The sequence below is a fragment of the Pezoporus wallicus genome, unplaced genomic scaffold (genome assembly GCF_028554395.1).
Source record: "Pezoporus wallicus isolate ANWC-B61680 ecotype Strahan unplaced genomic scaffold, APGP_CSIRO_Pwel_v1 contig_3952, whole genome shotgun sequence".
NCBI lineage: Eukaryota > Metazoa > Chordata > Aves > Psittaciformes > Psittacidae > Pezoporus > Pezoporus wallicus.
The window spans coordinates 4,271,363-4,533,198 of NW_026635034.1; the positions used below are offsets into that span (position 1 = coordinate 4,271,363).

Sequence of the window (261,836 nt, forward strand, 5' to 3'; positions counted from 1 at the left end):
CCAGAAAGCAAAGAGTGGGAAAAGTGAGGGAGGTGCAGATATTAAAGATAACATTAAAAGAGAACAGAGGGAGAGAGGCTAAGGGCAGATGCATGGCTTGGGTGCACGAAGACCTCTCTGTAGGCAGTCTTGAATTTTATCTTTCCTTTAGGCTGGTGATGCTCTCCTCTATGTTAGGAAAACAGCTTTCTGCTCCTTAAAATCCAGAGGGTTTCCCACCTTTTGAAACCTCTTCAGAACTAGGGGTTTTAAAAGCCTTTCCCCCCTTTCCCACAGGAGCAGCAGTTCAGACAGCAAGCAGTTAAGATTTGGTATAATTTGACCTATAAACCAGTTGACCTCTGTGTCTCCCACTCCTCTCTGATCACCCACATCAATGCCTGCACAAAGACTTGCCCTTGGGCAGGAGATACTGACTGTCTTTTAGCAGAGAGACCTTCACCAAGACTCTGTGAGGAGAAGTTACTACTCAGGCACTATCACAGTCACACTTCCATGCTCAGGATGACCCCACCTTGATCACTTGGGGATCTCTTAGCAGCTGAAATAATGATGAACAGGGAGGTAAAGGGACTCACAGCGTGGACAGCCTCAGCCTGAGCTGGGACCTTCCTGCAAGCCTGAGAAGCTTCAAACCCAAGATCCCTGCCCACCCTCAGTTTTCACCATTGAAGTACAATAAGGTTTTCAATCAGGAGAGTTTTCTCAATTATGAAAACCCCATCATCTTCCCACCTCCTCCCAGCTGCCATCTGGCTCCTTTGCAAACCACGATGTGGGCCTGCAGCAACAAACTCATTCCCTCCTCCCCCAAGCACAGCTTTATCTCCCACTCTCAGGTATCAGCATCCCTCACAGAAAAATAAATCAAAGCACATTATATCACCAAAAATGCCAAGGACTCACTTACAGAATCATCCCCAAAGTTTTAGAGCGCTCAGCTGCTACCATTACCAGGAGCTTGCAAGCTCTGTGCTTCTCCTCAAACAGCTTGTAAGCAAATTGACCCCCAATGCCCTCCCTTGCCTTTATATCACCTATCAGTAATTGACGCAGCAGATGCTCTCCATTTCTTAATGTTGAGCAACCCTTTATTCCCTCCCTTGCTCTTCATCAAGCTCTCTTACTATCACCTGCCTCTTTCGCTGTAGCACCTATTGAAAGCATGTAAGAGGCTTCCCTAAACTTTCCTGTTGCTGCTCTCTCCGGGCTTCCCGGTAAATGTGTTTCTGCTCAGACTGCAGTGATATTGACTGCATTGCAGGCACACGCATACTTCGCTCAGGTTCCTTAATTAGCTTCATCTTATTTTAGTTTGTGTAAACCACGTTCTCTTTTTATTACATAAACTATTTCTTCTCTCTCAACCACTTGTGGTGCTCCAGGCAGTTTGCTTCCAAACCAGAGGGCTAAATTTAATCCCCCACTCCCCATTCAGCTTTCTCCTTTTGCAGTATTTTTTTTTTTGTATTTTTTTCTTTTCTTTTTTTGGGTTGGTTTGGGGTTTTTTTTTTCCCCTCTTTCCAAGAGGCTGGGCTTCCTTTTCTGTCCATAAGCCCTCCTATTTCCCCCTGCCCCCTGGATGCCTGCCTACCTTTACTCTAAAATCCAGAGGAGGATCCAATACACTTAGTTTGCCAGCTCTTCAAGAGGTATCTAAGGAGGCTGACAGGAGTTTGATGGTCTCTCTTGCAGCCAGTGGCAGCTAACGTGGTCTGAAACCCTCTCTCTCTTTTTTGCCATTCACACACAGTACTTACTCTTCGAGCCTGCTGCTGCTGCCACTGCCTGAAAGGACCTGAAATACCACACAGGGAATTCTGATTTCTTCTGGGGAACCAGGGAAAGGACAAAAAGAAAGGCAGGAAAACTCATCTGGAGATTGTGAAGAAGACATACAGTAACAGCAAGAAGTGGCAAGCTCTTTCCTTCTTGAATGCTGAAAAAGACCTCGTTTCTCTGCCAGGTGTATGGGACTTAGATTCTGGAAGCACTGCACTGAACTGTTAAAGGTAAGGTGTTGCACTTTTCTCCCTCCTCTCCCTTCGGTATCTTTTTACTCAACTTCCCTGTGCCTTTCCTCAGTGCTCTGAGGATGCAAGCTCTCAGTCAGTGGATTGGTTGTTTCCCTGGTGAGGGAAATGTGAGCGAAGTTGTAAACTGATTGAGTCCGCGCTTCTCCACGGAGTTTCCCTTCCGCAAGCAGCACGTTGTGAGTAGGGAGCCTGTGCCTGGAGTGCTTCTGCAATGGTCCTCACCAACAACCCGTCCGTTACAGAGAGCAAACCGGTAGTAGGAGGCAACGACTGTGTGTCAAGTTTGTTAGTTGGCTTGGGGAAAGGAAGAAAAGCCAGCCATAAGCTTGAGAGATTCCTATAGCCAAAACCACGAGGTGGGAGAGCAAAGACAGCATTATCCAGGTTATCCCTCCCCGAAAGACCCTCCAACCCGCTGATGCTTCTTTGTGATGGATTTCAGCTCCCTCTCGAGCCCTGGTGATGTGTCTGATCCTGCTTCTGAGCACTGGGGAAGGAGGCGAATGACTTGTTGCGAGTGTCCTAAATGGCTGTGGGGTTTTTGATGGTTTTTGCTTTGATCAGTGCCATTGCTTTGCGATAGGGTGATCTCTGAGCTAGAGGGGTGTTAAGCTCTGTAGGGGCTGAGAAGTTCAAAAGAGAATGAAAAGAGCCTGGATGCTGGAGGGTTTGACCGCGCTCCCCTTGCATGGGGATGGCAGGGACTGGTGGTTGGCAGAGTCCCCTGGGTTAGTTCCAGTTAGCTGCTTCAGGCGTTACTCAGTACCTGCCCTCTTTCCAAAGCTATTTGCAGATGAAGCATATTTTTAGCAGTGGTTTTCAGGGAGCTGAGCTTTTCTGCAGGAGTGGACACAGCAAAAAAGGCTGTGATTTTGGGAATCTTTACCAGAAATTTCATTGTTTCATTAATCTACTAGTTTTAAGACTTTTCATTTAAACCTCGTTCCAAATAGCCCTCGACACGTAGCAGAAAGCAATGCATTCTAACCTTTCCCTTTTGAACGGTCTGGCCAAAAAAACTTCAGTCTGAAAAGCTTTCCCTAGCTTTCTAAAATAGCTTTGCCAGATGTGGAAAAGGGGGGAACATCCCACAGCAGAATAGTTGGGAGAGCAGAATTTTTTAGCATTCCTCACTACTTTGGTTTTCTTCTATAAGCTCAGGATGCTGGATGGGCAGAGGGGCTGAGGTTCAGGGGCTGAGTAGGATGGTTTTTCAGATCCCATGTGCTTTTGGAAGCTGAACTACTTGTTTCTTTGCTTTGGTTGTTTGATGTTATATTTTCCTGCTGGTTTCAAGAGACTGCATCCACCTGATAAGTTAAAGGGGACATGTTGCCCCTTTCTGAGAGGTTTCGTGTTGCTGTCGGTATAGAAAGGGGAAGGCATCACCTCCCACCGTGGCTGGGTAAGAGGTGAGGGCTGGAGATGTACCTGTGCTGGCTGAGGGCTCTCAGCAGCCTGAATGGTCTAGAGGGGGAAAAACTCCATCTGTTCCACTTGAAATGCTGTTTAATGTTTCCTATAATCGCCTCCGTTTACAGTAGCAGGGTTTGACAGCAGCGCAAGGGCTGGAGGATGGATGGGCAAAGAGAGCCAACGAGATAGGAAATTGAGGAGTGAAAGAAACAGAGGGGAAAAACCTACTAAGGAAAAGAGCACATTAAATGAAGCTCCACAGACTTAGAGATGCCAGAGAAAATAGCAGCTCATCACTGTAAAATACTACTTAATTAGTGAGGAACACTAAGGGGTTTAGAGGCAAAGAGGATGAATGGTATCACTTAAAAGGCAGAAACGAATGAATGAATGTGTAAATGAAAAGAGAGACCAGATTGTCGTTCAATGCTCTGGTATCACCCAGGGATGCAGATGATAGTCGGAAACCGTGGGGATTCCAAAATCCACTCCATTATTGGTATTTTCTCGCCTTTTCTCTCTCTGGGGCAGACGAAAGTTGCTCACATCCAGTGACTTCATTGCCTGACTTACAGTGAGCTGGTTGGTGTAGGGCCAACTGGTCCCCCTGTAAAAATCAACGGGACCTTTCTTAGCTGCCTGAGACATCTTTTCCACCCTTCTCTGTCTCCTCGCATCCCCCTTTCCCTCGCCAGTAGTGGGACGTCTGCCTCACCACAGGACAGCTTTCCCCAAGCTGCTCTCTTCTTCCTCCTCCTCCTCCTTTCCACCCCCTCGATCCCGCTGCAGCCTCCACGTGTGAAACAAGCCGGGCTGTGTGTGCCGCTCTCAGGCAGCTTCCCAGCAGCAGCAACAAAAGCCGTGTTCATAGCGGGGCTGGACCACATACGGAGCCAGCGCTCGACGGCTGCCGAGCAGCCCAGAGCAGCCGGGGCTGTTTAAAGAGTGAAAGAGAAGAGACACAGCAAAGAGAGGGAGCTGTTATAGGCTTAAAAAAAAACCACCCTAAGAAACCCTTGAGCCCAGTGCAACAACGGAAACCTTACAGTTTACTTTTAAAAACTCAGTGCTTCCTTGTGAGAGGGCAGAACAGCTCAGCCTGTGTGCGCGGGGCAGGTCTGCGGGCTCTGCCTGTGTGCACAAGGGCGGGTGTGTGAGCGCTGCCTCCCCTCCCTCTCAATGGGCTCACAGTATAAATCTAAAGAAGCTTTTTGTTGGGCTGATGAATAGGCAGGGGTTTTGTCGTGCTCCCCGCGCAGCCTTTTTTGGGACGCTGAGATTTATTTTTTTTTTTTTTTAATTCCCTGTGCTTTTTGTTGGGTTTACCCTTTTTAAGGGAAATTTCCATTTCTCTTTTGCATGATGTTCACCCTCCCTGATGTTGCTCCATACAGAGCAGAAGGTGGAGGGAAGGGTGAGGAATACCAAAATCGTCTGGCTTGGGTACCCCAAGAGCCTCCATGTGCTTTAGCTGTTGAAATGCCCCAAGGTGCTAAGTAGCAGCCTATGGAATGCCTTGCTCCAATTTCCTTCCCCTGCTTTGCAAGCTCAACCACTGTGCAATTGGCTTCAGTGATCTAATGCTCCTGATGGCTTCAACCCATTGATGGAGGCAGCTGGAACCGTGTCACAGCCCCTGTGACCAAGCGAGGACAAGGGAGATGATGCAAGTTGAGCAACTAAGTCCAGAAGCCATCAGGCTCCTGCTGCTTAAGGTCTGTGGAAGTAGCCTGGGAGCCGACTTTGCCTGTGGGTTTCTGCCTTTGCTGGAGGCTGGCTGAGGAGGAAACCTGGCTGTGCTTAGGAGCTGGAGGGGAGGACAGAGCAGAGGCCACAATAAGGACTCTGCTGAGAAGGGAGCAAGAGATGAAAGCAGAGATGTGGAGGACCCTCTGACAAGCATAATCTTGTGGGTGTTCACAACTGTTGTTGCTCTTCATCAACCAAGGCATGGCAGCTCATGACTTTTCTACCCAGCCCAGTGCAACATGAGTTGGTTGAAGTACAGGGAACTTTGGCAGAATTAACTCAGGTGAAGCATCCCACCCTGCTTCTCGGTTCCCCCCAGGTTGCCACTGTGTCCTGAGAGTGTGGAGGCTTACGATGGAAATAAGCATTGATTGGTGTGAAGAACTTGGGTGATGAGATGACCCAGGAGAGGCAGGTCTGTGTGGGTTAACCTGGTAAAGTTACTTGCTGTGACAGTGAGGCACTGGATGAATCTTGAATACGAGGAAAGGCACTTGCTTCAACAGAGTCCATATCAGGCAACACAAGACAAAAGGGCATCTGCAAGAGAAACCATGTCTTATCATAGGGATGAAGTGATCAGGCAGGAAATGTCTTCTTGGCAGGGTAGTGCTCATCGGTTAGGCCTGAGAGGAGTAAAGCTGTCTATTAAGCCATGCCCAATAAACCTAGCTTACATTAGCGGGAGAATATGGAATGTAAATACTCATGCTTCGAGGCATAAGGTAACCACTAAATGCCTAGTGTTAAAAGAAACTTCCTCCTCAGCAATTTATTCCCTATTTTTTGATGATGAGAACTTTGCTCTGAAGCTGGTGATAGAGGTCTTGTCCAAGACAGGATCCTGGCCTGAACACACCATTGGTTTCATCTGGTCTGGCAGTTTCCATGTGCCTTTGGCTTCTCCAATGCCCTTGCTTAGCACTGGGTAGAGGACTTGGGCACTTTTTTATCAGCAGTGTAGAAAGCCCCTGAAGGACAGAAGGAATTGTCTGTGAAGGCTGCAGGAAATACAGATTTGCCTTAATAGGCGAGAAATGTAAATAGGAATAATTTGACAGGGTTGAAATATAAAACCATAGGGAAAACCAACAAGAAATAACCAATGAACATCTGACTGAGGTCAGATCGAAGACTGGATGGAGGAAAAGGTGTATAAAGGGAATGCAGAGGTCAGAAGCTGATAAGCAGGTGAAAATGACGGTGCTGATCCCTTCCAGCTGGAGCTCCCATCCATCATTCACACCTCCAGCCGCTGTGCTGGTGATTGAATAGCCTGTAATCCACAGCAAAACCCTGCTGCTCCTGCTGGGATCCTGCACAGGGTCAGGGATAAACACTCTCCACAACCCTGGAAATCCCCAGGCACCGCAGGCTTTGTACAGGGCAGGGGCATATCCAGCAGTTTTGCTGGCACATATCTATTGACTTCAGAAGATTACTCTTGCTTAGCGGTCCTGTGGCACAGCATTTGTAGATCTAAGTGTAATTAACATTACATCATCTGCACCACGGCTTCAAGGTTGAGATAACCACGTAGTTCACATATTGGAAATTACAGGACGGCTTTCACATAAATGATGAACTGTCACTGTTCCTTACCCCAGAAAAATACTTTCTGTGGTGTTTGGTGTATAAATAATACCCTGTACCTCTATAGCACTCGGCTTCAAAGTCATTCTTCAGTGCTGTACCATAACGAATACCCTCCCATTCTGTAATAACTGGTCTGCAGATGATGTTTTCTCCTCTGACGTAAATTACACCATGCAGCTACAGCCACTGCTGCTGTTGCATTCAGTCTGGTTTGTAAATAATACCCTTTCCCTGCCATTGTATCTGGGGTTCAAATAACACCCTGTCTTCTTGCAGTAGTTGGTATGTAAGTGTCACCCTAATCCTGCTCAGTACTTTGAAGTGCACAGAGCATCCTGCTGCCTCAGAACAAATTGCAGCCTTCCCCTCTGTAGTATTTGCCCTCTAACTGTTACCCTGCTGTTATGTATAGCACTTATTGTATAAATAATAGCCCGCTGCCTTGTAGTAAATGATATGTAAGTGATACTGTCAGACTGCAGGGAACTTAGTCTGCTAATACTGCTTACTACAGTGGCATTAGATAATACAGCAGAGCTGTGCATTGAGGGATATTGGGCTACCAGCTCGGCCCTCTGGCACTGTTACTTGGGTCTCCTATCAAAACCCAGGGTGGTCAGAAACCACAGAGCTGGAGTTATCCTACAACCATCCCTGTGTGTCAGCAGGAAAGCGGGTCAACCTTTGTTTAGCCAGCTAGCCCATGGGATCTAGATCCTTTATGGTGTCTGTTAAGATCAGGATCTGCTTTGCCAGAGACAGGGCAAAATCCTTGTCCCTTCACTATTCCCAGATTCCCTGCTGTCTGCCTCCTGAAAACCCCACTTGATGCTAGCTAACAGCAGAGATCACCTCTGCTAACAGCAGTCTCAGCATATGCTTTCCTGCCTCTTACAGGACATCATGAGGTGATCCAGCACATCAATAATGTTGAGTCATGTTTAGCAGAGGACAGAGGCATCTTCATTGCTCTTATTGCTTAGCTTTGAATCTGCCCAGCATTTTGAAATGCTCCAGACCAACCTCAGCACATCCCTGAGACTACAGCTCTATGCTGTGTTGTACCCATTTCATCTGCAGAATTATTCCCATTGGTACACCAATGGGCATGCATACGGTCCTTTATATCTTTCTAAAGTATGTGAATGCTGGTTTGAGCCATTCTCTTGCTGTATCCAGGCAAGCATGCGTGGATTATAGGCACAAAGATCTCAGTCAGCCATGTTCTCCATTGTTTAGTTGATTTTCAGTGCTGTTCTTCCAGCTCTCACTAACGTACCCAAAGTAACTTTGGCTTAGCTACTCCAGGCACCATCACCACTCTGACCATAGAGCACTGAGTTCAGTGTGGGCTACAAAACCTTCCTGAGAAGTGAGATAAGTTCGCAGGTGAGCTGTGCTGGATATCACACTGCCACAGCATGGTGCTTACTATGGGAAACTGACTTTTTCCCTTGAGACCTCGTTTCAAAGAGGTGAGAGTTTCTGCCCTTTCTTCTGCTACCCCTACCTGATAGTCTCTTTTAGTTAAGGTCTGTAGGCAGACGTGGTATCTCTAAGATCAGCTGAGAGCACTGGAAAACAGAGGTGCTTTAGCTCACACGAGCCCCTTTTCCATCTTTTCAATCCACACAGACTGCGTCACTTCTGCTCTTGCTTTGGCCAGTTCCATACGCTTTCCACTGGCCTCCTGCTTTGAATAAACACATCAAACCAACATAAATCTATGTGCTTTATGAATGTTGTGCTCAGCCCTTTCTTTCTGAGGTGCTAAGGTCCTCCGCTCCCCCTGCATCCTCTGTGGCAGCTCATCTGTTCATGTGTTGTTGGAGAGGGGGTGTTTTGGCAGCTTCAGAATCACAGTCTAGCATCAAAGACGAGAAGGTTAAAAGATCATGCTTAAAATGGAAACAGCTTTCTCATCTTGCAGTCTCGGAGTAATGCTGAAGCTTTGCTCATGCTTTCATTGTGTGTATTGGTGAAAGCAAAGGCACTCAAATACATTGGTTGGCACCTTCTTGTCAGTCTTGGCACAGTTTGTTTCCAATTTCTCCTACTCTTTGACTGGATTGCTCCCTGTTCTCCAAATAGGGCTGATGTTTCCTGTGGATCTGCAGTACCTCGTTCGTTAGAGGTGTCTCTCTCATCTGTGCTGTTGGTGTAACTAAACAATAATATTTTGAAGCTGATTGGGTATCGGGGCCATTAGACTGTCAGATGGATGATTGCATTTGTCTCCTTTACACAATTATGTCCTTTCCCAGAAGTTGTTTTAAGGACTCAAATCCATGTTTTGCAGGAGCCCAAAGACAGAGAAGCACTTCTGTAAATTCCATGAGGTGCCTCACTCCATTTCCATCTTTAACTTCTGAAACACCATGGGCCGTTTGCAGGCTACCAGAGCTTTACTGAACAACCTTGACGTTCTCGGAGATCCCACAGCATCTCACGAGAGCGCGCTGTATCTTTTGCTGTTGTCTCCAAACTTGTATTCAAGATCTCCTAAACTCATTTAAGAAGCCATCTGCTAGGTTTGTTTATGACCAGTGGGGCTTGTTTCTCTTTCTCTCCAAAATACTTGCTTATACTTGTAATTTCTCTTTTGCTACATCCTTACAGTAGGAAGGAGCTTGCATTGAGTCTTTCAGAGACCAAGCACTATGAGCACAGCCATATGTCCAACATGGCTTTTTTAATGTCCCTAATGCTGCACACTTGAGAGCCGCTGGGCAAACCTGGTCTCTGCATGGACCAATCCTTATGGCCAGAACAAGCATCAGTTGTAGCCCCTCACCTTCCCACTATACTTCCGCCAAAAATCATTAGCTTAAAGCATGACACATTCAGCCATGTTTGCAAAAATGCTCATTCTAAATGCTACAGAATGCTTGTTTTGAGCATTTAGCTGCCAAATAGTTTTCCTGAACATCACTCCTGTTGCTTATTTAGATAGTGTGGATCAATGTGCATTAATGTTGTGATAGGATTTTTTAGTTGCAGCTATGGAATTACCACAATTCTGAGACAATGCCCTAATGTTATGTATGGTCAGATGCAGTTCTCATACGGTGTGTAAAAGCCAAACAGGATTTTCCTTGCTATAGTGTCTTATGCAATTAATTCTGCTGTCTGAAAGCAGAGTGCTCTGTACAGATTTGTGGAGATTTAGACTTCCTTTTGAGAGCTCTCCCTGCTGTCTGTTGGGGACTTGCAAGCAGTTACTTGTCTAGACCAAGTTTTAATACTAGAACTCGGGCTTAATGCTCCTAACCTCAGAGGTAAATGGCACCTTTTCCATTGATTCCACTGGTAACTGGACCTGGCCACCAGATGATTTACCTGCCCACCTTACTGGAAGAATTACAAGACAGTTTGGTTAAAATAGATCATAATTATTACTTGCCTTTGAATTGGTCTTTTATGCCAATAGTATAAAACTGATTTTATTCTTATACAGTTTCACTTGCTAATGTTGTGTGTCTGAGTTAAAATAGAAGCGTAGGGTGCTCCAGGATCCATTTTAAAGCCCGCATCTCCTCCATCCAGTGCTGGAGCGTGTTTGCAGGTTTGAAACACTTTGTGAGGCAGTTATTTTACCTACAAGGGGATCTGTGTCGGTGCCTTTCTGTTCTCCGAAATGTGGGCGCTCTTGGTTTAAGCTTTTCCACGTACCTCTGGAAAAACAACATTTTCTGCTGCCCTTACAGAGCTCTTCACCAAACACTGGGCAATGTTTTGGCACTCTCCCTCAACCACATCTCATACACAGGAATGTATTTGCCTCTCAGAAAACTTTGTATTCCTATGTAATTACTGGTTTGGTTTCCTCCATACCTTGCTTTCTCTTTCTGAAGGTATGACTGATTGACTTTGCTTAGCAAACTGTAGATTGGAGCTTAGCAGTAGCTTTCCAAACGTCTGTGGCTTATATCAAGGTTAAATTTCTTTCTCTTCACAGTCTACACATCACAGAATGATTTTATATTTCATGTAAGGGCATTGCTTTTGTGCAGGGTTCTTGTGGTCTCCCCAGATTCACATTTGGGCTCTCTAGGTTTGGTCAGCAGCATACTTTCTAGATTGGAAGACCTCTAAGGCAGGGACTGCTGTCTGCCTGTGCTGGGGTTATTCAGTGGAGCCCTGAGATCTGGGCTGTAAAGAAAAGATTATTGATATGCATTCATTGACCCTAGACTCAAACTAATTTTGGTGAGGCTAATTGTCTCAGTCTTGTTCTCTCTTTCAATGTCACATCACAGTTCCTTCAGTACCTAAACCCATTTATAAATTCATGCATATGCAGACAGAAAGCTTTCTATCTATGTGACATCCATTCAGGTCAAAGAGTTTGGCTGTTTCTCAAGTGCAGTGTTTCTCTCCAGGCCAGTTTCACTGTGTTTGAAGGGAACAGACCTTTCAGTTAGGGCAGAGTTTGGTGAACCACCGAGATCTCCTTTGGGAAAAGGCGAAAGGCTGTGATTGAGTTTTAGACTGAAGAATGGGTCTGATGCTTGGAAATTTATCCTTTAACTTTTGCTGCTTGTTTCAGAAAGTGTTTGTTTGAAGGGTTTTCTGAGGCAAGCTTTGCCCTAACCTAAAATGGACGTTTTGGCCAGGGAGCTAAAATGCTTCTGTCACTTATTGCCTTTCCTATGCAGAGGGGTCTCATTCTGTTTTCTGCCGGGTGGATGAATACATCACCCAGAGACCAACATCCACCTTCATGGAGGGGCCAGTGGCTAGAAGAGAACAATTTCCTAGGCAACTTTTCCATCTTCTTGCTCCTTCCCTCCAGCTCCCTGCCAGTCTCATAAAGTAGGACTCAAAGCTTTTGAGGTCTCTGATGGATGGTCTTTTCTCTGTGGCAAACCCAAAACAAACTTGTATGTCTGTGAACTACTTTGTCGTTATCTTCTTTCTTGTCATGTGTTGTTTTCTGCTGTACAATTTGGCTTGTACAGCAAAAGCATCGCTATAGTAGAAAAAAACAAGAGAGATTTATTTTCTGCCTTGAGTCCCTGTTGGTTTCTTCCCAAGAAGAAAAGAACAGGCTGAACCACAGGCAGGAGTTACTGTTCAGATAAAGTGACTTGACAAGTGAATAGGAGCAGTGGATGAATGTCCATACTCAATGGGACTGCTCCTAGCAAGGAGAGCTGAGCATCTCTCAGTGCTCCCAGCATGGCAAAATCCCCTTGGAATAACTGGTGCAGGACAGGGCAGTTGACTGTGCTTTGAGGTACCTCAGTTCCCCTAAAGGAATGGAGCAACATTAAAATAAACAGGGAACTTATTGACTGAGTCTGTTAAATTGAGTTAAATACACACTGTGTGTCTTGGCGAAGAGGGAAGAGTGTCCTGTGTGCCAGAACAGTCTCCTGGTACATGAACAGTTTGAGCATGTAAAAAAGGAAGGAATTGTGCAGGGATATAGAGCTACTGGGTGCTGTGAGATGGTGCTGGCTGGAGGCAGGGGGGGGTGTGTGTGACTGGGGATGAATATAAAGGAAAAGCCTGGAAGAAGAGAGAGCTGATGAGGCTTTAACAGGGCCTTAAGCCCTCCATACACAGGAAAGCCCCTGGTTTGTACTGATAGACATAGACACTGCCCCTGCTCAGCACCCGCCTTCTGCAAGGGCTGGTCCCTGGAAGGGAGGTGAGGGGAGCACAATGTCCATGGTCCATGTAATCTTCCACTACTGCTAAAGCTGGGAGAGCTGCTCTAGGAGGAAATGAGAGAAGACAACAAACCATTCCCGTGCTGGTCTGCGCCAGGTGGTTTCAGGGGGTGCAGTGCCAAGGCATTGATTAAGTTTTCCTAGAACCAGAGATGGGAGTGAAAAGCTGCTTCTCTCTCTTAATCCTTCCTGTACCATTCAATCTCCCAGATTGGTACAAGCTGCCATGGCTGGTTTGTGCTCAGTCTAGTTGTCAGGGGTTTGCTGGCAGAGGAAACTGAGAAGTAGGAGAGTCTTCCTCAACACAGCCAAACCCTCATTATAGTCTGAATATGAAGTCTGTGGCCTCTTTATACTGTGTGCCGTCTCTGTAAACTGGAAGGCAAAGCCAGCCCAGTGCCTCCAAAATTGAGGTTCATTATATCAGTCCCAGACAGCAGACATCTTTGAAAACCTACTCTGTTTTGGTACAGACCCCTTCTTCAGACACCAGAGTATGTGAGATCCTTCAGCAGCAGCGTCAAAATCCACACTTGCATTATGGTGGGGGGGTTCACACTGATGATAATATGAAGTCCTAGTGAGCAGAGGCTTGAGAAGAAAAGCTCTTTTGCTCCTAGGAGACTCTCTTTTCTTGCCTTCGCAAGAGGTGCACGTGAAAGTTTGATGTGCATGTGCCTGAGGAGTCACAAACAGTTTGAGCTGCTGGAGACAGAATCAGTAATCCTTTGCTGCTCCACTGAAAATGCCAGTGATGTGCTCTGTAGGAAAAGATGGTTCTCTATCTTTTGGGGTTTAAAATGGGGGAAAAAAGTGCTAAGAGTTTGGTAGATTTCAAATCTTGCAGATTGTGGCAAGTAGTAACACTTGCTTGGACCACTGGAGCTACCTCCTGAATAGCACATGGTAGGATGTCTCTCCCCTTTCCAGCCAGTAGCCAGAAAGCCCCAGGCCCTCTCCCATGCCATTTGCCCTTCCAGGTCACCCCAAAGGGAGGATGGAGTCAGGATTCCACCTTCCGAGCAAAGCTAAACTGTGTATGTCTTGAATTTATGAGACAGGAAATCTACTCGGGAGGAAAGCTGGGGCTGAAACAGCCTCATTTGAGTAAATCTAAGCACAGTGTTTACACAATGTCTGGAATTAATGCAGAGAAAACTTTTAGGTGCCAACTTTGGAGGGAGAAAATGGGGAGAAAAAGAGGCAGGTACTGAAACTGTGATGAAGCTGGAAGCTCTTCCTCCAGGTTGGATGGAAGGTTGCTTCTACTGCTGTGAAGCACCAGAGCATGTTTATACTTGGTAATAAAAAGGGCAGATAGGATGTGATTGCTCACTTACCTTTTGTGTCGAAGCTGTGACAGTATGAGGATGTTCAGTATTACCAGGTGTGTGTACTCCCAGCATGGACAGCCCCACCAGAGATCATGGTGCAGCATGGTGTGTGGAGAACATGAGTAGATGTCCTTAGCAAGAGGTTGCTGCAGGCTTTGTATCTTTGAAGAGGTGCTGATCCACATGAAGGGACATGAATGCAAACCAAGGTTATGCTCAAAACTACACATGACTAACACCAACCAGAAATGTGGTCACACTACATGTCATTAGCGTGACCTAAATATGCAGTTATTAGAGAGGCCCTTTAGCCATGCATATGGTCTTGTGGCTCTCCCCTTGAATCTTCTTAAGTTTGTTGACTTCCCAAGCCAGCATGATGTTTTCTGTCTACCTGGAGCACAGGAAAAGGAAAACTCTTTACCACTGTGAAGCTGACAAGGACCAGCTTCGTGCTGCCTCTTCTAGTCCCTTTCAGTGACTTGTCAGATGGACTTTGACACCACGTTTCTTAGGAGCATATATATTGCATCCAAGGCAACTTTTGGGTAGCAGAGTATTAACAGATGATGTGGGCAGCAACTAGCAATGTCAGTGAAGGCTTACGTCTCTGTGCCTATGGATTCTGTATTAAAACATGGTTTCAAAGGGTTTCCGGAGGGCTGGGCTGTGTCAGAGCAGAAGGGAAGCAAGGCTGAAGATGTCCATGCATCTTCTGCCTGCTCAGTGCTTCTCTCTAGTCATGTTTGCATCTTGTTCTGTAGCCAGAAGGGGATGTTTTTCATTTTTAAAGCTGGTTCCTTGCACAAGTGAAAAGTCACATCCTGCACCAGGGAAAGTCCCCAGTGCAGCCTGGGCATCCTTCACACACCCCAGCAGGGTAATGGGCTATTCCCAACAGGGGCAAGCAGCCACTGCCAGTCAGCTGAGCTTTACCCATCTGCAGAGGACCTTCCTGCCTGTTTAGCTGATGAAGAAGGTAGTTATGTGGTGATCTAGAGAGGTTCTACCATGTTAATGAAAGGAGGGGTTTCCAGGTCTCTCAGGGTTTTCTTTCTACTGCTCTGTCCTGGTCTTGGATAGCTTGGATCCTAGGCGTGCAGAAACAACAGCTTCCCTATTTCTCAGTGGTTCTATAGTGGTTCAGTGAACTTGAATGGAAAAAGCCCTTCAAAGGCTTGTTCTTGGCTTCCTTGAATCATGGCCCAAGCTGCCATCTTCCCACTTATCCAGGGCGGATCTGGTTTCTCTTTTGTGTTCTGGTGGGCTTTCTCTCTCTGTCTAGGGGAGCTTTGCTTAAGGCTGACAACAGCTCCAGGAAACAAATGTGGGTTGTAACTTTCTTTCCCTGGAATATAATTGTTTACCTGCCTCCAATTGTTTGCCTTGTTACCAAAGAAGGGTCATGGATGGCAGTCATTTCCAGAGACAGCATATCCTGGAGGAAAGGGATTTCTAAGTTCCATTGCATCTCTAAAAGTTGCATGTCTAGCAGTGGTCCAGGATTTCTTACTAGCCAACAGAGAAAGAGCTGAACCACTCCTTAAAGGTTCTCAACTGAGACATCTATTTCATAAGGAGACAAATTGCTCTTCAGAAGTTTCTTTTTCTCCCCTTGGAGTAGAGAGCATTTTGAGTGTGACCTTCAGCTAGACTCAAAGGTTCATTGTTCCCTTGAATTCAGAGGCTCTAGGAGGTGTTTGAATGTGGCTTTTGCTATCCGTATTGAGCAGATGCTCAGAGCCATGGCAGCTCAGGGTTTGGTGCTGATCCCATACCTTCCATGAAAGGCTCCGGCTGTCATCTGCTTGCCATAATGGGCATTTTGCAACTTCTCTGTCCTTGAAGGGTAGGAAAATTACTGGTGCATGTTGTAGTGAACAGGCAGTTCTGGGTTTCCTGCAAGAGAGCTAGTTTTGGGGCAAGCACTGGTATGGGTTTCTGCTGTTCTGGAGCCTGTGTGTTTAGCTTGCTTCTGATACCTCAGAGGGATAAAAGAAAGAAAGGAGAGAAATGCTGCTGAAGTCAATGGAGCTTTAATGTAAAACCAGTGTAAATCAGGGGAGAATGTGAGAGTGATGTGGTAGATACCAGAAAACAGATAAATGCTTAAAAAGCTTGTTGTGTTCAGTGGGACATTTATTCCAGACCATATATCTGAGCTTGGATCACTAACTGAACCTAGAATATTACTATAGTTTTGCTAAGATTTCCTGTGGCATCTTGCTTATTGAGAGCATGTTCGTACGTGCTTGGGTGTTTCAGCTTTTCCTGTGCTGTATGTTCAATACAATTAGATGAAGTCAAATTATAATAGACTGCAACTCTTTCACTGAAAGAAAAGTCATAAAGACTGAAAATGGTGTGGCAGAGAAGCAGGTCCAGTCAGCTTGGGTTCTTTGTGGAGGAGGACAGAGAGGAGCTCTGGACCACCATTATGGCTGTGGGACACACTGATACCATCACCAAGGGGCCTTAGCAGAGCTGTGTCTGATCATATTCATGCCTGCAGTAGCAAGCGGTGCTTGAGGACAGGAGCCAGCTGACACCTGAGCTGAAATCTGACATTACTCCCAGTCTTGAATAAATGCTCTCTGTTTTGTGCCTCATTCACTAAGGATGCTTTGGTGACATCAGTTTGCCATGTCCTGTAGCCATCCAGGCAGGCGACGCTGCAGGACTGTCAGCATGTGGAGGACTACATCCCCTGATGACAAAATATCTGAGCAGTTAACTGCCATGAGTCTTTCTGATTGGGGAAAAAAGGAGTTTATTGTTGCAGGGATGGTTTCAGTAACAGAGCAGGCGGGAGCAGCATCCAAGCTGCTCTGTACATAAAGACCTTACTCTCAGAATGGTTTGGAAGCCAGACAGAATGGAATATTTCTCCTATTTTCTTTACAGCTGAAAAAACATGAAAAATCACAGGAGCTCATTTATTGCCATATTTCAGTTCCAACGTTTGCCTTATTTAAAAAAAGAAGAAAAAATAAAACTGGTTTTGCCCCCCCCCAACCTCACCCCCCCTCCCCCTCATTTCCCCCCCCCCCCCCCTTTTCCTTCCCTCCCATTTCCTGGACCAGGCTGAGTTTTTTAACAGAAAAGCTCTCAGTCCTGCACAGAGGCTGGGAACATGCAGAGGGACAATAAAGTGTTTGTTTGTAGAGATCATACAGGAACGGTCTGTAGTTTTACACAGGAGAGGAGAAACCATCACTTCACTCCAAAGCCTGCAAGGGCATGGGACACGGTGCTTAGATGTCCCTGCTGGTGGTGATGTCTCCTCAGACGCCATCAAACCCTTGGTCCCCAGTGCTGGTGCCTGAAATCATAGTGCTGAAATCAGCCTGGCTGAGATGACCATGTGCCTTAGAGAAAATAAGGTGTGTTTCCTGATGGGGAACAAACTGGGGATGGAAAGCCAGCTGAGGAGTGAATCCAAGGCTGAATGAGTAGTGCTGCTTTTAACTGTTGTTCAGGAGCCTCTTTACACCCACAGTATTAAAGGAAATATTGTCTTTGGATATACTTTATGCCCAGGCATATCTTCTAGGCAATGAGTGGCATTTTCCTAGCTGCCAGGGACAATATGTAAGTGTATTAAAGGTCTTCCAAAACTGAGAAACAAGGAAGCCCAGAATGACCCATCCGCCCCATCCAAAAGGCAACAGCAGGATTAAGGGTGATGAAAATCAATTTAATGGCAACAAGGGTAATTAACATGGTCTGGAACAAGCAAAGGCCACGGGAGAAACTGCAGATGGGACTCAATTAAAATAGACTAGGACAGAAAATGCTTTCCAGCAAGCAAACAAGTTAGACTGTGCTGCAAACGGGCCATCTGGCTGTCTTCCACTGTACAGCCTTACTGTGTAGGCACTTTGTTGGACTTCCACTGTAGGGACTTTTCCCTTTCTTGCTCACTCCAGATGTTCCAGCCTTCTTTCAAAATGTGGGGACAGGGTTGGAAGAGCAAGGGATTGAACCTGTCTGTACATATGTACACACTTCCCTCCACACACACTTGGGTGCTCAAATAAACGTATTTATATGCAGCCAATTTAGGACAGTCTGCACACAAGCAGATACAGAAGCACAGCTTTTAGGCATAAAATCAAGTGGAAATAAGCTTCAATGAAAGGGACAGTTGTTCTTTGGAGTGGAGAGCTCCTGAGCCTAACAGCATTTCCCAACTCTGTCCTTTTTGGAATGAGCTTTCCCTGAATTCTCCCTGTCCCACGATGAACTGGAGAGGGTTTTGCTTCTGTCTTGGTCACTGGTTAGAGAGGGTAGGATGGATGGGATTTCCCTGGCAGCTTGGTTGGATTCTTCTTCTTCCAGACTGCTTGGTACCCTGCACAGGGACAGTTATTCTGATGCAGATTCATAGCTGTGACCTTGCATAACTTGTCCTACCTTCTCCTCTCTTCTCACCACTCCTGTTCCAGCTGTTCTCTCAGCAAGTGCAAATGGAGTTGTACAAGAAAGCAATCTGAGGGGCTGGAAGGTGTTTCTGTAGCATGGACCCTGCAGAAAGCATAGAATCATAGAATTGTTTGGGTTGGAAAGGACCTTAAGATCATCCAGTTCCAACCCCCTGCCATGGGCAGGGATGACTCACACCAGACCATATTGCCCAAGGCTCTGTCCTTGAACACTGCCAGGGATGGAGCATTCACAGCTTCTTTGGTGGTTGCTGCTTGTGTGTAGGGCTCAGTGCTGCAAGATTTAGTCCCTTCCTACTGAGAGGATTGTCCCTGCCCTAGACAGTGCTCTCAGCAGTCACCCTAGGAAGAGCTGCACCAAAGTGTCTGCAGAACTTCTCTTCGAGGTGACTTTTTGTGCTAGAAGATAAGGGTCCTGCAGCTGAGTTGGAGCTTGTCAGCAGCGACATGGTAGCTCCTATGGGTTCAATAGTTCACCTTTTTCTAGTAGGCAGGATACTTTAGTGTTTTCCCAGAAAAATACAGTCAAATGAAGTTATCTCCAGAGGCCTGTGTTATCTGTGACATGGTAGAGACACTGACTGTATCCCCCTTATGTTGCTCAGGTTCACTTCTCTCCTTAGCCATCCAGCTAAGCTTCCAGTTAGGGGCCAATCAGTAAGATGCTGAGCAAGGGATGTTTCTGACACTACTTAGCCTGCTCCAGGCTTTATTCTGCCTTTATTCAGTTGTGCAGCTCAGGCACTCCCTTATCCCAAAAAGCTTTTCCTATGTGCCAGTTCCATCTCAGCAAGCCCACACTGCTCCAGCATGGTTCTCCCGTATGTTGAACTGTACCTTCATGCTCATTTGGCACAGCTCGTTTAATCTCTTGTAGAGACAACAACCACACTTGAGCTAATCACCCTCCTGCTCTGGTAGTGGAGGATTGTTAGCTTTGAGGTGATATGATTTAGCGTGAGGTGTCCCTGCCCATGGCAGGGGGGTTGGAACTAGATAATCTAAAGGTCCTTTCCAACCCTAACCATTCTATGATTCTATGTGCTATATACAATCCCTTCTAGATGTTGCTTTAGAATGAGAGGAGCAACCTCCCCAATTCCCTTGGCTTGACAGACCAGGTCTCCATCATCTGCGTTATCCATATCTGCTCGGGCAGACCTCTGTCTTGACTGCTCCTTCAAGCAGCTGTTTGCTCATTACCATGTGCTTGGACATCCCACTAGAGACAACACGGAGTAGAAGTATTGCAGCATGGAACCACTGCTGTAACAACAGGACATTAATCAAAGGCATTCCCAGCATAGTGAATCCCAACCAGAGCCGAGTGCAGGCTCAGGGTTGGATCTCTTTGGCATGCTTTAAGGGAGTGAAAAATGGAGATCAACACTGCAAACAGCACCCTGAGGAGTAGGTTGGGTTTCTTACTGGCAGGGAGTCAACTCTTTCGCAGAATACACCCAAAACTGTTACTGTGATTTGTTTAACCGCTGCTCACGAGGAAAACCCATTGCCTCTGGGCTTCTGTGGGATAATAGGAGCTTGGAATGGTTTTCTCCATAGCTAAACAAAACTACAAATATAATGCTGGTCACAGCTGTTACCATATGACGAGATATTTCCTCATGGAAGATCAGCATAAAGTTTGAACAAGACAAGGAGTACATGAGGTTCTTTTAGATTTTGGGACAAAGTGAAATTCCCTCTATTTAGTGCACTTTGTTCTGTGATGTCTGATGGACGGATGAACCTGCTCTCCTCCTACCCACTGCCAGTGTACACAGAAATAACAACTGTGTGGAACTCAGAGCAATACCAGTTCAGGCACAGACCCTAGAAGTCTTTTCAGCCACACAGCTTCCATTATATTTAAACACCTCTGTTTCCATGCTCTAGGATGTTTCTATTCTTTAGTAGGTAATCTACATCTAAAGCTGCCTGCCACTCTTGGCCAAGCTTATGACACTCGGGGCTGTTCAGCTTGGCAAAAGGCAGAGGTGTCTGAAAGCTGCTTGATCTAAGGAGCCTGGAGAAGTAAGAGCTTGTATTTAATGTTCAAGCAGCTATCATGACTAAAGACTTGGTTACTAATGGCTTGCAGAATGTCCTTTACTTGGATCCCCTCCAAGCACCTTCCGCCCTGGAGGGTCCCCCCCTGCTCCCAGGGTGCATATGATCTTCGCTTTCCTATTTCTCCTTTTATCCAGAGGATGAAAATGGAGGATACCCACTGGAATGGCAGCTTTGGGATGGTGCAAGTAGAAATAACCTGAGCCCAACCTGTAGCCTCATTCCAGGGACAGTCCTCAGTCACATAGTGAAAGTGGTGACCTACTCGGGGAGGTTCTGAATGCACGGTCACACAGTTATTTGTTCTTGTAGGAAGCATTCCTCTAACTAAACAAGACCATGCTTCAAAGCATGGGCTTCACTTTTGCTCCACAGCTTAAAGATATGCCAAAACACAGAAGATGCCTGCTTCAAGTTTTCTGCAGTGCCTCATGTAGTAGCAGTGACTGGTCTATAACCTGGAGATGTTCCCCAAAATACAGGTTGAGCCTTTTTCCTTCTCTTCTACTGGCAGCTTACCCCCAAATCCCTTTCTCCCTGCCTCACTTGGAGCCAAGGGTTGCATTGCCTGTGTGGACTTCAGGCTTGGCAGGCTGAGATTGAGCACGGAAGGGATTTAATTTTACAGGATGCCTTTTTGCCTTAGATCCTCCAAGACAGGTAAAAAAATGTGTGTGATATTCATAAGCGTGATTCTTTGTACTGCCTAGAGCCAGACAAGATGAATAACACAAGAGCAGAGATCGAAACGTTGATACGTTCGTATTCATGAATTTTAATGTCAGAAGGGACAATTCTGGGTTGATCTGTGAATGTAACTTTAAACTTCACCCAGTTATCTCTGTACTAAGCCCATCAACTTGCGTTTGCCTAAGCGGTACTTTCCAAAAAAGCCTTCAAGTTTGAATTTGAAGCTACTGAGGGATAGAAGCTCTATTGCTCCCCTTGGTACGAGTGTCAATGATCCATCACCCCTATGTAAAATGTGGGCTTTGTTTCCCATGTGAATTTACTTGGCATGTGGCTCTCAGCTATTAGTTCTGTTGATGACTTTGTTAGATTAATGGGCCCTTTAGCACCAGCAGCTTCTGCTTGAACCAATATTTGTGCACTTCCCAGTCTTTCTTTTTTTTCCTTTTTTGTTGCAATAATTGCATTCAGACTTTGAGCATCCCCTCACAAAGCATTTCCTCAGATCCTTGCTAGTGGATGTATTCTGCATCACCTTTTCCTGATATCCTCACGTCAACCCAGAGGTGTGTGAAATCTTCCCATTGCTTACCGCTGTAGCACAGAGGTATTCCTGAGGGTTTTTATGTTGGATAATAGCAGTAGCTTTCCTTATTGACTGCCTTCTAGGACATGACACCCCATTGTCAGGCACATTCTGTGTCCCTTGCATAATTTTATATCTGATTCTATTAAAACAGTCTAATTGGAAACACATTGGGTCTAATACTGACCCCTGTAGACTCCCAACAGAAATATCTCCTTCAATGTCAATGTACATCAGAGGGCTTCTTCTAGAGAGCTGCAGTTAGGCTTCTGCTGAACCATTTTAATGTATGTACTACTGGCACTGCGTTATCTTCATATCATGGAACCCTGTGAAAGTGAAACCTTACCAAATCTGATAACATGATGTTACAGACATGCAGGCAGCTTTATCAGACAAACTTAGAATCATGCCAACTAATAAAATCAAGTTTGGAAGCACCTCCTTTGTATACAAGTGCTTCAGCTAAGATTAATATTACACCTCTTCTTCAGTGAGTTATGACTTGAAGCCTGTATCTGATTTTTCATTATTTTGCCTGGAATTTATGTCAGTCAAACTAGCGTGTATTTGAGGCTCATTGTTGTATATCTTGCCTGATTATTGGCACAGTGTTTCAGTATTTGGGACCTGTCCCAGTGCTCCAGCACAGATTATAAATGAACATCAGTGGGCCAGCAATTTACTCAGCCAGCTCTTTAAGGACTCTTTGGTATGGCTGTTTAGGCAAGCAGATTTCAGCCTGTTCATCCATAGCAGATGGTGTTTCCAATTCTCCTTGCTTACTGTTGAGCAGAAGGCACTTCATTGCCCCCCCCACCCCATCCTATGGAGCACATCCCACTGCCTTCACCCATCTACTGACTGCCAAACACTTTGACCTCTTCTGCATCATGGTAGTTGAGTTGGTACTGGCCATCAGTAGAGGAAAATGAAGTCGACTGTCATGCTGCAAAGAGGTTCATAATACATTGCTTATGCAAACATCATTCCTAACCAGAGAGACACCCAAACATATGTACAGTTCCATGGTTTCTCCCTGATGTTGGCACTTACCTGATGCTTTATTTCCATACACAGCAGAAATTGAGATAAATCCATTTGGTCTTCTCTGCTGATGTGTTCCAGCCCTGTTCTCTCCTATTGTCTGCCAGTGTAGCTGTGTCTATTAACTGAAGCTTCCACAAAGATAAGATTGTGTGATATGTCAGGTCAAAATGAATGAGTGCATGGAGGTCAATTCTTTCATAAGTGAAAAGGTTAATGCCGGGCTGTACAGGATGAGGTTATTTTTGGCCTTTTCTTGTGCCAGTGAGGACACTTAATGTCTTTCTGCAAGGTCAATAGGCATATACTCAGTGCTCACTCAGCTGGGATATTTCTAGATCATAGGAGTTAAACAGCCAGTATTTGGACAGGTGACCTCACAGGAAACACCAGTGACTCAGTAGGTGCGGTCCTTCTGAGTCAGGGCTGAGATGTGATGCCAGACGATGCTGTGTTGCTGGAGGACACAGTCTGTATTTGAAATACAAACCAATCTGAGTGTTTGTGGCCATCTAATATCTCATGATATTGCACTGGATGATAATCCAGTTAGGATTAATTTAGTTGTCCTCCCTAAATTGCTTCTGCCATCCAGTGTTAGCAGGATGCTCCTCTCCTTTCCTAAAGGTTTCAGAAAGAGCAGGTTGCTCTGGCTAATTGAGGGAACTCAGGAGGATATTTTTAGGGTGGATTTAAGAGCCCAGAGTTGTATCGTTTGCAGTTGAGGCTATGTATGCTGTCACTGCAAGAGTATTGGACCAAAGCATTGTAAACTTTGCCTTTTCCCCCATGTAGAGGGCAGATTTCCCTTCAGAGCATTTTAAGATATGTAAAATGCATCCAATCGTCTGGCCTAAGAGCCAATGCTGATTTAAGTGGGAGATGCTGGTGAGGGGCAGCTCTTGCTCTAAGACAAAGACTTGGTGGATGTAATGGCCCCTTTTGAGTAAATACAGAGTAAGTGAATATCTGTCACAAAATTGTCTTTCTGCTTCACGGGTAAGATCAAATCACAAGAGAGAGAATGGCAGAGCAATATAATAAGTGATCTATAATAACTCTTCAGTCTGTCATACATAACAGAGCATCTTATTTGTCTCAGACTCATTTCCTGAAGCAAGAGGCACTTTGAGACAGCGTTCTTCCCCAAGGACCAGCTTTCACTGCCACATGTAGGAGGCTTAAGGGGTGACCAAAACCATCTCGCTGCCCTGCAGCAGCATCCACAGCTCTCTGCTCCCTCTGAGCATACAGCTCTCATAAGTCCTTTCTCACTGTGTTGTTTCTTGCAGGTAAACTATGACCACTTTACTATTAGTGTTTGTGTGTTTGCAAGTCATCACCGCAGCCACCTCTGTGGAGCTCTCAGGTACGTGCCTTGGGCTGAGGGAAAGCGGGACTGAGCAATGTGCTGTTCCTCTGTTGGGATGACCACTGTGCCATAACCTCTCACTACTCTTGTACTGAGAGCCAGAGAGGTAGCTCCAGGAAAAGGCAGATTTATGGGGAAAATAAGGGAATTCCAGCATTCTGCTTTTTAAACCCTATCAGGTGTGATCTGCCAGTGTGGACTGCAGCAGAGCCCTCCATTCTCACATCCAGCACTGGTCTAAATCCCCAAAGCAACCATGGCACAAGGTTGCTTATAACTTCCCTTTCTGAAAGTTATTTTCAGCAGACTAAGCCAAAGAGGTTACGTCTGAATATGAAGGTACAGGTTTGCAAAGCAAATACAGGCATTGGAGCACATGGAAACACTGGATATTTGGGATTATATTCATTATTGATGTAAGCATTATTTTGTTTGGGAATTGGCAGACAGTAGTGATGGCCTGGAAGTCAAGATACCTGAGCAGTCACCCCTGCGTGTTATCCTGGGAAGCTCCCTGAACATCCCGTGTTACTTCAACATCCCAGAGGAACAGGACACCAGCGCTCTACTAACGCCACGGATCAAATGGAGCAAGCTCTCCAATGGAACCGAAGTCGTCTTGCTAGTGGCTACCGGTGGGAAAATCCGGCTCAACACCGAGTACAGGGAGGTGATCTCTTTGCCCAATTACCCAGCCATCCCCACTGATGCCACTTTGGAAATCAAGGCCCTGAGATCCAACCACACTGGGATTTATCGCTGTGAAGTGATGTATGGGATTGAGGACAGACAAGACACAATAGAGGTCATAGTGAAAGGTGAGATCCTGCCCTTGCTCTCGCTTCTCCAGGAAAAGCAAGGCAGAAAGGAGGGAAGAAATATACAGGCAGAGGAGGTACTGCTCTCCCTATAGGCATAAACCCTTTCAGTCAGGTCATAGATAAGGCAATGGGATGGTGAGTGGAAGCCATGGGTCAGTCATTTATTTTAGCAGGCTAGGACCAGACTAAACAAACCAGTAAAGTGACTCATGGCAGAATATATGGCAATAAAATGACTCTTCTGGCAGAAGGTGAGTTATAGAGACAACAAGACGACAACCTTGGCAAGAGATGGTGCTGGGCACGCTGGGCTGTTGCTCAGAGGGGTGAAGCTGGGCTGTTACGAGACCTTTTATTTCTTCCTAGCATTTTAGGAGATGGGATGCCCTCAGCTGTTCTAGAAAAACCTTTCCCATCATCTCACAAAGCCTGTCCTAGTAATGGGTGGATAAAATAATAAGTTTCCTACAAGTCTCATCCTGATCAGGGCTTTTGCTTTCAGAGTAGGACAGAGACAGCTCCCACTACAGCAGTTAAGTGGCAGGTCTCTGCTGCTCACGTGCAGTGAAGCTTGTGTCTGACAGAAGAGGCTGGGAGCTCCCCATTGCCTCCTGGTGAATATTCCACTTGACTTAAAGCCCGCTCATGCCAGACCAGAGCGTACCAATAGCGATCTTCTCTAAAATACATATTTTGGAGCAGGTCTGGAGATTTTCAGTATATTTACCTCTTGTTATTGTTTCCTGGGTGTTTGTGCACAGTGGTTGACACCCTGCACCCTTGGTCCTGAGCAGAACCTTGGGAGGTGACAGCCTTCACAGTCCCTGCTCTGCCCCACTGGCTGTTTTCTGAACCCTGCACTTAGAACGCTGCACAGAGCTGTGTCACGAAAGCATTGAGACCCGATGGTGACATTAGCAATGTGTTCTGGACAATGGGTTTGACCCCACTGTTCACACTACTATTCAGGTACTGGTTTTTAATGCACTATGACTTTGCTACAGCACTATGGGAGAGCAGTCTCTGTCCTAGGTCACAAGGTCCTGTGAAAGGAGCCCGTCAAGTCACCCTTGGCTTGGGATGCTCAAATGCAATCTGCATAAATAGTCCATTGTTTCTAGTTGATACATGTAATATCTGTCCAAATCCATAACTTCTCTATAAGGGGGGGGCTGGTTGCTCTCCAGCAGACGTGAGTGATAACCGTTGTGTTTTCCAGGCGTCGTATTCCACTACAGAGCCATCTCCACAAGGTACACCTTGAACTTTGAGAAAGCAAAGCAGGCCTGTATCCAGAACAGCGCTGTCATTGCTACTCCTGAGCAGCTGCAAGCTGCCTATGAGGATGGGTACGAGCAGTGTGATGCTGGCTGGCTGGCTGATCAGACTGTCAGGTAAGGAACAGTGAGGGGAAAGCCACAGCAGGGTCACAGGGAAGGGCTTCTGTAATGAAGACACCAACTGAAAATGGTTGAGAAACCTGCTAAAGAGCAGCTGTTGTAGTTGGTGTGCAGAGGGAGCTGGCAGACTGCCCATCATTTTCTGCCAGGGGGGAATCTGTAGCAGGAAAGCAGGGTGACCACTGTCCTCCTCAGCTGGTGTTGACAGCTGAGGGGGCAATGGTTTAATCGTGATCCTTCATCTTCCCTGAACAAAATGATGCTATGCTCAAATGCACCAGTGTGGCTCCACTGTAGCGCTCCCCTCACTGGGAGATACCTTGGCCTGATGTCTTTGGCCAGTGGTCCTGCTGTGCTCGGGACCATCATGGGGAGGGCAGGGCAGGAGATCATCCCTCCCCTTCCCCATAACCCAGGAAAAGCCATAACCCATCACACTGGGCTATGCTTCACAGCTTCATCCTAGCCTCACTGTGGCTGCCAGGGTTCTGCCCCCCTCACTCCTTACACTCTTTACCCAGGTACCCCATCCACTGGCCCCGGGAGCGCTGCTATGGTGACAAGGATGAATTTCCAGGAGTGAGGACCTATGGCATCCGTGAGCCAGATGAAACCTATGATGTTTACTGCTATGCAGAGCAAATGCAAGGTGAGTTGGGGCTTTTATTGTTACTAGATGCAGAAACAGGACAAAGCTCTGATCATGCTTAGACTGGACAACAGTAAATATAGAAAGGCAAAGGGTCTAGAGGCAAGACAGGTTAAAGATACCCAGCAAGGCCAGATGTTCTCTACAGTCTCTTTGTTAGACCTTGGACAATTTTAATGTCAAATGACTAATGCATTACAGAGGGTGGAGTCTGTCTAACCTCCACATGAATCCATGGCATCTCTGGTCATCCATTTGAGGGTGTGACATTGAGGTGCACATCACCCACTCTTGTGATGGGGATCCATTGGAATATTCAGCACATCAGAACTGAAATTTTCTTTTGTCTTCCTCTTGCCCTGTGGCTCCAGCTGGTTTGAGATGTCTGTATTCATTTGGACAGTCACCAACATGGGGTTGCAGTTCAGCGGTAACACATGGGGCTTTTCGTCTTATCCACACTCTCAGGAGCAGGAAGGGGAAAACCAAAGGAATTGGGATTAAATTGCACAGCTCAGTCCTGTGCTAACGGGTGCTGTGATTGCAGGTAAAGTCTTTTATGCCACCGCCCCCGAGAAGTTCACCTTCCAAGAAGCTTTTGACAAGTGCCGCAGCCTGGGGGCCCGTTTGGCCACCACCGGGGAGCTGTACCTGGCCTGGAAGGACGGCATGGATGTGTGCAGTGCCGGCTGGCTGGCCGATCGCAGCGTCCGCTACCCCATCTCCAGAGCACGGCCCAACTGCGGAGGGAACCTGGTGGGAGTGCGCACAGTGTACCTGTACGTCAACCAGACCGGGTACCCTCACCCCAGCTCTCGCTACGATGCCATCTGCTATAGTGGTGAGTGCGCTGGGGCTGCGGGATGAGCAGTGCGCAGTGCAACAGGAAGCAGGGTCTCCCTGGCCAGAGCTAACATCTTGCTGCTTTAAGCTGGTTTTAAGAGGGGATGAAAGCAGGTTTGGCAAAGGACTCGGTCCTTTGTTCGTGTTCAGGTAGGAAGCAGATCCAGAAAGGATGCCTGACCTGTACAAGAGGTGGTGCTGTAACCCACCCCTCTTCTCTGCCGTTGTCTTTCTCCCACGGCTCGGACCTCTTGAGGTTATCCAAGCTTCGCCCCCTCCCTCCGGCCACCTTGAATTCCTTGCAGCAGGCACTAGAGGTCAGTGCAGACTTGAATATGGGCAAGGTGTTCCCGGGAAGAGCTGGAAGGAGAGCAAGGAAAGTCCGCTCTGATTTACCAGCTGCGGAGCATGTGGTGGCTCATTGCCTCCAACTCAGGAACATGCCCTTCGTGCTGGGGTGTAGTAGAAAGCAATAGCAGAAGCAAGGAAACAATTCCTTCTATCAGACCATCATGATTTCCCTGCTCCCCTCAGAGCCAGCAAAGACCCAGGTTCTCAGGGGCTAAATTGATCACCTCCTCTCTGATCTCTGCTTTGTGTCCTGGTGCAGGGGATGACGTTGAGACTCTGGTGCCAGGGCAGTTCATTGACGAGACTGGAAGCGAGCTGGGCAGCGCTTTCACTGTGCAAACCGTCACCCGCACCGAAGTGGAGCTGTCACTGCCCCGCAACGCCACTGAGGAGGAGGCCCGCGGCAGCATCGCCACGCTGGAGCCCATGGACATCACCCCCACCGCCACCGAGCTCTATGAGGGCTTCACAGTCCTGCCCGATCTCTTTGCCACCGGTGTCACAGTAGAGACAGAGGCCCCAGAGGAGGAGAACATGACCAGGGGGGATGTCACGGGGGTGTGGGCTGTGCCTGAAGGGGTCACCACCATCACCTTAGGCACTGCCATCACCACCGAAGCGGCAGAGGTGAGCACGGTGGAAGAGGCCCTGGGGGTGACAGCCACACCAGGGCTGGAGCCCGCTTCAGTGTTCACAGTGGAAGATCAGCTCGTGCAAGTGACAGCAGCGCCCGGTGTTGGTCTCCTCCCCGAGCAGCCCATCTCCCCCATGGGTAAGTCACCAGGAATGAGAAGCCTGAAGGTCGGTTTATCTTTGGGGTAACCATTCAGCTGAAAACAGCCTGAGCTTCTGCTATCACAAAGTCCCTGGGGATGTGCAGGCCTGTTTGGGGTCAAGGATAGGCTGAGTACATCTATTGCAGTATGACAAGGAGGGGTGAGGAGGAGGATGCGAGCCTCCCCATCATGGGCTGAAAAGGACCTAGCCTGCTGATGCTTGGAGCTGCAGTGATCACACTGTGCTCCCATGTGCATCTGCCCCCAAGAAAGGGGAAAGCCAAGGTAGGAAGAGCCTAGAGGAAGGCTAAGAAGATTCCCAGAATATGGCAGTGGAGCTAAATGAATGAGGCATCTCCATCAAAGCAGGGTTGTCAGGCACTGGTCCCTGCACTGCTGTTGGGAAGACACTTTCTGGTCACACATCTTGGTATGGGGGGGTCCCGTACCTATTGTCTCACCACAGCATCTCCTCTCCCAGGTGTGGTGTTTCACTACCGTGCTGGCACCAGCAGATACGCCTTCTCCTTCGTCCAAGCCCAGGAGGCCTGCCTGGAGAACAACGCTGTTATCGCCACTCCAGAACAGCTCCAGGCTGCCTACGAGGCTGGGTTTGACCAGTGTGATGCCGGCTGGCTGCGGGACCAGACGGTCAGGTACTGATGTGGGGAAGACACCTCCCAAAATGACTACTTACCCATGAAACTGAGGATTTACTCTGGCTTGTCCTGCTGCTCTACTCATGGGCATCTAAAGCTTTGCTGACCTAAGGCTGTCTCCAGGCCATGATATGTAGTGGCCATTAGATGTGTTCTCAACCTGTCCTACCCAGTTCCTAACCTGTGTACCCATTCTGCAGTGGTGAGCTCCCTGACATGTAGAAGTAAATTTTGCATTCATCGCCCCAAGCTGTAAGTGGGCTTGTTTCCAAGTCATGCTGGGGTCTCTGAGCACCCCTAACAGTGAAGTGCTTGTGTCTTGCTCCCAGGTACACTGAGGTTCTTCAGTCCAGGGTACATAAGGTTGACCTTGGGTTAACTCCTTTTCTTTTGGTAGGTATCCCATTGTGAACCCCCGAAGTAACTGTGTAGGAGACAAAGAGAACTCTCCGGGCGTACGGTCGTATGGCATGCGCCCAGCCTCAGAGACCTATGATGTGTACTGCTACATTGACAGGCTCAAGGGTACGTTCTCCCCATTCCTATGGGCACTGCTGTGGAGCAAAAACGTGCTTCACACCTCCACATCTGCATGCATATGGACGGGATGCAGGGACTCACGCCTGTTTCCTCTCCCATCCCTCAGGCGAGGTGTTCTTTGCAACCCAGCCAGAGCAGTTCACCTTCCTAGAGGCTCAGCAGCACTGTGAGAGCCAAAACGCCACACTGGCCTCTGTTGGCCAGCTCCACGCCGCCTGGAAGCAGGGTCTGGACAGATGCTATGCTGGCTGGTTAGCTGACGGCAGCCTCCGCTATCCCATTGTGAGCCCCCGTCCTGCCTGCGGAGGGGATGCGCCTGGTGTGAGAACCATCTACCAGCACTACAACCAGACGGGCTTTCCTGACCCACTGTCCCGGCATCACGCCTTCTGCTTCAGAGGTACCTTCCCCCCGTTGGAGGGTGTGGAGAGCTGTCTCCTCAGGGAAAGGCATTCCACAAGGGAGGTTGGGAATATTGGGGTGCCAGGTCGGGAAAGCACCAGCATCCTGGACTGTGACTTGTAGGGAGCTCACTCCAATTCCTTTCTGTTCCAGCTCTGCCACCTGCGGAGGAGGAAGGGGTCACCTCGTTCTTTGAAGATGTGCTGGCAACCCAAGTGATCCCTGGAGTGGAGGGGGTACCCTCTGGGGAGGAGGTGACCGTGGAGACAGAGTTTGCCACTCAACCTGAGAATCAGACAGCCTGGGGGACTGAGGTGTTCCCAACCGATGTGTCGCTGCTCTCAGGTGGGTCAGAGCTTCCCCATCTCCTGTGTCACTCTTGGTTGGTGTTGCAGGGCTGGGACACCCACAGAATAAATGGGCTGTGTCCTTGCTGAAGGGGAATTCCTCAAAATCTTAATAATTATCACCATATTAGCAAAGGCTGAGTCTGTGCACACAGGAGTTACACGTGTATTATTGAACTTCTATCTAGGACTGAATGAATGACCGGCACATGCAGCATTGCTAGAGCACCTCACAAAATATGTTGTTGTGTTTCTGGGGTGGCAAGCTAGAAACAGATCTCATGTCATGTCTTCTACAAAGGACAGAGCTGCAGCGTGATTAGAGCAGCACCAGTCTTTTTCTCTTCCAAATGTTATCCCCAAGGAAGCAGTAGCTTGGTTGTGGCACCTGAGAATTAGTGTGGCTGTTGCCAGCATCCTCAATGTTCATTAACAAATTTGAAGGGACCAAATTATTTCTGCAAGCACATGGGACTTTTTGCCTTTACCTCAAAGGTATCAGCATGGAGATAAGGTCAATCAGGAAATTAATAGCCTTTTTAGAACAGCTCAGTAAATAATCTTCCTATCTTCCTCTCTTTGTTTTCTCTTTCTGTTTCAGTGACCCCATCTGCTTTTCCTCCTGCTACCATAATACCAGAGGAAACAGCTACGGATGCTTCTGTCAGCGAAGTGTCAGGGGAGGTGACTGAGTCTGGAGAGCATCAAGTCAGTGGTGAATCTTCAGCATCTGGCTGGGTATCCGGAGTCCCGGATACAAGCGGAGAACCGTCTTCTGGAGTTTTTGGAGTTGGTGGAGAACACTCAGGGATTGGAGAAAGTGGATTACCATCAGTAGACCTGCATACCAGTGGCTTTCTACCTGAAGAAAGCGGGCTACCCTCAGAGGACCTGAGTGGTGTGACTTCTGGTACTGTTGACATCAGTGGCTTATCTTCTGCAGAGGAAGATGTATCAGTGTCTATTTCAAGGATACCAGAGATTAGTGGGATGCCATCTGGAGTGGAAAGCAGTGGGCTGCCTTTTGGATTTAGTGGAGAAACAGCTGGCACTGAACTAGTCAGTGGCATGTCATCTGGAGAAGAAAGCGGACTCGCCTCTGGTTTTCCTACTGTCTCTCTTGTGGATACCACATTGGTGGAAGTTGCAACAACAGCACCGGAGCGGCGAGAGGAGGGAAAAGGATCCATTGGAGTCAGCGGTGAAGGAGACCTCTCAGGGTTCCCATCCGCTGAGTGGGACACAAGTGGCAGAGCCCAAGGTTTACCCCTGGGAGAAGAGCTCAGCGGGGAGCCCTCTGGAGGGCCTGAGCTCAGTGGGGAGCCTTCTGGAAGGTCTGAGCTCAGTGGGGAGCCTTCTGGAAGGTCTGAGCTCAGTGGGGAGCCCTCTGGAGGGCTTGAGCTCAGTGGGTTGCCCTCAGGACTGGATATCAGTGGAGAACCATCTGGAACACATGAGATCAGTGGTCTGGTGGACATAAGTGGCCTTCCTTCTGGTACTGATGGAAGCGGTGAGGCCTCAGGCATTACCTTTGTAGATGCCAGTTTGGAAGAAGTGACCACAGCCCCCTCAGTTACTGGAGCAGAAGCAAAAGAGATCTTGGAAATCAGTGGGTTGCCTTCAGGAGGTGAACACGCATCAGGCATGGCATCCGGGAGCTCAGACATCAGTGGGGAGCCTTCCGGGCACGTGGACTTTGGTGGGAGTGCTTCTGGAGTGTTCGAGATGAGCGGGCACCAAAGTGGAGTCATTGACAGCAGTGGAGAAGTCTCTGGAGTCGATGTCACCAGTGGGCTACTGTCTGGAGAGGGAAGTGGACTCACCTCTGGCTTTCCCACAGTCTCTCTTGTGGATACGACTTTGATAGAAGCTGTAACACAGACATCAGTTGCACAGGAGGTGGGAGAAGGGCCGTCTGGGGTAATAGAGATCAGTGGATTTTCCTCTGGAGACAGAGGACTCTCTGGAGAAGGGTCTGGAGCCGTGGAGACCAGTGGGTTTCCTTCAGGGATGGGAGACTTCAGCGGAGAGCTATCAGGGATTCCATACATCACTGGAGACACTCCTGGAACCACAGATCTAAGTGGCCAATCTTCAGCAGTGACTGACATTAGTGGGGAGGCCTCAGGGCTTCCAGAAGTCACTTTGGTCACTTCTGATCTAGAAGAAGTTGTGACAAGACCAACAGTATCACAGGAGCTGGGTGGGGAAACAGCCGTCACATTCCCCTACGGTTTTGGGCCAAGTGGTGAGGCCTCTGCATCTGGTGAACTAAGTGGGGAAACATCCGCATTGCCAGAAAGTGGTGTAGAAACATCAACAGCTTATGAAATCAGTGGTGAGACACCTGCATTTCCTGAAACTGGTATAGAAACATCCACGACTCAAGAAATCAGTGGTGAAACATCTGCATTTCATGAAACTAGTATAGAAACATCCACAGTTCACGAAACCAGTGGGGAGACGTCTGCCTTTCCTGAATTCAGCATAGAAACATCAACAATCCCAGAAGTCAGTGGGGAAACATCTGCATTTCCAGAAGTGTTCATAGAAACATCCACAAGTCAAGAAGCCAGGGGTGAAACATCTGGCTACCCTGAAATCATCATAGAAACATCCACTGCTCCAGAAGTAAGTGGGGAAACCTCTGCGTTTCCTGAAAGCAGCACAGAAACATCCACAATACAAGAAATCAGTGGGGAAGCATCCGCACTTCCTGAGATTAGAATAGAAACATCCACAAGTCAAGACATCAGTGGGGAAACGTCTGCATTTCCTGAAATCAGAATAGAAACGTTTACAAGTCAAGAAGCCAGGGGTGAGACGTCTGCTTACCCCGAAATCAGCATAGAAACATCCACAGTCCATGAAACCAGTGGGGAAACATCTGCCTTTCCTGAAATCAGCATTCAAACCTCAACAGTCCATGAAATCAGTGGAGAAACGTCTGCCTTTCCTGAAATTACCATAGAAACTTCAACAGTCCATGAAATCAGTGGAGAAAGTTCTGCATTTCCTGAAATCAGAATAGAAACATCCACAAATCAAGAAGCCAGGGGTGAAACATCTGCCTCTCCTGAAAGCAGTATAGAAACATCCACAGTCCATGAGACTAGTGGGGAATCATCTGCCTTTCCTGAAATCAGCATAGAAACATCAACAGTCCACGAAATCAGTGGGGAAACATCTGCATTTCCTGAAATCAGCATAGAGACTTCAACGATCCGTGATATTAGTGGGGAAACTTCTGCCTTTCCTGAAATTAGCATAGAAACTTCAGCAGTCCATGAAATCAGTGAAGAAACGTCTGCCTTTCCTGAAATTAGAATAGAAACATCCACAAGTCAAGAAGCCCGAGGTGAAACGCCTGCATTTCCCGAGATCAGAATAGAAACTTCTACAGTCCATGAAATCAGTGGGGAAACATCTGCATTCCCTGGGATTAGCATAGAAACACCAACGAGTCAAGAAGCCAGGGGTGAAACATCTGCCTATCCTGAAATCATCATAGAAACATCCACAGTTCAAGAAGTAAGTGGGGAAACGTCTGCGTTCCCTGAAGTCAGAATAGAAACATCCACAAACCAAGAAGCCCGGGGTGAAACATCTGCATTTCCTGAGACCAGCATAGAAACATCTACAGTCCACGAAACCAGTGGGGAAACATCTGCATTTCCTGAAATCAGCAGAGAAACATCCACAGTCCATGAAACCAATGGAGAAACATCTTCATTGCCTGCTGCTAACATCGATACAGCTGCTAACATAGACATAGCTGCCACATCTTTGGCCAGTAGTGAGCCCACTGGTGCTCCTGAGAAGGAAACTCCTGACACAACATCTGGATCTGTGACGCACTCAATCGCAGGGGAAGCCTCTGTCCCAGACATTGTAATTAGTACCAGCGCTCCAGATGTGGAACCAACACAAGGACCCAGGAACCTTGAAGAAGCTCAGCTCGAAATAGAGCCCTCCCCTCCCGCGGTGTCAGGACAAGAGACGGAGGCAGCGGTTGCTCTAGACAATCCCCATCTGCTGGCCACCGCTACTGCTGCCCTGCCTCAAGTCCCACAAGAAGCAATAGACACATTAGGACCCACTACAGAAGGTACTGTGTCTCCTCATATGGAAGGGATGTGCTCGGGAAGGAAGGGAGGGAGGGGGCATAGCTGTTACTTTCCTTGCTTCTTCCACAGCAGCCAGCATTAACACGGAAGCAGGTTTGAGCAGAGCAGTACTGTGGTGGGAAGCCATACACATGTGGAATTTTTCATGGGTTGTGTTCATTGAATCATAGCATCATCTAGGTTGGAAAAGACCTTTAAGATCACCGAGTCCAACCTTCACCCCAGCACTGCCAAGTCCACCACTAAGCTATGTCCCATCTACACAGGTTTTAAATATCTCCAGAGATGGTGACTCCACCACTTCTCTGGCACCTGCCCAGAACATGATGGAGGCATCCTCTGCTTGTGCCCCCTGGGGTACCCAAGTCATCACATAAGTGATAGGGATGTAAGTGAGCTCTCCCCTCTTTCCTACTGGGTTTAAGAAAGAGTATTCTGTGAATGGTCATTGAGAGCCACTGTGACCACATCCCTGGGTCTAATACATCTGGGAAAGCACTGGGGCATTCACACCTCCTCTGAGTTTGCTCTAAGGCATCGCTGTACTCCAGAGAAAACAACAATCTTTTTCCTTTTATGTGGAAAGGACATAAAGAGCAAAGACAGCTCCACCCACCAGAGAATTCCAACCTGGCTGTGGATGCAGCCAGGAAGTTGGATAAGATGGGCTGCAAGGCTCTGTCCTGTTTCGTTTCTCTTCGCATAATGTGTTGACTTGCTGCCTGTATCCCCAAGTGTTTCATAGTGCTTGATCCAGAGTGGGAGGCTGGCCATCAGCAACTTTGCATTGCCAAGGGGCAAGAGGCAAAGCAAGCCAGCTGGGAATAAAAACTTCTGCTCTAAGCATCATCTGCAATGTTTGCATTGAGCAAACTGCTCCGATCCCTTTGGCACAGGGCATGGCCACCCTCTGGTTTGTCTTAGGCTGCTCTCTGCAGCTAGAATGGGCTGAACGTGTAAGACGATGCTCAGGACATCGATACCTTTTGTCAGCTCCACTGACAAATGCCCTTCCTTCTACCCTGACCCTTTCTGGTATTTTAGTGTTGTCTTTGGTAGGATCCCTTGTTGCCAAGTATAAACAGACACAGTATTCAAATCTGAGCAACCATTTATGGTGAAAACACGCTGTCAGCTTTCTGACAAGCATCCCTCAAGCAGTGTTCACAGGCTGTGGAGGCACTGGGATACTGCAATGAGAAGAAAACAAGATGGGATGTTGTTGTGCCTGCTGGTGGCTGCTTCTTGGTAGAAGAGGAGCCCCACAACGTCCCTGGCCACGGCTTGGTTTCACTCTGCTGCAATTAGGAGGCTGTTCTTGTGTTTCCTGTTTGAAAACCATCAGTGCTTGTGTTGTTGTATGAAGGTCTTACATATGCTCAGTTCCCAAGGGGTTACACCTTCATGTGGGACAGTTGCTTAAGCATGGTATAAAATGTACAAGTAAAGAGATTTGTTCAGTTCCTTTTAACAAAAGTAATATTAATTCCACTCCCTTCCTCCATTTCCTCATGAACTGCTGCTTTTGGGTTAATTTACACCATTCAGCATGGGTAGCTCTGGACTCAGTAAGTGTCTGTAAATGCAGGGCTTTGTGCAGCTCAGTCTGGTTTCTAACATCATTTCCATCCCCAAAGTGTTCCAAATGAGTCACTACGTTTCTCTCTGCATTGCTTCTCTCCCTCTGAGAAAACAGGTAATCACAAACCTTTGTTCAGTCCTGCTCATAACACATTTGAGGTCCTGTCTGCCTCTGCTGAGCAGAGGATACTGCAGGAGCGGATGAGGGCAAGTCAACGGGGTCATTGCTGGATGCCTGGCACTGCATCCAGGGCTTGGCAGGGTGCTGTAGGATTTACGCACCTAAAAGCCTTCTTTCCACAACCAATGTGCTCTGCTTTTGGGCCATGCTCACTGCCACATCCAATCCTGGACATAAAAACAAGCCAGCAAAGGCAGGGTTGAGGAAAAAGGAGGAAACTAGCCAGTGAGGCTCAGCAAAAAAAAAAAAAAAAGCCCAACAAAAAAACGAGAAATATTGGCCCCAAAGTAGGGTTTTATTTCACTGCTTTTTCTTTTTATAAATTACCCACAAGGCGATTGCCAGATTCTTGGGAGCATTTGTTAGCCAACATTCTCGTGAAGTATTTGGAAAGAAAACCATGTGTTCGGCAGCTCATGTGTGAAGAAGCTTGAGAAATGTTCTGAAATTGGAACACTCTGTGTATTTGTAAGTGATGGGGATGATGATGTAGCAGCTGGGGTTTCTTAGCAGGTGACAGGGAGAGGTAAGTGACGACTGAAGTTTAACTGTAGGCTCTTTATATAAACTAGAGATGGGCTTGAGTACACGTGTGAGGATGGTGCTCCCCCTAGGGAAGATATTCTAGGGTAAAACATCTCTTTTTATTGGCAGGTTTCTTTACTACAGTGTCCCTGTAGGGTTAAATGCAGTCAGGGACTGAAGGAAACTCATCCAGGTGGCAAGAAGTGTATTGGCCATGAACTGGCAAGGCCATTTCCAGAGAAATAGAGCAAAGTGATGGCAAAAGAAGGAAAAAAAAAAAGGGGGAGAAAAATAATCACAGATTTCCTTTTTTGGGTCGTTACCCTTTTTACAGTGCTCTGGGGATTGTGAACATGGAAAGCCTACAAGGAAAAGAACCACAGGCTGGAGCCTGAAGTGCTATTTCTCATGTTGAGGCTGCCTTTCCACCTGAAGCCTCCCAGTTCTTGCAAAAGGATCAGTTCTAGAATCTGTGCCTTGTGCTGTGCTCAGAGTTTGAAGCGTGTAACAGATGCCCATTAAGTGCAGTTAATTTTAACTAGCATTGAAGCACTCATTCAGCTAGTGAGGAGCAGGAAGACGTGAGGCTGTTGTCCTCTTGTCCCATCATTGAAGGGTTCCAGTTAGGTCTAGCAGTCTTTTTAGTGGGATGATTACAGAAGAATGGTGTTTTTTGCTCTGCTGTAGCCTCTACTTTTCTCTAAAAGCCAGAAGCACAAGAAGACTGAAAATTAACACTTGGAGTGCCAGTATTTTTTTAGTATTTAACCAAATTGAAGGCTATGCATGCATATGTCTTTAGTCAGCAGTTTGATTCCCCCATGAGAACAGGAGCCCCACAAGCTTCAAGAATAGTCCATAGGCTTGGCTTCTCCATCCAGAGTTTTGCCAATTCAGCAGCTCTTTTTGCTGCTTGTAACATTGGAAGACAAATAATTATTAGTTGAAAAAAGCATGCTGGCGCTGCATTGGAAGGCTGTGGTTTGGAGCTCTCTGACCAGTCAATGCCTTAAAAACTTCACTCAAGTTAGGGGGAGAAGAGAAATGTGCTGAAATGGCAGTTACTTATGTTAAGTTTTGCTTGTCTCTGGTGAAACGAGTTCATGAGGTCTGCTGCCTATGGCCCTGATACAGCTAAAGGTTAGAATCCAAACGAGGAAAGGTCTTGATGGGCTTTCCTCTTTCTTCATACCCTGGAAGTCTGAGGGATAGAGTTTTGTTGGTCCAGAGATCAACCCAGAAGGGAAGTCTTGAAAGCATTCACCTGATTCATAATGTCTCACCTACTATGATATGAGACATTATTGAAAGGAATGAAGACTATGCTCCTAAGAAGGACATGGAGATAACAGTCCTGCTTGAGAGACAAGCAAAGCGCACACCACTTGTGGCTAACCAAATGATTTGATGGCACCTGGATGCACTATTTTGCATTAGAGGTTTATTAGCTTAATTAAACCCTCTCTCTGAAAGGTAACTGCAGTCCTGGACTGTGTTATGTACATTTCAGTTTACTTCCACACATAATATTTGAAGGCAGAGATGTCCAAATTTCCTGAGCTCTTCTTCTATGACAGTGTTGGATAAATTGAAGGTCCCAGCAGATCAAAAGGTTCTCCTAGAAGTCTGCTATTCTCCAGGTAAATGTAACTTTAGAAGGCTGTAGGAGCACCTGCCCCTTCTGCTGCATGAAGGTTTTAGTTTAATTATTGTAGTTAATTATTTTAATGACTTAATTACTCATCATAATTCACATGCTGGCTGTGATATTCAATACTCTCCTTTTACATAAAATGAGAGAGAACTATTTCCCCCAACTCCTCTTATTCTTTTCTTGTTGGAGTCACCCTACAATTGCTCCAATGTTTTTCCTCACCGTCTGAGCTATCAGATCATCAATTCAAACTTCCCAGGAGCCTCTGAAAAGCAAATTTAGTTTGCACCTAGCTTTTTTTTCTTCCCAAAGATAATTACCTGTCTGGTTCCCGATTCCCTGTTTGGATAATTGCACTTACAAGGAAGCCTATAAAAAAGGGTGATGGGCACAACAGGGACTGTTTGACAACCTAAAAGTGCCTTGCCTTTCTGTCTTACCTTTTTCTCTCTGCAGGGCAAAACTGAGTTTAAATCCTAGGGTATATTTCTAAAACAGTTACAGAGAGACTATGCCATTTGTTCAGGGTTTGGGCGATAGCAATGGCATCCTCTCTGTTCACAAGCTGCTTCTCCTTCATAGATATTTTAAGTGCAAAGCTGACCTACTTTAATGGGTGTTCTTGCTCTCTTCCATGCAGGCTGCCATCAAGACAAATGCACAGACTGTATTGTTTTAAGAAGTGTTAGCACTGTTCCTAGTATTGTCTTCTTAGCTTGGGATAAAGGATTTTCAAAGCATTTCCTTTTCACCACTGACACTGCGTGTTCACTTTCGCTGCCATTTGCCCTCTGAGCAAAGCCAGGGCCAATCCATTTCTCTTGCATTTCTAAAGGATTTCTCTTTCCAATTTCCATGATCCAGTACAGCAGATTGTTTTCAAAGGCATTGGGAGAATACTTGTGTTAAGTTGCACAAAAAGGAAACAGTTTCTGACTAAATATAGTGTTGATCTGGCAATGTGAAAGAAATCTTAGACAGAAAATGGTGAAACAAGTTCAAAGTTCAAAGTAACTGTGTAACTCTCCTTGCTTTCTCCAGCCAGCACTTTACATCTTCCAGGTGCAAGACCTGGGTTACAGTGAATATTTTAATTGTTTTATTAAAAAAAAGAGAAAATATCCAAAAGAAAATATCCAAATATCTTGGGTCTTGTTAGCAGCAAAAAATAGCAACGGTTGTGACAATAGATTTGAATGATCTTTTGCAACTTCTGGGCGATATTAACTGTGGTACGAATTGTCTTCTAGAGAGCTGCTAGTTTTTCATTATCCTCAAGAAGTGAGTTAATAATATGTTTGAAATGAGCTTCCTATTCTTGCCACTGTAAGGCATTTTCTCCCCTGTCTCTGTTTTAGAGCTGCAGCTCTTGAAAGTGAGGGCTGCCTCTGTTCTGCACTCCATGCCGCATCGCTTGTTCTTTGTTAGCACTGGGTAATAATAGCAGTTGTCTTGTCTGTTGATAAGCACTTGAAGGGCATCTCAAAGCAGCGCTGACTTTGAATGACTGCTCACCCAAGCAAATAAATAGCTCCCTTCTGCATAAGATCCTTGTGTGTCAAGGTACCTGGCAGCTGGTGCTGTGGACGTAAGGGCTTGCTCGATGCTGCGCAAAACACACTTAGTGTGCCGCAGGTTTGTTAGCTGGCTGAAGAGTTGTACAGTGGTTTACTAACCTCATCTGGCCCTAAGCAATGTGGTAGTAGACATGTAAATGGTTAAGAAGAAAATAGCCATGCATGGCATGATAGATGGGATTTATTTTGTTTTACTAGAGTTCTCACTTCCCATAAATCCTATGGCTTAGATGCGATATCCTAGAAACACCTAGAAACCAGCTTGCCAGGTTTTCCAGAGACAACAGAACTGTTGATTTTACTGTTTAGAACTTACTTCTCTAAAAGACCTCCAAGACCCGGATTTTCTGGGAGGATCAGAATCAGCAATGCTTCCTCCAACCTGGCAGATACATTTGAGTTTCCTGATATCAGCTTGCTGAGGTGATCCTCCAGATGGAGGCTGGGTCACTGCCCCAACAGCCCGACAGGCAGAAGAGGGGAGTTTGGTATTTATGATCTTCATGTGTTTAAAACGTCTTCTCTCCAGCCATTTGCAGCACACTTCTGGAAAGAAAACCTGTCTGTGTCTCACTTGTATTTGTTGTCTGTTTTTAACAACACTACCTACAAGTACGCACCCGTTATGTGCCATATATAAGAATATATATGCTTATATATGGAGAGTTATATAACATATATATTACATGCACAGATTTTTTGCGGTATATATAATATGTGCAATCATATTATATACAATATCTGCAAAGGGAAATTCTTTTCCAGCTGGCAATCTGGGGCAATGACTTTGCCTGAGACCAGGGATGGCAACTCACAGTGGGTCTGCTGCATCTCAGAAGAGATCCTGGACACAAAGATTTAGTCCACAGGGTTGAAGACAGCCGAAGACTCATTATTCCCTGCTAAACGTTCTGCTTTAGCTCTCATATGTGCTTTGTTCCACTTATACAGCATGCATTTCACTTCACGGAGCCTAGCAGACAAAGAGAGCCTTTCCTTACTTGTTCAGCTGGAGAACATTGGAATCAACATGAACTTCTGCTGCCACTGCTGTTGGAAAGCCCAAGAGGCCTTTGGAGTTGTAATCATCCCTCAGGATACCTCATTTTCCTTTATGCTCTCTATCATACAGGAACTCCAAGTGTGACTCACAAGCAATAGTCACATTTAGCTTCTCTATTCTACCAAGCCTGTGACCTCTATTTTGTTCTGGAAAGTCTCTAAGTATTTATTAGTGTCATAAAAACAGGAGATCTCTTCATGTTGCAGTGAACAAAGAAGTCCAGAACGCATTCATCAGTATTTAGAAGGGCAATCCAGAGGAAAAACTGCAAAACTGGAGTAAGATGTTCATCAGCCACTGGAGGAAAACCTGCATTGCTCTCAGCAATACAGCCTAGAACAAAGATGCCATTCTTCTTGCTCCAAAGCACAAAAGGATTTTCTCCATCACTTAGGCATGTTACAGAATATGTCAGCTTTTTGTTGTCATATCAGACATTGGCCACAAAGGGACTAGACAGTTACGTGGGGTATAACACACATCTGCTCTTGTATGTCTGAGGACACAGAGCAGCTGGGCCATGGCTCTGCAAGGAGACATCAGATCAAATATACCCCAACCAGAACACGAACACAGACCCTGGGGAGTTGCTGTTCTCCTCTGGCATTTCCATAGTCAGCATGTTTAGTGTCTCGGAATGTTTCCTCACTAACCCCTCTCATCCACAAGAAGAGCATGGAGTGTTAATTGGAACTCATAAAGCCTTTACGTTTCTTCTGAGTGTGAAAGAGAGAAATGTCTCGCATGAAGATCTAACCTGTCATCATTTAACCTACCCTGGGTGGATGTGCTCCCACTTTCTTCCTCAGTCTTCCTCCTTGTTTCTGAGCTGAATGCCTCTGAAATGTTTCCATTCTGAATGATTCTTCTTCTGATTCCAAAGCTCAATAAGTAGGATTAAGGTTCAGCTTGGAGAGAGAGTGGGAGAAGAGCTTTTACTTCCAGCACAAGCTAGATTTTACAATATATAGATACCAACTGGCTACCTGTGGCCTTCTTCAGAGCATCTATGCTCATAAGGATCTGCCAGGGAAATGGAAGTGCTACCAGATGGTGTAATTTACTACCCAGGCTTTTGCTAATTAGCTAGTTGAGAAACATCGGAGAGCTGGGGGCCAAGCTCTTCACATACCAACATCTCTTTTCAATCTCCAGAAAAGCAAAAAGGACCTCAAGGGCTGTTCCATCTAGATTGGAAACTAAGGGTAGTTTCCTTCACCAAGATGGAATCTACAGCTGTAAAAGATGTACCAACTTCTTCCAGCCCCATCACAAGCAAGTCAGCACACAGCTGGGACAAGTCTGGAGAAAATGGTGCTGAGCTCCAGTACTCTTCAAGGAAGAGACACCTTAAGCTAGGCTTAAAATCCTCAAAGGGAAAAAGCTGAGGTTGTCTGAACCTGCTTCTTTTCTTCTCTGCACTTTCTTCATCTTCACTGAGAAGAGATTTCTTACCCTGGAACTTCATCTAAATTACAGTCAGGAAGAAACTGATAGTGAGCATTGGCAACCAGGAAGGCCTTTAGGAGACAGAGATATATCTCAGGATGTTTCCATCACTTACGAGAATTCCACATTCTTCTTTGTAGACCCATAGCTGGTGGAGACACAGACAAAAGTTTGCATGTTCGATGCATCAGGCAGACAGCAGACAAGGAGGAGTTATCACAGCTGAGTGCTGTGTATTAGATTCATCTTGCTGAGTTTGTGCTATCTTCCGAGTGGTGTTCAACCATCAAGTGACCAAAAACCAATGTCTTCCTTGTAGGGTGGGCTGGGTCTCTTGCCTTCATTCTTCCAGCAGCAGCAGTATGTTTTAAAATAAGACCCTTGCAACTCCCAGGTTCCCCAAAACCGACTGATGTTCCTTCCTAAACAAGCGAGGAAGCAAGTTCTCCTGTTGGTGGAGTTGTCTGCCCTAATGGAAGCCCTTGATTTCTTGCAGACACTGATGAGTGCCACTCAAGCCCCTGTCTGAATGGAGCTACCTGCGTTGATGGCATCGACTCTTTCAAATGCTTATGCCTTCCCAGCTACGGAGGGGACCTGTGTGAGATCGGTACGGCCTTCCTGGCTTCAGCTAATCTTACTAACTGCCACATCACCTTCTTCCCCCAAAAAGGTGACCCCCAGTGCTCCCATCAGCACTGCCCTCATCTCAGCAAGCTAACCACTAACAGCAGCTTAAAATACACTAAGGAAAAGGCTTTCAGGCTTGTGTTTATGTATTTTGATTAGTTCATTCATCACAGCACCATGTCCTCTAAGGTTCCTAAGCAGGAGCTTCTGGTGTCTTCTTCAGCTTTCTCTTTAAGTTTCTCTAGTGAAGCTCCATACAATGTTCATCACAGAAGTTGCTCTCTCTTTGAGCCGAGGGTCTTTCTGTTCATCTGTAACAGTAGGGAACATCCGTACATCTGAGTACATCTTCACTCCAGGCAAACTTTCTCTGCTGGACTGGAAATTTCATGGAAGGATGGTTCAACTGAGCCATGGAAAATGATTGCATTTCTCGCTGTGAAGATTCGGCTGAGAGACGCCTCATTCACTCCAGGAATCTCCACCAATTTGACATTTTTGTCATCTCTTCAGCATGGCTTCCTGTGGCAAATCAGAGGGGAATGTGTAACTTTGAGAAAACACCAAGTGACCTCTTTTCCTATCAAAACTAGACCTACACTAATACTTCTGCTTGTTTCTACAGAGAAAGAAAAAGATTTGTGGGTTTTTTTCTTAAAGCTGGTAAAAGTCCAAACTTGCATCACCTTAGCTGAGGGGAGGAAGCTCTCCTGTCTTGCTCAAACGTGAGAAATAAGGTAGCAGTGTCTTCACCTTGGCATGAGTAATGATAATATATATTGGATTTCCTTCTCCCCTTTCTCTTCATCTCTCTTTCTGCTTCCAATATGAGCATATGGAGTAAACCATAAGAAGGCAGCTCAGGGTGACTGGACCATCTGGGCAGGAACTGTGCTGCCTTAACATCAATTTCCTAATGCAGTCTAATTAGCCCCTGATTTACCTGTCCCTGCCACCTGCTGTTGAAGATCCCTGTAACCCAACATGAGACTTTCCACCCTGCAGCTGCTTATAATCTCTTTTGGTCCGAGTCAGAATGAATTTCATCTTTTCTCTGACTTATGGGCTCATGATGGCTGTGGGCTGCAGCCTGGGAGGTGCAAGAGGAAGCCAGTGCCCTGAATTCAGTGGGGAATGTAAATCTTCATTGTTCCTATGAGGCAATCGTCCTTTCTGTTGGTGTCCATGAACAGTAGGACATCATAGTTGAGCTCTGCTACCTGTACATGCAGCAGTCCTCATCACCATGGCAGTGTCCCTACCAGGGAACAAGTTTGTCATCATCCTTTTCCAAGATGATTGCCCTCATATTTCCTCATAAGTAACAGCGCTGTAGGAAAGAGTGGCCTCTCTCCTAGGAAATGTCCCACTGAAGTTCTGTGCCATGCGCTGTCCTATCCCCAGGCTGTGATGACAAGGCGTGTGGTGTTCATGCTGCTGGAAAAGGCTTAAATCTCAAAAGACAGAGCGTGTTCTCTGCTCGCCTTGTGTAAGCAATCTGCCTGTAAGGACCAAGAATCCTTAGAGGTTCAGCTAGTTCCAGATAATCAATTTCATCTGTTGAAGAAGGCAGGAAATGTTTTTAGTGCCTCAACTAACTACAAACCCTTCCAACATCTAAGAAGCCTCTGCAGTCTCCAGCTGGAAGAACACCAGGAGGGTGGATTAGTCTGATAGAAGGTGACAAGTGCTTTGACCTAACAAGTTTAACAAAGAAGAAAGGAACTGAGTACAGAAAACCTTACTGGAAAGGCAAAGAAGTGTGAGGACTCATTAAAGGCTTCCATTCCAAGAATGACAAGTGCCTGAGGGATGGTAAATTGGGCATCTGAAAGGCTGAGGTTAAATAGATTTCATTTCCTTCAGCCATATGGAGCATGTGTAGTGTTTTGCATTGACTGGGAGCCTTTTCTGGTGGTTTCCCCCTTTGCCTTTGCTTTCCCCAACTTGTTTTCCCTTATTTTCCCTAATTAATGGATTCAACTCTTTAGTGTTTCTTAGATGGTAAGAGGTGTCCTGAACTTTCTACACTTTAGCAGCTTCCAAGCTTTTTCCTTGAGATTTCATTTTCCATCATGGTAAGTTCCTGGATCCTTTTTTCTCCTCTCTTGGTAGGCTTGCTTCTCCTCCAGAGCCACAGAACAACACTAAGCAATGCAACCACCAAAACCTGGGCTCTCCTCCCCTCTTTCATTTTCAATACATACATATTGATTCTGGGCATCTGGACTCAGGTTTTGGTGTCTTTCCAAAGCAAGAAAACTCTGTACAAGTGGAAGTGAAAGATTCCTGCTTTGTCAGTTCCTCAAAACCAGGGTCCAGGAACATGATACAGGGATTGAATTGCTCAGGAATAAGTTTGTATCATTCAATTTTTCTAGTAGCACTGGTCACATTACTGCACACATTGGGTCTTCAGCACAGGCTCCCCTCTCTGTGTCTGCTTTGGATGCCTTCTGGTAATTTTCCCTAGGATTTCCCACAGGCAACAGTGTCAGGGTTTGTTTTTTAGTGGAAGCAACCATGTGTTGTCCCATGCCATGAGAGCACGAACTGCTAAGAGGTGAGTTGGAAGGCTTCCAGACCATGCATCAACTCCTTTTCATCCCTCCTTTGTGTGTTTCAGACCAGGAAAACTGTGAGGAAGGCTGGACCAAGTTCCAAGGCCACTGCTATAGGCACTTTGAAGACAGGGAGACTTGGATGGATGCAGAGGCCAGATGCCGACAACATCAAGCCCACCTGAGCAGTATCATCACCCCAGAGGAGCAAGAGTTTGTGAACAGTGAGTGCTGAGGGCAGCCTGAGACTGGGCATGGGTCCGTCCATTGAACTCTATGGAGTCTATGGACAGATTTAGCCAAAATGACATAAACCTCGCAATTTCCCTCACTGGTGCTCAGATATTTCCTCACCCTTAAGTGGAAGAGGAAGAGCCATCCAGCTCATTTCAGGGGGTTGGAATAGATGACCTTTGAAGGTCCTTTCCAACCCAAACCATGAGTCTATGAGCCGTGAGACAGGAAAGAGCCCTTTCTAACTAGGACAGAACTTTACTTTCACCACATTGCTGATGTGACTTGTTCACAACACATTCCCTTGATGCAACAAGCTCAGTGACCAATGCTAGTGTAGATGGATCTGTGCTCATGGGACACTGAAAGAGGAGATGGACAAGCATGATACTGGGGGTGGGGGGAAAGGGACATCGGAGAGAGCTGAGATAACAAAGAAACACTTCCAACGAGGTACATGGGAACCACGACCCACTCTTCTTTCTCCCTTTATCTCTTCTAGGCCATGCACAGGACTACCAGTGGATTGGCCTCAGTGACAGAGCTGTGGAGAATGATTTCCGCTGGTCCGATGGGCACTCCCTGGTAAGCCTGAATCCCACGGGACATTCAGTGGGGGGAAGAGGTTCCCCTTGGGTGGAAAAAGTCCCATGAGTTATGTGCTGAGTGCTTGGGTTGGGCACTGAAAGGTGGAGGCAGCTCTAAACTTTGTAGAGCTCATGGTCACCATCGCAATAGATACAACCACTGTAGTAGCAACTGGTGAGGCAGCAACAAGGATGGAGGAGCGAATAGGAGATGAGGGCTCAACCTTTCCTCTCCCTGCAGCAATTTGAGAACTGGAGGCCCAACCAACCCGATAACTTCTTTGCGGCGGGTGAGGACTGCGTGGTGATGATCTGGCACGAGCAAGGCGAATGGAACGATGTTCCCTGCAACTATCACCTCCCTTTCACCTGCAAGAAAGGAACAGGTCAGCACCCCATGTCGTGCCAGCAAACATAGGGAGCTCTGGCAGTGGCTGCAGGGCTGGATTGGAGCTCCCTGTGCACATGAACATGGCTTTTGTCACTGTAAAGGGTGGTCGAAAAGGTGGAAGGAATTAATAGAAGTTGAAGGTTTTCCCAAGGGCTTGAAAACAAGTAAGATGAACCATTAAGGTTGAGGTTTCACATCCCCAGACACCAAAACCCTGGCTGCAGCATCACTCCTGCACACCACCTCCATGCCCTCCCGTGGAAGCAAGTGGCTGTTGTGATGCCTGCCTTCCCTGAATAGAACTCTGAGGCAGAAAGCTGCTTAATCCCAAGCCCCATCCCAGAATTTCCATATCCCCTATCGCTAAATTTTGTGGGTCAGGGCAATCTCAGGAGGATTTAAGGTTTTATGTGTGGGAGAAGAGGAGCACCAAGGCTGTGTGTGCGGGGTGTGAGCTGCCCGCTCAGCGAGGCAGGACTCTTCCAGCTCTCCATGTCTCTGCCCATCTCCTGCAGTGGCCTGTGGGGACCCCCCTATGGTGGAGAATGCCAGGACCTTTGGTCGGAAGAAGGACCGCTATGAAATCAACTCCATGGTGCGATACCAGTGCGACCAAGGCTACATCCAGCGCCACGTGCCCACGATCCGGTGCCAGCCCAACGGGCAGTGGGAGGAGCCACGGATATCCTGCATAAACCGTATGTAAAGGTTCCTTTACCTTCAGGTTAGGGCTGATCCATCCCTGCAGCTGGGAATGAAGGGGGCATCATCTTAGGGTGCGGGTGAGCTCTGAGCAGAAGGGGACATCATGGTCCCCATGACTTGTTGAAAGATCCCCTGTGATGGGGCAATGGGACCTGGCATCTTCAGGGCAGGTGTGGGCCACAGGAGGGACAGCCTGGGGAATTCATGGGTGCTCCTCCACTAGACAGGGCAGAGGCAGCTCCAGAGCCAGGAAAGGGCAACAAGGAGCTCACCAAGGGCCCAAGCTGATGAAAGAAAGGAAAGTAGTAGAAATGGCTTCTGAAAGGGTGAGTTTTGGCACTACCTGCATTAGCAGAGAGAGTTAGGAGGAGGGACCCGTAGTCTCCTATGGTCCCTCCAAGCCCTGGGAGTAGACAGGAGCCCTGCAGCAGAGCTAAGCCAAGGGACAGGGCTGGGTTCTTGACCCTTCTCCTGTCAGGGCTCCAGCTGACAGCAGCCAGCCCTCTCCCACTGGTGTCCCAGCCCATTCCCAGGCCTGCCTACACCCCTGTCCCATCCTTTTGCCTCTGCAGCTTCCCAGTAATCTCATCGGCCTCAGCCAAATCACATCTGTCCAGTGGCCTTCTCTCCAGGTTCTGGTCTGGCTGGGCAATTCCAGCTAAAGCAATGCTCCCATAGCCAGAGAGAGTCAGTATGGGCTTAAGGGACAAACCTCCGCCCTAGGGAGGAGATGGAAGGAGGAGGGATGGAGATGTCTCAGGGCAGCCCATAGTGCAGATGAAGCAGCTGATTCCCTTGGCTCTGCTGCAGACCCAGAGAGCTGCAGGCTGCTCCTGGCATGGATCACCAGCAATCAAGACAGCCAGGCAGTTCCAAACCAGCTTTTGCTGCTTTCATCAATCCTGAAATTATCACACTGGAGTAGTGCCAGATTTAAGGAAAATTGGCAGCAGAAATTAGGCAGAGACCTTGCTCCTGCCCGCCAGACAGGGCTGCTTCCCCTCCTGTGCCCTGAGTACATCCCACTGCTGATGGATACTTCCTTCCCTGTCCTACAGGACTGGGGAGGTACCGGTATTGCAGCAGGTGAGATGGGGAAGCAGTCCTCATGCCCACCCTATTAGCGGAGCTAAGGGATGGGACAAGCACCCGCAGAGAGGATGCTGCTACCCAGTGCTGCCTGTGTTTGCCCAGGGCAGCCAGCGCGGGATGAGCAGCACCTCTATCCCACCTCCTGCTTACAAGGTGCCTTTTCTTCTCCTTCCTCTTCCTCAGCCTCCAACTACCAGCGCAGGCTATACAAAAGGAGCCCTAGGAGCCAGTCGAGACCCAGCGGCAGAGCCGTGCACAGACCCACCCATTAGAGCGGGGCCAGAGAGAGACACCGAAAGTGAGAAACAGAGATTTTTAACGGAACACTTCTATTAACAGAGTCGATTTCTCTTCTTCTTCTTCTTGTTGCTTTTTTTGTTGTTGTCATATAAGGAAAAACAAAAATTATATTAAAGACAAACCCACCTTTGTGTATATATATAAAAAACAATAATTAATGTGTTTTTTCCAAGCACCAAAGCAAAGCAAATTAGATCTCAGCATTTTTACTAACTGTCCGGTTCCAATTATCTTCGTGCCTTCGGGGACAGGGAGGGGGGTGGGTTTGCAGAGGGCAGGGGGTTAAGTTAAATAATAAAGATGAATATTTTGTCCTGATTTTATCCCCGAACAATGTAATTATTTCTGTTATTTAATCTCCGGGGTGAGCAGCACCTTTTTGGGGTTTTATTTTATTATTATTATTGTTTCTTTTCCAGAATCCTCCTACTGCTGCAGCACATCAGGGCTGGGGGGGGAGGGCCAGGGGGCTGTGGTGGAAGGAGCTATAGGAGGAGGGGAGGCGAGGGGATGCTGAGACCCGGGAGCCGGGGGCTGCAGCCCCTCTCTGCTTCCCTGCCACCCCCCCCGTCCTGGGACAACGTGCTCTTTCCAGGGGACCGTGCGGGGCACCAGCGTTCCCTGCACCTATTTATATTTTTGAACATATCCTATTTTGAAAGAATGATAAATAATAAAGAGAGTGAAATCGGAGCAGGCGCTCTGTCAGTGTTGTTTTTTAATGTGTGGGGCAGGGGTCTCCCATGGCAAAGCAGCGAGGAAGGAATGGGAGTCCAGACTGGGTGCTCCAAATGGGACCAGCTCAGCGCCAGCCAGCACCCAAGGGTTCAGCCCTGGGGACAATGGAGGGAGGAGGAAGAGTCCTAAGCCCCAACTGAAGAAGAACCCTGGGGTAGAACATCACCCCCTTATTCAGGTCTCATCCTAGGAGCGGTTAACCCACAGACCTAAAACCCATCACCAGCAGGAACTGCTTCACCCTCCAGCTTTCAGTCCTGATACCCATAGGGTGAATTAACACCCATTAATGAGGGAGCACAAGGCCCTTGCAAGAGCTCAGGTGGGCGCGGGGCTGAGCAAGCGGTGATGAGATGATGTTCAGCCAGGAATCTCCACATCCTTTTTGTGGCAGACCCCTCTCTTTTGCTGGGGCAGAGATGGGGACGCAGCCACATCGCTCCATGGATTTCTCCATGGGTTTATTAGAAGAGGTCCAGGAAAATACACATTTTCATAACCAAATGCTTTGAAGAAGAAGGCACCAGAGTTCAAGTGGAGTCCAGGCGAGGGGTGCGTGGAGATAAGGCACTGGCACTCCCGCAGGAACAGGCACAATGGCATCCTTCAGTAGGACAGGGCCGGGTTTGGGATGCAACAGAGACACCCACTCTCTGCCTCTAGTCCGTTCCAGCCTCTCCTCCCTCCCACGCCATGAGGTCAGGGGCAGGACCAGCCTGGAAGGGCAGGATGAGCCTGGAAGGGCAGGCAGGTGCTGGTGACATCCTACCACGCAGGAAGGGGCCACCACCCGTAGGGTGGCAGGGGCCCATGGGGACCATCAGGGACAGCCCTGCGCTGCCCCAACTGCTGAGCAGGACGTGGAAGATATAAAGGAAGTAAAAATAAACCAAAAAGAAGCCTCCCATCCCACCCCCACCCCACTCCCCCTCAGTCACCCCAAAAACAGCCTTGGGCAATGCCCAACACTGGGCACCATCAGGCTGGAAACATCCTCCGGACAAGAAGGAGCCCTCCCTGCTCCTTATCTCTCTTTGTAGCAGAAGACCCCAAACCTGCCCTTGCTGGGGAAGCCGAAGCTGCGGACACCAGGCTCCGGAGGGCCGCAGTTGGCGCGGGGCTTGGCAATGGGGTAGCGGACGCTGCCATCTGCAAGCCAGCCGGCATCGCAGCGGTCCAGCCCCAGGAACTTCCAGGCAGAGTAGAGCTGTCCCACCCGGGCAATCTCAGCCCCTGCATCCTGGCAGCTCTGCTTGGCTTCCTCCAGCGTCATCCCAGCCGTGTGGTCCAGGTAGAAAACTTCTCCTAGGAGAGAGAAGGGAGCATCAGTGCTGAGCATCATCCGGAGCATTCCCGCACAGAGCATCCCCCCCCCCAGGCTGAGCCCTAAGGGTACAAGATCCCTGGCCCAGCACCTACCTCTGAGTGTGGAGGAGAAGCAGAAGGCATCAAAGCGGTGCAGGTACCGGTGGCGTGGGCCATAGCTGCGGATGCCTGGGGCGAGCTGCAGCCCGCCGCAGGGCTTGCGGGGCAGGCGGATGGGGTACTGCACGGTGCCATCGGCCAGCCAGCCTGCATTGCACCAATCCAGCCCCTCGCTCCAGGCCTGGAAGAGCTGGTTGAAGGTGGCGAGGATGGCGCCTTGCTCCTGGCAGACTCGCTCAGCTTCGTGGAAGTTGAGCCTGTACTGCCCATGGGGAGGCTGGTAGGGGAACACGATGCCTGGGGAGGGACAGGGCACTCAGCCGGCTTCCATGGGTAGCCCCCGTGCGTCCCCAGCCCATCCCAAATTCAGGCTCTGGAACAGGGACCACTCCAAGGCTCAGGCATGCAGGGATGGGGATGCTGCAGGGATGCAGGCACTTGCGGCGAGTTGCCAGCGACATCTGGTGGCACAGGGACACAGGGACCTGGGGACACATGGACCACCTTCACGGGGATGGCACCTGCACATACAGGGATGCATAGCCTACGATAGCAGGGATGCAGGGACCACCACCACAGGGTCATAGGGACCACAGTCCTGGGGACACATAGGCCGGGGTCCCAGGGGAGCATGGACCACCCCTGTGGGGATGGGGAGATCATCATCACAGGGATGTGCAGGCTTACAGGAACATGGACACAAGGGCCAGCATCATGGGGATGCATGGGCCACAATCCCAGGGACACATGGCCCACCAGCATGGGATGGATGTACAATAGGAACATGTGCACCACCACGGACCACAGCCATGGGGACTGGTGGGGACAAGGGGATGGGCAGGGGGACAGCAATAGGGACATTTCCACAGCTCTCAGCTTGGCAGTGGAGCCAGGGCTGAGTCAGGTCCCTCGTTCCAAGTGAAGAAAAAGGGTTTGGCCCAGTCACCAAGGTGCATCCCAGTGCAGGGGACATCCAGAGCTGGGAGGTGAGGGGCAGCTGCACATGATGCAGCACAGCAGGAAGACGGGTGGTAAAGGCAGGAAACACTGCAGCCATGGGGGCACCCCCAACTCCAACTCCTCAGTAGCACCCCCAGCATCCTGCTCTGGGCTCCACTCACTGTCAGACAGCCCCAAGCCACCACCCCATCACACCAAGCCTCCCAGTCCACCACCCACCAAAGAGGGGTGCCATGGGCAGGCCAGGCTCCCTGGCTTGGCACAGGGGGTCCTGCAGTCCCCATTGTGCCCGCACCTTGCAGCCGGAGGTCCACCACTTCGCTTTCATCCTCCAGCCCATCGATGACCTCGCAGCGGTATTTGCCATCATCCTGCAGACGCACATCGCTGACCACCAGCGAGGCCTCGCGCCGGCCACCCTGACGGAGGTGAGCGCGGCCACGGAAGTCCCCAAAGGCCATGTAGGTCTTGCCGATGGCCACCAGCACGTCCTGCTCCTTGGTGTAGTCATCCCGTAGCTTGGACCACTTGATGCGGATCTTGCGCTTGGACTCCAGGTCGGGCTCATAGCGGTAGTGGCAGGGCAGGGTGACATTGCCACCATTGAAGCTGTAGACGGGGTCCTTGGGAGTCTCCACCAAGAGTTTGGCTCCATTGAAGTAAACCACTGGGGATAGAGAGGGAAGGCATGATGGGCAGGTCATGAGCATCCCCAAATCTCCTTCCAGCCACTTCTTCAACCTAAGCATCCCATGAGCATTCCCTGAGCACCTCTGGAGCATCCCTGCCTGCTCCTCTGGGCCCCACATCCCCCCAGTGAGATGGGTCCCAGCCCCATGCAGAGAAAGGGGGACACTTCAGCCCCTTGCACCAACCCGCCAGGCCCCCTTTCCTGCCCATCCCTGATGTACCTTTCTCCTGCCCGTTGCCCTTGTCGTTCATGATGTGGTTGTAGTAGAAGCCGTTGTAGAAGGGGTGGTGGGAGCCGCTGGCCAGGCACAGCAGGGCAGCCTTCAGGAGCAGTGGGAGCAGCAGCATGGCTGAGGAGCGAGGCCAGACCCTGAGCCTGGGCTGTGGAGGGGGAAAGGGCTGTGATAACACCCCACAATAACCAGGAGTGCTCCGAGCTGCCTGGCACATAGCTCTGGGCTGCACCCATCGCAGGGATGCAAGGAGAGGGGTGGGAAGAACCAGCAGAACAGCTTCAGGGGAGGGTACAGGCAACCTGAGCCATGCCCCCAGACCTGCCCCACAACTCCCAGTCCCCTCCATCCCCATCCTCCTGCATGGATCTCACCATGCACCACTGCACTCAACTCTGCCGCCCGCTGGGGCTTGAGGAGCACCTGACCCAGAGGGGAAAACCGAGACCAAGCAGGGATCAGTGCATCCAGGAGAAACGAGATCCCGGGATGTCCTTTGAACTGGGAGTACCGGGAAAACATCACGTATGGGATGTGGGGGGAGAGAAATGGCCAAGCCCCGCGGTAAGCTCAGTTTACAGAGGCAGCCGAGCGTGCAACCCAGCGAGGAGGGGAGGAGAGAGCTCGGGGCTGCCCCAGCACTGGACAGAGCCGGGGGGCACCCACCCAGCATGGCTGAGGACCCCCTGCTCTCTGGGCTGCTATTTCACACCACAGACACGGCTGGCATCATCCCTGTGCAACACGTTTCCCTCCCAGACCACATCCCCTGAGTGCAGGGAAGCCCGGCTGCCCCATAGCACCGGAGACCCGTGCTGCCCGAGTTCTGGGTGCCCCGCATGGGGCTCACCCAGGGCAGATCACAGCGGTATTTGCCGGCTTGCGAGCTCTCCCGGAGCCGGCAGAGGGGGCCCGGCACCCGGCAAGGCTCCGGCAGCCCCCTTCCAAAGTGGGGAGGGGTCTGGCACAGCTGCCCCTGCTTAGGCAAGGTCTATGGGTGCCTGCAAAGGTGCCCCGGGCAGGGCGCTGTAGGAGTGAGGATGCTCCCCCCGATATGGGGTCCGATATGAGGTACAGAGGTGGTCTCTGGGGACCAGGGCATGAACCGGCTGCGGTTGCCATCATGGGTTGCTCGCTCCTGGTCTACCCTCCATGGCTGGTGCCACTGCTCACCCGCCTGTGGGGTGCAGCCACCCGATGGGGTGTGCAGAGCCAGTGCTGCAGGGCACAGGGTGCACCCACACCACAGACACCGCATCCAGCGGAGCTCAGCGGCAGCACTGCATGGCACTGCACGGCACTGCACGGCACTGCAGCCCAGCAGGCATGAACCACGTGCTGCCCACATGAGGCATGGTGGGCTCGAAGCACCCACAGCTTCACACCTCTGTCTGGGGGCACCAGCACCGGTCCCCCTGCCCCCCCCATACCCAGACACACACACACACACACACCCCCACCCTCAGAGCCCAGTGCTGAGGTGACACACCGGGAAGGCGGTGTCCTCAGCTGCAATGGCACTGAGCATCGTGCTACAGCACCCACCACAGGATGCCTGGCACCTTCCGTGGTGATGCGCAGCACCCTCCATAGCGATGCTACCCCTTCCCTGCCAAGCAGGGTGCCCACCACGACGGGGTGCCAGCCCTTCCCACCACCCCGGGGCTAAACCCTACTTACTGCTGGTTGCGGGCAGGCTTCGGGCAGGCGTGCAGGCAGGCTGCAGGCAGATGCACTGTTTAGGGCTCTCGCAGGGCTGAGAGGAAGCAGCTCCAGGGCCTGCCTCTTAAAGGGAAACACACGCCTTTCCCAACCCCCTGATCGCAGCCCGGAGCTGGGATGGGTACCCCCGGCCCCCCGCCATGCGCCTGTATGATGCTGACTGTACCCTGCCCGCACACCTCTTCCGTGATGTACCTGCTGCCCGCATTGCCTGCTTGGGGAGAGGAGCAAGGATGCCCCATTGGGGCTAGTGGGCATGTGGCGCCCCATTTGGGCTAGTGGGCATGTGGCACCCCATAATGTCCGGTGCAAAGACCTGGTGCTGGGGAAGAAGAGACATGTCTTGTCCTGTGTCCCATCAGGGGACTGACCACAGTCCCCAGCCAATGCAGGTGTGGAGCACACAGGTGGCAAGAGCACCGTGGGCACAAGTGGCTCGGGATGGATGACTGTGCCTGGGGATGTGCAGTGTCTGCCTGATCTAGGGTCAGGGGAGACAGCTGAGTCATGGGGTCCAGCCTCTTTGGGATGCACTTGTGTCTATGGGGGCAAAGCAGAGGCACAAAAAACAGGGGAAAAGCTTTGTGGTGCGTGATTGCACCCATCTGAGCAGGCATCATCGCTGCCCTTGGGTGATGCCCCCCACCCGGCTCCCATCAGCACACAGACATGCAGCCCTGAGAGCCCCACATCCAGCCCTGAGGACGAGCAGCACAGTGATGGCACGGACACAGGGATGCTGGTCCAGGGGTGGCCAGTGGGGCCGAGGACACAGAGGAGCCACGGAGCAGCGTGTGCCCTGACCCGGCGCCCCCCTGCCCCGGCCCGGCGCGCCTCTTCGCCCCCCACTTTGTTGTTTTATGGCAAGGAAATGAGGCGCGGGGGGCCCGGCCCGGCTCTTGCCACCGCCTCAGGCCGGAAAGCAAACAACTGGTGTAAAAATAAACCACCCCGGGCTGGCTGCGGGGTGAAGGGGCCGGGACCCCCCTTCCTCACTGCCCCCCGCCACGGGTGCAGTCCTGTCTGCCCGCCGCCGCCGCGCTGATAGGGAGCAGCCAGCACGGAAACGGTGTTACCTGCCTCCAGCGCCGGCCCCTGCCTCCCAGGGGAAGCCCTAACCGGGGATGGCGGTGGGACCCGGGGTCTGGAGGAATGGCTCTCATTGCTCTCCTTCTCCCGGCACACACACCCATTGGAACCCTCCCTGACACTACGGATGTGGGAGTGTGGTGGCTGGGAATGCTGCAGTCATCCCAACTGAGTGTCCCCTGTCCCCCCAGCTCTGCCCTGATAGCAGAGGGGTGGGATCTCATCCTGGCTGCATCCCAGTCGCATCCCAGCCATCAGTTGCTTGCCCAAGACATCCATGACACAGCGAGGCAGCGATGGGGATGGTTTCCTCCTCATGCCGGGCTGTGCAGACAGACAGACAGCTCCATCGGGGCGCGCTGCTCCTTGGTGTGGCTCTCCCATTGTTTCAGAGGCCAGGAACAAGCCACACGCTGCCCCGTCCTGCCTGCGCCGCGGCGCCAGCCAGGAGCCATCCTCTGCCCCACCTGAGCTTGCAGCAGCAGGAAGGAGATAGGGATGCTTTTGTGCTTCTCATTTCAACAGCAGCTCATGTTTGGCCATAGTCGTGTCTGGATGTGATCACTGAGGGGCCCCTGGGCAGCCCTCTGAGGAAGGAGGAATCCCCTTTACTCCCTCCCACCTCTCTCCGTATTGTTGGAGCTTCAGGGATGATCCTGGATTTGTGTTCTGCTCCCCAAGGGTGGGACCGTGGGTTTCAGGGTGAGTGAAGCTGCACAGGGCCAGGGTATCTCTGACCTGAGAGCACGTGTTTATGGCACGTGTTTAGGGCCGGCCGAGCTTTTGGCTGAATGGGAGCCACAAAGTGTCACCCGTGTCTTCCCCGCCTCAACCTCAGCAGCTCACAGCTCCTCCATAGCCACACGGAAGGGGTTTCTCCGTGTAATGGCACTTGCATGGGACAATTCCAGCAGGAACCTGCTGCCCAAGGCTCAAATCAGGGAGGAAACCCCATGTTCCTGGTGGGATGGAGGCGGCTGTGATCTGTGCCGGGCTTTCCGGGTGGAGGCGAGAGGATGCTCTCTCCGACGGCTGCTTCCTGAGGAACTGGCTCGCGGGCAGCCGAGTCAGCAGCAGCGGGGTGCCGCAGCCTTCCTGCTGCTCCAGCAACCCAGCCGTGTCCAGGAAGAGCATCCGAGGCATGGGGATGAGTCGTGAGGCGCTCTGCACGGTGTGAAGGGCGCTCTCATCCTCATCAAACTCCCCATCCTAGGGCTCTGGAGGAGGAAGGAAATGCCAAAGAGCTGGGAAGGGGCTCAGCATCCGTCAGAGGGGTTTGCCTGGGGGGTGGCAACGGGCCACAACAGAATCCCCTGCTCTGACACAGGGCATCTGGTCCCGTCACCCTCCCCATGGAGCCTGTGCCGTGCCCCAGCTCAGGGCTATCCTGGCTGGACTCAGAACAAGCTGCTGTTATCTCTCCCCCAGCTTCCCCGTGATAAGGGTGGCACGTCTGGAGGTGAACCGGGCGGCCTGTCACTGGCTCGAGCTGTGGCTGCTGTTTGTCACCAAGCAGCCACAGCGGATTCAGCCTGGTCCCTGCCAGCAGCCCCTCTGGTGCCCAGGGGCCAGGCAGGGGCCTGCGAAGGGGATGCATGGCCTGAGCAGAGCGCTGCTGGCAGCACAGAGGTGAATAGAGGTGGTCCAGGGCTGCAGGGATGGAGAGATGTGGTGGGATGCAGGTTGTCCTGGGCCATTCATGATAACTTCAGGGCAGAAGGCTCTGGAGGGGAGCAGAGCTCCTCTGTCCTGTCCACCCCAGTGCTCCTTTCCTACCAGGGACCCTGTCCTCAATGCTGGGAGCATCCCCTGGGCAGCCCTGGGGTGTAAGAGCTGGTTTTGCTCCCAGCTGATGGATTTGCTCCAGGATCAAAGCCAAAGGAGGAGACACAGGGCGTGGGGTGCTGATAGCAGCCTCCCCTCCCCATGTCCCATCCCATTGTGCTTGTTCAGCTGCAAGCACAGGCTCTGGCAGCTGCGATGGGGTGGAGGCAGCAGGGAAGATGCACTGGTACTCTGGTTCTTGTGCAGGGAAGGGTGCTAGGAGGGGCTGCGAAAGCAGAGACATGGGTTCAGCATGGCAGGAGGCAGCCCCTTGGGATGGAGGAGGCTCAGGGGGGATCCCAAAGGACTGTGCTTCGGGAGGTGGCTCTTGGGAGCACAGAGCAGCCAAGCCAACAGTTTCAGCTGGTTTTAATACTGTCAGAGACACCCTGGAGCAGGGCCACTGCTGTCATCCCACCCAGGCTCCCTGGGCGCTTGGCAAAGCCATCCCGCTGCCGGCCCAGCTCCGTGGCCACTTCACATCCCAGCAGGAAGGGGAAGCATCACCAGGGAAGGACACCCTGATGCCAGTGCTGGGCCTCACTCATCTCCTACTGCTAATCCCGAGGGCTCGAGCATTGCAAGAGGCTCCCCTCCACCCCATGGAAAGGGAAAGAAGTCAGGGTACAAAAAGGGTCATGGCACAGTGCTCTGTGGTGGTTTAACCACCACCCCACCCTGCCCATCGTTCCTCCACACCTTTGTGGCTACAAACCACCTCTGCCCCACCACCAGATTGCGGCCCCCCCAATCACCGCTCAGCTCTGGGGACAAGGGACCTCCAGGCATCCCTAACTGGAGACAGGGGCAATGCTGAGACTTGGCAGATGCTGGAGCCGCATGGTCCCAGGAAGGGGAATGGGCAACGACTGCCAAAACACACCCAGCGGGCAGAGCCACGGGCAATAGGGACCTGGTGCCTCTTGACAGGAGCCGTCTCATCACTCCCCTCACACTATGCAGCGCTGACACCACAGGCAAGGAGACCCAGGGCATGGCACAATGGGCAGGGGACCACAGCCAAGTGGGTTTTTCAGAGCCCCTGTTTGCAGCCATGCAGGAAGCAGGAGGGATGCTGGAGGCTGCAAGCCCAGGATGCTTACCCTAAGCCCCCCAAAGCTGCTGAGCCCCAAGCCCCACTGCAGGCAGGAGACTGCAGCTGGCTGCAGCCTCTCTGCTGGAAGCAGAAGCGAAAAGGAGGAGAAAATGTGTCTCCAGGCTTAGCTGGGAGGATACAGTCAAGCCCTGGTTGTGTGACGGGGGTCCTCCAACAAAGCCCCAGTTGGAGAAGGTCCCTCAGTCAAGTCCCGGTCACACAAGGGGGACCCCTCCCCCCCGGCTAGTGGGGTGAAAGAGCAGGAGCTGTCCCCACATCCCACCTTAAGAGCCCTGTAAAGTGCAATGCTGTGGCCCCAGCGCCAACGAGGGCAGGGGAGCCCTCCTGGCCGCCTGCCGAGTTTGGGGACATGAAGAGAGGGGTGTGAGGTCAGAGCAGGAGCGGGCAGAGGTGGGCAGGGTGCAGGCTTGGGTGGTGGGCAGGTGCAGCCCCGTCCTTCCTCCCCACGTGCCTACTCATCACAGCCCAGCAGCTCCACGCGCAGGGTGATGCGGTTGTGCCAGGCCACGGGCAGGATGCGGATGAAGCGGGCGTAGAAGGGCACATCAAACACGTTCTTCTTGTGTGAGTAGTTGTCACTGTTACCATGGAAGATCTATGGGGGGAAAGGTGGGTGTCAGCACCTCCAGGACCTCCTGCCACTATCCCATCCCATCCCATCCCATAGCAGCATCCCTGAAGCCCAGATTGCTGCCCACCTTGCCCTGCCCCACACACCTTGGTGCTGTTTGTCTGTCCATCCTTGTACAGGGTCCAGGATGTGCCATTGTCACTGTAAGCCACCTTGTAGGCTGCCACATACTGGATGTGCCCAAAGTCACGGGCTCCTTGCGTGATGATGCCCGTCACTTTCTTCTGGTCCTGGAGGTCGATCTGGCACAGAGACAAAGCTCGTTGAGGCTCCTCGCAGGAGCAGTCCTCCCACCTCAGAGCATCCTGCATGTCCCAGGGGTACCTGGGATGTGCTGGCCCTCATTGTTTGACCCCCACCCCAATACCACAGCAACTAATAGAACACCACTGCAGCATCCCTCAAAGCGACCCAAAGCGGGACACAAACCTCTCCATCTCAGCTCCCTTCCCTACTGCTGCCACCCTGATATTTTTCATTGAAAAGGTCAATGTGGGAATGACAGTAAAAAAATCTGAATTCAGAAAAAATAAAGGATTCCCAAAGGAAATGTATTTCCATTGGAAAGTGATTCTGGCTGAGAAAATATGCAGTTCAGCACGGTCTGACAGTTGGGTTGTGAGATGGTTTCTATTCTCTTTACTCTGCCACACTGCACTACAGCTGCTGGCACGCTACACATAAACCAGCAAAAGAGCTGAAAGTCTCCTTCATTTAGTTCCTGTTTTATGCTCATCGAGGGCAGAACCAGCTACAGATACACACGTGTGCATGTATGTATGTGAGCACACATCTAAATCTGCGTGCACGTCCACAGTCAGCCTGTGGTGCAACAGCCCAACTCAGCGTGTCATCCCGACCCCACCAGCAGTCATTTGATAAACTGGTTTATTTAGGGCCACGAAGCAGCTGCTTTTAATCATTCCCCAAATAAAAAGCAGGACAAATATTTAAACTGCGTTGTCCTATTATGTCATGAAATCATGTGAAAAGGATAAAAACAGGGGAGGAAAGGAAACTGAGAAGGAAATTTCAAAACTATTTGTTCCCATTCCAGACTGGGAAGAGAAAAGCAAACCCAGTATTTTTCCTGCAAAACAGAAACACAACATTCTGGGCAGCAGGAGGATCGTGGCACGGTCACCCCAGGCTGGGACAGCACTCCCCAATAGGGTTATGCAGCACTGGGGTTCTGAGGGCTCGGTGCACCCCATGGGAAGGTCTGCGGAGACGGCACCACCCTGTTCCATAAGCACCGATGTGTCTGACCCACTGCTGTTAAAGTGGGTGGTGGTGGCCCCATCCTGACCTGTCCCTGCAATCTCAGCTGTGTGCCCCACAGCAGGGCTCCGGCTGCTCTATCCCAGCATCTCCCGCTGTGCCCATTCTGCTTCCAGCACCCGGGCACACCTGGAGGAGCTGGGGGAGAGAACTGAGGTTACAAAGGGAGGGCACCAAGACCCACCTGCAACCACTCAGACTGATCGTTGTTGAGTGCTGTCCAGGCATTGGTCTTGCCTGTCTTGTCCAAGCGAGCGTAATGGGGGTGCCAGGTAAAGGCGTCGATGCCCCAGGTCTTGAAGACGCTGGAGGCTGTGATCTGCTGGTCGGAGATGAGGCGGGATTTCATGCCCAGAGGCTCCGAGCAACCTGCCGTGTTGAAATACACTGTAACACAACAGTTTATAGACAGTGAAAAGGAAAGAGCCCACGGCAAAACCCCATAACCCAGGTGGGCGCCAACCCCACGTTCCCATGTTCCCCCCACGGCCAGGATCAGCAGAACAACTGGCTTGCCTTTTCCTGGGATTATAGTTCCCAGCTATTCCCTGTCTTACAGTGCCTCCTGCTGCAGGGATGTACAGATGTCCTCACAGCGCAGCCTGGCTCCAGAATACAGCTCTGGCAGGAGGCAGGAGGCTGCTTTTATGGGTGAAGAGAGCAATGCAAAGACATCCCCAGCCAAAAGCAGAGCTGGCCCCATACAGCAGCAGGATGTGACCCAAGCCCCCATGGCACCCTGCTCTCACAACATGGGTCCTGCTTGGCTGCTGGGGATGTGCCACAGGACAGGAATGCCAGAGGCACAGGGAAAGAGCTCAGGCTAATCATTCCTCATGTTTCCCAGAGGACTTTGATCCTCCAGTGCTTTTCGACTCTCCAGCTGGAAAAGCAGACAGTTCACAGCTCAGAATGGGAAGGGTGCCATAAAACCCCTGGGCTGGGAGGTGTTAGCAGTGTGAGAATGCAGCTTAAACTGGTGGGATTAATGGGTTGTGCTCCCCAAAACACCCAGGGGTATTTCCAGGCATCACATAGCAGGTATGGGAAAAACAAATCCTCTATCCCAGGGGATCCAAACCAGTATAAGGGCAATGCCCTGCCCCGTGTCTCCCCCTGCCCTGCAGTCCCTGGGGACACTCAGGAGAGGCACCGGCATTTACCATTCATCTCGCAGCCGATGAGCTCGAAGCGCAGCGTGCAGGCGCGGCGGCACATCACCGGGTAGATGCGGATGAACTGGGCGGTGATGGGAGGGTTGAACATGTTGGTCTGCATGGTGCCATAGTCCACATTCCCCGGGAAGACCTGCAACGGCCAACAGAGTGTCCCGGCTCTGCCATAGCCTCTGCGTGAGACCCCTTGCCCAGCAGACAGACCTCAGCATCGAGTGGGGAAGCAGGGCTCTGCTTTAGTGCCCTGGAGCAGTGCATGACCTTGCAGCAGCTATATTCCCTGCTCTGTCCTTGCCCCACAAAGCAACACCAGCTCCCTCCAGCTACAGCGATACTCCTCAAATCACAAGCAGCAGAGGTGGTTCATTTCTTTCTTTTTAACACAATAAATAGAGTCAGGCCATGTTTTCTTGCATTTTTCTCCACTGCTGCAGAAACAAGAGCAACTTTTCTGCTCTCTAAAGCAAGGCAGATTCTCCCAGCCATTCCCTGGAATGGCAATATTCCTGCTTCGAGAGTGAGACACAGTCAGCTCATGCTTGGTGCAGACACAGCACTGAGACACATAATCCGCTCACCAGCCCTTCCAGACCATGCCCAGTCCCCATGTCAGCGATAAAGACATTATCTGAATGACCTAAATAAGTCAGCACTGCTTCTTTGGCTATGCTTACTATGGTCAATTAAACAGAGCCAGACAGTGCTGCCTGGCACTGGAACTGCCTCTGCAGTCTCGCTGCTAGGACAGCTCCCAGTGTGCCTTTGACCCAGGTCAAAAGCACCTCCCCAAACATGGGGCCAGTTTGGGATGCAGCTCGCAGCCACCCCAGCACCCGCAGCGCTGCCCTCACACAGAGCATCACTGCCCACCTTGTCTGTGTCCTGCTTCTCGTCCTTGCAGAAGGTGAATTCCCTCCCATCCAGGCTGTAGGCGACTTTGTAGGCACGGACAAACTCCTGCTGGCCCACACGGCGAGCGCCTTGTGTGATGATCCCACTCAGCCGCATCTTCCGCAGCAGGTTGGCCTGGGTAAGGAGGAGGGTGTGAGCAGGGAGCAGTGTGGATGGGGTGCACAGGCCCTGTGCCCAAGCATGGGAGGGTGGGCTCATGTTCAACATCAAGACCAGGAGAGGGGCTGCTCAGGGCACTGCGAGGAAGGGAAAATCTCAACCCCAGGGACCTTGTCTTCCCCAGGCACATCACGAGATGCCCCTTGTGCAGCAATTTAGCCCCACACTTGCCACCAGGACCAGATAAACCCCATAGGAGCAGCCCAGCAAGACCATCCATGGGTACGAGGGCTGCCCGCTGCGCCGGTGCTCCCAGTCCTGCTGCAGGTACCTGGATCCAGGGGCTCTTGTCATAGTCGCTGGAGGTCCAGGCGTTGACAATGCCATGGTTGTTGAGGCGGGCGAGCTCTGGCCCCCAGCGCTGGAGGCCGAGGAAGCCATAGTAGACAGAGGATGCTGAGAGCTGAGCATCAGAGATGGCTCCTCCTTCCATGCCCAGGAGAACAGCACAGCCTGGGGGCAGTGGGGACATCAGCACCAAAGAGAGACAGTGACCAGGAAGCAAAACCAGGGAGCCATTTGCCTCTTGTCTGGGGACAGGGCAGGAGGTGGGGACCTGCCCAAGGACCTGGCTGTCCAGAAGGTGTACTTCCCCCTCCTCATCCACAAAACCAAACCCTCTCATAGCACGGAGGTTTGGGGAGCAAGGGAAAGGGCTGCTCTGGGTACCCCCACAGAGAAGACAGCACCTTCCCAGGGACGCTCCCTCCACCAGGTCCCTGCTGGCATCAAGGGCAGCCAGCACATAGGCACCCGTGGCTGCCCTTCAGATCCCCTAAACCAGCTGGTGAGATCTCTCCTGGCAATGAGAGATGGAGCAGTGGGGGACAGGGACTTACGGATGTGGCAGGTCTTCCCCAGGAACGGAGAAGGACACTTGCAGGTGTAGTCACCATCCAGGTCCAGGCAGGTGCCTCCGTTTTTGCAAGGCTGGGAGGAGCACTCATTCTTGTCTAGGACAGAGTTGAGGAGCTCAGGAGGAGACCCAGGAGCCAGTCCTGGGGAGGACACCCCTCATTCAGTGCAGCAGGAAAAGGGGGAGACGTCCCCTCAGCCAGGGCCACAGCAGGGTCCCTGCTGATACGGTGGCACAGGTTGAAGCACTGACTTATAGAGCTGCCTAAGCCATGTCCCTACTGACTGCTGCCACATGTGCATCAGGACACACAGCCATGGCAAGGCTGGGACCCCATATGGAGCAGGCTGAACCTTGAGGCACCCCTATTCCCATTACTCAAGGCACCAGAGATGCAGAGCAAAGCTCAGACACCGCCGCATCCCCACGCCATGGTCCTTCCCTCCACCCTGCAAGGTCCAAACCAGCCCTTGGTCCCTGATAGAGCCTAGTGCCCAACACAGCCACAGATTAAACACCCACCGGTTGTCCCTCCAATGCTGCCCAGGGGGTCCCCAAGCCCTTAAGCCCCCTTCTCCCCCTGTACTCACTGTTCTGGCAGTGCACCCCATCGTACCCCGCAGGGCACTTGCAAATGTAGTCAGTGAAGACATCCCCACGGTTCGGGACGAGCTGGCACTCGCCATTGTTGTGGCAAGGATTGGGATGGCAGGGGCCTGGGGAAAGGGAAAACAGCGGTAATATGGGCATGGATGGAATATAAAAGCACCAGTGGGCTGTCACTCCCTGGAGACACTGCATTCCCCCCAAGGAATGGAGGTCACCGCATCCCTGCTTAGATCTCCATTCTATGTGCCCATCAGCAGGGCTGGACCCCAAGGCCATGAGGGCACACTACCATGCTGCAAGGCTCCTGGCCTTCACAGAGCACCCGTGAGGGGTCAGCCCCTCACCTTTCTCTGTCTCATTGCAGTCAATCCCAACGTAGCCCTCAGGGCAGATGCAGAAGAAGGGGGTCTCATTAATCCCAGTCAGGCAGGTGCCCCCATTCTGACAGTGGTTCACGTCGCAGAAGTCTCCTGGAAGCAAAGCCACACGTCACTGCGAGCCATCCCAAAGGCCGGTGTCCACCAGAGCCCTGTGGATGCACATGGAGGCATCCCAGCTCAAAAGCAGGAACTACTCCAACTGTGGATGCTGCAGGGAGGGGAGCACCCAGAGAGGCTGCTGGAACCTACACAGAACCTCTGGCATTCACAAGTGATGAGAATGAGCATGACAGAGTGGCCAGGACCTGTCCTGCCCTGGCACACAACAAAGTGGGTTTAACAGAGCCTGCACATCAAACCCAAGCCAGGGGAAACCCACGTTTTTGGTGCATCCAGTGTATCTGATGCTTATCTGGGAAGCAGGGGTAGCCAGGCTGGGGCTCGCTCAGGCATGAACAGCACAGGATTATCCAAGGGAGCTGGTCCCATTGCTGAGTTTTGCTAATGAAAGTTAGAACTCCCGAGACCAAACCAGAAACCATTGTAGGGGGAGCCCGCACGCCTTGTTTCTCACAAGCTGGAGACACGCAAGGAGGGAGCGCAGTGTCCATCCCTGCACAAAGCCTGCCAGACCTCCATCACTGTCCCAGCAGCTCCCACGAGGCAGCTGCAGCCCACAGGCACATCCCTGCACGGGCTGCACCATCCTCCCTTGCTGTTCATCCACCTCCAACATCTCCCACAGTACTGGGTTTATGCGGCGAGGTGCTGCAGGGGGCTGCAAAGGTGGCTTCTGCAAGACACCAGGAGCTGCTCCTGTGTTGGAGACCGGCAGTCCCTGCCTCCTGCAGACAGCCCGGGCAAAGGAGGAGGAGGAAGAGATGTGACAGGTGCCAGAGCAGGGGTTCCTCCACAGCCCATGGAGAAGACCATGGTGATGCAGGCTGTCTCCCTGCAGCCTGTGAAGGACCACACCACAGCAGATATCCACCCTGCAGCCCATGGAGGACTCCACACCGGAGCAGCCTTCTCCTGATGGGCTGTGCCCCATGGGAAGGACCCACGCTGGAGCTTTTTCATCTGCTTTTCTCCCCCTGTCCTGCTGAGGAAGGGGAGTGAAGGAGCAGCTCACGGCAACCAGCCGAGGATAACCCACCACAACCTTCTGCTCAACACTGAAGTGCTAAATCACACTGCAAGAACCCCAGTGAAATTCCTCCCACCCTCAATTTATTCTGCCCCAAGAGCTGCAAGACAGTGGCATTATCCATAAACCTAGACCAGACTCCCACCCTGAATGCCTCGGTACTCCTCACCAAGTGCCAGGACAGCACATACCTTGGTGCCAGACTCTCCTCTGCCATGCTGCAGGAATCAGAGTAAGGGCTGGGTGGAGACCCAGGAATAACTCCTTACTACAGGCAAGCCCTGGAGAAGGTGGAAGTTAATGAGCTGTGGGCTCGCTGCCTGGACCCACACCAAACAGCACAGCTCTCATTAGCCTAAGCTAATACTCAGTGAGCTCCCACTCATTAGTCTTTTAATAGCAGGGCTCCTCTGAGTTAATCCTACTCTTCCTGACACTCCACATCTGCAGGGTACACACTGGTGGCAGACTGGCCAGTGTTCCATGAAGGCTTCTGAAAAGATGGTGTAGCTCCCTTAGCCCAGCCTCGGGAGGCAGAAACACTTGGGCAGTGGTTCAAGTCCCTGCCCGCACTGCCCAGCCTGTTCTGCATGACCTCATGCTCCATCAATGCACTGCCATGAGCTACAGCATGGGAGGAGAGAGAGCTCCTGCTGATACGTGGGGATGCCTTCGCCCCACGCCCCTCAGCAGGTCTCCAGCCCCATCCCAAGGATCATTCCTGGCAGTTGGCCAAGGCCAAGTGGACAGAGCTGCTTCTGTTCAGCAGCAGGACCTGGCTGCTCCCCCATGAATGGAGCGCCAGTGAACGTGTGCTCCCCAGCATCTGCACTGCCTCCAACACAGGATACTATAGGGTGGGACACAGCAGCGAAGGAGCAAGGGTCAGGACAGGAGGGTCCCAGGTTTATACTATACAAGTAACTACACTCCCTTTCCTTCCCTCCCAGGAATTATCCCTTACATAGTGGTCTCCCTAGCCAGGCCCCTGCCTAGCAGCAAGGCACATGGGTCACATTTTCCACTGTGGCAAGTAGTTTTGGAAGCTCCTATTTCTCATCTGTTGCAGTTCAGCATCTCCATTCTCCACACAGGCACTTTTCTGCAGGCAGGGACAGAGCTGTCACAAGCTGGACAGTCAGGAACCACAGCAACAAAGATCAGCCACTGCGTTTGGAAATGTTTGCATGTTTGAATCCACAGGCTGGCTGGAAGGCAAAAATAACATCCTTCAAAAACTGGGACAGCTCATCCCAGCAGGCAGGGGGAGGTCAGGTCAAGCCTGTCTCGTGAGGGCCCAATGGGCATCTCTTGCCCAGAAGGAGCAAGCACAAACAGGGCCTTCCTCATAGCACACCTTCTGCTGCCCTTTGTCCCTTGTCCCAGAGCCCACGCTTGGGCTTTGCTACCCTTTTGCCTTCTCACCCATCTCTTCTGGAGTCAACCACCCCAGGCGTGACCCACAGGGTGATGATGGAGCTGCTTCTCGTGGGGTTCCCCTGGCAGGGCCAGCCTGGCGCGCTGTGCCAGGCGGTCCCAGGGAAGCTGTTTACATTGTGGGCACGGTTATCTAAGCCTGAGAGCACGGGACAGCCCCGCTGAGCTATTCCGAGCTCAGGAGCAAGGACAGGGCTGTGGACCTGAGCTCCTCCGCTCCTGCAGCAGCAGCCCTGAGGGCTGCGCACCCTCTCATTCATCACCCCCGCACACAACACCACCCCTGCCCAGACCCTCTTGCTCTGCACTCCAGATCCTCTGGCTCTGCACCCCAAATCCCCTGCACCCCGGATTCCCTGCACGCCAAACAACCCCGCACCCTGGACAGCTGAACTCTAGATCTGTTGCACTCCAGATCCCCAGCACCCCAGGCTCCCTGGCACCCCGGATCCACAGCACTCCGGACCCCCTGCACCCCGAGCTCTTTGGCACACTGGATCCCCTGCACTATGCATCTCCAGCACCCCACGCTCCCGGGCACCCCAGATCCCCAGCACCCTGGGCTCCCTGGCACCCCAGATGCCCTGCACTATGGATCCCCAGCACCTCGGGCTCTTTGTCACCCTGGATCCCCTACTCTCCCCATCCCCTGCACTCCGGATCCCCCGCACCCGGTACTCTAGCACTCCAGTTCCCCTGCACCCCAGGCTCTTTAGCACCCCGGCTCCCCTGCACCCAGGGCACCTGATCCCCCGCATCCCTGACCCGCGCCATCCCTGACCCTCGGCACGCTTGATCCCCAACACCCGGCTCCCTAGGCACTCACCGGTCACGACCAGAGGCAGCGAGAGCCTCAGCACCAGGGGGAACAGCACCTGCAACGGCCTCGGTGCCCGCGACAGCCTCGGTACCCGCAGCACCGCCACCGCCCCCATGCTGCTCCCGAGCCGCACGGAGCCGCGCCGATGCGATCCCAGCCGCGCCGCCCGCTCCGCTCCGCCGCGGGGCTCGGGGCAGGGAGTGACTCAGCCCGGCCCGGCGCGGCCCCACGTGCTCCGCCGCCCGCCCCCGGGGCGGGCTCGGGCAGCGGGAGGGGCTGCGGGATGGGGGGGTGATGCCCCAGGCACCGCGGAGTGCAGGCAGGGCCGGAGCTGGGGTGCGAACCTGGCCCTGTAGCCAAAGGAGCCACCAGGCACCCTGGGGATGCTCCGAGTGCGGGGTCCACCGGAGAGACCCGCACCGGACCTTGGTCCTAGGGTGGCGGTGCCCCTGGCTCCCGGCCCTGGCTGGCAGGCAGAGGGGGCAGAGCTGGATCGGGAGCAATGGGGGCTGCCAGCACTTGGCAGGAGGAAGAGGTGTTTTGCAGCACAAGCCCCCCACGTTTCTCTCCATGGGTGGGATGAAAGCTGGAGAGGCTTTCCCCTCTGCCAGGCAGGGCACGCACCGGCACACTGAACCACCCTCGGCACGCAGCATGCCAGAGGAATGGGGCTCTCCTGAGCTTCTCCTAACCAACATCAAGGAAAACAGCCAGGCCAAGCGTGCATGGGAAAGGGACTGGGGGGACAACAGCTCTGCACAGAGCACCACACCATAGCTCTGTTGGGTCAGCCACAAACGAGCTCATCTTTGAGCTGTGCCCAGCTACCAAGGGCTGGAGAAGCCCAGCTGTGCCCTCGAGATGGTGCCATATGTGGAGCTCTGACCTGGGAGGCAAAAACCATGGGGCTAAAGCATATTCATGTTAAATCCATATTCAGCAGCAAAGACTTTGGAAAAGAGAACTGCACAGTACAGGAATGCTGGATCATTTGACCCCACGTCGGAATTCCACTCCAAGCCCTCCTCCTAAGCATGAAGCTGATTTTTCTCTTCTTGCAAAACCCTCCCTTTCAGCACTAACCAACCCAACTCAGACACTTCGGCTGCTCATATTTACATGTCAACTCTGTCTGAGTATTGCTCCATTTCTGGCTTTAGCAATGCAGCCACCGCAGCCCGCAGCGAGCTGGGCAGCCTCCCTGAGCACCCTGCACTTTGACCACTGTTTCTACACCCCCCTCTAACATCCAGTTAATGCTTTCCTTGGACACAATCAACCAGTGCCCATAGGAGCACCCAGACAGGGAATGACACCCCAGGGACAGTCCCACCGCCAGATCCAGCTGCCCCAATATGCCAGGAATTTGGCTGGAGGAACACAGGGATCTGGACACGTGTTCCCACCCAGCCCCAACCATCCTCACTAGTGCTGGTTCCTTCCATTAACAGCCATGCAAAGGAAACTCCAGGCAGACCTGAACTCCAGTGGAGGGAGAAACAGCAGCTAGAAAGGAGGAAGCGGACTATACACAGTACTTGCTTTCGAATAACCCTGCAACCTCAGGGTAATTACTGCTGTGGTGTTCCGAGGAAAACAAGGTCAGGAGGAGGAAAGCGCAGGGCAAGATTCCCAGGGCTGTGCACAAACAACTAGGACAAGGGTGTTTGTTCTGCCTCTTGAGGGGCTACAGCCCGGATTGGTCTCAGAGAGGATGCAAGACTCAGAGGGAGCTGCAGAAACATCTTGAGCCTCTAAAAACAGAAAGCAAAATGTTTTCCTTCTGTCCCCAGGGGCATGAATGCCGATGTCCCGAGGAACATGCATGGGAAAGAATACTAAAGAGCGAGTGGTGGAGGCCAGGCAGAGGTATGCTTCCATAGGGATGGTGCTTCCTGGAGGCACCAGTGGCTCTTTGAGTGGAGACCTGTGATGGAGCAGGGGATTCCAGTGAGAAACTGGGTTTGGGAAGAGCTTGTGCTGTGCCAGCTGGAAAAGGGAAGCTCTGTGAGTGAGAGAAAAGAGAGGAGCAACCTGTCAAAGACAGGGAAGCAGCAAGGAATGGAAACACCACTCCCTGGGCTCATATAGAGCCAAGTTTTCACAAGGGATGGCTCTACTTGAAAGAGTTGGGTAGGTCGAAGGTCAGCCATAATTTCACTCCCTTCTGCAGGGACTACTTAGGCCTTGTTATAGCAGGATTTAGCACTGGGTTTGGTTTCTTCTGCATGGAGACCTGCCAGGCTTTGCTGGGCCATAACCCTTTCTGAGCCATGCAGATAGCTGATAGCCTGGTTCTGTAGCTCAGGGGATAAAGAGGAAAATAGGTGATGGTGCTGCACGTTCCTCTGATGCAATGCTCTTTATTTCCAAGCCTATACAAAGGTGTTTTCACATGAACAAGGGAGGTGAACAATACGCAGTCTGCCCCTTGCTCAAGCTTAAAGCCCCCATCTGCCATAAAACCAGCAAGGGTGCGTCTCATGGCTGATGAGTTTGCAGTGATGGCTTGGGTATCACCACAGTTTCGTGTTCCTTCCCTCCACTCCCTCTCAGACACTTATCTCTGACCCACGGGACCTCTTCCCCCCACTATCACATAGCGGCGATAACCCCCACTCCCAGCAAAGTCCCACTCATCCCTTGCATGCATCATTTTGGGTGGCAGCCCCTCTGTGCGTTCTATAAAGGAGTTCCCTGGCTAATGTTTATCTCAGAATAAAGGCAGCCGTTACACCCCGGAGGGATTCTCCACCCGAAACGCTTCCAAATCCTCCCTACAAGATGGTTTTCCTCCCTCACCCCAGCATCAAGGGCCCAAAAAACCTCCTGGCAGAGGTAACCAGCCCCATTCCCTGCGGGCACAGCTCTTTCCTATAGCCCTACAGAGATGTGGTTCAGGCCACAGCACAGGTCTTGGGAAGGTTTCCTGCTCTGCAAGATCAAGCCTCCCATCCTGCCACATGTGTCAGCGACTCCGAGTGGGAAGGAGAAGTGATCTGTAGCACCGTCACAGAGGATTAATCCCCAGCCTGCTCCTGATCCCTCTAACAGGATAACCGAGTGCTCAGTGCCAGCATCTCTAACCTCCTGCAGCGTCACTGCTGGCAGTGCCAGCATGTGGTTTCCAACAGCCATGGGCCAGGACAATCCTTGCCTGTAGCTGGACTCCTCTGTTTATTTTATAGGGGGAAAAAGCTTTCCACAGGCTCTGCCTTTTCCACCAAAAAAGGGAAACAGTTTCTTTAAACTGAGGCTCTACTTTTAGGGACACTAATATTTAGATACCAGGAACTTCAGGACTATCTGAAGAAACCTAGATACTGAATACCCTCAGGGCACGGAAAGCCCGGTACAGCTACCAAGTGCCCTTTCAGGGTACATAAACCACTGTGATTTAAAAGGAAGAAGGCAAAGGGCAGCACTGTCCCACAGTTCTGCTCTATTCCCACTGCAGATCGTGTCAGAGCTCAGATGAGATCCCAGCCAGTTTAACTTCAAGTCCTTTGCTCTAACCTCAATAAACAAGATTATATCCAGCTTAGAGCTGGTGTGTCTGTGTAAGGTGCTTAATATAAGCACCTTTATATAACTCCTTTCTGTGAACTGAAGTGCTTTGCAGTCCTTAAGGATTTATCCATGCTTATCTCCAACTGAAAAGGTGTTGCCTTCATCTCCACTTGGCAGATGGGAAACAGATGGGCTCCATGGAAGGACATGTCTTCCTTTATTTTGTCCATCTACAAGGTAGGCATGCACGCTTGGCCTCTTACGCACAGCCAGTGGTACCAGCAACATTTCCAGAGGCTATTTGTATGTGCTACAGGAGGAACCCCCTGGGAAACAGCTGTCCCCCTGCTGAGGTTGGATCAGCACCAACCACTGGACAGGACTAAACCCCTGTGTGGTGGTAGTTCCTATGGTGCCCATCTCAATGGATGTCCCAGACTCGCCTTGTCCCTCTCTGGGCTGTTGGCTGCAAGCACCCATTTGGTAAGAGGAGCTGACGCTGTGAAGTACACTGTGATGCACAACTGAAACTGCTTATGGATTAGCAGCAGCGAGCAGCATGACCCTGCTGAGCATCAAGGAGATGCCGTAGGCAGATAAGCCCTGACTCTTTTGTTCTTTTTCAGGAAACCCTTGGCAAGCTCCTGCCTTGACACAAAGCACTAAATTGTGTACTTGATAGCTTTATGGAGGCTCTTTTGATAACACCAGTTTCTGTGGCAAGGGATGGATCCTTGTCCTGTTATCACATGCACAAAACCCCTTCTTACTCAAAGCCATCAGTTTGGTGCTTGTGCTTCTGGTATACGCTTGACAGAAGGTCCTCCAGGACTCACAGGGCTCAAGGCAAGCTTGCTTCCTGATTAAACGCCAGGAGCCTGATGGTGCTAATGCTATATGAATATGCAGTAACACTAATAGAGAGCAGTGCCACGGGGTTTGCAAGGAGCCCAGAACCTGTCTTACCGGCTGGTGAAGAAGAGGCAGTTTGCTCATGCAACGCTCCCATCCCACCCATCCATGCCAGGAAGAGGCTCTGCCCAGGCAGGGGCCTTATTAGTTTGTGAAGTTTCCTTTTGATCTCTGTATCTCGCAGCATAATGAGAAGGTTTGAGCTCTGCCTGGCCCGCCCTCCGTGTGCCTCCCAGTTGCTCCGATCACCCTGAGTCAGGCAGGCAAGGGGAGATCTACCACAGCTCCGGGGTTAATTTCTTCCTAAAGAGAGGTGTATTTGGGGCCTTTAATACATGCTTTGGTAGCCACATGTATGGCTGGTAGCAGGAAAGCACAGTTCCTTCACACCTCCCTCTGTCCCGCACAGGCACACAACCCAGTGGGGGCATCCAGGGTGATCACACTTAAAAGGCAGCTCCTTATTCCCTTGGTTCCTGCAGCCCAAAGCAGCTCTCGGAGGCCACCTGCAGTTGTGCCCCTGTATGGGATGGCTGGTGACCACTGATGCAAGATGTTGGTGCCTGTGAGACCTGTGCTACGGGAGGGAGCTGCCTTCAGCAGGAGCTCCTGTGCTAGCAAAGAGGCATACACCCCACTCACCCCGAGGTCCATCAGAGCCCCTCCCTTGTGATTCAACCTCTCTCCCATCCCAGACGGATCCTACACTGCTGGCACACCAGTTGAAGCTCCTTCTCTACCACTTCCTGCTCCTTGGGCTGCAGCCTCCAGAGCCGCAGCGGAAACCACAGCAGGAGCTCGCTTGGCACCGCAATCCGTGTCCAGGAGAGCTGGCTCAGCTACTCAGTTCCTCCTCTCCCATGACTCCTCCTTTCTTCAAAAGGAAATGAAAACAAGCTCCAAGCCAGGCTTCCATGTGTCCTCAATGAAACCCATCTGTGACAGCCATGGCCACGGCCTGACAGGGGCTGCTGCCTGGTCAGTGTGCGCAGTCCCGCCATGGAGGAGCGCACGTAGCCAGCCCCAGGGGCAGCACATCCCAAAGGAACAGAGGCCAGAGCAGGGACATGGGGCAGCTGTGTCCTCCCCAAGCGCTCTGCCTGGGGCTGTGCTACCTCCTGTCCCAGCAGCAACAACAGCTCCTGGGAAAGAAGCCAGCTGATAGCTCTGCACATCCACAGGCATCTCCGTAGTTTACACACACACAGTTTGGAGTGGTGAAAACCTCCTTAGCAGGAACAAGAGTGTCTTTGAGGGGCAGAGGTATCCACCCGTCCCCTGGCTGATTCACAAGCATCCTCCAAAGGAGATTACATAGAATGGGCAGGGTTGGAACTATATTTCTAGATACTTATACTATATTTCCTTATTATAGTTCTTAGAGCTTAGTTTGCATCAGACCTTTGTAAAGTCTCCCAAGTGTCATTCCCTCCCAGTTGAAAATTTACACTAATGTGTTTTGAAGATATATATTCTGTTAGTCATGCTCAATATGTCCTCTGCAATCACTCCTCCTTCTCACAGGGATCTCCCATCACATCAATTACCTTGTCCAACATCCGCCAGAGCCTTTATTACAGCATGAATCAATTTGCCTTCTGAAACCAAATCCCCTTCAGGCATGTCACTGTTTCCTCTCAACTCCTTGTCCTGCCCATCAGCTCAGTTGATACTGGAAGCAAATCCCAGAAATACTGTTCTGCATCCTCCCAGTGCCACTTGAAGAGTTAAAACAGACCCAGCTCCAGCAGAGTCCCCATTGCCAAGCTCTCAATAGGCTGCTGCCCTGACAGCTCCAGCAGCAAGACCAGTAGCTCTCACTAGAGACATGCAGATTAGAAACAGTGAGTGAAAACATGTTGGTTTCATAACACCTCCTATCTCCTAAAGGGGCTTTGCATCCTCACGGAGCATTCCCTTTGGTCCATGTTCTGGGCAGGATTTGTTTGTACCTCTTGGAGATGTTAAGCAGAGACCTATGGATGCAGCCCCAGTGCTTCTTTTGGCACACGTGGTGTGGCCAAGGCAGTTATTAGGGGCCTGTGTAGTAACTTGTGTCCAGCTTAGGATGCTCCCTTCCAGTTCTTGCTATCCCACCTCAGGCTCAAGATGGAAAACAGGAGCAAGGCCACCTACATCCAAGACCTGATGTGCCTCATTTCAATGAGCAGGGCTGGCTTCACGGGCATACCACACTGTAAGGATGCTGCTCACCTAGAAGAACACGAGAACCCCGCACGACCAAGAAGTAGGTGCAGTCCCTTTAGGGTACTGTGAAATGGGGCTCCTTTGCAGTCTTCCTCCTCCTACGTCACATCTGCATCTTCTCACTTTTGGTGGGTTGTCTTCTGCAAGACCTAAGACTGTAAGAAAACCTCTACCTCTGCTTCCTTCTCTTCTGTCTATGCTTGCCCATTTGTGTTATGTGCTGTGGGCAGGCAGCCAGCGCAGGTTTGCCAGCAGTGAGGACAGTGACCCCACAACTGCAGTTTCAGGGATGCAGGGCTGTGTTTTGCAGCGCACGTGCAGCCCCACACAGGAGGCACGTTTGCTCTGTGGTTAGCTGGCAGGCTTTCCAGGGAGCAGGAATCTGCTCAGAGAGCTGTTTGTTTGGGAGCATGTTGTGTTTTTGCCTGGTCTTGCAGCTGCCTGTCAGGCACTGTACAAACACAGCCCTGTCTTCCATGCCCCCCCTTCCCTGTTCTGTGTCTCTTATGCTGGGGTTTAGGATTAGCCACACCTTAGCTGGGTAAACAGGAGCTGATCGTGCCCCATCGGCACGGCCTTTTCAGCCTCAGCCACCACAACCAAGAAATGCTCGATTTTTATCCCAAGCAAATCTCCCTTTTCATCATTCAGCACGTCTGAAGCCTTTAATTTGACACAACAGCTGATGTGATCCTCTGCATTGGTTTCATCTTCTATTTTCTGTCTTTGTTCTTCTATTGTCCTTATTCTTCTTTTCACTGGGTTGATTCCACTCTGCCTCTTTATCTCCTGATCTGTTCCTCATTTTCTCACTCCTTTTTGCCACTCCTGTTTCTCTCCCCTTCTTTCTGCTGTCTCACCCACCTCAGAAAAGCCACCTTTATGTATATCACATGGGTGCTAACTAATTTATATTAGCTGATCTTCTAGTCTAAAGAAAGCCTTGCAGTGGTCAGTAACCACCACCAGCACCTCGGTCTTCACCTCAGCTCTAAGGCAGCAATTCCTGGCAATTTTTACCTGCCTGTGAAGGGATGAGGAACAGGGAGGGAGGAGGACACCCATTCCCTGCAGCACAGCACCCTCTAGCCTCCGCTGGGGCAGCAGCTCCTTGCTGATATGCACGCAGGACCTCCACCATCACCATTCAGCCATGAGTCCTTCCAGTCCTGCAACGCTCCTTACCTGCCCAGCCCTGCAAATGTCCCACCTGCAGCCAAATCCAAGGATGGATTTCTTGGGAACTTCAGAGATCAGGATCTTCAAGCTGGTCTGTTCGGAGCAGATGGGTGGTAAATCCGGCATCATTTCCAACAAGCTGAGACACCAGCTTTGCAAGGTGGAGCCTGCAGTGAGCTAATGTGGTGTCAGCCCAGAGAAGAGATCATTACAGCATCAGGAGCGGTATTTATTTCCTCCAGCCCATGCAATATTCACCTCAGTGGTGGTACAGGCAGTGTTTCCACAGGGTAGTGCTGCTCCTTCAAAGCCAGGGGAGGTCAGCTGCAGGAGTATGGGATCAGTGATGGCAATAGCTCTGCAGTCACTGTCTTCTTGGGAGGCTGCTCCAGGAAAGCATCCAGCAGATGGGGATGCTCTGGATTTGCCTTTCATCCCAGTCAGCCCACTGCTCCTCGATGCCTCCTCCCCAGACCATATCCCCATGGTCCCCATCAGCCTCACCCACAACCGCCCCTCCGTGACAGCATCAAGCCTGTTTTCCCTCACTCCTGCTTTCCTTCTGCACCTCCAGGAAACAGAGCTGTGTCTCCCTGCACCCTAACATCATCACCTTTTCCCCCAAAAGGAAACGCAACTGTTTTCTTCATACTCCCTCATCCACACACAGCTGTGTGCTCCCCACATCCCAGACCCATCCTGATTCCCACTGTTTCGGCACCAGGCAGTAGCTTTCCGCCATAAATACTGCTCTGTAGGAAAAGCCTCTTCCCCATTCCTTAGGCAATACTAACACTTGGATTCTTACAGAGGTCTGATAATCCCATTGTTTGGTTCACTGAGCATTTCAGGATTGCAGCCCCTCATTCTCCTCATGCATGACTGCTTCTATGGCAGCTTTTCCAAAGAAAGCATTTCACAAGGGGCCACTGAAAAAAATGTGGCTTTAGCAGTCTCCCTCACTGGCTTTCTGAGGCTGGATAATCATAGTCCTTCCAAACTCCAACCTCAGGAACACAGTATAATGGCAAATGTCAGACAGACCACTCGGAATTAAACAGAAGACAAATAGTTTCCTTTATTCAGTATGACATCTTGGAAACACTCCAGAAGCAGCTCATACATCCTTCTGGCTTTACTACAGTCATTGTTCCAATCCATCCTGCTTTCTACCAGAGACACCTCCTCTCCCTGCTCTTGCTGCCAAATACCTGCTGCTGTCATGCAGCCTCCCCTGCATGTAACCCCTCTGCTTGCGCAGAAGGCTCTAGGGACAAGTGTCACACCAAAGCACTGCTTGGCCCCTGCAGATGTGTCTTGATTTACCACAATGTGTGATAAAGGGGCAGAAATGGCTGTGAGCAAACAAGAGATGGCATTGGAGATGGCTGCAGGGGACAGGTCTGCTCAGCCTGGCAGCTTTTGGTGCAGGAGGTAGGAATTTCACCTGACTCCCTGGAAAATGCAGGAGTGTTGTGGCACAGCTTCATCTCAGGGAGAAAGAGACAGACCCTCCCCCTAGAGCACAGAGTCTGCTTGTGGATCCAGGCAGTGCTGAAAGTGCCACGATGCTTCCAGAAGCATTGCTGATGCTGGGGAATGGTTTTCAAACCCTCTTCAAATCCTCCAGCCAGATGTGGCTGCATGCGGGGTAAACGGAGTGAGCTGGCTGTTAGGAATTCGTGGAGAGAAGCAGCAGAGCACAGCCTGGTAAAGTGCTCGGCTCAGTGGCATTTCTGGTTTAAAGAATTTGGGAATGCAGCAGCCAATCTCCTCTGAAATGATCACTGAAGGTCCCTGTGTCAGCAGCCAGAGCCCTGTTGGGTTTGGTAGAAAAACAACAAAAGAAGAGAGATATAAAGTCACTAGCAACTACCTTCAGCCATCAGAAGAGAGCAGAGCCTCTGTTCTACAGGGGACGAAAAGGTGGAGTGCAGTAACCCAGGAGGGCTGAGGTTAGTCAGTTAAGTTCTATAATTAGGAAATAAATAGCGTGCTAAATAAACGCAGAGCAGAAGCTGCTGAGGAGAGTGGCAGAGCTGGAAGCTGGAAAGGAACAGCTGAATGGAAATGTGATGGAAAAATACTGAGCAGGTGGGCCACATGCCACTTCCTCGGCTGGTGTGTGTGATGCAGCCGTTCTCCCACCCCTGGCACTTGTCTCCTGACGTTGTCAGCTCTTCAGGACAGAGGCTGCTCTATTTAGAGATCTCCAAAGTGCCCATTACGCTTTTAGACACCATTTTAAGTAAACAGAAGAGTCCAAAGGGCACTGTGCATCCCGATCCAACAGGCTCTCTGGCTCTGCAATGCCTCGCTGGCACTGCAGGGGAGGCAAAGCAGGGGAGGAGGAAAAAACATTGCCTTTATTTCCATCTGCAAAGCCTTTTTGTGCTCACATGTCACTGACAGGCACTCTGCTTACTTTCAGCTGGCAATCAAACTCTGTCATAGGAGATGTTTTCCTTTTTGCTCCTGCTGCACTGACAGAGATCGACACCTCATGTTTCCTCCAGCAAAAAGGTGTCTACAAAGGTGCAAAGTCCCCCAAGAGTCCTTCAGCACACGGTGAGTTTGCTGAGCAGAAAAGCTGGGCCAGGGGAAATGAGGCAGAAGAAGAGTTCCTTGCGGCAGCAACAGCCAAATGAGAGGGATGTGAAGAACAAAAGGTGAGTGTCAGCACGGTGTTGCATGGGGTGTCTCAGGCTGGCTCAGCACCACATCAAGCTCTCTCTGCCTGGTACCTTTCCAACTACTGGGTTTTAAAAGGTGAAATTACCACAAGCCATTTTTTGGTGCTTGCACAGAGGTAAGCACCTGCCCAAATCACACGACAAAGCTGTGTTTTTCCTGTGCCTACAGTTTCCAGCACACACATTTGGCCTCGTCTGCAGTAAGCACACTACTCAAAGAGGGATCCTCCTGTCTCCGAAGCATTAGGGTGTTTTGGACACCCCCATCCCACTTCTCTGCAGCAACACCAGACAGAAGCATCTGTTGGGCTGGAGCTGCCAAATCCCTCCCTAGGAGGCTGGGAATGAAGCTAAGCTCTCTCCAGCACCCTTCCTTTACGGGATGGTTTGTGCTACTGCTCAGATAGCATTTCCTGAGCATGAGCTGATTGCTGTGAGTGGTACAGCCTCACTCCTGGCTCCAGGCCACAGAGTTCCACCTACAGCACACAGCACCCTCCCACACCGACCAGCACACCAGCTCCACCATAGCCACCTCAGCTCCCTGCACACTCACAGGGAGGGCAGCTTCCTCTGCAAGCCATGGCTTGAAAGCCAGTTTAATAGCCCCAAGATGGGTTTGTATTCACGCAACACACTTGCTCTCTCCTGGCCATCTCTGCTCTCAGTCCAGAAGGTGCAGCTGGAAACCCCCAACATTATCCAGAGTAAAACATGAACTGACTTGCACTGGTTCCTCCTTCCCTTCCTGCAGACACAGAATCTTTTCTATCACATTCCTTCTTCTTGCAATGGGCACAGCTCAGGAGTTCAGCTCCCACTGCTACAGCCACCTGCATTTGTGCTGCCACCTCCTCAGTGTTGGTCCCATCTGGCCCTCCGCTCTCATTCTTCACTGATGTATCTGAGCCCCCCCAATACCAAAGACCACCTTATGCTTCATTTCTCAGCAAGAGGGCAGCTAAGAGTTTGGTTTGCTTTGCTTTGTGACTGTGGCTTAACAAAGCTCTCTTCTAATAGCTGAGCTTCTCTCAGGTCAGAGAAACCTCCAACAGCCTCAAGGATTTAAAATAAAAGCCTTGCCTGAAGGCTTAGCTCTGGTTTACAGTGTGTTTTCCTGCCTGGATCAATGGTGAAGAGCCAAGGTCCACTGGAATCAACTGGACTGGAATTCTCTGTAATCAAGTTCAAACACATTCCTCAAATACTTAGTTAAGAAGCTGATAGAGGAAGTTTATCCACTAAGTCTATCTCAAAGCCTAATCACAAACACAACTCAGTTACTTCAGACATACCAAACCTCAGCCCAGCTGAGCTGCTGACAAGTTTACCATCCACCATAAACCCTGGGTGTTTTCACAAGGGTAATTACAAGATGAAGATAAGGAATCCATGTCTCATTTGACAGTGGTGCTGGATCCCACCTGTAGAAAGCAAGACAAAATGTTTGCTGTAGGGCTGCTGCTGTTTCTGCTCTGCCACCATCATCTCGGCAATCCCTCCCTGTCATTCCTCATCGCTCCCTTCTTCACCGTGACTCAGGCTACAGCAGTTACTCATCTCCAGATACACAACCCTCTGGAAAATGTGACTTGCTCCTTGAGCGCTTTCTCTACGTAGGAAGCTCCAAACTCCCTGTAAACACAGGAAACAAAACGTCTGAAATCAGGGGAAGGATTTTTCCATCCAGTTATATAAAGCAACCATTACCATAGCTAGGAACAGTTGATGTTACCAGCAACGTTAATACGTGGCCCATTTGGGAAGCCACAAGAAAAGCAAGTTTATAAACATCTCGTGTTATTTGGTTTTCCACGTGTGGCAGGCTCTCATTTACCTCTGAACTGAGTTCTCTGTCCCTGTCGTATATCCCACTGGGTGGGAGGAAACCGGGCAGGGGCTCCTGGGCCTTTGAGGGGTGATGAGCACATCGCCTGTAAGGCCCCAGCACCACATTTACCACACGGAAGTGGCCTGGGGGCATTACTTTTAAGGCTCTATTCCTTATTTTTTACTACCGTGTAGTATTACATGGCCAGTATTCTGCACCTGAATACACCTACATGGACCATAACCACCTTGTGCCACAATGGAGAGGTTTTTACCCCCTCTGGCCCTCAGGACCACCGAGCTCCATGTCACTGCGGGGTGACCGTGCACCTCATACGGAACAGCTCCCCAAGCCGTACACCCCATCGCGGCCGGGGTGCTGGCTCCGGCAGCAGGAAGCGGCCCGCACCGTGACAGGTGCTCCCCGTCCTGGGCGGAAGCGGGTAGTGGGGGTCTTATCCTGAGGGGGGTGATGCTGGTGTGAGGTAGAGTCAGGTGAATTCTGGCTGATGTCTGCCAAATCACCCTGCTCCTCCTAAGTGGGGCTCTTCTCGTGTGTTATTTATGATTCTCGGTCCTCACATTGCCGCTAGTGTTTCATAAAAGCTTTAAAGCAATGTGTACTGTATACATGCTTGTTAGCCTGTATGACAGGACCTTGCTGCTCATAGAATCACAGAATCGTTAGGGTTGGAAAGAACCTCTGAAGATCACCGGATCCACCCCCCCTGCCAAGGCAGGGTCACCTGGAGCAGGGTACACAAGGCTCCCTTATACAGCTTCATGTGTAACTGTGTCTTACTCCAGTACAGGATGGATAGATAAATCTGTTCTAGTTAATGTATTATAGCTTTTGAAGGCCCTCACCTGATGCTGACTCTTTCTAAGAAGCATGTCAGCAGTGGTTTTATTCCCACAGTTACGGCTGGAGGGGTTGCATTCTCATGCAGTTCTTATCAGAGAAATCATAACAGCTTCCTCTTATTATGGTACAGTTGTCACTGGTGTGGTAAGTACTGAAGAATCCTGTCTCCTTTTAGAGGTTGCTGTTTGGCTTCCACAGCACTGGTGCCTCCTTCTATAACAAGTGTTTGTGGCTTATTAATCATCTAACTGTTACAGCGTGTTCAGCTTGCATACCGTGTTTATCAATGATTATCATGCTCAGCCACATTTGTAATGTTCCTTGCGTTGATCCATTCTAGTCAATCACTGATATGGTGTTCATAGAACACCCAGTTCAGCCTTCTGCATTCGTGATAACTTATTTTCAGACCTTATTTGATAATGTTTATTTCCTGTGCAGGGAGTTTTGCTATGGACAGCTAGTCTTGGGTTGTTGCTATCTCGGTTCATCTACTTTTCCTTCTTCCTAGATGCTTGCTTAGTTCTCATGTTGAAAGTGAAGCTTAAATAAATTCTCTTGTCTCTTCTTGGATCAGTGGATGTGTTGCCTTTCTTATTATTCTAGCCATCACTTGTTTCAGTCTTAAGAGTAAGGAGGAGGTGCTATAAAAAAAAAAACCCTAGGAGCTAATGTTTGGGTTCTTCTGTTCTCCTGCCTTATTCTTAAAACCAGTTGTATTTCAGCTTTTGCATGGGAAGTCCTCTGTGGTACTGAACGAACTAGCTGCACAGAGGATGAGGCTGATCTAAGATTGTGCCAGACTTTTCTTCTAGGGCCGTAAAAGCTGTGGAGGTTAGCTAAAATCTTCCATCTTGCAAAACTGTTTCTGAAGAAGTTAAGCTTTAAAATTAATTTGTTCTACTCTTCTTCAAGAAATAAACACCAGCTTAGACTTAGTGTTATATAAAGCTGTGTTATTAGATGTGTCATGTGAAAACCAGGAGATTAATACATTGAAATAGTCATTGTTCTGGGATGTAGTATTGGGAAGGAAAGGTGGCAGAATAGCAGTGTTTGTTCTCAACAGCAGGTACGTGGAGAGGTTATCCAAATCTGCTAAGTTCCAGGTGTGCTTCTGGGTGTGATTTGATGTACTACAGAACATCAAATTCTACAGTACACAGCTTTAGAGCAGTGATTCAGGCCTCCTGTGGTTGAAGTCTTGCTGTCTTCTGTGTGTATAATTTAACCTCACTTGACAATGGAGATGTCCTGGATGCTCCTAGATTCACATTGCTCTGTTACTCCCTTTTCTTGCTCTGTATCTCCAGCCTCTTCTCCCTTACTTTCATGGTGCCAGAACTTTGATTAAGTTAAGGAGGAATGGGATTTAGCAAAGTCTCTAGCAGGGGTGTATGTGCTGGGGTCTTTGGTCCTTGTTGAAAGATGCAGATGCAGACACCAGCCTGGCACTGGTTTTCTGGGCTTTTCAGCAAAAGCCTAAATTATGATAGTCAGTATAATGGAGTCTCCATCTACACTGTTGTGTTTCTCTGGAAGATTGTCTTTCTTGATGTGTTGTAGCTCTGAATTGCTATTCTTAATGTGTACTAGAGATCAGCTATACTTACAGGCAAATCTTTCCCCTTCAGCCTAAATAGCTGGTGAAGTTTAAGCTTAGATGCAGTTAAAAGTCTGATCAGACTCAGCTGATTGTGGTCAATTTGATTTAATTTCAGTGTGCAAGGGCAGTTTGTCCTTCTTACAGAGAAGCAAAAGTCCCATTTGCCCAACATGTGGGTGGCAATGATGCTAACCTAGTCAGGCAGCTGTCAGCCTTTTCTAGCTCTAAGAAAGTTTCTGTGCCCAACAGCTTGTCTTTTCTCCAGCTATATCAGTTGACTTGATGATAAGGATAGTCTCTCAGTGCCAGCAGCAGGCAGCAGTAATTCAGAATGCCTTGCAAAGCAGTTCTGTGCAAACCAGGTGCTTGAAACATCTTTGTGCCTTTGCTCTGTTAGCAGTAATGGCAGCGGAAGGAAGCGTCACACTTGCAACGTACAGAAGATACTAATCTGTATCTCTAGATTGACCAAGAAGTGCAGTTGCCTAGCAAACTGCTGTTGAGAAATATTTGTGTTTCTCATCATCCTGGGTTTGGTCTGACTATAATAAAAGGCAGTAACAACTTCCTCTACTAATAAGGACTGAGCTCTTATAAACACAAAAACCCTCTGAAACTTGTGATGTACTGGTTGCTAATAATTGAGCTACAGTCCTACTCAGGACATTGAGTCCTCAAACAGCAGGCTTCTCATGGCAAGGGTCAGCTAGGACAAGTGACTGCTAACGAGTTCAGCAATTTGTCACACTTCTAAAAATATTTACATCTTCAGAATGCTTTTGCATAGAGATAACAGCTTCCAGGAGGATTGTGTTGAGGTTGTTCAAGCCTGGCTCTCCCTTAACTGGACCACCCAATTCTGTGAAATGTTGGTTGGGCATATGTGAATATGCAAGACTGTACTGAGTCAAGTAACAAGATGCACTGTCATTTACAGTGAGCATCCCTGTAAGAGGTAAGGAAACCTGTAATGTTCCTAACCTCCTGCTCAGGTTCAGCAGGGAAGTAGGTGATGTAGCTTCAAACATCGAGTTGCTGGTCACTACTGTAGTGCTCCCAAATCTCTGCTTTAATAGGCATTCTGGTAAAACTTGAGTATTCTGCAGTATTGGTTTCTGTGTGTTGGTCAGGTCTGGTCTGTTTGGTTATTTTGTCCTGAAAAGTTGTTGCTTCATTTTTAATATTACAACGTGAATTAAACTTCTCTAGCATGAGCCTCCTGTCTGTCATGGACAAGCTGAGGGAATGACTCTGCAAATCTTCTGTACTGCTGTGGAGCAGAGCTGTTCGTCAGGAGAAACAAAATGAGCAAAGGTTTTGAAGATTTCAGAGTCAAGTGGCACCTCAGCTTTTGATCATGTTCAGGTGTGTTCAGACTGCTTGAGCTGGACCAGTTTTGAATAAAGCTTCTCTGCTGTTTTAATGTGTGTGTTGATGATAGATGGTCTTTTCTTGTTGTGCAGATAATCTAGTTGGGGGCATGTTCCCTGCTTCCTTGGCTGTGCACCACTTAGCTGAGCACACAGCTGTGATGTGCTTGGACCTTGGGCTGCTCCTAGGATATGTATATCTGAGTTCTGTGGCTGTGGGCTTGGGGGTGTTGGAGTATCTTTAACAGTATGATGTATTTAAAAATATAGTGAAGGAGCACAGCAGGGCCCTTCAGGGATGGGGGTGTTTGTAATGCAGTTTGTATTGGCTGACTTGGCTATCTTTGGCTTCGTGATAATATAGCATTCCCAAACTATGGAGCATGGGTTGTCAGGTTCTCTGTAGGGTATTTATTCCACTTCCTCCCTTGAGCTTGATGCTGTGTGCTGACAGTTACGTGGTAGGCAAGAGACACCTGCTACTACTGTAAGACTGTGGAAATATGCTTGCCAGTACTTCTCTCTCAGTACCTAAAAGTAAGCTTGATCTATCATAGGATCAGCTAGGTTGGAAAAGACCTTTAAGGTCATCAAGTCCAACTATCATGTCAGAACTGCCAAGACCACCACTAAACCATATCACTGAGGGATATCGCCCTTCAGCAGGGGGCGGAAGCTGTGCCCTGTGGTTGTGTAAGGCAGTGATTAGAGTGGGACAAAGTCCTGACTCTGGAGTAATCAAATAATTATGTTTATTTAAATAACATGAGTCTTTAAGATAAGATGTAATTAATTGATTTGCGTGGAGTCATCAGAGCCTAGTCTTAGCTTAATCTCATGTATCGGGCATGTGCAATAAAAACTAATGCAGTGTTTTCCAATCCATCTGAAACAAGCCAAGGAACCAGATAAGGTGATGTACAGGGAGTCTACATAACAATGTTATTAGGTAATACACAAAATCTGCCTGTCGGGCAGTAGAACCGTTTTGATCAGTTTAAATGATATTGTGAAGAAACAAACACAGCTCCTGTAGCTGGAAGGAAGTGAAATCCAGGGCTCATCTGACTGTAAATTAGCCTTCTTGGGGAAGTGAAAACCTGAAGAGTTTATGGCCATGATGGCTAGAGAATTATCTTCAGGTGCTTTCTTAAGCTAGCTGGTTTGTACACCCATCTTAGGTACTTTGCTTCTGCTCTGAAGGTGTAGGACCTCTCAATAAAGGAAGAAAACCTCCAGTTAAAAGAATCTGCCTTTCTGGCAGTGTGGATGGTGCCTGGTGCTATGAACTTTGTCCCTGTAACCTCACAGTACCTCTAAATTTAGTGTATGAGCCAAGTATTGTATCCGATGAAAAGGTCAAATTCTATTGAAGGCTCCAGCCAAGAAATTCCTGTTGGGACATGGTGTAAACAGTACTTGCAGCTTTGTACACTCACCATCCGAACAAATCCTGGCCTGGGTGCTGGCTCTAGCACAAGGTGGAGGGATTTGCATCAAAGACTTCCATGTAATGTTCTTTTAAGCATCCTTGTGATGGAACACGTCAGAGTGCCCTCTTTATTTTTAGATAAGAACCTATTGGATGTTTGTTTGACAGCAGAACTGTGGTGGGCTTTGCCAGGCTCCTGATGACTCTGGTGATAACTGCACTTTCTGTCTCCTGGCCACATCTAAATCTAAGCTTAGATTGCTTGAAGTGCTTGGCTATTTCTTCATTATTCCCTCTGTGCTTTGAGGTGTGAGACTTAGTTGGTTCTTTTAAATAGCCCGAAGTACAGAGTGATACATCAAGATGATCTCAGCCTTGCTTCTCTTGTGATCTACCACTGAATATAATAGGAGGTTCTGCATGAGGTAAGCTTGGGCTGGTTGGATGCCAGTCTCAAGTGGTGTGACGCCTTGCTTTGTGTGCCTGAGCCCATCAAGCATAGTACTGGTGTGGCCTTAAAATACTGGTATCTATGTAACTTTATGGAGGCCTTAAAGTAGCAGTTTAGGCTTAATACTTTCTCATCTACCTAAACACAGTGCTTGAAAGTGGGATGTTTTGCTTTCCTCTTGTCTAGCTGACTTGCTTAGAGTTTTATTCCCCAAGGAGGCAGTACAAATAAATGAAACCAGTCCAAGATATGTTAGTTAATGAAGTCTTTCTGCTTAATCTGTCTAGAAACAGCTTCTTTAGCTCTTCTGAATCTTAGTGGGGAATGGAGAGTATTGCAGTACCTGAAAGAGGATAGGAAAGGGGATTTGTAAAGGCTTTCAGTGTTGGCCAGGCGTGTTCCAGTGTGTTGGTGTTCAGCTGAGCTCTGGTAGCACTAGTCAGCCAGAATGCTGACTGGTGGGAGGGCATCTAGGAGGCTTTTGTATCAAACTGCTGTTCCTGGAAACAAGATTCCTCCAGGATTCTTCAGTGACTGTAAAAAGCATAAAGTATCTTGATAGTGGAGCTGCTTTTAAAGAGGCTGCCTTTACTCTTGTCTGTAGGCAGTTCCATCTGGCTGCATCTTTGCCTTAGCCCAAAGCATCTCTAATGCTTTAGTGAAATGTCTGCCAGGCTTTCAGTTGCTCACTAAAAGGCCTGAGGGACTGACCCCTTGGGAGTGGCTTCCTTTAATGTCTTTGCTTTTTTAATGCTGGCTTTCCAGCATGCAGAGTCAGACTCTGCTTTGGTTTGGGTGGAGAAGCTTTAAAGCTTAGTAGCTACCAAATCCTGTGTGTGCCCCACTGAGTCATGGGGTGAAGTGACTTCTGTCCCTGAAAGAGTCTCCTCTCCCTGGGAAACCTGGAAAAGGAATGTGCGCAGGTCTCAGATTTGTTGTCAGTTGTTAATTCACTTACAAGTGAGTGTCTTGATGGCTTTCCCAAAATCCAGTGATTTTGAAAGGAGACGCACAGAATTTGCTGCAGCTCTTCCAGCTTTTGTTGTACTCTTTCTATTCCTGTCTGGAATAGGGAAACATGGGGCTTTTCTCATTATACTTGTAAGGCTAAGGTGCGTGCTGTTAACAGTAATGCTGAAGTGTTTCCTCCTGTAACATCGTTTTCAGCTTTTTATTCTGTGATGAAAGGGCAAATGAAAAGACTCCACAAATCCAGCCCTTGCCTTCAAGTGACTGATTTTAAAGTTAGTCCTCAGTCACAAATGGGACTTAAGAACATTGTTTGAAAAGACTCTCAGTCTTTCGGGTTGTCATGCCTACAAGGGAATTATAAAAAGAATTGTATACTTAAGGTGCTTCAGAATAACATCTTCAGTCCCAAGAGTTTCATCTTCTTTGTGTTCCTGAATGTGGATCTCAGACCCTGTGATACATGAAAAGGCAGGCTTAATTGCTTCCAGTGTTGCACTTACTGCTTCTTGCTTGTTTTGTCTAGCCTGCTAAGAGCAAATCTGGTGTTCTGTGTACAGAAATGTTTGTCTGTTTGAATTAATGCTGACTAAAAGGAGATTCTAGATTAAAACCTAGCTGGCTCAGTGCTAGTTATCTGTCCTTTTTGTAAACACCAATTTATTGGATCGATGCAAAACAGGTTTAACAGAACAGAAGCAAGGTGACCTTGCCCCTGCTTATAAACAGGGAGGCATTTGACCTATGCGATTAGAAGCAGAGCTCCCAAATCCACTTCAGTGAGCTGAACTCTTAACATTTCAGAGCAGAATGCTCTGGATCAGCCCCTACGAATCTGCCCTGGTTGAGAAAGTCTGTTTAGGTCTTCAGAAGGACCAGTTGCTAGAGGAGGAGGTACCTGAAGAGCCACAGCTGGATCCATAGGTGACCAATCTAGTCTTCATGGACTAGATCCATTGCTTAGTGAATCGGTGTAGGCAGCTGTGCAACTGTAGTGCCAACTTTGTATTAGCTGTATTAGTATTCAGACTGAACTTCTAGGTAGAGATACTGACAAATACATGAACCTCTAGCACATGTTTGAGGTGTGTAAGTGCAGTGAATGTGTGTTAGACTGCCTAAAATAGAAAAAGACTAGTTCAGAAGTGTTGATCTTGCTTAACAGCCGTTTTTTCTGAGTGTAACTCCAAAAAAGTGTGCTTTTTTAAAGCAGCAATAGGCTAAAATAGAAGTCCGAGAAGATGTTCTTGTAATCTGAAGATCACTTGAGAGAGAAGACTGTCGGGAAGATACAGTTTAGTTGGACCCGTTCTACTGAGTAATGAGGATAAAATGCTAATGACTAATCCATGCCAGTTTTATTTTTAACAAATTCACCAACAGAATGAAAGCTGTAAACAGAGAACTGGCTTCAAACCCAGGTGGTGGGAAGGCTTTGGATAACTTCTTGTATCTCCTAATGAAAGGAAGATGCCAGCACAGCTAATGGGAGTTTCAGCTGGGGCAGATTTGCTTAAGTGCCTGGTTGTGAGTTCAGGATCTTGGTCTGCTGTTCTGCCCCTTGTGCTTTCCCTGGAGAAGCCATTGCTGTAGTTTGCCTGTTGTCTCCTATGCAGTTGGTGGTAGTGTTGGTGAAAGTCTAAGTATGGAAGTGAGATAACATACCACAGCTGAACGTTGCACTCACACTAAGACACATGCCAATATAATCTCATTAGGAAAATAAATGGCTTTTTGTAGCCCACTCCTGTGTGAAGCCCAGAAATGGAAAACAAAACCTTCGGAGTTGTTCAGTATTAAATGTCTTTGCTTTCCTCACCCTCTCTTCTCCATCAGAGCAGGGACTTGTGGTGGCAGCAACCTGCAGCTTTCCAGCACACTGTTAATCAACAGCTGATGTCACACTTGTTTTCTTCCAAGGGATTTCAGTGTGGCTGCTTTGAGTACAGAAAGTACTTCTGAGGTTGTGAGGGTGTTTTTGAGCCTCTGAGTAAGGCTTTGGTATGACCTGTCCTGTTTGGTGTATTCCTGGTGTTGGAAGCAGCAGCCATGGTAGAGAGCAGACAGTTCTGGAGCTTTTTACTGGAAGCTCTGATTCCCTATTAGTTTGTGTGCCTGTAGGGAATCAGTTCTAAGTGTAAATATCACTTACATTTTTATGGTTGCAGGCTGAAAGCTCTCACTCCTTTACTAGCATCATCAAACTCCTGTAACAAGCCCTGGTGCGTGTGCACTGGTGTTAATTAGGTGGCTGTATCTGAGGCTCCTGGTGGCTCTCGCCAGCTTGTTGAAGTGTGATATGTTGTAATGTCTCAAAAAGCAAGTGTGGGAACAAGCAGAGACTGTTTACAAGCTTCCATCTGTAGGAGTGAGCTGCCTCCCTAAGCCTGAGTAAAAGTAGCAGGAAACTTCTTTTTCAGTCTGGCTTCACACTTCAGGAACAGTGTAGATACTGCACAAAGTTGAGAAGAACAGTAGGCTTACTTCTAGTCTTAAATGGGAAGGGAGTTGTGTAGCTTTTGTAACATGCACAATGCCACTGTCTTGCAAAGATGGTGACTGTGTGGTCTTCTGCAAGTTCATAGCTTGGCTTTCCTTTGGAGTTAAACTGATTTTTCACTATTGCTTTCTGTCTATTAGCTCATGAAGGTCATTTGCATACTGCAAATGAATTAATATGCTGTAGGCAACTGATCTAGTCTGGAATCTGTCCACAGGCAGATTTCTAATGCAGATGTATCAGAGTTGAAGCAATTATGACTGAATACACAAATCAATGGAAATGTTTGTGATGAGACACTTTTATACATTTGCTTTCTTCCCTGCCAGCTGAGATGTGGCCCTATTGTTAACAGTCAATTTGCTTTTCATCTTCTTACAGAGTAACTCTCATAGCACGTGGATCCAGGCAGTGACGGTTCTACTGAGGACTGGCAGTTCTTCCTAGTTTGAAGAAGTGAAGTTGGTAAGGCTTGACTTGTCAGTACTTGTCTTAATTGGGTTAGCCATGTGACTGAGGAGAGACCCTGAGAAAAGCCTGCCCTGTCAACATGAATGAAATATCCCTATAGTAGCTGCAGCCAGTTATTTGAACCATATGTTCAAAAGAAGCTGGATCAGTTAAAGAACTTGATTTAAATCTGGAAGCATATTGTTATATTGTGGGGTTTTAAATTCCCTCCCTTGATCCACTTTATTTACCCTGAAGCCCTTGAAGGACTAAATATTAATTTAATGCTCCTTCAGCTGCAGAACTACAGTGAATTGAAAGCTAAACTCACTGTTACATAAAGTGACCCCCTTAAATATGTGCAGGAGTTAGTACCAGTTGCAGCTCATGGAGTTGCAAAATTTAGGCTGAGGAGCTAACACAGTAGTTCTTTCAGGTTCTTCTTTTCAAGCCTGGCTTGTGCATCTGGGAGAAAGCACACATCCAAAGCTGCTGATGTGCTTTTATGTCCTGGCTCTTCACTCGGCTTCTATTTGAGCTGTCTTGGCCAAGATCCTGAAAGCATTGACTGGCTGCTATGGACTGTGGGGTTTGACACATGAGACAGTTGCAGTTCTAATGCAGCACTGATTAGGAATAAATCTCCTTCCCAACTGATCATCTGGTTTCTGTTTCTTGTGGTGGTCAGGGTGTTCAGAGCAGTACAAAATAAACTTCCTTTCAAACTGAGAGTTACTAGTCTGAGTTGATATGCTAGGATTCTTGTAGCAGTGGGAACTGACAAATCTAGTTGGGTAGCACAGTCTTGTGTTAATGTTCATATCCAACAGTATATTGCAAAAGGCTTTAATATTGACACTGTTTTTATCTCCAGGCTCAAGATGAGTGCGATGTTGGAAACCTCTGAGCTGCCAGCAGTGTTTGATGGGGTGAAGCTAGCTGCAGTTGCTGCTGCTCTCTATGTTATTGTTCGCTGCTTAAATTTAAAAAGCCCAACTGCCCCTCCTGAACTCATCTACCAAGACTCTGCTTTGGCACGCTTCCTACTCAAATCCTGCCCACTTCTGACCAAAGAGTAAGTAGTATGTGTATTTGCCATGGTGACCTGTCTTGTATGAAGATGATCTGCACTTAACCATTTTTCTGCCTATTGTGTTTCTTAAATCTGGGTGCAAATGAAAGTTGGGTTATTCTCTTGATAAAATAAACCTGTTCCAAATCAAGCATTTCACTGTTGTTAATGTCCCAGGTATCTGTGTTTAGAACCAAGCCCTGTGGAGCAGGGCTATCCATGAATGTATAGGATGTCATCCTTGTGCTCTCTGCAGTAGCTGTATGCTGATATTGTACTATACCAGCACTATATAGCCCACTGTCTGCAGAAATGGGGGAAAGATGGATGCAGTCAGCACTTGTTCCTGTGCTCTCCTTTCTATTAGGGAAGAAATTTGTGAGGGCTCACAGGAAGGAAACACTTTCATGGTGTGTCTGTGCACTTAATGAAGGCAGGGATGGCTGTTAGTTTTAAAGTGCCTACTCTTACTTGAAGTGCCTTAAGTTGACTAATGAAATTTATTACTGGTAGAGCACATCATAACTAGTTTAACAAAGTAATGACATACTGGCCAGCTCTAGCCCTGTTGAATCCACTTTCAATTGACCTTATGTCAACTGCGTATTTGAGTGGGCTGATCCTTGAACTTCTGTTCTAGGACCTTCAGAATCAGTGCAGTTGCCCTTACCCTCACCAATAATATGAAGCATTTACTACAATTTCATGAGGCTTTGGAGGGACAAGGACTTTGATTACAGTATTTCTTCTGCAATCACTTTGGAAACTTGCAAGTCCTATTTAGAAGCCCTAAATACGTCAATTATCTACTAAGTGCTGAGTGCAGCTGCATGAACCTTTCTTACAGATCTCAAAAGTCAAGCTGACTTAATGATAGTAATTTTAGGGGAGATGAGAGGCTTTTAGCAATGCTGTGTTAGATGCCTTGATTACATAAGGTGTAAGATCATAGGCCATAGGATCTGTAAACTCCTGGAGGAAACAAAGCATTATCCATTTTAAATTGGAGCCCAGAGAGGGTTCCCGGATGGACTCTTGAGTTTGGTAGTAACATAAGCGTGTGTTGAAGCTGAGAGTTGAAATTGGATTCTGGATTATGTCTAGTGCCTTAACTGCAAAGCAGTTGCTTCCCTAAGAAATAAATTAAGAAGTCTCTAGTTACTTGGTACCTTGGACACTTGTCTCAGTGTTAGCACGGCAGATTGACATGTCCCTAGTCACTGAAAGAGCAAACGTGAAGCTGTGCTCATCACAAGTCTTGAAGACTTACTGGCATTAAGCTCCTCTTTGGAAACAGATTGTAAGCTAATTCAGTCTGGTTTACTCCTATTTTAGCTCTGTTCTCGTGGCACAATCTCCTAGCACTACTTGGAGCAGTGTTCTTTGCTTTCAGTTGGAGAACAAACCATTCCCAAAAGAGTGAACATGTCTAAAAATCACAGTACATCTGTTGTGCATTAATTGCAGGAGTGAAGAGCTTGCTGGTTGTTGTGTTAAGAGTGTGCATCCAGGTTGTTTGCTTTCCCTGGATCAGATTCTCTGAAAACTGGAGCAGTGATTTCCAACACATGGTTCTTGAGCTGAACACCCTCTGAAGGGCTTGCATGACCCCAGGAAGCAAACTCGACTGAAACAAACTAGAGCAAAACGCGTCCATAGCTACTTGCTCAGTCTTGTTACCTCTATATCTATGTTGGGGAAAATGGGAATAGAATAGTTCTTGGGGATTGAAGGGGTTTATAGGAAAGACAACTCTGTAAGGTGATGTGTGTGGCTTATTCTAATGATGTCACAGACTTTTTTCAATACTGAAATGAAGAAAAGAAAAAATCAAAGAAATCCTGTCTCTATCATGAAAGTCACCTGGACACTAAAGGAGAACAAATACATTTGAATGCCTGCAATTATGCATAAAGCAGTTTGTAGGGCTAATTAGCAGAACGCTATGTGCAAACAGCTTGTGCTGTGCTGCACTGCAAAATCTTGCAGGGCTTTGATTACTTGCTAATTATTCCAAGTGTTGGGAAAGCTGATCAAGCAGCTCTTTTTTCAGATTCTACCATGAAAGCAAAATAAGTAGCCAGCAATCCCTCCTCTGATATCAGTACTGGGTTTGTATGAGATCTGTTAAAGACCAGTTCTTCTGTACAGCTGTGAACTGGCTTTCAGACCTGGTTTGTTCCACTCCCTCATGCTTAAGGGAGGAGGAGGTGAGGGTGTTGCTGGAACGGGAGGAAGCAGAAGTGAGGAAAGTTATTCCATCTGTGCAGCTGTTTAAAAATATTTGGGGGAAAAAACACTTTTGGATGCTATTTCCCCCTTATGGCACCATCCTTGTCTATACACTTACTCGGTACAGTGTAACCATAGTAAGCCAAGTGGTGGTGGATGAATAATGTAAGAACTTTGGATAGTAAAATTGCCTGAGATGGCTGCGTGCCATGTACCTTGCACTTGCAGATGTCAATGCTGCTTTTTACAGTCCTGTCAACTACTAGGAGCTTTCTTCCTACCTATCAAGCACTGGTAAGCAAGAGATTCTGTCTTGCTAGAGCTTCATTTCCCTTTACCTTCTGCATTTTGGCTTACCAAGTGGAGTAGCATAATTAGACTCTTTCATTCAGAGAGCTGCTTCTTGCACGGAAGCTCTTGCAAATCAGCGCAGCTATTGGTGCCCATGGGCACTTAGGCTTAAGTCCTGGCTGTAACTGTCTCCTTTTCCTGTCTCCCAAGTTGGTATAGGGTCAGCCATCTTATTCCTGTAGCAGTGCAATGTTGGCTCTTTGATTCACAAGGACAAATTTGGCCGGTGCTTGCTGTACTGGGCTATTTTCTTGTCTGTTCCCAGTTTCTCCTATCTCTCCTATGCCAAGTCAATGTGTGTCTTTATTCTTGTAGAGGTGTGGCACAAGTGTCATGCTTATTGAAAATAATTATCCTTGCTGCCTGCACACTTTTATCATTAATAAAGGCAAGCTTCTTAAAGATTGAGGCAAATGACTGTGAAGCCTGTTAGTAAACACTGTCAAAGATCCAGTCTGGATCCTTCTCATCCTTTGTTTGCACAGTAACCTATACCGGATGAGCAGGCTGCCTGGTACCAGAAGACTCTTTTGCTCTGTCATTGCTTTTCTCCTAGATGCAAGGAGCCAAGTAGTCAGAAAAGCTGTCTTCAAGCTTTTCAATGTTCTTTCCTTCCTTCTAATGGCAAATAGTGTTTGATTCCTGTCAGCTTCTTCATGATTTACCCTGGGAGGAACACTTCCAGGAGAATAATAAACTAGAAGAGCAGTCTTCCTTCCGAAGCTTTGACAGGTGAACATGTTAAGAGGTAGAGAAGAATGGCAGCTCCCTATCGGGAAGTTGAAGCATTGACCCTGGGGAGTGAAGCAGTCTTGGGGGGAGCCTGAGTACTTGCTTAGGTGCTCCACTGTGGCATCGGCTGAAGGGTTGTGTTCTCCAGCTCTCATCACCAAAGAAGACATGCTGTGATACTCATGCCCTTTACTAAATAAAAGCTGCCTAAATTGGAAAGGAGGTGATTTAACCAAGGAGACCAGTCTGTGCTTTTAAATAGTTCTGACTTTATCCAGGTTCTGTGGGCAGCAAACACTCCACTTAGGTTAGGGGGGTTTTTCAGAAGCTCAGGGGATGTGGAAGCTCTGTAAGCTGCTTTAAGGTTTTGCTGTTACATACTTTCTTCGCCACTTTGAACAGCCTGACTGCACTGATGCAGAAAAAGCCACTTTCTACATATTTGAGGAGGAGGGAGTTGAACCCTGCAGACTTTTAGATGAGCTTTCTTGACTGGAATTCAAATTGCATTCCCCAGCATCAAATAAAGGACAAGGTTCAAACAAGGTTTCATTTGTAAAGCATCCTTTAAATAGCTCCAGACTGCTCTGTAAAGGGGGGGGGGGGGGGGATAACCTGTCTCCCTGCTATAACGCAGGTAGTGATTCTTGGTGTCCCCTGACATGGACAAATTGTAGGCTCTGCTTTCTTCCCATCAGCGTCTAATGCACTACAGCACATCAAAGGTAATGTGAGAGTTAATGTTGAAAGTGTTAATCTCCTCAGATGAAATGAAGTAATGCTCCAGAAATATGCCTGTTGCTGAACTTCCACTTCACATCTTTTTGAGGACCTAAATGCTGATGCTTGCTAATAAAAATAGCACAGTTTTTATGTGCTTTGTGTGAGCTGCTTATACAGCAGCTGCTTTCCTAAATTCCTGCATGCTGGGCAATGTATGTGCTCTAAAATTATAATCTGCTGCCTGAGCACCACTAAAACCTAACCTACAATCACGTGTTGGAATTGGGTTTAATATCAAAATGCTAGGAGAAAGTTTGTGAAGCACCTAGGAACTCTCTTGCTCTCAGGCACTGTTGTGGACAGCCACGTATGAAGATAGTTGTGGCTGTGCTGCACAGCTGAAATGCAGCATTTGGAGCTAAAACATTAGGATTTGTGATCACCTTTATGTAACTGGCTGTGTATTCACTTAGCCAGTTAAGACTGAACTCTCTACTTGTGCTGTGTAAGTCAGCTTCCATAATAAGTAACTGGCATCCCCAGACCTGTTCTCTTGTCTGTCTTCTGTTACAGCATCCTGTTACTGGAAGTTACAGGACTGGCTAATGGAAGCTGTAACTGACTGCCTCAAATATTTGTCTTTACTCAGAGTGCCTGACACCTATTGCAACTGGCCAAATCAAAACAGGAAAATGAGTCAGTTAAAAGCCTTTGGGTCTGAAGCAATCAGGGAAGCTGTTCTTATTTCACAGAAATAGAAATATTTGTTTCCAGTACAACACAACTTTGCCTTTGGCTCTTCTGTGTTATCATTGTCTGTGCTTTTGTGGTACATCATCCTCATCGTGGGCATGCATATACCTCTTTGGCAAGAGGTCTTCCTGACTGCTGCTTGCAACTCTGCTTCTGTCATCTGTAAACTATAAGCAGCATTTCCATTGTTTTGCAATAGATGTGGTGCTGGAACAGGGCACCCTGAGGAATAGTTAGTGAAATTTGGTGTGCTGGGATAATCTCTACAGTATACTGCTTTTCAAATCCGCTTTGGTTTATAGCAAGCATTACAGAGGAGTTGGACTCTGTCATGTCCTTGAACACTTTCCCTGTTTCTACTTAATATCAGTGCTGGAGGCAAGCCACCATTTTTTATGAGTGGGGGGCCCTTGTTTGGAAGACATGATTAGATTTAGCAGTAGTAATAAAAGGGCAGTACTTAAATGCTGCTTAAACTGAATACTACGTAGTTGCTCAGCCTGCATGGTATCTAGCTTGTATTTCAATGTGTTTACACCCTGCTGAGCTTGCTTTGTTGAGGTAAGCCATAGCAAAAATACCCCTGAGTACATACTCTTCTGCATACGGATGATTGTTCACAGGAGCATCTCTTTTCAGCTGTTTGCCATAAGGAATGTTGTTTTCACTGCAAAACAATCTGTGCTGGCTCTTGCAATCATGACTGGATAGTTAGGTTTTTTTTCAGCTGAGTTGAATATGAAGCTGTCTCTGGAACTGATTTTTACATAATAAGCTTAAATAAAATCTGATCTGTGCTTTTTCACTGGTGAAGACTCTTGCACAATTCTTAGCAAGCGTTTTTCCTCTCACTAGTGTGGTATCATGCACCTTCATGACTGAAGAGTTCTTTCTATTCAGTTTTAGTAAAAACAAGCTGAAAGTTGGTGTAAACCCTGGATGAAAAGATGTCCTTCATTCCTATGCAGTCTTACACTATTATGTGCAGTACTTGGAAAGTTCTTGTAGACTTTCACTGAAAGATGTAGATAGAAGTCATTTACAGGGAGACTTTTAAAAACAGATTTATCCATTGCCAAAATGCACAGTCAACAGGAATAGTCAGATCGTATGCCTGATTCTACTAGAGATCATAAGGATGCTTTGCAAAGTCAGATTTGGCTTTCAGCAGAAGACAGTTTTTACTGAAATGTGATAATACAGCATCACTTTGTAACTGACAAGGCTTCATAGGGGTTTCTGGTAGGCAAGATTGGCAACTTGGTAAATGAAAGTAATATTTTTAATAGCTGTTTGCTTTTGCATCAGTCTGGTAAGAAGAGTTTCAGCTTGTCTTATTTTTTCACTGATTATGCAAGATCTATACAATCTGAGCAGCTTTTCCCCCTTTCTTTTGAAGTCTTATGATCAGTTTCCTGGAGCCTGGATGCTTAAGGGATTTGAGGATATTTATCTCACCACAAGCCTGTTGCTTAAAGGCTGATGGGCCATAGCAGAAGAAAAGATAGACAAGATAACAAGCTGCTGCTCTCACACTTGCATGTATTTCAGAGCTATAACTGCTTTATATTTAAGGGCAAAATGCAGAAATATACTAAACCTGCTTAAGTTTGCCTGAATGGGAGTAACAAATCTCTGCATCAGAGCACTGTCCTGTGCATCTTATTCATGTTGGAACTCGAATTTTGAATATTTACCTGAAGAGTGTAGTTACATGCAGAATGAGTAACACCAGCCCATCTTTGCTGCAGGCAGTGTGATGCTTAACTGACTGGAGTTAACATGAAAACTAAGCTGAGCGTTTCACTTGCTTGGTCTATAGGATGCTTGGAAACACTGGCTTGTCCACTCTGAAGGGAGCAAGTAGTGCATGCACCCTTGTTTGTAGGGTTTAAAGCAATTTTAGCTTGGAGAAAAATGTGGAACCCATCGGTATCATTTGTCCATCATTATGGATGGAGTCACAGGGATTCCTGTTGGTTTTAGTCTTTCCTTTAATGAAGAACATGCCAGTGGAACTGCATCTGCTGTTTGCTTACGTAAAAGCAGTGTAAAGCTTTGACTTACTGAAGGTCAGGACTTCACATAACTTCCAGTTGGGTTATTTGAAGGCAGACTTGAGGTGTTTTTCCTCGGAGAAGCCAGCTGTGGCCTGAGGAGGCAGGCAAGTACTACACTCTTGGTAAGCAAGCAGGCTTGAAGCCATTTGTCTTCATTTAAACACCGGCAGTAGTGGTAAGGCTTTGAAGACTCTTCTAATTTCCTCTCTAACAACATCCTGTGGTTTGCACAGCTGCAGCATCTATTCCACTGAATGACTGTAACCTAGAGCTGGAAACGGAACTGTAAGTAAACATGAAGAAAGGATTGATGCTCGCAGAGATTCTTGATTTCTGTTTCTTCATCAAGGTGGTAGCAGTCATTAGTCACAGCTGTTGTAGCTGGAGAAATTGCTTTCCTGTTAGCCCTGTGCAGTAAGACTTTAGGTTTTACCTGGAGCAGTCTGTGATTTGAAAAGCACTGTATAGAAGCAAAGTCACCAGAACTTTCCAATGTATGTGTTTAAGGTAAGATTAGAAACTATGCAACAACATTGACATCTGTGTCTCTTAAGAGCTGCAGATTCTTAGTAGAGGTTGTATTTGACAGCTCCCCACAGGCTGTTAGCAAAACCCACTGCAAAGGACTTCAGTGAAGGAGACAAAAAGCCAGTCAGGCACTGTCCAATGTGGAGTGTGGCTACTGACCTGAACTGGTTGTGAAGTACATGGCTGGGGTGAAGCTAGCTGCTGCTTCTTGGTTTAGAAGAGAGTTGTCTTTTCCATCTGGCAGAATAGTTGCTGTTCAAAACCCTATGCAGTGAGCTGTGACTTGAGCAGAACCATCTGTAGTCCTTGTGCAGCCTTGTTTACATTGACTGCAATCCCAATGGATATATATACTTTGAATTGTGAGCTTGTATCCCCTGACTGCTTTCTATCTCTACCAGCAATTCCAGAAGTCTCCATCATTGCTGGGAGGTTGTGCATGTCTGGCATGCTGCATGTCAGTGCATGCCTCCCAGTGATGCTGCAGTGATCACCCAGAGATGCTGGGCTGATAAATGGTGCTACTAGCCTCACATAGATTCTTTGGAAAGCTTTATAATTAAGTGATCAAACCCAGGATGAACTGAGGGCTAGTTTACAAGGTTACAAGCATCAGTTGGCAGCTTTTGCAGCCTTTTTTGAAGTGGTATCTGCTTCTGTGGCAATCTATTTTGGGTCTGTTTGGGAAGTGCACTTGCAAAAACAGGCTGTACAATGAACTATTGTGTTGCTTTGACTGTAAGAAGCCTTCCTCATAGATGATAGAACAGGGAGAAAGAGCATACTGCTCCTCTTGGCTTGCTAAATAAGCCTAGATAGTTCATATTTCTATAGAAAGGGGTTTATTGAGGAGTGTGTAGGGGGAACAGGGAGTTGTTGATAATGACACACAAGAGCTGGCATGGGAAGAAGGTCCAGCTCTGTGAGTAGGTAGTGTCAGAGCACAAAGGCAAGGTCTCTGTCACATTCGTGTGGATTTTAAAGGCTTAAGTAGCGTATCTGAGTTCTGAGCTACCTAGTCCCCTGTGAACAGGGAAGAGCACGATCTTTGCTTTGTGTGGTCTCAAGAAGTCAAAGGAAATAATTGCAGGAAGCCCTAAAAAACACAAGGGGGAAGGAGCTGCTAGTCTCAGAGGATCCAAGGTGGTGTCGGCCGCGCTCAGGTTTCTTCTGGGTACCCTGCTCTGTGTAGCAGAGGCTGTAGATCTTTAATTGGAAGCATGTCCCCTGGGACTGCTGTTCTCCTACGCAATACATCATTAATGCTTTCGTGTTCAGAGCTGATGTAAGTGTCTTTTTCAAGGCCCTGGCTCAGTCTCTCCTTCACAGAGTGGACAGGTGACTGTCCTGCCACCAGCAATGGAATGTGTCCTGTTACCACTTACAGCTCAGCTTGTGCTAAAAACCCATGATAACTGAGCCTTTAGTGCCTTCAGCTAATATTGGTGTTCCCTCCATGTCTTTTTTTAAGCCAGGAAAAGAAAGACAATTTGCTTTGTTATCTAGCTTTAATATGCACTTGATAAACGTAATCGGTAGACTCACCCCTTTTCTGTTGAAAGGGGTTTGTTATGGAGTTTGGCCAATTCTGACAGCTCCTTTTAAAGCTGGCGCAGCTTTACCTAACTCTGCTTGAGAGGCAAGATCACCCTGTACTATGCTCTTCCTTAACTGAGAAAAGCAGTTCTGTGTGAAATCATCCCAGCCAGCAAGTCTTGGGCCTTTCAGCCTTCTAGCACTTGCTGTGAACCCTGTTGTTTCTGCCACTGGCTTGTACAGTCAAGTGCTTACATGAGTTCATGTGGCTCAACCCAGCAGGCTTCAGTGTTTCAATTAGAACAGATTTACAACACTTTCCAGGTTCTGGAGGTCAGTGTGGTTGGCTAGCAACGTGCTCTCCCAGTGTCACTGAGGCACGGAGCCTCTGTGTATTTGGTGAGAAGCATTTGTGTGTGTAACACTTAAATATAGAAGAATGTCTCGGGTTTGGCTTCTGCTGCTTCTGTAAGTGCTGAATTGTCAGCCTTTGAGAGCATAGCGGTCTCTCCTTGTGGAAAGCTGCGAAGATCAGTGCTGCCAGCTCAGTCATAGCAAAGACCATGTCATATTTGTTGCTATATTTGGAGATCTGTTATGGGAGTGCTTACATGTTCTCAAAGGCTTGTTAACATGCCAGGAATAAGCCATTAAATTGCTGCCTCTTTCAGGTATGTTCCACCCCTGATTTGGGGAAAGAGTGGACACATCCAGACAGCCCTTTATGGAAAAATGGGAAGAGTGAGATCACCGCATCCGCATGGACTCCGCAAGTACCTCACGATGCCAGATGGTGCAACAGCCACCTTTGATCTCTTTGAGCCGCAGTCCGAGCACTGCATTGGAGGTCAGTCGAACAGCTGGTGGCTGCATCTAGCTGCTGACCTTGATCCTGTGCTCTGGGGGATGGATGAGAATACTGCTACTTGATGTATTAGAAAGGATAGATGTTACATCTGGTGGTGGAAGGGGAGCTGCTAAGCAATACTAAACCATGTGTGGAGGGTATGAGGCCATCTTGTTGTACACCTATACTCAGACATCAGGAGAGACCCTAGTAGGCTAATTAACTGTTTGTGGCAAGGGATGGGGAGTTAAGGAACAAAAGTGTTCTTTAACCTGTGCCTCAAGTGAGAGGCTGGCAGAGAGAATCTGGTGGTAAGCCTTGACTAGAGTGCCCTTTGACAGTTAAGGCTGTGGGATCATAGAACTGAGGCTAGCTGTACAATGTCCTTCAATTAACTACACTTCTATTCCCCCCCCTTAGAAATAGTCTTGATAGTCTTTACTAACAGTAAGTGCTTCAAGTTCTGCATGAAAACAAACTCCATGTGCAAAGGGTGTGATGGAGTCCAGGCATGAAGATAGCTCCATGAAAAATTATAAAATCGTGGGGATTCCTTACAACACTACGTATTTATATTCAGAGTGAATGTCAGCTTTAAACTCACTGCTAGTAACAGCAGTACTTAAAACTGAGTTACTGTGGCTTGACTTCAGAAGTACCATTTACTGCTGCAGTAGCTGATGTCATGACTGCCATTTGGCTTTTGTCAGTGTGGACATCCTCATGGTGTAATGGTGCACTAGAACAGTCTTTACCACTGAAAAGAATCTGAGCAGTGCTTTCTTAATGAGGCAAAAATTCAGTGGCTAGAGCTGCTCATGTTGGAGCTTTTCATGAGTCTGAGAGCTAATCTGAAGTACGTACATTAATCTTGAATGTAATCTATTGTGCTTATTTGAATTACAAGAAGCTCTTTCTTAGCTGATGAGATGATATCTTGTTAAACTAGTGAACAGTGTCAGCACATCAAATACAATTACATTAGCCACAGAGATGATGGCTCATGTCAGCCGATCAGAATGTCTGTGCTTAGCAAAGCTGCACTTTGAAGATTGTTACCCTCAATTCTGGAAGAGAAATGAGGGGAAAATAGCATAGCCATCCTACTTGGTGCGTGAATGAGCAGTGGGCTCCAGAGCCTCCACTCACTTAGTCACTGCAGGCTGTCACAAGGCAGAACATGTGTAATGTCAAACACATCATTCAAAGGGAAGAATTTGCTCTTAGTCTCTAGGCAGTGTCTGTAGAACTGTTCGGGCAGCTTTCCGTGGAGTTACAGGACTGTTCATCTACTGCAATGTGAATTATTTGTTCACATCTGTAGCACTAGAGCTGCTCATCTCCTGTCCCCTAATGGGGTTTTGGCAGGCTAGTACGGTTTTTAGCTTGCTTCTGGTAGGTGGTTTCCCATGGATCTCAGTTGGAGCCCTTCTGACTCCCTCAATTTGCATGAAGTGACATTTACTTAACTTCCCTCTCTTTCTGTGCGCAGAGGATGTCACGATGGTGATCTGCCCTGGGATTGCTAACCACAGTGAAAAGCAGTACATCCGTACTTTTGTCGACTATGCCCAGAAGAATGGGTACAGATGTGCTGTCCTGAATCACTTGGGAGCCCTACCAAACATTGAGCTCACTTCTCCACGGATGTTCACATATGGTAGGTACCTCATTGCACCTGGGCACTTATTTCCAAGCTTGTGGAATTTTCATCCTTCAGCATAACACAACTGCTGTATCTGAGTGAGGATAATTTTGTATTGTTTCTTAGGAACTGAACTGAACTTACGCATGGAGAAGGTACTAGGATTCACTTTTCCTTGTCTCTTCTCGTAGTTCTTACACAGGTATCCTAATCAAGGAGGCAGGTTTTTGGAAAGAGAACTTTTTTTTTTGTGAAAACCCAAACTCTTGTGGCTAAGAACATGCTCCCGTGATTTTTAGAGGTGCCAAAATGTCAGCTTAGTGGAATGTGGAGCAAAACTGGCTCTGAAAAATAAACACTGCTTCTGAAGCTTTAAAATGTAATATGAGAGGATTTTGTACCAGCCTATCCAGAAAGTACATTTCTGTCCTAAGAGGGACGCATAGGGATTGGTCCCTGGATGTCACACAAATACCAAGGAACAGCAACGGTTCGACAGTACAACAGTGGAGCTATGGAAGTTAGTGCTTAACTGCCACGATTTTGGGATTTTATCTTGAGTATAAGGAAATGTTAACCTGGAAATTAAAAGGAGCTGTGTTTAAGGGTGACTTCAGCTATTCTTAACTGCCCTGCTAGTGAGTAACATGATCTTTGTAGAATGTGGCCTTCTTGCCTGCCACCTGATCTGCTTGTTCCTGAGCTTTCTTGAGCGATCATGTCCTCCTTTACTGCAAACATCTTCATGGACATTATGTCAGGAGTCAGTTGTGGGTTTAGCCCATCAGTGTTGGGTTTCTTGTTCTTTAAAGATGACTAAAACTCACTGCTAAGAGTTTGGATTAGCAGTTTGAATATTTATCTTGGTGCAGTTGAATTGCCAAAATAGCAATATTGTGCTTTGAGATTCCGAGTCTGGCAGGCAAATAGGTTCTAATGCTTTGTTGATTGTTTTATAGTCATTAAATCTACTCAGTGGAAAAGACTTGAGGAATACCAAGTACCTCAATTTGTGTTGAGTCTCTAGGCTGTTAATAGCTTTAAGCCTACCATGTCCTGGGAACTAAGCTTGGCCTCCTTGAAGCATTTGCTTTTTTGATCAAAGTTGACAGCTTTCTTCCATGGACCTTTGCTTTAGACCATAGGGAGTAACTCTGTAGTGCATCTCTTGAGACATACCTTTCTGAGTCTTTTATAGCTTTGGAAAAGGAAAGGAATGCCTAGCACTTCCTTTGAGTAAGACAGTAAATCACTTGGCAGAGTTGCTTGTTAAGTGGAGTGCCAGTAAGACCATGAGCAGCCTTTCCTCTACCTCCAACCCAGATATCGCAGTGTCTCTCCAGCTTTTGTTGGATTCCTGATGTATTTATTGAGGAGCAAATAGCCTGAACTTGGGATTTGCTGAATCCTCCAGCCTTGACATCAAGCTTGACCTGTTGCTATTCTGAAATAGTTACCAGTTGCCCTCAAATCATGAAGGTCAAACACTAAAGTATTTTGACTTCTGCTTCTTCCAGAGAAAACTAAAGCAATGCAGCATTTATCATCTTGATGGAAATTGCTCATCAGGAATGTTCACAAGGAAGTGCCCAAGCCCTGCTGAAACACTTAGCCAGAACCTGTTTCACTGAAGTAAACACAAACCCAGTGCTCAGTCTAGAGCTAGCTAAAATCTGAGGCTGATGTCTAGTAAGGATGCTACAGTTGGGGTGGGGGCACACTGGAGCAGTGTTAGGTTGGCGCATGGTGGAATCGCAGCTCCTGGGGTTTATCTCCCTGGACGAGTTCCACAGGCTAGAGCCGAGTTCCTGACTCTAGACAGGAATAAACAGCCGTCATTCATGTGATGCCTCATGTGTGGTTTTCAGTCTTAAACCCAGTGGGAAGCTTAACAGTGCATAAACAGTTGAAAGCACTGTCCTGGTGCCATCCATTTTGCAGCTCCATTTCTTCATGTTTCCTTTTCCCAAACTACAAGGCAGAAGAAACAGCTGTAGGTGATGGTGGTGCATGTGTGCAAGTCCTCATGCCTGTCAAACCATCTGAGGACCCCAGTACTGCCAGAAACTGGACCCCTCTTTGCCTGCAGCCTGTGGGATGCAAGTGGGTGTTAGCTGAGAGCAGAACAGACCTGTATAGAAGCACTTACCTCTTCTCTTGAAGAGGGGGTACCTCTATGTCTTCTAGGAAGCATCAGTATCTTTACTTCCTCAGTGGTTAGAAAGGGCTAGCTGTCTCTGCTTGAACCCTTCCCTCTGATTCCAGAGAGCAGCTGCTTAGTCAGGCTCTGCATCAATCCGCTGAGCTTTGTCCTGACAAATCAACTCTCCATTTCCATCCCCTCCCTGCATGAGCATGGATTTAAGGATCCATGGCAGTCTTATTAAAAGAAAAGGAGCAAGCTGGTTTTCAGACATCTCACTTAAGTTCAGAAGTGACAAACTGGCTCAGGAAGGTAACAATGTGTGCTGTTCTTGGATGGTAATGTCAAGGCCAGAGTTGTTTGACTCAGCTTTAGAAAGGAAGACTTGAGATTGTCACATTAGCTATTGCCATAAATTTTAAGCAAGTTACTTTCATCTTACTTTGGCACTCTGTCAGAACAAAGCATGAGCTAAGGTCCACAGGACTCATAAAACAGATACATGAATACATATGAATCAGAGCTGTTAAAATCTTAAGGTTATTGAAAAGTCAGGGTAATAAGCTGAACTTAAAGTGCACAACTGAAACTCAGAGTGGGATTATAGGTTTTCAGAAGATGATTCTTGACTTTACCTCTATTTCAGGTTGCACGTGGGAATTTAGTGCCATGGTTAATTACATCAAGAAGACCTACCCTCAGACTCAGCTGGTTGTTGTGGGCTTCAGCCTGGGTGGAAACATAGTGTGCAAGTACCTGGGAGAGAGCCAGGCCAACCAGGAGCGAGTCCTGTGCTGCGTCAGTGTGTGCCAGGGGTACAGTGCACTGAGGTAGGTCTAGAGGATTCTCCATGCTATCTGTTAACAGTAAAACTAAGTTTCCTTTACCTGGCCAGGTGTATGCTGGCAGCTTCTGGTCTGTGTGTGTGAGCTGGCCTAACTCTGTCTCATTGCTATAGCATCCAAAGAGGAGACATTCCCTGTTTAGTGTCCTGGTGTAACTAACCTGGCAGGCTGGGCAGCATGACAAACTGCTGAGATGATGCCAGGCTTGCAAGCCACAGTTTACACACCCTCATTGCTCTGAGGAGCATCCCTTGGTTCATAATGGCTCGTTTGGCTTCAGCAACAGTTTCATTTGGCAGCTCTTAGCTGGGGAGACTGAGAAAAGAGACGCAGCACAGAGGCTCAGTCTGTGCTCCCCTCTGAGTGTGTGTGTCATTGAAACAGTGCTGTGGACTGCTGAGGAGATGGAGAGGCACTTGCAATTATGCTGTACACTTGGAAAGGTGAGGAGGAGAAGGGTCATAGCCCTAAATTCTGCCTAAGACATTAACCTGTGGTTCACTGCCTGGAAGCCCAGGCTGTAGCATTTCAAGAGTTGTAATGGCTCCACCTAGTGCTAACACTGGAGGATCTGCGGTCGGCGATGCTGCGTCTAAACTGGTGGCTCAACTCACGTGCAGTAACTTTCCATGTACGTAGTTAATGACATTTAAAGCAGTTGTAACTGGCTAAGCTGCTGCTTTCAGTCTTTACTTTTTATACATGCAAATAACTACTGAGGTGTAGCTGACTTTAATTAAACTGCACTTTTGAGCCCTGAAACTATTTGCAAGACAAAAGGGGCTGTTGAGGCTCTAGGGTATTTGGGTCAAGATCTTTTGGGCAGATAATGGTGAAACTATGGCAGCCCTGTAAGGGGCTTGCTACGGAATTTGGTCTCCCAGCCTGGTCAAGATAGCTGGAACTTTCTTGATGCTGTGATGTTTTGCCTAAATGGAGACCAGACCTCAGCAGTCTGAAGACACCTTTTATAAGCTAAGCTCTTATAGGTGAAAGAGAAGCTTTTATGGAAGCATTAAGATGTGACTAAAAGCTTGATGTGCATATCAGTAATACTCCAGCATTTCTAATTCCTTGTGAGAGCAGATGTAACTACAGCTAAAAATGTATAATCTGCTCCTAGGTCCCCATGAGTTCACAGCCTTAAAATCTGGATAGATGCATTCAGGCACAGCATTTCTGTTTTGTTTCAACTAAAATGCTCTTGGATGTCTTAGGCTTTTGGCATGGAGCACAGAGCATACTGTTGAAGCCAGCTCTTCAATTGCAGCCCTCAGACAGGGTTTGCAAGGTTCACATCAGACTGCAGTCTACTTGGTTCATCTTCTGCTATTACACACTGTACTATTTCTGGTGTCCAAAATGATGTTGCAAGTAATGCTGTTCCCTAGGCCGATTTCTGTAGCAGTGTGTCATGGTGTGCTGGTAGAACAGCAGGACAAGGGCAACCTGTTTAACAAAACTTGGATGTTCCTGTGGAAGAGTTTCAGCTGCTTGTCTGAATTTAATGCAGGTCTTCAGTGGGTTGTGTGGATTACTGAGCTCTGGACTCCACCTGCTGGGTAAACATCTACTAGCAGATCTCCAGTCTCAAAGCATCTGCTGTATGTTACTGAGCAGTCAGTGGGAAGGCTTTTCAAATCTGCTGTCTCCCTACCTCATGTCTAATTCTGCTTTAATTGTTGATTATCTGGAGAGCTGTGGGAAAGCAACATCAGTAAATAACTACTAAGCAAAACACAGGAGAGGGAGGGCCTCGTACACTGGTTGTAGGAGTGAAAGGGAGGAGGTACAAAGCAACTCAAGGTGGAATGTTAAGCCTTAGCTTTCCTGGGCTTGGTGTGGTAGGTTAAAATAACTGGCCTCATCCCTCTGGGCTACATGAAAGTGGATTATCCTGTTATGCATGACCAGTTAGTTTACAATTCCATTTTCTTTCTATATTAGCTTGTACAGCCTTTATTCCTCAAATAACTTTAGGAAGTGAAGGAAAAAAGTAGTGGTGAGTAAGGTGAGCCAGGGATGTGAAATATGAAAGCCTTTCCGGAGCACTAAGCATGAGTCCCGTAGCTGGGCATAATAAAATAGCAGGAATAGTAGGATCTGCCAGAAGAATGAAAGACTCTTAGTTTAGTGAATTAACAGAATCTGGGGAATGTGTTCCCCGAGGCTAAATGGGGACACATCTCCTTATTCCTTAATCCCTGCCTGCACAGGCTTGATTCTGCTTCTTGATATTGTGGAATGCGTCTTCGCCATAGCTACGGCTGTGGGGAGAGACCTCAGCTTTTGAAACCTGTGCAGTCCTCAACGTACTGGGAGTTGCTTTTCCTTCCAGTACTTGCAGCTCTTCGTATTAGGAATGCCACTGTACACCACAGGAACTGCAGGGGAATTCTAGTAGTTTTAACTTCAAAAGTCTTGTAATAACTTAATGGGTTTGCTTGGAAAATCTTTTGTGAAGAAAAAAGTGTGCATCTTCCTGTCTGGCTTCATTCCCCTGCCCTGGTATAAACATGATAGGTATAGTCTGGCTAGACAAATAAAGATATGGAATATGTATATGGATGTAGCTTGCTTTTGTCCTTGTAGGAGACTTGCAGGGTTATGGCTTGGGGGGTCCTGCTAAATCTGCTGTAGCTCTCATGGTACGTTAATGATTAAATGGTAGGAGTACTTGAATAGGTGAAACTGCTCTCAGCATTCTTAAGTTGCTCAGTAAATGGTAGTGTGTTTCCTCAGTAACAGCAAACCCTGCTAAGTGTAAAGCTATAACCTGCCCGTGACCCTGCATAGCAAAAGAGTATCTGGCAGAGCTCACATGTCTGGATCGCTTTAATTCTGTTCTAACAACAGATAAGCTGTGAAGTGCTGTTTTGCTTTGAGAATAGGTAAAGACTTCAACTCAGATGCCACTTGCAGCTGTGACACGTATTTCTTCCTACAGCTCTTGCCAACGAAGCTAGAACAATAAGTGTCTGCACATATTGGAAACATCTGCACAAATTGTTTCCTCCGCAGAGCTATCTACACAACAGACAACACTTCGTTCAGCAACAGGTTTTAGTCCTTTCCTTGGTAGTACCATTAAGTAAACTACATTCAACTTGTGCAAAGGGATACGAAAATCCTGTTGTCAGTGCTGCAGATCTTGATTGATGCCTCTTAAATGCTCTGATCCAAACTGCTAATTGCATTGTGCAAAATGAGACCGGGATCAGTTTTCTGATACTAACAAACTTCTTCAAAGCAGGAGTCATTTCCTGGCAAAGGTTAAACTGTGGCAAGGAAGGCCTGGAGGTTTGTTTACACAGCCTCTAGGCTGCCAGAAGATGCTACACTGGATTAATCTCATCTTTCAAGATCTCCATTAACAGCTTTGATTGTTCTGCAATGTGTTTTTCTAGGGCACAGGAAACCTTCATGCAGTGGGATCAGTGCAGAAGATTTTATAACTTCCTCATGGCAGACAACATGAAGAAGATCATCCTTTCTCACAGGTACTGCAGTACATCACTTAGGGTCAGTTGCTATATTGCATATTTCATTTTACTCCTTTAAAATAGAGCTTCTGAAAGTTTATGCACCAGTTCCTTGTTTGGTAGTCTTTAGATCAATCGGCAGAGAAGGGGAACCCGTATCAATCTCATTCATATACTATAAAATGTACAAATAAGCTTTGATCTTAGAAGAAAGCAGGCTTTGTCTTTTTGCCTTCTGAGGAAACTTGCTTAATGAATCAACAAGATATGCACAGGAAAACTTTGCAATTAAACTTCAAAGTGGAGCGTTCTGCATCTGTTTCACTTCTAGCCAAAGAATTGCCTATTCAAGGAGCTTCTTGTTCTGCCACCTACTTGAGGTAGGACTAACCTTCAAGATCTGCTGTTTATCAAATAAGCAAATAGACAAGTTGTAGCTCTGGCTTATAGCTGTGGCTCTAGAAAGAGCATGTAGCCAGCAAAGTGCTTAGTGTTGCTGTTCCTGGAGTGCAAGTGCTCTTGTAGGATCCCTGCGCTGCTGTTGCGGTCTGTGGCTCTCAACCTAAAGGAATGTGTATGTTAAATAGGTGACATGCTCAATGTTGTTGTCTCCTCCATCAGAAGTTCTCTAGGTACTTCTTTCTAGGGCCATAAATGTGTAAGTATTTCATCTGTGTATATTTGAAGTTGCCTAACTCAAGGGGAATAGCAAAGACCCATTCCAATTAAGAGCATGTGTCACTTGCAAACTTTTGTTTCACTATTTACACTCCTGTGCAGTATAAAACACTTGTAGAGGGACTTAGGGCAGCTGACAAGTGGGATGAGCCACGTAATTCCTTCCAGATTGGCAAATATTTAGACAGCTTGTTCAAGTTTAACATGTGAAGTTAGGTAAGCTCCCATTAAAAGTGCTTAAATTCATAACCCAGAAAAAGCTAGTGCTGGCTTGGAGGCAAGTCTGTTAACTTTTCTTTTTCCACATTCTCTCCTGCTGTGAGGCAACTCCCCCAAATCAAACCTAGCCTCCCTCCTCCTCTGCCCTGCAGCTGCCTCTGAAAGGGAATAAAACGCCTTTCCAACTTGTAGCTTTTGTTCTGTGTTAGGGGAGCAGTTTGTTCTGGTAAAGAAACACATCCTCTTCTGAGAGCAATAACTAATTATGACAAGTGTCCATAGTAAATACCTTTCTACTAAGGTAATGCCCCAAGTAGTTTTTGCTGTGTGAGCTAACCTAATATCTGTGCTTGAGAGACTTTAAGGCCAGATGGTGAAGGAGGTGCTATGCCCATAACTCCTAGTGACACCCAAGCCACCCACAGGTTTGGTGTGAAGCCAAAGGGCCCTCCCTCTAACATGCAGCCTCTGTTCCAAATGCCCCAGTGCTATCTGTTCTGGGAAGATTCTTTTTAAAGGCCCCTTGTGCAGTTTTTCAGTGTAACAGGAAAACATTCCTCTGTGAAAGAGGCTATTAGGGTGTCTGTTATGCCTTGCTGCAAAGGGAGTAGGATAAATAAGCTGTGCTTGTTCCTAAAAGCCTCATGTGTATGTAGCCCACTTCTAGTCTTGTCACACTTGGTAAGCTCACTTGTCCTTGAATGGGTCATGGGTTTCCTGCCCTTGTCATGTTATTTGGATGTTTTTCTTGATGTTACTCTTTCAGGCAAGTTCTTTTTGGAGATAACGTGAAGAAGCCACAGAGTCTGTCAGATGCTGATCTGAGCAAAATCTATACAGCAACATCCCTTATGCAGATTGATGACAACGTTATGAGGTATGAAGGGTGATTCTCTGATCCTCTGTAGAACTCTGAAAGCACCTTCTCTTTCAAGTGTTGCTCTTGCATGCCCCTTGCTGTGCCTGTAGGAATCTGCTGAAACACAATGCTGACAACCTCAATTCTTCCTTGCCTTCACACTGAATAAAACTTGCCACAAAAAAGCTTGCTATTGACAGTCACAGCTTCTGAAAAATCCTCCAGGAGGCATTGAGTTATCAGCGACATCTGAACCTGCAGCCTTCAGTAATGTAGGAAGAGGCCAGCTCTGCCTGCAGGCCCTAGCAAAAACCAGTGCAGAATGTGGAAAGCAGCTCAGAACTGCTCATGAATGCCCTTCGTCCTGCTTCAACCTTGAAAACAAACCCTCCTCCCCAAAACCCAGCACTGCCTTCTCAGCAAGTATTAGGGTTAGCTGAGATAATGCAGCTTTTTCTACTTGTCATTCTAATGCCTTGCGTTATAAAGCAGTAGCTTGTTACTGCCCGTGTCCTTGAAAATAGCGTAGCACTTCAGTGGCAGTGTTCATACCATGGCATGTTCTGTATCAGGCATTGACACCTTTCCAGGATGAAGCTGTAAACTGTCAGCTATGTGGCTATAACACTTTTGACAGACTGGGAGTGTTGCTGGCTGCTTTGTAAAAGCTGTTCCTAGGAAAGTCTCCCTTCTTACTCCCTCATTCCTGAGGCCTTTCTAGTTTGGGCCAACAGCTGCGTTGTCTCCTATGTCAACAAAAAGCCCCCAAAAGCACTAAAACTAAAAGCACCACCACAAGCATTTGAATATAGGTTTACTGAATTCTTGGGTTGGGATGGAGTGCAAAGGATTTGGCAAAGAACTGGAACCACACTGAATGCTGGGTAGCTTATAGGCAGGCCTTTTTGTCTGGTATGTTTAGGGTTCATAAACCAGTGGGTTTGTATTTGAAAAAGGTTTTGGGTAAAGATGTAACTCTTGCTTCCATATGTACAAATAAGCATGATACTTTAAAAGAAATGCCCTGAAGACTGCTAGGTTTCAACCTGCATGCTTAACTTGCCCGTGCTAACAGAATGTTTGAATAAGTACAGAAAGCATAAAGGCATGTGCTGCCAAAGGAGCAGAAACACTGGGTGGTAAAAAAACCTTGTCTGTGAAATTGAGGCATCATTCCTATCTCTGCATGTATGTCCTCACTTGGAAGTGTCACATGGGTACCAGAAGCATTTGCAATGACAGTCTTCTCTATTTCAGGAAGTTCCATGGCTACAGTTCCCTGAAGGAATACTATGAAGAAGAAAGCTGCCAGCATTATTTGCACAGGGTAAGCTCTTGCAGTAGGGACTGCTCTTGTGCCTTCATTTTTCTATTGGAAAGAAAGTGCTCCATGGTTTCTGTTGTTGATACCTACACCCAGCTGTCTAAGCTGGGATTTTCAGAAAAAACAGGTACAGTTTATTGAATCATGGAATCATAGAATAGAATCATAGAGGTGGGATTTCAGTTCTTGCTACCTTTAATACCCTGGCTAAATGCTCTGGGCTCATTCAGCTGAACTGCTCTGAGTTTATGAGGATAAGGTGGGAAATAGGTGGTGGCATAGAGCATGTGGCTGCAAGGAAGAAAGGCTTACTCTGGATACTGTGGAGGAGGCTCAGGATGCTGTCTGACAGATGCTCAGCAGACCGAAGTTTTGCAGAAGTGGAACTGGAAGATTAATTCCTCCTTGATCTACTGAGCTAGAGGATGGAGACGTTCCAAGGGAGTTTCCTGGACTTTAACCAAAGTGTCCGTAACAGAGCTGGCCCTAGCTGCCTGATACTCAGAGCAGTGCAGAATGGAAAAGGGTGTAGCTATTTGAATTCTGAGAGTGGAGAAGATCTGTGAGTCCATCTGTACTTGTCCTGATGCACCCCTGCTCCTTTCTTACAATTGAGTTTAAGATGTTCTGCACTGGTGGAAAGCCGCCAGTCTTAATTTCTGACTCTTTCTGCTTTTCTGATGCTTCCCCAAGTACAGAGCAGCTCTGAAATGAGAAGTCTTGATTGAGTTAAGCTAAGATGCTTTTATAGTAGATAGATTGAAATTCAGATACCAACCCCTTAATGGTTTTTCCTTCTCTGCCATGTTTCTTGATGCAGATCTATGTTCCTCTTCTGTTGGTTAATGCTGCTGATGACCCTCTTGTGCATGAGAGTCTTCTGTCAATTCCAAGAGCTCTTTCAGGTATGTTGAAGCAGTCTCCTCCAGCTATGCATACTTGTGTACCTGCAGCTTCCTTATCACATCATGATCCATGATTTCAAAGCAGCTTAATGTGCCTCCTTACACCTGTAATCCTGTGAGGTGTACTAAGCCACTTTAAATTACCAGTTGTAGAACTAACAAGGCTAACCTTGATCAGGAGGAACTTGAATCCTTTCAGCTGCCTTGTGCTGGTTTGGCTGTTGTTGATAGCCAGCAGGTTATCTTCAGGTTACATTCTTGAATGGAAAAATGCTTCCTCATGTCTTTATTCCTCACTGGGATTTAGTAGAAAGGTAGATGATTACAGTGTTGATCAGGTATGGATGGACAGCCCCCTTTGCTGATAAATGCTGATAAATAACACATGTATGCCTTATTCAGTACTGAACTTGAAAAGACTTCTGTGAGCTATTTTCAGCCAAGGAAAAAAGGGCAAATTATCTCTAGAATTTCAGAAGAGGGAGCTGGCTGCTGCTTCATCACACAAGTAGTGCACAGGAAAGGAAGCGGGGTTTATTCTTTTCCTGGTTGAAAGCTGTGAGCATAGAATTTATCCACAGCTGCTTCCAGACAGAAGCAAGCACAGGGATTTTCTCACTATACGTGGAACAAGGTGGCTGATGCACTCAGTGCTTAGTGCAGCTTGACATGATGTTAACAGTTCTAGTTCCACAGTACGTGAGTTAAAGATGTTAATGTGTTAAAGAATGAATATTCTTATGGAAATACGGGCATTGCTCAGACACCCTCTGTACTGACTGGGATCTGCTCCTGGAGACCGCCCTGTCCTGTGAAGCAGTAAGGTTATGTGCTTTGAACTTCAAAGTGGCTTTGACCTTTGTGCATTTCTGCTTCCTATACGATTGCTCCTTTGGTTCAGATGCTATGCCAAGGGTTGAACTGATTTATCGCAACAAGACTGTTTCATTCTCAGCTCAGAGATGTTAACCTGGAACTTTCTGCCTCCTTTTGTTTTACAGAGAAAAGAGAAAATGTCATGTATGTGCTGCCCCTTCATGGAGGCCACCTGGGATTTTTTGAGGGGTCTGTACTGTTCCCAGAACCTCTCACCTGGATGGATAAGCTCGTGGTACAGTATGCCAATGCCATCTGCCAGTGGGAGAAGACAAAGTCTCACTGCTCGGACACAGAGCAGTCTGTATCTGGCCCTGAGTAATTGACCCAAAGACTCTAGATCACTTCAGTGTATCTTCCCCCTTTGGGAACATCTTGTTCCCTCACTTGCTGCTTCAGGTTTCCATTTTCCTTGATATCCTATGGCTGGGGTTTGATCATAATCTTTTCTTGCAAAGTGGACTTAAAGCAAAGGTTAATATCTGGTCAGAGCATTTTTGCATATAGTCACTTGGGTTTGTAATTTACTGCTCTGTCTGAAAAATTAGGTTGCTGTGACTTGTTACAGGGTTATTGAGCTCAAGGCTGCTTGCTTTAATATAGCAGAAGTTTCAAACATCAAAATCCCTTCTCCTGCTGATCAAAAACTTGATCTACAGCATTGTTTAGGTGTAGGGAACAGGGTAACTAAGGCTCTGTTCTGTCCCTGTGCTGGAAAAATCCTGTACCAAGCCACAGGACAGAGCATTGTTCAGTCTCTAAGCCACTAAAATGTGGCTTGAAAAAAAAGATGCTTGACTGCAAGTGGAGTTCCAGCCTTGCACCATCTCAAGGGGAAGTCTTTTAGTTCCTAGGAATGCACTTACACAAGTCAATCAACCTAAAAATACTTAACTTTTTCCATGCTTCAGCTGTCTGTGGATTGGGTGTCTTTATGCTGGAACTCTGCGAAAAGCTGCAGGCTGGTAATACCATGTAATGTTTCTATGTAAACATGTTCTCGCACCAAGAGTATATCAGTCACCTTTGCGTCCTTTTAAATGTAATCATCTTTTTAGTACTGGGGTTTTCTTTGACCCAGGGCTTTTTGAAGCTGGCTCTGGCTTCCAAATGGAAACCAGTGATCAAGAATCTGAAGGATCTTTCTGTGAGCTCAATCTCTCCTTAAGAATATTTCATAGAGAAGTACTCTCAAGTGGTTTTTGGACACATGACTTGCCTTACAATTGATGAGGAACTGGTGTTCTCTAGCCCTGTGCAACTAGAATGGTATCTCTGCATGGCTAACTACTTCCATATCTGTGTAAAGGCTGCAGGATTGCTGGCTCCAATGAGACGTTGGGCTCTTCCTCACTTGATTCCTTTTTCACAACCAGACATCCTCTTCTGGTTTTAATGTGTGAAACGTTAAAGCTGTTGGCAGGAAAGATGCCTACTCACTTGTGCTTTTCCCCTCAAGTGGTGTTATAGTCTGTGCCAAGATGGCTATTAATGACTCTAGTCTATCCGCCAGAAGGAAAGCTGTCCCATGACAATCTGGAGGCTGAAACCTTGTGGTAAAGATCTTTTTTACTGTTTGTTCTGTCAATATTGTAGTCTCATTAATCCATCCTTAGGACTGCTTTATCACAGTGTCAGTAAAGTTCTTCTCCTGTCTCACTTCCCACATCAGTTAGCACTTTATTGCTTCAGCCTTGGTGTATGTTCCAGGCACTTTAGTTTATAGCTTAAGGGTGAAACAAGCTGCAAGACTTCAGTCTGGTAATGTAGGGGAGCAAGCTTTCTGGAGTGCCCTGTCCCTGAACTTCAGTAGGTTGGAGAGGTGGGTTTTGTTTTAATAAAGCAATAATTAACTATTGTAGCAAAGGTGCATTATCGTATCAGGAAATTCCTTTAATTTGCCTTAGGCCAGACACCTTGGCCTGTTACAATGAACTGTGGATATCTGCACATTCTCCTCGTTAGCAAATTGGGTTTCCTTTTTGATTCAAAGAAAAAACTTGGCCAAGTAAAGTTACTGCAAGACTTGCCCTTTCTTGTGGCTATTCCTTAAGAACTATTTTAGAGCATCAGGTAGCAAGGATATTCTTAGCTGATGGTCTCTATGTTGTTATCCTCTTATTCATACTGCATCTGTGTACCGCTAAAATCTGTCATAAGGTGCTTCAGGTTTTTGCTTAAGTAGCTGTTCATGTAATATTCATTGGATAGGACTCAAATCTTGCTTCCACAGAAGTGGAGTGTAAACAACACTTGTACACATCAAATAGATACAGCATAAATTTAGGTGTGTAGAGGGATGTGATTGTTATCTCCAGTGGGTTACAACTTTAGAAGTGTTTCAACTCTCATCATATATTACAGCTGTAGCTTAATGCAGGTTGTGGCTGTCTGCCTTGAGGAAACAAACCTGCCCTCCCCCTGCTTCATGTGTCCTTCCCCAATCCATCTTTACTGTGCTAAGTATCAACTCGAGACAGTTCTAGAGGAAGAGTCCTTGGTACTGATACTGCTGAAGAGCTCATCACATAAACCAACATGTGGATACCTATGAAAGGTCAATGTGCATCTGAGCTCCTTTGAGAGCAGAATATCTGCTATCCTCAACTTGAGAGCCTTGTCAAAAGGAGGGGTGCTCTGCTCAGCTCCCCAAGTGGCTGAAGCTCTACCTTACTCCCCAGGACCCCAGACTGGCAGAACAGTTCAGCTGACTGGCCCAGAGCATGGAAGTCAGGAGGTTGGGAACTGGCTGAGAAGGTTAATGTTAAGGTAAAGCAAGTGTTTTGTCTCTGCTTTTTGGCCAAGTCCCTCTTACAGAACACAAGGTACTTTACTTGCAGCTTCCACTACATCAGATTCGCCAGCATTTTTAATGGTCCCTTGGTTAGCTTCTAAATCAAGAGTGTTTTCAGGTGGGTCTGGCAGTGTTGTTGTTGCACTGTAAAGACAAATGTGAACTTCCCTGCATTCTTCCTGAGTGTTTTCCTGCAGTTCCTGTTTATGAAGATACAGGTTACAAAGGGCATTAAGCAAAGATGTTGGGAACTATTAGCTACAGTACTGAATTTAGCCAATATACCTGTGTGTCATCTGTCCTGGGTCTGTCACAAGTCCCCAGACCTTTGACATGTGGTGCCTTGCCCTTTCCTTCCTCCTTCCCTTGACATCAGCATATCTAGAGACTTCAGTAACAGCTCTCTCAGAGCTTTGGGGGCTTTGCTTTTTAGGAGTAAATGAATTTTCAGACACTGACTTGTGAGATACCTCTGGCAATGTGCACTGTACAAGTGAGTCTTGACTTAAAGGACCTTTGTGGGCAGCCTACAACTAGCTACAGTCTATTTGAAGGCTTAAAATAACAATGTCTATAGGTAGTGGATCACTTTCAGCTCTCTGCTCCTCGAGCAGTAGGGAGTGAGTCATAGAAGGAGGGTTTGCTTTGCTTAACATGTGATTTGCTGCTTTACAATCCCAAAGTTCTTGTGTCTATTAACTCTCCAGCAGTGTAGCTGAAGGTAGGTTGCCTAAGTGAGTGCTTCAAAAGAGCAGAGAGTAGCAACTTGAGGATTTAATTGCCAAACAGTTTAGTCACCTGGATTCCTTCCAGGTTTTGCTAGAAATATTATGCCTGCCTGGAGCTTATTGAAATGCCTCTCAGCCTTTTTCCAGGAGACCAGAAAAGGCCCATGCCTTGTTTTACATGTGTAAGTCATTTGTTGTGAAGAGCATCATCTTGTTTCTGGCTTGAGTCATGCTCCCTCTGTCTGTATTTCTTAGGTGGGTCTGCCTGATGGGTAGGTCCCAGAGCCACAGTGACTCAAAGCAATATGTAGGTGAAGAGCAAACAACTCCTCTTAGTGTGAGGACCTTCTGGAGGTTTCGAATGCCTCAGAGCAACAGCAGCCCAAGGGAGGGATGCCTTGTGACTGTACCCCTTTGTCACTGGGAATGTGGGTTACACTGGCCTGGATTTCCTCAGCTGTTGGGGGAGCTTAAGTGTAAGTGCCATCAATGAAGCAAAGCAGATGCCAGCTCTCCATGCTGTGGTGGAAGAGTTTCTAGGATTATCCTGAACTGTCGTGTTCTGAACATGTCTACTCTTGGGTTTGCTGGTTAATCAGTGGACACAAACACTGCAGGGCAGCATTTGTCAGGTTGGCTCTGCTGATTGAACAGCCCTTTTCAAGTCTCTCTTAACTCTTTTCAGAAGCTCTCACCCTGCATCACTTGAGGATAAAGGCTTTTCTTTTTTCCTCACCCAGTAGCATTGCCTAACCCAGGTAGTTTTTATGCCAGTAAGAAGCACTATATCCCATAAGGTGGCTCTACGCATAGCCCTTTTGCTTCTGTTTGAATGACAAGCTCTCATTGTCTATCTCTGGTCATGCAAGAGCTTTGATTAGATACAGAACTTTCTCCTAGGGTCTCTGCTATAGTTCTTCTGGGATGTTGACCCTTCCTATGGCTCCTGCCAACTGGGAAGTCTTTAAAAGGCCAAACAAATCCCACTTGTATTTGATAGAACCAAACCCTACTGCTTAGCCCAAGTCAGCAGCTTCCCAAAAGAGCATGTTTTCTCATTGTGTACCTTGTCAGCTTGACCATAATTCCTGGTGACAGATCACTGGGCATTCTTCTTGAGAAAGCAAAACCTGTTCCTCGAAAAACCCCCAACCCGAAGAGGTGTGGAGAGAGCTGAGGAACAACAGACCTGTGCCCTTGTTGTGCCCATGCAGCTGTGTTAGAGCAGCCGAGTGGCTTCTCATGTTCTTGGTGAGCAGTTTGCTATCAAAATACTTTCCAATTGGCAAAACTCTACTCTGTGACTGTCCCTAAATGCTGCCCTGAAACAGCTTCGTATCCTGAGACACCCTCTCTGCTGCCATGTTCTGAGTCGGATTCTCTGGAGCCGATGGCTGCAGAGGAGATGATTTGCAACTAGCAATGCAATTTTTCTATATCTGCTGATGTTTACCTTTCAAATGATATATATAAATATATATAAAACAATGTCTGATTTTTCTCTTTAATTTTTGTTCTTCCGTGTGGTGTAAAATGGAGATCATTGCAAAGCAAAATGTAATTTTTGTTATCTTTTGATTCAGTGGGTTTTCTTTATTTAAAAATAAAGGACTTATTGAAACCAGTGCTACAGGTAGTGACTGTGTGCAGTGCTACTGGTTGATGAAGTCTGTCACTTTTAGGCCATGCCTTTCTTGCTCCCTTTGCAGTGGGGAGAGAATCATTTGATGGGGGAGTACATGGTGATTAAAATGAATATGTTCCCTCAGTTATGAGCTCTGATTTAGCTAAAGGAGGAACAAGAGGAGTCCTTTAGCCCAGCCGTTCCTGCAGCACAGAAGGCCTCTCCTCTGTGATGACCGCTTCCCTTGAGGATGTGGTGAAACTCTGGGCTCATGTTTCTGCAGAAATCACCATGTGTCATTTGTCCCTATTTGAGAGAGGGTAGATTTCCTAATCCTTCAGCTGCTGGCAGAAGAAACACACAACAGCAACAATGCCATCTCTGAGCCCAGGGCAGAGAGAAGCCCTGCCAAAAGCATCACTTGACTGACATTAAGAGCTCACCAGGTTTTTACCTACAGACCAAGACAGATGTGGAGGGTAACTGGGACTGCTGTTGGGGTGGCTGGGCTGGACCAGGACCATTGCTGCTCCTCCCCTGTAATGAGAACTGCTCTGTGGGAGGCAGTGCTTTGTGCTCCATCTCTAGTTTATTGGCCATTGTAATTTAGCTGTTAGATCTGCTTCAGAACTTTGTCAGAGTCACTGTGGGGGGGGAAGCTGAGGCATGCGTGGATGATGCTCACTGCTCTGCTGTGCTCTTCTGTGTCCCCATCAAAGCAAGCTCCTGGCTCACAACGTGTCCCAGCAGTGTTAAGCAGCCACAGCGACCTCCCAAGAGCTGTTCCTGTCCCAATCCCAGAGGCAGCAGTGTGCTGTTCTGTCTGCGCACATGGGGCTTTGTGTCTGTTTTTACAAGTGAGCTGCAGTTGCTCTGTCTCCCAAGCAAGCTGTGCTGTTGTGTTTGCTCTGGCCTGACGGTTGTAGGGGCTGTCACACGTGCTTTCCTTGGGATGGCTCCAGCTGCTTCCCGGCCCTGCACAGTGCAAAGCCAAATGCAGCAGAGAGGTGCCTTTCGCACACATTTAACCCCATTGCCTCTGCCCAGACATGCCCTATCCTCCCCGCAGCTTCGGAGCCCATGTCCTGTTTGGTTTGAGCCAGAGCCAGTGCCCTGATGAATGCAGCTCTTGTCAGCACCCAACACCCCAGCTGCCTTTGGGTCTGGGTTTCTGCTGGTGAAAGGTGCCCATGTGTAGCTGAGAGGGAGGAAAGGGGACAGAACGAGGGTGACAGAGAAGATAACCTGGGCAAAGACCAGCAACTTGCTCATCTCCAAGCCCTGCTGCTGGCCAAGGGAGGAGATGATGGTCTGGAACAGATGCCTGGCTCATGAACCAGCACAGACTGCCTTGCCTGGGGCACAGCTACTTCTGCCTCCCTCCTCCCCAGACCAGTGCTGCTGCCTCCACATGAGCACTGGCTTTACCACCAGCACAACTCATTTTCCAGGCAAAGACCCTCTGTGGTGGCTTTTGGTGGGGCTCTCTCCCACAGCAGAGTACTAGGAGAAAGAGCTTCTGAAGGATGCAGGAGGGTATGTTCTGCTTGTCCCTCACTCTCCTATGGACAAATCCATCTCCTAGTCTTAGCAGCTGCTGCAGCCTCTGTTCCTCCTCCCTCCCTGCCTGCCGGAGCAGGAATTACACAGAGCCTGGGGCACTGGTTGGGTTCCTGCATCTTTTGGGCTGTTTTCTCTTTCCTGGTTAGAGCAGATGACTGAGAAGTGGGGGTCCTTGTGCAGGCAGGGGTCATGCTCACATTAGGATGCAGGGAGGATGGAGACCGCTGGTTCCTTGGCCTCTGTGCCAAAGGACAGTCAGTGATGGGGGGGCAGAGGTCTGCTAGCGAGCACTGACACTGCTGGCTTCCTCAGAATGAGGAGCACAGCCAGTGTGCCTACACCCAAAAGGAGCCCTGTTCCTTGCCACATGCCATAAGCAACCCCAGAACTCTGCTGTTCAACACCACTTTATTTCTGCCTCGCTGCAGCCCTCCCTTCCCAGAGCAGACGCTCCCCTGTCCCCTCACCGCAGCTCCAGGGCTGGTATCCTCCTTCCTGTGCTGGCTCCTGAGAGAAGGATGCTCTGCCTGGCAGGGACAGAGCTGCCGGGCAGCCCGCTGCCTGGTGTGGGGAGGCAAGAGGAGGGACAGGCAAGGAACAACCTCATCACGAGCAGTCATCCAACCAATGCTACGGCAAGGGGGTGGCTGGGGTTAGGGAGCCACCACTGATCCTACTGTGCTGGGTTAGAGAGCTGTGTCTTCAGCCTCGATGCGCGGCCCAAAGAGCTTCTCTGCAGTAGCTTTGCCGTCGTACTTGGGCAGGGTGCCACCAAAGTCTGCTGGCAGGATGTCAGCATCGATCTCCTGGTAGAAAGACTCCAGCTCCTCTCCATGCACAAAGACCTGGAGGGAGATGGGAGAGACCAGGGCAGCGCTTCTCATCTCCTGCTTCACCCAGGGACATGCCTCTGGTCCCTTTCCTGCACTCACCCTCTCCAGCAGTTTGCTCTTCAGGAACGGTTTGACCACGTTGTAGGTGGTGGTGAAGTACCAGGGCTGGTGGATGAAGTGGACGGCCTTGAACCGCGCTGGGAAGGAGTCCTAGGATGCCAGACACAGATGGTTACAGATGGTGCTGTCCACACACAGCTGGGCAGGCAGCAGTGGACACCCTGGCACTGCCATGGCTCTCCTCACCCCATCTCCCATTCTCTCCTTGATGGCCCCGTTTTGTTCTGACCCAGAGGATCAGCAGCCCCAGCCCCAGGGAAGCTAGAGCCTTCCATAGGGCTCATAGCTCCTGCTCCATAAGCATGGTCACATCTCTGCTGTGCTCCTTCCCTGGGGAGAGCCAAGTGTCTTCAGCCTCTGGTCCAAACCCTGCCAGCCCTGCCACTTCCCTTCCCTGAGCTTTGATCCCCCCAGGGCCCCCTGTTTGGTGGGCGCAGGCTCTGCCTCCTCACCTGCAGCATGTCCACCATCTTCTTGAGCTCGGAGGGTTTGATCCCTGATGCCTGCTGCATGGTGAAGCCCTTGAAGTTCTCAATGATGCAGAACCCATTGATCTGGGTCTCTTCGTTTTCCAGCAGCTTCTCCAAGATAATGCAGTAGGCACGAAGGATCTGATGGAGAGGAGGCAGCAGGGTCTGTGTTAGGTCTCACTTCCTGCAGACTCCAGTTTCCCAGGATGTGCTCCATGGAGCATTAGCCTGGGTCTGCCTGACTCCAGCCTGCTTGTACAGCCAGCCCAAGGCTTCAGAGCAGGGAGGGCATTGCAGGGGATGCTCAACAACCACCACATTCCCCTTTGAAGTCAGATCTGGTGTCAGTGACACCTTGTGATCAAATTCAGAGCTGAGCAGAAAACACAGCTAGGGGAAGCTGTGAGTTACATAGATACCTCTATGCCAAGAGGCCCTTTCTGTGCCTTGTGCCTCAGTTTCCTCCTTTTCCCTGCTGGCCCCTCCTTTCTAAAGAACCTTGATTTAATGGTGTGGTGCCTTTCTTCACCCCGTGTTACTGGGGCTGGGGAATGCACCGCCTGAATTTATCTGCATCTTGCACCGTGTCAGGGGGAAGGAAGGAAACCCTTTGGGATGGGACATAGAAGGAACCCTTTGGGATGGACCATTCTGTCATGCTCCCTCAAAGCATAAATTCAAAGGGTTACAGGTTTGCTTCAACCTGGGTGGCTGGAGACTGTGTGTGGACACGTGTCCATAGGGATGTCGTGCTCATACGTGCCAAGGGGCAGGATCGCGCCCGCTCTGCTGAGCTGACCTCGTCGAAGGTGATCTCCTCGTAGTCCCAGTTCTCGATATTGAAGAGCATCACGACCCGGCCATGCTTGTCCCTGCTGGCCAGGATGCCGGGGTAGCCGGCCTCGATGGTGCTGCGCACGGCCTCGGGGCTCAGGTTGTCGAAGAGCTCCGGGTACTGCTGGCGGAAGCTGACGTAGCCTGCAGAGAGGCAGGAATCAGGAGGACAACGTGGCTGGGGAGCCACCGGAGCACTGGTGATGGGGAGACATCCGTGCTGAGCCCTGTGCCTGGGGTCCATACAGATTAGCAGCGCACCAGCCCCATTGTGCTCAGTGTTACTCTCCCCATGTTATCCCGCATCAGCCTCCTCTCTAACACCTCAACAAGCACGTTTTTCCCTTCATTTCCCTTTTCCCCTTGCTCCCTGTTAGGGTGGTACCACCCAGCCCCCTTCCCTTGGCTCCCTGCAGGCACAAAGTAAGGAATCTCCTCCTGGGAAAAGGCAGGCAAACAAAACAGCTCCAATGGGAGCCAGTGCTGATAATTACAACTCATTATCCCCCCCCAAGCTGACACAAAGAGTGGAGCCGGAGCCAAGCAGGGGCTGCCCTTCCATCCCTATGGGTCATTCCCAGTGTGGGGAAGGGGTGCCAAAGCACCTCAACCTGCCCTCAGCCCTCGAGGGATTGCAGGGGTGCTGAACCCATCAGGCACCATGCATAGAAGCATCAGGATGGGTGCAGGACCAGCTGCTTACAGGGGTACAAAGGGGCATGGACAGGAAGGATATGGGCATCTCCAAGGGATGCAGCTCAAAGCAACTGGGTTTGCTGCACAAATAGAACACCACCAAATGCTTTTCCCCCCCTATTTTGTCCAATAAATCAACAAGGAATGGGACTGTTCTGGCGTTGTGGGATGCCTGGTACCACCCTCATTTATTTCCTTCCCCATCCCAACTCTTTCCCTGCATCCCAGCCTCCCAGCCCAGCACCTCTCCCAACCTTTCAGCAGGTCGTAGGCCCTGTGGACATCAAACTTGCGGGCGCGAATGAAGCGGAGGAGGAAGGAGTCGTCCTTGTCCTGCACCTTCTCTGCCACCGCCTGGCACACCTCATCACCGCCCGCCCGCTCCCGCACCAGCTCCCGCAGCGCCTTCACTGCCACCTCCCTCTGCTCCACCGTCTCATTCAGCTCATCCTTGGCCTGGAAGCACACCCCAAAACACCCCAATTAGGTACCAAAAGCTGGGGGATGCAGCGATGCTCTTGCAGCACCCTAGCACAGGGAGCGCAGGGTGCAAGTGCATCGCACTCAATGCAAGAGCCTGCTGAGGGTCTTCTCTGCCCCCCCCGGAAGGAGCAGGAGCCCCAGTCTGTGCCTGCCCCCCATTCCCCATATCCACCCTCACCTTCTGCATGGTGTGCGGGGGGATCTTCTCACACCTCCCAAAAACGGGGCCGTGGTCCTTGGTGGTGAGGCGCTCCAGCTTGGAGCGCAGGGCCTGCTCCTCCTCCGAGACGATGCGGAAGGTGCCCGTCTGGGGGTGAGGAGAACATGTGGGGTCTCCCCAGCCAGCCCCCATGCTCCCTGCCCCGCTGCCGGCCTCCTGGGGTAGGGAGCTATGGGGAAGGGCAGAGACTCCATAGGGGGTGCAGTGGGATGGGGATGGGCTGTGTGCTGAGAGCAGCCAGGGGGTAAGGGGTGCATGGGGTGCACCCCATCCCAGCACTGCAGGGAGGGGATGCTCAGAGCCTAGGGGATAGGGCAGCACAGGGGCAGTACTCACAACCGCAGACATGTCGTCCTCTGTCCTCTGTCAGCTGCAGGACACTGGGAGAGGGAAGGAGCAATCAGCAGTGATGGGGTCCTAATGGTTTCTGCATCCCCCCCTATGCCCCATCCCTGCTCCTCTTGCTCAGGAAAGGGTGGAGGCAGATACCCAGAACACACCCCCATCCCTCCTCAGTTCCATCATGTACTGCCTGCATCTGCCTGGCAGCAGCCTTGAGAAACACCAGGGATGTTTGCAAAAGCAGCTTAAAGATGTGGGTGTTGATCATCTGACACCATCCTTTTTCTGGCTCTGGGGACATCTCATAAGGACCTCCTGGCCCCATGAGCTCACACAGCGCTGTTTGTCTCAGACCACCTTCATGTGTGCAGAAGTGGGTGCCCAGCTTTGGCCAGGCAGCCAGCAAAGTGCTTTTATTGCCTTTTATTTCTACCAGCCTGCTATCCCCAAAGTGTTCCCCAAGCCCTCAAGCCCCACTGCTCCAGCCCAGAGCCCATCATTGGCTGCAAGGCTGGACCATGATCCTCGCAGCATCTTTCCATCACAGTCTGGGTGAAAGACCTTGTTCTCATGCCCTTCGAGGAGGAGGAGGAGGGCTGCCTTCATCCTAACTCCAGCACTCATCCCTGCTCCTGCCTTTTGCACTAATTTCAAGCCCAGGCAGTGCAAGGGATGCTTGGCTCCAGCTCAGTCACTTCCACCAGCTCCAGGGTGAGCATCCCCTTTTGCCAGGCACTAAAACCAATCCCAACCCCAGCAGTGCCATGTTAAGGGCTGGATGAGTCTCCAATGCAGCTATTTCAGCTGGGAAAAGCCCCGGATACTCACCAGGGATAGGAAAGCTGAACTGAGGGTCAGTGCACGGGGACCGAGACGGACGCGTGGAAGGCAAGGCCGGAGTGGAGCAGGCAGATAGAGGGGCAAAAGCTTTGTAGAGTCAGCGGTTTGGGATTAGACCGTCACAAGGCATCAACTCACTGCAGCTTTGTAATTAAGGCAGCACAGCCCCGGCGAGAAACCCCATTCCAGCATTACAAAAGGCAGCTGATGGGAGGGAAGGAGGGAGTTGGGGCTGCGCTGGCCAGCCCGAGTGTGCGTGGAGGGGCGAGCCGGGATGCCGGACCCGATTAACCAAGTATAAAAGCTCCTTGTTGTGTAACTCGCTCATTAGCACGGAGCAGGGGCAGGCGGGGGCTGGCTGCCATCCCTGCCTGCTCCCCCGGGCAGAGCAGGTCAGGGCTGTTCCATAGCTTCTGCATCAAAAAGCATGGCAAGGTCCGGCTGCAGGGACAGATCCATGGCAAAGGATGCTCCCAGGGCTGGTCCATCCCAGGGCTCTCCAACTCCTCCCAAACCAGCATCCGTATGGGTCCCTTTTCAGCTTTTAGAATGAGAAAGCATGAGCAGATCATTGTTTTTACAGCGTCCCAGGTGATGGTTTCCTGCTTGGAGCTTTGGGAACTGGAACCCTGTCCATCCCTGGGGTGAAATCATAAGGAAGGGGAGCCCAGGATGTGGCAGGAATGGTGCTGAGCACATGTATGGGTGCAGAGGGGTGGCAAAACAAGTGTTTTGGGTATGACCCAGCATGCATGGGGTGGGGGAGCCCTTGCAGCCTTAACTCTTTGGGCCCATGGTTGCAGGAGCTGGGTGAGGATGGGGCCATGCACAGCTCTTTTCCCAAGCCTAGAACTGGAGGTGAGTCAGGCTCTTACCACACCAGGGATTTTGGGGAGGCCGTGGGGCTGGGCTGAGTGCCGGGCAGGACTGAAGGGGCTTACACAAGGCACATTTTGTAATGCCACCGGGATTTACGGATTTGGTTTCCACGGGGCTGCCCTGCAAACAGAGCTGAGACCCCACTGCGAGGGAGGAGGAGGAAGGCACGAGACTCCTGATGAAGGGCAATGGGGAGCGGGGAGGGAAAACTCAGACTGTGCCAAGACCCCAGGCAATGCTACCATGGCCAGAGGCATCGCACACTGAGACCCCCAACCTCCTTGTCCCTTCCTATGCCAGACCTAGTGTAAGGCTCTGCTTCCTCCTAAAGCTAGTACCTTTGTCTGCAGAGCAAGATGGTGTGTGATGGGGGAATATCATCCTGAATAACCCCAATAGCCCTGCATGGGGACGGCAGAGGGGACCACAGGGACATCCTGGCCATCACGCTCATCACAGATGGAATACTTCTGCAGACTCATGTGTAGCCCCTGGCATCACGGTGCTTTGTCCTGCGAAAAGGAGTCTTGGGATGGTTGGCAGCCCCAAGGACAACCCATCCCCAAGTATTGTGGCTATAGCCCTTAGGACATCTCTTGGCCAGGTCCAGTTATCCCTCTCCCCATGGCCCTTGGCCCTGGGTGAACCCGCTCCCCGTGAGCACAGGGCTTGCAAAAGCTTCCACGCTGTGCTGGCACCGGATCCCCTGGATAAATCAAGCTGCTTAAACACGGGCTAAACCTCCTCGTGTGCCCAAGGCCACCCCTCATCCCCCTGGAATTAACATGCGAGTGGCTCTCGAAGGTGCTGGGTGCTGCTGTGCTGCGGGTGGCCCTGAATCATAGAATGGGCTGGGTTGGAAGGGACCTTGCAGCTCACCTCACCCCAAGCCCCTTGACACGTTCCACTAGAGCAGGTTCCTTCAAGCCCCGTCCAACCTGGCCTTGAACGTTAATAGGGATCTCCAGATTTCTTGTAGCTCCCCTTTGGACACTGGGAGCTGCTCTAAGGTCTCCTGGGAACTTTCTTTTCTCCAGGCTGAATAAGCCCAGCTCTTGCCCTGTCTCCATAAGACAGACAAGCCTGCTTCATCAGAGAAGTCTGAAGAGATGACGCTACTGAATGCTGAAAAGGAGGGCTGAGCAGATCATAGAGTCGTAGAACCGACGTTTCAGCCCAGTTTTGGGGTGACATTAACATGACAGTGCCTGCTTTCAACTCTGAACGCGGTGATCGAGCAAACTGATCACGTTTGCTAATGGGCACTGTAGGCTGAGTGCCCCGGTACCCGCCTTGTGCCCGCACCGCGCGGGACTCGAACCCGCGGCCTCCCGTGCTGCCGGGGCGGGCGGGCTCAGCCGCTGGCGGGGACGGGAAGTGAGCGCTGCGGGCGGGACTGTTGCCCGGGTGACGGGCGGGCTCTTCCGGGCGGGAATTTCGCGGCGGCGGGGCCGAGCTCCGGGGCGCTGTGCCCGTGTCCCGGCACCATGGCTCAGCGTATCCTGGCGCTGGCGGCCCAGGAGGCTCCCGAGCGGCTCCAGGAGGCCCTGCAGAGCCTGGGGGAGAGCGAGGTGCGCGGGTACCCGGTGGCCGGGCCCGGTGTGCGGGGCGGGCGGGGGGGGGGTGCAGCGCAGCTCACGGCGTCCCCTTCCCTTGCAGCTGGGCGATATGGTGACAAGGCAGGCCCTGAGCGGCAGGGAGACGGCAGCTTTGCTAAGAGGCATCTTCAAAGGTGGGTGAGCACTGAGGTGCGCTGGGTGGGGGTGAGGGGAAGTGGTCATGGGCACCAGGACGTGTCACTTCTGGTGGAAACAAACATAAGGACATGGAGCTGTTGGAGCAGGTCCAGGGGAGCCCGTGAGGATGATCAGGGGACTGGAGCAGCTCCCGTATGAAGACAGGCTGAGGAAGTTGGGGCTGTTCAGCTCCATGGAGACCTCCTAGCAGCCTTCCAGTAACTGAAGGGGGCCTATAGGGATGCTGGAGAAGGACTCTTCATTAGGGACTGTAGTGATAGGACAAGGAGTGATGGGTTCAACTTTAAACAGGGGAGATTTAGGTTAGATATAAGGAACAAGTTCTTTACTGTGAGGGTGCTGAGGCACTGGCACAGCGTGCCCAGAGAAGCTGTGGCTGCCCCATCCCTGGCAGTGTTCACGGCCAGGTTGGACACAGGGGCTTGGAGCAATCTGCTTTAGTGGAAGGTGGAAGGTGTCCCTGCCCATGGCAGGGGTTGGAACTGGATGAGCTTAAGGTCCCTTCCAACCCATCCTGTGATTCTACAAAAATCAGCTGGTCAGGGCTGCCCAGGGAAATGTGATACCCAAAAATGGGTACAGGGAGATAGGAGACTGGACTGACACATGTTTAATGAGCCTGTTGTGAGTGGGCTTTACTTTTGCCCACCCTTAGGTGATACATTTTACATTGGCTGTTGGTAGTCATAGTTACTGTACATATTAGGGTCTTGAACCTGTGTCAAGAACATGTTCATTAGCAATAAGGACTTAATGAGTAAAACCAAGACCTGGTTCTGTTTAAAACATCAAAGGAGAACATCTGGGATTGAGGATGTTATTTCCAGCTTGGCAAAGTGACTGTCCAATTAACCAACTTGGCAGTCAAACTGAAGTTTGATTCTGAAGTTTGATTCATTCTGAAGTGAGCTGCCTTTATTATTATACTAGTAGTCACACCCACAGATCAAAAAGACCTTGACCCAGGTGAAGACCCTTCCTCTGAGCATGCAGTTATATGAATGAATATGTCGTCATATGTTAACTAATAACCAGTCAGTATGAAATCTCTGATTTTTGTGTATAAAAGAGCCCTGAAACTTGATGTGCATGACTTGTGTAACAGCCCGCCCAGGCCTGGCTCAACACATCTCCTGAGTGTGTGGATTTGTTACACACTGGGCACAAATCCACTTTTAGGACAACACAGGCACCTTAGAGTAGAGCTGAGCCAGCTGAGACTTAATTGCCAACCTGATTCTTCTCAGCGTTTTGACACTTCCTGATCTCTGGCAGTAGGTTGAGTGAAGCACAGGGTGTGATAGCAGAGTTCAGTGCTTCAGCTGCTTTATCCAAGAGATTCTCATTTCCTGTCCTCTGTTTTATTTATCTGTTGTGTCAGATAGATAAAGCAGGGAGTTGCAGTCAGGTGATAGTTCAGCCCTGCTAATTTCCTGTTGGTTAGCAACATGTTGTTACTTCCATAACTTTTTGTCCATTCTTTGTTTTCTTTATTTCCTCCTTTTAAGGCTCCCCCTGTTCCCAGCAGAGTGGTGTTCTCAGGAGGCTTCAGGTTTACAAGCACTGCATCCCGCTGGTGGAGTCAGGAGACCTGCATCTGGCCAAAGTGTCTGAAATCATAGGACTGCTCATGCTGGAGGTAGATATTCCTTTGGGTTTCCTGGGTATCACTTTGTGTGTCGACTGAGATACTTCACTCAGCCACTGAGGAAGATGAGTTGTGTCCTTTCCGTGGATCCACCCTGGACTAAGTTAGCTGGTGTTGGAATTTACTGTGTATGTAAATGTGATTATCTTTAATTTAGACTTGAAACTCCAAACCTATAAGTATGTCATCTTGATACACTGCTCTATTCTATACAAAATAGAGATCTCAGGGCCAAATTCTGCTTTTAGGGGAACATTTCCCAGTAGGAATGTTGTTGTTTGCTGAGTTTTGGTGATGGTTTGGATGTATATGTGGACTTCTGTGCAGTGCCTCAGGCTTTTCAAACGTTGTATGTTCTCCCAGGCTCGCCAGCTGCCAGGCCCTGCCTTGGCTGAACTTGCCACCCTGTTTGTGGATGTTATCAAAGGTGGCAACCTGTCTAATGGGAAATCCTTGGAGTTGTTTTCCACTGTTCTCACTGCACTGGCCAGTTCAAAGGAGAGTCTGGCTTATGGGAAAGGTAATCCCTCTCAGTTCCTTCTTTACAGCCTGTCCTCCCTTCCTCTGGAATCAGCTCCTCAAAGACTTTTGCTTTTTCAGGTGAACTGAATGGCGAAGAGTTTAAGAAACAGCTGATAAATACTCTCTGCTCCAGCAAGTACGTACATCCCTGCTAGCTCTTAGTTACATGGCAAAACAGCTTCATGTTGTGCTTTGAAAAAGGCATCATCATGAGCTGGATGTCACCACCTGTGTCTTGTTCTATCATCCTTGAATCTGTGCCCTCCCTGACAGTGTCTTCTCTGGCTGGGATAGCAAGGGAACACCCTGCTCCCAGATCTTGTAATAGTGTTGCATGAACTGGTCTTGGAAAGTGCTTGTTTTCATTTCTCTCTTGGTATTTGTTATTGTGGGGGCTGGAGCAGCTGAGAACCATTACCAGTCTGGGTGGTGGTGGTGATTTCTGGTGGAAACCTGGCTTCTAATCTTAATACAAGAAAATAACAGGAAATGGTGACATTGAGTAATTGTGTATGAGGAGGGAAGGGCTAAGTGGTAATTCTGCTTGCTCTCCATTTTCTGACATAGTTTTGTTGTACCAGGTGGGATCCTCAGAGTGTGATACATCTTGCCAACATGTTCAGGTAATTCTTTTCCCTTCAGCATCAACACTTCTATGTGCTGTGCCCTATTTCACATGTAGTTTGGGGGAAGTACAAGTAGGTCTGATCATACCAGGCACAGCCACGTGAATGGTTGGTCAATGAACATCCATGTTGGATCCATTTGGACACAAAACACAGCTTTGGGAAGGCATGGCCCAAAGACTGGGCATGGCATCATTGTTTCTATTCCATGTGTGAGTGAGCCTTGGCAAGTTAATAATACATTAGTGAACATCATGTGGAAGAGATCTAAGCACAGAAAGAAGAGTATCCTGGAACAGAGGTAGGGATTTGAGGAATCTTTGGCAACTGCTTCTGGTGAGGACTGTGGGAGCACTTGCTGCCTGTCTGTACATTAGAAGCTTTTGTTTAGCTATGGGCTGAATCTGCTGTGGGATTCTGAAGGAAATCAGTGGAAATTATTAGGCTGCATCTTTGATTCAACAGGGATATTCCACTCTCAGGAGAGGAGCTGCAGTTTGTGGTAGAAAAGGTCCTCAGGATGTTCTCCAAATTAGACCTGCAGGAAATTCCGCCTCTGGTCTATCAGCTGCTGCTGCTTTCTGCAAAGGTAAGAGCTCATGTGAGCCTCCTCCTAAGTATGTACCATGAGAAAAATAGCTGTACAGACTGAGCTGTAGGCTGCATTTTGGCAGGAATTCTCATTGTTCCAAACCGTGCTGTGGGGAGCAGGACGCAGCAGGACATCAGTAGGTTTATTTCTCCAACTTCTGCTAGCCCGAAGAAGCTGACTGCTCAGAGATGCATACAATCTTTATATTCCTTGTGGGGAAGGAAGGAAACCTTTGGGAAATAAGGGGTGAGCACAGACCTGTCAGACAGCAGAGAGGATTGTTTTTTCTCAGTGTCCTTAAGTGTGGTTTTCCTCACTCTGTGGTCTGCACGCTATAATAATAGCTCATGCAGTATAGCTGTCTTCTGGGTTGTAGTCTGACTTGTGCCGCAAACAAGTCATTCCTGGGCTATTCCTGCAAGCAGAGGCTGCCAAGAATATCTGCCCTTTGACAGGGTGATCTGGCTCTTGGGCTTCATTTATGACTGAGTCAATTCCAAAAGTGATCCTGTCAAAGACAAATGATATGTGTGTTTTAAGAGGTTTTCCTGGTTTCCACCTGGTTTCAGGTCCACTGGCCAAATATATATGTGTATATATATAGATTGAAGGCTAGGAGTTTGAAAGCCTTCCCAATTGATTATATCATAAAGCCTTCCCAATTATTTATAACATAAAGGATCCTTTCTAATTAGTAACAACTTAAAGAAACCCTGAGAACATCTGGAAGATTCAGCTTCTTCCAACTCTTTAATAAAGAGTCAAAAGAAATACACAAACTAAACCAGAATGGCTTCATTTGGAAATGACCTGCATGGGAGCCCTCCCCACCTCAGGGATTGATGAAGGGAAAAGAAGGGATACCATGACATTTGTAATTGATGGGTACCAGCCTTGTAGTGGCTCAATGTGATGTCCTCCCTTGCAGGGCAGTAAGAAGACTGTTTTAGAAGGAATCATCAGTTTTTTCAATCAGTTGGATAAGAGACAAAAGGAAGAACAGAAGGTTCCACAGTAAGTTGTTTCTCTGTCATCCCCTTTTCTTACTACCTGAGTAAATGTATAGGAGGTGGCTGGTCTCTTCTCCCAAGTAACAAGCAATACGACAAGAGGAGATGGCCTCAAGCTGCACCAGGGGAGGTTTATACTGGATATTAGGAAAATATCCACCAAAAGCGTGGTCAGGCATTGAAACAGGCAGCCCAAGGAAGTTCAAAAGCCGTTTAGATGAAACCCTTAGTGACATGGTTTAGTGGTGGCCTTGGCAGTGCTGGACTTGATGTTGGACTTGATGATCTTGAAGGTCTTTTTCCATCCTAGTTTATTCTATGATTCTAATTGTAGTCACCCTGGTCCTGGCCAGAGCTCCTCAAATTCAAGTTATTAAACCTTGTACAAGTACATCCTCCTTGATGCATAAGAAATGATTCATGGCTTTGGATGGCTTGGTTTTGCAATTTACAGATCAGGGGACCTTGAGGTAGCCACAATGCCCCTGGACCAGCTCCGCCATGTGGAGGGCACCGTTATTCTCCATATTGTTTCTGTTATCAACCTGGATCAGGACCTCGGCGAGGAACTAATCAAACATCTAAAGGTAGGACACAGATGGAGCAGGCTCTGCTGCTGAAGATGCTGAAGCAGGGGTTTTAAATTTAACTGGTTATCTGTAGAAAGGATTTAACAGCTTTTGTGTTTGCAGTCATGTTCACTTGTAAAAGTGCTGTGGTATGTTTGAAGGCAGATGTGCCTTGCAGCTTCCCTGAGCTAGTGGGATGCTGCAGTTGAAGGTAACAGCTGACTGTTGCTTGCCATTTTCTAGACTGAGCAGCAGAAGGACCCTGCTAGAGCCCTGTGTCCCTTCAGCGTGGCTCTTTTGCTATCGGTTGCAGTAAAACACAGACAGCAAGAGCAGGTATGTGGGTGATCAGCTTGCAGAGAACTTCATGGTGATGTACACTGCACTTCTTGGAAGGGAAAGGAAGCATGGTTAGGTCATATTCCCATCAGAGCTAGTCTTAAAATGGTTTCAGGATGCTTGTGGGGAGGCAGTTAGGTCATTGGTACCCTGTAGTTTATTGAACACTATAAAAGACCCCAGAGCAATATCAGAACTTTCCAGAGTTGTGATTCCTGGGGGTTGGTGTTACAGGATGAGAAGAAAAGCAATGTCTTCTTTTTGTAATGCTTTGGCTCTGTGGTGGCCACCTGAAGAGCATCTGGCAGCAGGTTGCCCTCCTTGAGGCACTTAATGAGGCTGGTGTATTTGTCCTGAGACAGAAGTGAGTTCAGACTTTTGGCAGGCTCTACTGGAACTTGTGCTCTGGCTGGTGCTCTTACTGGAACATACCCAAGACTATACAGGTCTCATTTCAAAGATCATTTCCTCTCACTCAATGATTTTATGTTCCAGGTATTTGATTTCTTGAAAACATCAATCACAAGAAGCTGCAAGGACCTGCAGTTCCTTCAGGCCTCCAAGTTTCTGCAGGATTTGTTTCCTCAACAATATGATGTAACTGCTGTCATTCTCGAAGTGGTGGAAAACAGGTGAGTTGTTGCCACATGCTGCGGAACACTAAGAGGGCTTCTGAAGGTGAATGGTCTGGGATGCTAAATACTGCTGGCCAGGGAACAGTGTCAAAATCCAAAGGTTTATCCTAGTTTCATATTGGTGACCTAAAAAAAGGCAACAAAATTCAGCTGTGTAAATCTGCTCTCCCTCCCTCAGATCCCAGCATCTGGTGGTACAAAGGACTAAACTGATCAGGACCCTCCATCTGCTTCTTACTGGTGAAGCTCAGTATAAATTGATGATCAGTATGATGGTATGAGTCATGCTGCTGGCTGTAGTTTGTGTTCTGATCAAGGAATGAGTGATAGGTCCACTGTTTTCTTCCCCCACATGGTTAGTCCTTTAAACATCCTGTGGGAGGATAGCTCTGATCTGTCAGCAGCTGTCCTTCAGTTTGATGAGAGGCATTCCTCTTCTCTCTTCCTTTCTGACTTGAAGATCTCAGGATCAGTAGGGTATTTGTGCATCCCAGCTGTAGCCTACTGTCACGTTCAGATCAGACCTGAGTGCACATCGTTCCCCACAGTGAGGAAACCTTTGGAAGGGAAGTCTGGACTGCAAGATGTGTTGTGCTGAATGCCTGTCCCTCAGCCTAGAGACAGTCATGGGCTTGTGAGGGATATTCCCTGGTGTGATCAAGCATCTCCCATTGCTGCTTTGGACCCTGGAATGACTGTAGAAAATTTTACTTTAAACTGCTCTAATCTAAACCTTTTCTGTGACTAAGTTGTTTTTTTCCTGGTCTGCTTAATGCTTTCCTCAGTGCCTTTGGCTGGGACCATGTTACACAGGGCCTGGTGGATCTTGGCTTCAGCCTAATGGAATCATATGAACCAAAAAAGCCCTTTGGAGGAAAAGCTGCTGATGCCAGTTATGGCCTTTCAAAAATGCCAGCTCAGCAGGCTTGCAGACTGGGAGCAAGCATCCTGCTGGAAACATTTAAGGTACTGTGTGTTTTGGAGAGGGATTTTTTTGGTGGGGAGAGAGAACTCTGTTGGTAAATGGTGTCAGAACTCTGCCTGCTGTATCCATCAGGAGTGTTTTACAAACAGTACCAGATTTAGTTTTCTATTTGCCCCTGTCCAACTGGAAGAGACCATCCTCATGAAGACCTAATCCTAATCTGTTCCAGCTACCATGATACTTGTGTAATCCCTATTACACTTTCCAAGAAACTGCAAAGAAGATAGAGAAATTCAGAGGGACAAAGGAGATCTGTTATGGGTGGGATTGAAACCAACATCTCCACTGAAGTGGTAAATATGCATCCCACCACTGATGTCACCCAGTATTTTTCAAGTGTGTGCCTCTGATGGGCTGATTCTGTTTGGCCTGGGATGGAATCTGAATCAACCTGTGTGAATTTAGCTGAAAGGGGACTTCAGGCAGCCAGTTCCATCTTACCTGTCAGATCTGGATTTGCTTTGTGCTGCATGATGCCTGTGCTGTGAGGCATCGTTTTTATTTGTTGTTCTTTTTCGTTTCAGGTTCATGAGCCCATCAGAAGCGATATTCTTGAGCAGGTCCTGAACAGAGTCCTCACAAAAGCAGGGTCTCCTGTCAGCCACTTCATAGGTAACAGGAAAGAGAGAGAAATGTGTCCTGTCCTGTAGAAACTCAGAATATAGCTTCTTGAAACAAGTTAATAGATTCATAGAATGGTTGGGAGGGACCTTTGAAGATCATGAAGTCCAATCCCCCTGCAATGAGAAGGGACATCTTCCACTAGATCATGTTGCTCAGAGCCCTGTCCAACCTGACCTTGAGTGTTTCCAGGGGTGGAGCATCTCTCATGTCTCTGAGCAGCCTGTGCTACTATTTTACCACTTACACTGTAAAAACTCTCTTCCTTATAGCTAGTCTAGATCTACTTTCTTTTAGTTTAAAACCATCACCCCTTGTCTTATTGCAACAGGCCCTACTAAAAAGTTTATTCCCATCTTTCTTATAAGCCCCCTTTAAGTGTTGAAAGGCTGCAATAACGTCTCCTCAGAGTCTTCTCCAGGCTGAACAACCCCAGCTCTCTCAGCCTTTCTTCTTATCAGAGGATGTAGAACCTCTCTTCATTTCTGTGGTCTCCCTCTGGACCTGCTCTGGCAAGTCAATGTCTTTCCTGTGCTGAGGACTCCAGAGCTGAATGCAGTGCTCCAGGTGGGGTCTCACCAGAGCAGAGGGGAAAAATCCCTGCCCTTGACCTGCTGGTCATGCTTTTTTGGATGCAGCCCAGCATACAGTTGGCTTTCTTAAGTTCCTGATGAGGTGACCTGAAGCCAAGAAAATCACTTGTTCCTTCCCCTCTTACTAAGGTGTCAGCTGCATCAGATTACCATGTATTCACCACAGGTAAAGTATATGTTTGCAGGCAGTTGCCATGGCACAGCTGACGCACAGAAAGTTGGTATCCATCAGTCAGCACTTTGTTCCATGCTCCTTAGCCTTGACTTCCTCCTCGTCCTTGGGCAGGTGCTTGGGAGTCACTGGGACTGCCAAAATGCCTCTGCTGCAGCCTCTTCTCTTATACCTCAGTGCCCTCTGGTGGGATGAAGCCCTTCAGCTGGGTTGTGAGCATTTTACACTGTGACTGCAGCAGAGCTCAGATTTTCAGTGCTCACCCTGTCCTTACCTCTGTACGATGGAAGGGCTTTGATTATTCTGTAATTGTTAGCTCTATAGACATCTTTTGGTCAGACTTTTCTTGCCCATTTTCTTACCCCGTTTGTCCTTTTGTTTTTCAGATTTGCTGTCCAGTATTGTTGTGTCTGCTCCTCTTGTGCTTCAGTCTTCATCCTCCAAAGTCACAGAGACCTTTGACAATTTGTCCTTTCTGCCCATTGACACAGTGCAAGGGCTTCTCCGGGCAGTACAGGTAAAGCTTTGCATTTCTCCATGAATATCCTTGCTAGTTTAGTTCCAGTGACAGCACTAGGCCACAATTATATGCATGATCTGTTAAACCTCCTTGTAAAATAAACCTTCATGCTCTGCTGTAGGTTGTTTGATGTAGCATGGAACTGTTCTTCAAGCATGGATTTGCATGTGCCCTCTAAAAAAAAGCATATGATGTGGTCTGGCATGGTACCAAAGCTGCTCTATGCTGAACTTTCATATAGCAGATGCCCAGATGCTACACACTGTACAAAACTAAGTATACAGTGTTTAACTGAACAGCTGGAGCTGTCATGTTGATTTTTCTCCTTCCAGGCTCTATGTCAGTGTTTCTCTTTGTCTGAGCTGAGATACTGCCCTGGTATTAAATTTTTACCTGCTTTGTCCAATCTGGGGATAACTCTTCTTTTCCCAAACCCTTGCACCGTGTCCTCACTAACCTGTGAGGTGTCTCACTGCTACAGCTCTCTGGGTTTAATTTTATACTGGCTTAAAATGGTTTGGTTTTCCTACTGTACTGATGACAGTATTGAAAACGCAGGGCCAGATGGGCCTGAGGAAGATGAGCTCATATGCCCCAAGGGCTTGGCATGCCTTAGTGATTTTCTCTCCAAAGTCTATTTTCCTTTCCAGCCTCTGCTGAAAGTCAGCATGTCAGTGAGGGACTCCCTGATACTTGTTCTCCAGAAAGCTATCTTTTCCAGGTAAGCTGGGAAGGGATTCATTGAAAAGATTTCCACAACTCATCTATGGTTTTGGAGTGGAAGTATGTTTTGTTTGGTTTGGATGAGTCTCTTCTTACTATGTTCTTCCCATAACTGGATGGTGACATCTCCTAACCCTTTAACCTAGCACTGAATACAGTCACAGCTTACTGAACGGAGACACAAATCCCAAACCCAGCTAACTGGGCTTTGGGAATTCAGAAAGCTGTTGGGAATGCCAAATAAGTAGGCAAAACTAAAATTAATTCCAACATGTGTCTACACTGCTGAGTACATCCAGATGCTAGGGAGAGTCTGGAATGCTGAGCTACCACTTTCCCTCTGATCCCTTACAGGGTGGTAGAGAAGCAGGCTTGTTGTCTTGGTAATGCTTTGTCCAAACCATCCTGCTGTCTTCGTGATGCTGTGATCATAAACTGGATTTTATTGGGCAGTGGCTGCCTGGTTATGAATATAGAATTTGTAATTTAGGATTATTATTCAAGGCAAGGGACTTGCTCTTGGGAAAGACCCAGAGGTTCCCATGAGCAAAGCAAAACACCAGCTTTTTGTGAGCAATTTTCCAGCTCTGAGACTTTCCCATTACAGTTTTCAGGGAATATTTAATGCTTTGGTCTATCCCTCTGCTAAGACAGAAAGGAACTTGACTTGTGAGAGTGTAGAGCAAAGGAGTTCTCAGCAAACTGCCAAGCTCTCAACTCCTTGGGACTGTGCTGCCCTCTTGGGGAATACGCTTCCACTGGGCCCGGTCCGTCCTTATTTGTGGACTCTTTTTTTGTTGCCAAGTTGGTCTTGTATTTACTTCTGAGCTTCTTGCTTCAGTTTTTCCTTATGCTTCTCTTTTTTCTCCTGCCTCACAGGCAGCTCGATGCTCGGAAAGCTGCAGTTGCTGGCTTTTTGCTTCTGTTAAGAAACTTTAAGATCCTGGGCAGCTTGGCCTCTTCTCAGTGCAGCCAGGCCTTTGGTGCCACTCAGGTAACTGCTGTTCTGCAGCCCCTGGGGTGGACAGATGAGAGTCTCATGTCTAATTCCATAGAACATAGAATAGTTAGGGCTGGAAAGGACCTTAAGATCATCCAGTTCCAGCCCCCTGCCATGGACAGGGACACCTCCAATTAGACCATGTTGCCCAAGGCTCTGTCCAACCTGGCCTTGAACACTGCCAGGGATGGAGCATTTACCACTTCTCTGGGCACCCTGTGCCAGGGCCTCACTACTCTCAGAGGGAAGAACTTCTTCCTCATATCTAACCTGAACGTCTCTGTTTAAGTTTGAACCCATTCCCCCTTGTCCTGTCACTGCACTCCCTGATGAAGAGTCCCTGTTTGAAACAGTTCAAGAGTAGAGTGTTTCCCAAAAATGGGAATAAAACTTCAGTAAGGATTAGTCCTGGAAGGAGAGCTTTGGGAAATGCAATGAGAAGCTGGCCTAAGGGTGTTGCCTCTCATTCTGTCTTACAGCACCAGTGTTCTAGGGAGCATTCACACTACTCCGTGATGATGATAAAGAGCCTGGCAGCATGCTAAGGCCTGTTTCAGTGATTGTTTAGGGGCCAGGCCCCTTATCACCTTGCTTGTGTGTTGTGATAATTTGAGAAATGTAACCACTATAACGTGACTAATATCTCCTCCCAGGTCCAGGCAGATGTTCATGCCTGCTATAATTCTGCAGCTAATGAGGCCTTCTGCCTTGAAATCTTGGGCAGCCTGAGGCGGTGTCTGAGCCAGCAGGCGGATGTTCGGCTCATGTTATACGAGGTAAACGTGGTTCCTTCAATATCCTTTTAAACAGCCACTGTCTCTTCTGTAGTCTGGTTCTAGTGTAGCCCCAGGTAAGTAATGATCACATTATTGTGGAAAACAACCTACCATCTCGGTTATGTTCTTCATGGGACACATGTATCAGGGACTATATTTATTTTTCTAATCCTTCTGCTTTTTATTTTGGATCACTGTAATCCCAAAGACACAGCGATGTATCTTCCTCATCTCCTGCACTGCTTAAAAGGAAGAATGCATCAACGTCTCTTTCTGTAGTGTGGCCTAGGAAATGGGAAGCATGTTTGATGCCCAGTGAGGAGTGTTGTAACAGACATCAGATAGACAGAGTTGCTGTGAGTTAATGATGAGCTCCAAAGAAAACTCTGGTTGGAGAATATGTGGCAACTTCCTTAAACACTGCAGCAGGGATCAGTCTTTTCTCCTCTTCCTTTTGCAAGCTTCTACAGATGCTTGTCTGTCCTTTACATTTCTTGTGACAAGTGGCCTAATATAAAGAGCCATTTGGGGGTGTGTATCTTGGCGCTTGAGGTAACCATGGGGTACCATCCTGAGAAAAAACCTATTCAGGTCAGAGAGATTTTGTTTCTTTCTTGGTTGGACTGACCTTTGGTGAGCTGCAAGTTTTGGGTGTGTTCGTCACTTGCTGTAAGACTTGTGCTTGCTTTATCCACCACTGAGTTTTCTCAGTCTGAAGGATTTTTTTTGCCTCCTACAGTTTCCCCACTGGCTTGTTTTGCCTTTGAAGCAGGATTTCACAGTTTGAAGTTGGATCTAGTGCTAGTGTTAAATAGCGGTGAAAGTCACTCTGGGCTTGATGCCACCGCTGCTAGGGAGATACAGCTTGTAGGAGGGCCCCTGTGAGGAAATTCATACTCTTTCTGATTCATACCTTCTTTCTGTGGTGCCTTTGCTTTGCCAGGTATGGGGTTTTACACCGAGCACATTGTTACTTCCTCACAGTTCCTTGCAGTGCCAAATGGTCACTGGTGTCTTGTGACACCAACTTATTGTTGGGTTATATCTGGTCTGTTTTCTTTGTCATGTAAAGCCAACTTGTCCTTCCTTCCTGTCTCCAGGGTTTCTATGACGTCCTTCGCAGGAACTCCCAGCTGGCCAGCTCTATAATGGAAACACTCTTGTCCCAGGTAAAGTAATGCTGTGTGCTGTGGCTGTAGAGACTAAGAATTCTGCACTGCAACCACTACAGCAAACAATTCAGGTTAAATATTGGGAAAATATTTCTCCCTTAGACTAGAAACAGGTTTAAGTGTGTGGCTCTTCTCTAAGGAGGTGTTCAGATCCCTGCTATCTTGAGAGAGCAGACTGGGGAAACGTCTGGAGACTGGTTCATATCGTCTCACAGGATGGTAGAGAAAGGATCTCTTGGAGTCCTTTCCAACCCTTCAGTTCTGAGGTGCTGTGAGAAGTATGAGCCCAGAGAAGTGCTTTGTGCCTCTTCGTTAGCAGTGCATGGCAGTTACCCTCCCATACTTCCCCAAGGATGTGTGCTGACAGAGTAATTATTATTGCTGTCCTCCCATCGGGAGAATACCCAAGTCCATGTAGGATCTGGGAGGATTAACTCATCCCCCAACAGTGTTGCTCATGGCAACAAGACAATCACATTTCCTCAGTCCATTGGACAGGCTGTGCTTTCTTTTGAGACAAGTAATTTTCTTCCCTTTAATCATCCACAGAGTTCATGCTGACTAATTCCAGCTTTCCCATGACAGTAGAGGGTTTGAGAAAGGAACATGAACAGAGACAAGGCAGCTTTTAGGTTGCAGAGGGCACTTAAGGGGAAGTTGGTGTGAATGTATAGAGTTTTATAGCATCATTATATATATAACTTTCCCTATTTGGTTCTGATCCTATATCAGTACTTGGAGGATATCACCTTCCTGTCATGTGCCAAAGGAAGGGGATATCCTCCAAGTATTGATAAAAGGTATCAGTACTTGGATATAGACAGGAATTGATGCAAGCATAATCTCTGATGGATTTGTTCTAGTGCCAAGTGTAGCCTCCATAACTGCCTGCACCCTTAGGCCAGGAAGCTGGATGCCATAACAGGGCCAAGCGTTCAGTGCGGGTCCTTAACTAAGCAAGTTAAAGGATGAGTAGCACTGCAGGTGAAATGCAAGTGGTGTTGCATGTGGAGGCAACACAATAGCAAGTGGTCAGGTAAACTTGTTTCAGGGCTGAGAGGTACATAAGCAACTCAAGAGGGCTTTTTAATCACTAATGGATGATATGGCTCACGTAGATGTACAGTCCCTTTATTACAGTGCCAGTTTTTGCTCTGTGAAATGGAGTGTGAAGATTATCTTCTGTTTCCAAACAACCTGGGAGGCTCAGTTACCAAGTAACTGGTTATTTTTATTTCTTGTTTTCTGTGACAGATAAAGCAATATTACTTGCCCCAGCCAGACCTCCTGCCTCCATTGAAACTTGAAGGATGTATTATGGCTCAAGGAGATCAAATCTTTCTGCAAGAACCACTGGTAAGAGCTACAGGCCACAGCTGCAAGCTCATCTGTTCCGTAGCATTTTAGTCGTGCTGCTACATGAGCTGAATACCTTGTGTTTCTTCAGCTTTTTCTAGCCTGGAGCAATTCTTTTAATGACAGTAGAGCTGGGCATCTCACCCCTGCCTCGGGCTATCTATTAGCGCTCCACTTGCATAGTGGTTTAGGTGACCTGTGTGAAAAATGCTCTAGGAATAGTGTAGCTGTTTTACACTCTCTTGAACTCACCCTAGGCTTTTTGTCTCTCCTTTAACTTAATTCCACATAAAATAGTCCTGCAGTGAGTATTTGTAATAGGGGAAGAATCTGCCCTTTGGTTTTGCTCCTTTGAAACTGTTGGAGATGAGACCTCAACAATTCCTTGGATTTCCAAAGGAACCAATTCAAACTAGTCACTGTGTTTTCCCCTAAGGAAGCTTCCGTGCTGTGCTGCAGTAGCACACCCAGGAAGAGAGCACACACCTCAGCTAGAGTGAGAGCCCTTTTGGAGTTCCCTTTCCATCAGATGGGGTGGATGGTTTGAGGGAGCAGTGGGATTTAAGTCTTTGCATCCTATATAGCCAAGCTCAGGCAGACATTGAAGCTAGGGCAGGGTAGTTGTGTGTAGGATTAAGCATCCCCATGTTTCCAGAATAAGGCATGTTCTTGGGACTTACATGAACCCCTGAAGGCATCTTTTTGCCTCCAACTATGATAGTCTGGCCTGTTTCCCCTCATGCCAGTGACCTCCAGCTAGAAGGCTGAGTGTGACTGTGTGGCTGCTTCCTTCAGGCCCATCTGCTCTGCTGTATCCAACACTGTCTTGCCTGGTATAACAGCACCATGCATCTCTGCCAAAGAGCTGAAGATGATGAGGAGGAGGAGGATGTGGGATTTGAGCAAAACTTTGAAGAGATGTTAGAATCTGTCACACGACGAATGATCAAGAGCGAGTTGGAAGACTTTGAACTGGTAAATCAGATTCTCAGCTTGACTCAGTGGAAGAAGACACTGAGTTCTTGTCAGGTTTTGAGAAGATTTTTCACTTGTTTCCTTTACCTCTTAGGATAAATCGGCAGATTTTTCTCTGTCTTCTGGTGTCGGTGTAAAGAATAACATTTATGCCATTCAGGTGATGGGAATTTGTGAGGTCCTGATTGAGTACAATTTCAACATAGGGAATTTCAGGTAAAACATCAAATCTTGCCCTCCAGCGCTAGCTGTGCCTGCTCTTCGGAGTACAGCCTCATTGCAAGCACAGGGTAATAGTGCCAGCACAGATTTAGAAGGGTGTTTTCTGAGTGTGAGTGGCTCAGACTCACAGAACATTGAGGAGTGGCTTGTGCTGTGGGAGATAGGATGTGACATTTTGTAGAGGAGCAGGTTGAGGAGGAATGGATGAGGCATACTCTGTTAGGGAGGTGGGGAGATGCCGTATGTTATGCTTTATCATTTAGAAAATGCCATTGTGTAATTTGGTAACTGGAGCTTCAAATGGGAAACTGTAAGACTGGATTTTATCCATTAATGCTTTCTACTACGGTTTTGCAGCAAGAGCAAGTTTGAGGATGTCCTAGGCCTGTTTACTTGTTACAACAAGCTGTCTGAAATCCTGAAGGAGAAAGCTGGAAAGAACAAACCTAACTTGGGTAACAAAACTCCACGGAGCTTCCTGTCCATGGGTTTTATATCTACTCTGCTCACAGCTCTGTTCAGGTGAGAAGCAGTCACATCTGGAGTAGCTTTAAGGCCTATTCACACACTGCTTTTGTGTTGTCTGCATGCTGGCTGCCTTGTGCACTGCATACAGGGTACAGGCACTGTAATTTCTATATGAAGCATGCATGGTAACAGCAGTTGTCTGGAGAGCATCGTAGTCCAGAGAGGAACCAGAGCTGGTCTTGACAAACCAGCTTGTTCAGGTCTTGCTTGAGACTTGCAAGACCTCAGAGAGTCTCCGCTCTTCCAGTCCTGGGCTGTTTCCTGGACATCAAACTCCAGTTTGAGCTGTATGGAACAGAGCCAGGCATCAATGGAAACCATGTCTGTATATTTGGAAAGGCTGGTGGAACTCTGTCCTCCAAGTGTTCACTACAAGCTACCAAAACAAAGGGTCTTTTCCACCCTGAATCCAGCTATGATTTTGTTTGTTAATATATATTTAGGTTTTGAATCTCTGTGCTTTTTGAGTGCATGCTCAGTTCTCTGACGGTGCTCTTGATCCTTCAGGGACAATGCTCAAAGCCATGAGGAGAGCCTGGCAGTCCTGCGCTCCAGTACGGAGTTCCTGCGCTATGCTGTCAGTGTAGCTCTGCAGAAGGTGCAGCAGCTGGAGGAGACAGGACAAACGGATGGACCAGACGGACAGAATCCTGACAAGATGTTTCAGAACCTGTGCAAAGTCACGCAGTGAGTTGCTGTGGCATGTGGACACAGCAGCAATGAGCAGCATTTCTGATTCTCAAGTAGGGTTTTGAAAGAAGAATGTGGTCTGTAACTGTTTCAAACAGTTATTATTACTGGGTTGAGATCATTGCCTTTCTTTGCTCCTGAGAAATCAAGTGGAGGCAGTACAGTTGCTTTGCCAGAGTGAGTGATACAGCTCTAATAATGGTACTTGGCCTGGAAGAACCAAACACCATCAAACTCTCATTTTCAGCCTCTTTGTGACTTTTGGTTCATCGCTCACTGTCACAGAGGAGGTAGGATTGTTACAGGCTGGATTCTTGAGGCCTCTGGGATGCAATGAAGTTAAAATTCACTTCTAGCTAAAGTATAAAACAGATGTAAGAGAGACACAAGCTTTAGAAAACGTTTGTTTAGGACTTTTGCAAGATGCTTGAAGACAATCCTGCATCTAATCCTTTGGAAAGCCAAGAATGTTAACCATGTAAATGTCTTTTGGGATCTAGGTCATATCTGCATGGGGTCTTTTCAGATCCCAGTCAGCAGAGAGCACAAAATGCAAATTACCCCTGCCATGAATAATGCCCGTTTTGTGTCTTGCCCCAAATAATAGAGGCTATTTTTGTTGCGGTCATTAGGACTACATGTGAGCTACATGTTTTGTGTGATTGGACGTTGAAATAGAATAAGATCATCTGTGCAGGAGACAGAACTAATGAGAAGAAAGGAGAGGGAACAAAAAAGGGAAGAAGTGGGCTTAGGGGAGCAGAGAAAAAGATGTTTGCCTACAAATAGAAAAGTCTCCTTTGGGCCAAACAGTTTTGCTTTCTTCAAAGCTTTTCACTTTGCTTTTCCTGCCTTTACCTTTCTGGTTTTATTACTAGAGAGCCCTATAGTGATATCTGACATTTCACAAGACTAAAACTGCCAAGAGAAAAGCTTTTTGTCACTGACAGATTTGACACCAGTGGTCAGTGTGTGGGTAGTTGGAGACAGAAGGAAAAGCCAGGTGGAAGAAATAAGTGTATAAAGATGGATTTGAAATGGGATTGGAAGGTCCCTTGGGACCTGGAAAGAATTAAATTATTTAGCTGTGCAGGAAGAAAGCTGTAGCTGTTTTGCTGACATTGAAACAAAATCTTCTTAAAAATTGATTTCTTCTCCCTCCACTTTCCTATAGGAAAAAGACATCCCAATTTAGTCCTACTTAAAATACAATCCAAAGAGTAGAATCTGTGATTAGCCCTGCTCTAGCTCGTGCACTGTGCAGCCAGCTTTACTGGAGCATGTGATACTAACTCATCTCCCATCCTGTAGGGTTCTGCTTTGGAGGTACACTTCAATTCCCACTGTTGTTGAAGAGTCAGGGAAGAAGAAGGGCAAAAGCATTTCACTTCTGTGCTTGGAAGGTTTGCTGCGGATCTTCAACACAGTGCAGCAGCTCTACTCTGCCAGGATCCCCCAGTTTCTACAAGCCCTGGGTAGGCACATGGTACAGCTCTGTTCTGGCTTCTGGCCTTTGTTTTCCAGCCCTTGTGTAGGTAGGTGGGGACCCTTTATCCATAACTAGAGAGAGAAGGGTCTGTTCCTTGTCTCTCAGTAACAAGGTGGGTTTAGTAGCATTGATTTTCACACCAGAGGCAAGTTCCAGATATCTCTTTACCTGCTTTTAGAGAGCTCTCAGTCGGCAGAGGATAGCTAGGTTCTGATATAGCACTGGTCTATTTGAAGTTTGTCTTTAACACATTTCTGTGCTCAGCACGGTTCTGCAGTCTGTATTCCTCCCCTAGCTGTGAGCACTTGCAGTCTTTGCCACTTTTGGAAATAAATCCTGTATTCTGCTTTTGGCATTTAGCTTTTTTCTGCACCTCTGCCAGATATTACTGATGGTGACGCAGAAGAAACGGATATTAATGTCACAGAGAAAGCTGCCTTCCAGATCCGACAGTTTCAGGTGAGTACCACTCTGTGCTGTGAGTGTTCCAAAGCACTGGTGATTCTGGCAGAAAACGCTGCTTGCTCTCTGCTGCTTGACCACAGGCTTGAGTGTGTGATAGGAAATGTGACACTGATTCACTCTCAGTTCAGAAGTTTCCCATCCCTAAGGAAGGCTTCTTCAGGGTGCTGTGAAGAGCTGGATTGAAGTGTACGTGCATTTAAAGGGTCCTTCAATGCAGGATAAACACCTGAGTATCATACAGGTCACACTGAGTCATATGCAGGCCTCTGTGTAAGAACTCGTAAAACCCAGTACTTGCTCTTCAGAAGAGTCCTGTTTTTACATTCATTCTTTGTCATTCTCCTTGTTGCTGATTCTTTTATCTGCTGCAGCTTCTGGTTATTTGCTTCTTAAAATGGCCCTGCAACAAGTATGCAGGCTCAGGGCCTCTGCCTTTCCTTCCCATGATCAGAGGTCCCTTGTGAACCAGTTCAGCAGTTCTGAAGATGACTTCAACTCCAAGGAAACGCAGTCACTCATCACAGTTCTCTCCACTTTGTCCAAACTCCTGGATCCAACCTCTCAGCAGGTACTTGACAGCCTTCCTGGGGTGGCAGGGATGGATGTCGTGGCCATGGGTGTGAGAACATGATCAGATTGGTCTGACATCTGAGGGCTCTGACATGTGTGCGTGTTCTGCCTTCTCCTGCAGATTACACCATGGCAAAGGGGCAGTTCTGTTACATTGTCAAGCATTTAAGACATTAGGAAGAAATTCTTTACTATGAGGGTGCTGAGGCACTGGCACAGGGTGCCCAGAGAAGCTGTGGCTGCCCCATCCCTGGCAGTGTTCAAGGCCAGGTTGGACACAGGGGCTTGGAGAAACCTGCTCTAGTGGAAGGTGTCCCTGCCCCTGGCAGGGGGTTGGAACTGGATGAGCTTTAAGATCCCCTCAACCCAAAACCAGTCTGGGATCCTATGATTCTCCTGTCACACACCTGCACAGTTAAGAACACTTTGTTTTCCCATCCGACTCCTGCACATTCTGATTCTGGTTTTGGACTCCTGGAGTCTGAATGACTTGTTTGCTTGAGTAGGGACTGCTAACAGAGCCTGGCTTTGGCACAGCTTCCGCATGGGAATAGAGGCAAACAAGGCCAGCAGACTTGTGACGAGTCCAAATTGGCCGGGTGCCTCATGCCTTCCATGCAAAGAGGCATTTTCTAAATGTGCCCCAATTTTACAAGATAGGAACTGCACTAAAAGTGTGCCAGAAGTCTGGAGTCATCATTTACCTTAAATTAAATGGAGCTGTTACTCTGTCCAAGGGAATGTATAGCCATTCCCCTCTCCTGGATCTCAGCTTTTCACTTGTTAGCAGGTTACGTGTCCCTTGTGGAACTTCACAGGGCATGGCTGGGTGCCTTTCTGCTAGGAGGAGTCTCTTCTCATCTTGTTTGCTGCGACTCATTGTTTTGCTTTATTAGTAGTAGTAGTAATAGTAGTGTTAGTTTTGTGCTTTGAATTCTGTTTCAAAGCCATGATCTGTTTTCTCCCCTTCTGCAGTTCCTTCAGTTCCTGACTTGGACAGTCAAAGTTTGCAAAGAAAATGCTCTTGGTAAGTAAGCTTGGGGGAGCATGTTTAAATGTGATGTGTCAGATATTAGACCCTTAGATGCTCTGCTGTTGTCTGTCCTGTTTTTTACCTCTTTGTTACAGATACATTCAGGTCTCATTCTGTGGCAAATTGCCATGACATTGTGGTTATTAGCACAGGTACTGAGGAAGAAACTATAATCTCTATAAATAGTGTTGCTGAAGAAAGATAAGCCACTTTCTTGACTTTTCTCTCTTGTTATTTAGCACTTCTGTTGCTCAAATCAACAGATTTATACTCTGGAAAGATACTACTCATGCCAGAGTTTGTATCGTGCTTCTGGTCATCATTTTCCTATAAGCTGAGGGTTCCAGTGTGCCATACTTCCCCCTTGCAGTGTTATATGGGATGCCCAATGTTGTAAACTGTGCTTTTGTAATTATGGTGTTTTGGTGGGATTTTCACCTCCTGAGTGTTGTTTCTGGGAATGCAGACTGTTAAAATCACAGTGAATCCGTGGCGTTCCCTCACTGGATATCTGATGTTCCTAAATAGCTAGGGGACCTTTGCACCTGGTAATTGGCTGTGTTCCCTTCCCCATAGAGGATATATCTTGCTGCAAGGGTTTGCTGTCTCTGCTCTTCAGCCTCCATGTTCAGTACAAGAGTCCTGTCGGTCTGCTGCGTGAGCTTGCACAAGACATCCACGCTTGCCTGGGAGACATAGATCAGGTATGATGCAGAAGCAGCCTGACTCCTCATCACTGTGCTGTCAGGGCAGAACTGAGTGCACCTCTGGTGCAAACTGTGTGACAGCAACTAAAGCTTTACTCAACAGAATTTGTTTTCTCTCCTCCAACCAGGACATAGAACTGGAGAGTCGTTCCCACTTTGCCATAGTGAATGCCAAGACTGCAGCCCCTACTGTCTGTGTGAGTGAAAACTGTGTATGGAACAGTCCATAGTGCCCAGGGCTGCTCTGCTGCAAGTGGTTTGTAGATGCCTGTTGTGCCAAACTCCTCCAAAAAGCTGTTTTGTTATTGGTGTTCCTGTGTTTAGCTGCTGGTTCTGGGTCAGGCAGATAAAGTCCTTGAAGAGGTGGATTGGCTTATCAAGAAACTCACCAGTCTGGGATCAGACACGTCAGGTAATACAAGCGTTTCTCTTCTTAATGTTACACCTCTGTTAAAAACAGATGAAGATAGAGAGGAAAAAGATGTGGGGATTTTGAGGTAGCATCATCTGAGGGCAGGTTAAACTCTCCCTTGAGCTGGTTCCACATGAACAATGTAAGAGAGTGTTGTCACAAAGTCCCGCAAGTGATTACTTTTCCTGTTCTACCCTGGCGCTTTGTGCACCAGACACAAAGGTGGTCTTCTGTGCCTCCCATCTGCGTAACTGGATTCAGTAGACACACATTCACGAGGTATTCATCTCTTTCTTCTAGAAGAGTCTTCTCAAGCATCAAACCAAATCCAGGCTCTGGAGAAAGGTGTAATTCTGCAGCTGGGAACTCTGCTGACAGTTTATCACGAGCTGGTACAGACAGCACTGCCTGCAGGGAGCTGTGTGGACACGCTGCTGAGAAGCCTCAGCAAGACATATGCGATTCTCACCTCCCTCATCAAACATGTGAGTGCTGCTGTGCTGACAGTAGGCTGGCTGGGATCTAAAAACTTCTTCCTTTTCTGCTGCAGCAAGCTCAGAGTGACCCCTGGCAGTAGCTATGCTCAGGACTGAGCTCTTGATCTCATGAATCCCTATTCCATTGGCTTTCATGCCCTCAATTTCATGACCTTTCTGAGCAGCAATAATTGCGTTGGTGGAGATAAAGGAGAGCTTCTCTCCAGCTGAATTTGGCCATGCATGGCTTGGAGTGGTTCTTCCCAGTGTATCTTGTAGGTTCCTCTGCATGCAGCTGTGTGCCACACTGAAGGCACTAGTAGTGTTCTTACAGTGCTCAGCAATCCTGCTCCTGCTTCTCATTCCCATCTAAGGCTCAAAGTATTGGACATGGGGGAACTGGGCCACAAGAACAGGCCCATGGAGCTGGTTTGAAACAAGGTGGTGAATGCTGTAGGTTATAGCAGCCATTGGGGAGAATAGTTCTTGCAAATCCTGCCCTCCCCACCGTGCCATTGGGTGAGCTGCTTTGAGCCCTGTCTGCAAATACAGGCTGCAGAATGGGAACAGCATCCCTAGAAGAAACTCTCTCCTGTTTTTCTTGCAGTATATCCAAGCTTGCCGCAACACCTCAAATACGATTCCAGGAAGGCTGGAAAAGCTGGTGAGTGTGAGCCAATTGCTGGAGGAAATGGCTCATTGCCTTGAGATAGGAGTAACACCGACCTCCCTGCTTCCTTCTTTGCAGGTGAAGCTCTCAGGTTCCCATTTAACCCCACAGTGTTACTCATTCATTACTTATGTACAGGTAAGGCCTAAATTAACAAGCAAAATCACAGTCAGTCAGTCAGATGCTGAGTGGTGTATCAGCTGCACTGCATGGGCACCTTTGGGGATTATTAATCTTCTTGACATGACTTGAGTTTCTTATAGTTCAAGCTTTACTGTGTCAAATAATAGTATAAGGCATTTCAGCACCATTGGGACTGAGCGTGCTGATTTCTGCTTGAGCAGGGAAGGAAGAGTGTTTGAAGAGCTGAGGTTTAGTTTGGTGGGAGTTTTTTTGATGAGATTAATACTGCTTTTAACCACAATGGCAAATAAAGGTCAAGAACACTGCAGTCATCACAGTGTAAAGTGATGTGGGTGCCAAAGACTGCAGTGCTGAAGACTGGATTTAGCTGCTTGAAGAAGAATTGGGTATGTGAGTGAGGACCACAGGAACTGTACAACAGGCATGTTGGGGAAGCTATATCTTCTCACACACATTTCTGAATGTATAGGTCACGAAATCAGCTTTTCTTTCCTTCTTTTTTTGAGATTCCATTTTGAGATTCCAAATTACATCTTTCTTTTATCATCCCCTTTCTTTCATCAAGCTGGTAATGCTGTTAGCTAGTCAGAGCAAAGAATTCTCTAGCCTTACTTAGCTGGCCTTTCTTCTTCCCTGCTTACCTTCTAATGCTACATCTTTTGGCATCCTCCCTCAGAACATCCACAGTGAGAGTTTAAGCTTTGCAGAAGAGAAGAAAAAGAAGAAGAGAGAGGATGAATCTGCTGCAGTCTCCACAGTCATGGTAAGATAGACTTACTCTCCATTAGCACATGGGCTGCAGTTGAACTTGGCATCATACCTCAAGGTGTATGTTACCTGAAGTGGCTTCTTATAGATCACCAACGACAAATTGTCATTTGGGCCTTTAAGTGAAAATCAAATTGAATCTGCCTTAACTTCAGAGAGAAGTCTAAGAGAACCCAAGCAACCATTATAAAAACCAACCACACAATAACAACACCACAGCCACCTTCACTAAATACAGCATAAAAGCTCACACACATGAAACAAAGGTCAACCCTGTCATGTTCATTGTTCTAAATCTGATCTATCCCACTCTGTTCTGCATTTCAGGCCAAGGTGCTTCGGGAGACCAAGCCCATCCCAAACCTGATTTTTGCAATAGAGCAATACGAGAAGTTCCTTATCCATCTCTCCAAGAAATCAAAGGTAAGGTAAAGCAGAGTTCTTCTGTGACCAGAACTAAGTGGGATCAGTGGCAGGATAGAGGTTATGGCTGGGCTGCCTTTTAAAGTCTCTGTTAATGCTCAAGGATCTCACACTTCTTGCAGCCCTTGTCCAAACTCCTGGCCCACTGAATTGCTACCACACTGGTACCAGCAGGTGTCAATGGCAATAGTGCCTGTGACCTGACCTCAGATGGTTTCTGGTTGAGCAGAAACTTCCACAGCTTTTCCTCACCCCCTTTTCCCCAGCCTGTCTATAAGCAGGAGAGAAATATACCACGATGAGGTACTACATAAGAGTAACTGGTAATCACTTGGCTTTTAGGAAAACAAATGGGCCACTGGATCACATGGGGGCAGGTGGGTTTTCACCTGCCTTTTGCTTCAATCCTGTGTTATTGCTGTGATGGACTCAGTCCCAGTGCTGTGCAAAGGACTAGGCAGGGTGGAAAACTAAAGAAAGATGCTGCTGGCATAATGTCCTCTCCCCTGCTTTCACCTTGGTTTCTGCAGGTGAACTTGATGCAATATATGAAGCTAAGCACCTCCAGGGACTTCCGCATCAATGCATCTATGCTAAACAGCACGCTGCAGGAGCACAGCACAGAGGATGCTGAAAATGAGCCCGACAATGACCAGGTCAGAACTCATTTAGCTGCTTTTACCAACAGCTTTACCCCTCTTTTGAGGCCAACTGTTTGCAGGTACATGTGAAATCAGGAAATCTGTATCAGCTTAGTATCAGCAAGAGCTAACCCAGGGAAGACAAAGGAGTGCACAGTCTGGCTATGATCCCCAACACTCCAGCCATCTGCCTTGAGTGACCTTTATCTCCATGCACCAGTTGTCTCTATCTCTGGGCTTAGGAAGTGAGACTCTCCTCCGCAAGCAGAGAGGTGTCAGTGTTACCTCTGAGGACCTCCTGCCTGCTCGGAATCAAATGTTTGTGCATGATGCAAAGTGGTTTCGCATCCAGGTTGACTTCTGTAGATAAGCAGCTGGCAGGACAAACACTGCAAAGCATCATAATCCTCAGACCCATCTCTACTAGATAGAGTTGGTGAAGGTAACACAACCTGTGCTGGATAAAAGGAAATAAGCAATTTACTTAACTGATTGTCCAGGTTTTTATTGGTGGCTTTGTCCATACTTTCGTGTTTCAACAAACCAAAACCCAGCACAAGCAGTCCCTGTCCTGTGCCACTGATAACTGGTCTAAGTTCCAGCATGAACTGGGTGAAGTCCACAGGAAAAGTCTCAGTGGGTGAGAGGAGTCCCATATTCAAGCCATATTGTTAGGAGGAAGAAGAGCTAAATCCCACTCTGCACATCCAGTTTCTTGCCTTAGGTAAACTTTCCCTAATCTATCACACACAAACAATCACAGTCTGTACTTCTTTCTCCCTCCCCTCTCCAGAGCAACACAGCAGAGCAGACAGATGAGAACCAGGAACCCAAAAAGAAGAGACAGCGAAGAAAATGAAGCTTGGGGTTGCTGCTGCTGCCTCTTTCCACAGCGCCTGGGCTGGTCTTGGAGAACCACTTGTATGGAGAGGATGGGTTATTGTTCCTCTTGCCAAATACCTACCACTTCTTCCTTCATGGCTGTGCAAGCACGACTGGCCCCTGTCTCAGGTTTTATAGCTGGCTGCTGCTCTTAGAAACGCCTCTGCTTCTTCCAGTGTGCTGCTATCAACATCATCCTCCTCGGGAGCATCCCTTCTTACAGCCAAAAAGAAACAGGGTGACCAGGATCAGTCCCTGCCAAAGATCTCCTCCTAAAGGCCAGCCAGGCTCTGGCACGCAGGCTGGACACTTGCATTGTGGCTCTCTGGCATCATCACTTCTCCAGCGAACCTTTGGTTATTTCAATTAGCTGATAGATATCCAGAGCTTCTCCTGGAAGACAACGGGACAATCAGTTCCCTGCATGCTGCAGTACACTCAGAGCCTGTGTAACATGACAGCAACCATCACGATGTGCTTTAGTTCAGTGCGTGTAGCACAAAAAGCTCTCAATTTATTCCAACTTGTTTTGGGTGGTGGTGTGAAAGCAGGAACCAGCACCAGTAGGAAGCTGGAACCATGAACAGTCCTGCCTTGGAGTGGAAATTGCTGCTGTCACCTCTCCAGGAAGCAGAGAGGAAACAGCATCCTCAGGCAAAGTGGGTTTTGCTGTTAGGTTGTGGTTGCCCCTTATGTGATGCACTTGTTTAATTTGCCTTGTTCTCGATGAGAACAGAAGTGCCCTTTTTTTGCCCACAGAAATGCCCTTTTTGCCCACATAACATGAATCCTGTTACCAAAAGCACCCTTTGCCTGTAAGGCTCCTAATAAAGCTTACCTAATGTGGAGTGTCTGATGTGTCCAATGACAGAATGACTGCTTATGCCAAGTGCTCCGAGCTGAAGGATGTGCAGAGGGCATTACAGAGCAGTTGGCTCACACAAACACAGCTCACCTTGCGGGATGCCGTACTTCTTCTCCATCCCGGTTGGATTTGATGGCGTCATGCAGTTCATGGTCACCTCCTTCCTTAAGCACTGGTCAATATCCACTGTGCTGAAGAAAGCCACTGACTGTGGCAGGTCCTGGAGGCCCAGTTTGTAGGCAAACATGCACCTGCAAAAACAAGAGACCCAAGGCATCACCCTGAGCCTTGTCACACCTGGGTCTGAGCAGCCACAGCTTCACTGGGCAGGTTACTGTGCACCCACGTCACTCAGGAACTGCAGAACAAGGTGCTTTTAAGTACTGGGTAGCAGGAGGGTCAAGTAGTGCTAAAGTGGATGTGGGAGGAAGAGTCACTGCACTTTGAGCCTCCTCATAGAGCAGGAAGAGCCCAGCCCTTCACTGCTGGCTAATCCTCCAGGCAGGGCACAGGCTGGGTTTTCCCAGCAGGAAGCCCTGTGTTCGCAGGAGCCAGCACAAAGGCAGGAACCTGGGGGTGTCTGCCCCGCTGTGCCTGCTGCACTGGCACAGGAAGGCTGTTTGCTCTATCCCTGCCTCACACAGGAGAAAACAGGCAGGCTTTGGCCAGCTCCCATATAACCAAACACCCCCCACAGTGCCGGGAAGGGGATTTGGCTGTGCCAGAGGCGACTGAAGAGAGCCATTTGAGGTCAAGAGCTTATCTTTGCATGGGGCAGGGAAGCAGCAGGAACACTCCATGCTGTAGAAGAGGCATCATTACTGGTGCTCACAGCAGAGAGAAGCCATTGCTTGAAGGCCAGGGCGAGACAAGGGATGGGAGTTCAGTCAAGGCCAAGGGCTGCTGCCATGCAATGGCCACAGATCTGATGGGAGCAGGAGGTGATGTGCTTGCATCCCAGCAGAGCAGAATGATAGACCCCATCGCTGCAGGAGCCAAAAGCCAACGCTATCCCCCTCCTGCCAGCACATTATCCCTGGAAAAGGAAGCCAAGCTCCATCGATAGCCACCGACATCACACATGAAGGAATTACAACCTGCAGCGCTGCCAACGTCCCTGAAGCAGAAGCAAGCTCCTCTGCACCAGCCTGCTGCAGGTACAGCTGCCACCCCAGTCCCTGTCCCACCCCGGTTCTCATTCCCAGGGTCACATCTCACCTCGTGAGGAGGTTGGTGATCTGCAGGGCCAGGGCTGCCCGGTACCGATCCTGCTGCTGCACCAGGTAGCGCACCTCGTCGTGGATGCTGATGCAGAAGCGCCCGTTGATGTCGAACTCCTCAAAGAGCCACTTCATGGCGACCAGCATGAGGTGCAGGTAGTCAACAGCAGAGCTCTGCACCACCCAGTTCACTCTGCTGGTCAGAAACTGGTGAAAGGAAACACGAATGCTAAGACAGCACTGGGGTCCAGATAAAGGAGATCTCCTGTGAGAAATCTGTTAATCTCAGGGTTATTGGCTGGCATGCAGACAAAAGGGGCAATGGGTTTCCTGCATGGCTCTGAGAGCCTTCTGGGTCTGCAGCATCCAAGGTGGCCTGAACATACAGTCACTCAGCAGCACAGAGCCGCATCCTTACCTCCCCCTTGGCTACTGCGGGCTCCAGGGCCCTGCTGATGTGACAGCCCAGCACCGGGGTCTGTGGGGAAGGGGATAAGGCGATGCTCTCCAGCTTGTTGAACATCTCCGACTCCGTGCCTCCAGCCCACACTCGCTGTTCCACCACGTTCCACTTCTTCCTCCGGGACCTGGGGCAGGGCAGATGGGAGCGGTGCGGGGAGCATGGCAGGAGGCTGCAAGCCCCGTCTGAGAAACTCAAACACTGCCCCCAGTTTGGAGCAGCCAGATGAGCCCTGCAGCCTCCTGCTGCTCACTGGAGAGACTGAAAGCCCCAGATCAAACCTGCTCTGCCCTGGGGGACCAGGAAGAGAGGATTAGGACCATCCAGCCCCATTTCCCTCCTCTGCCCATGGGGCTGCAGCTCCCTCCGCCTCACACCAGAGCCATGCACGACCCAAGCATCTCACCCCTTTGTGGCTTCTTTTTGGATGCGCTGGACATCCTGTGCCGACACCGAACCATCCTCTGCCCTGTCCACAGCCAGCTCCAGCTTATCCACCAGCCACTCCCCATCCTCAGAGAGGTGAAACCTAGAAGGGACGAGCGCCTTATGGTATCCTATGGGACCACCACCACCATCCCCATCCCTGCTCACCCCCGGGGCAGCACCCACCTCCGGACACCCTTGGTGACCGCATACATCTGCTGAGCCTTCTCCCGTGCCTGCTGCTGCGTGAGCCGATGGTTGAACTGCATCAGCAGCCGCTCGGCAAAGGGCTGCCCAGCCCCGTAGATGCGCCCGTAGTTGAAGACCTTGGCGTGCTCCCGGCTGATGCCCACCGTGGCGGCAGTTTTGCTGTGCAGGTCCGTGCCGTTGCTCTTCTTGCCCTGCAGAGTCATCCACCCAAAGGCCGTGCAGCCTGTGGGGAGCAGAGCAGGGGTTGGGCACCGAATGGGGCCAGGCTTGGGGGTCACCCCACAGCCACCACCAGCCCGGTCTCACCGTGCATGCCCGCGAAGTGCGCCTCGCCCAGCACAGCAGCAATCCACAGCTCCTGCGAATCCACGTCTGCGCCCACCAGGGAGTAGCCGGGAGGCACCTGGACCATGGCTTTGAGCTCGCTGCCCACCCGGTCGGCCTGTGGGACACGGCACCCGGCTCAGCACAACCCCTGCATGGCCCCGTCCTCCTCGGCAGCACAGGAGCAGAGCTCCTTCTGCCTGATCAGCATTCCCCATGTGCCTGAATTGTGCTCCCAAAGTCAAAGCCGGGTTTAACACAGGTATGAGGGGCATCACACACTTAGTTACTGCCCCGGGCTTGTGGAAGAAGAGGAGGCTGGGGAAAAGACAGAAACCAGTGCTTTGGTGTTTTCCTTTTACCAAGCAGTGAAGCTCTGAAGCCTCTGCTGACTCCTTCCCCTCTCGCAAAGCCAAAGGACATCAGCAAGAGAAGGGCCCCAGCACCTCAAACCCCAGCATCCAGCCCCAGCTCACTTCCCACCTTCCAACACACAGATCCCCACATCAGCCCGCAAGGACCCGAGCTGTACCCGAGCGTTGCTGGCCGTCAGCCACGTGGGCTCCACTGCCCGGCGGGTGATGGTCCCTGCGGTCACCACCTGCGGCAGGATGGCTCCGTAATCATCCTCTTCGTTATAGTCAGGATGCCTGGCACAGAGGTGAGGGTGAGCATCACTCTGCGACAGCCCTCCCAGGGCAGGGCAGAGGGGACCATGGTCCCAGCCAGGGCTGTTCCTCCCCATACCTGGTCACCACGCGAGGCAGATCCCCCTTCTTCAGCCACACCACCATCTGCGAACTTGGGCGGACACGCGGCAGGTGAGATGCTGAGCCCCACGCCACCCGCCCTGGCCACAACGCAGCCTCCATCCACAGGGATGCTGTGATCCGGATGGAGGCAGCTCTCACCTGATCCGCTTGTGAGCGTTCCTCCAGAACGAGATCATTTTGTTGATCTCCAGGGCCCTGGTCCCGTGCATGCGGCCCACAGCAGCCCGCAGGGTGCCGTCCTCCATCTGCAGCAGGAAGTCCTTGGCGAAAGGGCTGCCCACGTTGTTCTCATTTCCGTCCTTTAGCAGCAAAAGAGGAGCAAGGGCTCAGGATGCCACCAGTCCTTACCAACAAAGGTCTGTGCATCCTCCCGCCCCAGCTACAGAGATGCATTTCCACCACCCAAGTCCCATGGGACAAGACCACAGGGGTCCCAGGAGAGCTGCAGTGACAGGCAAGGGGACACGGCTGTGCAGCAGGACCTGGGGAGGTGGGGTGCCGGGGGGAGTGTTGGGAATAGCCGCAGGAGCACCCAACTTACCTTGTGAGGCAGCTTGAAGAACCAGCACCCGGGGATGTTGACGTCGTTGTAAGGACCATTGCCGTGGTGGTATGAGGGCTGGCTCCTTGGCTGGGCTGGCTCACACAGCTCAGGCACCTCCTCCTGCAACCAGCGGTGCGAGGTGATGCTGGGAACACTCCCAGGCATGGCAGGAGGGGGAAACAGAGTAAAGAGGGACCAATCCATCACCGCATCCCACAGGAAACCCCCTTTACCTGCCCCAGGCTCTGGTCTGCTCTACCCATTTTCTCTTCCATGTCCACCTCCAGCTGGCTCAGCTCCTCTGCCTGCAGCAGTCAGACCATGGGGAAGCCAAGTCAAACACCAGATCTCTGGTGATTTAACATTAAAGGAAATCTACTTCCAGCCCCTGGAGCCATACATGGGGCTGGTTTTCACATGCACACACAGGAAAAAGGGCAGCCTCGTATCTCCCTCCCATTCCCTCCATCCCTTCCTTCACCTTCTGCCATATTGTGCTGTCATCCATCATCAGCAGCTCATCCTCCATACCAGCCTGTAGGCCCTGGGGCTGCTCCTTGCCCTTCTCCAGGCAGTGCTGCCTGTACAGGCTCTCAATCACTCTGGCACGGGAGAGGGCAGAGTTTGCACACACAGGTCCCAAAGCTCCAGGGCAGCACCCAGGGCACTCCCAAACCCCTCCATGGGGCAGCCCCACCTTGGCACCCCACTACATCCCCCTTACCTGTGTGGGCAGGAAGGACCCTCCGCTTCCGAGGGGGCTGCTGGCAGGTTGTCCCGCCTCCCTGGCACCAGGTAGCCCCATCCGTGCTTGTCCGAGTAATGGAGTGGGAACCCATCCCAGACCAGGCGCATCAGCTTCGGGGTCACCCTCATCTGCAGGCTGATGAGGCTGGGTCCCGGCACCCACCCCGGCTCCCCCAGGCGCAGGCACAGCTTGCGGTACCAGCTGGGGAGCAGCAGGGATGGGTCAGAGCGTGCAGGGCAAGCCCTTGGGGATACCCATGGCCCCCAACTCACCCCGGGTGTCCCGGCAGGTGCTGCAGCCTCTTGGGTTGCAGTGTGACCGTCTCCTTCAGGCGCTGCAGGCAGACCTGGCTCGCAGCCTTCAGCTCCTCATCCTCACCAGGGGGACCAGGGTCTGGTGGAGCAAGGAGGAAGAGCTGGCAAAGAGTCCACTGTGCCACCCTGCTATGTGGCCCAGCATGGGGACGCAGGCCCATGATCCTTCACATTACCAGCACCAGCAAACCATGTCCTTTCATCTGGGCACCAACAGGAAGGTGGCCCTTGAGCATCCCTTATCCCCTGTGCTCACCCTCCTGCCAGTCTTGCATGGACCCCTCTGCACCCATTGCTGCCAGGGAGGTTTTGCTGTTGCCATCCTGATCCTGATCCTTCTTCTTCTTTTTCTTCACAGGATTCTTCTTCTGCTTAAACTCCTGCGTGTCCCACTCGAGATCCCAGAGCCAGGGGTCATCCTTGTACCTGCCAACACACCACTGTCACCACGCAGCTCTGCTCCCATCCCCAGCGCCCACACATAGCCCCCCATGGTCTCCATCCTGTGAGCAGCAGGACCAGTACCCCCAGCCCATGGGTACCTGTCCTCATGCAGCAGCTGGCAGGCATCATTGGCCAGGTTCATCAAGGACTTCTTCATCTCCTTCTGCAGCTCCTCATAGATGCCCTGAGCATCATCCAGGTACCTCTTCCAGTTCCCATTGACCGGCAGGTAGGACACCCCCATCTCCAGCATCCCTGCAAATGTCACAGGGTGGGGGCACCTACAGCCCAAAGTAGCAAGGAATTAGACGTCTGCTGGAGGGGATTTGCCCTATGACAGACATGAATGTGTCCTCACCCCACACAACCCTCGATGCTCTTCTCTTAAACCCATAAGGATTCCTGTATCTCCTGCCTGCCCTGGATATCAACTGCTGCCCTAACACCCACCCTTGTGCAATAACCCCAAAGCTGCATCACTCCAAGGAGCTAAATTAAATCTGCTCACCTCCTCCAGCCACTCTGTGCTGCTTTTTACTCCTCCTCACCTACAACACAGGGATCTGAAGTCCTTCCGGAGAAGGGGTTCAGGACCCCCCAGTCTCCTGCCACCATTCCAAGGATCAGAGGAGCTGTATCCCAACCCCAGAGGGATCCCCCTACAGCCCCTTGGCCACCACCAGCCAGAGCTGGGCGGCTCTCACCTCTCCATGAAGAGCGGCAGCTGCTCCTGGAACACCTCATGGGTGGCCTGGACATCACGGGCACAGTAGGACATCAGGTCCTGCAGGAATAGGCAGGTGAGGGCAGGGAAAGCAGCCACCCCTGTGCCAGCGCAGGACAAAGCGCTGTGGGATGGTTCCAGCTCCATGCACACAAAGGGCAACAAAATGGGAATGACCCTATCAGCTCCTCCCACCCTGCTCCCATCTCTGGCTCCTGCTGCCCATAGGGATGTTGGGATGGAGCACCTCCCATATGAAGACAGGCTGAGAAGTTGGGGCTGTTCAGCGTGGAGAAGAGAAGGCTGCGTGGAGACCTCATAGCAGCTTCCAGTGTCTGAAGGGGGGTAAAAGGACACTGGAGAGGGACTCTTCATCAGGGACAAGGGGGAGAATGAGCTTAAACTTAAACAGGGGAAGTTCAGATTGGACATAAGGAAGAAGTTCTTTACTGTGAGGGTGGTGAGGCACTGGAATGGGTTGCTCATTGGGTTGTGAAAGCTCCATCCCTGGTGGTGCTCAAGGCCAGGTTGGACAGAGCCTTGGGTGACATGGTTTAGTGCAAGGTGTCCCTGCCCATGGCATTAGAACTGCATGATCTTAAGGTCCTTTCCAACCCAACCCATTCCATGACTCTAAGGTCACCCCACCTGGAAGTGATTCCTGATGTCAGCCATGGTCCCCTTCACAAAGAGCTCCCGCGCCTCCTTCTCCAGCGGCTCCCCACCAACATAGAGTGCATGCACATCTGCCAGGTTGTTGATGCTGCTGACGTGCACCCAGTCCCACGACGTGATCTGTGCACACAGTGCAGGACAAGCACCACATGAGATCAGGCAAAGGATGCTGCTGCTGCTGCTGCCCCATTTTAAACCAAGACCTCCTCATCTGGAATGCCCTGGGAGAGCTTTACCCATCCGAGCTGCTCCAACAGCTCCCTCTTTGCCAGTACAGAAGCGACTGGTCCCATTACGGGATCAAGCAGCCCCCTGCCACTCACCGCCATTGGCTCAGCTCCCTTACTCACAGCCGGCCCCTCCATTTTGCTGCGTGTTTTCTTGATGTGCTGCTTGACCTGCTGCAGCCCCTTCCTCTTGCCATGCTTGGCGGCCATCCAGAGGCTGCGCTGGAAGCCCGTCAGCCCCGAGATGGCCATGTGCATGCTCATGGTGTCCAGGAAGCGCACCCGGGAGCCCTGGGAATGCACCGGGGAGGGAAGAAAGATGGTTTGGGAGATGCTGGAAGAGAAATGTGCTGCCAAGCGTCCTGCAGCTGCCAGCAAGCACTGCTTTCCTCCTGCAAGACCCTGCTTTCATCAAGGCAAAGCTCTTCATCAAGACACCCCTCTTTTGAGAGCTAAGAGCACCTCCAGTGCAGGCTGTCAGCTGCAGAAAGGCTCCTGCCACTTCCCCATCTGCACGCCTGCAGCCTCCAGCAAACTTATGGGGTGCAAGAATATCTCCCTATGAAGGGACCCCACCTCAGCCTGCTCTGCAGGACAAGGGAAGCACAACGCTGGGGAATCTGTGCGGAACAAAACAACCCCAAAGAGCCAACGCAAAGGGTGACAAACTGCAGCCAAACATCAGTTACCTGGATGAGGTACTGCTCCTTGATGAACGCCCGGTCAAAGGCCACGTTGTGCCCCACCACCACTCTCTCCGGCCAGTCCCGCCTGCCAGCACAGGCAGCGCCTGCTGGGCTCTCCAGGGGAATGAGGTCAGCCAGGGTGAGGTGGCTGGACCAGGAGTAGCGCTGCTCCAGCAGCCGCCGGCTGCACCACGAGTACCTGCAGGGGACACATTGCATCCCACAGCCATAGGAAATAATGCAGGAGCTTACTGGACCGAAAGCACCCACTGAGAGCAGGATCCCACCCAGAGCAGGGAGATAATTGACCCATGGACACACATCACACACCCCAGAGCCACACTTTGAGGCTTCCTATTCTCCCCACAAGCCAGCAGTGGTTTGCAGGAATCACAGAACAGGGTTGGAAAGGACGTTAAGATCATCTGGTTCCAGCCCCCTTATCATAGGCAGCGACACTTTACACTAGACTCTGCCCAAGCTGTCCTTGAACACCATCAGGGATGGAGCATTCACCACATCCTTGGGCAACCCATTCCAGTGCCTCACCACCCTCACAGTAAAGAACTTCCTCCTTACATCCAACCTAAACTTCCCGTTTCAGTTTGAACCCGTTACCCCTTGTCCTATCCCTCCAGCATCCTTGCAGGCCCCTTCAGATACTGGAAGGCTCCTCTACGGTCTCCCCAAAGCCATGCGTGTCCCCCCAGCATCACCACTGGCCACACATCTCACCACGCGTGCGGTGAGACCGCCACGGCCAGCGTCGGGCAGTGTCCATCCGCCACGCACACCTCCACGTCCAACACCACCGCCCGCTCCTCGGGGAAGTCAACAGCTTCCACCAGCCCACCAGGGCCGTAGCGGGTCCAGCCGAGCTGCCATGCCCACTGCTCGGGCACAGGGGGCAGCTCGCACCGCAGCAGCTCGTTGGCCGCCTCCAGGTAGGGCAAGCTCTGCTTCTGCGCCAGGAGGCGGAAGTGCTCGTCGATGTTGTTCCCGTACATGCGGGGCAGCCGCAGGTCCACGTCGGGCAGCGTGGAGGTCTCCTTGCCCCACAGGTCGTGGCGCTGCAGGTGCTCCACGCTCCTCTGGATGTCCGTGGATGAGTGGTGCACGCGGGCCCCACGGAAGATCTGCTCGTGGAGGGTCCTGGACAGCATCTGGATGTTGAGGGGGTTCATGCGCCGCTGGTCCTTACCCGGCGTCTGGCTCGGGGCGTCCTCCGGCAGCGGGCGGCGGGCAGAGGAGCTGGAGGCGCATCGCCGGGGCTTGGCGGCACAGCCCCGCGCTGAGCGCCTCCACAGCAGGCGCCTCATCCTGCCCGGCCCGGGGGATGTGCCCCAGCACGGGCCGGAGCTGCAGGGAGAGCAACAGCGAAGGGTGAGCGCAGTGATGCTGCCGGGCTGCCCTGCACATATCCCCCCCAAGGCATTCACACCGTGCAACAAGTCGCTGCATGCACACCCCTTACATAGCTGCGCACCCCCTTACACAGCCATAGAATCACAGAATAGTTAGGGTTGGAAAGGACCTTAAAATCATCAAGTTCCAACCCCCCTGCCATGGGCAGGGACACCTCACACACGCCATACCACTCGTTACACAGCCGAGCACCCCTTTATACAGCCAAGCACCCCCTTACTCAGCTGAACAACCCTTTATACAGCCGAGCACCCCCTTACTGAGCCATGTACCCCTTTACACACCTGCGCACACCCATTGCTCAGCCATGCACCCGCTTTACACAGCCATACCCCCCCCCGCACAGCCGAGCACCCCCACTCAGCCACGCACACCCCTCATACCGCCGAGCACCCCCTTTACACAGCCATACCCCCTATACTCAGCCACGCACACCCCTCACACAGCCGAGCACCCCCTTTACACAGCCGTAACCCCCTATACACAGCCGAGCACCCCCACTCAGCCACGCACACCCCTCACACAGCCGAGCACCCCCTTTACACAGCCATAACCCCTATACACAGCCGAGCACCCCCTTTACACAGCCATAACCCCCTATACACAGCCGAGCACCCCCTTTACACAGCCATAACCCCCTATACACAGCCGAGCACCCCCTTTACACAGCCATAACCCCCTATACACAGCCGAGCACCCCCTTTACACAGCCATAACCCCCTATACACAGCCGAGCACCCCCTTTACACAGCCATAACCCCCCTTGCACAGCCGAGCACCCCCACTCAGCCACGCACACCCCTCACACAGCCGAGCACCCCCTTTACACAGCCATAACCCCTATACACAGCCGAGCACCCCCTTTACACAGCCATAATCCCTATACACAGCCGAGCACCCCCCTTCGCACACCCGTACCCTCTACACACTCCCGTACCCGCTCCCGCCTCACACTGTCCGCAACCGGAGTCGACTGAGTATGGCGAGGAGGAAGACTGACGCAGGGGCGGCCGCGTGGCCTAATGGATAAGGCGTCTGACTTCGGATCAGAAGATTGCAGGTTCGAGTCCTGCCGCGGTCGTAGCTGGAGCTCGCTCGGGGGCTGTCTGTTTTGCTCCGCCCCCCCGTGCTGCGGCCTCGGGGCGGAAACCGACGGCGGAGCCGGGGCTGCTCCTCACCGCCAGCGGGGCCACCGCGCGCAGCCGTCGTGTTTTGCATCGTGTTTAACGGGAGAGGAGAAAACGCGGAGTGCGGCTCCGTGCGTGGAGCCGGAGACCGACCTCGACTGTGACACGAGTGGGGCGGTCACAGACACAGCCGTCGGGACCGGCAGTGCGGGGTCCGGTGTCCGCCACCCTTCAAGCTCTAGGGCCCCACGGCTCGGTGCGAGCGGTGGGGTGCAGGGTCCCCTCGCCTGGGGTGCTGGGGACAGCAGCGGCCGTGAGGCACTGGTGGGGACAACTCGGTGTGTGGCCGGAGAGCGAAAGGTGGCTGCAGGGTGCGGGTGGCAGGCCATAGGGTGCGGGAAGGGGCTGCGGGTGCAGTGAAGGGGACCAAGAGGTGGGTGCGGGCTCCCTGCCCTCCGCACGGACTCCTGTGTCCGGGAAGGTGGCTCAAGGCAGAGCCCAACGTGCCCTTGGCATTGCGGGGTGCCGAGCCGTGCCAGGCCGAGCCGTACCGCGCCGGGCAGAACCGCCAGGTGGCGCTGCGGGCCCGCCGGTGCCGGCCGGGCCGGGCCGGGTCCCCCGGGACCGGGGCTGTCGGGGCGCTGGTACCGCTCCCGCCCCATCCCTCCCCGCTCTCTCCGCTGGGCACCGGGCAGGGGGCACTGCGGCCTACGACCGCTGCCTCGACAACCCCGGTCCCTGCAGAGCTCCAAACCTGGGGTGCGCCCCTCTAAATCCGCACAGCTCCCGTCCTTCGGCGTGCAGGGTTTGGGGGGGCAGCTATACCCCCTCCTCTCCGTACAGGCAGCAGCAGCATGGGGGGGGGGGGGGGGGGGGGGGGGGGGGGGGGGAGGAACGCACACGCACACACCACGATGCTAGGTTTTGCGGCTTCGAATGCATTTCACAGCCCCTGGGCCTCCCAAAATACCCACTGCCCGCCAGCCTGAGATTCAACTGTGGGGACAGTGCTTCACCCTGTTTTATGCAGCAGCAGAAGATACCCGCTGCCTGAGCTTTAGGGGATCCAGGCCTATGGGGTATCCCCGTGCTCAGTCCCCCGTCCCGGTGGCTTGAGGTTTCCCGGTCTTGCAGCGGGAGCTGGGGCTGCAAAGCCAGCGGGGAGGGATGCTCCAGGGCTGGGGTGCTCGGAGTAGGAGAGAAAGAGCCATGAGCCGCACTGGGGCGAAGTAAGGAAGGGTTTGGGGACGCCCTGTCCCTGTTTGGCTCTGGGGAAGGACCCGGGTGCGGGGCACTTGTTCTTCCCTTCGATACGTTGTGTTTACGCTGATCTTCTCTCGTTTGGGGTCTTTGATCTATTTCTTTTTAGCTTGATCGCAAAACAAATAATAATAAAATATACACAAAGAAGCCTCATTAAAAAAAAAACAACAAAAAAACCAAAAATACACAACCCCCTTCAAGCGGAAAAAAAAAAAAAAAGAAAAAGAAAATAATAATTCTCCCTGAAATTGTTCACGTTGATGTTGATGACAACGAGCCCATTGCCTTGTCCGCAGCAGGACCAGCCAGGGCTGCGTGTTCCTCACCCGGGTGCGGGCAGGGAGGTTCGGCAAGGCAAAAAACAATAAACCACCACCATGCAAAAAACAATAAACCACCACCATACAAAAAACCCGAAATAACCCCAAAAAGCCGCAGTTTCATCAGGGCTGATTGCAATGCATGAGTCGGGATGAGGAGAGTAAGGTCTTCTATTTCTTTTTCTCCTAGGTTCTTTGTCTGTCTGCCTTTCTGTCGGGGACACATCCCCGTCCCGGTGCGCCCCGTCGGGCTCTGATACAAGCCGTTGGAGATACAATATTCACACGCACACACACCGCCTTAGAGACCCCGTACCCCGCCGGAGGCTCGATGCTGTCGGTCGGATAATGGGGCGGTGGGACTTTGTTTAACCCCGTTGCCCCCGGGGCCAGGGGTCAAGGGCTTCCTCTTCCCCCTGGGGCACGGCGAAGAGGCCGCCGCTCGCAACGGGAGGACCGCGGCGGGGAGGGAACGGGCTGCGGCCGCTGCTCCCCTTCTCACCACCGCGGCCCTACCGGTGCGACCAGTGTGGGACCCCGGGAACCCCCATCGCTTCCCGACAGCGAGAATCTGAGGTGGGCTCCGGGTGGTGTTTTGGGGTACCAGGGGGCGGCCAAGCATCAACCCGAGGCAGGGGGGAGATGCGGAAATCGGCCCCTGCCCTCCAGCATCCCTCAGGTCTTGCCTTCTTCCCCGGATGGAGCAAGCCGTTTTTAACGGGGAGCCGGTTTTAACGGGGTTTTACCCCTTCTCCGCAGGCAGAGGTATCTCAGCCGCCCGTCCGGGAGCCAAGAAACGGGAGAAACGGGCAATTTTTATAGGTGACGTACGGGCTTACGTGGGAATCCATGCCCAGCACCGCTCTTCCAGCTTTTTTTTTTTTTCTTCTGAAATAACCCTTCCCTGCAGCTCGTAACCCCCTTTTCCCGCTTGCACCCCCTTTTCCAAGCTGGGGCTGTGGGAGACGAAGAAAGAAAAGGGAAAAGAAAAGCAGCTCCCAATATCCCGCTATTTTTCCTGCTCGAGAGACGAGCCCTGGAGCTCCCGAAGTGAGCGATGGAGAGGGCGAGGGAAGGCGGGCGGGCGCCGGCTCCGAAGTGGAGGGGTCGGAGGTGGGATGGAGATGGGGGGAGACATGGGGGGATCCTCCTTTTCGGGATTAAGGGAGAACCGGCGAGGGAGGGAGGCTGGCGGCACCGCGGGCATTCGAGGTAAGTCCCCCGCCGGTGGTACCGGAGCCCAGGCGCTGCTGGCACGGGCGGTGCCGGCGCCGCGGGATAGGGAGGATGCTTTTGGAGGAGCAAAGGAGCCCTGTCCGTGGGGGTACCAGGCCCAGAGCCGGGTCCTGCGGGCAGTGAGGGGCCGGGGCTGCTTTGGCGGCTGCGGCTCCGGCTGAGATCGGTGCCGGTTATCGCGGGCTGGGGGCTGCAGGCAGCCCTGCCCGCGCCCTCGGGGCTTGGCCGGGGTCCCCCTGGGGCGAGCGGCCCACGGAGCCCGGTCCCGGCCCCCGGGGCTCCTCCCGTGCGTGTCTCAATTCTCTCAGGCTTGACTTGGCAATAAGCTCTCTCAATAGGGTGACAATAGAGCCCCGGTGGGACCCGAACAAAGAATTTGAAAGTAGTTAAATTGCAGGACACGTCCAGGCTGGGTGCTTGAATTAAAGAAAAAAAAAGAGAAAAAAAAAAGGGAAGAAAAAAAAAGAAAAAATATTCGGAGCAAAGCAAAAGGAGAGAGACTTTTCTTTGGGCTGGTGAGAAAATGCTCAGGGTAAAAGTTGGTTTGGCGTCTTCATTTCAGCGACAATGGAGCAGAGCTAATTCAATAGGAAACGCGGGGATTTTATAGTGAAAAGACCGCGGGGTTACACCGGAGTTAAGCTCTTGTGAATTAATTATTAGCGCAAATAAACTGGGGGGGGGGGGGGGGGGAAGAGGTGGGGAGTGCTCGAGAGGGAGTGTAGCGATTTCTTAATATTCTCTTTTTCGTGTTTAACGACAATGCCATCGGGTTTGCGACTCTGGGTGAACGAAAGGATTCCTCACCCTTCCCGCGACGAGGAGAAGACGCTGGTTTTATTCCTTTTCTTTCTTTATTATTCTTAATTTTCTTTAAATGGTGTTAATCGCTTATAAAATAAAACCCCACGGAATTTGGCAGCGAGCTCCGGTTTGTGCTGGCGGTGGCATTCGGGGTTATGTTTCCTTCCGTGGCAAGTCGCAGATGCAAAAAGGAAAATAACGGGGGAATTTAAAGGCAGGGATGTAGAGGCGAGGCGGCGTGTTCGGCTCTCGCACATCTCCCCGGCTCGATCGGTTTCTTGTTTTATTCCCTACATAGAAAACCTGTGCGGGGATCCCTGGGCGTTCATCGGGGCGGCGAGAGACTCCCCAGAGCCGCTCCGGGGCATTGGTGGAGTGAATCGGAGATAAAATACACGAGCGCGGTTAAAGGCAGGGAGGAAGCGAAGGGGAGGTCGGAGGAGTAGTAAAGGTGTGCAGGAGGGGTCTGGGGGGTTTTTCAGCCTCAATGCCAAAGCTGCAGGTGATGCGATACGTGTGTGATTCTGTGAGGAAGGTGAGGAAGAGGTGAGGAAGGTAGTGGCGGAGGGAGGCACCCCCGCGCCCCGGTTCCAGCGCGCTGCGGCTGTCGGGGTGAAGCCGTCTGCGGGACTCGGCCTGTCCGTCGGGGCGGGGATGGCTCGGCCCGGCTCCGGGAGGCCCTCACCTCCGAGGAGCAGCCGGTGCCCCGGCTTTGCCCGACAGCTGCAGGCGAGCCGGGCCGCGCCGGGAGCCACGGGGCCCTTCAGCATTTGGACAGCGGAGTGGGGCCGGGCCGGGCCGGGCCGGGCCGGGGATCGCAGCGGGGAGCGGAGGGCCGGCAGCGGCTGCTTCCCGTTCCCTGCTCGTCGTGACGGGGATGGGGGTGTCCTCGAGGGAACGGGGGTTCAAGGGATGAATGGAGGGGGGTGTCACACCCCGGTTCTCCACCCGGAAAACCACTTCTAGGACAGTGGGGCAGAGCGGGGATCCCGGCCTGCGCCCAGGTGAGCGGCGGCCTCGGGGGAGCGGATCTCACCGGTGGGGGGGGTTAAGGATGGGGACACGGCCCCTCTTCTTCTCCCTCCCAAAGTCGTACCCCCCCCCCCCCCCGCAGCCCCATCCTCGGGGGGTAATTACGGGGTGAGGCGAAGGGGCTGCGCTTTCTGCTCGGCGGAGCCTGGCAGGCACCAACCCCCGCCGCCACCGCCGCCTTCCTCCCGTCCTCCTCCTCTCCCCCTCCCTCCTCCCGCCTCCTCCCCTCCCCCTCTCCCTCCTCCTCCTCCTCTCCGCCATGGTTGGAGTGAATAGGAGGCTGCCGGGCTGACGTCAGTGCGGGCAGAGCCTGCCGGCGGCGGCAGCTCCTGGACACCGACCAGAGCCGGCACCGGCAGCCGCCGGGAAGACGCGAGGAGCTCGGGCAGAGCCGCTGCCGCCGTCCCCGGGGCTGGGGCCGCTGCCCGGCCGGGGCTGCCCTGCCCGCGCCGCTGATCCGCACTCTCGGTGTGTGCAGGGGATGGGGTGGCTCCCGCCGCCCGCTTCGCCCGGGGACCGCCGTCCTGCCCTCGGCACGGCAGCAAGAGTGAGTGTCGCGGCCGGGCATCGCCGCCACGGCGGAGCTGCCCCGGGGAGGCGGGAGGGCGCGGGGTGACTTGTCCCCCCAGGGGGGATGCACAGGCTGCGGGTGGGGAGGAGGGAAGCAAGCAGGGAAGCAAGGAGGGAAAAAGGGAGGGAAGCAATGAGGAGGGGAGATGAACTTGGGCCGGTCCCCACAGGGAAGTTGGGCGCCTGCAGGTGCCGGCACCACGCGGGACCGGGACCAGCACCGCGACCGCCCCGCGCCGCACCCCGGCCCCGGCCCACCCGTCACGGGGGACGAACGAGAGACACGGGGGACCTTGGGCTGCCGGAGATGCGTTTGCTCCGGCAGCCTCCCCCCTGCTGCCCGGGAGGTTGCAGCTCAGCGGCGGGACATGGGGCAGGCTGAGCCCCGACGGGGCGGCGGGGACCGGGCGCTACCGAGTTGCCCCTGAACGACACCGGGAGAGGCGGCACCGGGCAAAACGCCTGGACGAGGCCGAGCCTCTCGGGGCACCCAGGCTTTAGGCCGCGGGAGAAATCCCGGGCTCCCGAGGAAGTTCTTCCTCCCTGTGCAGCGGGTGCTGCTGAAGGGACCCGTTTCACGGAGGGGGATGGGGGGTCACAGGGGTGCCCCGCTCGCCTGCTCGGATTTACCGCCGGGGAGCAGCAGCGGGGAGCCGCTGCCCGTGCCCTGATCCGCCACCGGCTTCTGCTGCTGGAGGATTTCTTTTATTTTTCTCCTGCTGTGTCTCTTTTATTTGCCTTTAAAAAAAAAAAAAAATTATTTCATTTTATTTCATCCTTTCCCTCCTTAATTTTATTTCATTTATTTTTGTTTTGATTAATTTTTTTCTTTTTCCTTTTTTTTTTTTTTTTCCCCATTCATTCTTCTCTTCTTTTTCCTTCCTTCCCGAAAACGCTTTTTTCTTGGGGTTTGATTTTGTTGGGATTGGGTTTAACTTTGGGGGGTTTCTTCCTTTTTTTTTTTCTTTTTTTTTCCTTTTTTTTTCTTTTTCCTTTTTTATTTATCCTTTTTATCCTTTTTTTCTTTTCCTTCCCTCGCATCTCCGTGCAAATGAAACCCGTTTTAGGCCTCAGCCTTTAGGAAACCCGAATCATAGCAGTGCAGGTGGCCCGAAACTCTGCACTTGACTGGATCCCCTCGACGTGCCTCCACCCCTGTCCCGGCCGAGCAGCCCCTGTCCCCGCCGAGCCGGGACGCTCCGGGACCGGCCCCGCCTGGGTCCCGGCCCCCGACGGCCGGCGAGAAAAAAGAGCAGCGGGGGCCGGGCCGCCGCCGCTTTGCCTTTTCAGCGCCGGGGCTTGCTCAGAGGCGGCTTTTAATTGCTAAACAAAGCGACGCGTTTCCTTCACGCCCGTCGGGAGCTGCCGCTTCTGTGCGAAGCCCCGATTTTGCGTGAGGAAAAGCAAAATAACCCCAACCCCACACCCGCAACCCCCCAGAACACGCACAGCCACAATTAAGAGAAGCTGTGGGGAGGCGCGGGGGTTACTCCAGGTTGGCTAAAAATAACTTCTCCTAATTAAAGAAAAGTGACGTCAGACGCGCAGGACGTAGAAGAGGGGAAGGCAGCGGACTCGGTACTGGGCGATCACGTTAAATAATCCCGGGTCTGCCCGATGACCGGGCGGCCGCGGGGCCCCGGGGCTCGCCGAGGTGCGGCCGGCTCCGCTTCACCCAGTGAGGACACGGGAAGCAGAGGCCCGGCCACCCGCGGGTGGGCGCGGATGTTCCGCGGTAGCGCCGGAGCAGGTGCAGCACCATGGCCAGAGCAGCGCCGGCACCGCCGCCCCTCCCCGTCCCGTCGGGCCGCCCGCAGCCGCGGGTCGTTTAATCTCATGGGTTCGTGCAGAGGAAGGACGTGTCCCTCATGCGACGCCTCCGGAGCCCGGGCAGCCCCCGCCAATCCCTCCCCGGGCTGCTCGCTGGTGCTCTGCGCTGTGCCAAGGAGCCATTTTGTACGTATCCTGCACAAATTGCGCCTAAAATATGATTAAAAATAATCCCACCAACCCCACCACCCCCCCCCCCAAAAAAAAAATTAACCAAAAAAAACCCAACCCACAAAGCCTAAAAAAATACCCCAAGAACAAGGTGAGATTTTCTCCCAGGTGCGGGGGGCTCTGCTGCACCGAGCGGGTTGGGGCAAGGGCTCCGAGCAGAGCAAGGCTTTGCTGAAAAGGAGCAGGGGAAAAAAGACAATATTATGTCCATTTCTGCCAAGAAAAACGCCTCCTCTGAGCAGCAGAGAGGCGGGATCCCAGCCACGAGCAGCCCGGCGAGATGTGGTACTTCACCCGCAGCATCCTCACCCGAGCAGCACGGCGGCCGGGGGCTCGGTGCTGCGGGCAGCAGACCTCGCACGGCGGCAGCCGGGCAGAGCTGCTGCTCGGCGGGGCTGGCTCTGCCCGCCTGGGCCCTTCCGCTGCTGTCGCAGGGACGGCGGGGCCGAGTCGCCGCCGGAGTGGCCCCGGGAGAGGGGGAAGCTGCCGGCCGTGCCCCACGCTGCTCCCCCCGGTGAGTAACGGGGCCTCCCCCGGTGGGGGGAAGCTGAGGCCGGGCCGTAGCCCAGGCGAATCCTCCATGTCCGCTCGGCCCCGCCGGCCACGCACCCTTGGGCTGCCCCGGGGAGGCGGTGGGGAGAGCGGGCGCCTTCTCCTGCCCGGCCGGGAGCTTACGGGCAGCGATCACCCCAATAACGACAGCGAGAAATTAGGAGAAAATCCAGGGCCAGCAAATGAAGGAATCCGACCCGTGGCAGGTTTTTTTTATCCTCCTTTTTCCGGGGCAGATTAAAATAACCCCCTGCCAAGCGCGCTCCCGAGCAAGGCACCACGGGGCTGGGAACGGAGCACAGATTTCTCCCTACCTTCCCCAGCCCCGTCGGGGCGGCAGGGGCACCCCTAGGCCCGTTTCTCGTTAGGCAGGAGGCGGCAGGGAAGCAGCGGTTCCCGGGAGCGGGGCAGCGGCCGGGCTCGCCCGGGCGGCGGGAGCAGCGGGGCTGGCAGCGCTGGTCCTGCAGCTTTCAGCCTGATTGAGCCGGTAGATTTTATTTATTCCATTTCTAATTTTTCCTCTAAGGATACGGCGGGAGGGGGAGGCGAGGAGAGAAAGAAATAAATAACCCGAGCGAAGCTCGCCGGGAGCCGGCGGGACCGGAGGGCTGCGCTCCGCCGCAGCTGCTCCCGCCGCGATCGCTTCGTTTCGCGGATCCCTCGTTTTGCAACCGGTCACGTTTTCTCCTCGCCTCGGGTTTAAAGGAAGGCGATGCTTAGAACCAGCGAGGGGTTATAGCTCTTATTTTTGTTATTTATATTTTCTTTCTAGTGAGGAATAAGTCAGGAAGGACCCCAGATAATCACGGTCACCTCCTGGCATTTCGTTATTATTATCGTTGTTAGTGTTTGTACATACCGGGTTAGCCCCTACACGCATATGGCGTTAAGAAACTGTACGGGAAATAGCAGAACCTGGAGGGAAAATAATTAAAACAAGGAGGGAAAGGGCAGCAGAGAGGATCGGTGCAGGATCGCGGCGCGTCCCCAGCCCCCGAGTACGGCTCGGGACGGACGGGCCCCGCGTCTGTCTGTGGGGAAAGGGGCCTGGAGGGTGCCCCGGTGCAGAGGCCGGACGGGGCGGGCGCTGCTGGGGGAGGAGAAGGTGTGAGAGGGGTGCGGTGAGTGGGGGGGGTTATCGATGGGAGGGGGGGCGGGGAAAGGCTGAAGGAAAGGGGACGGGAAAAGGGAAGGAAAATGGACGGAAAGGGAAAAAGAGGAGAAAAAGGAAAGGCCGTGGAAAGGGAGAGAGGGGAGAGGGCAAAGGCAGAGGGGAGCCTCGAGGATAGGCAGAGCGAAGTTACTGCAGGTGGGTCCCCGCGCCGGGCCGTGCGGGGCTGCTGCCGCCTCTCCCCATAGCTGCCGGCCCAGCGGAGCTGCCGGGGGCACGGCGGGGCAGGGAGGGGGCAGGCAGAGCGCCCCGCGGCTCAGCCCCTTCGGCGCAGGCCGGGAGGGGAGGCACGGCGGGGGGAGGACCGGTCCCGAGCCGTACGGTGCCGGCCCGCCCCGTCCAGCCGCGGCGCGACCCACCGCAATCCCGATCGGGCCGGGGCTGGCTGGAAAGCGCGGGAAAGGGGGCGCTGATTTAAATGTAGGGTCGAGGATTGGCTGTGCGCGGCGTGACGTCACTTCCCAAAGGGGGCGATTACCATGCGAGGGGAGTAGAAGTTGGGCAGCGGGGCGGGAGCGCGGGCGCCGCTCGCCCGGGCCGGTACCGGGGCGGGCTTGGCACGGCTTGGCTCGGCTCAGCCCAGCCCCGCACCGCCCGGCTCAGCCCCGCACGGCCCGGCCCGGCTCTCCGCAGCCGGCCCCGCAGCCGGCGGTGCCGCGGGTCTGCCCCGGCTCGTCCTCTCCGCTCCCATTTATCGTTTTTTTCTCTTATTTTCCCCCCTCCCCGTTTTCTCTGTGTGTGTGTGTGGTTCCCGGTGGCAGCCCCCGGCCGCCCTGCCCCGGCCGTGCCCGCACCCTGGAGCGGACGGACGGATGGACGGACGGATGGCCGGCATCCCCGACGGAGGGATGTTTCTGTCTTTGGTTATCTAGCTGTATGAGTGTTGTGGAGCCATCATAAAGCTAGATAACCGAAAGTAGAAATGACTTCCAGACCTGCTCGCCCGGGGGAAGCGGCCGCACCGGGACCGGCGGAGCAGAGACGGCCCGACCCACCGCCCGTGGGGCTCCAGGTAAGGGCTACGGCTCCGCGCCCGCCCCGTCGGGCCGCTCCGGGCAGCGGCAGCCGGGGGCTCCGCGGGCGGGAGGGCCGGGGACAGGGAGAGGGGAGGCGAGTCCTGCGCGGATGCTTTCACAGCCAGAGAAACCCGGGGGTTAACCCGGGCTTAAATACACCTCGAATGCGCTCCTTGGCTGCAGGGTGCGCGGCTCGGGGAGGACGGAGGGAGCGAGAGCCTTCCCAAAATAAATCACCCTCCCGTTCCAGATCTCGACCTCCCCCCGTTTTTTTTGATGTTTCCCCTTCTCTCCTCTCTCCATTCCTCTCTCTTGTTTTCGGCTTCGGGTTTGATCCCGGCCTCCCTGCGGAAGGTCAAGTTGGTGATAATGTGATCACTTTCCCTATGCGGTGGCTCTTGCTTTTGTCCGTAGCTGGGAGGGAGAAGTGGATGCTCTTCGGAGAGAGGGATGCAAGGGCAAGGGTCCCGCTGCTGGGTGCACCCCTCTGGAATCCAGGCGCCCGGCTGGGGGCTTCTTTTGGAAGCCGAGCGGTTGGCAAGGCACAAAGCTTTCTTTCACCCTCCGCTGCAAGCCCCAGAAGTTAAGATAGAAAATGTATTGCAATGTGTGGCAAATATTAAAAAAGAAAAGAAAAAGGAAGACAGAAAGGAAGGAAAGAAAGAAAGAAAGAAAAGAAAGGGGGAAAAAAAGCAATTGGCACATCTGCATTCCGTTCCCATGGCGACACAAAGCACCGCGCTCGCCGCCAGCCTCCCCGCACGTTTCCCCGCTGGCGTGGGGCGAGCGCCCGTGGCCGTGGCCGTGCTTCCCGGGCCCCCCGGCACCCCGGGACAGCCCGTGGGGCACCGCCGCCGGCCCCTCGCCCGGCGGTGGCGGTTCCATCCCGCAGAGATCATCCCTGCGTTGCCACGAACTCACACGGGGCCGTGACAGCGGCAGAGGAAAAGCTTCCCGTGTCTGGGTCTGGAGTGGGGTGTTTGCAGGCTCTCTGCCCCCCAGGAGATGCTGCGGGAGATGGGGAGGGATGGGAGAGACGGTGCCGTGCTCCCACTGCTCTAGAAGTGGGTTGCGGGTTCCCTGCCCCAGCCTTTTCCCTGCAGCTGGGCATTCCCTGCTGAGGAATGAGGGTAGCACCTTAGGGGTGAGCTACCCACACCCACAATGAGAGATGGGAGCCCCGTGCCCCTCCAAGACAGGTTTTCCACCTTCCCTTGCACGGGGGAATGGCGTCAGATGCCACGTAGGCCCGCCAAGCTAAACATGCCTGTGCACCCTTCCAGGGCCAGCAAAGCACCGCCATAACCACAGTAAGGAAAAAGGATCTCAGCCTGAATTGGGCTATACCGGGCGAAAGAAAAGTTCTGAGGAGCTGTTGTTATTATATATTCTAATGAGAAGTCATTGGAGAAATTAAAAAGGGCAGAGAAAGAGGAAGACGCCAGCACTAATTCCGCAGGAAGCCTCCCAGGGAAAAGGCTGTGTGAGTGTGAACGCTGAAAAGCATGAAGGCCTGGAATTAGACTATCATTTAGAAAGCGTTACTAATCCGAAGTTACAGCAGTAATTCCATGATTTGCTGGGTCCCACACGCAGCGCCAGAATTAAAGATACGGATTTTCTAGAAATGTAGCTCAACTGTGGCACCGAGTCTCGGCGAGATCCGAATGAATCATTCATTCCAAAGGCAGCGAAAGACGTGTCATTAAGAACCAACCTCCTTCTCTCCAGCCCATCTGGAATATGTATGCTCTATGCAATCCCAGAAATTGTGGAAGAGATCGGAGGTGGGGAGGAGGCAATGTAGCCCTTTCCCTTCTTAATTATGTCGCTTATTTTTAAGGGATAATTTCCCAGTTATTTCCACCATATTGTGAGTGGCACTTCAATTCTTCTCCTATTTATTCCCCCCCTCCCTTTCCCCTTCCATGCGTTAGCATCGAGTCAGGTGCAAACGGTTTCAGTGGAGATGCTTTAAAACTCGACTGAACAAAGCAGGGGGGGAACTGAGCAAGGTGGTTGATGAATGCATTTATTCCGGAGTAATGATTTGATGGGGGATGGAGGAAAGAAACATTCAAATTCCTAATGAATATAATTCAGGAGGAATCATTCGACCAGCGTGTTAGAGACAATCTGTTTGGTGGGAGTGTTTCTGCACTGGCACAACCCAGGAGGTATTTCTGTCCCTGCCTTCTGTAATTGCAAAAGGTGAAAATATCAAAAGAGGATCCGAGGGGAAAAAAACCCCAACCCACACACACACATAATAAATGTCTTTGTGTGTGTGTGTATAAATACATAGATATATAATTTCATGAAATAAAATGGAAGTGTGGAAATCCGTGTCTACATGTGAACTCTTACAAAGGATCCATGCAAGCTCTTTCACCTTGCTGTTCCATCAGCTGCTCAGGAGCCACCCTTGACTCCTCTCCATTTTTTATCTGCCCCAAATCGCCTGTTCTGAGCCCATTTTTCAGGTGTTTTTTCAGCCCGTTTCTGGTCCACTAAGCCTCGAGCAGATCCCCCCGAAGGGGGCTGAGGCAGGGACTGGGCCATTTGGCCTTAATTTCCAGGAGAGAGGAACATCGGTTGGATTTTTATGGGCACTTAAATTCTTCATTTTCACCCCCACTGTTGGTGTGAACCCACAGTGTTGGAGGCTGAAGGTGACCCCCCCCTCCATTAACAAGGGAGGTGGCAGTGAGTGATAGGTGACTGTGGTACGAGTGTCCCCAGCTCGCATGCACATGGGTGGGGGGTGAGGAAGTGGATAAAGCCCCCCAGTAAATCCCTACGTGTGAAGTACCTGCTGTTGGAGGATCCCTGGCAGCCCATTGCCCGGTCTCTGCTTTCTGTCTTTTAAGTGTGGTGGTGAAAGGAAGGTTCCCAACAGTCCATCTTTGGGCCAAGGATGGATTTTGGCTGCACACGGGTCCCTTTGTGGCTTAGCTCTTTGCCCTGTTTGTGCAGTTGTTGGCTTCAGATTGCTCTTTCTTCCTGAACAGCCCAAACCCAGAAGGGAAGGCATAATTTTTGGCTGTGCTGGGAGGAAAGCCCAGGTCACGGCATTCCCAACCCTTTCCAGAGGCTTTCTCTTCTCGGTGGGACTCCCAGCAGAGTGATAGGATGCAGCGTAGGCCAGGCATGGGTGAGGTTTCTGGAGCTGGGACGTGCTGTCTTTGTTCTTCAGGCGGAGCTGGGGATGGGCAGAGGGAGCCAGAAACAGAAGAATCGGTGTGTGCCATTGGAGGGGTAAATGGAAAACATCATTTGTGGGTTCACCCCAGGGAAATGTTGCCCTGGGACATAGTGTGCTCCAATTCATTATTTCCCATCTTTTCCTAAAAATTGGCCACCACGCAGTGGGTTGGGCTTGAGGCACAAGGTGAAGGCGGGTTTGTACCAGATACCTGGGAAGCCAAACCCTCCTGGGCACAGGGGTAGGTGAAGAAGGGTCTGTTCAGTCCCTGCCATTCAAAGGAGCCACCTCAGGATGAGCCCTCTTTCTCGGTTATGGATAAATCCTATCAATGGGCATTTTTGTGGAATCACTTGGCAATGGAAGGTTCAATGCTTGACCATTTCTTTTGTCTGTCTTGGCGCCCACTCCCTCCCCACATCCTTGCTGAAGGCACATGGTGCCTCCCTTTACCTGCTGCTCTGCCCTGGTTTTGTCTGTGCTGCCAGAGAAGGGGTAGAGCTCAGAGGCTTGGAGCATCCATCCCAGCTGTGTCTGTGGATGGGTGCTGCCTGTGCACTGGGGAGGTGCTGGAAACATGCTTTCTCATGTCTGGGTGGAGGGAAGGTGCCAATTTGGCACCAATGCAGGTGATGGTGTTTCTCCTAACTGCAAATGCCAAGGTGCTGGTGCTTGGCACATGGCCATGCATGCATGCCATTCATGCTGTGGGTGCCATGTGTAACTAAGGGGCCTCTGTTGCTGCCACATCAAGGCTCCTTGGTCTTCATAAGATTCTGGAAGGCCTCAAGGGCTGCGAGCATAAGATGGCTGCGTGGCCACCCCATTGGCTTCCTCACCACATGGTGCCAGGAATTGCCTTTTCTAGGTTGGGAATCTCAGTGTTTCATGCCCGTGAGCCCAAGAAGGCATTTGCCAAGATCCCAACTGGAAAAGCATCATCTCAGGCTGCTCACCCTCCTTCTCTCCATCCCTCTGGGCACACATGTTCCGGACCAGAGCTTGTGCCAGTATGAAGCTGAGGCATCACGCTGCCTGCCGCCGGGCTCTCGGCATCCACAAGGAGTCGGGACAGGCTCTGGCTTTCAGGTTTTCAGGTGCTGTCTGATATTTATTCAGGGGCTCGGGTTTGGTTTGGAGCGTTTGCCTAGAAAGCTCAGGAGTGGGGGTAAAAGAAAGAAAATGGAAGGGAGCAAAAGAACACAATCTCCGGCAGTTAGCTGTCTCTTGGAAACTCGGCTTGCTGTTCCTATAGAGGCTTTCTCTTCTCCTTCACCCTGGTCTGGCCTTAAGTACCACTTTAAGTGGGCTTTGCTCATTCACATCCAGGCTCCTTAGAGCAATTGAGCCCGCGGGGGTCTGAAAAGAAGGGACAGTCCTTCAATGGCAGGACCTTGGGCCAGGCTAATTGGTTTTGGTTCAAGGGGATACTGGATTTGTGAAAAGCCCAAAGACATCTTTCCCACGCCAAATCCCGGCTCTTCAGAGGGGGAAGTGAGGGGTGCTGGGTGGGGAAGGGAGCTGAAAGAAAGATGGTTTAGTTGAGGAACCTACATAACGACCCAGGCACCCACCAGCCTCAGTGGGGTGCAATGGGGGGTTGAGCCCAGGGTGGCATGGCAGCAGGAAGATGGGGTCTCTTCTCAAAGCAGGTGGATGGTGGCGGCTGGCTCCCGGCTGGCTGCAGTGTCTTGGTTTCATTCAAACCAGGCTCTTTATGTCCGTGCCAGGCTCCCGTGGAGATGCTGAGAGAGAAGGAAGGATGGGACCTGGGTCCAGAAACTGAATCGCTTCTGTGTGCTCGGTTGTGCAGCCGTGGGGGGCATTTGCTGAGGTCTCTTGTATCTCGTTTTGATTTAGGGATTTATTTATTTTTCAACATTGACTCTGTCTGGCGCCATTCCAGCAGTCCCACGACCTTTACTCTCCCCAATCCATAAAAACCACTTAATTATTGGGCCGAAAATCAAGGCTTGGAAACAAAGCCAGCTTATGGGACCATCATTTCTTGACATATTTCCTGAGAGGACATATTTCTGGGCACCTTCAGAGCAGAGCACGCAGCTTGTTGGATATGAGATATCAAGGCATTATTTATTGAGGAAGTCTTCACACTCCCTCATCCGTTATAATTAACTGATGACATTTTTTTCCTTAGGTTCAAAATATGGTGAAAAAAGTATAATTAGCACGAAGCCGAGGCACTGCATTAAAATGTCTCCTATAGTTAATGTAGGGTAGTCGTGCTATTTATTATAGGAGGAGCTGGCTTTGACCTCTGTGTTGCCTAACACTTTTTATTGTAAAGATTCTTGAACTTTTTTTCCCTTTGGAGCACCTCTGACACTCCCATTGTTTGCTGCGGGCCCTTGAAATTCGGCCGGGGGAAGCTCTTCAGCTCGAGAAATGCCTATTCTTTGTCCCTTAAATTCCTTTCAGGTTTAGCTGAATTATGAATTGTTCGGAATCGTGATTTCCTTTCGCTTGCCTCTTGGGGGGGAAAGAAAGAAAAAATTGGAATTTATTGTTTCCCTGGAATAATAATAGCAAACCATGAGCAGGGTGAAGCCCTGGACTCCCACCACTGGATTGCAGAGCTCTGGACCAGCCAGGGAAGGTGGGAGGACACTTACAGCCAACTCCATGACTCCCTTTCACTATTCTTCCAGCACGGCCCCATCTCCTGGGAGAAAACTCCTCCGGGTCCTGGCGTTGGAAGGAACAGGCGTAGGGGGGTGTGAGTGCCTGGGCACTGCCAGCCCCAGAGGTCCCCCTTCCCCGCCAGCCCCAGGAGAGCAGCCTTCTGCCGCTGCCAGATAACATTAGTCCTGGATTTCATAGTGGCAGAAATCTGTGCCGAGACTCAGGGCTTGAAATCACTGTACCCATGCAGGACGAAGGCAGGGATGGGTGCAGGGTGGAAGGAGGGGAATTTTGTTACACTTGCCTACAATTGTTTTTCTTTTTGCTTATATAAACAATCTATTATTTATTAGCTATAAATAATGCATTTTTCTGTATGTTTAGAACGCACGTGATTTCTGTATATTAAAAATGAACATGGCTCTGAAGGCACCAAAGCAAGCACTTGGCAAGTCGGGGGGCACCCGCTTTCAGCTTGGCCATGAGATGTGAATTCTGCTTCTCCCTGCCCTTACGAGGCTGTAATGACACAGTCACAGCCTATTTTTAGCTCGCTCCCTCTTTTCCCCGGGCAGGGTGGCTGCACATGGAGGTGGAATTAAGGTTGCACGGACAGCCATAAATTGGACACTTCCTAACTTTGAAGTGCTTGACCACGCAACCTAAATGAGGGCTCTTCAGGGCAGTATTTCTGCATGTGGCATTAACTGTGTTGGTCGCGGACGGCAAATACAGGGGTAGGGAAGCCGTAGAGCAGAAAAGACCTATCAGACTATTGACAGTGCTTGTTTGAATAGATGGGGAAGTCAACAGAGCCTACACTTGTTCTGAGCTAAATGGCCAAGAAGATGTCTCCAAGATGAGAGGGGGAAGCCTTTGTTCCTTCAGCCCCAGCCTTGATGTTTTCTTTGCCTTTGGCTTTGCCTTGTTCACTCCTTGGGAGATTTGGGCTCCTGCTCTTGAGGAACCTGAGGCTTGAGTAGTGAATTTGTGTGCTTGTGGAAGCAAGGGGGTCCCTAGAAATGTGCACACGCACCAGCAGATGTGTGCTACGAGCTCATAGATGCTTGCTGACTGGCATCCTTGCCTTGCCTTGCACACTGACTCTTGCCAGTGTCGCTAACAGGAGCTGTTGCACATGTTGTATGGAAAGGAGAGGCCTTTGTTTATTACATGGGATATCTAATCTCTGTTTTTTTAACTGCTGGAAGAATTACTCTGGAGGTGGTTGTGTGCGATGCAGTTTCATCTTTGCTTGAAATGGCTTTTTGTGGCTTTCTTTTTCCCTTGTTGACTGGGGGGGTTTCTCCATTCGACTTTCAACAAGGCATTTGGCTGTGTGTTTTCTAGCAGAGTGGGCTCTGGTTCAGCAAATTTGCCTGGGGAATTAAACAGTCTTTTGTTTTACTTTCCTGGGTTTAATGCAGTCATGGGCCCTTGCACATACCTTGTGCTGATACCGGAGCATTTCCCTCCAGCCAGTAGTGTATTTGTCCTGGGTTATAATGATTTGACCTAGTGGTTTTGCCTTGTGGACTCCTGGAGACTCATACCTGCCTGGGGCTGTTCCTGCATTGTATCTAAGTGTCCTATGTTTGGGTTTCCATTGTGTGGGTATGGCCTTGTGTTTCACAAGCATCCTTTTCATAACTTTCCCCCTCTCTCCTGCATCTCGGTTCAGCAGAGGGCCTGTCTATCTGGATGCAGGCAATAAACATCTGTTCTCACCCTGACTTCTGTTAATGAGATAGAGACAGGTAAGCATCACACATACCAACTTTCCTGCTCTCAGCAACATCAAGGAAATGGTGACAAGCTATTAATGGAAAGTGATGGTCTGGGTGCTAATTAGTGCTTCCTTTTCAACTTTTACCTACATGTCTACCAAGATGCCCATCCCAGCCTCTCCTCTCTCCTTGCATCCCTTTGTTTCCAGCACGTTCCTTTTTCACCACGCACATCCCATGTCGAAGAGGCTTCTCTCCCTTTATTTTTCTCCCTACCAAGCTCTTTCTGCATCTCCTCATTCCCTTTTTCCCTGGGTAATTGCTGCATGTGCCCTCATTCTCCCGTGGTTGTTCCCAGCAAAGAATAAGCATGATACTGTAGTGGGATCTGAAAGCTTGGGGATGGGCCACATAGAGTTTGGTCAGGAGTTTCTCAGCTTCACCGGGTATGAATATCCGCTTGTGGCACTGGTACACGAGGTCAAATTGCCCTGGGGATGTGAGGTCAGAGATCTGTCCCCTCTTCCCACAGGTAATGCTGTGGGGAAGGTCCCAGCAGCTCACAGGTCTTGGTCATGGAGCAATTAGTATTTAAAGCAGATCCTCTGGTGATGCCCAGAGATTAAGTAGGAAGGGCCTTCGTGGTGTGAGCCTGCAGGACATGACAGGTCTGATCCCAGAGAGCTCGTGGTCTAAACCCTACATGATTTTGCTGTCCACCAGACCCTGTTAATAGGTAGGTTTTGAGATCCACCCCAATTTATGCTGCTGCAGCAATAGGATGCCTGGTCTCAGCTTGGTGCCTGGTCTCTCCCGTTGTAACTTCTCCTGGTCCCTGGGCTCTGCCTGTTCCCCAAGGACCCTGAATGTCCCCTCCTCACTTTTTTTTTTGCACAGGCTGTGGGTTTCTTGTGTCCCAAGGAGCTGCCTAATCTGCCCCTGTCATTCCCGGTCACAGGCTCCGCACACACCATGGCTTTATGAGGAACGCTTGCAGGGCAGTGGGAAGAGGCAGCCATGGTTTGCACATTAGCTAATTAATTTTCATGACTGAACGATGCTGCCTGGTCTCTTGTTTATACTCCTCGGCGCTCCCCTTCTCCCCCCTCCTCGCTGACACACACACAAGACGACACATCTCGTAGGAACGTCAGCATCCTTTCACAGCCCTGAGATGCGAGCGGTTATTCTGTTGGCTTGTCACATGCGGGTTTCCCTGCTTCATGGTACACAGGGGCCCCCTGTTTCACATTTGCTGATTCTTATTAGACCCAGCGCGCCAGGGCCTTGTCTCTCCCCGCAAAGCAACGCGCTGCATCCCATCCATAAATCCAACCCTGGAACAAAGCCTCTTCTACCCTGCCCCATATTTCTACCCAGCCTGCCCGCTTTCCCCTCTGTCTCTCTCTCTCTCCCCCTCTCCTGTGCTGAAGGTTTCCTAGTGCCAGGGAGATATGATAATTCTTGTGAAGAGAGCATGAAATGCCTCTGCTCTTTGTGTCTGTTTAATTCAATGAGAATCCCAGCCCCAGATGTCATGAATGGTGGGCTTTGTGCTGGCCCTTCCTAAGCCCTAACCGCCAGCCCTGCTCTCTGTCTTTCTTGTTTCCCACCACTGGATACTGATTAACAAACTAAATTATTTTTCCTCCCTAATGATGTTTTCCCACTTTGCCCACCAGGCTGGAAGAAGCCACGGGGAGGAAAGAGTTTGTGTAAAGGATGAGATAGCCAGGGAGAAAATTAAAGAGACAGTGTTGCTCTCTGGGCTCTGGCAACGCAGGTCTGCTCGGCTTTATTTCCTTGTTAGAGAACGGGGTCGTGTCTGGCTGTATTTTATGTGGCTGGGTGTATTTTACATGACTGGGGGTATTTTACATGGTTGGGTGTATTTTACATGCCTGGGTGTATTTCAGCTGCGGGGATGGGCTTGAAAGCACTCGCACAAGGTACGCTCTGAAGCATGCCAAGGTCCGTAACTCACTTGCAATTGTGTGTGCGACTTTACACGGCCCCAAATTTCAGGTCTCTTTTCCAGCCGTGAGTGACATGCGATAATTACTTGACGTCCATTCATGTATATGGGAGCCTCTTTCTAATTGAGACAAATTCTCTTTTCCTTAATCAGACATGACTGTGAGTTCGTGGAGTGGGATGCCTTGGGAAGGGCTGGGACGTCTCCACCTGGGCAAGGAGAGGTGAGTCCCTGGGAGTCTTGCTGAAGGATCGAGTCCAACTCATGCATGGGAGACCACCTCTTTTACCTGATCCCTGCTTCCCTTCCCGCAGCCAAATTTCCCAGCCAGGCTCTTGAGCAGGGCCAGTTGTTAGCTGCTGCTTCAGAAAGCCAGCAGTGACAATCCAGGGAGCCTGGAAGGAGCTGGAGGCAGGTGGCCAAGGCAGGTCAGTGCAAAGCCACCTGCTTCCTGGAGCCCAGCAGCGCTTCCTTGCTGGGCACCAATGAAGCTGTGGCCAGCAAACACCATCCTGGAGCAGAGAAAGAGGATGGGTGTCAACCTTGTGACAGTAGGAAGGGAGAGAGCCTTTCAACCACAACAAGGGGGTCTGAATTGTGCAGTTTGGGGTCACTGATGGGGGAGTGGTTTCATGTTTTGGGTGGGCTTTTTGGCTTTTAAGAACCAGAGGAGCCCCCAGGCTGTCAGGATGGGCTTCTCTTTGCTGGGGTGCAAGCAAGGTCAGGTCTGATGGACAGGACAGGCAAGGAGCAGGCTGTGCCCAGGGAGGCTCTATGGCAGTATTGTATGGCTCAGCCTTGTATTTATCAGTGAGATCTTTGGTTGGAGCTTTGCCTTTCCCTGTGGAGATCAGGGGGACTTGTGCAGGCTCAGCTTGTAGAGTGTCTGCTCCCCTCGCAGCCATGCCGATGCTGTGGTACCCAGCCATGGTTTCCCTTTCCCTCAGCTTAGACTGGAAGAAGGGGGAATAAACAGAGAAAAAGGGTGCTGCTTTGTACCCACTGAGCCCCTGCAAGCACACCCACTGCATCCAGCACAGTACCGCCTTGCGTACGGCCTTTGCTTCCCACCGCAGTCACATCTGACCCTTATTACTTCTGCAAGGTAGAACAAGGCAGGAAAAATGGCTGTGCAGCGAGTTTCTTCATGCGCCAGGATTTATTAAGAACAATAGGGGAAATCAATCCATCTATGTAGAATACATCGCAGGCTGCAATGGGATAAAGCATTTATTCCGCTCTTGAAGGGTAGAGCTATAACTCATGGGAGGCAAAACCCTTAGTGCTCTGGAGTCCCTTCCCATCATGTGTGCAAAGAAATGCTTAAGCCCATGGCAACCTACCAGCTATTGAATTTGTGTGGAGAATCTGCCGTCCTTCCCCTCTGCCGGCCCCTTTTTGGAAGGCGAGTCACTCATTAAAGCACACCTCTGGAAAAATGAAGGGGCTGTCTATTCGAAGGCATCTCTGCATCTGGGTTTTACTTGAAACAGAAAGAGAATAGATATGTCTCAGTGATGTAAAAGCAACCCCCCACCAGTTTTGAATGGACAGATCGTGCTTAAACCAACGCAGGATTTGCTGCAACTTTCTGCTGATGCCCAAGGACCAGGCATTGCAATCACAGAGGAGAGGGAGTGGTTGGGGTATTGTGCCAAGGTGAGGTGCTGTGCGGGGAGATTTGTGTCCCATGGTTGAATACCTCCAATGCTGACTAGATATTTATGTGTGTATATATATATATATATATATATATATATATATATATATAAGTATCACCCTGTGCCTGGCTCTCTCCTTATGGTAGAAGGCATGCAGTGCAAAGACTGGAGCAGTAGTTAGCAGGGGCAAAAGGTGACTGGGATTTGTTATAAGCTTTCTGGGTGTGAGAGAGTGTGAAGGCGGGCAGGATGGGGGGGGGGGTGTGTGTGCGGAATTAATAGTGAAATGGTATTTTCACTAAGCCTATTTTCACTGGGTCTAATCTATGTTGTGGGAAGAGGATCTCTTCAATAAGGCAGACCCAGTGAGGCTGGTGAACTCTTTGGAGGGGGCCTGAAGAGCTGAGGAGCGCAGGGAGGGAGAAGCTTAGCAATTGAACGGACACGTCAGACGGCCTTCCTCAGCAGAGATGACTTGGTAGGTAGCGTGCTGTTGGGCAGATGGGGTTAATTCTTACACCCAAATCAAAAGGCAACCGAGGGGGGAATGTTTTATTAATGAAAGCAGCCCTTTGTGAGTATTTCTCCCGAGGCACGTTCCCTCCACCCGCTGCCTTCCCCCCTGGCTGCTGTCTGGCCCCACGTCTTGCTCGGTACCTGCTCAGCTGCCACTCACCCACTGATAGGTTACATCAAGAAATGTCTCCATATGTCTTGAGTCCTGGACTTGGGAGAGGGGGATAGCAGGAAAGAGGGACAGGTCCTTGGCTATGCTGGAGACAGGGGTGTACCACAGGCAGGCAGAGCTCAGGCTGTCACAAGTTGCACGTTATCACGTCAGTTGCTGCAATGGTGATGTGGGGCTCACCTCTTGCTGGTACCAAAGAGCAAGAGAAACCATGACTTGCAGAGCACAAGGTAAAAAGCAGGTTGGAAGCGGGCACCTCAATGGGCAGGGATGAAGGCGCCAGCCAGCGATTGGGCTGGGCAGGCTGGGAGTGCCTTACCCACCATGCAGCCCCTTCCCATCATGCTGCCTCACTGCCTGCCAAACAATGGGCTCAAGAGAGGAGGAACAGATTTCTGTGCACCAGAAAGCAGCCTCTCCTGGTCTTTCTTACCCCGCTGCCTTCCCATGCCCATGTCCCCGGGGCCCCGAGTGGCTTTTTGTGCCAAAGGACAGGGCTGTGGGAGCGGCGAGGGCTGTGCGTGGAGGTTATTTCTGTCGCTTTGTTAAAAATAAAACAAAAGCTGGTTTATAACAATTGATTTAGAAGGAGGAGGAAACAGAGCTCAATTCCCAGAGCGCCTTTTAGCAAGGCTCTGCATGCTCGTGTGTGTCGTACGCGTGTCAGAGCACAGCACCCAAGGAAGGCCGGGTCGGGAAACCTCGCATGGAAGCGGGGAAAAGACCCCCGTGCACGGCTGCTTCCCTGAGGGAACCCCCGCAGGGCTAATGTTTGATCTGAGGCTCGGTTGTACTCCTCTGAAACCTTGGGATGTCAGGAGCTCGAAGGGAGCCTGGGACGGAAGAGGATGCTATTTGCATTTTCCTATGAATGCATCTATTTGTATAAATCTGGTGTCTCTGTGCATGCGCACACTGCCCTTACGCACGTATTTGTTTGAAGATGCATGCTGTCCCCGTGGTGTTCTCCACTCAGGGCCAGAACTGGATGGTCTGAAATTCAGGCTCTTCCTGGAGGATCTATACCTCCCCTCTCTGCTCCAAATCTAGCTGGGGCTACGGACGTAGGAGTCCCGAGATGTTTTCACCATGCGATAGCGGAGTTTCATTGTGGAGGATGAAGGCTCCCCCTTTCAAATTTGCACAGACATCAAAAGAGTCTGGAAGGTTCAAACAGATCACAACGTAATCAAAATGCCAAGCCACCGTCTGCTTCTGCCTTTGGGTTGACAAGCAGGATTAGCACCCAAGGGAAGCAGGGTGTAATAGTGTTTCACGGGCACTGTGAACAGCCCAGAAGTGTGCGCAGTACAGAAAGGTTAGCCGAGGGGCAGGTCTAGCTACAGACGTACGGTCCAGGGGTGGATTTGAAAGCAAGGAGCTGTACATGCACAACCTCCATGGATGTTTCGTTTGGCAGAAGGCAGGACTCTCCTATATACTGGTTATGTCAGTTAAAGCTAAACTGGAGAAAGGTAGGATCAGAGTGGAGCTGTGCACCAGCGTGGTGAGGAGCAGTAGCAGCTGACCTATAGTGCTGTCATTATAATGGTGTGGTTTTCCTTGTAGACAAACCCGGAGCAGAGCAGGTAGCCTGCCATCCCTTATGTTTCACTGTCTAACCGAGATGTATAACACAGCCCTGCCTGTGTGCGGTTGCAGTCACCCTCGTGCTCTGGTTCTCCGCACAGCACTGGAGCAATGCCCAACTTCCATTGTGTGCCTATTGCGTGGTGTGAAATAGCCCCGTCGTGGCTAGAGGCACCTGAAACACTTCCCAAATACTGCTTTAATGTGAGTAATTGCTGTAAGTGTTGTGAGGACAGCCCCAGATCAAGGATGAGGGTTCCTTGGTTGGCATTCGGTGTTGCTCATGTGAAGAATGAAAAAACACTGTAAAGCTCCCATGGAGTGGGAAATGCTGGTGTAGCTTTGTCTGTGCTGCCCGTTTAACCGTGCCTTTTCTTTATAACTGATCCTGGTTTAAATTCAGATTTAGGAAGCTCACACCTTTACCCGTATCTCTGCAGTTTTGGTTTGGGATTGATTTTGGTTTGGCCATAGAAAGAGAGAACTTGTCCATAACTCGCTCCGCAGTGCCTCACAGGCAATGCCTCCCCACTGGCTGTCGGTACTGCTGCGCCCGTCTCGCTGTACCTATTCAGTCCATGTCTCCCAGGGCCAGCCCAATGCCCAGCAGCTTCAGGGACTTACTGGGGCACATTTTACCTCAAAAGCGGGTCTAACCCTGCCTTAGCTCCCGCACTGCTCATGTCCGAGGGGAAAACCACAGCAAGGGCGCAGGCCCTGGGCAATGTCGCCTCTTGAAGGAGGAGCGTACCATGATTGTTCCAGCCAGGAAGCCTGTGGCAGTGCTGCACAGCCAGCGCCTTGGCGCCATGAGCGCAGCCCGCGCTAAGATGGCCGCCCTCCCGCCATGGAGACACCCTCGGTCCCAGTGCCCCCCTTTCCCTACGGGCCAGCGGGATGGCTGCCACCGCTGCCACCTGCCGCTGGGTGCCAGCTGCCTCAGCCAGGCCGAGGGGAGCCTGCTGGGGCAAGGCTGGCTGCTGGCACGAGGCAGCGTGGGCCCTGGCGGCCATTTTGCGGGAGGCAAGCGCCGCCTGTAAGATGGCCGCATGGGCATGAAGTAGGGTGCAGCGCTGCCTTGTCCTCGCCACGCTGCCTCCCTCACGCCGTCCCCTCCTTATCTTGCTAATTACCGATGAAGGCAGAACAATAACGGGAGCTGGCATGCCCCAGTTCTTTCTCTGCCACCTCCTTCCTCGGGCGGAAAATCAGCACGCACACCTCCCTCTGTCCCCCCTCCCCATGCCGCCCGCCATCCCCTCTGTGATATTAACCGAATTAACATACTTCCTTAATTTACCCCGCGTGTTTTTCCCCCCGCGCCGCCTCGTCATGGCTTCTCCAACCGGTTGGGTAAGAAAACGAGCAACGTTCATTTATTCCACACACACACACACACACACACACACCCTCCCCGCTCGTTTGGTTGTATGCGAAAAATCCTTAATGACATCTAAAAGGGGTGGCGGGACAATAGCCCACGCGGGGCTTGGCAGGAGCCGTGTGATATTTACCCCGCCGCACCGTCCTCGCCTGCTTTGCCGGCGGATTAGGACGGTCTCCCCGCGTTCCTCCAAAGATCTATTTTGCTGGTGGTGGCGGGGAAAAGGGGGGGACGCGTTGGCACGCGGCTGCTTTGTGCGCCTCTGCTTCACCTATGGAAAACGAGACGTTGAGGTGTTGCCATAAACCCCCGGATGACAAAGAAAGCGCCTTTCTCTTCGGCTCGTAGGCAACAATGACAGAAGCCTTTAAAAACCATGTTGGGGGGGGAGGGAGGGGGTGCCCTCCCCCCCCAACAGTGATTGCGGAAGGCTTCCCCTAAAAGGAACTTAAATACATATCATTAAATGTAAAGCGCTGAGCTCCGCTCCCGCTAACTATGCCATGCTTTTTGTTTCTGATAGTATTTGTCCGTTGCAGAGAGCAAGCTGGGGATGTGGAGCCTCCCCCCGCCCTCCTCCCTTTGTTTAAGTGACAAAATATTGCTATGTTCTTGTTTAGAAAATAAACCTTTGTGGGGTTTTCAGCTTTTATCCCTATTTATTTATGAATTTCTTCATTTTATCGTGGTGTGAAATCCAAATTCCCCTTCCTCTCTCATCCTGGGAATCCATGTTCCTCATGATCAGTTTTTTCCTTCCTTTATCTAAAAAAACACAGCGTTATTTTATAGTATTACTCCCAAAATAATGCAGAAGGAATATTTTGGAGTATTTGGAGCTTCAGGATATTGCAATCTATTTTTTTTACAAGCGATGAATGAAGAGCAATGATTTAAGTGTGTAATGCACAATACAGATGCCATGCATTGTAAATACATTTCAGGGGCATAAAATCCAACACAGAGAGCCAGTGTTCCACAAAAGCTGGGAGTCCAAAAATAACTGTAAAAATTAATTGTCTGTTGGGGCGAATCTCTCAGATCCCAGCCAATATTTGCAGGGTTACAATATACAACAGGGTTACTTATTGGCATAAATATCCCATTTTAAAATGCCGATGCTAAACTGAAAAGAGAGGTGAAGGGAGATATTTGACTGATTACTGGATGCCATGGATTCCCCGCATTTAATTTCATACTTACATGCTATTTACTTATCCCATGTTTATGGGTATGTGCTTTAGCTTCATATAAATCTCTCCTGTCTGTCTGTCTCACTGCGTCCTTTTCTCTTCTGCCATCCCATCTGCTTCTCGTGGTCCTTCTCCTGAAACCGCATCACAGGATCTGATGGGGATAATGGGAATCCGCCTCTGGTCTCTATCATAAACATGCCAACGTGGGCTATTGTGTTGGGAGCCGGCGGTCACCAGATGGTGCTTGGTTGCCCAGGGTCTGCGTCGCTAGGTTTGGTCTCTCAATAAACCATCAGCTCCTTTAGCATTGTGTTTTCTCGCCAAGATCTACCTACCCTGGCTGAGGAAGGTGTAAGGACCTTTGTAATGTACCCCAAGGGATGAAATGCTTCAGGGTGCATTGGGCACTTTGCAGCCTCAGCCATGCGGCTATGAGCTGCCCTTGCAGAGCTGAGGTCTGTTAATCCCTGTGTTCAATTCTGTTCACCCTGTCTGTTTTCCTGGGTAGGAAAATTAGCACTTTCGTTTGTGTAGGATTGAATGCTGCCTTCATGTGAAAAGCAGTCCATGTCAACTTGAGCAGGCATCTTGCTACCTTTAGCTATTGGGCTTGGGAAGACAAACAGAGATATCTTTGTGGCTGTGGATGCAGGCAAAATCAAGCTATATCCTCTTGCTTGGGGTCTTGAGTATCTGCAACAAGACTGGCTTGTGAGGGTATTGTTGAGAGATGGAGGTGGTTGCAGAAAGAGACTGAGGAATGGGGCTTTCCCTGTGAAAAACAACCATCCCCATCCAGGAGAAAGCCAGGGGCAAACCCTGCTCTTCATTTGGTGCCTGTATGTGCTCAGGAGGTCCTGGACATTGTGCATGTGAGCTGAGGAGGGGGGATTAATGCAGAAATCAAGACTGAAAATAAAACCACAGAGCAATGGCCCTTCCTGAGCACAGCCAGATGGAGGGAGCCTGGCATAATTACATCTAGCGAAGGGCCGCCATGAATGAAACCAATTAAAGAAGAAGCAATGCTCATCAGAGAGCGCAAGTAAGAGAGGAAGACAACCACCTCTCTGGGTCTTCTTGGGCATCCACCTTCCATGGGGTGTGAGCCAAGCATAGTCCCCAGGTCACAGCTGAGCTTGTGCATGCACCTGCCTCCTGGCTTAGGGCAAAAAAAGAAGGAAATGGGAAACATCGGGCGCTGGTGGGGCCGGCGCAGAGCTGGCTTGCAGCCAGCCCCAGCCTCGCCGTCTCCATTGTCTCATGGCTTTAATGCGTGCCTAGAAATCCAGTATTTAGGATTCAGGTTACCATTGTAAAGCAGAAAGGTCGTGCTCAGCGCTGCTTGGCGTGGATTCCTCCGGCAGCTCTTTTGCCTGCGTGCCCCATGTTGGGATAGTGCTGGCAGCAGGCCTGGGGCCGGGAGGAGCACACCTTTGCTCCTTCTGGCATGGAGTGCAGCTTGCAAGTGATGCTGTTGGCTTTGTGATTTAGGGATGGCAGTGGGAGGCAGAGGAGGGTGTCCAGAAAGCCATGCAAAGGAGAGGGTGTCAGGTCAGGTTTGCTTATACTGAGCAGCAGCGTCTGAGTGTGCCTTGCTGACAAGCTTGGCAGAAAACCAAGCAAGGCAGAAGCCATGTGTCCCTTCCACTGGCTCTCATTTGAACAAATTTGATGGGAGTTTCATGAGTAGCTGCTGCTGGTGACCAAGGTTAAGAGAGAGTTTTGGGGCTGTTCCTCCTGATTGAATTCGTAGTCCCAGAAATGGTGCTTTTCCAGCTTGCCTCCCTTCTGCTATCCTGCTTTAAAGAGCAGGAGCCTTCTGGGTGGAAGAGCAGCTGGTCAGGGCTGGACCAGAATGATTCACAGAGGTTTTAGTGCAAAGCTTGGGATTTGGGGTGTCTGTTGCAAACTGTCCACTACTGTAATCAAGGGCTGCTTGAAAGTCTCAGCTCTCACTTGAAAGTAATAAAATGATTCTAGCAGGGAGTGTCATTAGAGACATCATCATTGCAGGGAAAACTCTGGAAACAAGTCAAAGACCTCAGAGGGTTCAAGCATTGCCAGTATGAAAAAAATCCCTCCAAATACTTGGGGTTTTGGAGTCAGGCTTTGCAGTTTTGGGGATCCAGATTCCTGGTACTCAAAGCTTAAGGCTGGCAGTCCAGGATGCTGTGTAACACTGAACAGGGAGTGAAAGAGAGCCTGACAGCTCCAAGTGTCATGGATCACATTGGGTTGGATGGTGCTGGCTTGGGTTCCGTTTAAGCCACTAGAAGTAATGATGACTCTCAGGAGTGGTCCCAGCCTCTTGTATGGCCCTGGGCACAGAGAAACTTGGTGAAGTTGGTCCCTGGCACACTATTTTGTAAGATCAAGTGAGAGATGCACATCTGTGTATGTGCTTGTGGAGGCACTGGGGAACAAGGCTGTACTGACACAGGCTGGCTGTGCCTGTGGACAGACATGGGTCTGTCTTGCTCTGGGACAGCTTGCAAACAGCATTTGAGTTCCCTGCTGCCAGGACTCCAGGAAAATAATGTCATTTAAAGTGGTTTGGTCCTTTCTTTGGTTGAGAGTTCATGTTCTGTGTGCAGCACTGTGGAAGACTCTGGTGTCCTGACGGGACTGTACTGGTTCTCCCCAGGTTGCTGCAGACTTGTCCCAAGTTGCCACTCAGACCAGTGTCTCAGTGTGCTCTTTTCAGTCCATTTGTGATACATTTCATAGACATCACCCTGTGCCCACTTTAATGTGCTATAACCAGTGTAAGTTTGAATACATCTCATGCAGAAGTGTACTGGAGCTCTCCGAAATGAAGGGCAAACTGCATGCGCGAGTCTGGACTTGTACAAGCATTTGAAGCGGCTGTGGTCCTGCATTGTCCCCAGGCTGAGCTTCCTGATGGTGTGGCAGAGTAGAGATACAAAGGGCTCATGAGTGGTACCAGGCTGGCACCCATCAGACTCATTTTGCTTGTGATCGGGTGGATGGGTGATGTGGCAGAGCCAGCTGGGGAGGAAATAAATGCTTCATGTAGAGAAGTGCTGGCTGGGGGGCCCATTAGGGGACTATTTCCTTGCAAAGGGAAGGTCTTTCCTTCAGCTGGTTGCTTTTCTGTAGGCTTTGACTGAGTTCTGCCTCCTTCCCATCCACAAATGCCAGAGGTTAAAGGAGTGCCTGCTGTTGCTGCAAGAGCTCAAGGGTATGGTGGGAAGTGACTGGTCTCTGCTACGTAATTGACAGCATGCAATGTGGCTGAGTGCTGGGAAACAAAGGCTCAGGATTCTGCACTGCCTCCATCCTTCTTCCCTTCCCTCCTAGCCCCTCAAAGAAGCCACCCTGGGGATACCATGGGATGTTTCCACAGATGCCTCTGTGGGTGCACGGATGTGGAGGCAGCTGTCTTGCTGTGTGCAGTGGGATGAGGATGGTGATGATGTGCTTTATTCCAGCCTACAGTCATGCACACTGGGGAAGGCACGGCTGGAAGGACAGGGATACATTCCCTCTGCTTGTGCTATTCCCAGCTGCAGCTGTCTCAGAGACCTACAAAGTACCCTTCCTTTGAGGAAGAGCTGCCTGTGTTGATCCATTTGGGCATGGGGCATACAGAGCTGGCTACAGGTGCCTGCTGCATGCTGCAAAGGCAGAGCCCGACTGCTGGGGTCAGCCTGGGATCGTTGGCACCAGTGCGCACTTGGCTGCAGGTCCAGGAGGTGCACGGGCTCTGCCGAGGAGGGATTCTCTACATCCTGTGGAATTTTCACACCTATGTCCTCTGATCAGACCCAGCCAGTGTCACGCTGCCAGGCAGAGGGACACCCGGCTGTTTGAACCGTGTGCTATGCTCCTGGGGGACTCTTTTTATGGCTATGCAGAATGAGTCTGTGTTTTCTAGGCCACCTTTGAACACAGCTGAAGATTTGCTTTCTATAGCCTAAAACCTGAGCTCTGTGTTTGTCTCCTTAAGTGACAGGCAGGGACTAGAGATCTCCTGTGATCTACTGCTATTTGCTGCTGTTGTTCCCCTAGTTTGGGCACAAGTCCCACATTAGTATCATCCTCCTTGAGCATCCCAGCTCCTCTCTGCTGCCTGAAGTCGCTAGGGCAGCAGCATGTCCTTTGGCAGGGATGTCTGGTTTGGGAAGAACAAGGGGGGTGGCCATCAGGACTGGCACCTCTTTAGTGTTGTCCCTTCGTGGCTGTGCTTGGAAAGGGTGTGTGGGCATGAGGCCGCCAAGCCTGGGGAAAGGGAAAGTCTCTGGTGACGACCACTCATTTTGCCATGCAGCCCCGAGGAGCAGGAGGCTGCATGACAGCCCGATGGAAGCTCTCTGCAGGTCCCCCTGCCTGAGGAGCTGGGGCTGACACATTTCTGACACGAACTGAGAGGAGATGCCGGTGTGAGATCCCAGTCATGTCATCTGGGATCAGGTACCAAACCCAGCAAGCAGTGAAGGAAGCAGCTGCCCCGGGCACTGGTGAACATGATCTGGAGCTAATCCCGGAGTGTCTGCTCCCCGCACGTGCCTGCAGTGAGGTGCCATCCTCAAGGTCTCCCAGCCCTGCACTATAACTGCTCCAGGGGCTCTGTGTCTCTCTATAGAACTGCCAGAGTGAAATGCCAGAGGATGCTGGAGAGATGCAGGCTGAGGTTGTGATGGGCTTGCGTTGGGTACCAGCTTTGCAGGGTGCAGCCACAAACCTCAGAGTGGGATCTGCTTTCCTTCAGAGCCTATTGCTCTCCCAGGAAGATAGAAAAATTCTGATCCTAAAGGGATGAACAGTGCCTGCACTTTGCCAGCAGACATCCCAGGAACCATGGTGGAAAAAAAGACACCCACTGCTTATTATTTTTTTATTTCTCCTTGTTCCTGCCTGCCTATCAGCCTGTCAGGCAGCTAGATGCTAATCCACAGCAGCAGCAGCACAAATAAAGCTAGACTAGAGGGATGCTAATTTATGCCTGGATTTCATGCTTTGTTTTACTTCCACACTTTATTGGACAGAGTAGGCTTTGTGAGTGACGTAAAATGTCGCGTGTGCTCTCCCCATGGCAGGTTCCTGCACATGCAGCAGGAGAAGTTCATTTCTCTGTAGCCCCTACAGGCTTGCATGTCCCCTCCTCCGCCTCCCCTGAGTTGTTTCAGGGGGGTCATTCCCGATAAACCCCCACCTGATGAGGATGCTCTAAGTTTTGTTGCGCTGCATTTGAAACCCAGGGATGTGTTTCCAGTCTCGTTGTGCTTTCTGTGGTGATGCCAGTGTTTATGCATCTAAACTGTAATTTTTTACGCTCTTGCTGGGGAACCAGACTTCAGCTCCTGCAATTTGCATGAATAAATGTCATGTAAAATCATCCTTTCGTGGGTAGTGACCAGCTGAAAAGTTATGTCGTGAGGCAATCGGTTCTCAGTGATCTGCAGAGCTGTTTAATGAGATGTAGAGATTTACACTTCTCAGCATCTGAGGGGGAAAGCACATATAGATTTAAGGCCACAGCCCGGAGGTGACCTCACCTACGTGGTGCAAGTAGGTGAGGAGTTTTATCACTTGTTGCTTGTGAAACCTAGTGTGTTAAACTGTGCTGAGGAACAAAAGAGCCTTTGAAATGCACTGTAGAATCTAAGAATAGTCAAATAAGTGTAAATACCAGAGGGTCTTGTATGGTTTCTTGCAAAGGTCTTGCATAGGATGCACACTGGGACCCTTGGGGTGTCTTAAAGGAAGGATCAGCCCCCAGAGGCAGGGAATGAATGTGTTGGAGGATTGCTGAGGTCTTCAGCTCCCATTAGAGAGAAAGAAATGCCCAAATACCTTTGAGTCCCTGTGCTCATGAGGCTGGTAGTGACTTTCCCCTGCAGCCAAGGCTTCGTGAGCAAAGAGGCAAATCACTGGTGAAGGCAAGAACAGCCAAGACAGAGCTAGGGAGGGCTTTGAAATGGCCACACTGGCTGGGAGCTACAAATCTCCTGCTCCTTCACTCAACTTCTTCGCAACTCCTATTGACCTCTGCAGAGCAAGCTGGGGGGAAGAGCCCAGAGGTGGCTCTTGTACCAAGCTTTGCCCTCAGCTTCACTGGGTTAAATCCTAAGTGAGGATTTAATTGCATTCAGTAAAAGCTTCCCAAATATACAGCATGGAAATGAGAGCAGAATTGTGAGTGTCCTTGTTCCTCATTGCTGTCAAATAGCTTTTCTCAGCCTTGAGTCCTGGCAAGCCGATCTCTGTAGGGTTTTATTTCATTCAGTGTCTGCATTGCCCTATTAAAACCACAGCCCCATCCCCGAGTCCCTGCATGTCACTGTATGTCAAGTGCTTATCCCTGTGTATTGGGGCAGAGGAATGTGGCAATAAACCTGCTCACAACCACTTGTTTGGATAAAAAGCACAGATTTGCTTACTTGGCAGTAGCTTCCCTTTTTAAAGCAGATATGTTTGCACAGGTGACTTCTGTTTCATCACAGTGGTTGTGGGAAGGAAACGTTTTGCTTCACGCATGTTCTTGGCTTTCTGTGTAATGTTTTGCCCTGCCTTGTTTATACGTTGCCCTGCCTTGTATGTATGTTTATGCCTTGTTTATGTCCAGAAATCTCTTCGTTTTCCTCTAATGGAAAACAAACAAAGGTCCAGGTGCTGGATCTAGCTGCAGGAGCAATGTCGGGGGAGCTGAGGCAGGGCTCTTTTGGGATTGCATCTCAGCTTTTTTCTCCTCTGACTAAGCTGATGGACAGGAATAGCTTCCTACTCCTAAGGTGCATCTGTTTGTGTAGGAGGACGTGGGATTGTGGCATTTGTGTTTGCAGCTTTTACTGGGCTCTTCAACCAGCCTTTCTTTGGGCTGGTATTTGCTCAGATGGGGGGAACCTCTGCATGTTGCATTGTGCAGGTCTTCACGTGCAGACACCGTAGGTGTACGGGGGTATCTGGCTTTGTGCAGGTCTCGGAGCCAGCCTCTTTGAGATCTCTTTGTTTTGTCTCCCTCTGGGTATCTTGTGTGGATGCATTTGCATATATGGAAAGCGTTGTCATCATCTTCTCCCCCTCCCCAGCTTCTGTTCCCTTTTCTCTGCCGACTCGTGGGCATTTCCAGCTGAATGGTGCTTGCTGAGCCCAGCCAAGCGCAGTGGGGCTGGGGGCTAACACCCCATCTGCACCTGCCCTCCTTCCTTCCCCAGGTGTGGCTGGGGGGTGATAGGAGCATTTTTCCTATATTTTTTTTTCTCCCAGTATTCAATAACTTGCAATAGGCAGGTCCTGAAGGGAGCCTGGTCTGTTCCCTGAGCCCCCAGCCCTGACACCCTGCTGCTCCCTGCCTTTCTTCTCACGCTGTAGCGTTCTGGCAGCAGCACCAAAGAGAGCAGTCCAAACCACACGGAGAGCCTGCTCACTTGCTCTAATCCACAAGGCCAGGTTTAAACAGTTTTTCTCCCTGCCTGGAAAGCCTTGGAGTGGTTATATCAATAAATCCCTTGCTCCTCTATGAAGATGTCCTTCCCAGGACGTTTTAAATCACTAATCCTCTCCAAGGCATCTCTGGCTCCATGTTCTCTTCCCAAACCCATACCTGCCCCCTGATGATGTTGACTCAAATGCCCTGAGGCTTCATCCCTCCAATCTGCCATCTCTCTGTGCAGCTCTGCTCCAGCTCTGCTGTCCCACTGTTCTGCTGTCCCACTGTCCCACCATCCCGCTGCCTCCCTCACACAGGACAAGCTGGGCCATTGGAGCAGCCAGGGGCGGAAGAAGGGGGTGGAGGAGAGACGGGGCAGCTGCGAGGCTTGTGTTAGTAAACACTTCCTTGGGTTCACATTTTAATTCCTTACCCCCCCTCCACATCTTCTCCCCCATCCTTTCCCTTTTCTATATGCTCACACAATGAGACCATTGTCAAGGGGTGATTTGAATGAGGGGTCTCCGGGCATGTTCCCAGCATTGTCAAACAGAGTGGGAAAAAAAACCCACAACACCAGCCTAGCCAGGAGGACCAGACCAGACTGAGACAGATGCCTAAATTAGTGACAAAGCCTTTTGAATGTCCCCCCTAGACAAGGGTTGCCTTGTGCATGCGTGCGTGTGTGTGTGCATGCTCGTGGGTGTGTATTGGTGGCTGGGTGGCAGCTTGCATGTCTCCCCATGTTAATTAGTTTTGCATGCATGTCTGATAAGGTGCCAATGAATATATTTGTACTCCTTGCACTGGCGAGAGCTGTCTGGGCGGCAGGGGACATGCGGGGCTGGGGGGGTGTGCAGCCTGGCAGCCGGGGGTAATTGAGCTGTGCGGGGTGAGGCTTGCTGTGAGTTCTGGTGCATCAGCATCAGGGCTTCCCAGCGATGGGATCTGCTGCAAATAATGTGGAGTTTAAAAGAGAACTGAGGCCTTTTTTGGTTCACTGGGTCTTTCGCTTCATCTTTGCTGATTGTCTGGCGGAGGGTCTGCGGGCTCTTTCTTCTCTTCTGCCCTGTGTCTCTCTCTCAGGTCCACTAAAAGGTGTTTATTTCCAATGGATTTGTATCCATCTTTGTATATACACATTCAATCACTCACACAAAGCCCCAGCAACAAAACCTCCGCCCGCTTCTCCAGAAAGGGAGTCAAATTCGCTACCAGTTACAAAATATGGGGGGGAAGTGAAGCGTGTGGGTGCCAGGGGTGGAGCAGTGGAAAGAGGCAAATGGAAATGCAGAACAGGAGTTGGAGAGACAGAGATAACGTGTGCTGGAAAGGATTTATCAACATTTGCTCAGGATAGAGTTATTAATTACCAATGCAGAAAAAAGTCTTTCTACATCCCCAGTGTATGGACCAGCTCATAATGTCATTCCTAGAGTACTGTTATCATCCATCCATCCATCCATCCATCCATCCATCCATCCATCCATCCATCCATCCATCTGCATTCTGTGGGTTCACACAAGAATTCATTGTACATGCAGGACTGTAAACACGATTCACATCTAATTAATTTCCTGTCTAAATTAATTTTGCATCCTTTCCTTTAAATCAATAAGACTTAAGAGCCCACATACATTTCTTATGCAGATTGGGAATAAGCTCTAGAATGGGACAACTTGTCTTTTCTCTCTGTGCTCCTGTCTGCTTCCAAGCAGCTGCTGGATGCCAAAAGAGCAGGGAATTACATGGGAGAGGTCATCTGGGGAAGTTTTGCTGCAGCGCGGCTTGTCTGTTGCGGAGTTTGGTGGCACCAGCTTCATGCTGGCTCCCATCTGCTTTGCCTTTTCGTCCATACTTGGGTCCTGGTGCTGATGGTGAAGGCATGGAGAGCAGGAGCAGATACACTGTGGTGCAGGGCTAGTCCTGCAGGGAGAGCCTGGGGAGGAGATGGCTTGATTAGAGCAGCAGAGCATGGGGTTGATTCCCTCTGATGGGCTGGCTAGGGGCGAAAGGGAAGGTCCTTATGAACAAGGCAAGGTGGCCATTGACATCAGCAAGGTTGGGTTGGGCAAGGGCTGACGCCTCTTTCCCCACTGTCTGTGCAGCTACACTGGGCTTTCCTCTGCTGCTGGGAGGTGACACAAAGAGATGGTAGAGTAGTCAGGGAGGGGCAAAGCCACCTGCCTGGAGGAGAGCTGAGTCCCTGGAGTGTGCTGTGGGAGCAGCAGCTCTCCTTTGTGCTCAGAGAAGTGCAGGAAGGCAGCCAGGGCTAGGCTGCACCTCCCCATTGTCCTGCACAGGGCATCTGCCAGGGAGCATTTGTAGGCAGCCCAAAGAGTGTCCCCATATCCATCAGGAAGTATCGTGGGCAACTCATGAGTAATGTGCCGGAGAAAGGGACTCCTGTGACACGCAGGTCATCCAGTTGGAGAACAAAGGCAATTCCGTGTGACTTATCAGCGGTGCCTAATTGTGCAGGGTGAATAATGAGCAGCAGCACTGCGGTCCCTCCGGCGAGCTGAGCCCCTGGTTGAGCCCCATGTATGGAAACCCCCAGTCAGTGCCAGCAGATCATGGGCATCCTCAGAGAGGTCCATCCCAGTGCTCTGCAGCTGTGCCCATGTCAGAGCCATTTGGGTTCCTTCATTGTCAAGTAATTGTGTTAATCCCACATGGAGATAAAAGGGGAACCTGCCATTGGGAAAAGTCCCTCTGTGATTGTTTGGATCTTTCATTTAGCAGCCACGCCTGACCCAGATGCAAGGCGGCCTTTAATCACAAAGAAGAACCAGGTACCAGCATCCTGTAATGGGTTGGCAATTCATCCCTGAGCAGGGGGCATGCTGGGGACCCTTTCCAGCTGATCTCCCACCTGTCTGCCCTCCTATCCTCTTTGCACACCCCTGTCTCTCCCTAATTCTGCTTCTAAGCTCTGGGCAGGGCTATGGAAACCACTTTGTCAGAGCTCCTCACTGGGTTGATCTGCAGAAGGGTTTTTTTTCCCTTTCCCCATTGGGATGACTATCCCTACAAAAGCAAAGCCTCTTAATGAATCCGTGGCAGCAAAGTAGGTAGCATGCTCGCCCTGCCAAGGCTGCTTGGCACAGCTGGAGTCATGTAATCGGGCTGGGCTGCCAGCCGGGGACAGAGCAGGAAGAGTTAAACTGAGGACAGTGCAGGGACAACTAATCCCCAGCAGGAAGAGTAGCAGAGACCTCCCTGTCCTTCATCATCCTCCCCCTCTATCCACGCACTCTTCCTCCTCCTCCATCACATCCTATTCCTCTCCCACATCCTCCCTTCACTTGTTTCTTCTTCCGTCTTTCTCATCCTCCTCTTCTCCATCGTTTTCTCACTCCTCCCCCTAGAGCGTGGTCTCCTCACACGCTCTGTCATGTCTCCAGAGCTGTTTTGTCGAGTGGGAAGGGAGGGACGGTGTATTTGGGCTGCGGTGGAGGTCACAGCTATATGGGGATTGTTTAAAAGAGATTTGCCCACATCCCAGCCCATGTGACCAGCCTCAGCTGCAGGTCTCTCTTTCTTAATCTGGAGATAAGCGTGATTATCCGAGGAAGGGCTGTTCGGAGCTTTGTAACTGTGACAGGGGAGCTTTCAAGTCGCACTTTGCTGGCAGAGCAGCGTTTAAAGCCGGGGAATCAGATTCCAAGCGTGGCTTTGCATCTCTTTTCTGCTGGGAGCATGGTGCAGGGCTGGCAGTGGGGATGGGAGCTTTATTAGGACTTTGCTTATGATGCGGAAAAGGACTTAGGGGAGGGGAATGGGGGGAAGAGGGAGGCTTAAAAATCCCAATTTGCCATTTCCCCACCAGTGGTGACATAGCAGAGATGCGCTGATTCAAGGGACAGGCCAGCCTGAGCCCTGGTGTAGAGCAATAAGGTCCAACAGCCCTGGGGTCTGGCTTATTTTTAGCCTGGGGTCATGTCTCCCTGTTCTGTTCTCTCCCTCTCTCTCCATTATGCCCCTCACACAAGAGGTCTCCGGGGGCCTGTTTGGAAATGAAATGCTGTTTTATCAGCTCCCATGGCACAGCTTCCCCAGGCGAGATGGCAGAGCCAGCTCTGCTGCCCCATAAACACATCCTGCCCCAGCGCTCCCTGTCCCCATCCAGAGGAGTATTTGCTGGCGATGGGCCCTCGTGGGGCATGTCTGCAGCCAGGGTGGGGATGCAGGAATACAGGGACTTATAGCAATTGTATAGTTTAATATTGTATTGGTGTCTTGTGCTGCTGAAGGCTGAAATATTTAACATCTTGTTGAAGGGGCATAGTCCCCAAAGAATCCTTTTGCTGGGACAGGTGTCGAAATAGGGGTTAGTGGAAATGTTCAGCTCTGGAGCAGGCGCTGCTTTGCTTCTATTTGTAGACTATAAACTCAGAGCAGGGACTTGTAACAGCACTTCTTTTGATGGAGGTGGGTCAAGGAGAAAGAAACCTGGATGCATGCCAGGGGTAGGAATCTGGGGCGAGGTTGAATCAGGACGAAGTGCCAAAGCTTTGGACCGTCGCTCGGGCAGGACTCACTGTTCTTGCCGTACCCTCCTTGGAAGCGGTTCAGCTTCCAGCAGGGCAGCTGAGGTCAGGCTGATCCAAAGGACACCCTGAATCCCTTGTGCTCACCCCACAACACCCATTTCCAGCGGGTGGGAATTGGCAGTGAGAACACCAAAGGGCCCCTTAGCCTGGATTTGTTTGTGGAGGAGCTGTTGCTTGCCTGTGTTAGGATACTGAGGATAGAAAACATTTCTCTTCTTCCCCTCCATGAAGGCACAGCTCATTTCTGCACCGTTCTGCCACCGTGGCTAGGCAGCCTTAAAGCAGCCCAGGACATGCACCTGAAGACACAGATTCAAACGTGTGTCTGCAGCACAGGTAGCTCTGTTTACCCCCGCTGGTTGCAGAAGGGAAGTTGCTGCAAATGCATCATCTTGAGAGCAAGCTCTGAAACATCTCCTGTGATGTGGCCTGCCCATCCCTGGAGTCCCACACAGCTGCTCTGTGGGTGGAAGTTCTGCTTTCCTTGTGCCCCTGTGAACAATATTTCTTGCTGTTTTTCTTTGTGTGCTGCTTAGATAAATCTTTTTCAGTGCCTACAACTTATTCCAGGGCTTTACTGAGGATCTGGCCAACACACGTAGCCTTACTCCAGGGCATGCCTCTTGAAGAAACTAGAAGATGGACACAGCATCTTCTTCACCTAGTGACCATAAGGCTAAACAACCCAAATCCCAGCCTGCAGCCATGTTGTGTAGATAATGCCTGTGTCCCAGAGGGGAACAAGATCTCCCCTCAAGATCCCACAGCCTCAGATCCGGCAGCGGGAACGTAGGCAGGAACATGTAGGTGTTGGCATGTGCAGGCAGGAACACGTGTATGCTGGGGCAAGCGTGCCCATCTCTGCAGGCACAGTCCCATTCCTGCCCATGTGCCAGCTCATCACCATGCACTCAGCCAGTGTGAATCTGTCCCATACCTGCCTCAAACATGGGTTTGGGGCTGTAGGGTGACCATGAGGGCTGATGGTCAATTTACAGCTGGGAAGCGTGGTAGAAAGGATTAATGGAGAGGTTCATTTGGGGTGCAGCAAGGGAGGGTTTCCTGATGCAACACACAGTTGGAAAAGGAAAAGGAGCTAAAAAAGGGAGCAGCACAGTAGAGATGAGTGTGAGATCAAAGGCTGTGCCAGGGCTGAGAGGAAGGAAGGAAGGAAGGATGGCAGCCAGGAGCAGCTTGTGTTCCTGGGTGTTGGGTGATGCTGAGGAGAGTGAAGGAAAAGCACTGTCTGCTCTGAACAGAAGCCATTGAGAAGAGAGATGGAGGGGACCTAGCAGGGGTCACAGAGCAGTGAGGACCCAGGTTGGGTGGCTGTCCACGCTAGGGTGAAAGGTGGGCTGGAGAAGCGAGTTTGCACTCAGTGAGGATGTGCAAGGTAGTCCTGGCCCATGGACCGGGAGCCAACAGCATCCTGCAAGTCAGAGGCACAGGGTAGCTATGTGCTGGAGGAGCTGTCACCGTGCCAGGGTGAGCTGAGACCAGAAGCTGAGGTGTGACCAAGGTTTCCAGGAGAGAGAATGAGCTCCACAGTTGTGTTGGGAAGAACCGAGTCATTGCTCCAAACATCACATTAGGCCAGGTGCTGGAGTGTGAGCGCAAGCTGGACACTAACATGTGCAAGGACTAGGGAAGTTCATTCTCCCTCCTGTGCCTGCAGAGCACCCTTGAGCCACACTGGGGCTGCAGCCCCCTATGGCACTGGGACCCTGCAGGCACCAAGGGGAAGGGAAGGACTCTGCCAGCTGTGTTCACATTCTCCTTAACTCAGCTGAGTGCCCACCATCCATGCACAGGCAGTGAGACCCAGGGGCGATTCAGGCCCTTGCTCTTGCTACTGTTGTTCAGGGCCATTTCTTACAAGGCCCCCAGAACCTCTGTACATGAGTGTGTTTTTTGTGGTTGATTAAAAGCAAAACCCTTGACCAAAAAAACCCCATAATGTTTGCTTGCAACCTTATTGCCATAGTAACTGAGGTCCTGAAGACACCTCTGAAGTAGGTCACCGCAGGCCCCGTTTGGCTGCATCTCCAGCATGGCACAGCTCCGGATGCAGGGTGCATCCAGCCAGGCGTTGCCCTGGCACATCCAAACCCCCTCAGGGAAGGCCAGGCTGGAGAGCTGCCCTCTGGTGACAGCACCCAAGGGTGCCAAGGGTTGTCCTGTGCCTGCTCACAGCAAACTTCTGTGGCTCCTGCTGCCCTGGTGCAAGCTCGACGGTGTCCCCCAAATCCAGGTTTGCTTCCCAGCCTCCTCTCTCCCCATCCCCCATCTCCTCGCTTCCTCCCTCCCCCCTTTCCCCCAGCGCCTCTCCTCCTGCTTTGCATAATTTTCCATTTTCAGTGTCCCCTTTTCTTTTTCTCCTCTCCATATGGTGCGTCCCCCTCTCTGCCTGGCGGAGGAGCTGGCCTTAACAAGCTCGGCAAAGCCGTCTCTCTGAGGGGCTGCACATGAAAGATGCTCTGTAAAAACAGAGGCCGGGACAGAGCTCCCCCCCCCCCCCCCCCCCCCCTCCTCTTTTCTCCCCCTTGATTTATATGGGGCTGGGATGTGGGAACGTTTCTGGGTTGCTCTTTAGAGCTGCCGGGTGCTCGTGCCTGTTCTCTCCAGCCATTCAGCGGAGACCCCTAAGGCCAGCTTGTCCCCTGCCTTTGATCTGCAATGCAGAAAGAGCGGCCAGGGCAAGTTTGTGCCTCTCTTGTCCAGCTTGAGCCCTCGGTTTGGCTGGCAGAGAGGGATGCCCTGTCCCTGCTGCACCATGCCCTTACTGCTCAATGTCCAGTGGTCTTTTCCATCCATCTATTTCAGCTCCCTCCTACATCCCTGGCACCTTCAGCCCCACCTTGGCCAAGGCAGTGGGTCTTGGCGAAGCAGCAGGTCATGAGATTTGCCATACACAGCGACTCAGCAGGCCTAACCCACCACTGCCCCTCTCCTGCTCCTCCGTGGACACTTCCCAGCGAGTGCTGAGCCAGGGATAGACCAAAAGGTGCCAGGGCTGGCAGCGCCTGCCCAGCATTTGATGGGTTAAGCCAGTCTCCAGCTAATTTCTCCCAGCGGCTCCCCTCCTCCTCGTACTTCTGTATGCAGCAGGCAGGGCCTCAGCACAGGTTCCTGCACTGAGCTGTTGCCAGGGGAGTAGTTAGGCGAGTCTGAGCTATGCGGGGAAAAGGCCCGGGCTGTCAAAGTGTCTGAGATGAACCATAGCCCGGTCCCCCTGCAGCTGGGCCCAAGCATGCATCAGCCCTTGTTTGGAGCCTGGGAATGGCAAAGCCCAGGGAGGTTCAAGGGCAAACTTGCTATTCATTAGTCAGGGGTCCTTGACGTTCCCACTCTCTGTCTCCCTTCTTCTTCTTCTTCTCTTTTCTGTCCCTCTTTTGACAGATTCCTGGGTGCTTTTGGGGAAAACTCCCCTCCTCCTCCTCACCCCACCACAAGCCCTCTACATAAACTTCCCCCGCAGACAAGGCGGGAGGACAATAACAGCAGGGCCACGATGCAAACAAGAGCCGGAGGAGCAGCCACATCCCGCGGGTGTCCTTTCTCCCTGGTCCTCCCCGCTCTGCCACAGCAGAGCCACCCGACACATCCATTTCACTCATCTTCCCCTCTGCAAATGTTTTATTATCTTGATGCTTGCAGGAAATTGTGACTTGAGATAAGGAAAATGTCAGCCGCCTTCTCCACTCTCCCACAGCCCAAAGCACTGAGAAGTTCCTTGGGAGGAAATGTAAATGCTTGCCCAGGTGCACAGGAGGAGCATGAGATGGAGGGAGCCTCAAGAGCATCTCCTCCAGGAGATACAACTCGCAGCGTAGGCATAACATGGAGCCTCCCTCCCGCCCCACTGAACAGCGTATTTCATAGCTCTCAGAAGCCGAAGCTCCCTTGTAATTATCCAAAGCAAACAGCACGTGTTATTAGTTTAAAATGATTTTTCTTCCCCCCCTCCCTGGGCCCCTGGAGCAGAATGGAGGTGTAATTGTGCTAAGGAGTTAGCAGGGGAGAGCACAGCTTTTGGTCACATTCAAGTTGGAGGGCTTGAGCCGGGGAGGCGCTATGAAAGGCTGGTATTTGCATAAGCAGCGTGCATCCCTACAAAAAAGAAAGATATCAGGGCCTTGCGAAATTCAATCAGGGCTGGGAGGGAAGGAGAAGAAGGGGGGAAAAAAGGGGGAGGAGGGGGAAGGGAGCGGGGGGAGGAAAAAAATTGACAGTGAAAAAGGTTTTTCTAAGTAACACCCCGGCGAGATTAAATTGTCCAGAAAGTTTCTCTGTGTGAGCCGGTGAAGCGGAGGCTAGGGCTGAGGGCAGGGGAGGAGCGGGGTCCCTCCTTCCCGGCCTCAATAGGGGATAGGAATCTGATTAGGCAGCGCGTCCTGCATCCATTTGCCATTATTTGAGGGGCTTTTTTGCCCTTCCCACTGCCCTGCATTGCCGTGGCGGGGCAGTTTGTGAGTGTGTAAACCTCAGGGCGGGCTTTGGAAGGGCATGGGGAGGCAGAGGAGCAAGTGCTGGGGCAGAGGCTTTGCTGTAATTGCAATTAGTTGTGCATCTCTTAAAAAAGAGAGGGATAATGAATCCATATTCCTCTCATCTCATCCAAGTATCCTACTCTGTGGGATGTTATCCCTGCACAGGGCACCAGAAGGGAAGGCAGTGTTGGGCTGGCATCGGGTCCTGGTGGAGCCCTGTGTTAGGCTGAGTTCTGCCCACGGAGAAAGTGCCTGCAGGAGGTTTGGGCTTTCCTGAAGCTGGGGTGAAATCAGTTGAGTCAGTCCAGCCTTTCCTCCCCCTAAAGACAAGTATGTCTAAACCCACCAGGCAGACAGGGCGTAGCTTCCAGGGCAGGTCATTGTCTTGTACCCACGAGCATCCTCTCTGTGTGCACCATAGATGAGTTTGTAGATGGCAACAAGCTCAGCCTGCCCTGGCGGAGGGCAGGGGGCTTGACCCTGCAAGGGTTTTCCGTGACAAACACAAGGATTCAGCCTCCTCCTCCTCTCCTGTGCTTGCGAAAGCATCCACCTCCATTCAGATCTCATCTGCCCTGACCTCAACTTCCCTGCCAGCACTGGGAGGGATTCCTGATGTCATGTAGGATAAAGCAGTGCTGAGCCTTGGCTCGTGCAGCCTAGGTCACCCCCCTATCCTCTCAGCACCCTAATTCTCCAAAGACAGGATCTGTTCCTTCCTCAAACCCATGCACGTGGGGTGGATTTGGCTTCTTTCTCTCTTCAGTTTAAGGTTCGCTTCAAAGTTGCGAAAGGGAAGGGATTTTCCTTGGATTTCCATCAAGTGCTTTATGAATATTGCAATAAAGGGGTTACAGAAGATCTATTTTTAAGAGAGAGAAAAAATACCCATGAAAATTGCAGCTTGGACCCCAGAGTGCAGAGTATTTGCACAGTTCAAAGAGTTACAGTGGTTCATTGCAGTCGCAGGCCGGGAACGTCGTGGTGCGACCTCCAGCACATCACATGCGGGCTGCTCCCAGGGCGGCTCATTAGAGGAGCCACACACAAGATTTATCTCTTAAAATGGGCTTGCAAATATTTTATCAAATTTGCAATATTTTATAAAATTACAATTTGGTGCAATAAAAAGAATAAATTAGCCAGCTGATGGTTCCTTTTGCATGCCAGATCCAAGTGGATTCAAGAATTAGTTACATTAGTCTTTACGCCTTCCAGCGTAACAGTTTATAGGCAAAGCAAAGGGATGGGATTGGGTTTGTGGGCTGTGCTAAGGGATCCGTGCTCACCGTGGGTAAAGTGCAAAGGGAATAGAGAAAAGAGTCAGCAAAAAGGGAGAAGAACTTGCTGCAAGGTGCGAGATGCATGGGGCAAACCCAAGGAAAGCCAAGAAGGGGACTTCTGCTGAGTGTCACAGCTTCGGCTCCAGCCCGATGGCTCGGTATCACTTTCTCCAGCCAGGCAAGGGCGCTGAGGGCAGGGAAAGTTAACACGAAGATTAAAACATCAGAGGGCTGTGCCTTTAGTAGCTCTGACATGCAGAGTAATCCCATGCCCCAAAGCCTAGGGAGGAAGGACAAGCAGCAAGCCCTCCCCTGGCTGGCGGTGTGCGGGGCAGGCAGAGGTGGGGATTGAGGCAGGCACGGGGTACTGGAGACCAGTGTTTTCTCAGTTGGGAAGGGGATAAAGTGACCTAGAGCCATGGGAAATGTGTTGCGAGGAGGGAAAGAGGGTTGGAATTTCACCCCATCGGTGAGATGAGTTGGTCTGCTCTCAGTTGAGCACTGCCGGACTGTTTCCCTGGCAGAGATTATAACCATTCCGTATTTTTTCCTTTCCTTCCTAGATCCCAGTGAGTGGACTTTTCAAGCCTGTGAGCTCCTTCTTGCAGTTGGCTACCTCCTGCCCAGACTTGCTGCCTGATGTATCCAGGTTTCTCCAGGAGAATCCCAATCTGCTTCTCCAATGGCCCCATCAAGGAGGCAGCTTTGGCTTACGAATACAGAGGGTTTCTTCATCACCTCGAACTACGCCGGTCCAGCTGTAGGAGGGCAGCCAAGGGCAACACAGAGAGCCAGAGAATCAACACACATTGCTCCTGTATGTTCTCTTCAGTGCTCTAAATAACCCACAGTGGGTTCAAAGTGCTTAGGCATTGAGCCCTGGGCCAGCCACTGTCTCACCTGGGAGAGTACTGTGTGACTGAAGGTTGGAGTGAGCTTTTAGCACCGGGCTTTGCTCATGGAGCATAGCTTGGCCCTTGCTGCTCTTCATTCCTGGCTGTGCAGAGCTGCAGGAGCACATCCGATGGTGCTGTGCTCAGGACCCAGAGGACTGTGAGTCTGTGCAGGCCAGGCAGCCCTGCTGCTGTTCTATTGCACCCTCTCTGTTCCTGTAAGAGAACCATACTGGCTGTAATCCTTTCCCATTTAAATCCCCACCCCATGCCCTGTTGAAAATAAACTCTCCCTGTTGCAAAAGTGAGCCGTGTGATTTGGTGCAGTTTCGGGGTGGAGGAGGCAACGGGCACAAAACGATCCCAAGGCAAACCAAGAGGGAAGTGGGAGCAGCCGGGATCCAGGCGGCCGGGCTGCACCATGCCCTGCATCAGGCACATTTCCCTGGAAGCCTGAGCGAATCCCTTTCCTCTAAATGATCTTTATTTGGTCTGAACCCCGTCTGGGAAGTAACTGCTAAACCCAATGCAAACAGACCCCCGTGAAAGAATATAATGAATATGTCTCTCAGATGATTTGGAGCCCTTCTGCCTGCAGAGCAGGTTCCCTCCCCATTGTGCCCGGCTCCCGGCGTGCTCAGGGCAGGCTGCGCGAGGTGGCCGCTTTCCCAGCTGAAATCCCAAAAAAAAAAAGCAAACAATGGGTCAAGGCCGGCATTGTGCGAGCCCAGGCAGGCAGAAGGAGCGCAGCCCGCCATGGCCAAGTTCAAGGCTGGGCAGGGGGCCGAGACTGCAGGGATGCTAATGGGGGCTGCGGAGGAGAGGGGCTGGGGGCTCTGCGTGCCGTTATCCTCTACGGCCCAAAACCACCTCATGGAGAGGCAATGGGGTGTGATTGCCCAGTGCAGCAAGGGATGCTGGAGGCACTGGTGAGACTGGGAGGGATTTGGGTCTGATGCTGCTCCATGGGCTCGTATTCTTCGGGGAGTTATTCTGCAGGACTGACGCTAGTGGGATGGGATTGGTGCTATCGAAGTGGTACAGGGGGAAAGAATGGATATTACTGGGGAAACTGGTACTACAGGGGGTGCAAAGGGAGATGACGGCACAGTGTGGGGTAATGTGCATCCTTGGGCGGGGGGCTCTGGGTTTGGGAGCTCTCTGGGTGCTACTCACGGTTCTGCCCCGTGCTCCAGGACCAGGCAGGGACACCCCCCCCCCCCGCACCCCGTCCATCTCCCAGCCGCCCCCCCCCTCCCCGGATGAAGTGTGCGGAGACAGGCGGAGCGGCCCGTGGAAAAACACCATGGAGGGCCCGCACAAAGGGGGTTTTATTCAAATTTGTTTAGAGTTTAGCGGATTTGCATGAAAAATGTGTGAGAAAAGCCGGCTCCAATGACCTCATCCCCAGCTGCCATTAATGTTCAATTAAGTGCTGAATAGTAGCAAAGGGGGGACCGGCCGGGACGTGCAGAGAATCCAGGCTCGGGCGCAGACTGTGAGAACCGGGCAGCCCCCCCGACCGTCTGGCCCCGGTCAGCCCCGGCGGGGTCCCCCCGCTGCCCCCCTCTCCGCATCGGGAGGTGAGCTGAGCCCGTCGGGTCTCAGCCCGTCTGGGTTATTCCCCGGATCGCTCTCATCCCGAAGCAAAGTGCCCCCCCCCGAAAAGGTGGATGTTTGGTGGGGGGGAATGTCCCCTCTCTCTGCCACTGAGATTGCTGTCGCTTCCCCGGCCCAGGGCCGCTCTCCGCCTGGCAGACGGTGTCAAAGCCCAAGTTCAAGTCCACGCCGAGGGGCTCTGCCCCGGGATTCCCAGCTCTTTTCCATCCTCCGCCTTTTGTTCGCCTCTGACAATTGCTCTTTATTTCTTACACACCCCCAGCCTCTCCCACCCCCCCTCCTCCCTGCCCGCACTTGGCACCGTTTAGCTGCCTGCCTGCAAACTTAACAACCCCGGTTCTTGGTATAAGCACTCAAAGTACCCTTCTTTCTACATATAAACACGGCCCGGGGTGTGCGGCTCCTCCCGGCCGCGGGGTCCCCCCGGCGCAGCCCGGCTGCCCCTCACCGGCCCCGGCCCCGCACCGGCCGCAGGAACTTTCTGCTGCGGGACACGGCGGGAGCAAAATGAGCTGGATCCAGCACCCCCCCCCCCAACCCTGCGGGGCTACCCCGGGCCAGCGCTCAGGTAAGGGAATACCCCCCCCCATTTGCTTTTTGTGGCTGAGGGGCGCGATAGCACGGCAGGTTTTGGGGGTGATGCGATGGGGTTCCCGCATCCTCCCGCAGAACCAGCCCTGCCCCGGGCACACTGATGCGGACACCCCTGGGGGTGCAGACACCCCCCGTGCCGGGGTGCTGGGGACACACGTCCCGGATGGGACAGCAGGAAAACCAGGGGAGGAGGGGGACTTCCCAAACCTGCCCATTCCCCGGCCGGCCTCTCTCCGCCCCCCTCGGGAGGGGAACACCCACCCGGGAGCGGGCCGAGGGGCTGTGGGGAACCGGGGCTCCGGGCACCGGCATCCCCCGCGCCGCTGCCCTCCGGGACGGGGCAGGAACACCGGGAGCATCCCTTTGGGGGCACACCTCCATTTCCATAGGGGTGATACCTGGCGATGGGAAGGCCATACCGGGCCCGGGGGATGAGCTGACCAGTAACGCAGATAAAACCCTTCCCAGTGCCGGCGGCTGGGCAGTGCTGTGACAAACTGGTCTAGGCGGGGGGGGGGGGGGGGGGGGGGGGGGCGTCTGCTCAGAGGCCTCTGGCACAGGCTCCAGATTTAGGTTTTCGATTGGTTTTGGTTTTCTCTAAGACAATTTCGGGTGAAGGAGGAAGAAATAAACCTTCCCCCTTCCTCCCTCCCGCGGTGCAGGTAGAGATGCGGGATGAAGGGAGCGGAAACACTTTCATTAGGGAAGGGGAAGAGATTTGGGAGAAGGGGAAATAAAGGGGGGGGGGGGATAAGAGGCTGAGAGGGGACGGGGAAGGGGTGGGAAGTGTGTGGGAAGGCAGGAGGGGCTCCCCCGAAACCAGTCCCCGTGCTCAGCGCGGCGAGGCGGGCGCCCTTCACGGGCGCCTCGGGGCGGGGCGGTCCGGCTGGGGGGTGCTGCGGGCCGGGAACACCGTGCCTTGGGGGGGACCGTGCCTCGGGTCCTGTGCTGGCACACGGCGCCGCGTCATGCAGCAACGTGTGGTATAATACCGCCTCATAAATCACAGCGTAACATAGAATATACCTGTTATATGTATGGATATAGCATGGGGTGTGTAGAATGCTGTATTGCGCTGCAGCCACTGGACCCCGCGCCCCGTGGATGGGGGGATCCGATGTGCAGAACCCCTGCAGAGGGTGCTCAGACATTGGGGACCCCTCCCCAGCGCCCCAAAACATCCCTGCCACCAGCGGGCGGGGGGGTGGGGTGGGGGGGAGGAGGCTGCGCGGGTTTTAGTGGCTGATTTTAAGCCCATGGCAGTCAAGAGTTGCGGGGTCTCAGCATCGGGACGGTGTCGGACCCCCTCAGAGGGAGGGAAAAGGGGGTTATCCCTGGGGCGGTGGTGAATCGGAACTGCCCTGTGGGTGGAAACAGCGAGGACTTGGCTCTGGGCGTGGGGAAGGCGGGATGGAGCTGGGAGAAGGAGATTTGGAGGAGGAGATGGAGGAATAGAGGGGAGAAGGAAGAATGGAGGGTGGAAAAGGAGGGATAGAGGTGGGATGAAGGGGGATAGAGGTGAGAAAGGAAGGGTGGAGGAGGAGAAGGAGGAAAAGGAGGGATGCAGGGTGGAAAAAGAGGGATGGAGGGGGAGAAGAAGGGATGGAAGGAGAGAAAGAAGGATGGAGGAGGAGAAAGAGGGACGCGAGATGGAAAAGGAGGGATGGGGGTGGAAAAGGAGGGATGAAGGGTGGAAAAGAAGGAGTGAAAGGTAGAAAAGGAGCCATGGAGGGGGAGAAGGAAGGATGAGAAGGGAGGAGAGATGGAGATAAAGAAGGACGGAGGGGAAGAATGAGGCATGGGTTGGAGAAGGAAGGATGGAGGGGAGAAAGAAGGATGGAGAGTGCAAAAGGAGGGACGGGGGGAAGGGTGCCGAGCCCCCGATTGGCTGCTTAAGCACAAAATCCGTTTCTGGTGGGCCGGGGGCTTCTGGGGGCAGAGGTGGGCTGGCAGGGCCCCCCCCCGGCGGCCATTTTGTGTCAGGGCCTGCCGTGGTGCCAGGGCTGAGCGGTGGGGCCGGCGCTGCGCCCTGCCCTCTCCGGGGCCCGGCGGGGCGGTGAGGGGAGCGGGGCGGGGGGGAGGCCTCCATGCCACGGTGGGAAACGTATTACCTCGCCAGCCACGCTCGCCCATTGACAGAGATAAACATGCAAATGAGCCTCTTTGCATGTCATTAGCATACAGGCAGATTGGGGGGGGAGGGGCCGCCTGTGCGCGCACTGCAGCGTGCTTTAATGCAACACCCAAACAGCCATTGCTGGTGTCTCCCCACATCAGCACCTGCGGCCCCCCGAGCCCCCCCGCCGCTGGCAATGGGACCCCCGTTATCCCTCCCTCACCCCGTATCACCCCACCGACCCCGCGGGCTGGTACCCGGCTCGTCCAGCCCGGCCCGCGGCTGCAGGGCACAGGGACACATAGGGATAAATAAAGCAAAACCTCGGACAGAGCTTTTTTTTTGGGGGGGTATTTCTGTGTTTTCATCTATTTCTAAATTACTTCACCTTGTGCAGGGTAGGGGAGCGAGAGGGGGTGTCCGGCCCGTTCAGCCTCAGACTCTTGCAGCCCCGCTCCAATGCCGCCCTTCGCTGAGTGGGGAAAAGGATAGAGGAAGCTAATGGATCTGGGGGGGGAAGGTGGAGAGGGGGAGCACGGGCCGGGCTGGGGGCTCCCCGCGGCTCCCGGAGCTGTGGGGTGTCAGGGGTGCAGCTGGGGTGGTGGTGTGCAGTTGCGGGTGTGTGTCTGGTGCCCGTGTGCAGACACGGGTGTATCCGCGACCTCGGCGTGTGCCGACCCGTGCACACGCGTGTTGCATCCCCCGCACGCCTGTACCCACTCGGGTGGGTGTGGGTGTCCCACCTGGGGGGTGTAGATGGGATTTGTGAGTGTTCCCGCACACCCGTGTGTGTACCCGAGCCGGGGGTGCCCGCACACACGGGCAGTACCGGGCACCCGTGGGACGCACCCCACTGCCGGGGGGTGCAGGGAAGGAGGCTGGGACACCCCTCCCGGCCTGGCTGCCCCTCCGCGGGAGGCTCTGCAGTCACCCCGCCAGGTTTTCGTTGAAGGGGGAACAGCGCGCCTGTGCCTGCGGGAGCAGGAGCCTGCGAAGGGCCGCGGGCGGGGGAAAAGCATCCACGTTGGGATCCACCACCCGGGGCGGACGTAGGGGGCACTTCCCGGGAATCTTCACCCCAAAAAATCCCCACACGGCTGCGGGGGGATGGGGGCAGCGGGATCTCGCCCCGCGGCCACGGTGCGGGCCCCGGTGTCCCCCGCAGCCCGGGAGGACCCGCTGGGGAGTGAACCCCGGCCACATTTAGGGAGCACTCGGGGGGAGATCACCCCCTTTTCTCTGAGTCAGCCGGAGCCGCGGTGCATCCATGTGTCCCCCACCTCCCAAAGCAGCAGGTCCCGTGCTTGCAAAGAAACCGCTTTTTAGGCTTGAAACAAACCTGGGATTTATTCCTGCAAATAATTCACTTTTTAGTTTACTAAATAAATACAATTTTTTTTTCCCCCACCCTTGCAAATAAACCCGGGTTTTATTCTAGCAAAAAACCTGGCTCGTCCCCGATTCGGGGCTCATTTCTGCTGGGGAAGGACCGGGCGGGGAGAGGGCGACGGGGCCGGAACGGGCGTTATTTTGGGGAGAGGGATGCTCAAACTCCGGCGGGTGTTGAGAAATCAAATCTCGGCAGCTCAAATCCGTATCCCACTGCAGAAGAGAGGAAAGCGGCGGCAAATTTGGTTTCCAAAACAATTCCTAAAAGCTCGCGTGGATCTTTCCCGCATTTCCTCGGAAGGGAGAAAATTCACAGAGCGGCCCCGCCATGATTTATATTATCTTTTTCTGCTGAAAATTCCCCCCCAATCCAGTAAATAGGTTATTAGTACAAATAATAATCTATAATTTATAATCTATAATGCCACTTCTTTCCTGAGCGACTCGACATACAATTGGAAATTAGAAACACCGTTGTGCTGTTGTTGTTTTGGGGTTTTATTCCTTTAAAAAAAAAAAAATGTGTGCGGTTTATTTTTATATTTTTTATTTTATTTTTGTGTTGTTTTTTTTTGTTTTTTTTTTAATATACATGTTTTTAATGTAGATGATATATCATTTTTGTAAGTGTAGCAGCCCTTCAGAGCAACCCGCTGGGTAAAATCCAGAGGTTCTGCCTTTAAAAATGCCCAGCGTGTTAGGGCAAAGCTCGGAAGCAACCCAGTGGCAAAGCCAGGGCGGAGCGGGGCTGAAGCTCCGGCGTGTGCCCTGACGGGAATCTCCCTTTTCATTTCAGTCTCCAGTGAGCAAATTCAGGGAGTCAGGGAAAGCGATTTATAGAGACGCTGAGACCCGCGGCCCCGCTCCCGCAGCCCCTGAACCCGCTCTCCTTTCCCCTGTGCCCGATTCTTGCGGTGGCACCGGGACGCAGGGGCAGCTCTGGGCTGCGGGGCGAAGTTTGCAGCACTCGGCACAATTGCTGCAAGGGCGATGTGGGGCGCAGGAGCCCTCCCCGTTCTGCAGAGACAGTCCCGGTCTCTGGGTCCAGGGCTGTTATCACCTTGTGCCGCCGGTCCCGGGTACAGCCCTCACCCGGAGCAACGCTGGCTCCGGCTTTGGGGCCAGCCACAGCCGAGGAAGAGGGGGGTGAAGTCACGGTTAACGAAAGAAGGCTGTATTGCGGGCAGCAGGGCCGGCTTTTTATCTCTGGGACCGGCCAGGGCGACTCCCGCACCTTGCCACCCTGTTTCCCCGTCGGGGCACGGCAGAGCGTCCACACTATCGCCAGCACAGCCAGCAGTCCCGCATGTTGGCGAGGGCGGTAGAGGTTGGCCGTGCCGCTCGGGTCTCATTACACCAGCCCTTCGCCTGCATTTGCGTTCCCTGCACACGGTGTCCCCGCACGGGCGGGTGCCTTTGCGTTGGGGTGGACTCCAACCTGCCGCCGAGCCACAGCCTGTGCCCACGGCACGGTCCCGGGGCTCGGTGGCCCCTGCGGGAGTTGATCCCCGCCCGGTATCGTAGGGGAAAGGGGAAGAGGGGCCAGGATCGGTCCCGTCGATGGGGACACCCCGCTTAGCTCGGAGGGACATGGCTACGGGGGGTGCGCGGGACAGGAGCCGCGCCCCGACGGCGGCCCCGCCCCTGTCCAGGGTCCTGAAACCGTCCGCGGCCGCCGCGGTCACTGCACCGCCGACGGGGCGGGACCCGGGGGGGGGGCGAAGGCGGGAGCCCCGTGGGATGCGGCGCGGGAGCTGTCGGGGTGGGAGCCGGGTATCCCGCCGGGGAGCCAGTGGCTCGGCTGGCGACGAGACGGGGCGGCAGCTGTAGGGCCGGCGAGCGGCCCCGACGGCACGTTTCCATGCGCTATTCTTCCCCGATTTACTGCTTGTCACCGGCAGCTCAATGGGGGTCCCCCCCTCTCCAGGACCTTCTCTGCCTTCCCCCCCCCCCCCGCCAGCCAGCCACGGGGCCGCGCAGAGCCGACTCCCGCTTTCTTTCCCCCCCACCCCTGGCTCATTGCGCGGCCCCGCTCCCCTGCGCGGCTCCGGGGAAGTTCAAGAAGTTGGCTGGCCCCCCTCCCTGCGAGCCCAGCCAGCCCAAACACCAGCGCCTGCCCCGGAATATTTCACCGTCGGGCAGAGTGAAGGGAGGGGGGAGAGACAGCCTAAATTCCCCTCCCCACGAGCCCCTCCGGCTCTAATCTCCTATGCATCGTTACAACTGCCCGCTATGAGGCGGGGGAGGCCGGGCTGCAATTAGCTATAGAGCCGCTCGCCTTGCAAACAGAGGGGCTCGGATTATTGCAAATTCATTTCTATTTTCCAGGCCAGCGCTTGTATTCTCTGTTAGCATAAGAATAGAGCCAGGCCCTGTGAACTCCTCCGACCTACTGACCCCTCTCCCCAGAAATGAATAGCAGCACTTTCCGTGTCCCCCCCTCGCCAGCCTCTCCAGCAGACTCGAGCCACGGCCTAAATTCCTAATCAGGGTAATTTAATATATCTTAAGCCCCTGGCTGCTTTATTTTCTCTCCTTTTTTTTAGTTTGTTTTAGGCATTCACTGGCTCTCACCCCGTCATTAGAGATCCTTATTTGACGGGTATAAGAAGCTGTTATGAGACTACAAGTCTCTTTTTATCTGCTAAATAAGCTGTGCTTCCCCGTAATTAGAACGGCGTTCCCAGCCTTTGAGGCCTTTCAGGGCCGCCTAACAAAAAACTTGCAGGAGATGAATAATCCCGGAGCACAAACTCCCCGGCCCCAGCAAAGAGCCGGGACAGAAGCCGCGCCGGGCGGAGCGGGGCGGCGGGGCGGGGGGGCTGATGGCGGGGATGCCGCCGGGGGTCCCCACGCGTGTCCCATCGCGACTCCACCCGCACCGTGGGGTCGGGGCAACCCCGTGAATGGTGCTTTGGGGCTGTGCTCCCCTCCCGCCCCGGGATGTCACCCCCTCCCCACGCCGGGGTGCGGGGAGGGGGCCCCGCATGGCCCCACGCGTGCTTCGAGCCGTCGAGGGGATCCCTCTGGGACCGCTCCACTCGCCCCTTATTGGTCAGTTAGGGGCTGACGATGCGTGGCTGGGCTTTGTGGATTGGCTGGAGGGGGGGTCGGGCTTGATGGCGTCACGGCTGCTCGACGGGGCTCCCCCCTGCCAGGGTGGGGAGGGCACCACGGTGATGGGCGCGAGAGGCCCCAGCCCCCCTCCATCGCCTTCCGCTTCTGGATCGTGTCCCTATAGAGCGGCAGCCCCTGGTATTTCGGGAGAATATCGTGTGTACATACACGGCTACATGGAATCGAGGGGGAAAGTGGCTGTGGGATAATTAGCCTTCTTGATGTGGTTGGAGAGTTATCTAATCCAGAGGAGCCTAAAGGCATCATTACGGAGACAATATTTCAGGAAATCCAATTCATTGGAGCAAAAATATGACATTCATTTTGCTGGTTATGTTATTACAAATATCCTTCAAAGCCGACATTTCACGCCCCCCCCTCCCCTCCTCCAAAAAGAAAAAAGAGATATAAAATAAAATAAAGTGACCAGACTGAAAGCCCCAAAGCTACGGACTGGGAGGAACAGGATGAGCCCCAGTCCCGTGGCAGAGGGATCACTCCTCGCCTCCAGGACCCATATGGAAAATAGAGGGTCTTTGGTACTGGAGGGAGCTCCCGAGGAGGGCAAAGGGCTGGGGAGGGTTCAGACAGAGACAAGCGAACGCGGCCCCAGCTCTGCGACTGCCGGGGCTGGAGGAGGCTGTGCCCGACTCGGCTGCGCGCTATTTTCAGCTCTTTCGCGGCAGAATTGCGGTACGAGCGGCAGCCGGCGACCGGGTTCTGCCTCCCCGCAACCGAACGGTTCCCGTGCGGTGCGGTACAAAACCTGAGCCCCGGCGGGCAGCGCTTCCTCAGCGTTCCACGGCCCGCGCACGACTGGTGCCACTGGTGCCACTGGTGCCACTGGTGCTACTGCTGCGGGAGATGCTTTGCCGGGGTTTTCCCTGCCCGGATCAGGCCCTTCCCAGCTCTGGTATTTGGAGCCGAGGAGGAAGCGGGGCAGGAGCAGCTAAGGGGGGGATGCGTGTGTAAGTCGGGCTCTCAAGAGTAGCATCTCCCCAAACCCCCTTCAACGAAATCCGCTCCCAGGAGCTTCCTTCACCTTCCCTCCACACCGCAACCCACCGGGCACCCCCCCAGCTCCCCTCCGGGGCCGGGATACGCGAGGGCCTCTGCCGCCTTTGCCCGTAAAGGGACGGGCAAAATGGGGAGGGAAAATGATGCTTCCCGGCCCTGGATGGCAGCGTCCGCGAGAAGCGGCTCTCCCCAGCCGGCCTCAGCCTCACGGGCCCGGCGTGACTCGTCCCGGCCGGGGTGGCCTCGTCCCGGCGGGGCGGTGGCGGGTGTCGGTCCCAAAACGAGCCCAGCCCTGATCCTCCAGCTGCCGCCACGTCCCCGCCCCAGCTCGCAGCCCGGTTGTTTTGTTTAATTAAACTCAATGTCAGTGTTAATTTTCCGCCTGGCCGGGCAGCCCTGCCTTTGCTGGAGCCGGCGTGTTGGTTACAGATGTCAACGCGCCCCGTCGGGGCTGCGCCGAGCCCGTGGAGACGCTCCGCGCCGGCCGCGCGTGTCCGTGGGCTGCGGGGCCGGGAGGGCAGGGGCCGGGCTTCGCCGGTAACCATCCCCCTGACCCACCCGCGGTTCGGTCCTGGTGGGCAAACAAGGTGGGCAAGCCCCGCTGTGGTGTGTGTCGTGTGGGGAGAGAGCTTCCCCTGCATGTCTCACATGGATTTCATTGGAGACACAGGGGGATTGTGAGAGCCCCTCCGCCGGGAACGCTGGAGGTGCATTTGGGAGGAAGCAGGTCCTGCTTTAGGAACGAGGCTCCGTCCCGAGGTTCTGTCCCTGGCTCTGGGGGTCAGCGATGCTCTGGGGATGAGCAGAGGACCCCGGGCCAACCCCAAACCTGTGGCAGCTCTGGGGATGAACCACACCCTCCCCAGAGGTGTCCCAGGCCAGGCCAGGGCACACAACAGTGGCACGGAGGGGTGCATGCCTTGCCAGTGTCCTGCAGGACCCCTATTCCCAGTTGGCTCCCAGCCCTGACAGCATCCCAGCGCCTCTCTGCTCTTGATTTTCCAATTGCTTTCCTAATCACTCCAAATTGCCAAAGCAGCTCCCTGCGCAGGGACCCGTGTGGCACAGGGTGAGCTGATCCCTGCCCTCTCCTCTGGTGTATCCTCGATCATTCCTGACACACTGCGCATCACTTGCCCCTTGCCAGTGACTGAGATGATCTTCCCAAAGTCCCATCAACGCCTTGGAGCGTTCTTCCTTGCTGGACGTAGCTGTTTCACTGCCACATAGGCAATGGACTTGTTTTCTCTGTGCTCAGCACTGAATCCCTCCTTCATTTGAAGGCCAAGTTCATCAGCACAGCGAGACCCTTCCATACCCCTCTGTACTGTGCCAGATTTTATCACACTGGATATTATCCTCTTGCTGCTTCCTCCCTCCTCCCTGGCACTTCCGAAGGCCCATGCTCCCGCTCGCCACAGGAGCTGCAGCACTGACCCCTCCGTGCTGGGAACCCCCTGGGTTTGTTATGCCACTTTGTCTCCTAACTTTTAACCGGTTATTCATTCCCCGGCTGCTTTTCAAACTTCACTTCTCCGCAGCAGCCTCGGCCTTATTTACCAAACAATCAGGTTTATTGCTGTTTCTCCCCATTCTTTGTTACCATTTCTATCTGTTTTCCCCATTAAACTCAGGACGTTGTGATTTTCCGGACCCCCCGTAGAGCCCTTTTGGGGAAGTTGGCTATCCTCCATTCCTATTTACAAAGACCGATTCACACAGGAGGCGAAACTCCAGCTCCTGAAATAGCCATTTCATATTTAAGTTCTTCTGAAAGCCTTGCCTGAATCCTGCCTTTTCTCACTCCTTGTTTCTGTGCATTTGATCGAGCTGTTTTCTAGCCTCTCCTACTGCTACCCAGGGCATCAGAGCACCCAGATACCCATAAAGAAAGCTTCTTTTGGGGGGGTTTCTTTAAGACCATGGTAGCAGTATCCAAAATAAGGAGGACCCCAATGCAGAGGATTCATTCCCATTTTATTCTTCCTCTATTTTCTTCTCCTGCATATGCCAACCCCCCCGGACATCCACCTGCAGTGCTTTTTATTTGTTTCAGCAAATCTTTCCTGAAAAATACCCTTGTCCTGCTTTGTTTTATATCCATGTTGGGGAGTTGTGTTGGAGGGGAGATAAGGATGGGATTTAGGGGCTATAGGAGGGGTAACAGCTCTGACAGAGGTGACCAGTACAAACCAGACACCTACCCCATCCCAATGGGGGGATTTACTCTTCCTAAACAGCCCCAAACAGATCCCCATTCTCATGGTGGTCCATGCACCATCATTCCCAAGGCAGGCATCACACCCCAGGAGGCAGAGGATGGGAGACGGTGGACCAAAAGTGGGAAAGCCTGGTATTGGGGATACAGTGGTGGCCAGTGCTGGTCCTTAAGGGGATCCATACCCTTGGCATGCATCCATCCCCCCGCCTCAATGGAGATGCAGGTGTGAAGGCGATAGAAGAAGGAAACGGGCCCTGCCTTATTGAAGCTGCTGGTAAACAAAGGCACTTGAGTGGAGAGGATTCAGAGAGCCCGGCAGCCGCAGGAAACTATAATTACGTTTAAATATTGTTAGCATCATTATCTTTTATCTGCCATCAGATTAAAACAATTATGGTATTTTCAGGAATTGTCCTGGCATTCTCTTGACCGGCGTTATCTGTCAGGCAGGAAATGTGATTTTCGCTTGGAGAGGTGCCAGCCGCTGCGTGGCCGGTCCCACAGCTCCATGATCCTGGGAGAAGCCATCAGCAGGGCTGAATTCCTGCTTTATGGAGAAATCCACGTTCACCCTGTGGTCAGGCATCGGTTGCTCCTGCATTCCCATCCCTATATTGCTATAGGTGTCAGGGTTACCTGGCCTGGTGGTGGCAAGGGAAACAGAGGGGGACACCAGCCCCATGCCATCACCTCTGCGGTGGCTGTGGCAGCATGCCGGGGCGGGTGGGCTTGGCAAACACAGCTCCGTGCCTGAAAGCCATGGTGAGCAATTTACCCGAGGAACTCATTTCAGGAGATCTAGTCTAAGTTAATTAAAGATGGCTGGCTGGGGTCATCGCCTTGGCAACAATTAAGGGCAGGAAAGACGCCTCATTAGTAATAGTTTTTAACAAAACCCATAATTTTTCATATCAAGACAATCCCGGGCACATGAGGCGGGGGGCAGGAGGATGCCTGCTTTCTGCCTTTCTCTCTTTCCACACCCTGGCTCTGGGTTAGCCCATGGGGCAGGATCGGGAGATGGGAAAACGGGATTGAAAGGAAAAACATCTTTGGCTGGCGAGGGTCCTGTGGCTGGTGCCTGGGCAGCAGGAGTGTGGCCACTGGAGAAGGAACCATGAGGATAACAGGGGCTGTACCTGGATGGGATCTGGCTCCTTGGGAAGAAGGGGAGAAGCCGTGAGCTGGCGATGGCCGCCATGCAGGGGCTGCCTGTGCTTTGTAGCCCAGGGAGCATCGTGCCAGGCTGCCACTCCCAGCCACCAGCAATGGGGTTATTCCTCCAGCTGTGCCTTTGTTTTCCAATTTCCCTCCTTCTACTCCAGAAATCCTAATGCTGCTGCCTGCTAATGCCAGGCTGGGCAGAGTAGCTTTATTTTCTACTTAATTAACTGTCATCCTGTGATTGATCAATTAATGATGGAGCCATCATGGTAATGCTCTGGGAGCCGGTGCGCCGGGGCTAGGCCGAGTCACGCGCTCGCCTTCCCACTCCTACCTGCTCCAGCACCCCCCATGCTGGGGCTGTGCCGGCTCCTCTCCTGACAGCAAAGGACAATGTGACAGATGGAAAAATCCTTTGCTCCCAGGGAATTTGGCCATTTACAGGGCTGTTGCATGAGGGACTGGGGACCAGGAAATGATGCTCCTGCCCTGGCATCCCTGTCCGGCAGCGGGGAGTCACAGAGAGGGATGTTTCCCTGCTGGACATGGTGCTTGCTGCTGTATTAAGCTCTAGCTCAAGTATTTCTGCTGTTTCCCTTCTCTCAATGACATTTTGGGCTTGGGAGAAAGGATGAGCCTGATGTTGCATGTTGGGGTGATGCTTTCACTGGTGACTCACAGGGGTCAGGGCTCTGAGTGGAGCTGCTTGGTTTGTGGCCTCCTCCTCCTTTTCCTCCTCCTTCTCAACCTCCTCCTCCTCCTCCGAAGTTGCACACATGGCTCAAACGGGAGGGATAAATATAAACTCCATTCGGATATCCATAGAAACAGGAGCTGAGGATGGAAGACCCCATGCAGATAAAACCTTCCTCCTCCTTCCCACATGCTGCTATTCCCAGTATTATTCCAATGCACTTTATAAAACCAGTAGAGCTGGGAAGGGACCAACAGAAATGACCAGGAAGGTGCTGCTGGGAGAATTGCAGAACGGTGAAACCCTCTTTCTGCTGGATAATTCAGCTCTTACCATATGAACTACAGCCAGGGCTGTTTGGGAAGGGCTGAGGCTCTCCTTGGCGTGGTGGGAGCACACGTGTGCAGGGCTGAAAGGGATGCAGCGCAACTCCGGCGCGGAAGCAGTGCAAGTCCTGTCGCTTAATTACTGTTTCCTTTCCTGCGCCTTGAAAAGTGCTGAGATACGGATTTGATGTGCTGAAAAGCGTCTGGCATCTTGTCACGCACCAGCCCATCTCCAGCATTCAACAGCTGGTGAATACACCCTCCCGACGCACCCCCAGATGTATACCTGCACCTACAACATCACCGCCTGTTTATCTGCGGATCGGCCCAAATGATAACGTGTTTATTCAGACGACTCTGCCGCCTGGGAGGGAAGAAACTGAACTGGTACCAAAGGAAAGAAGCAGCTCCTCGGGGCTGCGTGTGCAGCTCTTCCTCCCCACCGGCTCCAGATTGAGTTGTTTGTCTCCTGACATCCCTGCACACACACCCGCACCCACTCACACATACATATATAATCCCGTGCGCACAGCCAGGAGGAAACCTTATATAGTAGTGCAGAAATAATGCTATTTTTTGAGTCAAAGCTTAAAGCCATCCATCGGAGATGACACACGCAACACAGTCAAGCCCAAGAATAGGTTTGGAAGTGACTCTGGAAAATATCAATAATCAGCAGCATTTCCTTGCATCCCAAACTCAATCCCAATCCAACATCGTTTCTGTTGTCAATAATGCAAGTTTATGGGGAGAAGACATCCGAGGAGGCCTATGTGCCTTAGAGCCCTTCCTCGTGAGGCTTCTGTGCCTCTGCGAGCTGCAGGAAAGATTTATTCCCCCCCTTCCCTTATGGCAAGAAAGCTGTGTGCTGAATTAACCCCACTGGGTGGTTTTGGGGTGAGGAATGGAACCTGCTCTGTGCCTGGAGGTGCACAGTGGTGTTAGGTGTGATGTGCCCAGCGATGCCCAGGCAGCCCCTGGGCTTGTGCTGTGTGGCCATGCAGAGCCTAAGAATAAGCCGGGATTTGGGTGGCAAGGAGTTGTTTGCAGTGGTGGGGCAAAGTGGGCAAAGCGAACTCTCCCCCATGGCCATACAGGAGGGGGAGAAATTGAGGATATATTGGGAAAGAAATGGCTGAGCATCCTCAGCATCTTCCTGGCTCCTTTCCCCTCCGGCCCCATGCACACCCCAGCCCAGGCAGCAGGATCTCAGCAGGTCTCGGGGGGGTTTTGTGGGGCTGACCATGGGGTGGAGGAGAAGGAGAGGCCATGGGGAGGGCGCAGTGGCCACTTGCCTGCACAAAGGGGCCTAGGCCAGCAGTGCCCAGCATGCCCTGTCCCTGTGTGGAGTGTTGTGAAGGGCGCAGACACATTGTGACCAGCTCATAAAGATGCTCCGAGACAGAGCTGGAGCCATTTAAAAGCAGTTAATAACTGCAAACTGCCCCGGCCTCGCTGTGCGTGAGGCAACCACAAAGAAACTTTATTTTAGAGTTGCAAGTATTTTATTTTATAGAAAAAAAAAAGAGAAACTTTTTAAATATGTAATTGGCTCTGGGAACCAGGACCCAAAGGGGTTGCAAAAGCAAGGGAAGCAATTGCCTTAATCAGTCCAAGATCCCTGATTTATTTATGTATTTATTTCGATTTCAAAGCAGTGCTGCTCATCATATCAGGGCCTTTAGAAGCACAATTATTCTCTCGACAGAAGAGCTAACCTAGGCTGCGATTATTTGCCTTTCTGAAAGGCAGCGCTTCCCCGTCAGCATCCTCCCCTCGAATGCGCTCCCGCATCCCTCTGAGTGATTTTAGCATCTGAGAAACATCCCCCCAGCATTCCCAAAGCCTGGATACCCGTTCTGAATACCCATCCTGAACACCAGCCTTTTTGCTGAGCTTCCCAGCTTCAAAGAGCAGGGCGAGCTATTGCTAAATAATGTCTCTTTATTCCTGTCCTTTGGCTGCTTTTCAAGCGCCGGTCGAGAAACGTGCTCGAGTCCTTCTGGCTTGTAAAAGACACCCGAGGTGATAGGTGGAAGGAGCTGGGCAGCCTCAGCCCTGCGTGGGTTTAGGATCGTGGAAGTTTTGCTTCTATTTTGGCCCTGAGGTTTGTTTTGTCCTCAGGTTGTGTCTGGAGTCGGATTGAGGTGGGATTTGGAGGCGATGCTCTGCCGGCCTGTGGAGGCAGAGGGTGTGTGGAAGGGGGTAAGTGGGAAGGCAGGAAAAGAGGGACCGAGCTTTGAAAAGGAGCAGCTGCAGTGGGATGCCCTTGGTTGGGGCCGTGCCCAAGCGCTGCCTGCAAGACCCATCCCCAGCATGAGCGGGCAGGTTGGTACCCACAAGGCCAAGGAGCTGGGCTGCATCCTGCTGGTGCTGTCCTGTAAAGGGAAAAAACCCCTTTGCAGTACCAGGACCGCAGCATCCCCATCCCAGCATCTCCCCCACCATCCCCGTGAAGTCCCTGTGTCCAGCAACGATGCCACATCCCCAACCCCACCATGAAGCTCCTCCGCGGCGGCATGAGGCACCCGTGGGCTTGTGAGAAACCCTCTCGTGTTGTGTCCCCCCCCATCCCCATCCCCGCAATGCATATTTTGTGGAGGTTTAATTGGCTGCAATTATGAAGTAGCACGGACCCTGGAAACCTGCCAGTCAGGGAAATAATGAACCGCTTTAATACAAATTCAGCCCGTAAACAAACGCGGCTGCCAGAGCCGTTGTCCTGCCCGGCGCCGCGAGCACAGGAGCTTAGTGAGGAGAACCAAGGCAGCATCATCAACCCCATGGCACTGGGTGAGCGTCCACATCCCCAAGGCTGCCCTCTGTCCCTACTGGAAAGGCCTTGCCTTTCTCTAGGGGCTTTCCTAAGGGGCTATGATGCCACCCCCAAATAGCAGCACCAACAATAGGGTGTGTAGATGTAGGATGTTGCAGATTTGGGGCTCGTTTTGGGGGATCTGTGACAGGGGATGGGTAGCAGTAGGGCTGTGCATAGGGAAGAAGACACAGGGGGTGCCCAGGACCGAGCCCCATCAGAGCATCCTTGCTCCCTGCTTTGCCCTGCAACCGTCCCCAGTCCCACGAGCCCATATGAGGTCCAGGCACCTCCACCCTGGTTTGATCACAGGGAACAAACTCACTCTTCACAGACACCTCCTTTACCCACCAAAGGCTCCCCCAATAAAGGGTTTTCAGGGCATTCAGACTGGGCAAGCAGCCTCCTGTGCCTGCCGCAGGCAGGAGGGGAGATGCTGTGGCCCTAGAGCACTCGTGGGGCCCTGCATCCACCCGCACCCCCAGCATCCCCTGGTACCGAGGGGGAAAAGGCAGACCCCCTGGCAAAAGGCATCCGCGGGACCCATTGAAATGTTCCACCCAGGGAAATATTTTTGCCAGGGAAACTGCTTTTGGTTTATTCTGGAAGGGCTGCGTTTTCCTGTGTCATTTTTTAATTTTCTCCCCTTATTTTATTTTCTTTTTAAACAATAAAATGTGATGATGCTTCTTGCAACTTCCAGTAATTTGTGGAAATTAAAAACCAGAAGAAATCATTTGCAGCGCGACCCAGATTTTCATGGCTCTCTGGAATGGATGTCTCGGGGCTTTGTTTTAATTTTGGTTTTGGATGGGCTCACTCCCAGAATGGTGAAAAATCTCCTAAATCAGGACCATGAGAGTGGCCGGAATTGTTTTCCTGATTTTTGAGAATAGTCCTGATAAATTCATTGTTCAGGAGCTGGATGGAGACTAAAATCATCCTCATCTTGCAGGATTTTTACCATTAGATATTGCAGCATATTTACCATTAGGAAATAAAGCAAAAATTGTATAAACCAGAGATTTTAAATATATAAATTAGCAAAGAGGTGGAACCAGCTCTTTCTTCAGGGTCACACATGTAACGAGGCATTTTTACATCTTGTCTGGGCTAACACTATTGCTGCCTGCCTTCACAAGTGGCTCCTTCCCTTGCATTAAGCACCAAGGTAATAAAGATATGGTTTTTATGAGCCCCCCCCAAAATAAAGCAGGCACAATTTATTAAACAGTTACAATGTGACAATAAATAATTTTAATGTCAATCAAAATGGGATTATTGTCACTGAAATTTGGGTTGAAAAGATGAAAGCCTGAAAGGGAGAATTGAAATCCAGCCCCGGAGATGATCCCACTATCTTTGTTCCTTGCGATAAATATTTTGGGTGAGAATTTAAACCAGCAAATCCTTAATTTTGGGGGGAAAAGGGTTGAGCGGGGTTGGCTTTAAGGAACACAGTAAAAATATATATTCATGTTTGGGGAGAATAGGTATTTTATTGTGAACTCAATTTATTTTACATTAAAGAAACTGCTTGGGGTTTAGTTTCTCCTCAGTGTCAGGCAGCAGCAGAAGGATGCTGCTCCCCACCCGGCCAGTATTCACCCTCCTTCCCCCTGTCTTAGGAAACCCCAAACTCAGCCTCTCTGGAATGCATCAGCCAAAGCTGCCCCTACTCTGGGACAGGCATTGATCAGGGCAGCAAACTTCAAACGCTGAGGAGCCCCGCTTGAAACTGCTGCGGAGCTGCTCCGCTCCCGCACGGCCGCATCCCCTGCCTGCCCTGCTGGGCCCCTCCAAAACCCTGCTGTAATTTCCCCTTTTGGGCCTGGAGCTATTCCAAGGACAGTGTGTGCATCCGGGGAGAAAACAGCCCTTTTTGGGGCTGGTAACAAAAACGATTGCGCTGATAGGGAGCGGGGCACGGTGGAGAGCAGAGGCTGAGGATGTGGCTCTGGGAGAAGCATCCTCCTCACTCCTTTTTTAACTCCAAAATGGTGATGATGAGGATGCTGGTTGTAAAGGGGTGCCGGCAGGGCCGATGGCTTCTGCTTGATTCCTCCGAGGGGATGAGACCCTCAGGGCAGGAGAAGGGTCCCCTTCTCCACAGCATCATCCAGCTTCCCCTCCTATGTCTGCCCACTGGCCTCGACCAGCGGCTGTGCCTTGGCACTGAGCTCAAACAGTGCCTGATTTGGGGCCATAACCAGCAAATATTCAACTCTGTGTCTCTAGAGCAGCATTTTTATTCTGCATCCCAATAATGCCCAACCTCTCCTTGAGACAGAGCTCCCCATTATTTTTTTCCAAGGATTTAGGGGCACAACACAAAAAAATGCTCCTTTATAGATACATTTTAAGGGTATGTATTTGCATACCAAATTAATACCCAACATTGTCTTACACCCCTCGGCCCCAGAACACACATGCATGGAGGTGAGGGCTGAAAGGAGGATGTCTAAGTTTGTCTCTGGAGCGTCTGATGGATGGACAAGGAGGAACCAGTGGCAGCCAGGCTGTTTTAATCAGCCTGTGTGTGTGTGTGTGACAATAGTTGGGTGAAGAAGGGACCTGACACCAGCATCCTTGAATTGTTATAAATCACACCAGTAAAAACAGGAGGGGGGAAATATTAAATGTGGGTGATCGCGGTGCTTTTAGTGCCAACTCAATCCCCACGCTGGAACAAAGCTTTGCCAGCCCTGAAATAAATGATGCTGCACCTAATGGCTCTTATCCCTTCCCTGCTGCCTCCGACCAGGCGGCTTTAGGGTTTGAACGACGCGGATGGGAAGCAGCGGCTGGGCCTGATGCTGATTTTTACTGGCAGAGATACCTCGTGCCAGACGGGGTGGAGGTCCCAGGGCACTCACGGCTTGTCCCTATGTCCCCGTGCTGTGGCTTTGCTGATGCCCCGCAGCCGCCGGGCTCCTCGCTCTGCTCAATTGCACAGCGTGCAAATGGAATCGCTCTCCTTGCTGTGTTTGTGGCCATGGGAGTGGAAGAATTACATTGGGCTGAAAATAGTATTTACTTTTACTGATTGAAAAATAGATGTTGGGGGAAAAAAAATAAAAAGCAAAAAAAAAAAAAAAAGCAAAAGCAGGAATTGAAACTATAATTACAACAAACCATATGTAAACTCCCAGGTAAACACTGATTATACTGTGTCATTTCAGCCAGACTTTATTAGTGAGGGAAGAAGCGAATCTTCTTTCTCTCGCTGCCTGCAGCGGATGTAGCCCGCAGGATCCCACCACCTGCCATTTGCAGAGTGCTTTTCACCCTAAAATATCTCCTCTTTATGGCCTGATCCTGCAGAGCTCGCAGCAGCTCTGTTTCCTAAGCTGAGCCATGATGTTGGTGCAGAATGGGTCTGCTGGTGTGCCGCTGTAGGTGCAGGGTTGAGCCGCCCTGGGTACCTCTTCCTCTTTGGGAAGGGGCTGGAGTGTGCCAGGGGGATGAGAAACTTGGGGTGCATGACTGCTTGCTCCTATAGCGCTGTCTCCATAGAATGAGATGAGATGGGATGGGATAGGATGGAATGGGATGGGATGGGGGTGCCCCAGCTATAGCATCCCCTTTCCCGCAGGCAGTTCACAGGCCTGGTTTGCAGGAGGATGGGGCTGGCTTGGAGAAAGGCTGGAGGAGGTGAGTGGCCATGGCCTTGCCAGGCCCTTTGCTTGACCCCCAGCAATGGAGCCAGACCCTCTTTATCAGGGAGCTGCATCCCCAGAGCCCAGCACCCCAAATGCAGGAGAGGAACAGGGTCAGCACCTTGTTCCTGGGTATCTGCGTTACTCAGCATCCCCCTCACTCACTGATATGGCACATGGTCCCTCCAGGATCAATATCCCCTGCCGGCTCAGATGGAGGCAGAGCAGTGCCATCGCACTAGTGACATGTGGGTCCCCACTGTTCCCCATGTCACCTCAGGACACCTCAAAGGGGACCGCAGCATCCCCCTCTCTGCCATGCTGCACAAGGATCCCCTGGCAGCACCATCCCCTTCGGATGAGTATTTGGGGTGCTCTGGCCGCGGTGTCCTTGCAGGGGAAGTGGGGTGAGGTCGGAGCAGAGGGGAAGAAGGAAACCACGGCTACCGTGGGTAACGCCAGGTATCGCTTATACAACAGGGCTGCAAGGCCCGGCCGGCCTTACAGCTTTGCCATAGTGGCACCCTGTGGCAAAATGCATTACTACAGCTGGCAGGAGCTGTGGAGGGGGACACAAGGCCTGGGGGGGACCCTCACCCTGAGGGCTCTCAGCCCCACGGGGACACATGCCCCTCGCACAGGCAGGGGTGGGATGCTGGGGGCTGAGCAGCAGGTGATCCCCATCTCCATGACATCCCAGCTCCCTGTGGTGGGTACCACACGTCCCCGTGGTTGGACATGGGGTTAGCCCGGATGCACAACCAGCCTGGACATCCCCATGGGAGGATGCTGGGCTGATGCCAAGCTGGCTGACCACTGCGTGCTTGGTTGCTTAGTGCTGTCCGGTGGTATCCGCATGGCAGGGTGGCGTGAGGCTGCGTGGTGGCATGGAGAGGGGTGTGTATGCGTGTGTGTGTGTGTTGGTTTTCTCCTCCCGGAGCCGACCCAGAGTGACGGAGCGAGCTCTTTGTCTGCCTGCGCGCCTGCCTGTCACGGCTCCCGGCATTTCCCAGCCACCTTGCACTGCGCGCAGTCACTTTGGCAGGAGCTGTCTTGGAATTCTAATGCGGCTGATTAACGTGGCACAATGCAATCGTGGAGCTGTGCCCCTTCCCAGCCTTGGTGTGATAAATAACCAAACCCAACCAGGCATCCCCGTCCGCGGGGCATTGCCCCCTCCTGAGCTGGAGGCACGAGGTCATTCCAAAGGGAAAGATCCTGATGCTGTCTCAGCCCAGGGTGTAATGCAGATGCCCCTGACATCCTGGTCCAGGGGTGGCAGAGCTGGTTTTGGGGCACGCACAGGGATGTGCCAAGGGATGTGGTGCTGGGTGACACAGCAAGGAGCTGATGGAAGGGTCACCTCTCCTTCTGAGGGGTGGAAAACTCCAGGCAAAAGGGAAAATGGTGAAGGAGAGAGGGTGGGGAGGCAGGGGAAAGCTGCCTGCCAAGCAGGGAGGAGGAGATGGGTGAGCAGATAGCCCTGCCGCCCAGGAGGGGATGAGGGGGAGTTATTGACACAGAGGACACATTGCTAAAAATGAAATCTGTCCCTTCCTCAGGCGGTGTTGACAGAAGAGGATGGGAGGAGATATCAATGGCAGGCACACGTGTCCCGGGAGAGGGTGAGATGCAAGCGGAGACAGAGCAAGAAGTGAGCTTCGGATGGCTCCAGAGAAGAAACTCAACCCCTCTTTGGAAGGTGGGGGGCACGCCATGAAGCACCAACCCCTCCAGGCATCGAGGAGGACCCAGTGGCCAACAATTCCCAGGCAGGCAGTCAAGCCGAGTGGGGCAGAGCCAGGAGCAGCCAGGGAGGAAGGGAAGGAGGGAGGTGGCAGGAACATGGACCACAGCCTGGGCATCCCTGTACCAGCAACTGGGAGCATGATGGCATGGAGCATCTTATGACATGGACGTGCAAGGGAAGACGCTTGCAGGGTCAGAGCAGAGCAAAGGGGGAGAGGTTGGGAGGTGCCATTCAGGAACCATCACGCCTCTGGGATGTGCCCACAGGTAGAGTGGGATGTGTGAAGGGGGAAACGATTGCTCCAGCACTTGGAGTAAAGGCCTAAAGGTGGAACACGCGAAGCAAAGGGCTGAGATGGGAGAGAAACCCCACTTCCAGGGCACCTCCTCCGGTGGGAGATGACTTTGGAGGGGTCATGGAGGTCTGAGCTAGCTGAGGGTTTGGCTGGGTGAAGTTAGGGTGATGTTTCTAACTTGATTGCAACCAAGCCAGCTCTGCTGGGGATGGAGGTGTTGTTTATTAATGATGGTTAAAGGAAGGGACCAGCAGATTTTTACATCCCAGCAAGCGTGAGGAGGAGGAACAGGCCCTTTCCCAGGCATTGAACATGAGCCATGACTGTACCACTTTGCTGCAGGGCTTTCAAGGCGTCAGCCACGTCCCAAAAAATAGATGATGAAGAAAGGGAGAATAAACCCCAGTGCAAGCAAGGAAGCACAACCCCCTCTGCCTTAGGGCTGCTCTCTCTAAAGGCTTGACCCTATTTTATGGACCCATGAGGCAAACCCCAAACACAGAGCACATACCAATTGATGGGGGTCTTTCATTTCAGCTTCAGACCAGGGACCCCCATTTCCACAGCTGCTGATCCAATCACCACAGCCTTTTGTCCCGAGCAAGAGCTCCCTTTGGGAAGGTGATTTCACCCCCATATGCACCCTCCCTGCTTCTCTTTGGGTTGCTCCTTCCCTCCAGCCCCTTTAGCATCCCTTTACCCTATTAATATCTTCTGACTGTCCTCACACCTGCAGACAATCTGGTCCCCAACCACCTCCACCACCCCCCTCCTCAAAAGCTTCCCTCAGCTGTCTTTAAGCCGTAGCTGAAATCTGCGGTATGTAGGAGGAGAAATTCAGTCTGACAGCAGTTTAAAACACTGCACTACTTGGCAGATTTAAATGCTATTTTAAATATAAGCTATGACACAACGGACAAAAATAGCATTGAAAATACCCTGTCATGTTCCATATTGCGAGGAATAGGGAAGCAGACCAGGCTAGAAAGGAGCAGGGAGAGGGGCCAGATGGAGAGGAGAGGTTATTTTGTTTGTTTTAAGGGAACGGGATGGATGTATTTTGTATGTGCCTGGGTAAATGTGTTTTATGGAGCACGGAGCCAAAAGTGAAATAAATCAACCTTCTCATGAGAGATCTACATATTTTATTCTTCGTGGGATTTGCCCAAGTAGGTTTGCTGGTAAATAATTAGTGAGAGGATGTATTTGTTACCAAGTTGTTTTGGCGATGCTCATCACCAGGAGATACCAGCTACTGGAGACTGCTGAACCCTTTTTTCCCTGTTTTTTTTTTAATCTATGATTTAATAAGAATTTGCTTTCCCCAAGAAAAATCCACCTTAAATTACCTGGAAGTGCTGGTTCACGTGTGGCTCCCATCGAGGTGACCCTGCAGTGTGCCAGACCAAAAGCTGCCATCATAGGAGCTGATGTATCACAGCGCTTGGTTGGGGGTGTTGCTGCAGGGGCAGCCCGTGGGACCAGAGACGGATGGAGGGATGGAGGGATGTGGTCTGAGTGTGATCTCCCGAGTGCTGGAATGTGGCTGGAAATCCTGGGAGCTCGCCTGCACCCGCAGCATGAGGTGCAAAGCACCTGGAGCCTCTGGGCCCTGGGAATCTGGGGCTGCAGGGAGAAGTTTCTGCTTCATCATCCTTCCTGTATGCAAGAGCTGCTCCAAGCTGTTCTCTCCTCTCAGCACCTTCTCCACCGCTACACACACTCACCCTGACGCATAGGGCAGGGCAAACATCTATTTTCTCTCTGGGTTTGTCTCAGAGGGGTGGGTTTTGGCTCCTTCTAATTCCCCCAGTATAACCAGCAGTAAATCCACACACTGCACAGAAAGCCCTGGAGATGAGGCTTGGAGCTGTCCCTGCCTGGGGACAGGCATAAGGATCACCACCCATGGCACAGAGTGCCAGGCACCTGTTGTACCCCCAAATGGGGTCAGTCCCAGTAGAGGATCTGAGCAGGTCTGCCCCTGCTTATGTTGGATAAGGATTTGGTACCCAACATTCACCCAATGGCACAAGTTACCAGGGTGGCTGAGCTGCCACTGTCCTGCTGAACTCCCCATCAGGACTTCAGGGGCTCCCTGAGCCCCCTCTACTCACTGCTGGTCCTGCTGCAGTGGCAGAAACCAGGGACAGGGACCCAGAGAGAAATGTTTTTGCTGTCACCACTGAAAGGTCTTTATTTTGTTTTAAATGCAGCATGTTACTATAATAGAATCACACAGTTTAGAGAGTTTAACAAAGCAGTTCAGTGAAGCCAGGTTAGCATAAGAAATCAAAGCCTGAGATATTTCAACCCCTTACAAATCACCATGGCCTGGGAAATGTGCCCTTGTTTTTTTCCAGCAAACATGTCTGGGCACATTTCCCTGAGTGTCCAGTGATGATGGTAAAAGAGAGAGAACTGTCCTGAAGCCATGCTCCCATCTAATCCCATGGGTGTCTGCTCCCAGCCAGGGGCTCTCCTGACCCTGGGCTGTGCCCACCATGGGATTCCTGTGGACAGCAGCTCTGGGTGCTGCAGCAGCGGGTCCTTGAGCACTGCTTGGTGTCAGCAACAGCATCAGCATCACTGCTCACAGCGCCAGGAAGGAAAGAATGCCTGCCAAGCTGCTGACACATTACCATGACCTTCTCAGGCTCCAGGCGAATGCAGCCAGCAGAGGAGGGCATCCACACCTCCACATCTTCATAAAGATTTGACCCCCCCCCCCCCCCAGTTGCAGTGCAGGCTGGTGCAGAGGCAAACACACAGGGGTCTCAGCACAGAGGCTGGCTCCAGACACTGCTCATTACAGCACCTCTGGGCCCCATGCACCTTGCAAAGGGAGGCATGTGCCATTCTCAACACCTCTTTGTGTGCGCAGAAACCCAGAGCTAGAGGGAAACGGGAGGATCCCTAGTGAGAGGTGAATGAAAACCTCCTGCTCATGCCAAGAGAAGCTTGGCTGTGTTATAGCCAAAGTAGCATCACTGCTGCCAGAACTGGCACTGGGTACTCCACTAACTGGGTTGTTTTCATGCCCCCATTCAAAGAAGCAGAACCACCCTTCTGTAAAAGAAGTCTTTTTGTGATTGTTTTCTATTTTAGACGAAAATAAAAGCATTTCTGTGTCTTTTGATCTGCTTCACTTCCTTACTGACACTTCCAGGATGCTTTGGGTCTCCGTAGCTCAGCAGGGTCCCCACGTCTCCCTGGGGAATTGCAGCCACACTGGTACAACCAGGAGCAGAGAAGCAAAGTGAGGATGGGATGTGCTCCTCTCAGTCTTTCCCCTGGTTGTCTCGCCCTCTGAAACATCACCCCCTGTTGCAGTACGAGCCTCAGGGTGTGGAGTTGCTGATGCTGGGGTACCCGTCAGGCGCAGCCATGGGTGTATGCCCACCTGCAGCAAGCATCACAGGGCCGAAGCTGCTCTCTGGAGTGCTGGCATTGCAGTCCTGCCTGCTCTTACCGCCCTGCCCAGCTGCGACGGCAGCTCAGCTCCCTCCCTTGCTCTTTGTTAACCACTGAATTCATCTGACAACTCAAAGAGAGAGAGAGAGGGGAGAGACCCTGCGGCCCGCCGTGGCCGGCGCGGTTCCCCGGCTCCCCCTCTGCCCTCATTTGCAATGCTTGAGTGGGGATTTCTCTATTTACTAAGCTAACAATGTGGGTTCCCAGGGCCTGGGCTGATGATGACATCCCGGCGCTGGTGGGTGGTGGGGCCGGGGGGGTGGCGAGGGCTGGGGGGGGAATTGCATAATGCCGAAGCAGGCGTGGGAAACCACAGCATCTGCGAGCAAAGGCTCTGCCAGCCGCTTTGAGCATGGCTCAAAGGGCTCCCGGGGAAGCCACGGGGCAGAGGGAGCCCGGGGGACCCGGTGGCGAGGGGAGAGGCTCAAACCCACATCCCACGACCCCATCCCTGCTGCCACGGGGCAGTCAACGGCCCCCGCCGCCGCCGCCGCCTCCGTCCCTGGAAGGGTTAACGCGGGCCGCCACGGGTCTGCTCATTACAGGGTTAAGGGGGAGATGGCACTTGCAAATCCCTCAATTACCCGGGCCAGAAGGCTGCTCAGGAAGAGCTTTATTAACGGTTGCCGTCTTCATTAACCGCTTCTCCACAGCTGCCTAATTACGGCCGCCATTAGGCTCGACGGGTCTCCCTACCACCACCCTGACCCCCCGGCCTTCTGATTAACCTTAATTACACCTCCATCGCCAGGAACTGGGCGCTCACCTGAGCGGGGGGCTCGGGGGCTGCCTAATTGTAGGCATCCCCGGCGGGCGGCGCGGGGAGGGGGCTGGTGGCCGGGCGCCCGCAGCACGCCAGATGTTCGCTGCTGAAAAGCAGAGGGCTGCCCTCGCACTGAGCTAAGCGGTGGCAATGAGATCGGTAGCAGGGCATTGAGGGAGGCGGTGAAAGACTTTCCCACCTGAGCCGATGGGGCTCGGCCGGGAGGAGAGCGGGGCTTGCTGGGAGGGAAGGCAAAGGATGAGGGATGGGAGATGCTGCTTCATCCCACAGCACCCACCCTGCCAGGAGGCACAGCATCCTTCTGGGTGTGCCCCCAGCCTTGCTGCTCTCTCGATGTCTCCCAGGCTGGATCTAGCACCCAGGGATGTATGTCCCTGTTTGGTGGCCGTACGGTGTATGCCTGCACTTGGTATTTCACACAAGGCCATGGGCACCATGGAAGGCAGCAGAGACCCCTCTGCCCTCCATCCCCAGAGTGCTTCCACTGCTCCAGGACAGTCCCAGCCTGACGTACCTCCCCAGCCTCCTTCCACAAAGAAGATGCTGCTGCTTTCCTTCTCTCCCTCACTGAAGAGAGAGAAGCACAGCTCCTTGGGCACAGGGAAAATGGAGCCTCTTTCTCCTTCTCCCATGAGATGCCCCCACCATCTTCTTCCCCCTCCTCACCACACACCTCCCTTTTGGGAGGGGAGGGGAAAAAAAAAGAGATAATAAAGTTCTTATTTCCACCACATTTGCCATTTCCTGGTCTAAGTAAAGAGTGTCATAAGAGTGACAAGCTAAAAGCCACTGATTACTGTGGATTCATGGCATTTATTCTCCTCGTGAAAAGAGCAAACATCAGAAATAATGTGGTCCGGCCTGCCTCGGAGCCTAACCCTGCAATTAATCAGCATTCATGTGCAGAAGGTGCACGAGCATCTGATATGCAGAGAGGGAGTAATTAAAGGCAGATGCAATCTCTGCTTCCCGCAGGCCTGGGGAGGGCAAATGTGCCCCATCCCCACTGGGGTCCAGCCCCCAAAGTCACCACTGTCACCCCTTTCCTCTGGAGCAGCCGGTTGTGCTCACTCCATCCGCCTTTGCTGGGTGCATCGAGGACAGGCTCTGCTCCCGGGAGCGAGCAGGGTGATGGGTACCTCCTGTCCCTCGTCCCTTGGCTGCTTGGCAAAGCAGAGGGTTGTGGGACGCAGTATTTAGAGGAGCTTCCGATGCCTTGAACCCTGACACAGCTCGGCGACACCGTGAGGTCCCAGGAGAGGGGGATGCTGTGGGTTGGGGCTTTCCCGGGACTATCACTGGCCTCCTCCCGCCGGGGTCTGCCCCGCTGCTCCCGCTGATCCTGTCGAGACCTTTAATCCGTGGGGGATCAGCAAATTAATCCACTAAAGCATGAAGGGCCTGAGCTGTGTTTAATCGCTCCCTTTTGTGTCAGGGGACGGCTAAATGACCATACAAGAGAAAAACCCACAGAGGGGTCAGAGGGGAGGCTGTGGGCGATTAACCCCCGTCACCTCCCTCCAGGCTGCGGCGCGGGGTGAGACAGGGCTGAGCCTGCAGCCGACGGGGCATCGCGGGCATCCGTTGAGCTGGTGTCCCCTCATGCCTCCATGCGCCGTGTCACTCGCCAGGGCCGTGGTGTTGTGCAGCCCCACAGCGTGGCCGGAGCTGCCTCAGCCACAGGCGAGACGAGCTGTGCGAGGTCTCAGCCTGGCTCCCGGCAGACAAGCTGTTATCACGGCAATTACCCCCCAATACGCCCTTTGGGAGCTATTTCGGCCGAGGGGTCAGTTAGTGCCGACAGCGGCCGAATCCTCCCCTTGCCCCCGGGGGAGGAGGAGCCGTGTCGGGGAGGGGATGCTGAGCGGGAGCTGTCTGCCTGCTCCGGCACAGATTGTGCCAACGCGTGGTTGAGCGCGGCGAGCGCTTGCAGCCAGCACCCTTCAAAAATATCACTCGGGGAACAAATGACACCACCTCCCCCTCGCCATCCTCACACCCCAACGCCCTCACCACAGCAGGGGCGGCCACGCCAGCCTGGGTGCCACAGCCCCCCCGGCCCCTCACGCCCATTTTCTTCCAAAGGAGAATAACCTGCAATATATATATATATATGTATTTTTTTTCCCTTTCTGGAAACTAATGGACTCCTTAAATAGCAAAAATTGCACCCTGTAATTAAGATCTTGCTTTTTAAATGATTAATCATTCTAACCCCTTCCAGCGGCATCCCACTTACTGCTGCTCTCATATTGAAATGCAGATCTGAGAGGGAGGGAGCCGAGCAGGTCTGCAGAGAGGAGCAATTAAATCTTCCAGCTGTCGCTGGTCCCCCCCGTCCTCCTGTTTTTTTTTCCCGAGGAAGCCCTGGGCGTTGTCCGCCAGGCTGGCTCTGTGCCCTCATCCACGTTCCCCCTTCTGATCTCCATCCCCCCATCTCCATCCTCCCCACCTCCATCCCTTCTTGTTCTGCTGTCTCTTGGCTTCTGAGCCTAGCAATACCTCGTCACGGCAAGGTTTGACCTTCCTTTCTTTGGAGGTGCTGTCAGATCCCCAAAAAGCCGTCTGTCCCCTTCTTCCCAAATGAAAGGGAGAAAAGGATGTGAACACCGGGTTATGGTAACGTCAACCAGCAATCCCAGTCCAGCCCATAACAACCAGCTGCCTGCTTGGGGATTGCCCCTCTGCATCTCTGCCTATGCCAGTGTTGCAGCCCTCTGAAGTCTCACTCTCCTGTCCTTCCATCGGCTCTTCCCTGAACTATATCCTGTTGTAGAAAATGGAATCCCACAAAAGACACCCATGAACATGTGCCACCTCCCTGCAAAGGGTTCCCCACAGCCTCAGCACATTGCCTCCTTCATTCACACCTCCCTGGGAGGATCTCAGGATGCTTCAGCAGGAAAACTGCTACTGCTCAGCTGTGTAGGAACCATAACCAGAGAAGGTCCTCTGGCCTAAATCCCTCCTGCAGACCCTCTCCAGGTCGGTGGCAGTCATTCAGGTGCTTTCTAGAAGCACACAGTCAGTTTTCATGGTGAAAAAAACAACCAGGAGAATACACACATGGTTTCAGTCCCCAGCAGTGTCACTGTCCCATGGAAGGTATTTGAGGTGGCCAGGACTCCAACCTCTATCACCATGGGGCGAAGAGGAACCTGGTACTCTGGGTGTATTAAATTCAGTACAATAGACACAGAGCTCCTCCAAGGAATCAGAGAAAGGAGTTTCCAGAGCTTCTGTGTTTCTCTACCAGTTTGATTTTTCTGATACCAAAATAGAGAGGAGGCAGGAAAGTGTGTAACCATGTGAGACTGGGGAAAGGGAATGACAAAGAATCAAAAAATGAGAGGCTGGGATGGAGAGAGGATGCACTTCACAGAGTGAAAATGAGAGAAGAAAATGCTTTCCCAAGGGGAAGGAATAGAAAGAGGGCTCTGTGTTACTGTTATCCCTAAAATGCTGCACTTGCCCTCTCAAATGTTTCCAAAAAAACGATTCCCAGAAGATCTGAGGAAGGGAGAGAGATGAGAGCTCCTCTGGACCATCCATCCTACACTGTTAGACCTCAGCATTGCTCTGATTTTCAGGCTTATCCCTTATATTCTGGGTTGCAATGTCTGGCTGTGACATGGCTATAACAGGATGTGGTTCTCCTCGCCAGTACCTGCCCCAGGACACAAGGCAATACTGCCAAGGAGGCCAAGCAGAGTTCCAACCTTCTACCCTTGTCCTGTTGATGTAGATGTATTCAAGAGGGAAGAAGGTACGTTGTCCCTGCTGGAGAGTGCTTTGATCTTTATGATGCATTTAACAGTGTGGACAACACTGACCTGGGACTTTGTCCCTCCCCCCTCTTTCCACTGGAGCTCAGAGGCTTTTTTCCCATGACAAAATGGAGACAATATCCACAATCCATATAATAAGCAATGGGGAGCCACACAGAGCATGAGCTGTTCTCCCACAGGAGTGACTCCTTGCAGTCTCCATGCTGCTCTGACACCCTCTCTTACATAGTCTGAATGCTACAAAGCACCCAGTGATCCTCCAGGATTTTAAAGCATTAAATACCTGGCTTGGTGGTGGTTTGGTATTGCTGGGAGCAAGCTATGCAGCCAGGCACCATGAGGGTTAACCAGTGGAAAGCGAAGTCAGGTACAGAGTCATGATGGGACCAGATTCCCAGAGCACCAGGAGGAAAGTCAGCAAATCCCTCCGAGCTCTCTATTTATGGATCCCCACTCCTCTGCATGGCCCCTTTCTTCCTCCTCTTTGCTTTCCTCTTTTTACTCCATGCCCCGAGTTGCAAGGCACAGGACCCTGTCCCGTCCCCAAGCCTCCTCCATGCCATCATTTGCATTTTCACCAGCCTTGATTAATGCCAGAGCCTGTTTATAGAGTTACAATCTCCAAATTAGGTTGCCGAAGGCATCCCGGGCCAGCCCTGGAAAAATCTCAGTGGCTGAAAGGAGCCATAACTAAGCCTCGAGCAGACGTCTTTATTCAGCTGTAATTGACGTTTAACAGACGTCTGTAACTTCGTCTGGACTTATAAAAAAAACCCGAAAGAAAGTTCTCCCCTCTCTTTATGTTCCCCCCTTTTATCCAGCAGTCAAAAGTGTACGAGCCCACCACACCGGCCCCACTCGGTCAGTGTGCAGCAGGGGCCGTGACAATAGTGGTGCTGAGACAAAGCCGCAGCCCACGCTGCACACACTGGCGCCTTGTATGTCTATTTACCTCCTAGAGTGGTTTATGCTAATTTATTGGCGAGAGGCGACCACTTCTGCATACTGATGTGCTGCCACTTCTTCCTGAGCGGGGGCCCTCGTCTGCAGGGAGGCCCATGGGGGCACCCCCTTCCCCACTGGCAGCACCCCAGGAAATGATGCTGCACTGTGCCCCCCAACCATCCTGACTGCTGGGTTGATGGCATGATGGCTCTGTATTTCGTTCCTCTTCGGACACAGGGTGCTGATATCACCCCCTCTGCAGAGGAGATGTTCCAGGCACTGGAACCAAACCAAAGCAAACTAAACCCATAGTCATAGGATAGAGTGAAGGGCACAGGAAGAAATGCTATAGATAGCTGTGGAGACAGCCAGATTTTCATATAAATATATCCCCGCGGTGTTCTGCTGACATGTGTGAGTATGGAAGGGTGCTCACAAGTCAGGAAGACACTAGAAATCAGGATAAAATTATTTTCTTCTTTCCTGAGTGCTTACATTGTGTACCATTCTTTGCTGCACAATGGTTTATTTCAGCACTGGGACATGAATTCTCAGGTCAGGTTTTACTGACTAGTCCTTGAAGTTGTATTTTCCTTTCTTGCTCCATAAGATGGGGTGCTGCCCAGGCCCTGTGCTCTCCCACAGATAAGCAGACCATCAAGAGGACAGTCAGGCCTCCCTCTGCAGACCACATCCTTCCCAGAAGAGGGTTTGATAGAGAATTTTCAGTGTAGAGACTACCCAGAGTTAAAGAGTCAATTGGTTTTAATGGTTCAGGATTCCCCAGAGGAAAATGAAGCCAAATGGGCTGCTGCTGCTTTCACCCACAAAGCACCTTCCAGCACCTTCCAAGTCCAGGCATAGCCAAAACTTGGAGGAAAAGCCAGGAGAAACAACAGAGGCAAAAGGAATAAAGATCAGGAACAATTAGTTTTGTCACTGGGGATTTACTGTTTGTAGCCCATGGAGCTCCTAGAAACTTGGTCAGTGCCATGATGATGTGAAGGCTGCTGACAGTCAGACATGGGTCCGTGGATTGAGCATTGGGCATTGTATTACAGACAATGAAGTGAATGAGTAGGAAGCATTAAGATGAATGTCAGAAGTCCTTCAGCCTCACCAGGAGATGAAGGATGTGCTGAAGCCCTCCAGCTTCCCCACTGCTCCTCTGCACAGTGCAGAGCAAGGCAGGAGACCTGTCTGTGCAGTGGAGGTTGTGCCTCATGGCTGGCAGAGCCACCCAAAAAGAGTAAGAAACCTGGCCACCCAAAAAGAGTGAGGTGCAGAGCAGTGGTAGGGTCACCAAACTGGGAGCCAGGCAAAAAGGCAGGCATAGGTGTACAGGTGGGAGTTTGGGAGATATGTCAAAGGTCATCAGACCTTGCCTGTGCTTTGCGGGCTCAAGCCTAGAGATACTTGGACACTGCTATCTGTGGCAAGAACAGACTGAGCGAGCACCTCACTGTAACACCACCTTTCCCCAGAATACCAAACGTGGGTACTCTTATTCCCAAGGAGACTGGAAAAAATCATCACGCCTCTGATGTGACTTAGGACAACCTCAGGGCACTGTCCCACCGCCTATGGTGCTGGAGGTGGCCATGGCATCCGCACTGGTACCAAGAGACCCCCCAAAACTGGAGGAGAGCTCAGCTCACCAGAGAAGCCAGTTTTTCAGCTGCTTTGTACTGCTAAAGCTACAGAAAGGGGCTGTGTCACAGCCACAGATCTGGCATTTTGTGCTTCAAACCTGAAGGCTCAGGGTTTCTTTCCTTTTTTTGCTCAAAGCAGCAGTAACTTTTGCAGCCCCTCTGGCACCTTTCCCCGGGGCTTTTCTCACCACCTGTGTGCAGGACATGCTGTGGGGAGAGATCAGCCTGTGGTGCTGTGCCAGAGTGCTTCCCTTCCTTGTGGAAAGGGAAACAGCCTCCCCACGGGTCTCTTCCACAGCCCTCCTGCACGTCAGTGCAATAAGCCCTGGTCACCTCCTTCTGTCATGAGATCAAGGGTTTGCAGGGGCTTGAGGTCAAGCAAGTCTTCCCAGGCTGAGATAGAGATGATGGAATGATGAGGGAGGATTCCCTGCATAGAGCTGAGCACAAAGAGCCTGAGCTGCTGAGCACTGGTAATACTCAGGGGTGCCTTTGCTCAGGCGCCATGAATGAGGTTTGGCAGCAGCACTGAGAGTCACTGGAGGGGCACATGCACGAAGAGCCCCTTCCTCCCCCCCAGCAGCCTCCCTGCGAGGGAGGGCAGGCAGGGCAGGGCAGGGCATGGCAATGCAGGCAGGGCTGTGGGAAGGTGCCAGCCCAGGGCCTGGCAGCCTGCAGCCTTGCTGCACTGCTGCCTTGCAGGAGAGGAGGATGTGAGCACCATGTCTTAGGCGAGGGCACCTCATGCTGGCAGCTCCAGAAATAGCTTGGAAAGCCTTTGTTTTAGTGCTTTCCCTTCTCTCTCGCAGGGCTGTTTGCCCCGGCTTGTGCTGGCAGGGGGAGTGGGTGTTCTGAAGCAGCGAGAGGATGCAGAAGCCAAAAAGCTGGATCAAGCCTGGAGATCATCCTCCTGTTTCCTCTGCCACATGTCCCCCTGCAAGCCCATGTGCAGAGCCACTCCTGCACGAGGCCAAGGCAGGCTTTTTGCTGGCTATCAGCACTGAGCATCCTCCAAGGCCATGTCCCACCAGGACATGGGGGCTGTGGTTGTGTGAGGTGACAACTGCAGCCTGGCTGGGGACACCTCATGCAGCAAACCCTGTGCATTTAGGGCTGAGCCCCTGCCCCCAACACCCCAATCCACCCTCCAAAGGCATCTTTCTTTTCCTCCCAGGGTGAGCTGCCCCAGCAGGGGCACCCCCAGGCCTCGCCAGTGAGCTGTTATCTGCCAGCCAAAGAGGGAGGTGAGAAAAGAAACACCCCCCTTAAAACCCAAGATGTCTGGTGTGGATCTCCTGATCCTGCTAACGCGAGGGCTCCGCTGGAGCTGGCCGCGTGCAAGCAGCGGCCCCAGGTCTCGCTTAGCAACAGGGCATGGAGCAGCCTGCGGCTGGCGGGGAGAAAAAAGGGTCTTTTCTTGTCGGTGAAAGATTCATCGTTGGGCTGAAAGTGGCCCCTCCCCTCTTTCAAATACTTGTCAGCGGGGAGAATACAGCTTAGATACTGGGCTGATCAGATCATGGCTAATCTGTTATTCCTGGCCGCGAAAACTGCCAGAAGACTTCCAAACAACTTCACTGGGAGCGTGTGCGGCAGGAGCAAGCTGGAAGGAGATGCCGAGCCGCTGGCAGCCCCACTCCGGCATCCCGAGGGCATCTCCTGCTCATGAGGTGCATGAAGAGGGTCCCCACTCTGCACTGGCAGGGCTGGTGGCGTCCTCTGAGCCACCATGGACAGCGATGGTGGAGGGGAAGGGGTCAGTGGAATGGAGGAGATAAGCTCACAAAAATGTCCCCTGTGGCGAGAACCAGGCTCTCCTGGTTGTGTGGCTTGTCCTCCCAGACAAGGTGGTTTGGAGGTGTTTGTCACTGTGAAAGGATGTTTGGCATTTGCAGAGACTACCAAGAAAAAGGTGTCCAGCTCGGGGAAAGGTGTTTTCCTGGTTATTCCCTCCCTCTGGAACAAGATGTTTGCAAGGGAGAAAATAGATCAGACAAATCGAAAACTCATACTCAGTGGTCTGCAGGAATGTCATGTGATAGCCCAGATCCTGCTCCTGTACATGGAGGTACATCAAAGAGATACAGTTAGCAGAAGTAAGAGCACACTCAGAAGTATGTCCTACATATTATTCTGTGCCCAGCACTGGGGTCAGTGTGGCAGCCAGCCCAGGGAACAGAAGCAATGCACCTGAACTACCAGGAGCATCTTTCTCCCTACAAAACCAGGGTAGATGGAGCTACTTTTACCATTGCCACTGCACACAGAGGTCAGACCTGACCCCAGGCCTGGCACACTCTGCTCTGCCTCTCCCCAGATGCTCTGCATGCCTATGCATCTTGCCAGTTCATCTCTGGCTCTTTTGCTGCCACTGCCTTGCCCTGCGGCAGATTGCTGCCAGCCTGCCTTTAGCCCTAGCTCTACCTCTTCTGGGCTCAGCACTAACTATGGTTTTTACGTAGGATGTGCTGTGGTGATGGACCTTTGGTGGGACAGTTCTGTCTGAGATAGAAAGGAAAGCTACCCTGAAGTGGCCCAAGCTGATGGGAGCCTGTGGGAAGAGGGTGGATGTCCAGGAGACTGGGGACTGGCCCGCACCCTGGCAGGCTCCTCTTAGTCAGGAATAATTAATTACCTTCTTGAGGATCTCAGCTTCAGCCCTTCCCTGCTCATGCCCCAGCCCAGGAGAGGAGGGAGGGAGGAGACGGCAGCGAAGAGGGTAGAGAATTAATTGGACATTGTGTTGGGAATCGCCTCCTGGTCGCTGTCAATCTTGGGAGTGAACAGCCTCTTGTCTCACTCAATAGGAACTTTATATGCTCCTTTAATCCTTCAGTCCGTATTGTCAGAGCTTCCCCCCTCCTCCTGTCTCTCCTTCCCACCGCAGGACTTTTGATGACCCCAGCTGTCTGAGGCAATACAAAGAAGCCCCTTAACTAACACCCTGTGATCTATACAGGCAATAAAGAGGCTCCCCTTGACAAGGATTTGCAGGCAGAATATATGCAAATGCTGGGAGGTGTGCGGGTGGGGAGGTGTGCCCAAGAAGCCGCCGTGCAGTGGGGCATGGCTCCCGGCCCTGCGGATGGCATGACCCAAGTGGGGATGTGGTGCAGGTGAGGAGTGGCCAGTTAAAACCAGGGCTGGACAGGGCTGGGTGGGCGCTGTACACCCTGCCATAGGCTAAAGCAAACAGGAGTGCCACGTTCATCTGGGCTGCGAGGCCAAGGCATCCATGGGCATGTAAATGGGGGTCTCCCAGCCCGTGCCCCCCTTGTGCTTTGCTCCCTGACGGCCACCTCCCGAAGTTAGGAGGCCATGCTCCTTCCCACATTAGCACATGAATGGGGTTGGGGTGGGGGGGAGGTGGGAAGGGGGGCAAGCCCCCACTGTCCACTCAAGCAAACAATTTGGCTAGCAAATTGACATAATTACAAGGGACAGAGAGAAAAGAAAGGCGAGCCCCCTCCCCTGCGCTCCAGAGGGCCCGACCCCTGCCGAGTTACTTAGACCCTTTGTGCGACTCAATGCTAGGTACTGATGAGGGGACGTATGCCCTTTTCAAGGGCTCTAAGCGACCGGCTGCCCTAATCTGATTACAATTTACAGCACTCCTTCAAGAAGGGGCTGGAGCGGTGCTCACACAGGCGTGGACACGCCGGGTCTGACATGCACACGCTTGCGCCAGCGCAAAGGTAGATGGACGTGCACAGCAGAGGTGGGTGGACACAGTGGCACCATGGCACATGTGTGCGAGCGCACACTGACACCATGAGCAACGCAAACAATGTGGTTTTCAGTGTCAATGGCACATGGTCAAGAAGGCTGAAGGCACAAGTGTAGGAACGCAGGGTTCTGCACACAAGGACACACTGCCAGCAGGTGATCCACCATGGCCAGTACATGGGGCCTGCGACAAGCTCATTTCAGCCCAAATCTGAGGCTTGGACCGTGTACTTGCAACCACACGCACCAACACACACATGGAAGCATGTGCACCCCCTTCTCCTGGGCAGAGGCACAAGGTGCCCACCAGGAGTGGGGGACAACAGAGGTAAGCTTTCCCCAAATCCTTTGCAGCAGCTCCCAGGAGCAGGAGTACAAGCAAAGCCACCACCTGCCTATTAAAAGTGGGATTAAACAATGCTGTTCCCCCCCGCTTCCCGCTCTCTCTACCATCATCCCCTTGGGGAAACCACCACCTTTACATGAGATTTTCCTCTTTATTTTCTAACTTCTTTTCTGCTCCTTGCCCATAGATCCCAGGGGATTAGCAGCCAGGCTGGGCCTTCCAGCCTCCTTGAAGGCAGGTTGTTTCAGCCACCCCCCAACCCCCCCCCCCATGGGAACCTGCCCCAGGACAACTTTGGTCAATGCCTCCGGTGCTTCCCAGCCAATTTGTACCACCTAATCCCCGCGGGTATCGACAGCCCCTTTCTCACACATCCTCCTGCCTGCTGGAGCAGCCCAATCCTCTGCTCCCCGCGCTCCCCCGTTGAGAAACCCTGCGTCCACCGCTGGGGCCGCGACCGCACTTCAAACGCGCCAGCCCGACCCCGGCATTGTTTGCCAGGGAATTAAAAGTGCAAGGCCAGCCCCAGCGAGTGATTTAGGTACTGAGACCAGACTGAGCCCTGCAAGAGCACGGGCAATAAAACGCTTCGCTGCCCAGCAGCCTGGGCAATTTAAGGGTCTTCCCACGAGGAGGAGGCAGAGCCCAGAGGTATGAGGAATGAGATCGGGGCTCCAGCATGTGAACGTGGGGCAGGAGCATCTCCTGGTGCTCACAGACCTGCCCCACCAGAGATATGGGCTGGCCACCTTGCTAAAGCAATGAAGGTCACTCAGTCACTGCCATTACTGATCCTCACGGCCCTGTGTAAGCTGCTGAGTGGAAAGACTAGAGACCATGGGGGCTAGATGCACAGTGGGATGCTGGCTCATCTGGAGCATGGCCAGAGCTCAAATGGTATGGGATAGAGAGATGCTGGTCCAGTGACACAGTAGGAAATGCTTGCCTGAAAGGCCTGCTTTGCTTTCAAGGTTTTGCAGACTTGGGGCAAAGAGTTCAGGACTCCGTTTTTGAAATGAGATCAGCTACAGTGCTTGTCAGTAAACATCCCTGTGGTGGTTTGTGATGGGGTCTCTGGATGAAGCTTTGAGCAGAAAAGGGCTGTTAAATCCTTGCTCAGTGCAAAGAGGCCGGGAGGAGATCTCCTTCCTTCAGCAGACCCCAGCACATGGGATCAGGAATTGTCCTTCGTTTTCCCACCACTGCCCTGGCAAAAGGATGCAGCTCAACACACAGTCAGCCTCTGCAGGGACTGTGCCCAGGGGACCATTTCTAACACCTTTCAGACCTTCCTTTGCCACCAGAAAAGCATATACACTATACCAGCAGCTCCTGATGGCCCCAGCTACAGTATGTCCAAATTCCCCTTTATCCAATAAGCCCTTTCCCTGCATCCCATAGTGCTGCCGTGCTTGGGACCATTCCTATAGTGGATTTTAGGCCTTATTATGTTATTATGTTATTTTGTTACCCTTCTTTGTTCAACAGAGAGGTTATTTCAGGCCAAACAGAGGCAACGTGGGTTCTGAAGAGCGCATCTCCTGCGCCTGCCCGTCCCCATCCCCGCGCCATGGCGGAGGAACAGAGTGTTTCAGTGCCTCCTCCTCTGTCACAATGTTTTTCAGCTCCACCAAGCAAAGTGTCCAATTAGAGCAGAGCCTCTTGCTTCCATCTTTGCCGACATTTAATTAACATGCTGCTGCTGGCAGCCGCTGACAAATTCCAGAAACATGTTGTAAAGGGTTTTTGTCTTTACCCAGCATGGAAAATGAGGGTGTCATATCCCAAGGGGATGTGAATAGCTACTTTTGACTCCCCCCCTCAGGTGTGAGAATTACAGCTAGACGCAGTGAAGAGACCTATCCGCCCTCCTACCTCCTTTTTATTCCTCCCCTTTTCCTTTCCTGCTCCTCACATCCTAGCACCTTGGAAAACACACAGCTTTTAGGCCTGATTTCATTCCTGTTTCCTACGACTCTGGTTGAATCCTGATGGTCCAGTTAAGAGCCCAGGGCTGTGCTCTGCCTTTGGGCTCTTCCCATGAGGACAGCACCAGTCAGTAGAAGGAGTGCTCTGATGAAGCAATGGCTGAAACCAAAGCAGAGGACAGGGTCGTGCCAGCCTGTACTGTGCGCACAAACAGGGCTCCCAAGGAGCTGATAGAGGCCTCAGTAGAGTAGGTCAAGAGAAGGTGATGGCGGAGGCATGTGAAGTGTAGCCAGACTCAAAGCCGGCCCTCACCCAGGCCTGTGCTTCCCACACGGGCTCAGCTATGGCCGTGGCAGGTCTGGCTGCTGCCGTTAATGTTAACACAAGCCAAGCGTCCCCTCTGCCTGTGCTACCCTCACAGTGCCGTCGCCTGTGCATCCACACCCAAGTGTCCCAGCACCTGCCCTTGACCATGAGCAGCCCAGATGCCGCTGGCATTTGGGTTACATCCCACCCTGCACCATTACCGACATGAGGCTTGGAAAGAAGAACACGCTTCCATTTTATTCACAAAGCTCGTTACAAAAGCAGAGAGAAGGGCAGAGCCGGGCATGTTGTCCTCATGGGACGAACATGAACCATCGCCCGCCAGAGCAGGCCCCGGGTCCCTGTCGTGGCGGGCAGCCGCTCTCCGCCATGGGGGGGGCAGCGGCCGTGTCTCATGGGGGCTCATGGCGAGGCGGGCTTGTCGGGGTGGTGCATGTGGTACACATCGCTCTCCTCGTCCTCCGGCACCTGCGGCGGCCACAGCCCCCTCAGCGCCGCGGGGCCACAGCGCCATCTTGTGCCGCCCGCCCCCCGCCGCCGGCCCCGCAGACCCCGCCGGGGCAGCGAGCCCCCGCCTCACCTCCCAGTAAATGTCGTCCTCGAAGCAGTTCTCGTCCGAGGCATCGCCCCAGATGGGCAGCTTCAGGATGGCCCCTGCAAGCACGATGGGGTTGTGGGGTGCGTGCAGTGCGGTGGCTGCAGCCCACCCGTCCCGGCAGCACAGGGGGCAAACGCGGGAGCACCGAGCCCCATTCGATCCTTTTGCCATGGGTTCCCTGGCTCCTCTGCGGCGGTCCCACTGCAGGGTGTCCCCTGCCCGGGCTCCCCTCCTGCTTACCCACAAGGGCACCCCCGGCAAAGGCCATCAGCAGAGACACCACGATGCCGGCTGCCTGGAACCCGCCTTGGACGCTGGGTGTGCGCGTCTGGTAGGGGCCAGTGAAGTCAAAGGCCTTGATGAACCTGCAGAAAGGGCGAGAATTCCTCCTGGCAGGAGAGCTTTCCGGGCTCTGGCCCTGCTCCATCACGGACTCCTCCCTAAGCCCCATCCCTCTTCTGCAATGGACCAGGAGAGTGGAGTGTCGCAATGACACGAAGCACTGCTCGCTTCCTTCTTCTCTGCCCCCTGGCAAGGTTTTACCCAGGAGGAGCCCAAATAGAAACATTTCCTTTGTATTTCAGACCTTCAACTTCACCTGACCCCACAAAACAATGCCGGGATGGAGGGCGGAGGCTTCCCCACCCACCATGCTCCAGAATAATGCCAAGCCATAGGGTTGTGGCTCCTTTTTGAGGCCACCACAAGCCAGCTGCCAGAGGTGAGTCTTCTACACTTCAGTAAGCCTGACACTGTCAGCGCACCCCATGGTTTTGAGGGCAAAAGGGGCAAATATGGACAACTGACAAGAGCTGTCAATTGCTCCTTGATCCCAGACCTAGGAGACCCTGGTAACATCTGTTCTCAGAGAAGGTTTTCAAGCTGCCTTACCCTTCCTTTCCATACACTTCCTCTGTGGCTGCGGCTGCAGTGATGGCCCCCACAATGCCTCCAATAAGGCCCGGCATGGCGTGGAGGTTGTGGATGCCACACGTGTCCTGGATGCGCAACCTGGACTCCAAAAAGGGCTGAGAGGAAGGGAGGTATAGAGGGGTGAGGGACATGAGCACAGCCCTGGGAAGGATTAGTTCATTCCATGGAGTACTGGGATAAGTAGAGAAGGAAGAGTGATACTGTGCCCCATTAAAGAGCTAGGGGCTTGTAGACATAGATGTGAGCCAAACTCAAACAAAATAACAACATATCCTCCAAACACTCTCCTTTGGGGAGACTGAACCTTCCTGAGCACTTTGGGGCAGTAAATGAAGCCAGAAGTGCATCTACATAAGAGATGATGGAAAGCAGTAACCCTCAGAGGGAAGTGAATCCATTTCTGGCCTGCATAGCAGGCAGACCCCTAAAGCAGCACTCACCGTGAGGTAGACATAGCCCACTGTGGACACAATCCCAGAGATGAACCCAACAATGAGGGCACCGTATGGAGTCAGCATCATCTCCGCACTGGTGCCCACAGCCACACCTCCTGCCAGCGTTGCGTTCTGGATGTGGACCTGCACAAGTAACCACCCTGTTTTGGCATCTCGGGGAGACTGCAATTGCTCAGGGATGGTGCGAATGGCAAAGTGGAAGAATCAGCACTGAAAACATTCCCAGAGGAAACTTCAGGGCCTATTTTCCTGCTCACTGGTGAAAAACAAGAGAAGAGGCAGCCTCTGTCTGCAGCACAGGCGCACAGACTCCCACTCCTCGTACCACACACGTTCTTTGCATCCACAAATCCGGGTGGGGAGTTGTGATCAGATGGAAATTGTCTCACCCATGTGTCACGCAAGCTCTGCTGTCACAGAGACATGTCACCCACACACATAACACGTACAAGTCAGCCCCCCGATTGCTCACGAGCTGCTGCGCAGGCCCTGCTCAGCTTGCTGGAGAGGGCTGCTAAACATGGTTCTGCAACGTGCTCATCAGTAGCAAGTCCAATTCCTGCTGTGACTTAGGTTCACCACATGCAGGCATCACCCTTCACCTCAAGCACTGCAGGACTCACTTCCCACTTGCTTATTCAGTATAGCCTGAATGCTGGTTTCACCATCACACCCTAAACCCCAGCATCTGTTCAGCAAAGGACAAGTGCCAATCATTTCCTGGACTCTCAATCAACTTCATTATAAGTCCCCCGAGTTCCCAGCTTACCATGTCAAGCTTGCCTTTCTTCTGCAGCATGCTGGAGAAGGCCACTGTGGTGAGGACACAAGCAGCCAGTGAGCAGTATGTGTTAATGGCAGCCCGGTGCTGGGCATCCCCGTGCTCAGATACTGCTGAGTTAAAACTGGGCCAGTACATCCATAGATACAGGGTTCCTGATGGGATGGGGAGAAGGGGACAAAGAAGGGTAAAGAGAGAATATGGGAATTGAAAAAAAACCTCTAAAGAAGATCTTTCTGCCCAGTGGGAAGTTAAATCTTGTAGTTCTGCTGTCCCAGAGTTTCATCCGTCATAATGGGACCATCTGGCAGAGAGGGGGACCCAAAATACATCCTTGTCTTCCCAGGTACCATCTCAGCCCAGCCACTGATGAAGGGAGCTGAGTAGCTTTGAGAGGCAGAAGACTGGGATACAGATCTTCTCAGGCCCAGATCCTGGTTTCAGTTTGGTTTTCCCAGAGACACCTGAGGGACCACCCCTCTGCAGCCAAATGGTCCACATGTACCAGCATCCTTGAAGCAGGGGCTGACTCACCGATCATAGCGAAGAGGTCAGAGTGGTACACAGAGCCCTGCTTGTCCTTACTCTGCTCCAGGTTGGGTCTGTACAGGATGCATGTCACTGTGAGGCCGAAGTAAGCTCCGAAGGTGTGAATGGTCATGGAGCCACCTGCATCCTTAACCTGCAGCCATGGGAGAACAGAGGTTTGCTTCTACAGTCACTGCTCATTCTGGAGCTGAGGTCTGTTTTGCATCATGCCCAGATTGTCCTCCCACTCTTCCTTCCAGCCTGCACTTAGTCATGGGGAGAGGTGCACAGAAACGCTCTGGTCTTGCTATCTATCCTGCTTTCTTGGTCCTGTGCACAACCATGACATTCCTTTTACCTTCCTCTTGCAAGGCATCAGGGCAGAAGGGAGTTTCTGATGTGTCCTAATAGCAAATGGATTGCAACAATAGCCAGGTTGGCTTCTAGGTGCACTCAGTTCTTCTGGCAACTTGTTCACTTCTCAGCCCTCTAGGCCCTCTCTCAGAGAGCAGGAACCCTGCCTCTGTCAGCAGACATCTCATCCTCTTTGTCACTTAATTTCCTTCTACAACACCCATATTCCAGCAGGGGAAACAGATGAGAGGGAAATCTCAGGCACAAAGAGAGTGACTGGTCCTTTGTACTAAGACTCATCGTCTGCTGCTGCAACAGAGAGAGCCAGTGCCCTTGAATTGCCAGGCTTGTGTGTAAAGCCATAGAAGTTGGCTTTACACAGGGAGGAATGACCCCCTCCTTCATAATCTGTCTACTTTTTCTGCCTGAATGCTTGCATTTCAAATGCTTATGAGGCAATGGCTTGGTGGAGCCATGGCAAAGGGAGACCATTTGGTGAGACAGAGAGGAAGGAGCAGAACCAACCTGGTTCTGCCTAAAGGCTTACATGAAGCAGGTTGAGGAGGATGTACTCATTCACTGCGAAGAGCGTGACTTGAAACAGAGTCATGATAAGGAGCTGTATGGGGCTGGTTTTGCCCAGGATGGCCCCAAAGGCAATGCACACAGAGCCCACACAGAAATCAGCATTGATCAGGCTGGAAAAGGGGAAGGCAAATGGTGGTTTAATAAGGAAATACGCTTGTGTAAATCACTCTCACCCACCCCATCCATCATTTAGGAAACAGCCCTGGATTTCCCTTTGACCTTCCTCCCATCCTTACATACTGTCCAGAAAAGGTGCTTTCCCATATTATTTCAATAACATGGATTATATGCGTTCCCAGCACTGACATGGTGCCCAGTTTGGGATTAAGGGGTGATGCTCATCTCACCTTTCCCTTTGAGCACCTTAATGGCAGGTATGTTTGGGCTGAAAGCTGGAAAGCAAGTGGAGGTATGTGGAGGGAAGACAACATTTACAGAGACTTGATTGAACATCATAGAGGGACAGATGCTGGCAGCTGCTTGCCTCCCATCCCAGCTTTTCCACTGGCTGGCACCCCAGAGCCCATCTCCTCCTTACTTCTCCACTCCAATGAGTATCTTCCCATTCTCAAAAGAGTGAAACCAGCCTTGCATCAGGAGAGCCCACTGGATCCCAAAGGCAGCAAGGAGGAAATTGAAACCCACGGCTCCAAATCCATAACGCTTGAGGAACATCATGAGGAAGCCAAAGCCCACAAAGATCATCACATGGACGTCCTGGAAAGCTGTACAGAGTGAAGGGACCATCAGCTCTGGGGGGACAGCAGGGCTGTGAGTGCCATTTGAAGTGATGAAAGGAAACTACCCGCATCAGTGGCAATAGGGGGGAAATTCAAGAGGAAAATGTGTGTTTGTCCCAAGTCCCCACATTTCTAAGTCTGAGAATGGCTCAGGTTTCATTAATTGGATTCTGGTTGAAAGGATTTGTCTTGAAAGTATTCATGCAAGAGAAGATCGGAGGCTAATGGAGTGTACAGAGGAAAGCATTTTAAATTCAGTTTAGTTTTTCCCTTTACAAAAACCTCAGAAAATGCATGTAAAATGAGCAATGAAGTTTTATTAAAAACACACGGATGGTCATTTTGGGTAGGTCCATCTCATGCAGGGTCTGGGGAAAAGGCTCAGAGCAAGAAGAGTCCAAGAACAAGGGAAGTTCACAAATACATTTTTCAATGTCGCTGAAATCAGTGGCAAAATACCCTTGAGACCGGGATCCTCTTTGTGAGAATTGGAGTGCTTAAACCAGAGAGACCCAGTTCTTCCCATAAATGCTCTGACCTACTAACTCAAGCCCCTCAGATGCCCTTCCCTGGGGGAAATCAAACCTGTGTGAGCCTCCTCAAAGACCTTCTCGGTGCAATAAACCTGCTGTATAAACCTGCTGTACTTTTAATGCTGCACGTTTCTACCAGATAAGCATCTCTTTGCAATTAAGTGAGCTGAAACTCTGCAGAGGTACAACTGAACCATGCAAGCCCTCACAGTGGAGGCCTATGAAAAGAGCAGGAGACTCAAAGCTGGGATCTCCTGCTGGGAGACTCCCACCTGCACACCCTCACTTTCAACAGGTAAACATAGCGTTAACAGAGCTACTCCAGCTCTGTGTTATGCAGCACACAAACCATTATAGCCATTAAAACCAGTAATGTTTGTGCACCTCAAAGAAGGCATAAGCTCAGGACAAAGGCTGAGAACCTGCTATACCCCAAACCTGTGTTGAAATCCAGCAGCCCCAGATCCACTCCTGCAGGGACAATGGTGTTGTACCTGCTGCTTCCACTAAAGGCTGGATGAGAATTTGGGTGAGGTGTTGCTCTACAGAAGCCGTGGCTTTTGTCCTTTGGTGCTTTACAAGATCTTGCAGCTTGTTTAAGGACAAGCATTTGGACAGACTCCAGCAATACAGTGTCACATTGCAGGGACAAGTTAATCTGCTCTTTAGAAATCCTCCCCATGCCCATGAAATCACTCATAAAAAAAGGAAGGACACAAGACCTGGAGCTGGCACTGTTCAGCACAGGTCACTTCAAACACACTTCTCTGAATGGCCAAAGAACTAGTCTTCCTAACTCTGGTTTCATCATACAATACTACAGACTCTCCCTCTGCAGCTGTATTTACTCTTCCCACCTCTCTCCTCCAGTGCAATCAGCACAATACACAGCCAGAATTATCTGATGCCATTTGCATTATATATTCCCACTTTCATCCTTAGAAGCAGAAATACACAGGTCAGAGTCAAAGGCAGGGATTGTGTGCCCTCTGAATACACAGAGGATGCCCACTCTGTGTTAGACCCTGTACAAACCCAGGAGGAAGAGCAGGTCTTTTTTTTCAGGCTGCACCCAGTCTAAAACCTTTTTCTAACCCTTGCAATTGTTTTCCCTGAAGAAGAACATCAACATCACTCAGAGACAACGAGTCTTCAAGGTGCTGCCATGCCCCAAAAGTTTTGTGACCCTGCTTGTGTGGGAGGACAACAGGCATCACTACCAAGAGGAAGTGTTTGGGCTTTGGGAATGCTACCTGTACCAAAGAATCTGGTTTCTTTTCCCTAGAGAGCAAATGACTCACCCGTTATGGAATATCAATGTGTGATTCAAAATGAGAAGGAATTGGCACACAGGACCTGGCAACGGGTGCCACAGTCGTGCATAGGCTCCCCTCTGCCTGCCTTCCCCATCATCTCTGGGCTTGGAGGACCTGCCAGTTGATCACTCCTATCCCACTGCCACCTGGGACAGGTCCTATGGACAGCAGAGGTTGCAGGCATATTAGTATAACTGGTCCTTGGGTGTTCCACCATCACACTCTCTCCTGAAGACTGCTGGATGGACACAGAGATCAAAACGCCAGGGCTTGGCCACCTTGCCATGTTTGTCCATCTTTGCAGAGAGAGAACATTTGTAATTAGATAATGGACAAAGACCAGTTGTGCTTTTGGGCATGTGAACCCTTCTTCAGGTCTGCAACAGAAACGTAATGCAAAGCTAAACTGAGCTAAGCAGTTGTTCTTGGGTTCATTTAATTGTGTGAATCCATGCAGCCATCTGATGGGGAATATTTGGCACTGCCAAGCAGAGGTGGGGTATGAGGACAGAAGAGATGTGATGTCCTTAGCTCCTACAAGCTCTTTCTTGGACCCCTGATGAGGACATCCCAGCACATCAGTGACAAGAGCATCCCTCAGGCACTGATGCTGCCTCTTGCCAACCCGCCTGAGGTTAGTCCTAAGGCCAGCCATGGCCATACACTAACCCGGAGGCCAGCTAAGCAGAGGTTCTCTAAGCAAATCCTGTTCTGAAGTTGCTAATCCTCAGCAGCTACAGGTTGCTATAGCTCCTTTGATTTAGCAGGTGTTTTTAATGGAAATGTTCTAAATAGATTCATGACTCAGGCCTGTTGCTTCCTTGGAAACAATTGCCTACAGAAGCAGCCTGTTCTGAATGGCTCACAGCGATGACCAGCCCTGGATATCAAAGGTGGCCAAAGGCACTGCATGACCGGGAGGGCATTAACCGCCTAAATAATCCATGGGGCAATATGATGCAGCGACCCAAGAGCCCTGGGAGCCTGGCAGGTTAGGAAGACTCCGGCATGGAAATGCCAGTAGCTAAAGGGTAATTTACGAGTGAGGGGGAGGATGTAGGAAGGGGAGGAAGATGTCACAGGATCTCAACAGCCGTTCCTCCGTATGCACAGAAAAGCTCACTCTGATCCAGAGCTGACGGAGGGGGCAGCAAGCCGACACTTGCCGGGTGCTGGGAACACGTCAGCCCTATTCCTGGAAAAAAGACATCATGGAACCCTGCTGACACAGCCCCAAGAGGGGCCGCAAGGCTCTTCTCTTACTCTTTGGTGAATCCCAAACCAGCCTCAAGGCAAGAGCCTGCCTTTCTGGCAGTCAGTGGAGACATCGCTTCTGGCAGGCTCCACCATGGGATGGGATGGGATGGGATGGGGACCAGCCAGCACCAGGACTAGGCTTTCCAAATACTCACATGGGTATCGGAAGTAGAAATCATTCTCTATGTCACTGGTTATGTTCTTCTTCTGCTTCTCTTCCTCCCAGTGTGCATCAGCTTCGGGGCCAAAGCGCACAAAGACCCCAAAGAGAACGATCATGGCCACCTCCCAGAGGAGGCACACGAGCGGGAGCCGCCAGCGCATATACGTGTTCTTCGCCATGCCCTGGTGCCTCGGCCTCTCCATCCGCAGGGATCCTCGAGGGCTCTCGTCCCCTGTGCCTGGCTAAGGCCGGCGGCATATATAGGAGAGGGCGAGGTGGGGCCCAGGGAGGTGCCTGCGGCAGGATCACGTTTCAGAGCCGGGGAGCTTCAGCTCCTGTCGCTCTCCTTCCTCCGCGGGAGGAGGGACAGCGTCCCAACACCTTTCCTCCGCGCTGCTCAGAGCACCTCTGAGCCCTGCCTCCAAGGGGACCAGGAGATGTGGAGGGCAGCAGAGTGGGGAGTGGAGCCCGGGCGTCCTGCCCCCTGCTCTGCCCGGCCACACACCTCTTCCCTGCCCCTTGCAGGACCACCCTGATCCTGAGCATCCTGCCTCCCTGCAGTGAGTGCTCCCGTCACCGCCCCGTAGCGCCTCGCAGGCACCCTTCCCCAGTGAGCACAGAGGGTGAAGGCAGGGTGCCCCTTGCAGCAGCTCTCTGCTGTCCTCCATGTCTTTGCAGGGCACTGCAACAGCCTCAAGAAACCCTTTGTCCCAGGATGAAACTGTTGGCTCCTTGCTTTGCAACATGCTTTAGGACGGCTGACTGCACCCTGCAAAACCATGGTGGAGATGAGCAGGAACAGGCTTGCCATCCCCTGCAGGGCAACTCCCAGAGCCTCTTGGGCAACACCATTGTCACCAGGGTCTGTTTCCTCTCATGAGCCTCTGCCCTGGGTGCAGAGATGGAGGGACACAGCACTGCTGCAGCAGGGATCTGCCTGAGTCTGCCCACCCCATGACCAGAGCAGTTAGCTCCCTGACCAAGAGCAAACGTGGCTGAGCCCAAGGATCACACTCGCTTGTGGTGACCAGAAGATGAGGTATGGGGCCACCCCACATCCCTGCCGAAGCAGCCTGAGTCACTGGGCTGGCTGCAAATCCCACTATTTGCTTTTGGGAAAGCAGTCTGTGGGGGAGTCCCAAGAGGAAGAGGAAGATACATGCTTGAAACCAAACACCAAGATACTGCATTCGTGCACAGACGTGCAGTGGCTCTACCAAAGGCTCTGCCATGGATCTAGAAGGATTTAAGTGACATGTGTCATGATTTCCTGAAGTGATTTACTCAGCACATCCTCCCAGCAAGACAAGCTGGGACTGCATAAACCAGGGCAGTGCTCTGAGGTAGTGCTGGAGATGGGGCTGGAAACCTCACTGTTGCAGCCTGAATGTCCCCTCATCTGGTATGGGGCCTCTTTTAATTCATAAACATAAACAAAATACTCCTTTTTTCCCCATGGTTTTGAACCATATGCTCTTTTCCCAAAGAGCTGGGCAAATCCTTCAGAGGGATCCCAGCTCCTTCCTCTGCCTGCAGATCTCAGAGATGCCTGTCAGTCAGTGTTCAAGAGATGAAAGACAGCAGCCCAGGCAAGCTGCCCAAATCTGCTGATGGCATCTAATTGTGTCCTGCAGGCTGAGCAAGCAGCACTGATTGCTGTGATGATTAGGCAATAATTTGAGTTTATTGTTATTTTTTTTTTCCTTGTTTGCTTTCTTCTCCAAGTGACAGATGGCAGAAAAATGCTGTAGATGGTCTTGAAGAGACCATACAAAATCATTCTCCAGTCTCATCTGGGCCCCATGCTGGCTGTAGGACAGAAACAGCATTGGGAATAGCTGGGGAGATGCCGCTCAGGAGCACTTCTGTATGGCAGAGGAACTAGCTAGTGACCAGACACACACTGTGGAGGGTCAGCAGCAGGACAGCAAGTGAACCTGGACAGCAAATGAACACCAGACCATGGCAGAGCATCAGGGGAGCACTTGTTTGGGCCGCAGATCAGTGCTGTGCTTCTCAGCAAGGGTCCAGACCAACACCCGCCTCTTCATGCCCACGATGTGGCTGAGGAAAAGAGGACTCCATCTGCCTTGCCCTTGCCCTGCATGAGCAGAGCTTCATGTGGCTGGGGTCACTTGGTGAGGACTCATAAAGCAAGTGGATGTTGCTGTTGTCCTGAGGACCGGCCCTCCGTTCAGCAATGCTGCACAGGGCCCACCCAGTGTATTTCTGGGTCTCCCATTACATGTGGTTTCTGCAGGACAGTTCCAGGTGTATGCACCAGGAAAGAAGAGATCTTCAGCTGGAAAGAAGCTGAAATCCCGAAACAATATCTGAGCCCTAATCACTAGAAGCACTGTTGACAGCTGCATGTTCTGCCAGCTACGTGGTAGGATCAGTCTTCAGCCCTGCCCTAGAGCAGTGCTTAGACACCTTGAGAAAGGCAAGACAGGGGCACAAAGGACCATTTTATAACAGAAGACATGTTGGTAAGGTAGCGTAGCCACGAGCAACCATAGTCTGTGATTCTTCTTTAGCAGGAGGAACCAAACTGCAGAGCTTCTCTAATCTGTGGTCTCATTGAAAGGTCAGCATCCACAGAAAAGCAGCTTGTGAAACCCTTGCACAGCCCAGGAGGCAGCAGCTCTGTCCCCAGCCCCTCTCTCCTGTGTCTGGAGGCCGAGGACAAAGGCTAATGGCTTCTCACCCGGCCCGATAGTCTCACCTTGCTGCACTGCCTTGCACTGCCCCTTCTTATCAACCTGCAGATCAGCACTTCACCACTGCAGTCCCGTCAGAGCTGGCATGCTCCATTGCCTGCCCGTGCTGTGACAGCCCATTAAAGGACCAGCTTCTCTCCAGGCTCTTTGCAGGGCCCGCCTAACACTGGAAAGGCTGACAGGGCCATGCCAGCTCGGGTGCCTGCAGTGATGCTGGTGAAGAGCTTCCTACACTGGGTTAGATCAAGTCCTTTGCATCTGTCCTACAAGGCTCCTAACTGCCTGGTAGGATGCACAGGGCAGATTTCCAGGTGGCCCAGTCACATATACCAAGCCTGCTCCACCAAATTTAGACCATCATGTCCAGCACCCATAAGAGGGGCAAGGTTTCCCCGAAAACTTGTTGGGGGAATAGGGGCAGGTACATTTGTCCTTCTGCTCTGGAGACGTGGGACTAGATCTTGGCAGGGTTGTACAGGACTAGTCTCATCTGGGTCTCTCCCAGTTTCTCACTTTTATGAGCACTAAAACTATTTGAAAGATGTAAAAAACAAAATCTAAAAGCACACAGAAATCCCTCCCTCCTGTCTGGAGGCCTCGAGGCAGCTTTACCCTAGAGAGGAGAGAATGAGGGCTCCCTGGGTCACTGTGAACTGTTCCATCAGTGCCTTCCTGCTGTGCCTTACCCTCACCTTTCCCTTCTTTATCTCCTGACAGCTCCACGGATTCACTGGAATGAGGAGAACCAGGTAAAACCAGATAATCCCAGACATACCCACATGCAGCAGGCAGTCATCCTCACTCCTGCCTGGATCTACCCCAGTGCGCACACTGTCTTGCCTAGCTCACTGGGGAGCAGAAGCCACCAGCATCAAAGGTGACTCACTGCTTGTGCAGGTCCTTGAGAAGTATCCCAACGGTGAAGCATCTGCGTTAATCCAAACCCAAACCTTTTTTGGCTTCCTCAGCAGAATGGCAAACAAACTTCCCCCCGTGTGGGACAGTGTGGTGGGATGGGGGGAGATCACAAACTCATTTAGGTCTGAGTTCTCTCAGGCATTTTTTTAGCCTTCACCATTAAATACTAGTCAAAATAAAGCAAGACTTTTTCTAAGTTTAACAAAAATTAATCCCAACTGGATCAAAGCACCAACCAAACGTGAGCCCCATTTACAAACAATGTTTCTTGTGCCCTCTCCTGCCTTCCAAGAATCTGCATTTATCAGCAAGTAAATGATTGTCCAGAAAGAAGCCAAAGGCTGTGTGTGAGAGAGAAGTTGGTGTCCTTGGAGAGCAGGCATGAGGGCGAGCAGAGGCGTGAGCAACTCCAGCTGTCACACAAGGAAACATGCAGGTCGCTGGGGCTCAGCCACCATCTCTGACGGCTTTTGTGAGAGATCGATGGCCTTGGAGAGCAAGAAAGGAGCAGGGGGTTGGGCAGCCGGCGGCAATTCCCACATCAGGAGCTGCCAGGCTTTGCTGGAGAACTCCCCCTCGCCCCCAGTTTGTTTGTGGTCCCTGTTGGACAGTGATAAGGCAGGTTTTGGTCACACTCTGCTAAGTGCCCTCAGCTGGTTGCTGGGACAGGCGCCAATGGCTGGGCAACGCAAGCAGGAGCATGGTGGGGCGCTGCTCTTCAGAGCTCCAACAGGGGAGTGGTGCACTGACAATGTCTTATAGGGCCAAG

At 51.0% G+C, this 261,836-nt stretch overlaps 8 protein-coding genes, 2 long non-coding RNA genes and 1 other non-coding gene across 18 annotated transcripts; 5 read left to right on the top strand and 6 right to left on the bottom strand.

Annotated features, from left to right (window-relative positions):
- The first annotated feature begins 1,181 nt into the window (after positions 1–1,181).
- On the top strand, positions 1,182–49,897 carry ACAN (aggrecan). 2 transcript variants are annotated; one of them, XM_057423452.1, is made up of 18 exons: positions 1,182–2,012; positions 23,940–24,016; positions 24,466–24,837; positions 26,060–26,234; positions 26,762–26,889; positions 27,437–27,730; positions 28,343–28,855; positions 29,341–29,515; positions 29,916–30,043; positions 30,165–30,458; positions 30,614–30,805; positions 31,409–34,915; positions 43,461–43,574; positions 46,221–46,379; positions 46,892–46,974; positions 47,218–47,362; positions 47,883–48,065; positions 49,348–49,897. In XM_057423452.1, the coding sequence occupies exons 2-18, from the start codon at positions 23,947–23,949 to the stop codon at positions 49,434–49,436; spliced, it is 6,621 nt and encodes a 2,206-aa protein (XP_057279435.1). In that variant the 5' UTR covers positions 1,182–2,012; positions 23,940–23,946; the 3' UTR covers positions 49,437–49,897. The 2 variants fall into 2 exon arrangements, with proteins under 2 accessions (XP_057279435.1, XP_057279354.1); XM_057423371.1 differs by lacking the exon at positions 43,461–43,574 and having other exon boundaries at positions 1,182–1,652; positions 1,754–2,012.
- A 741-nt stretch (positions 49,898–50,638) lies between these two features.
- HAPLN3 (hyaluronan and proteoglycan link protein 3) lies at positions 50,639–55,425 on the bottom strand. 2 transcript variants are annotated; one of them, XM_057423652.1, is made up of 5 exons: positions 55,191–55,425; positions 53,499–53,627; positions 52,883–53,254; positions 51,622–51,924; positions 50,639–51,507 (listed from the first exon to the last, which is right to left on the bottom strand). In XM_057423652.1, the coding sequence occupies exons 2-5, from the start codon at positions 53,623–53,625 to the stop codon at positions 51,227–51,229; spliced, it is 1,083 nt and encodes a 360-aa protein (XP_057279635.1). In that variant the 5' UTR covers positions 53,626–53,627; positions 55,191–55,425; the 3' UTR covers positions 50,639–51,226. The 2 variants fall into 2 exon arrangements, with proteins under 2 accessions (XP_057279635.1, XP_057279553.1); XM_057423570.1 differs by having other exon boundaries at positions 53,499–53,658.
- Positions 55,426–58,497: 3,072 nt separating this feature from the next.
- On the bottom strand, positions 58,498–68,799 carry MFGE8 (milk fat globule EGF and factor V/VIII domain containing). Of its 4 annotated transcripts, none has more exons than XM_057424037.1 (10): positions 68,676–68,799; positions 65,230–65,355; positions 64,867–64,992; positions 64,260–64,373; positions 63,692–63,873; positions 63,220–63,375; positions 62,338–62,482; positions 61,359–61,543; positions 59,980–60,135; positions 58,498–59,857 (listed from the first exon to the last, which is right to left on the bottom strand). In XM_057424037.1, the coding sequence occupies exons 1-10, from the start codon at positions 68,782–68,784 to the stop codon at positions 59,714–59,716; spliced, it is 1,443 nt and encodes a 480-aa protein (XP_057280020.1). In that variant the 5' UTR covers positions 68,785–68,799; the 3' UTR covers positions 58,498–59,713. The 4 variants fall into 4 exon arrangements, with proteins under 4 accessions (XP_057280020.1, XP_057279936.1, XP_057279846.1 ...); XM_057423953.1 differs by having other exon boundaries at positions 61,359–61,561; XM_057423863.1 differs by having other exon boundaries at positions 64,260–64,418.
- A 22,700-nt stretch (positions 68,800–91,499) lies between these two features.
- Positions 91,500–119,600, top strand: ABHD2 (abhydrolase domain containing 2, acylglycerol lipase). Its single transcript, XM_057424156.1, has 9 exons — positions 91,500–91,719; positions 101,303–101,478; positions 102,971–103,138; positions 105,913–106,096; positions 109,519–109,611; positions 111,257–111,367; positions 112,607–112,676; positions 113,494–113,578; positions 114,580–119,600. Exons 1-9 carry the CDS (start codon positions 91,526–91,528, stop codon positions 114,774–114,776), a joined length of 1,278 nt encoding a protein of 425 aa, XP_057280139.1. The 5' UTR covers positions 91,500–91,525; the 3' UTR covers positions 114,777–119,600.
- A 1,920-nt stretch (positions 119,601–121,520) lies between these two features.
- RLBP1 (retinaldehyde binding protein 1) lies at positions 121,521–126,466 on the bottom strand. Of its 2 annotated transcripts, XM_057412390.1 has the most exons (8): positions 125,990–126,466; positions 125,156–125,199; positions 124,778–124,906; positions 124,371–124,572; positions 123,386–123,564; positions 122,569–122,727; positions 122,096–122,206; positions 121,521–122,008 (listed from the first exon to the last, which is right to left on the bottom strand). In XM_057412390.1, exons 2-8 carry the CDS (start codon positions 125,165–125,167, stop codon positions 121,850–121,852), a joined length of 951 nt encoding a protein of 316 aa, XP_057268373.1. In that variant the 5' UTR covers positions 125,168–125,199; positions 125,990–126,466; the 3' UTR covers positions 121,521–121,849. The 2 variants fall into 2 exon arrangements, with proteins under 2 accessions (XP_057268373.1, XP_057268296.1); XM_057412313.1 differs by having other exon boundaries at positions 121,521–122,206.
- A 1,825-nt stretch (positions 126,467–128,291) lies between these two features.
- On the top strand, positions 128,292–153,616 carry FANCI (FA complementation group I). The gene is made up of 37 exons (XM_057424268.1): positions 128,292–128,451; positions 128,540–128,612; positions 130,146–130,276; positions 130,649–130,805; positions 130,886–130,943; positions 131,389–131,430; positions 131,899–132,022; positions 132,954–133,039; positions 133,490–133,622; positions 133,848–133,940; positions 134,439–134,575; positions 135,364–135,544; positions 136,088–136,175; positions 137,336–137,466; positions 138,120–138,190; positions 139,072–139,186; positions 139,846–139,968; positions 141,069–141,137; positions 142,395–142,496; positions 143,292–143,471; positions 143,566–143,687; positions 144,051–144,215; positions 144,729–144,908; positions 146,223–146,386; positions 146,783–146,859; positions 147,317–147,433; positions 148,411–148,462; positions 149,045–149,172; positions 149,304–149,372; positions 149,500–149,587; positions 149,888–150,072; positions 150,671–150,727; positions 150,812–150,871; positions 151,554–151,640; positions 151,973–152,068; positions 152,599–152,724; positions 153,503–153,616. The coding sequence occupies exons 1-37, from the start codon at positions 128,368–128,370 to the stop codon at positions 153,566–153,568; spliced, it is 4,017 nt and encodes a 1,338-aa protein (XP_057280251.1). The 5' UTR covers positions 128,292–128,367; the 3' UTR covers positions 153,569–153,616.
- Positions 153,189–163,588, bottom strand: POLG (DNA polymerase gamma, catalytic subunit). 2 transcript variants are annotated; one of them, XM_057424456.1, is made up of 22 exons: positions 162,967–163,588; positions 162,235–162,430; positions 161,669–161,836; positions 161,292–161,438; positions 160,624–160,703; positions 160,018–160,200; positions 159,732–159,901; positions 159,434–159,554; positions 159,138–159,362; positions 158,895–159,015; positions 158,647–158,718; positions 158,411–158,533; positions 158,008–158,168; positions 157,844–157,897; positions 157,629–157,746; positions 157,079–157,214; positions 156,749–156,995; positions 156,543–156,665; positions 156,095–156,263; positions 155,675–155,883; positions 154,547–154,707; positions 153,189–153,984 (listed from the first exon to the last, which is right to left on the bottom strand). In XM_057424456.1, the coding sequence occupies exons 1-22, from the start codon at positions 163,548–163,550 to the stop codon at positions 153,926–153,928; spliced, it is 3,627 nt and encodes a 1,208-aa protein (XP_057280439.1). In that variant the 5' UTR covers positions 163,551–163,588; the 3' UTR covers positions 153,189–153,925. The 2 variants fall into 2 exon arrangements, with proteins under 2 accessions (XP_057280439.1, XP_057280367.1); XM_057424384.1 differs by having other exon boundaries at positions 161,642–161,836.
- A 1,076-nt stretch (positions 163,589–164,664) lies between these two features.
- Positions 164,665–164,737, top strand: TRNAR-UCG (transfer RNA arginine (anticodon UCG)). Its single transcript has one exon. It is a non-coding gene; the product is annotated as a tRNA-Arg (tRNA).
- Positions 164,738–174,274: 9,537 nt separating this feature from the next.
- Positions 174,275–209,365, top strand: LOC130607450 (uncharacterized). The gene is made up of 3 exons (XR_008974270.1): positions 174,275–174,744; positions 184,452–184,521; positions 209,106–209,365. It is a non-coding gene; the product is annotated as an uncharacterized LOC130607450 (long non-coding RNA).
- On the bottom strand, positions 185,623–189,614 carry LOC130607490 (uncharacterized). The gene is made up of 3 exons (XR_008974274.1): positions 189,525–189,614; positions 186,636–186,833; positions 185,623–185,781 (listed from the first exon to the last, which is right to left on the bottom strand). It is a non-coding gene; the product is annotated as an uncharacterized LOC130607490 (long non-coding RNA).
- A 40,165-nt stretch (positions 209,366–249,530) lies between the features above and the next one.
- On the bottom strand, positions 249,531–257,691 carry RHCG (Rh family C glycoprotein). The gene is made up of 10 exons (XM_057424751.1): positions 257,422–257,691; positions 253,959–254,145; positions 253,380–253,530; positions 252,485–252,632; positions 251,939–252,105; positions 251,155–251,292; positions 250,673–250,809; positions 250,022–250,146; positions 249,764–249,837; positions 249,531–249,651 (listed from the first exon to the last, which is right to left on the bottom strand). The coding sequence occupies exons 1-10, from the start codon at positions 257,630–257,632 to the stop codon at positions 249,586–249,588; spliced, it is 1,404 nt and encodes a 467-aa protein (XP_057280734.1). The 5' UTR covers positions 257,633–257,691; the 3' UTR covers positions 249,531–249,585.
- Positions 257,692–261,836: the final 4,145 nt, after the last annotated feature.

What these genes read in the sequence shown, in the direction of transcription:
- FANCI (XM_057424268.1), top strand. Translation starts at nt 128,368, where the DNA reads ATGGCTCAGCGTATCCTGGCGCTGGCGGCCCAGGAGGCTCCCGAGCGG. An exon ending in AATACTCTCTGCTCCAGCAA is followed by an intron (nt 130,944 to 131,388) that starts GTACGTACATCC and finishes TTGTTGTACCAG; the next exon opens with GTGGGATCCTCAGAGTGTGA. An exon ending in CCAGTTTCTACAAGCCCTGG is followed by an intron (nt 146,387 to 146,782) that starts GTAGGCACATGG and finishes CACCTCTGCCAG; the next exon opens with ATATTACTGATGGTGACGCA.
- RLBP1 (XM_057412313.1), bottom strand. An exon ending in CCCCGCACACCATGCAGAAG is followed by an intron (nt 124,573 to 124,777) that starts GTGAGGGTGGAT and finishes GTGTGCTTCCAG; the next exon opens with GCCAAGGATGAGCTGAATGA. An exon ending in AGGAGATCACCTTCGACGAG is followed by an intron (nt 122,728 to 123,385) that starts GTCAGCTCAGCA and finishes CCTCTCCATCAG; the next exon opens with ATCCTTCGTGCCTACTGCAT.
- HAPLN3 (XM_057423652.1), bottom strand. Translation starts at nt 53,625, where the DNA reads ATGCTGCTGCTCCCACTGCTCCTGAAGGCTGCCCTGCTGTGCCTGGCC. An exon ending in GGTGGACCTCCGGCTGCAAG is followed by an intron (nt 51,925 to 52,882) that starts GTGCGGGCACAA and finishes GTCCCTCCCCAG; the next exon opens with GCATCGTGTTCCCCTACCAG. An exon ending in CTTCTCCTCCACACTCAGAG is followed by an intron (nt 51,508 to 51,621) that starts GTAGGTGCTGGG and finishes TCTCTCTCCTAG; the next exon opens with GAGAAGTTTTCTACCTGGAC.
- RHCG (XM_057424751.1), bottom strand. Translation starts at nt 257,632, where the DNA reads ATGGAGAGGCCGAGGCACCAGGGCATGGCGAAGAACACGTATATGCGC. An exon ending in TTTCTACTTCCGATACCCAT is followed by an intron (nt 254,146 to 257,421) that starts GTGAGTATTTGG and finishes CACTCTGTACAG; the next exon opens with CTTTCCAGGACGTCCATGTG. An exon ending in AGGACGACATTTACTGGGAG is followed by an intron (nt 249,652 to 249,763) that starts GTGAGGCGGGGG and finishes TGGCCGCCGCAG; the next exon opens with GTGCCGGAGGACGAGGAGAG.
- ABHD2 (XM_057424156.1), top strand. Translation starts at nt 91,526, where the DNA reads ATGAGTGCGATGTTGGAAACCTCTGAGCTGCCAGCAGTGTTTGATGGG. An exon ending in TCCACGGATGTTCACATATG is followed by an intron (nt 103,139 to 105,912) that starts GTAGGTACCTCA and finishes CCTCTATTTCAG; the next exon opens with GTTGCACGTGGGAATTTAGT. An exon ending in AAGATCATCCTTTCTCACAG is followed by an intron (nt 109,612 to 111,256) that starts GTACTGCAGTAC and finishes TTACTCTTTCAG; the next exon opens with GCAAGTTCTTTTTGGAGATA.
- POLG (XM_057424384.1), bottom strand. Translation starts at nt 163,550, where the DNA reads ATGAGGCGCCTGCTGTGGAGGCGCTCAGCGCGGGGCTGTGCCGCCAAG. An exon ending in AACGCTCACAAGCGGATCAG is followed by an intron (nt 157,898 to 158,007) that starts GTGAGAGCTGCC and finishes TGTCCGCCCAAG; the next exon opens with TTCGCAGATGGTGGTGTGGC. An exon ending in CCGCAGTAGCCAAGGGGGAG is followed by an intron (nt 155,884 to 156,094) that starts GTAAGGATGCGG and finishes TCCTTTCACCAG; the next exon opens with TTTCTGACCAGCAGAGTGAA.
- ACAN (XM_057423452.1), top strand. Translation starts at nt 23,947, where the DNA reads ATGACCACTTTACTATTAGTGTTTGTGTGTTTGCAAGTCATCACCGCA. An exon ending in CACCTCTGTGGAGCTCTCAG is followed by an intron (nt 24,017 to 24,465) that starts GTACGTGCCTTG and finishes GGGAATTGGCAG; the next exon opens with ACAGTAGTGATGGCCTGGAA. An exon ending in CGATGTGTCGCTGCTCTCAG is followed by an intron (nt 30,806 to 31,408) that starts GTGGGTCAGAGC and finishes TTTCTGTTTCAG; the next exon opens with TGACCCCATCTGCTTTTCCT.
- MFGE8 (XM_057423779.1), bottom strand. Translation starts at nt 68,784, where the DNA reads ATGGGGGCGGTGGCGGTGCTGCGGGTACCGAGGCTGTCGCGGGCACCG. An exon ending in ATCAGTCTGAGTGGTTGCAG is followed by an intron (nt 60,136 to 61,358) that starts GTGGGTCTTGGT and finishes TCTCTGTGCCAG; the next exon opens with ATCGACCTCCAGGACCAGAA. An exon ending in GACAGACAAACAGCACCAAG is followed by an intron (nt 59,858 to 59,979) that starts GTGTGTGGGGCA and finishes TTCCCCCCATAG; the next exon opens with ATCTTCCATGGTAACAGTGA.